The 273,530-nt window shown below is 32.8% G+C and overlaps 6 protein-coding genes and 5 long non-coding RNA genes across 12 annotated transcripts; 4 read left to right on the plus strand and 7 right to left on the minus strand.

Moving 5' to 3' along the window:
* Positions 1 to 4,128: 4,128 nt before the first annotated feature.
* LOC140049702 (uncharacterized) lies at positions 4,129 to 60,207 on the minus strand. Its single transcript, XM_072094651.1, has 9 exons — positions 60,091 to 60,207; positions 58,072 to 58,170; positions 49,026 to 49,124; positions 47,747 to 47,845; positions 38,703 to 38,801; positions 31,914 to 32,012; positions 19,522 to 19,620; positions 10,436 to 10,534; positions 4,129 to 5,763 (listed from the first exon to the last, which is right to left on the minus strand). Exons 1-9 carry the CDS (start codon positions 60,205 to 60,207, stop codon positions 5,554 to 5,556), a joined length of 1,020 nt encoding a protein of 339 aa, XP_071950752.1. The 3' UTR covers positions 4,129 to 5,553.
* Positions 60,208 to 64,434: 4,227 nt separating this feature from the next.
* Positions 64,435 to 92,542, minus strand: LOC140048536 (uncharacterized). Its single transcript, XR_011845089.1, has 3 exons — positions 92,493 to 92,542; positions 78,814 to 78,912; positions 64,435 to 64,552 (listed from the first exon to the last, which is right to left on the minus strand). It is a non-coding gene; the product is annotated as an uncharacterized lncRNA (long non-coding RNA).
* Positions 92,543 to 113,241: 20,699 nt separating this feature from the next.
* LOC140048533 (uncharacterized) lies at positions 113,242 to 173,024 on the minus strand. Its single transcript, XM_072093273.1, has 7 exons — positions 172,620 to 173,024; positions 166,595 to 166,674; positions 165,928 to 166,008; positions 159,163 to 159,261; positions 137,651 to 137,749; positions 126,280 to 126,378; positions 113,242 to 113,425 (listed from the first exon to the last, which is right to left on the minus strand). Exons 2-7 carry the CDS (start codon positions 166,643 to 166,645, stop codon positions 113,360 to 113,362), a joined length of 495 nt encoding a protein of 164 aa, XP_071949374.1. The 5' UTR covers positions 166,646 to 166,674; positions 172,620 to 173,024; the 3' UTR covers positions 113,242 to 113,359.
* Positions 173,025 to 177,730: 4,706 nt separating this feature from the next.
* On the plus strand, positions 177,731 to 185,289 carry LOC140049192 (uncharacterized). 2 transcript variants are annotated; one of them, XR_011845210.1, is made up of 6 exons: positions 177,731 to 178,705; positions 179,335 to 179,433; positions 180,128 to 180,211; positions 180,978 to 181,053; positions 184,931 to 185,001; positions 185,197 to 185,289. It is a non-coding gene; the product is annotated as an uncharacterized lncRNA (long non-coding RNA). The 2 variants fall into 2 exon arrangements; XR_011845211.1 differs by lacking the exon at positions 184,931 to 185,001 and having other exon boundaries at positions 185,197 to 185,211.
* A 540-nt stretch (positions 185,290 to 185,829) lies between these two features.
* LOC140049703 (integrin beta-1-like) lies at positions 185,830 to 193,915 on the plus strand. The gene is made up of 10 exons (XM_072094652.1): positions 185,830 to 185,857; positions 186,083 to 186,171; positions 186,844 to 187,028; positions 187,776 to 188,012; positions 188,478 to 188,550; positions 189,140 to 189,224; positions 189,835 to 190,037; positions 190,401 to 190,530; positions 192,867 to 192,974; positions 193,571 to 193,915. Exons 1-10 carry the CDS (start codon positions 185,830 to 185,832, stop codon positions 193,843 to 193,845), a joined length of 1,413 nt encoding a protein of 470 aa, XP_071950753.1. The 3' UTR covers positions 193,846 to 193,915.
* A 7,846-nt stretch (positions 193,916 to 201,761) lies between these two features.
* On the plus strand, positions 201,762 to 211,498 carry LOC140049705 (organic cation transporter protein-like). The gene is made up of 9 exons (XM_072094654.1): positions 201,762 to 202,568; positions 205,093 to 205,196; positions 205,520 to 205,668; positions 206,612 to 206,780; positions 207,364 to 207,497; positions 208,929 to 209,012; positions 209,853 to 209,961; positions 210,300 to 210,509; positions 210,980 to 211,498. The coding sequence occupies exons 1-9, from the start codon at positions 202,158 to 202,160 to the stop codon at positions 211,050 to 211,052; spliced, it is 1,443 nt and encodes a 480-aa protein (XP_071950755.1). The 5' UTR covers positions 201,762 to 202,157; the 3' UTR covers positions 211,053 to 211,498.
* LOC140048643 (uncharacterized) lies at positions 207,509 to 208,856 on the plus strand. Its single transcript, XR_011845104.1, has 3 exons — positions 207,509 to 207,523; positions 208,065 to 208,150; positions 208,794 to 208,856. It is a non-coding gene; the product is annotated as an uncharacterized lncRNA (long non-coding RNA).
* A 49-nt stretch (positions 211,499 to 211,547) lies between the features above and the next one.
* LOC140049341 (probable serine/threonine-protein kinase pats1) lies at positions 211,548 to 224,621 on the minus strand. Its single transcript, XM_072094212.1, has 14 exons — positions 224,597 to 224,621; positions 224,134 to 224,231; positions 223,179 to 223,203; positions 221,926 to 222,101; positions 221,528 to 221,617; positions 221,189 to 221,368; positions 219,738 to 219,980; positions 219,083 to 219,277; positions 218,441 to 218,623; positions 216,888 to 217,199; positions 216,379 to 216,456; positions 215,811 to 216,012; positions 213,761 to 213,790; positions 211,548 to 212,954 (listed from the first exon to the last, which is right to left on the minus strand). Exons 4-14 carry the CDS (start codon positions 221,995 to 221,997, stop codon positions 212,677 to 212,679), a joined length of 1,863 nt encoding a protein of 620 aa, XP_071950313.1. The 5' UTR covers positions 221,998 to 222,101; positions 223,179 to 223,203; positions 224,134 to 224,231; positions 224,597 to 224,621; the 3' UTR covers positions 211,548 to 212,676.
* On the minus strand, positions 224,621 to 226,697 carry LOC140049342 (uncharacterized). The gene is made up of 3 exons (XM_072094213.1): positions 226,513 to 226,697; positions 225,588 to 225,688; positions 224,621 to 224,855 (listed from the first exon to the last, which is right to left on the minus strand). The coding sequence occupies exons 1-3, from the start codon at positions 226,578 to 226,580 to the stop codon at positions 224,716 to 224,718; spliced, it is 309 nt and encodes a 102-aa protein (XP_071950314.1). The 5' UTR covers positions 226,581 to 226,697; the 3' UTR covers positions 224,621 to 224,715.
* Positions 226,698 to 227,147: 450 nt separating this feature from the next.
* Positions 227,148 to 236,154, minus strand: LOC140049077 (uncharacterized). Its single transcript, XR_011845178.1, has 3 exons — positions 235,878 to 236,154; positions 235,385 to 235,487; positions 227,148 to 227,183 (listed from the first exon to the last, which is right to left on the minus strand). It is a non-coding gene; the product is annotated as an uncharacterized lncRNA (long non-coding RNA).
* Positions 232,497 to 234,833, minus strand: LOC140049078 (uncharacterized). The gene is made up of 3 exons (XR_011845179.1): positions 234,687 to 234,833; positions 233,768 to 234,074; positions 232,497 to 233,195 (listed from the first exon to the last, which is right to left on the minus strand). It is a non-coding gene; the product is annotated as an uncharacterized lncRNA (long non-coding RNA).
* Positions 236,155 to 273,530: the final 37,376 nt, after the last annotated feature.

A 273,530-nucleotide genomic window follows, 5' to 3' on the forward strand; every position in this document is an offset into this window, starting at 1 on the left:
TATTAGGCCTAATTATTAGTCTCTAAAGCTTGTATCTATTCTAGTAGTCTGTGTGGGTGTGTGTGTTACTGTTAGGTACTCCGAGTAATAAGTACACACAATGTATTCTCGTGTTCATATACGCGCATTTTTAAAGTTCCTTTGAGTACATGCATATTGTTTGATAATAAAATAACAGAATTAAAAAATTACAGTACACAAAATTATACACATTCTTTATTCTCGTGTCTAAACTTTCTTTGGGCTATGACCAATACTACTTAGTTGCATGTGTCTTGCCTAGCTGTCGATTAGTCTCGACACATTTTGCATAGTGGTAGTGTGTGTGTGAAGACTCCTCAAGAGTGCGCCAAGGCAATCACGTGAATCCTAGGCCTAGGAAGAATCGTATCGCAGTTGTAATAATTGCTATACGCTTGGGTGCACACGGAACAACAAATCATGAGGGGTCCCCAACTCATGTACGAAAAAAAAATCGCATCCCTAACAGCCTATCTCCACTACTCCTAGCCTAAGCAAAATCACCACTATCCCCTGAACCCCAACCGTATCCCCCAACGCCCCTCTACCACAATGGGCGTTTTTTCCTTGGAGGCATGGTGATGTAGTTGAACACAGTAACAGTAAAGAACGTGTATATGTTCACACAGGAATGGATGTATTCAAATACTGTAAAACTGTTGTAGTATAATTTTACAATTCGATAGCCTACAACCACGAGCCCTAGCAAAAATGACATCACAAACCACCAGACCCACCCCCTCCCACAAAAACCCCAGGAGTCGGGGGAATAAATGTAGTTTAAAACCTTCCGGGTACAATTGCCATCATTTTGATATCCCATATGTATGGTTACATGCAGAAACAGAAATTTGTATAACGAACAATCATCGAAAGTGGGGGTTTTGACCACATTTTGGTCCCTAACTTGGATCCTAGGTGGTGGATGATGTTCAAATATAGCTTAGAACATTCCCGGTTCAATTGCGGTCATTTTGATACCCCATATGTAAGATTACGTGCAGTAAAAACAATTTGTATAATGAACAAACAAACAAACAGACAAACAAACAGTCTCTCTCTCCGTTTATCCAGTAGGATTCACTCAGCTGTGTTGGCATGATACTTCTATCACTGTGACCATACTTGAAATGAGTATCTTGAATAACGAAATCAGCAACAGTTGGTCCCATAGAAATGAAAATTGGTTGCTTTTTAGTCGGCTGGAATTATATTGCTTTTACGGCCACAAAAAGTGTCAGTACTCTGGTTTTCAGTGTGAACCACAAAAACATCTACCCTTGCGCGTGTACTTTTCGCGGAAAAATATTTGGACGTTTAGCTCAGCACATAAATTCCTGATTAAAAGTATAAATTCGCGTTACAGTGTGCTACATCGACGGTCGAAAATAACCGTTGAACAAAAAGTCATGTAGCTAGATCATTACGTAATCTTCAACACGCCAGTTAATTCATAGAAAGTTAGCTAACTTATTTCTCCATGATAGAACAAAAGAGTCTAACACAATTATCGGGTCCTGATGAGTTGTAGGTCTAACTTGTAAAAGAAATATAAAGTTGGTTGAGTATGTTTCAATGTTTCGGAAGCTTTACTGTACTTGTTTATCTTTAAACTGCATCATCATTTTTTTTTTCAGATTGAACTTAACTGATTTTAAATCAATTGGAGCTCATCAGTTATATACATTATAATGATTTCAGATTTGACAAAATAATTAAAACTGATTACATTAAATGTTTTAATATTTACATAAACAATGGTACGAAGACGTAAACTTATTGTGAACTTCTGCATTTAAATTATATTATTAAGAGGTTAATTAGGCCTATTTCAAATAACAGTTCCGAATAATTGGATGTGTTGCTTATTCTCGAAATTGTCTTTTATTTCAAACTCACATAAACGGGCACTGAAATCTCCGTTATTAAACACATTATTTTAAGCTTATTCAGTATTATTTAATAGTATTATTCAATTATTTATATATATATATGTTGTTCCTTTTTCTTCTTCTTCTTCTTTTTACTTGATTAGATAAAACATGTTAGTGAGAAAATGCCCATATTTTAGTTAACATTTATCATCTAATGATATTATTTTAAGTATACCCACAAATTGCACTTTTTATGTATACTTAAATAGGTTGTTATTTTCGCATATTTGTTGCTGTTAAAATAATAAATATTTCACTTAAAAAAACTTTCCAAAAACAGTGGTACACAACAACGACGACAACAAAGATGTGAAAACAAACTCTATTTTACGTTCTTGTCACTATAAATATTTTGAACGATTGAGTTGGAAGAAAAGGTGCGTTATGTGCAAAGGTAAAATAAAAAAAAAGATATTTCAAAACCAGTGTTACACTGTAAAAATGATTTCGGAAAAGACACAAATAAAGCATTATTAATCAGCAATTAGCACTGTCTACTCATCAACCAAACTACTGCACCAAACGCGCCGCAAAGCAAATATTCAATTCACAGTCATTCATTTTTTATTTTTTTTTAAATAATGTATGTACTATGAAAACATTTCTTCTGGTTTCGATTCGTATAATGATATAAGTAGTTATTTGATAGTAAACCAATACAACTTACGTTGGCAAGACAGTTTCGTCTAGCTGTCAGCTTGACTTCTTCAGTTGCTATGATGCATGTTGTCTCCGACTGGTCTCCTTTCCAGCCACTATATGTTTTTCTTGTGTAGCCTAGGGGACCAGTCGTCGTCAGAAGCTGATCGTAAATGTGAGATAGTTGGTGCGCGCCTTCGTCTCTATTCATCTTTGTATTTTTATTTTGCTTTCTTATGCTGATGCTTTCTTTAATTTTACGTTTAAGCCAAACTTGTTCTTTGTGTAGTACCTCTATCTTATCCCTGTTAGGTATGTGGTTGTGTGTGGTCATATGGTCCGTGATTGCTGATTTATGTAAAATGGAGAACGAAACTTTCCGTGATGCACGCGTCTGTATGTCCTGTGTATTTTCCTCAACATCTTTCTTGTGTTATTTAATTCTGGTTTTGAGTGCCCTACCCGTTTCCCCAATGTACACCATCTCATAGTTGGTGCAACCCACTTTGCAGACAACACCACAGGAATCCTCTTTGCATGCTTTATCTTTCGGTCGGACGATTAAGTTTTTAATTTTGTTAGATGGTTTAAAGTATGTTCGTATGTTATATTTTTTTAATGTTCTCTTGATTTTCTCTGACAGGCCTTGAATATATGGGATGGATATCGACCCTCTTATGTCTTCTGTTTCGGGTTGTGTGTCCGTTTTTTGTTTATCTTAGTTACGTTGTACCTTTCTAATCGTCCATGTAGGGTAGTTACATTGTTTAAGTGAAGTATGTATCATCTTAGTTTCGTTCTGTTTGTCTGCATTATTTGTGATTATCGTGTTACATCTGTGTAGAAGTGTGCGGATAACGGATAACTTGTGTTGTAGAAGATGAAGAAATTTTAGTGTTGATGTTGCCTTCCCCATCAACTAAAATTAGCGTATCCAAGAATGGGATAGAGTTGTCTGTTAAGGACATTTCTTCGCAAGTGAAATTAATGTCATCATCGATTTTGTTTAAGTGTTGTAATAATGGTTGTGTCGCATCCTTGGGAATTATTGTTATAATGCCATCTACATACCTTTTCCATATCCTCGGTTTTATGTCGGTGTGAGCTGTAGTTATTGCCTCATTTTCCAGCCATTCCATAAATAAATTCGCAACAATCGGAGAACATGGACTACCCATGGCCATACCTGAATTTTGCTGGTAGATATCCCCTCTGAAGCTGAAATATGTGGTGGTGAGTACCAATTGAAGCAATTCCATAATGTCGTTGATATGTAACCACGTTCTCTCTGATAGTTGTTTATCACAGTGTAAGCGTTCTTCAATTATTTTGAGAGACTTGTTGACTGGTGTTTTGGTAAATAATGACACTACATCATAAGAGACCAATGTTTCATTTGGCTGTAACTATCAAAGAACTACTTATATCATTAATGTATGTATTGTTTTATATTATTGTAATATTCGATGTTTTTTTTACTATTATAATGCCAATTATTATCCTATTGGAAATAAGGATTTAGTCGAAACCAGCCTAGTAATTTGAATTTGTACGCCTGGTATCATTCTCAGACCCCTTCTTTTACAACCATAGGGTCTAATAAAATTTCGAAGGTACTCTGACACTAGATTATCCGAATTATGAACATTCAAATGTCATAAATTGAATTCCATAATATAAAGGAAGCCAATGAAGTTCGAAAGGAAGAGGTCCTGCTCTAACACTTAGTAACATCTCAAATATAACCTAGCGTTTTGTAATATTTTCAGTTTTTTACCAAAGATACCAATAAACTGCGTGTTACATTAGTCCAGTCTATAAAGGAACCAGTCGCATCAGCGCACGTCGTATATTACCTTAAACAGTCCTCATTCTGCATAGACCTCTTGCTCACCCTCTAGTAAGTATGGACGATGAATTGTTTGAAAAAAACCTCGGTTACCATATAATTATTGCAGTGCTTGCTATTCGTTAAAATAAACCTAATCTGTTTGTCAATGTCTATTTTAGACTATATAAGATGAGGAAGATTTTAAGAACCATGCTTATTATTCGGGGCGGGGTGGGTATTAGGGGTTGAGGCTTTCATTCGCGGGAGACATTTTTTGGTAAAATTTCATAATAAATACATTTTGTTGTTTATGTCCTTTATTACTGAATGTTAATTTCATTGATATGTATTGCTTTTGCTATCTGAGTGTTAAGTAAATGTATTTGTATGGGGCAAACCTTTATCTAACGAAATCTTCTCCAATTTGCTTTTGCTATTGGTGAATAAAGGAAAAAAATCGTGAACACTAAACTTAAGGATATTACCACTACTACTACTCATCCTTCCTTATTTTAGCTCTCGTAATATAAAATCTTCTTTGACTGTACTTGAAAAAAATCCCTAAGATATGGGATATACATACCGCACATATCTACGTCAGGAAAAGACAATGTAAGTCGCTTTGTACAAAGGTGAACCTTTTTCATGATGTAACTGCTGCTGTCAGTATGCTGTTATTTACCTACCTAATAGAGCAACACCTTCCCCGCGATTAAGTGTACATTTAATGAAGAAAGAACAATACTTAAAACTGTTACGTAAAAAAGGCGAGCGGCGTTTATTGTAAGTAATATTTTAGATGAATTAATATTATCAACATGCACAAGTACCTTAAATTGATTTCTACAATGAAAAGGATTCCAATGAAAAAAAGTGTGTCCTGCTCTAAAACATAGTTACACCTCAAATACAAGTTATTTGGTAAGATCTTGCTTGCATTGCTTTAAAAGACAACGAAGTAAACTATCTTTGATAAATGACTTCCCAAAGTCAATATTAACCTTGACAAGGCACCGGTGTTCCGAACCATAATTATGTGAGAGTTACGACCGCCATGCAGTTATCGACAGTACAGTCATCCTCGCTACAAATTACAGTATCTATAATATGACCCGCATTGTGGTTGGTTTATTTACCTATATTATTACCGGCACGCCCATTAAATTGTAAATAATTTTTTTTTTTTAAATCACACTGAATTATATAGCACCTGTTATTAATAATATTTGTAACACTTACATTGTTTGGAAGATCCACTTTAGCACCTGCCTTGAGCAAAATAGTGCAAACGTCTGTGTGGCCCTCTTGTGCAGCTCCATTTAAAGGTGACCATCCATCCTGAAATAATAACACACATCATGTTATAGAAGTAGTAGTATAGTCTTCTACAAAAAGCTATTTAATATTGTATTGAAATCTTTTCGATGTGATCAAGTAAAACTAGCTTAAACACCAGGTGAGGGCAAACAAATTATATTGATCTTGCATTCCAATATCTATAGTTTCCCCTATGTTTCATAATGTTTGTGATTGTATGTGTGTTACACGAGCTTGTTGAAAATATGCACTTTATTATTAGTGGGGGATAGTTCAAATTACACAATAAAATCTCTATTCATGTGTACACAAATGTTGTAAATAGAGAGGCAATTTAAAAAAACTAAAAATAAACAGTGTGGTAAAAAATGTTATCAGAGGACTGAATATAGATAATACTTCATAGTTTTATTTTCATGCTATAGCAAAAATTATCCACCGTTTATCAACCATCTTTTTTCATCTTCTATAGAGTCACCAGACATGTAATTACACTAGGTTCAACTACTTAACTACTGAAAAAAGTCTTACTGGTTTTTATAGCAGAATTTTACAAAATTGTGTATTTGACCATTTTAAGGGAAATCCACTTGTTTTCGTCTTGATGTCTATTACAATTATTTGATTTCTATTACAATTATTTGATTTATGTACAATTTACCAGATATTATATTTAACATTGTTGCCTGTACCTAAGCTTTAACTTAAATAAAGATTATTAACATTTGATGTTTTCTTTAAGATAATGTATTGTATATGCATGCATTTGTTTTGCTTGTATATTATTTTGTTATATAGTACGGTACTTTTATACGTAGCATTTATATATTGCAAATTCGGTAAGAAATTGTGGTCCTTAATATGCATGAAAGATGGTACTAGTTCTGCTACCTGTTATTTTGCTACAATTGTCAAAGAACCTATTGATACAGTGCACTGATTGCGTAGTAGAATACTGTAGTTTGATACGGTTAGTGTAATTTTGCGACGGTTGAAAACTTCAACCTTTAACATTTTTTGTTGGAGACATTGATATACGCACTGTCATATGGAACTTTTAAAGTTAAAACAGCCCCAAATCATATATTATGATAAAGTGGTGTTTGCGTTTGAACTGGCAGTTACGACTAAAATGTATCGAGGCCCCAAAATATGTTCAGATAACACATTTTGACTGCTAAATTCTTAACTATTGGTTTCATTTTGCTGTTACTGGTAGAGGATATGTTTAAACAAATTTTTTTACCAAATCAAATGAATACGTCGATTCATATCCATTTTGTGTACCATTTTAATAAAATCGTGTTGCTCTGTAGGCTACATCACAATATATACAAAAACAGAAAAATCACCATTAAAAAAATCATTCCCTAATATTTAGTACTCTAAATGGTAAAAACTATTAGGAAATCTATGTGTATGAGTTGTGATGGACCGCTTCCTTGAACTTCAAAAATGAGATGGGTTGGGTCTTGCAAAATCAAATGTGTTTTCTTAGTAACGTGATCGCTAATCAATCAAATTGAAAATATACGTGAAGCATAATTAACAATACATTTGAGTTCCAACTTATCCTTACATGTGGTCTCGGTAAACCATGCACCAATGATAAAAGTGAGAATACTTTCAATGACCGATTTATTAAAAAAAAACGCAGGCCTGATGGGAGGTTTAACTTCAAACTATTTAAGTCTATGCAAAAAGTAAAAACGTTGAGCATGGGCCTTAGTAATAATACTTATTGTCGTGCCATTTAAGATCTCTAGTGATTTATTTACAATGTCAATTCTAGAGGGGGTATTTCTGTCACAGTCAAAAGTGACGGATATGTAAAGTTAAACGCAAAGGGTAATTTGCATAGAACTAGTCAGGTGTATTACCGTATAAAAGAATTGCGGAGGAATGTAGTAATTACACCTCACATCAACCTTGTAGAGAAGGGAGGTGTCGCACCTCAGCAACAATACAGATTGACCATTGTAAGTAAGATACTCATTTATTGTAAGGCTATATACTTATAATACTATATACTTGTAATAACGATAATGTATAGGTTACAATGTGATTCTGTGCTAACGTAGATAATTATAACAATTAAACGTTAACGTTTGTTTGTAGTGCTGCCCGTTGGGCTGAAGTTGATTTGTAGTAAATCGTAAACCAAGCCGAGTATACACATGCTTGTTTATGTATGATTGGAATGTAATTGGTAGTGAACAAGTCCACACAGAAGTGACCGGCGGAAAAAGAAATAAAGACATTCAGTTGCTAATATTATATATCTGTATACTTTTAATTGCGTTCTTCAGTGGCCATATAGTTCAATCTGGGCGTAACAATTTCATACTGTAGGTGATTTACATTTTGTGTTATAAAATGTCGAGTGTTTCACCTGCTTTGATAGAAACTATACTGTAATGAGTTGAAAATGTAAACATATTAGTATATTAGTAAACCCATGATGTACTGCAAACCAAACTTGTGTATTTGTGCACATAATAGTAGGTGACATTTGTATAATTGAGACCGTTTTATTTGATACGAACAAGCATGTGAACTCACAAAAAACCTACATAACCATATAATGTAGTACATTTTGAATGTTGACATGATATGATAAACATTAAACATGTTCATTCTAACATAGATTTTTCTCAGATTACACCACTATCACGTTTATATTTTTATAATTATTAATTAATACAAACGTTGAGAAGCAACTCTCAGTAATACAGTATTTATTTGTATATTATGTGTTTATATATCCAGCAGTAGAGCCTACCCACAGTCACAGTAATACATCTTCTTTGTACATGTGTTTATATATCTAACAGTAACCACATTCACAGTAAAAAATCGATTCTAATGGTGACCAAAAATGGGTAATACGTATTTACAATATTTCTAAAGTATTGCAATATTATATCTCAGTTTTAAGTTTATTCTCCAAATTTACCTACAAATTGGGAGTCTGAGAGATTGGAATGTTCTATTCATCGCAAATCAATACATTTGTATAAACGTATATTAAATCTAACAAAATAGTATTTTTTTAAAGAAAATCGGTCTGTCTTCAACATTATGAGACTGTACTCGAGCTGTTCAACCGGTTTTCAGCTATTAAAGCTCAGGTACAGGCATGAATTTTAAATATAATATCTGGTTAAGTACATACATGAACTATTTGTAACAGAAATCAAGACGAAAAAACATGAATTTCTATTAAAATGGTCGAATACAAAATATGGCAAAATTCTGCCATAAAAACCAGGAAGATTTTTTTTCAGTAGTTATGTCTTGATAGATTCGTAACGGACGCATATTCAAATGAACCAAATTTACTAGAATTTAGTAATGAAGCAAGTTTTAGATTCGTCTTAAAAATATATCATCGCATCCCATCCTATTACTATTGAAACCGAATTGAAACATTTTAACAAGCTTTTTATGATGGTCACACACATCGTCAGATATATGTATAGTAATGAGAAATATACAAACAATGATGTTGTTGTGATGTGTGGGTGTTTTTGGGGAAGGAATTTGTTGGTAACATTAATTTCATAATAAAATAAATTCCCCTAGATATGAACAAGTACAACACAGAATACAGAATTGTGTGTATAAATATATGTGGGTGGCGTGGCGTATATTAGAGGGTGGAGGTTGAATATACCAAAGATGTTTTATGGGGGAGAGGGCGTTCGTATCCCGGGTCTCAACGGCGATATATGCAGATAGCGCGCAACCTGTTCAAATCTAACATCAATTCAACAACTCGGCTACCATTCGGCTATATCGAGATTTTACCTGATTTGAAATACATCTATAATTATAGCTATAATCAGTTCTCCCGATGTAGGCATAGACCCCGTTTATGATATTTAAAATTGTATATACTGATTTTAAAATTTACCCGCAACATAATTTGATGATGTTTTAATATAATTGATTTGTTGATCGTTTTTTTGCACAAACAAAAATGTGATGTGCCCATATATGGACATGATGATGTCATATAATTACCATATTTGGGCACACTAATTTTATAGTGTAGACAGCTTGGAATGTTACGCGTGGCCGTAAAAAAAGCTAAACTAACATTGGAGGGGAGCAAAAACTCGGCAGTCGCAAAATAGTATTAGTGAAATGCGTAATAACATTGCAGTAATATTTATTAATTCATAAAGTTTATGAAATAATCAAATAATAATCATTTTGATTATAAAGTGCGACAGCTCGATTACTACAAGTGCGACACAGTACAAACGGGGTTTACAGATAGTAATTATATGCGATGTGTCTTTTTTTAAGACAGTACTTATCAGGAATGGACCCTATTTGTGTCCTTTCTTGCGTTTCGGGATCATTAATTTGAAAATAATATTAAGGTCTGTGGTGAGATCTTACTTGGAGATTCAGGGCTTTAAATGACCGCGACTTAAAAACTGTATTTGATTTAAGATGTCAAGATTAACATTGATGAGGCAGCGTTGTTCCGAATTACGTGAGGGGTACCGTGCAGTTCTCGACAATACATTCATCCTCACTACAAAGAGGCCTAAGTTGGTTCATTTAGGTATGTTATTACTGATACGCCCTTTAAAAATTGTAAAATTAGCACTTTGTTTTAATCACACTGAATTATAATTATACTGTAGTACATATTATTATTAATGTTTGTAGCACTTACATTCGTCTGAAGATCCAAATTAGCACCTGCCTTGAGCAAAATAGTGCAAACATCCGTTTGGCCCTTTAGTGCAGCCACATATAAAGGTGACGCTCCATTCTGAAATATTACAAACATTATGTTATAGTATTTTTTACTCTAAACAAAGTATTATAATATTGTCCTGCAATCAATACGATGTAATCAATTAAAAATAACGTTATAGATTTAAATAATGCTAATAATAGAGGGCTAAAATCACGCATTATGGCTTTGCACGATATTTTTTGGCGTTCCAGATAATTGTTTTTTTATTGTTTACGTGTTTTAATATTATTTATGATTTTCAGACATATTTTAAAAGCTTATATGCATGAAAATAGTGTAGTTTTCTCATCTTCTAAATCAAATGTCAACTGTATACGTGAAGCATAATTTTATTGGATTGTTATTGTATTGTATTATATTGTTAAAACAATACATTTCAGTTCCAACTTATCCTTACATACATAAACTTGGTTCTTAATTGATATGAAAATCCTTATTGCAGCTTAAAAGAAGCTATACTGGTATTGAGCGCAGTAACATCTGACAAACGGCGGGCTTTGATAACTACTGTAAAATCAACAGGGGCTAAATTTGAACCAGAACACTGGGTTAACCCGATATTAATCACGAAGATGCCCTGGATTATTTATCATCATATTTTAAATCAGATGTAATTGGAATTCTATAAACCTCAGCTTCATCCCTATTTCTAGATAAATGCCATTCATACTCATTGAGAGTTGGCTGGTTTATTTAGCAGAAACCAGATATCCTTTAACTTGCATCAGCTTAAACTTATTTTAGTTTGACCAAAATTATGCAAAAATCCCTCCTACTCCCCTTGGGAGTTTTCTGCCGCTAGTTAGACCCCCCTCCAAGGCAATTATTGTTATTGATTATACGTAATTAGTTAGCTTAGCAATGATCTATGCCTCAAAAGCTCGGACGAGTTAGAATTTGAGGGGAAATGTCATAGGTCAAGGTCACAACTAACAAAAAACTATTTTACTGCCTAGAGACCACAGTTTGTATCCAATTCTCACTAAATTTAGCCACAATGATCAATGATTCATCATATAATTGTGGTTACATTTTGAAGAATCAGGGTCAAAGATCAAGGTTCACAAAAAACAAAAAAAAACTTGAACCTGCGACCTCAACTGTGAGAGGCTGGATACATAATCATTACACCAAACTTTCATCCACAACTTTGCAGTGTGTAGTTAGCCTATTTACACTAATAAAAAAAAAATAAAAAATAAAAATATATATATATATTTTCCAGAGACATTTTATGTAGGGGAATTTTACAGTAGGCGGAGGTTTGTACTCTCAGAGTACCCTCTAGTTGGAACTGTTATTTGTAATAGTACAGGCCTAATTTAAATGCAGAAGCTCACAGTAAGTTTACGTCGTTGTACCATTGTTTCCTGTTAATTGGAATGTAATCAGTTTTTATTATAGTGATTTCTGATTTGACAAATTAAATTTGTCAAAACCAGAAATCACTATAATGTATGACTGATGAGTTCAAGTTCAATCTGAAAACATCACTGATGACACAAATTATAGCTAAACATTAATTATTATTGTCAACATAATCGAGTTGAAGGTATTGCTGTATATGTACGTAAATATCATAGTATAGCATACTGACAAAAAACGTTACATAAGGTAATTAGTCTATTTTCGTATACTAAGCGACTTACATTTTCTATACCTGACATAATTATTTGAATTATGTATATCCCAATATATTTGGTTGGTGTCATAATAGGCGATTTTAAACTCTCATAAACATGCAATGAAATCCTCGTTATTGAAAAAAAAATCTATTTATTAATATTAATATAATATGTTTTCTCTTTTTACTTGGTTAGATAAAACATGTTACCGAGAAACGGCAAACATTCTAGTTTAAATTCTTTATGTTAAGTACCCACAGATTGAACTATTTTCTGTAAGCTTAAATAGGTTTTCTTTTCGTTCATGTGTTGGGAATAGAAAATATTTCTCTTCAAACAGTTTCCAAAATATTGGTACACAACAATGAAAAAAAAAATGTGTGTTAAGTTCTCGGTTACGGTCAATAGAACCATTCTTGCGACAGAGTTGAACTTCGAAAATACCGGTCAGATGTACAGTGGGGGAAAGGCACTTCGCGTTTTGACCGTTAAATCGTGTAAAATCGACTTACTTCCGCATTGACGATTTTGAAGCGCCACCTATCGTTGAAAACTGAAACCACGATTTTTCGTCGCCTAGCAAATAAGTGCTGTTTTATTTTAAGCTCTCATGAATATTTATGAACCGCCCAACATTACCTATTATGGTAAAAGCATTTCCTAATAAGTATAATTGGATAACCAATCGGTTTCCTTCAAAGAAACCAAAGCTAATACAATACATTCGGCGACTGAAGTCGGGACTCGTGAAATTTATAAATGTGGTACGATTTGACTACTGTTTTGTTGTCCATTTTCTGTCCATAGTCGGAGGTGCATCCCAACAAATTACAAAAATTATAATCAATTGTTTTATCAAGAATAATATTAGTTTAATCGTTTAATCGAGTATGATATATTTCTATCCTGTTAAAAATTTGTTGGTGTATTCTCAGGCCTCGAAAGGTAGGTACATTTTGTAGCTGTGAGCGTGGTTTCGGCAACGCGAGACACGTGTATCAGTATAGGCGATAGCGAGACGTGTGTTGTACTGTGTTGATGCTGATCCGATAATCGTTAAGTTGTACTGATTACGAGTATCATTGGTCCTGGCCGGCCTAGCCTGGTCATCTGATCCTCCCAAAAAATACTTTTTTCAATCAGTATTAATATTATTATTTTTTTTTTCATTTATTATTTGATTTATTAGGCTCAATAGATGCCTAGCTAGGCTACTACTAGTTGGCCTAGATTATATAAATAATAATAGTAAATACTGTAATTTAAATAATAAAATACAGCCCCCCCGTTTTACTTCTTAGGACATCATATAATATTATAATTATATATACAGCCAGACATTAACATTTTTTTTAAATAATATTTATTATTTTTTCTGACACTTTCAGGAATCGTTGATGATGCAGAGTTCTTCGTCATTGTGACTTCAAATTGAGAGTGAAGTGGATAAAAAGATGACACCGGTACCTACCGACATTGTCATACCCAAACTATAATTTAATAATTTAAAACAAAATGTTGAATTGCAAATAATATATGTATGTTGCAGAGGATTTAGATGAATTACAATACAAATGTTTTATGTTGAATGCGAGTTATACTCTGTAAATTATGTTATTGTCATGTGGTAGACCTTAAAAATTGAATATTTATTGTATGCTAGGCCTATATTATATTTTATTAATACTATTACTGTATTACTATTATTTATATTAACAGTACTACTATAGTTGAATAAATAATTTGTTATTCAATCTAATTGCTTATTTGTTCATCGATAACAAAACAATTGTAAGCAAGTATATAACAGTTCTTGTTAGCCGCTTATTTCAGGTCATATTATTAATATTAGCTAGGCCCGATCACAACGTCACTAAGTGACTTTCCGCCCCTGGAACAATCGTTCGCTAAATAGGGCTAGGCCTCGGACTCGTATAAAAGCTATTATAATAGTTATGATAAATATTCCTCAACTAAAATGTATATTGTGATAAATAAACAAGTAATAATATACGTTGTATTGGAATGTATTTATTTATATGAATTCTTATACGCGGACAATTATAAACATCGCGTATATCGTTCGCTATAAATAAATTCATAAACACGATGACGACGTGTTTACAAAATGGCGGTTTCGCTAGTTTTCGATGGAACAAATAGAGATACCTTTAGTTTGAATAGTCGGAGCTGCATCCCAACAACCGAATTTTGTATCTTAATATCGTATTCTGTGGATTATTAATTTTTCTAACAGGGATTTTAAATTCAGGACTGTTCAATTTTTCTAAATATTTTATTTTAACGATTTTCTAGAGTAGGCTACAATTTCGGAAAAAAGACATTGGTTTATTTTGCCGTTAAATTATAGATTATCGTTTTGTTCAAATACATTTAATTTTACATGACAATATATCACAACCATTTATGAATTTATTTCACTAACAATATTTTTCCGATAATCAGCTAAATTTACAAATATTGTGTTTTTCAAACACCCTAAAATTTAGCAATTTTGAACTAAATTAGAAAAGTAGGGCGCCCTCTCCGAGTCGAAATTTGACACGATTTGTCGACTGGCTCTCCCACTGTGTAAAAACAAGTAAAACAGAATAAATTAGCAATTGTCACTGCATACTCATCCTTCAAACTAGCCGCCATCAAGCAAACACTCAATTCACACTCATTCAGATAAACAAAAAAATGCACTTATTTTCGGATTATTTTTTTCTTACTTAATTTGTGTATTATTTTATATTAATGTACATCGTTTTTATTTAATATTATGACTCCAATTATATATTGGAAATAAGGATTTGATCGAGTCGACTTTAGATTTGCAAGTAACAGAGAAGCATTTCTCTTGTCCGTTGTCAGAAGGTTATTGAATCTTTGTTGATGATTTCTCTAATACCTATATGTAATTAACCGCTTTACGTCAATCTGTGTAGTAGGTACTAACAATAATATGTATTAGAACTCTAGTAACTGTCCTTTTCTGATATCTATCTTCGACTCAATGTATTTCATTTCTTTCATGAATATGAACAGTTTATCTTAAATGAAAGTTGAATTGAATTTGAATTGCTTGTTTATTGTATTAACCATTTTCTGTAATTTTAGTATTAATTTCTTTAAAATGAATCTTATGAGCGTTAGTTTTACAGCAACAATAGTACTTTATTTAACATTTTATAATAAAAATAAATTACCTTGGATATGAATAAGTACAACACCGTGTTTGATATTATCAAGAAGTGATAACAGTAAACAATTGTATGAATATGCTTGATAAATAAATAGACATAGCAGTCAATGAATTATTCAACAATTAGTATAATTGTGTTTGTTTTAGAATACAATATTGTGTGTATAAATGTACGTGGCGGAGCGTTTATTAGAGGGTGGAGGTTGGATATTCCAAAGATGTTTTATTGGCGAGGGGCGTTTATTCAAATATTTGCGGTAGGCCTAATTGGTATAATCAATATATTATTTAGTTTAAATCAAACACCAAGTAATGACAATCATTACCCAAAAAGAAAATTAGAATATTTAATAATAATAAGCCTTGGCTCACAAAAGATGTAAGAAAGGAATTACTTAAGAAATATATTGCATCCAAAAACAAATGCAACGAGATGGAAAAGAAAAAGATTCAAAAATGTGTAAATAATAAAATCAAAGCATGTAAAAAAGAATATGAAGAAAAAATTGAGAACAAATTCAAGTGCCGGGACACCCGTCAGGCCTGGAATGGAGTTAGGAAAATTACAGGTATGGGGAAGAAAAATAATGAAATTGAACACAGTTTTAAACCAAATGATTTTAATATTTTTTATTCTAGATTTGATGAAATAAATTTTAAATGTGAAATGACTGCATCTGCTGAAGGGTTTAAAAATGAAATGAATGATAAAAGTGCAATAAAAATTGATGTAGATGATGTTAAGAAATATATGGAAAGGGTAAATGTTAGTAAAGCAAAGGGTCCGGACGGTGTATCAGGGCGTTTGATTAGATCATGTGCCTCTCAGCTTTCACCAATAATAAGCCAGCTTTTCCAGTGTTCACTGAATACGGGGGTGGTACCTGATCTATGGAAGGTCTCTGAGATTATACCTGTTCCGAAAATGTGTAACCCTAAAATCATTAACGACTTCAGACCAGTGGCATTAACATCTATTCTAATGAAGATCCTTGAGAAAATTGTTAGAAGTCAACTAATGTCTGAATGTAGTGATTTTATGGAATACTAACCAATTTGCATATTAATGTAATATAGGGGTCGATGATGTAATTATAACCTTGTTAGACCTGGTGGTTTCACGTTTAGATAAGAAGGGGACCTATGCTCGAGGGCTACTCATAGACTTTTCATCTGCATTTAATTTGATGCAGCCTCATATTTTAATGAATAAAATGTCTGAATGGAAGGTTAATACTTACCTTGCTCTATGGGTTGGTGATTTTCTTACAAATCGGCAACATTATGTTAAAGTTGGTAAATCTATCTCAGAGATTAGAAGGATCAACTCTGGTGCACCCCAGGGGTGTTGTCTGTCACCAAGTTTATTTACAATATATACTAGTGAATATCGATCTTCATGTAGCATTGTGTCATATAATCAAATACGCAGATGACATGGTACTGATTGGTCTATTGAAAAATGCTGACGATCATGTGTATAAGGCTGAATATGTTAAATTAATGTCATGGTGCAATGACAATTACCTTAAGATTAATTTTAATAAAACTAAAAAAATTATATGGGATTTTAGGAAAAAGAAAAATGAAAAGAGTTATCTGATAGTTAATGATCAGACAATTGAATGTGTTCATGAACCAAATATCTTGGTACACATATTGATGATCAACTTAGTTTTGAAAAAAATACGGCCGAGATAATTAAGAAAGGTCACCAAAGGTTATATTTCCTAAGAAAGCTAAATAAATTAATGTTAGCTGTGGTACTCTAAAATTATTCTATGAAACAGTTATTCAATCAGTACTAGTTATCTCTTTTATTGCTTGGTTCGGTAATTTAAATGAAACACACAAGAAAGGTCTCATTAGAATTACTAAGATAGCATCAAATATAATTGGTTGTACGGTTAATGATTTAAAATATCTTTATGAAAAACAGGTCCTAAGTAAATTAAGTAAAATTTTAGAAGATAAGAAACATCCATTGCATATGATATTTTTTAAGAACAAGTCAGACCGGTTACGGGCTCCTAGAGCTGATACGTCAAGAAACCGACTGTCTTTTGTACCAAATTCAACTCATATTTTTAACTCAAAGATTGTTAGATCATAATAGCGCACATGCAATATATATTTTAAAGTTTTACTGTTGATGGATGTTTTAATTAATGTTTTTAAATTGTAAATTTGTTCTATGTATGATGTAATTATGAATGTTTTACCATATTTTTCTGTCGAGGAAAACAATTTTTCCATGTACAATTTAGTATATATGGAACGAATAAAGATTTGATTTGATTTGATTTGATCATCAGTTAATAAGAAACACGTTTTAAACGGCTTGCAACATGAACCAAAGCATCACTGGTCTCAATGACGATGCAGTACATACAGATAGCGCGCAGTCTGTTCAAACATAACAGCAACTCAACAACTCAGCTACCAATCGGCTATATCGATTTCTGATATAATTTTATATACTGATTTTACAATTTTCCCTGCAAAATACCTCGATGATGTTTTAATATGCTGGACTTTTTTTTTGCAGTATAATTTCATTTTGTTTAAACTACAGGCGTTGCCCGTGAAAAAAAACCCCTGCCGATGAAATTAGAAATGTTGTTTTAAAACTTTCTATAATATCTGCCTAAGAGAGAAATTTGAACAATGGAATAGAACATGAACTCAGTACTTTTGGATTTTAACCCACGAAGCCTCAACCTTTGCAATCGAACATTTTACCGGCACAAACGAAGCAAATTGAAAAAGTCAACATGTTGCTGATCTGGTAGATACCATTGACATGTTAGCGAAACAATACGCCATGTGTCTTAGAAAAGATAGTATTAAGGTTTTTTTTATTTTCTGATGTCATCGGTAGACTTTTAACGGCGGTAAAGTTACTTCCGAGTTCGTTATCACTTTGCGATGTCCGGGTTGCAACTACAAATTCGCTGTAGTCACAATAAAACATCTGTACGAAACTCGTGCAGCTGTCCCACATGTGAACGTGACATGTACATTGATATACATTTGAGTAAAAATATTCCATATTTCTCTCTTTAAACAAACTAAAAAAAATGAACTAATTTATATTAATTATACTGTATATGGTTTGGCTATTTAATATTATTGTAACTCAGACTGTTTAAAACTTAATGAAGAAATAGCTCATAATGTTTAATATGTTATAAATTGTGTATACACTACGATACGACGTGACGTTATTATTACAGTAGTAGACAATGTATAAATATTATAATGTACCGATGATAATCTATATATAAATTATGGTTAATTCTGACAAAGGCGAGCACAATGCAAACACTTCGGTACAAATCTCCGCCTTGGATACCTACCTTATCTCTCCCAGATGTACCGCGAAACGTAGATTTGATAACATTAGTTTTCACATCGACGCTATTGTTCCATATTTCAATCTTAGGAAGATATTATAAAGGGTTTTATAAGAAATTTTCTGATTTCAATCAGTAAATTTTAACTCTACGCGCGGTAGAAGTAATTTCCGGGTTCACGGTAAGGTGTTGGTTTCAACCAGGGAGTTGTAAAACAACTACCTGTTTCAAGTGCTTGGTGGCGATAGCCATTTTGTGTTTTTGTTTATTTTCGGACCGCGCGTGTGAAGGTATATAATATAATCATCTAATACACTTAGGTTAGTGAGTACGTTTAGTTTTACGAATATCAAAAGCATAGTAACCGACCGAAATTGTCCAGGCCAGAATGTCCTTCTAAAACTGTTTACGACAAGAGTCATTATTATTCCGAGAACCATCGTCTACACTTCCTAGAGGGGGAGCGAGAGAAGCGAGCTCACCCTCTAGTAATTATTATTAATATTTATAAAGATTAAACAAGTTATTACCAAGTGTGACACCAGTTGTTACAAAACCTTGGTTAATCTGACTTTGCAATTTCAAGATTAACCTTGACGAGGCAGCGGTGTTCCGAACCATGTGAGGGGTACAACCGTGCAGTTCTCGACAATTTAGTTGCAACAAAAATGATCTGTAATATGACCCGCGATGTGGTTGCTTCATTTAGGTATGTTATTACTGACACGCCCTTTAAATTGTAAAATTAAACACTTTTTAAATCACACTTAATTATATAGTAATATTATTATTAATGTGTGTAACACTTACTTTGGCCTGAAGATCCAATTTAGCACCTTCCTTGAGCAAAATAGTGCAAACATCTGTGTGGCCGTTTTGTGCAGCCAAATGTAAAGGTGACCATCCATCCTGAAATATTACAAACTATGTTATAGTAATTTTTCTCTAAACAAAATATTATAATATTGTCCTGAAATCAATACGATGTGATCAATTAAAAATGACATTATAGATTTAGATAATGCTACATTATTAAATTAAATCAAGAGTATCAGCCCTTGATGTTTTCTTGAAGATAATGTATTGTATATGTATACATTTGTCTTTCTTGTATAACATTTATTATATAAGTGCTTTATAAATCTATAAAACAAATAAGTGGGGTTTTTTTGCCTTAAAAATAAACACTTCATCCGATAGTGCTAACTAGTCTGAGTGTAAATTATGATAAACTGGCAGTTAGCTAAAATATCCATACTTTAAATTCTGTTCAGGTAACACATTTTGACTGCTAAATTCTTATCATTCATGGTTTCATTTTACCGTTACTTGGAGGGGATATGTTTTTTTAAATGTTTTATAAAATCAAATAAAAATCTCGATTCATATCTATTTATTTTATCATTTTGCATAAAATACAGTGTTGCTCTACAGTACCATCCAAAAACAGAAAACTGAAAAAAAAACACGAAATATCATTCTCTAACATTCAGTGCCCTAAAGGCATATGGTAATGATTACAGAATCTATTACGAGAGGTGATGGACCTTTTCTTTGAACGTCAAAATAGTGCATTGGATAGGTTGGGTCCTCAGTAAAGTATCTTATAAAAATGAATACTGTAGTCCTATACGTGATGCATAACTAACAATACGTTCCAGCTAATTCCTACATGTGGTCTTGGTAAACTATAAAACAAGGAATAATGAGAATACTTTCAATGACAGATTTATAAAAAAAAGATGTACAGTATGCATAATGTGACTTGTTTTATTGTTAAATAACTATGTAACTATGCATTTTTTGATAGGGATGTAATGGGATAAAACGATCAGCATTACATTCCCTTTCCGATGGATGGATGGTTCAGTGTGGAATGTCGGCCATTTTAAAATACAAATGGCACCTAACTCTTTTGAATTCAGCAACTCAAGAATAACAAAGTTAGCCAATAAAATCTATTTTGGCACACATATCGAGCTGGAGCTAGTTTTCCTTACATATATGTGACTGTATTATACCGTATCATAATGTAGTATATTTTAAATTTTGACATGACATAATAAACATTGAAAGTTCTTTCTAACCTATTTTTTCTCGGGGTACGCGCCGCCGTCTTCTTTATATCTTGACATAGATTGTATATTGTTTTCAATAAGCCGTGCGGAGGATTCAGGTAATGTCTCTTAGTATTAACAGGGAAGAGTTAAATTACGTAAATTAACTCTTCCCTGGTATTAAAGGCTAACACCGCGGCTTTAAAATGTATATTATGAATATAGATTGCTGAACCACCACTCATTCGTCCAAGACGGGAATCATTTATTAAGTTGTCATTTTCAAGATCTATTATATTCGATTTATTGTCGTCAAACCATGTCTCTGACATTACAATTACTGTAAATGTATGACTTAATGACGTTATTATTACATAGTACAGTAGACTATGTATAAATATTATAATGTACCGCGATGGTAAGCCGACTCGCAATAAAATTAATAATATTACAAGTAATATTTATTATTAATTTATAACGATTAAACAAGTTATTACAAAGTGTGACATCAGAAAACCTTGATTAATCTTACTTTACAATGTCAAGATTAACCTTGACGAGGCAGCGGTGTTCCGAACCATGTAAGGGGTACAACCGTGCAGTTCTCAACAATTTAGTCATCCTCGCAACAAAAAAATGATCTGTAAAAACCCGCGATGTTGTTGCTTCATTTAGGTATGTTATTACTGGCACGCCCTTTAAATTGTAAAATTAAACACTCTTTTAATCACACTTAATTATTTAGTAATATTATTATTAATTTTTGTAAAACTTACTTTGTCATAAAGATCCAATTTAGCACCTGCCTTGAGCAAAACAGTGCAAACATCTGTGTGGCCGTTTTTTGCAGCCACATATAAAGGTGACGCTCCATCCTGAAATATTACAAACATTATATTATAGTATTTTCTCTCTCTAAACAAAGTATTATAATATTGTTCTGGAATCAATACGATGTGATCATTTAAAAATGACGTTATAGATTTAAATTATGCTACATAGTTAAATTAAATAAAGAGTATTGACCCTTTTCTTTAAGATAATGTATTGTATTGTATACATATACATTTTTTGTCTTTCTTGTAGGCCTATAACATTTTTTTACAGTGTTTTATAAATTTATAAAACAAATAAGTGTTTTTTTCTTTTTTGGCCTGAAAAGTAAACACTTCATCCGATAGTTCTAACTAGTCTGAATGTAAACTGACAGTTACAGCTAAAAATATATCTAGGCTCCAAATTCTGTTCAGGTAACATGACACTTTGACTGCAAAATTCTTACAATGATTACGGAATCTATTACGAGAGGTGATGGACTTTTTCTTTGAACGTCAAAATAGAGCATTGGATAGGTTGGGTCTTGCAAAATTGAATGTGTTTCCTCAATAAAGTCTCTTATAAAAATGAATCAAATTGAGATTTGCTTAATTATTGTAAGTGAAGCATAACTAAAAATACGTTCCAGCTAATTCTTACATAGTGAATAATGAGAATATTGTTAATGACAGATTTATAAAAAAAAGACTTAAGCCTATGGGAGGTTTAACTACAAAAGATTTAAGTCTACGGAAAAGTAAAGTCTATTTGACGGTAGTGATTTATTTGCAATCTCAACTTCAGATTGGGTACTGTACCGTATTTCATGATTTAGGTGATTTTCCTATTTTTGTTTGTTACTTTGGGTGGAATATACTGTATGGTACTGCAAATAAGTCAATCTATAATAATAACCCACTACTCTAATATTAACCCATGGGGGTTACTCTTAAAGTCACAAAAACATATGATACAGCTGTATTTTGAAAAAAAAGGAGATAATGCAGGTTGATCTTGGGAGTGGGGAAGGATTGAGTGTTTTTGAGTTCAAACAAATTTGTTTATTCGTACTGTTTTATTATTTTGCTATGAGTTGCTGACCAGAAAAGTTTGGGTGGGTTACTATTTTCAGGTGCCTAATTTAAGATTAGTAATAGTAACCCACTACTCTAATAGTAACCTCCTTCCAATAGTAACTCACCCTAAAAAACAATCAAAGAATAATAACTGAGGGTTACAATTAGAAGATTTACGGTATATAGAGTACTGCTAACCATAATAGTAGGTAACATTTGTTTTATTTGACACGACAAAACATGTGAACTCCCCAAAAAATTATATAATGTAGTATATTTTAAATGTTGACATGACGTAATAAACATTGAAAGTTCTTTCTAACAGAGTTTTTATCTCGGTTACTCGGATGATGTACTTAATTTTTGTTTTATTTATATTTTTACATAAATTGTACATTGTTTTTCAATAAACAGTGCGGAGGATTCAGGTAATTTTTCTTTAAATGGTAACACCGCGGCTTTAAAATGTATATTTCTTATAACATATAAACCCTTAAACAATATTGGTTATAACCGTTAATAATTTTAGACAGCACTCAGGCAAAAGCTAAATTGCTTCTTCAAAAAGAAGTTGTTTTATAAGACGATACCACAGTACGGGTGTGAAGTGGAACTAATTCGCCTTAAAATACTAGTTTAAAAAATATCATAATTAATTAACCTTTTAAAAAGCTGATAATCAGAGATGTGCGCGCGTGCAATTTAACTATCTCAATGAATATTTATTTACTAAAGCTAAAATTATGTTTTCTATTAGAGAAACTTTGTTGTTATGGGAACATACTAAGTGGTTGGTGTAACTTCACACTAACGATATATTTAAACATTACATTAATTAGTCTCCTTTACATAGACCTTTGTCATAGGCGATGATTTGAAATTCAGATAGTTTTAGTATTGATATTATGTTACGGAGGTGTAGTAGTATGCTACATGCAATGTGGATTGTTGAACATTTTAATTTATTGATGATAAAAGTATATTATTATTGTAACCGAATTTGTCATGATTTACGATGAATTTAAATCAGTTTTTGCATCATGTTATAAGGTATAGTAGTATTATATTATTATTGTAACTGCATTGTTAAAGTTTTATAGAATACTGGTAAAATACTGGTAAGTAATGTCCCACACTCCACAACTAAATATGGCCATGCATTTAATACTGAACATTGGATAGATTTAAACTATATGAAACTATTTTAACAATAATATTGTTTGTACATTATACGTATGATGTAGTGATTCTTTGTATGTCACTGAAATTAATGGTAAATGTACAATTTGTAAAGTGTCCCATTGTCACAAGTGATTTAATTTTTGTTCCATTGTACCGTATGAGGGGGTCATTCATGCGTAGCGGCCTCTTATTGGATGATGGGTTGGTATATAAAGTGTGTGCGGGAACGGCGCGAGGTTGAAAACCAGGAGTTGGGAGTAAGCTGAGTGTTGCATTTCTTGATTGGCTGTGGCAAACTACTATTGTTGCATTGATAAGTTGCTAAGCGGAGAAAATAAAGAAAACCACAAAGTAAGAGATATAGATATTTGATGCACACTCCAGCGATATTGTAGTCGTGTAATAAATAACTCCTTAATTTCTAATCTGAGGTCTCTTTTTACGACTGTTAATTGAGTGGTAGGCTACATTGAAGAAAGGATTGACTAATTGAATTTATAACTAAAGGACTCTGGCAACCAGAACACTTGTGAATACGGAATAGTAACGATATTGGAATTGAACGAGACGGAAAGGAAAAACTTACTAGGCCTACTAGTACGACACGCCATTGAATTGGAGACATTAAAGAAAGACGTTAAAGAAAAGAAGGATGGTTACAGAAATAATGCGTGGAATGTTAAACACAACGGCTACTGGTGTGTGAAATAGCCACCTGATTGGAACTTACATGGCATTATCAACGTGTAAATTTATTGTAATTATATATATGGAATAGATAGATGAATTATGAAATAACAAATATTATATGTGTGGAAGAGAATAGAATAATGTACGAATTTAAGAAATAGCGTGAAACAAAGTTTTGTTATTATAAATATGGAATAGATACTGAATTATGAAATAACGAGTATTATATAATTATGTGAAAAAGAAACGAACATAAGACAAATTGATAAAATTAGTGGCTAAAATATATTAGAAGATGAATGATTTATAATCGAAGTATATAAGACGAGATAGAGAAAGTGTTGTATTAATTGGATCATAGAGAATGGGGATAGTATTTAAGAGGGTAATTCGAGATTTATATGATGAAATTAATTGAATAATATTGTAAAGTGTAACGATGATGCAAGTATACGTATAGGGGAATTAGGGTAGAGTGTATTTGGAATAGAAGTAATTATTTATTTATTATTGTATTCATTTATTTGTTTATTGTATTTAATTGGGGTTTGAGTATTAGGAAAGGGGTAAAGGCCATCTCTAGAGATAATTGAGGGAGTAAAGGGAACTTGTAAGATTTATGTGTTTATTGTTAACGGGTATTTATTTATTAGATGTTATTGAATGGTTAAGTGTGAAACTTCATATGAATCCTCGTTTGAGCCTGAGGTATAAATGTTTAAAAGAAAAGGAAAAAAAAAAAATTAAAATAACGATAGAAGCTCTTGAAGTAATTTGTAATTGTTTTCTGTATAACTAAATTGGCAAGGTTTCGTGACATTTATGGGGGCTCGTCCGGGAGAGTGCCAATTTAAAAAAAAAATACAGAAAAAAAATAACAGCATTTTAGTGTTCTTATTACAGATATTGAAAACGATAAGGCTACAGTGTGCATCATGGATCTTGAAAGACTCGTCGAGGCTGGTAAGGCGTTGGGTTATAGTGGCATGGAATTGCGAGAGTTTGTCAGTGAGAGAGAGAAAAGTGAGGAATTTGAAAAGAAAGAAAAGCAGAAAGAGGAACGAGAGGAGAGGGCTCATCAATTAGAATTGCGCAGAAATGACCAACAGATATTAGAAATGCAGTTAATGTTAGAAAAGGTTAAATTAGAGGGAGGGGACACTCCTCGAGTTAAAACATGCGACCCAAACACCAATAAGATAAATGCTCGAACTCCCAAGTTGCCCGCTTTCAATGAAGGAAAGGATGACCTGGATTCCTATTTGAAACGATATGAAAGGTATGCAGTTAGTCAGGGATGGAGTATTGAATACTGGGCTATAAATGTAAGTGCTTTACTAACGGGAAAATCTCTCGAAGGGTATTCTAGACTTTCCACAGAGGATGCAGATAATTACCGGACATTGAAAACAGCACTTCTGAAAAGATTTCAGTTAACGGCAGATGGGTTCCGAAATAAACTTCGATTGGCGAAACCAGAGACAGGAGAAAGTGGTCATCAGTTCGCAGCAAGGATAGGAAATTATCTTACCAGGTGGATTGAATTGGCAGAAGCAACACAATCATATGATGGACTGAAAGACCTTCTATTGAGAGAGCAGTTTACTGATGGATGTGGTCGAGAGTTAGCGTTATTTCTTCGGGAACGTCAGCCAAAAACTATCGGTGAAATGGCTGATATTGCTGAGCAGTACCTAGAAGCACGAGGAGGTATGTTCGGAAATATAATAGCAGCAAAAAGATTGCCTACCACCACTCATAGACAGGTAACCCAAGAACCGGTACCCATCATTAATAATCCCCAAGTTAGGTCAAATCCCATTACTTGTTTTCTCTGTCATCGGGTAGGACATTTAGCAAGAAATTGTCGGGCCACAACTGCTTTTAAACCAAATACCGGCCTTACATGTTATAGATGTCATGGAAAGGGTCATTTGGCAAAAAATTGTAGACAAGATGTAGATAAGTGTGCTGGATTACGTAACCCATATAATGGTCCTCCTCATGAGGAACCCAAGTCTTTAATTTTACAGCAGGAACAATCCAATGGTACAGTTAACCCTAATCCTTTCCAAACCCCGGAAAATTGTGGAGGTATGATAATTAGTTCAAACCCTCATAAATTGAATAGGTGTTGTATGGATAACAAATCTAGTTATGTAACTTTAAAATGTGGTAATCTTCTTCCTATCATGAGTGCAGCGTGGAAGGGATCTGGTCCAGGAAGTATGCCCGTTTCTCCTGGATTGGTTGGGCAACACAAGGTAACAGTCTTACGGGATAGTGGTTGCAATGGCGTTGTCATAAAACAGTGTTATGTATCCCCAGATCAATTTACTGGTAACGTGAAAACATGTGTGTTAATTGACGGTACTGTGAGAAGGCTGCCGCTTGCTACAATACAAGTAAATACTCCTTATTTTACAGGTATGACTCAGGCGTTATGTATGGATAATCCAATTTTTGATCTTATATTAGGGAATATAGAAGGTGTTCAGTCTCCGGATGATCCCGACAAAACGTGGACAGGACGAAACGTCCCAGCATGTGCAGTCACTACTCGGGCACAAGCTATAACACAATCAAAACCATTTAAATCACTCAAAACTCTAGAAGCAGTCGATCAAGTCATTACCGTTGAGAATTTAAGGAACGCACAAAATACAGATGTAACACTCCGAAAAGTGAAAGAACTGGCAGAAAATGAAGGTGTTCGCGTAAGTAAAAGTAACGCAACTTCTCATTTCTTCTATAAAAATAATCTTTTGTATAGGAAATTCAGCTCTCCGTCAGTTGAACATGGAAATATATTTACTCAACTCGTTGTCCCAAAGTCTTTGCGACATCAAGTAATGCGACAGGCGCACGAATCATTATTAGGCGGCCATCAAGGTGCCAAGAAAACCACCGACAAAGTCTTAACGAACTTCTATTGGCCAGGGATAACCGCCGACATTACCAGATATTGCCGTTCCTGTGATATCTGTCAAAGGACCGTTCAAAAAGGTAGAGTAGCCAAAGTTCCTTTAGGTAATATGCCTTTAATCGAAGCACCATTTGAACGCATAGCTGTCGATATCGTTGGTCCAATTCATCCTATCTCTAAAAATAGAAATAGATACATTTTAACTATACTAGATTTTGCTACCAGGTACCCGGAAGCCATCGCTTTACCAAGTATAGAAGCTGAACGTGTTGCGGAAGGTTTAGTCAAAGTCTTTTCTAGAATTGAAATTCCGAAGGAAATGCTGACGGATCAAGGGTCACAATTCACTTCAGAGGTGATGAAACAAGTATGCAAACTACTGTCTATTAAGCAAATGATGACTTCACCGTATCATCCGGCCTGCAATGGTCTTGTTGAACGATTTAATGGCACGTTGAAACAGATGCTAAAACGGATGTGTGCGGAACGACCCAGCGACCGGGATAGGTATATATATCCTCTGTTATTTGCCATTAGAGAGTTTCCACAAGAGAGTCTTGGGTTTTCACCCTTTGAACTTCTATATGGACGTAACCTTCGAGGCCCTATGACCATTTTAAGAGAGTTATGGACAGGTGAAGTTCACACGCCAGAAACCAAGAACACTTATCAATATGTTGTAGACTTAAAGGAACGATTGAACGAAACGTGTGCAGTTGCACAAAAGAATCTACAAAAAGCAAAAGGGAGATACAAGAAGTATTACGACAAGAAAAGTCGAGCACGAGAATTCCAAGTAGGTGATAAGGTTTTGCTTTTACTTCCAACTGACCGAAACAAACTTCTACTTCAGTGGAAAGGCCCGTTTCCAATCATAGATAAAATGGGGTATTTAGATTACCGCATAGATCTGAATGGGAAGTTAAAAACATTTCATGCAAATCTTCTTAAACGATATCATGAACGTCAAGATGTATCTGGAGCCGCGCTAGCTGAGTTCCAATCGGATGTTTCACAGGGGGCGCTGGAAGTAGCATGTACTTCAGTAATCGAAAGTGAGGATATGGTAAGTGATGCTCCAATTGCTTTACAAATGACCAATGATAACCTTTTGCAGCTTCATCCTTTGCAGGCTAAAGAAACTATCGCCGATGTCCACATTAGTGACGATTGTGATGAAATGGGTAGAAAAGAGGTAAAACGTCTTATTGCAAATTATAGGGACGTTCTCACAGATTTACCGGGTAAAACCACTCTGGGCAACCATGACATAAAACTTCGTACAGATGAGCCTATTCGAACCAAACCATACCCATTACCACACGCATTGCGGGATACAGTGAAAGATGAAGTGAGTATGATGTTAAACATGGGGGTAATTGAACCATCATGCGCTCCATGTGTTTCTCCAATTGTTTTGGTTAAAAAACCGGATGGATCAAATAGATTCTGTGTGGATTTCAGGAAGGTGAACCAAAGCACCGTGTTTGATGCAGAACCAATACCTGACCAAGATGAGTTATTTACAAAATTAGCCACTGATAATTATTTCACAAAACTAGATCTTAGTAAAGGTTATTGGCAGGTACCGATGGATGAACGTTCCAAACAACTTACATCATTTGTAACGCCCAACGGTTTATTCCAATTTAAAGTTATGCCCTTTGGTTTGGTAAACGCCCCGGCTACGTTTAGTAGAATAATGAGGAAATTACTTCATGGAATGAAAAATACCACAAGTTATATCGATGATATCTTAATACATACATCTTCTTGGGAAGAACATTTAACAATTCTAAAAGAATTATTTCGTCGTCTACGAGCAGCTAATTTAACAGCAAGACCAAGTAAGTGTTTCATCGGATACGAATCTATTGAATTTTTGGGCCATGTTGTTGGGAAGGGTCATCTGAAACCACGACCTGAGAAAATTCAAAGCATCGTTCAAGCAAAACGACCAGAAACCAAAAAGCAACTGCGATCATTCCTAGGAACAACTAATTATTATCGTCGGTTCATACCACACTATTCTGCTATTGCGTCTCCATTGACGGATCGAACGAAGAATCAAGAACCAAACAAGATACGATGGGAGGTAAGTCAAGAAAATGCCTTCAAAACACTTAAGTCAAAACTAACCAGTAAACCTATTCTTTGTCTACCAGATTTAAGTAAACCGTTTATTCTGCGAACAGACGCCTGTGACGAGGGAATCGGAGCAGTGCTCCTTCAAAATTATGGAAATGAAAAATTCCCTGTGGCTTATGCCAGCAAGAAGTTACTACCCCGGGAAAAAGCGTACTCTATTATGGAGAAGGAATGTTTATCAATAATTTGGGGTGTACGTAAGTTTGAAACATACCTATATGGTCGAGAATTTACCTTAGAAACTGACCATCAACCCCTTGTTTACATGCAAAAAGCTAAATTAGCGAATGGTAGAATAATGCGCTGGGCACTGGCGCGCTCCAGCCATACAGGTTCCGAATTGAAGCTATCAAAGGTAGCGATAACGTAGGTGCGGATTATCTCAGCCGCAGTTCATGTAGTTAGAAAATGTATATCCCCATACATTGTTCTTGAGTGGGGGGGGGGGGGGAAATGTCACAAGTGATTTAATTTTTGTTTCATTGTACCGTATGAGGGGGTCATTCATGCGTAGCGGCCTCTTATTGGATGATGGGTTGGTATATAAAGTGTGTGCGGGAACGGCGCGAGGTTGAAAACCAGGAGTTGGGAGTAAGCTGAGTGTTGCATTTCTTGATTGGGTGTGGCAAACTACTATTGTTGCATTGATAAGTTGCTAAGCGGAGAAAATAAAGAAAACCACAAAGTAAGAGATATAGATATTTGATGCACACTTCAGCGATATTGTAGTCGTGTAATAAATAACTCCTTAATTTCTAACCTGAGGTCTCTTTTTACGACTGTTAATTGAGTGGTAGGCTACATTGAAGAAAGGATTGACTAATTGAATTTATAACTAAAGGACTCTGGCAACCAGAACACTTGTGAATACGGAATAGTAACGATATTGGAATTGAACGAGACGGAAAGGAAAAACTTACTAGGCCTACTAGTACGACACGCCATTGAATTGGAGAAAGACGTTAAAGAAAAGAAGGATGGTTACAGAAATAATGCGTGGAATGTTAAACACAACGGCTACTGGTGTGTGAAATAGCCACCTGATTGGAACTTACATGGCATTATCAACGTGTAAACTTATTGTAATTATATATATGGAATAGATAGATGAATTATGAAATAACAAATATTATATGTGTGGAAGAGAATAGAATAATGTACGAATTTAAGAAATAGCGTGAAACAAAGTTTTGTTATTATAAATATGGAATAGATACTGAATTATGAAATAACGAGTATTATATAATTATGTGAAAAAGAAACGAACATAAGACAAATTGATAAAATTAGTGGCTAAAATATATTAGAAGATGAATGATTTATAATCGAAGTATATAAGACGAGATAGAGAAAGTGTTGTATTAATTGGATCATAGAGAATGGGGATAGTATTTAAGAGGGTAATTCGAGATTTATATGATGAAATTAATTGAATAATATTGTAAAGTGTAACGATGATGCAAGTATACGTATAGGGGAATTAGGGTAGAGTGTATTTGGAATAGAAGTAATTATTTATTTATTATTGTATTCATTTATTTGTTTATTGTATTTAATTGGGTTTTGAGTATTAGGAAAGGGGTAAAGGCCATCTCTAGAGATAATTGAGGGAGTAAAGGGAACTTGTAAGATATTTATTTATGTGTTTATTGTTAACGGTTATTTAATTATTAGATGTTATTGAATGGTTAAGTGTGAAACTTCATATGAATCCTCGTTTGAGCCTGAGGTATAAATGTTTAAAAGAAAAGGACACCCATATCGTATCTTTATGTGTTTTCAGTATGCTGTTATTTACGTACCTATAGAGCAACACCTTCCCCGCGATTATGTGTACATTTAATGAAGAAAGAACAATACTTAAAACTGTTACGTAAAAAAGGCGAGCGGCGTTTATTGTATGTAATATTTTAGATTAGTTAATATTATCAACATGCACAAGTACCTTAAATTGAATTCTACAATGTAAAGGATTCCAATGAAAAAAAAATGGTCCTGCTCTAAAACGTAGTGACAACTCAAATACGAGTTATTTTGTAAGATCTTGCTTGAAGGTATCCATTGCTTTAAAAGACAACGAAAGTCAATATTAACCTTGACAAGGCACCGGTGTTCCGAACCATAATTATGTGAGAGGTACGACCGCCGTGCAGTTATCGACAGTACAGTCATCCTCGCTACAAATTACAGTGTCTATAATATGACCCGCATTGTGGTTGGTTTATTTACCTATATTATTACCGGCACGCCCATTAAATCACACTGAATTATATAGCACCAGTTATTAATAATATTTGTAACACTTACATTGTTTGGAAGATCCACTTTAGCACCTGCCTTGAGCAAAATAGTGCAAACGTCTGTGTGGCCCTCTTGTGCAGCCACATTTAAAGGTGACCATCCATTCTGAAATAATAACAAACATCATGTTATTGTAGTAGTAGTAGTAGTAGTAGTATAGTCTTCTCCAAAAAGCTAATTAATATTGTATTGAAATTGTTTCGATGTGATCAAGTAAAACTAGCTTAAAAGCCAGGTGAGGGCAAACAAATTCTATTGATCTTGCATTCCCCTATGTTTCATAATGTTTGTGATGTTATGTGTGTTACACGAGCTTGTTGAAAATATGCACTTTATTATCAGTGGTGGATAGTTCAAATTACAATAAAATCTCTATTCATTTGTACACAAATGTTGTAAATAGAGAGACAATTTAAAAAAAATCTAAAAATAAACAGTGTGGTAAAAATGTTATCAGAGGACTAAATATAGATAATACTTCATAGTTTTATTTTCATGCTATAGTAAAATTATCCACCGTATATCCACCACCTTTTTTCACCTTCTATAGAGTCACCAGACATGTAATTAAACTAGGTTAAACTACTTAACTACTGAAAAAAGTCTTCCTGGTTTTTATAACAGAATGTTACCAAATTTTGTATTTGACCATTTTAAGGGAAATCCATGTGTTTTCGTCTTGATGTCTATTACTATATATTATTTGATTTATGTACAATTAACAAGATATTATATTTAAAATTCATGCCTGTATCTAAGCTTTAACTTAAATAAAGATTATTAACCTTTGATGTTTTCTTAAAGATAATGTATTGTATATACATGCATTTGTTTTGCTTGTATACTATTTTGTTATATAGTATAGTACGGTACTTTTGTACGTAGCATTTATATACTGCAAATTTGGTAAGATGTTGTGGTCCTTAATATGAAAGATGGCACTAGTTCTGCTGTCAGTTATTTTGCTACAATTATCAAAGAACCTATAGATACAGTGCACTGATTGGGTAATAGAATAATGTAGTTTGATGACTACGGTTAGTGTAATTTTGCGACAGTTGAAAACTTCAACATTTAAGTTTTTTTGTTGGAGACATTGATATACCCACTGTCATATCTTACTTCTTACTTGAATCTTTGGGCTTTTAAACGCCCTCCATTTCTTCTGTATTTAACTAGAATTGGTACTCATAAATTTCAGGGCATAAATAATCATATGGCAATACAATTACGTGCGTAGCGCATGTAACGCATGCGTACGCGCGCTTAAAATTTTCAAAATCTATTTTCGATGAAATAAGAGTACATTTCAGGCAATTTTAAGCGTTTACAAAATTGCCATGAGTGCGCATATTTTTGCGCGCGCACTGCGCGTTAAATGTTATTGCGTACTCTTTTTGCCCGATTTCTGTTTTCTTGACTTACTTTTCAACTCGAAATTACGTTATACGAGCACGTCGAAAGTGACAGGCTACGCACGTGTAAATTAAAAAAATATAAATGTTTTTAAACATTTCAACATTTTTAAACATGTTCAGTAATTTCGGTCAGTATAGTTCACTATGTTGGTCGGTCTGTCTGTCTGTCGGTCTGTCGGTCTATCTGTCGGTCTATCGGTCTGTCTGTCGGTCCGGTATCACTATGCATTGTAGCACGCGACTTAATGGCTGTTGGCCTTGTTCTTTTTAAGATGTTCAATTCTAATATAATTAATACTGACAATTTATTTAATATTCCTGTGATATTTCTGTGATTAGTTCTTTAGTTCTTTTAAATATGTCTACTATAATCTTTCTTCAGGTTGATGTACTTATATTTCCATCCTTACCTTCTATCACGTAAAGTATTAAGAGTACACGCCGGTTCATGTGCGCCATATTATTGCTCATATATTCTTTACTAAAATAATTTTGCAAGCACGTTAATGTATTGATTCAACATTACTTTGTTTATCAATATTGGGTTGTATATTCATATGAAGTAATAATATTAACAAGGTCAACACTCGGGAAACCAAATTTTCTGGAAAAAAGCAATGGATTTGATACTGCATGACATTTTTTTCTGTTATTAACCATAATAGGAAGTAAAAATAAAAAGTCAACTATTGCTATATTTTGGGGTTAAAGGTCACGTCACCAAATACAGGCCAAAAATATATCAAAAAATCATATTTTTTAAATAAAACCATTAATACAATTAACTAGAGAATGTAGAGGCCCGTTGTGTTAAGAAAGCCGAAAAATATCGTGCATAGCCATAATACGTGATTTTGGCCCTCTATCGGCAGAACCTCCCGTAATCGGCCACTTTTCAATTTCATAAAATAAGGCAATTAATAGGAGTTGATACCTTAGTGGTTATAACAGCCCAGGTCTATAGTCTACTTTAGTTAAGTATGGTCAACAACATGAATTCCAGAAAAGTGAGTGCTAAATTAAACTAAATTTGAACTTATCAAGCCCACATTTTTTTCGCAAATACTGTAGGAGCAAATCCAAGCCTAAGCAACTGAAGAAAAGATATTTAGGCCTAGCCTATATGTCATAAGTAAGCCCATTAATTACAATTTATCACGGTTGGTTTCTTCGGAAAATAGAGAACTCTACGAACGCCTCTTGCCTTAGGCTTGTCCTTTAATATTCGTAATCCCCAACGTATGGTGTTCCGAAATGGTGGGGATGAAAAATGGTACATAAATAATATCAATATAGAAATAGTAAAATAATATAAATATTTAGGTTTTTATTTTAATAATAAGGGGGATTGGAACACGATGAAAATTAAACAGGCGGAAAATCACGCTTTACATTATCGTGCCATAATCTGTTGATTGAAAAGGGGCAACATTTAAAAATTAACCGAGAGTCTAGAATATGCATGTTTTGTGATCAATTAAGTTTAGAAGATGAAAAACATTTTCTTTTTTACTGTCCTTTTTATAAAAACATTAGAAAAAAATATATGTCTGATTTAAATGTATAGGCTACATTAAAAAAAATATACATAGGCCTATAAACAATGAAACCCAAAAAAATTAAGTATTTGCAACCTATTATGTAAAGCTTATGAAAAGAGAAAAACCTGTATTTCCAAAAATAATATAGATTTTATTATGTGAAATGGGCCGGAGGCCACTGTTTATTGAAATAAAAAGAAAGAAAGAAAGTTGGTCTATACATCAGCGTACTACAGAAACGGCTTTGTTAAAAGTCAAAGCATATATTCTCCACAACTTTGCCACAGGTCGCGTGGTTATAAGCAATAATTGATACGTGTCATCCGTGTTCGACACAGTGGACCATACAGTTTTAATTAATAGATTATCTAATGAGTTTGAGTATCAAATTTGGTGCTATAAATTGAATTGAATCATATTTAGACAACCGACGTTACAAGGTCAAATTGTTGGGTTGTGAATCTGTAAAAACAAAAATTAAAGTCGGTGTCCCACAGGGGTCAACAATTAGCCCGGCATTTTTTACAGCGTATACTAGACCTATTGCCGATATTATAAAGTTTCATAATGTTGGGTATCATCTATATGCTGATGATACCCAACTTTATTCAAACTTTGATCCTAAAATAGCCGGTGACTTAGAAGTGTCTATTTTTTAGATTAATAATCTGTATCAAAAAACTTAAAATATGGATGTGTAAAAACAAACTTACGTACGCTTAATGAGCAAAAGACAGAACTTTTAGTTTTGGTTCCACAACAGGTTAATATTAATGATACTAAAATTGAACTTAATATTTGTGGTGACATTCGGAAACCATCAGATACCTTTACGAATCTTTGATACAGACCTTAGCATGACAACTCATATTAATATGATTCGTCGCACTGTTAACTGGTATCAAAGAGGTCTACGTAGAATAAGACATTCTTAGATAATAAGACATGCGCTGAGGCGACTAGGTCCCTTGTTCTCTCTAGATTGGACTATTTTAATTCGCCGTTTGTTGGTATATCTATTAATTTAACACAGACAGCGATTGCAAAGACTACAAAACCGAGTATTTTAGGTGCCTTTGAATGTAAGAGCAGAACCTCTTCTCAACGAGCTTCATTGGCTTTTCATTCATTGTAGAATCCAAAGTAAGGTACTTTTGCATGTTTATAACTGTCTCGCAAACCTAGCACCAGATTACTTTCAAGATTTTTCAAGTATGAACCTGTGTTCTTGAATGCTCTTCCAGCACAAATTAGAATGGCTGAATCGATTGTTTTGTTTAAACGCTTTTCTTAAAACGTATTTATTTCCCAAGTAGTTTTTATATCTGAGACTTCTATATTTTTATATATTTATATTTTCCTATATGTCATTTTTCATTGAGATCTCTATTTTTATATCTTAAACTTGTAACAAAATATGTTAAGGGCTTTGATCAACTATATCGCTATATAAGCAATTATTATTAATTATTATCACTAGATAGTACGCGAGCGAAGCGAGCATACCTTCTAGGTCGTGTCCACAGATAGTTCTCAAATACACAGTAATTCCAGCGTAAAAAACTGGCGATTTTAAATGTACTTACCGAAGGACTATAAATACATTGTCGTTTTCCGAAACGAATAAATAGACACGATGATTAATGTAGTCAACTAAAATTAACACCCATGGAATTAGGCCTACTTCCGAAGGAGAAACTTGTCTTAAAAATGAGTCCAAGTTTTTTATTTTAACTCATTTAAACAAACCCAATTTGTGTTTTGTATATACATTAGAGTTGAGGGATGGGGAAGAGGATGGGAAGATCAATTTTTAAACAAATTCTTTATCCACTCAGTAACGAAATATCGTTTTAAATGTTTTATAGGCCTATCAATAATATACCACTAAACAAAGTAAAACATTTACGATTTAATACTTTTTTAAAACTGTCTCTTTTATAGTCGATTGAAATAGTAAAGTACATGTAACGATACACCACTACGACGTTTATATTTTTATAATTATTAATTAATACAAACGTTGAGAAGCAACTCTCAGTAATACAGTTTTTATTTGTGTATTATGTGTTTATATATCCAGCAGTAGAGCCTACCCACAGTCACAGTAATAAATGTTCTTTGTATATGTGTTTATATATCTAACAGTAAGAACATTCACAGTAAGAAAATATTTGTAACAGAAATCAAGACGAAAAAACATGAATTTCCCTTAATATTGTCGAATACAAAATATGGCAAAATTCTGCCATAAAAACCAGGAAGACTTTTTTTCAGTAGTTAGGTCTTGATATATTCGTAACGTACGCATATTCAAATGAACCAAATTCACTAGAATTTAGTAAGGAAGCAAGTTTTAGATTCGTCTTAAAAATATCATATCATCGCATCCCATCCTATTACTATTGAAACCGAATTGAAACATTTTAACAAGCTTTTTATGATGGTCACACACATCGTCAGATCTATGTATAGTAATGAGAAATATACAAACAATGATGTTGTTGTGATGTCGGGGTGGGTGTTTGGGGAAGGCATTTGTTGGTAACATTAATTTCATAATAAAATAAATTCACCTAGATATGAACAAGTACAACACTGTATTTCGTATTATCAATAAGTGATAACAGTAAACAATTGTATGAAAATAATTGTTAAATAGATATAACAGTTAATCAATTATTCAACATAATATAATTATATTTGTGTTATAATAATACAGAATTGTGTGTATAAATATATGTGGGTGGCGTGGCGTTTATTAGAGGGTGGAGGTTGAATATACCAAAGATGTTTTATGGGGGAGAGGGCGTTCGTATCTCGGGTCTCAACGGCGATAAATGCAGATAGCGCGCAACCTGTTCAAATCTAACATCAACTCAACAACTCGGCTACCATTCGGCTATATCGAGATTTTACCTGATTTAAAATACATCTATGATTACAGCTATAATCAGTTCTCCCGATGTAGTCATATACCCCGTTTATGATATTTAAAATTGTATATACTGATTTTAAAATTTACCCGCAATATAATTCGATGATGTTTTAATATAATTGATTTGTTGATCGTTTTTTTGCACAAACAAAAATGTGATGTGCCCATATATGGACATGATGATGTCATATAATTACCAAATTACCAAATTTTGGGCACACTAATGTTATAGTGTAGACAGCTTGGAATGTTACGCGTGGCCGTAAAAAAAGCAAAACAAACATTGGAGGGGAGCAAAAACTCGGAAGTCGCAAAATAGTATTAGTGAAATGCGTAATAACAATGCAGTAATATTTATTAATTCATAAAGTTTATGAAATAATCAAATTAAAATAATTATTACAAAGTGCGACAGACAGTTATTACAAAGTGCGACAGCTCGATTACTACAAGTGCGACACAGTACAAACGGGGTTTACAGATAGTAATTATATGCGATGTGTCTTTTTTAAGACAGTACTTATCAGGAATGGACCCTATTTGTGTCCTTTCTTGCGTTTCGGGATCATTAATTTGAAAATAATATTAAGTTCTGTGGTGAGATCTTACTTGGAGATTCAGGGCTTTAAATGACTGCGACTTAAAAACTGTCTTTGATTTATCTTACTTCCCAATGTCAAGATTAACATTGATGAGGCAGCGTTGTTCCGAATTACGTGAGGGGTACCGTGCAGTTCTCGACAATACAGTCATCCTCACTACAAAGAGGCCTAAGTTGGTTCATTTAGGTATGTTATTACTGATACGCCCTTTAAAAATTGTAAAATTAGCACTTTGTTTTAATCACACTGAATTATATACTGTAGTACATATTATTATTAATGTTTGTAGCACTTACATTCTCCTGAAGATCCAAATTAGCACCTGCCTTGAGCAAAATAGTGCAAACATCCGTTTGGCCCTTTAGTGCAGCCACATATAAAGGTGACGCTCCATTCTGAAATATTACAAACATTATGTTATAGTATTTTTTACTCTAAACAAAGTATTATAATATTGTCCTGCAATCAATACGATGTAATCAATTAAAAATAACGTTATAGATTTAAATAATGGTAATAATAGAGGGCTAAAATCACGCATTATGGCTTTGCACGATATTTTTTGGCGTTCCAGATAATTGTTTTTTTTATTGTTTACGTGTTTTAATATTATTTATGATTTTCAGACAAATTTTAAAAGCTTATATGCATGAAAATAGTGTAGTTTTCTCATCTTCTAAATCAAATGTCAACTGTATACGTGAAGCATAATTTTATTGGATTGTTATTGTATTGTATTATATTGTTAAAACAATACATTTCAGTTCCAACTTATCCTTACATACATAAACTTGGTTCTTAATTGATATGAAAATCCTTATTGCAGCTTAAAAGAAGCTATACTGGTATTGAGCGCAGTAACATCTGACAAACGGCGGGCTTTGATAACTGCTGTAAAATCAACAGGGGCTAAATTTGAACCAGAACATTGGGTTAACCCGATATTAATCACGAAAGATGCCCTGGATTATTTATCATCATGTTTTAAATCAGATGTAATTGGAATTCTATAAACCTCAGCTTCATCCCTATTTCTAGATAAATGCCATTCATACTCATTGAGAGTTGGCTGGTTTATTTAGCAGAAACCAGATATCCTTTAACTTGCATCAGCTTAAACTTATTATAGTTTGACCAAAATTATGCAAATATCCCTCCTACTCCCCTTGGGAGTTTTCTGCCGCTAGTTAGACCCCCTCCAAGGCAATTATTGTTATTGATTATACGAATTACGTAATTAGTTAGCTTAGCAATGATCTATGCCTCAAAAGCTCGGACGAGTTAGAATTTGAGGCGAAATGTCATAGGTCAAGGTCACAACTAACAAAAAACTATTTTACTGCCTAGAGACCACAGTTTTTATCCAATTCTCACTAAATTTAGCCACAATGATCAATGATTCATCATATAATTGTGGTTAAATTTTGAAGAGTCAGGGTCAAAGATCAAGGTTCACAAAAAACAAAAAAAAAGAAATAAAAAAAAAAATTAAAAAAAAAACCTCGGTGTGACTTAAACCTGCGACCTCAACTGTGAGAGGCTGGATACATAATCATTACACCAAACTTTCATCCACAACTTTGCAGTGTGTAGTTAGCCTATTTACACTTAGAACTAATAAAAAAAAATAAAAAATAAATATATATATATATATTTTCCAGAGACATTTTATGTAGGGGAATTTTACAGTAGGCGGAGGTTTGTACTCTCAGAGTACCCTCTAGTTGGAACTGTTATTTGTAATAGTACAGGCCTAATTTAAATGCAGAAGCTCACAGTAAGTTTACGTCGTTGTACCATTGTTTCCTGATAATTGGAATGTAATCAGTTTTTATTATAGTGATTTTTGATTTGACAAATTAAATTTGTCAAAACCAGAAATCACTATAATGTATGACTGATGAGTTCAAGTTCAATCTGAAAACATCACTGATGACACAAATTATAGCTAAACATTAATTATTATTGTCAACATAATCGAGTTGAAGGTATTGCTGTATATGTACGTAAATATCATAGTATAGCATACTGACAAAAAACGTTACATAAGGTAATTAGTCTATTTTCGTATACTAAGCGACTTACATTTTCTATACCTGACATAATTATTTGAATTATGTATATCCCAATATATTTGGTTGGTGTCATAATAGGCGATTTTAAACTCTCATAAACATGCAATGAAATCCTCGTTATTGAAAAAAAAATCTATTTATTAATATTAATATAATATGTTTTCTCTTTTTACTTGGTTAGATAAAACATGTTACCGAGAAACGGCAAACATTCTAGTTTAAATTCTTTATGTTAAGTACCCACAGATTGCACTATTTTCTGTAAGCTTAAATAGGTTTTCTTTTCGTTCATGTGTTGGGAATAGAAAATATTACAGTGGGGGAAAGGCACTTCGCGTTTTGACCGTTAAATCGTGTAAAATCGACTTACTTCCGCATTGACGATTTTGAAGCGCCACCTATCGTTGAAAACTGAAACCACGATTTTTCGTCGCCTAGCAAATAAGTGCTGTTTTATTTTAAGCTCTCATGAATATTTATGAACCGCCCAACATTACCTATTATGGTAAAAGCATTTCCTAATAAGTATAATTGGATAACCAATCGGTTTCCTTCAAAGAAACCAAAGCTAATACAATACATTCGGCGACTGAAGTCGGGACTCGTGAAATTTATAAATGTGGTACGATTTGACTACTGTTTTGTTGTCCATTTTCTGTCCATAGTCGGAGGTGCATCCCAACAAATTACAAAAATTATAATCAATTGTTTTATCAAGAATAATATTAGTTTAATCGTTTAATCGAGTATGATATATTTCTATCCTGTTAAAAATTTGTTGGTGTATTCTCAGGCCTCGAAAGGTAGGTACATTTTGTAGCTGTGAGCGTGGTTTCGGCAACGCGAGACACGTGTATCAGTATAGGCGATAGCGAGACGTGTGTTGTACTGTGTTGATGCTGATCCGATAATCGTTAAGTTGTACTGATTACGAGTATCATTGGTCCTGGCCGGCCTAGCCTGGTGATCTGATCCTCCCAAAAATACTTTTTTCAATCAGTATTAATATTATTATTTTTTTTTTCATTTATTATTTGATTTATTAGGCTCAATAGATGCCTAGCTAGGCTACTACTAGTTGGCCTAGATTATATAAATAATAATAGTAAATACTGTAATTTAAATAATAAAATACAGCCCCCCCCCCCCCCCCCGTTTTACTTCTTAGGACATCATATAATATTATAATTATATATACAGCCAGACATTAACATTTTTTTTAAATAATATTTATTATTTTTTCTGACACTTTCAGGAATCGTTGATGATGCAGAGTTCTTCGTCATTGTGACTTCAAATTGAGAGTGAAATGGATAAAAAGATGACACCGGTACCTACCGACATTGTCATACCCAAACTATAATTTAATAATTTAAAACAAAATGTTGAATTGCAAATAATATATGTATGTTGCAGAGGATTTAGATGAATTACAATACAAATGTTTTATGTTGAATGCGAGTTATACTCTGTAAATTATGTTATTGTCATGTGGTAGACCTTAAAAATTGAATATTTATTGTATGCTAGGCCTATATTATATTTTATTAATACTATTACTGTATTACTATTATTTATATTAACAGTACTACTATAGTTTGTACATGTTTTTACAAAAAAAAAATGAATAAATAATTTGTTATTCAATCTAATTGCTTATTTGTTCATCGATAACAAAACAATTGTAAGCAAGTATATAACAGTTCTTGTTAGCCGCTTATTTCAGGTCATATTATTAATATTACCTAGGCCCGATCACAACGTCACTAAGTGACTTTCCGCCCCTGGAACAATCGTTCGCTAAATAGGGCTAGGCCTCGGACTCGTATAAAAGCTATTATAATAGTTATGATAAATATTCCTTAACTAAAATGTATATTGTGATAAATAAACAAGTAATAATATACGTTGTATTGGAATGTATTTATTTATATGAATTCTTATACGCGGACAATTATAAACATCGCGTATATCGTTCGCTATAAATAAATTCATAAACACGATGACGACGTGTTTACAAAATGGCGGTTTCGCTAGTTTTCGATGGAACAAATAGAGATACCTTTAGTTTGAATAGTCGGAGCTGCATCCCAACAACCGAATTTTGTATCTTAATATCGTATTCTGTGGATTATTAATTTTTCTAACAGGGATTTTAAATTCAGGACTGTTCAATTTTTCTAAATATTTTATTTTAACGATTTTCTAGAGTAGGCTACAATTTCGGAAAAAAGACATTGGTTTATTTTGCCGTTAAATTACAGATTATCGTTTTGTTCAAATACATTTAATTTTACATGACAATATATCACAACCATTTATGAATTTATTTCACTAACAATATTTTTCCGATAATCAGCTAAATTTACAAATATTGTGTTTTTCAAACACCCTAAAATTTAGCAATTTTGAACTAAATTAGAAAAGTAGGGCGCCCTCTCCGAGTCGAAATTTGACACGATTTGTCGACTGGCTCTCCCACTGTGTAAAAACAAGTAAAACAGAATAAATTAGCAATTGTCACTGCATACTCATCCTTCAAACTAGCCGCCATCAAGCAAACACTCAATTCACACTCATTCAGATAAACAAAAAAATGCACTTATTTTCGGATTATTTTTTTCTTACTTAATTTGTGTATTATTTTATATTAATGTACATCGTTTTTATTTAATATTATGACTCCAATTATATATTGGAAATAAGGATTTGATCGAGTCGACTTTAGATTTGCAAGTAACAGAGAAGCATTTCTCTTGTCCGTTGTCAGAAGGTTATTGAATCTTTGTTGTTGATTTCTCTAATACCTATATGTAATTAACCGCTTTACGTCAATCTGTGTAGTAGGTACTAACAATAATATGTATTAGAACTCTAGTAACTGTCCTTTTCTGATATCTATCTTCGACTCAATGTATTTCATTTCTTTCATGAATATGAACAGTTTATCTTAAATGAAAGTTGAATTGAATTTGAATTGCTTGTTTATTGTATTAACCATTGTCTGTAATTTTAGTATTAATTTCTTTAAAATGAATCTTATGAGCGTTAGTTTTACAGCAACAATAGTACTTTATTTAACATTTTATAATAAAAATAAATTACCTTGGATATGAATAAGTACAACACCGTGTTTGATATTATCAAGAAGTGATAACAGTAAACAATTGTATGAATATGCTTGATAAATAAATAGACATAGCAGTCAATGAATTATTCAACAATTAGTATAATTGTGTTTGTTTTAGAATACAATATTGTGTGTATAAATGTACGTGGCGGAGCGTTTATTAGAGGGTGGAGGTTGGATATTCCAAAGATGTTTTATTGGCGAGGGGCGTTTATTCAAATATTTGCGGTAGGCCTAATTGGTATAATCAATATATTATTTAGTTTAAATCAAACACCAAGTAATGACAATCATTACCCAAAAAGAAAATTAGAATATTTAATAATAATAAGCCTTGGCTCACAAAAGATGTAAGAAAGGAATTACTTAAGAAATATATTGCATCCAAAAACAAATGCAACGAGATGGAAAAGAAAAAGATTCAAAAATGTGTAAATAATAAAATCAAAGCATGTAAAAAAGAATATGAAGAAAAAAATGAGAACAAATTCAAGTGCCGGGACACCCGTCAGGCCTGGAATGGAGTTAGGAAAATTACAGGTATTAGGAAGAAAAATAATGAAATTGAACACAGTTTTAAACCAAATGATTTTAATATTTTTTATTCTAGATTTGATGAAATAAATTTTAAATGTGAAATGACTGCATCTGCTGAACGGTTTAAAAATGAAATGAATGATAAAAGTGCAATAAAAATTGATGTAGATGATGTTAAGAAATATATGGAAAGGGTAAATGTTAGTAAAGCAAAGGGTCCGGACGGTGTATCAGGGCGTTTGATTAGATCATGTGCCTCTCAGCTTTCACCAATAATAAGCCAGCTTTTCCAGTGTTCACTGAATACGGGGGTGGTACCTGATCTATGGAAGGTCTCTGAGATTATACCTGTTCCGAAAATGTGTAACCCTAAAATCATTAACGACTTCAGACCAGTGGCATTAACATCTATTCTAATGAAGATCCTTTAGAAAATTGTTAGAAGTCAACTAATGTCTGAATGTAGTGATTTTATGGATACTAACCAATTTGCATATTAATGTAATATAGGGGTCGATGATGTAATTATAACCTTGTTAGACCTGGTGGTTTCACATTTAGATAAGAAGGGGACCTATGCTCGAGGGCTACTCATAGACTTTTCATCGGCATTTAATTTGATGCAGCCTCATATTTTAATGAATAAAATGTCTGAATGGAAGGTTAATACTTACCTTGCTCTATGGGTTGGTGATTTTCTTACAAATCGGCAACATTATGTTAAAGTTGGTAAATCTATCTCAGAGATTAGAAGGATCAACTCTGGTGCACCCCAGGGGTGTTGTCTGTCACCAAGTTTATTTACAATATATACTAGTGAATGTCGATCTTCATGTAGCATTGTGTCATATAATCAAAGACGCAGATGACATGGTACTGATTGGTCTATTGAAAAATGCTGACGATCATGTGTATAAGGCTGAATATGTTAAATTAATGTCATGGTGCAATGACAATTACCTTAAGATTAATTTTAATAAAACTAAAGAAATTATATGGGATTTTAGGAAAAAGAAAAGAAAAAGAGTTATCTGATAGTTAATGATCAGACAATTGAACGTGTTCATGAACCAAATATCTTGGTACACATATTGATGATCAACTTAGTTTTGAAAAAAATACGGCCGAGATAATTAAGAAAGGTCACCAAAGGTTATATTTCCTAAGAAAGCTAAAGAAATTAATGTTAGCTGTGGTACTCTAAAATTATTCTATGAAACAGTTATTCAATCAGTACTAGTTATCTCTTTTATTGCTTGGTTCGGTAATTTAAATGAAACACACAAGAAAGGTCTCATTAGAATTACTAAGATAGCATCAAATATAATTGGTTGTACGGTTAATGATTTAAAATATCTTTATGAAAAACAGGTCCTAAGTAAATTAAGTAAAATTTTAGAAGATAAGAAACATCCATTGCATATGATATTTTTTAAGAACAAGTCAGACCGGTTACGGGCTCCTAGAGCTGATACGTCAAGAAACCGACTGTCTTTTGTACCAAATTCAACTCATATTTTTAACTCAAAGATTGTTAGATCATAATAGCGCACATGCAATATATATTTTAAAGTTTTACTGTTGATGGATGTTTTAATTAATGTTTTTAAATTGTAAATTTGTTCTATGTATGATGTAATTATGAATGTTTTACCATATTTTTCTGTCGAGGAAAACAATTTTTCCATGTACAATTTAGTATATATGGAACGAATAAAGATTTGATTTGATTTGATTTGATCATCAGTTAATAAGAAACACGTTTTAAACGGCTTGCAACATGAACCAAAGCATCACTGGTCTCAATGACGATGCAGTACATACAGATAGCGCGCAGTCTGTTCAAACATAACAGCAACTCAACAACTCAGCTACCAATCGGCTATATCGATTTCTGATATAATTTTATATACTGATTTTACAATTTTCCCTGCAAAATACCTCGATGATGTTTTAATATGCTGGACTTTTTTTTTGCAGTATAATTTCATTTTGTTTAAACTACAGGCGTTGCCCGTGAAAAAAAACCCCTGCCGATGAAATTAGAAATGTTGTTTTAAAACTTTCTATAATATCTGCCTAAGAGAGAAATTTGAACAATGGAATAGAACATGAACTCAGTACTTTTGGATTTTAACCCACGAAGCCTCAACCTTTGCAATCGAACATTTTACCGGCACAAACGAAGCAAATTGAAAAAGTCAACATGTTGCTGATCTGGTAGATACCATTGACATGTTAGCGAAACAATACGCCATGTGTCTTAGAAAAGATAGTATTAAGGTTTTTTTTATTTTCTGATGTCATCGGTAGACTTTTAACGGCGGTAAAGTTACTTCCGAGTTCGTTATCACTTTGCGATGTCCGGGTTGCAACTACAAATTCGCTGTAGTCACAATAAAACATCTGTACGAAACTCATGCAGCTGTCCCACATGTGAACGTGACATGTACATTGATATACATTTGAGTAAAAATATTCCATATTTCTCTCTTTAAACAAACTAAAAAAAATGAACTAATTTATATTAATTATACTGTATATGGTTTGGCTATTTAATATTATTGTAACTCAGACTGTTTAAAACTTAATGAAGAAATAGCTCATAATGTTTAATATGTTATAAATTGTGTATACACTACGATACGACGTGACGTTATTATTACAGTAGTAGACAATGTATAAATATTATAATGTACCGATGATAATCTATATATAAATTATGGTTAATTCTGACAAAGGCGAGCACAATGCAAACACTTCGGTACAAATCTCCCCCTTGGATACCTACCTTATCTCTCCCAGATGTACCGCGAAACGTAGATTTGATAACATTAGTTTTCACATCGACGCTATTGTTCCATATTTCAATCTTAGGAAGATATTATAAAGGGTTTTATAAGAAATTTTCTGATTTCAATCAGTAAATTTTAACTCTACGCGCGGTAGAAGTAATTTCCGGGTTCACGGTAAGGTGTTGGTTTCAACCAGGGAGTTGTAAAACAACTACCTGTTTCAAGTGCTTGGTGGCGATAGCCATTTTGTGTTTTTGTTTATTTTCGGACCGCGCGTGTGAAGGTATATAATATAATCATCTAATACACTTAGGTTAGTGAGTACGTTTAGTTTTACGAATATCAAAAGCATAGTAACCGACCGAAATTGTCCAGGCCAGAATGTCCTTCTAAAACTGTTTACGACCAGAGTCATTATTATTCCGAGAACCATCGTCTACACTTCCTAGAGGGGGAGCGAGAGAAGCGAGCTCACCCTCTAGTAATTATTATGAATATTTATAAAGATTAAACAAGTTATTACCAAGTGTGACACCAGTTGTTACAAAACCTTGGTTAATCTGACTTTCCAATTTCAAGATTAACCTTGACGAGGCAGCGGTGTTCCGAACCATGTGAGGGGTACAACCGTGCAGTTCTCGACAATTTAGTTGCAACAAAAATGATCTGTAATATGACCCGCGATGTGGTTGCTTCATTTAGGTATGTTATTACTGACACGCCCTTTAAATTGTAAAATTAAACACTTTTTAAATCACACTTAATTATATAGTAATATTATTATTAATGTGTGTAACACTTACTTTGGCCTGAAGATCCAATTTAGCACCTTCCTTGAGCAAAATAGTGCAAACATCTGTGTGGCCGTTTTGTGCAGCCAAATGTAAAGGTGACCATCCATCCTGAAATATTACAAACTATGTTATAGTAATTTTTCTCTAAACAAAATATTATAATATTGTCCTGAAATCAATACGATGTGATCAATTAAAAATGACGTTATAGATTTAGATAATGCTACACTATTAAATTAAATCAAGAGTATCAGCCCTTGATGTTTTCTTGAAGATAATGTATTGTATATGTATACATTTGTCTTTCTTGTATAACATTTATTATATAAGTGCTTTATAAATCTATCAAACAAATAAGTGGGGTTTTTTGCCTTAAAAATAAACACTTCATCCGATAGTGCTAACTAGTCTGAGTGTAAATTATGATAAACTGGCAGTTAGCTAATTAATATCCATACTTCAAATTCTGTTCAGGTAACACATTTTGACTGCTAAATTCTTATCATTCATGGTTTCATTTTACCGTTACTTGGAGGGGATATGTTTTTTTAAATGTTTTATAAAATCAAATAAAAATCTCAATTCATATTTTTTGCATCATTTGGGCACACTAATGTTATAGTGTAGACAGCTTGGAATGTTACGCGTGGCCGTAAAAAAAGCAAAACAAACATTGGAGGGGAGCAAAAACTCGGAAGTCGCAAAATAGTATTAGTGAAATGCGTAATAACAATGCAGTAATATTTATTAATTCATAAAGTTTATGAAATAATCAAATTAAAATAATTATTACAAAGTGCGACAGACAGTTATTACAAAGTGCGACAGCTCGATTACTACAAGTGCGACACAGTACAAACGGGGTTTACAGATAGTAATTATATGCGATGTGTCTTTTTTAAGACAGTACTTATCAGGAATGGACCCTATTTGTGTCCTTTCTTGCGTTTCGGGATCATTAATTTGAAAATAATATTAAGTTCTGTGGTGAGATCTTACTTGGAGATTCAGGGCTTTAAATGACTGCGACTTAAAAACTGTCTTTGATTTATCTTACTTCCCAATGTCAAGATTAACATTGATGAGGCAGCGTTGTTCCGAATTACGTGAGGGGTACCGTGCAGTTCTCGACAATACAGTCATCCTCACTACAAAGAGGCCTAAGTTGGTTCATTTAGGTATGTTATTACTGATACGCCCTTTAAAAATTGTAAAATTAGCACTTTGTTTTAATCACACTGAATTATATACTGTAGTACATATTATTATTAATGTTTGTAGCACTTACATTCTCCTGAAGATCCAAATTAGCACCTGCCTTGAGCAAAATAGTGCAAACATCCGTTTGGCCCTTTAGTGCAGCCACATATAAAGGTGACGCTCCATTCTGAAATATTACAAACATTATGTTATAGTATTTTTTACTCTAAACAAAGTATTATAATATTGTCCTGCAATCAATACGATGTAATCAATTAAAAATAACGTTATAGATTTAAATAATGGTAATAATAGAGGGCTAAAATCACGCATTATGGCTTTGCACGATATTTTTTGGCGTTCCAGATAATTGTTTTTTTTATTGTTTACGTGTTTTAATATTATTTATGATTTTCAGACAAATTTTAAAAGCTTATATGCATGAAAATAGTGTAGTTTTCTCATCTTCTAAATCAAATGTCAACTGTATACGTGAAGCATAATTTTATTGGATTGTTATTGTATTGTATTATATTGTTAAAACAATACATTTCAGTTCCAACTTATCCTTACATACATAAACTTGGTTCTTAATTGATATGAAAATCCTTATTGCAGCTTAAAAGAAGCTATACTGGTATTGAGCGCAGTAACATCTGACAAACGGCGGGCTTTGATAACTGCTGTAAAATCAACAGGGGCTAAATTTGAACCAGAACATTGGGTTAACCCGATATTAATCACGAAAGATGCCCTGGATTATTTATCATCATGTTTTAAATCAGATGTAATTGGAATTCTATAAACCTCAGCTTCATCCCTATTTCTAGATAAATGCCATTCATACTCATTGAGAGTTGGCTGGTTTATTTAGCAGAAACCAGATATCCTTTAACTTGCATCAGCTTAAACTTATTATAGTTTGACCAAAATTATGCAAATATCCCTCCTACTCCCCTTGGGAGTTTTCTGCCGCTAGTTAGACCCCCTCCAAGGCAATTATTGTTATTGATTATACGAATTACGTAATTAGTTAGCTTAGCAATGATCTATGCCTCAAAAGCTCGGACGAGTTAGAATTTGAGGCGAAATGTCATAGGTCAAGGTCACAACTAACAAAAAACTATTTTACTGCCTAGAGACCACAGTTTTTATCCAATTCTCACTAAATTTAGCCACAATGATCAATGATTCATCATATAATTGTGGTTAAATTTTGAAGAGTCAGGGTCAAAGATCAAGGTTCACAAAAAACAAAAAAAAAGAAATAAAAAAAAAAATTAAAAAAAAAACCTCGGTGTGACTTAAACCTGCGACCTCAACTGTGAGAGGCTGGATACATAATCATTACACCAAACTTTCATCCACAACTTTGCAGTGTGTAGTTAGCCTATTTACACTTAGAACTAATAAAAAAAAATAAAAAATAAATATATATATATATATTTTCCAGAGACATTTTATGTAGGGGAATTTTACAGTAGGCGGAGGTTTGTACTCTCAGAGTACCCTCTAGTTGGAACTGTTATTTGTAATAGTACAGGCCTAATTTAAATGCAGAAGCTCACAGTAAGTTTACGTCGTTGTACCATTGTTTCCTGATAATTGGAATGTAATCAGTTTTTATTATAGTGATTTTTGATTTGACAAATTAAATTTGTCAAAACCAGAAATCACTATAATGTATGACTGATGAGTTCAAGTTCAATCTGAAAACATCACTGATGACACAAATTATAGCTAAACATTAATTATTATTGTCAACATAATCGAGTTAAAGGTATTGCTGTATATGTACGTAAATATCATAGTATAGCATACTGACAAAAAACGTTACATAAGGTAATTAGTCTATTTTCGTATACTAAGCGACTTACATTTTCTATACCTGACATAATTATTTGAATTATGTATATCCCAATATATTTGGTTGGTGTCATAATAGGCGATTTTAAACTCTCATAAACATGCAATGAAATCCTCGTTATTGAAAAAAAAATCTATTTATTAATATTAATATAATATGTTTTCTCTTTTTACTTGGTTAGATAAAACATGTTACCGAGAAACGGCAAACATTCTAGTTTAAATTCTTTATGTTAAGTACCCACAGATTGCACTATTTTCTGTAAGCTTAAATAGGTTTTCTTTTCGTTCATGTGTTGGGAATAGAAAATATTACAGTGGGGGAAAGGCACTTCGCGTTTTGACCGTTAAATCGTGTAAAATCGACTTACTTCCGCATTGACGATTTTGAAGCGCCACCTATCGTTGAAAACTGAAACCACGATTTTTCGTCGCCTAGCAAATAAGTGCTGTTTTATTTTAAGCTCTCATGAATATTTATGAACCGCCCAACATTACCTATTATGGTAAAAGCATTTCCTAATAAGTATAATTGGATAACCAATCGGTTTCCTTCAAAGAAACCAAAGCTAATACAATACATTCGGCGACTGAAGTCGGGACTCGTGAAATTTATAAATGTGGTACGATTTGACTACTGTTTTGTTGTCCATTTTCTGTCCATAGTCGGAGGTGCATCCCAACAAATTACAAAAATTATAATCAATTGTTTTATCAAGAATAATATTAGTTTAATCGTTTAATCGAGTATGATATATTTCTATCCTGTTAAAAATTTGTTGGTGTATTCTCAGGCCTCGAAAGGTAGGTACATTTTGTAGCTGTGAGCGTGGTTTCGGCAACGCGAGACACGTGTATCAGTATAGGCGATAGCGAGACGTGTGTTGTACTGTGTTGATGCTGATCCGATAATCGTTAAGTTGTACTGATTACGAGTATCATTGGTCCTGGCCGGCCTAGCCTGGTGATCTGATCCTCCCAAAAATACTTTTTTCAATCAGTATTAATATTATTATTTTTTTTTTCATTTATTATTTGATTTATTAGGCTCAATAGATGCCTAGCTAGGCTACTACTAGTTGGCCTAGATTATATAAATAATAATACACTAAATACTGTAATTTAAATAATAAAATACAGCCCCCCCCCCCCCCCCCGTTTTACTTCTTAGGACATCATATAATATTATAATTATATATACAGCCAGACATTAACATTTTTTTTAAATAATATTTATTATTTTTTCTGACACTTTCAGGAATCGTTGATGATGCAGAGTTCTTCGTCATTGTGACTTCAAATTGAGAGTGAAATGGATAAAAAGATGACACCGGTACCTACCGACATTGTCATACCCAAACTATAATTTAATAATTTAAAACAAAATGTTGAATTGCAAATAATATATGTATGTTGCAGAGGATTTAGATGAATTACAATACAAATGTTTTATGTTGAATGCGAGTTATACTCTGTAAATTATGTTATTGTCATGTGGTAGACCTTAAAAATTGAATATTTATTGTATGCTAGGCCTATATTATATTTTATTAATACTATTACTGTATTACTATTATTTATATTAACAGTACTACTATAGTTTGTACATGTTTTTACAAAAAAAAAATGAATAAATAATTTGTTATTCAATCTAATTGCTTATTTGTTCATCGATAACAAAACAATTGTAAGCAAGTATATAACAGTTCTTGTTAGCCGCTTATTTCAGGTCATATTATTAATATTACCTAGGCCCGATCACAACGTCACTAAGTGACTTTCCGCCCCTGGAACAATCGTTCGCTAAATAGGGCTAGGCCTCGGACTCGTATAAAAGCTATTATAATAGTTATGATAAATATTCCTTAACTAAAATGTATATTGTGATAAATAAACAAGTAATAATATACGTTGTATTGGAATGTATTTATTTATATGAATTCTTATACGCGGACAATTATAAACATCGCGTATATCGTTCGCTATAAATAAATTCATAAACACGATGACGACGTGTTTACAAAATGGCGGTTTCGCTAGTTTTCGATGGAACAAATAGAGATACCTTTAGTTTGAATAGTCGGAGCTGCATCCCAACAACCGAATTTTGTATCTTAATATCGTATTCTGTGGATTATTAATTTTTCTAACAGGGATTTTAAATTCAGGACTGTTCAATTTTTCTAAATATTTTATTTTAACGATTTTCTAGAGTAGGCTACAATTTCGGAAAAAAGACATTGGTTTATTTTGCCGTTAAATTACAGATTATCGTTTTGTTCAAATACATTTAATTTTACATGACAATATATCACAACCATTTATGAATTTATTTCACTAACAATATTTTTCCGATAATCAGCTAAATTTACAAATATTGTGTTTTTCAAACACCCTAAAATTTAGCAATTTTGAACTAAATTAGAAAAGTAGGGCGCCCTCTCCGAGTCGAAATTTGACACGATTTGTCGACTGGCTCTCCCACTGTGTAAAAACAAGTAAAACAGAATAAATTAGCAATTGTCACTGCATACTCATCCTTCAAACTAGCCGCCATCAAGCAAACACTCAATTCACACTCATTCAGATAAACAAAAAAATGCACTTATTTTCGGATTATTTTTTTCTTACTTAATTTGTGTATTATTTTATATTAATGTACATCGTTTTTATTTAATATTATGACTCCAATTATATATTGGAAATAAGGATTTGATCGAGTCGACTTTAGATTTGCAAGTAACAGAGAAGCATTTCTCTTGTCCGTTGTCAGAAGGTTATTGAATCTTTGTTGTTGATTTCTCTAATACCTATATGTAATTAACCGCTTTACGTCAATCTGTGTAGTAGGTACTAACAATAATATGTATTAGAACTCTAGTAACTGTCCTTTTCTGATATCTATCTTCGACTCAATGTATTTCATTTCTTTCATGAATATGAACAGTTTATCTTAAATGAAAGTTGAATTGAATTTGAATTGCTTGTTTATTGTATTAACCATTGTCTGTAATTTTAGTATTAATTTCTTTAAAATGAATCTTATGAGCGTTAGTTTTACAGCAACAATAGTACTTTATTTAACATTTTATAATAAAAATAAATTACCTTGGATATGAATAAGTACAACACCGTGTTTGATATTATCAAGAAGTGATAACAGTAAACAATTGTATGAATATGCTTGATAAATAAATAGACATAGCAGTCAATGAATTATTCAACAATTAGTATAATTGTGTTTGTTTTAGAATACAATATTGTGTGTATAAATGTACGTGGCGGAGCGTTTATTAGAGGGTGGAGGTTGGATATTCCAAAGATGTTTTATTGGCGAGGGGCGTTTATTCAAATATTTGCGGTAGGCCTAATTGGTATAATCAATATATTATTTAGTTTAAATCAAACACCAAGTAATGACAATCATTACCCAAAAAGAAAATTAGAATATTTAATAATAATAAGCCTTGGCTCACAAAAGATGTAAGAAAGGAATTACTTAAGAAATATATTGCATCCAAAAACAAATGCAACGAGATGGAAAAGAAAAAGATTCAAAAATGTGTAAATAATAAAATCAAAGCATGTAAAAAAGAATATGAAGAAAAAAATGAGAACAAATTCAAGTGCCGGGACACCCGTCAGGCCTGGAATGGAGTTAGGAAAATTACAGGTATTAGGAAGAAAAATAATGAAATTGAACACAGTTTTAAACCAAATGATTTTAATATTTTTTATTCTAGATTTGATGAAATAAATTTTAAATGTGAAATGACTGCATCTGCTGAACGGTTTAAAAATGAAATGAATGATAAAAGTGCAATAAAAATTGATGTAGATGATGTTAAGAAATATATGGAAAGGGTAAATGTTAGTAAAGCAAAGGGTCCGGACGGTGTATCAGGGCGTTTGATTAGATCATGTGCCTCTCAGCTTTCACCAATAATAAGCCAGCTTTTCCAGTGTTCACTGAATACGGGGGTGGTACCTGATCTATGGAAGGTCTCTGAGATTATACCTGTTCCGAAAATGTGTAACCCTAAAATCATTAACGACTTCAGACCAGTGGCATTAACATCTATTCTAATGAAGATCCTTTAGAAAATTGTTAGAAGTCAACTAATGTCTGAATGTAGTGATTTTATGGATACTAACCAATTTGCATATTAATGTAATATAGGGGTCGATGATGTAATTATAACCTTGTTAGACCTGGTGGTTTCACATTTAGATAAGAAGGGGACCTATGCTCGAGGGCTACTCATAGACTTTTCATCGGCATTTAATTTGATGCAGCCTCATATTTTAATGAATAAAATGTCTGAATGGAAGGTTAATACTTACCTTGCTCTATGGGTTGGTGATTTTCTTACAAATCGGCAACATTATGTTAAAGTTGGTAAATCTATCTCAGAGATTAGAAGGATCAACTCTGGTGCACCCCAGGGGTGTTGTCTGTCACCAAGTTTATTTACAATATATACTAGTGAATGTCGATCTTCATGTAGCATTGTGTCATATAATCAAAGACGCAGATGACATGGTACTGATTGGTCTATTGAAAAATGCTGACGATCATGTGTATAAGGCTGAATATGTTAAATTAATGTCATGGTGCAATGACAATTACCTTAAGATTAATTTTAATAAAACTAAAGAAATTATATGGGATTTTAGGAAAAAGAAAAGAAAAAGAGTTATCTGATAGTTAATGATCAGACAATTGAACGTGTTCATGAACCAAATATCTTGGTACACATATTGATGATCAACTTAGTTTTGAAAAAAATACGGCCGAGATAATTAAGAAAGGTCACCAAAGGTTATATTTCCTAAGAAAGCTAAAGAAATTAATGTTAGCTGTGGTACTCTAAAATTATTCTATGAAACAGTTATTCAATCAGTACTAGTTATCTCTTTTATTGCTTGGTTCGGTAATTTAAATGAAACACACAAGAAAGGTCTCATTAGAATTACTAAGATAGCATCAAATATAATTGGTTGTACGGTTAATGATTTAAAATATCTTTATGAAAAACAGGTCCTAAGTAAATTAAGTAAAATTTTAGAAGATAAGAAACATCCATTGCATATGATATTTTTTAAGAACAAGTCAGACCGGTTACGGGCTCCTAGAGCTGATACGTCAAGAAACCGACTGTCTTTTGTACCAAATTCAACTCATATTTTTAACTCAAAGATTGTTAGATCATAATAGCGCACATGCAATATATATTTTAAAGTTTTACTGTTGATGGATGTTTTAATTAATGTTTTTAAATTGTAAATTTGTTCTATGTATGATGTAATTATGAATGTTTTACCATATTTTTCTGTCGAGGAAAACAATTTTTCCATGTACAATTTAGTATATATGGAACGAATAAAGATTTGATTTGATTTGATTTGATCATCAGTTAATAAGAAACACGTTTTAAACGGCTTGCAACATGAACCAAAGCATCACTGGTCTCAATGACGATGCAGTACATACAGATAGCGCGCAGTCTGTTCAAACATAACAGCAACTCAACAACTCAGCTACCAATCGGCTATATCGATTTCTGATATAATTTTATATACTGATTTTACAATTTTCCCTGCAAAATACCTCGATGATGTTTTAATATGCTGGACTTTTTTTTTGCAGTATAATTTCATTTTGTTTAAACTACAGGCGTTGCCCGTGAAAAAAAACCCCTGCCGATGAAATTAGAAATGTTGTTTTAAAACTTTCTATAATATCTGCCTAAGAGAGAAATTTGAACAATGGAATAGAACATGAACTCAGTACTTTTGGATTTTAACCCACGAAGCCTCAACCTTTGCAATCGAACATTTTACCGGCACAAACGAAGCAAATTGAAAAAGTCAACATGTTGCTGATCTGGTAGATACCATTGACATGTTAGCGAAACAATACGCCATGTGTCTTAGAAAAGATAGTATTAAGGTTTTTTTTATTTTCTGATGTCATCGGTAGACTTTTAACGGCGGTAAAGTTACTTCCGAGTTCGTTATCACTTTGCGATGTCCGGGTTGCAACTACAAATTCGCTGTAGTCACAATAAAACATCTGTACGAAACTCATGCAGCTGTCCCACATGTGAACGTGACATGTACATTGATATACATTTGAGTAAAAATATTCCATATTTCTCTCTTTAAACAAACTAAAAAAAATGAACTAATTTATATTAATTATACTGTATATGGTTTGGCTATTTAATATTATTGTAACTCAGACTGTTTAAAACTTAATGAAGAAATAGCTCATAATGTTTAATATGTTATAAATTGTGTATACACTACGATACGACGTGACGTTATTATTACAGTAGTAGACAATGTATAAATATTATAATGTACCGATGATAATCTATATATAAATTATGGTTAATTCTGACAAAGGCGAGCACAATGCAAACACTTCGGTACAAATCTCCCCCTTGGATACCTACCTTATCTCTCCCAGATGTACCGCGAAACGTAGATTTGATAACATTAGTTTTCACATCGACGCTATTGTTCCATATTTCAATCTTAGGAAGATATTATAAAGGGTTTTATAAGAAATTTTCTGATTTCAATCAGTAAATTTTAACTCTACGCGCGGTAGAAGTAATTTCCGGGTTCACGGTAAGGTGTTGGTTTCAACCAGGGAGTTGTAAAACAACTACCTGTTTCAAGTGCTTGGTGGCGATAGCCATTTTGTGTTTTTGTTTATTTTCGGACCGCGCGTGTGAAGGTATATAATATAATCATCTAATACACTTAGGTTAGTGAGTACGTTTAGTTTTACGAATATCAAAAGCATAGTAACCGACCGAAATTGTCCAGGCCAGAATGTCCTTCTAAAACTGTTTACGACCAGAGTCATTATTATTCCGAGAACCATCGTCTACACTTCCTAGAGGGGGAGCGAGAGAAGCGAGCTCACCCTCTAGTAATTATTATGAATATTTATAAAGATTAAACAAGTTATTACCAAGTGTGACACCAGTTGTTACAAAACCTTGGTTAATCTGACTTTCCAATTTCAAGATTAACCTTGACGAGGCAGCGGTGTTCCGAACCATGTGAGGGGTACAACCGTGCAGTTCTCGACAATTTAGTTGCAACAAAAATGATCTGTAATATGACCCGCGATGTGGTTGCTTCATTTAGGTATGTTATTACTGACACGCCCTTTAAATTGTAAAATTAAACACTTTTTAAATCACACTTAATTATATAGTAATATTATTATTAATGTGTGTAACACTTACTTTGGCCTGAAGATCCAATTTAGCACCTTCCTTGAGCAAAATAGTGCAAACATCTGTGTGGCCGTTTTGTGCAGCCAAATGTAAAGGTGACCATCCATCCTGAAATATTACAAACTATGTTATAGTAATTTTTCTCTAAACAAAATATTATAATATTGTCCTGAAATCAATACGATGTGATCAATTAAAAATGACGTTATAGATTTAGATAATGCTACACTATTAAATTAAATCAAGAGTATCAGCCCTTGATGTTTTCTTGAAGATAATGTATTGTATATGTATACATTTGTCTTTCTTGTATAACATTTATTATATAAGTGCTTTATAAATCTATCAAACAAATAAGTGGGGTTTTTTGCCTTAAAAATAAACACTTCATCCGATAGTGCTAACTAGTCTGAGTGTAAATTATGATAAACTGGCAGTTAGCTAATTAATATCCATACTTCAAATTCTGTTCAGGTAACACATTTTGACTGCTAAATTCTTATCATTCATGGTTTCATTTTACCGTTACTTGGAGGGGATATGTTTTTTTAAATGTTTTATAAAATCAAATAAAAATCTCAATTCATATTTTTTGTATCATTTTGCATAAAATACAGTGTTGCTCTACAGTACCATCCAAAAACAGAAAACTGAAAAAAAAACACGAAATATCATTCTCTAACATTCAGTGCCCTAAAGGCATATGGTAATGATTACAGAATCTATTACGAGAGGTGATGGACCTTTTCTTTGAACGTCAAAATAGTGCATTGGATAGGTTGGGTCCTCAGTAAAGTATCTTATAAAAATGAATACTGTAGTCCTATACGTGATGCATAACTAACAATACGTTCCAGCTAATTCCTACATGTGGTCTTGGTAAACTATAAAACAAGGAATAATGAGAATACTTTCAATGACAGATTTATAAAAAAAGATGTACAGTATGCATAATGTGACTTGTTTTATTGTTAAATAACTATGTAACTATGCATTTTTTGATAGGGATGTAATGGGATAAAACGATCAGCATTACATTCCCTTTCCGATGGATGGATGGTTCAGTGTGGAATGTCGGCCATTTTAAAATACAAATGGCACCTAACTCTTTTGAATTCAGCAACTCAAGAATAACAAAGTTAGCCAATAAAATCTATTTTGGCACACATATCGAGCTGGAGCTAGTTTTCCTTACATATATGTGACTGTATTATACCGTATCATAATGTAGTATATTTTAAATTTTGACATGACATAATAAACATTGAAAGTTCTTTCTAACATATTTTTTCTCGGGGTACGCGCCGCCGTCTTCTTTATATCTTGACATAGATTGTATATTGTTTTCAATAAGCCGTGCGGAGGATTCAGGTAATGTCTCTTAGTATTAACAGGGAAGAGTTAAATTACGTAAATTAACTCTTCCCTGGTATTAAAGGCTAACACCGCGGCTTTAAAATGTATATTATGAATATAGATTGCTGAACCACCACTCATTCGTCCAAGACGGGAATCATTTATTAAGTTGTCATTTTCAAGATCTATTATATTCGATTTATTGTCGTCAAACCATGTCTCTGACATTACAATTACTGTAAATGTATGACTTAATGACGTTATTATTACATAGTACAGTAGACTATGTATAAATATTATAATGTACCGCGATGGTAAGCCGACTCGCAATAAAATTAATAATATTACAAGTAATATTTATTATTAATTTATAACGATTAAACAAGTTATTACAAAGTGTGACATCAGAAAACCTTGATTAATCTTACTTTACAATGTCAAGATTAACCTTGACGAGGCAGCGGTGTTCCGAACCATGTAAGGGGTACAACCGTGCAGTTCTCAACAATTTAGTCATCCTCGCAACAAAAAAATGATCTGTAAAAACCCGCGATGTTGTTGCTTCATTTAGGTATGTTATTACTGGCACGCCCTTTAAATTGTAAAATTAAACACTCTTTTAATCACACTTAATTATTTAGTAATATTATTATTAATTTTTGTAAAACTTACTTTGTCATAAAGATCCAATTTAGCACCTGCCTTGAGCAAAACAGTGCAAACATCTGTGTGGCCGTTTTTTGCAGCCACATATAAAGGTGACGCTCCATCCTGAAATATTACAAACATTATATTATAGTATTTTCTCTCTCTAAACAAAGTATTATAATATTGTTCTGGAATCAATACGATGTGATCATTTAAAAATGACGTTATAGATTTAAATTATGCTACATAGTTAAATTAAATAAAGAGTATTGACCCTTTTCTTTAAGATAATGTATTGTATTGTATACATATACATTTTTTGTCTTTCTTGTAGGCCTATAACATTTTTTTACAGTGTTTTATAAATTTATAAAACAAATAAGTGTTTTTTTCTTTTTTGGCCTGAAAAGTAAACACTTCATCCGATAGTTCTAACTAGTCTGAATGTAAACTGACAGTTACAGCTAAAAATATATCTAGGCTCCAAATTCTGTTCAGGTAACATGACACTTTGACTGCAAAATTCTTACAATGATTACGGAATCTATTACGAGAGGTGATGGACTTTTTCTTTGAACGTCAAAATAGAGCATTGGATAGGTTGGGTCTTGCAAAATTGAATGTGTTTCCTCAATAAAGTCTCTTATAAAAATGAATCAAATTGAGATTTGCTTAATTATTGTAAGTGAAGCATAACTAAAAATACGTTCCAGCTAATTCTTACATAGTGAATAATGAGAATATTGTTAATGACAGATTTATAAAAAAAAGACTTAAGCCTATGGGAGGTTTAACTACAAAAGATTTAAGTCTACGGAAAAGTAAAGTCTATTTGACGGTAGTGATTTATTTGCAATCTCAACTTCAGATTGGGTACTGTACCGTATTTCATGATTTAGGTGATTTTCCTATTTTTGTTTGTTACTTTGGGTGGAATATACTGTATGGTACTGCAAATAAGTCAATCTATAATAATAACCCACTACTCTAATATTAACCCATGGGGGTTACTCTTAAAGTCACAAAAACATATGATACAGCTGTATTTTGAAAAAAAAGGAGATAATGCAGGTTGATCTTGGGAGTGGGGAAGGATTGAGTGTTTTTGAGTTCAAACAAATTTGTTTATTCGTACTGTTTTATTATTTTGCTATGAGTTGCTGACCAGAAAAGTTTGGGTGGGTTACTATTTTCAGGTGCCTAATTTAAGATTAGTAATAGTAACCCACTACTCTAATAGTAACCTCCTTCCAATAGTAACTCACCCTAAAAAACAATCAAAGAATAATAACTGAGGGTTACAATTAGAAGATTTACGGTATATAGAGTACTGCTAACCATAATAGTAGGTAACATTTGTTTTATTTGACACGACAAAACATGTGAACTCCCCAAAAAATTATATAATGTAGTATATTTTAAATGTTGACATGACATAATAAACATTGAAAGTTCTTTCTAACAGAGTTTTTATCTCGGTTACTCGGATGATGTACTTAATTTTTGTTTTATTTATATTTTTACATAAATTGTACATTGTTTTTCAATAAACAGTGCGGAGGATTCAGGTAATTTTTCTTTAAATGGTAACACCGCGGCTTTAAAATGTATATTGCTTATAACATATAAACCCTTAAACAATATTGGTTATAACCGTTAATAATTTTAGACAGCACTCAGGCAAAAGCTAAATCGCTTCTTCAAAAAGAAGTTGTTTTATAAGACGATACCACAGTACGGGTGTGAAGTGGAACTAATTCGCCTTAAAATACTAGTTTAAAAAATATCATAATTAATTAACCTTTTAAAAAGCTGATAATCAGAGATGTGCGCGCGTGCAATTTAACCATCTCAATGAATATTTATTTACTAAAGCTAAAATTATGTTTTCTATTAGAGAAACTTTGTTGTTATGGGAACATACTAAGTGGTTGGTGTAACTTCAAACTAACGATATATTTAAACATTACATTAATTAGTCTCCTTTACATAGACCTTTGTCATAGGCGATGATTTGAAATTCAGATAGTTTTAGTATTGATATTATGTTACGGAGGTGTAGTAGTATGCTACATGCAATGTGGATTGTTGAACATTTTAATTTATTGATGATAAAAGTATATTATTATTGTAACCGAATTTGTCATGATTTACGATGAATTTAAATCAGTTTTTGCATCATGTTATAAGGTATAGTAGTATTATATTATTATTGTAACTGCATTGTTAAAGTTTTATAGAATACTGGTAAAATACTGGTAAGTAATGTCCCACACTCCACAACTAAATATGGCCATGCATTTAATACTGAACATTGGATAGATTTAAACTTAGATATGAAACTATTTTAACAATAATATTGTTTGTACATTATACGTATGATGTAGTGATTCTTTGTATGTCACTGAAATTAATGGTAAATGTACAATTTGTAAAGTGTCCCATTGTCACAAGTGATTTAATTTTTGTTTCATTGTACCGTATGAGGGGGTCATTCATGCGTAGCGGCCTCTTATTGGATGATGGGTTGGTATATAAAGTGTGTGCGGGAACGGCGCGAGGTTGAAAACCAGGAGTTGGGAGTAAGCTGAGTGTTGCATTTCTTGATTGGCTGTGGCAAACAACTATTGTTGCATTGATAAGTTGCTAAGCGGAGAAAATAAAGAAAACCACAAAGTAAGAGATATAGATATTTGATGCACACTTCAGCGATATTGTAGTCGTGTAATAAATAACTCCTTAATTTCTAACCTGAGGTCTCTGTTTACGACTGTTAATTGAGTGGTAGGCTACATTGAAGAAAGGATTGACTAATTGAATTTATAACTAAAGGACTCTGGCAACCAGAACACTTGTGAATACGGAATAGTAACGATATTAGAATTGAACGAGACGGAAAGGAAAAACTTACTAGGCCTACTAGTACGACACGCCATTGAATTGGAGAAAGACGTTAAAGAAAAGAAGGATGGTTACAGAAATAATGCGTGGAATGTTAAACACAACGGCTACTGGTGTGTGAAATAGCCACCTGATTGGAACTTACATGGCATTATCAACGTGTAAACTTATTGTAATTATATATATGGAATAGATAGATGAATTATGAAATAACAAATATTATATGTGTGGAAGAGAATAGAATAATGTACGAATTTAAGAAATAGCGTGAAACAAAGTTTTGTTATTATAAATATGGAATAGATACTGAATTATGAAATAACGAGTATTATATAATTATGTGAAAAAGAAACGAACATAAGACAAATTGATAAAATTAGTGGCTAAAATATATTAGAAGATGAATGATTTATAATCGAAGTATATAAGACGAGATAGAGAAAGTGTTGTATTAATTGGATCATAGAGAATGGGGATAGTATTTAAGAGGGTAATTCGAGATTTATATGATGAAATTAATTGAATAATATTGTAAAGTGTAACGATGATGCAAGTATACGTATAGGGGAATTAGGGTAGAGTGTATTTGGAATAGAAGTAATTATTTATTTATTATTGTATTCATTTATTTGTTTATTGTATTTAATTGGGTTTTGAGTATTAGGAAAGAGGTAAAGGCCATCTCTAGAGATAATTGAGGGAGTAAAGGGAACTTGTAAGATATTTATTTATGTGTTTATTGTTAACGGGTATTTATTTATTAGATGTTATTGAATGGTTAAGTGTGAAACTTCATATGAATCCTCGTTTGAGCCTGAGGTATAAATGTTTAAAAGAAAAGGAAAAAAAAAATTAAAATAACGATAGAAGCTCTTGAAGTAATTTGTAATTGTTTTCTGTATAACTAAATTGGCAAGGTTTCGTGACACCCATATCGTATCTTTATGTGTTATCAGTATGCTGTTATTTACGTACCTATAGAGCAACACCTTCCCCGCGATTATGTGTACATTTAATGAAGAAAGAACAATACTTAAAACTGTTACGTAAAAAAGGCGATCTCGAGCGGCGTTTATTGTATGTAATATTTTAGATTAGTTAATATTATCAACATGCACAAGTACCTTAAATTGAATTCTACAATGTAAAGGATTCCAATGAAAAAAAAATGGTCCTGCTCTAAAACGTAGTGACAACTCAAATACAAGTTATTTTGTAAGATCTTGCTTGAAGGTATCCATTGCTTTAAAAGACAACGAAAGTCAATATTAACCTTGACAAGGCACCGGTGTTCCGAACCATAATTATGTGAGAAGTACGACCGCCGTGCAGTTATCGACAGTACAGTCATCCTCGCTACAAATTACAGTGTCTATAATATGACCCGCATTGTGGTTGGTTTATTTACCTATATTATTACCGGCACGCCCATTAAATCACACTGAATTATATAGCACCAGTTATTAATAATATTTGTAACACTTACATTGTTTGGAAGATCCACTTTAGCACCTGCCTTGAGCAAAATAGTGCAAACGTCTGTGTGGCCCTCTTGTGCAGCCACATTTAAAGGTGACCATCCATTCTGAAATAATAACAAACATGTTATTGTAGTAGTAGTAGTAGTAGTAGTATAGTCTTCTACAAAAAGCTAATTAATATTGTATTGAAATTGTTTCGATGTTAAAAGCCAGGTGAGGGCAAACAAATTCTATTGATCTTGCATTCCCCTATGTTTCATAATGTTTGTGATGTTATGTGTGTTACACGAGCTTGTTAAAAATAGGCACTTTATTATCAGTGGTGGATAGTTCAAATTACAATAAAATCTCTATTCATTTGTACACAAATGTTGTAAATAGAGAGACAATTTAAAAAAATCTAAAAATAAACAGTGTGGTAAAAATGTTATCAGAGGACTAAATATAGATAATACTTCATAGTTTTATTTTCATGCTATAGTAAAATTATCCACCGTATATCCACCATCTTTTTTCACCTTCTATAGAGTCACCAGACATGTAATTAAACTAGGTTAAACTACTTAACTACTGAAAAAAGTCTTCCTGGTTTTTATAACAGAATGTTACCAAATTTTGTATTTGACCATTTTAAGGGAAATCCATGTGTTTTCGTCTTGATGTCTATTACTATATATTATTTGATTTATGTACAATTAACAAGATATTATATTTAAAATTCATGCCTGTATCTAAGCTTTAACTTAAATAAAGATTATTAACCTTTGATGTTTTCTTAAAGATAATGTATTGTATATGCATGCATTTGTTTTGCTTGTATACTATTTTGTTATATAGTACGGTACTTTTGTACGTAGCATTTATATACTGCAAATTTGGTAAGATTTTGTGGTCCTTAATATGAAAGATGGCACTAGTTCTGCTGTCAGTTATTTTGCTACAATTATCAAAGAACCTATAGATACAGTGCACTGATTGGGTAATAGAATAATGTAGTTTGATGACTACGGTTAGTGTAATTTTGCGACAGTTGAAAACTTCAACATTTAAGTTTTTTTGTTGGAGACATTGATATAGGCCTACCCACTGTCATATCTTACTTCTTACTTGAATCTTTGGGCTTTTAAACGCCCTCCATTTCTTCTGTATTTAACTAGAATTGGTACTCATAAATTTCAGGGCATAAATAATCATATGGCAATACAATTACGTGCGTAGCGCATGTAACGCATGCGTACGCGCGCTTAAAATTGTCAAAATTTATTTTCGATGAAATAAGAGTACATTTCAGGCAATTTTAAGCGTTTACAAAATTGCCATGAGTGCGCATATTTTTGCGCGCGCACTGCGCGTTAAATGTTATTGCGTACTCTTTTTGCCCGATTTCTGTTTTCTTGACTTACTTTTCAACTCGAAATTACGTTATACGAGCACGTCGAAAGTGACAGGCTACGCACGTGTAAATTAAAAAAATATAAATGTTTTTAAACATTTCAACATTTTTAAACATGTTCAGTAATTTCGGTCAGTATAGTTCACTATGTTGGTCGGTCTGTCTGTCTGTCGGTCTGTCGGTCTATCTGTCGGTCTATCGGTCTGTCTGTCGGTCCGGTATCACTATGCATTGTAGCACGCGACTTAATGGCTGTTGGCCTTGTTCTTTTTAAGATGTTCAATTCTAATATAATTAATACTGACAATTTATTTAATATTCCTGTGATATTTCTGTGATTAGTTCTTTAGTTCTTTTAAATATGTCTACTATAGTCTTTCTTCAGGTTGATGTACTTATATTTCCATCCTTACCTTCTTATATAAGCAATTATTATTAATTATTATCACTAGATAGTACGCGAGCGAAGCGAGCATACCTTCTAGGTCGTGTCCACAGATAGTTCTCAAATACACAGTAATTCCAGCGTAAAAAACTGGCGATTTTAAATGTACTTACCGAAGGACTATAAATACATTGTCGTTTTCCGAAACGAATAAATAGACACGATGATTAATGTAGTCAACTAAAATTAACACCCATGGAATTAGGCCTACTTCAGAAGGAGAAACTTGTCTTAAAAATGAGTCCAATTTTTTTATTTTAACTCATTTAAACAAACCCAATTTGTGTTTTGTATATACATTAGAGTTGAGGGATGGGGAAGAGGATGGGAAGATCAATTTTTAAACAAATTCTTTATCCACTCAGTAACGAAATATCGTTTTAAATGTTTTATAGGCCTATCAATAATATACCACTAAACAAAGTAAAACATTTACGATTTAATACTTTTTTAAAACTGTCCCTTTTATAGTCGATTGAAATAGTAAAGTACATGTAACGATACACCACTACGACGTTTATATTTTTATAATTATTAATTAATACAAACGTTGAGAAGCAACTCTCAGTAATACAGTTTTTATTTGTGTATTATGTGTTTATATATCCAGCAGTAGAGCCTACCCACAGTCACAGTAATAAATGTTCTTTGTATATGTGTTTATATATCTAACAGTAACCACATTCACAGTAAGAAAATATTTGTAACAGAAATCAAGACGAAAAAACATGAATTTCCCTTAATATGGTCGAATACAAAATATGGCAAAATTCTGCCATAAAAACCAGGAAGACTTTTTTTCAGTAGTTAGGTCTTGATATATTCGTAACGTACGCATATTCAAATGAACCAAATTCACTAGAATTTAGTAAGGAAGCAAGTTTTAGATTCGTCTTAAAAATATCATATCATCGCATCCCATCCTATTACTATTGAAACCGAATTGAAACATTTTAACAAGCTTTTTATGATGGTCACACACATCGTCAGATCTATGTATAGTAATGAGAAATATACAAACAATGATGTTGTTGTGATATCGGGGTGGGTGTTTGGGGAAGGCATTTGTTGGTAACATTAATTTCATAATAAAATAAATTCACCTAGATATGAACAAGTACAATACTGTATTTTGTATTATCAATAAGTGATAACAGTAAACAATTGTATGAAAATAATTGTTAAATAGATATAACAGTTAATCAATTATTCAACATAATATAATTATATTTGTGTTATAATAATACAGAATTGTGTGTATAAATATATATGGGTGGCGTGGCGTTTATTAGAGGGTGGAGGTTGAATATACCAAAGATGTTTTATGGGGGAGAGGGCGTTCGTATCTCGGGTCTCAACGGCGATAAATGCAGATAGCGCGCAACCTGTTCAAATCTAACATCAACTCAACAACTCGGCTACCATTCGGCTATATCGAGATTTTACCTGATTTAAAATACATCTATGATTACAGCTATAATCAGTTCTCCCGATGTAGGCATATACCCCGTTTATGATATTTAAAATTGTATATACTGATTTTAAAATTTACCCGCAATATAATTCGATGATGTTTTAATATAATTGATTTGTTGATCGTTTTTTTGCACAAACAAAAATGTGATGTGCCCATATATGGACATGATGATGTCATATAATTACCAAATTACCAAATTTTGGGCACACTAATGTTATAGTGTAGACAGCTTGGAATGTTACGCGTGGCCGTAAACAAAACTCATAAATTTCAGGGCATAAATCATCATATGGCAATACAATTACGTGCGTAGCGCATGTAACGCATGCGTACGCGCGCCTAAAATTTTCAAAATTTATTTTCGATGAAATAAGAGTACATTTCAGGCAATTTTAAGCGTTTACAAAATTGCCATGAGTGCGCATATTTTTGCGCGCGCACTGCGCGTTAAATGTTATTGCGTACTCTTTTTGCCCGATTTCTGTTTTCTTGACTTACTTTTCAACTCGAAATTACGTTATACGAGCACGTCGAAAGTGACAGGCTACGCACGTGTAAATTAAAAAAATATAAATGTTTTTAAACATTTCAACATTTTTAAACATGTTCAGTAATTTCGGTCAGTATAGTTCACTATGTTGGTCGGTCTGTCTGTCTGTCGGTCTGTCGGTCTATCTATCGGTCTATCGGTCTGTCTGTCGGTCCGGTATCACTATGCATTGTAGCACGCGACTTAATGGCTGTTGGCCTTGTTCTTATTAAGATGTTCAATTCTAATATAATTAATACTGACAATTTATTTAATATTCCTGTGATATTTCTGTGATTAGTTCTTTAGTTCTTTTAAATATGTCTACTATAATCTTTCTTCAGGTTGATGTACTTATATTTCCATCCTTACCTTCTATCACGTAAAGTATTAAGAGTACACGCCGGTTCATGTGCGCCATATTATTGCTCATATATTCTTTACTAAAATAATTTTGCAAGCACGTTAATGTATTGATTCAACATTACTTTGTTTATCAATATTGGGTTGTATATTCATATGAAGTAATAATATTAACAAGGTCAACACTCGGGAAACCAAATTTTCTGGAAAAAAGCAATGGATTTGATACTGCATGACATTTTTTTCTGTTATTAACCATAATAGGAAGTAAAAATAAAATGTCAACTATTGCTATATTTTGGGGTTAAAGGTCACGTCACCAAATACAGGCCAAAAATATCAAAAAATCATATTTTTTAAATAAAACCATTAATACAATTAACTAGAGAATGTAGAGGCCCGTTGTGTTAAGAAAGCCGAAAAATATCGTGCATAGCCATAATACGTGATTTTGGCCCTCTATCGGCAGAACCTCCCGTAATCGGCCACTTTTCAATTTCATAAAATAAGGCAATTAATAGGAGTTGATACCTTAGTGGTTATAACAGCCCAGGTCTATAGTCTACTTTAGTTAAGTATGGTCAACAACATGAATTCCAGAAAAGTGAGTGCTAAATTAAACTAAATTTGAACTTATCAAGCCCACATTTTTTTCGCAAATACTGTAGGAGCAAATCCAAGCCTAAGCAACTGAAGAAAAGATATTTAGGCCTAGCCTAGATGTCATAAGTAAGCCCATTAATTACAATTTATCACGGTTGGTTTCTTCGGAAAATAGAGAACTCTACGAACGCCTCTTGCCTTAGGCTTGTCCTTTAATATTCGTAATCCCCAACGTGTTACTCGTAGCTCTTCTTCTGTTGGTACTCATTTTTATATTCGTCGCTGCAGAACTGTATCTTCTTTTCAATCATATATCCCACGTGTTACCAGAATTTGGAATAACTTACCCAGTGAAATCCGCAACTTAAATATTTCTGTTAGTTCTTTTTTTTTGCAAGCACGTTAAATGTATTGATTCAACATTACTTTGTTTATCAATATTGGGGTTGTATATTCATATGAAGTAATAATATTAACAAGGTCAACACTCGGGAAACCAAATTTTCTGGAAAAAAGCAATGGATTTGATACTGCATGACATTTTTTTCTGTTATTAACCATAATAGAAAGTAAAAATAAAATGTCAACTATTGCTATATTTTGGGGATAAAGGTCACCAAATACAGGCCAAAATACAAAAAAAAATCATATTTTTAAAATAAAAGCATTATAATGGTTTAGATTCACGGTGATTCTAGAAACAGCAGCGAATTTATCAAAAATGTTGTTTTTGCTCTTTTAAATTTAAATTTCATGGTTTCTCCCAGTTTCCATGGTTACAAGACACTATTAAAATTTACCAAACATAACATTATTAGTGGATTTATATTTAATATGTCTTCTTTCTAAACAATATTAAAAAGTTTGGATTGCCAAATTTACCATTTTTGGACTTTTAGCACACTTTGAATAGATTCTGTGCCATAGGCCAAGAGCTATTCCTTTATTATTCTATTTTTAATTTTTTTTTAAATCGGTAATCGTGACCCTTTATAAGTTGTTGTATATGATGTGCCAGCGTGCTAGCTACGTTTTAGACATTGGAATAGTAAACAACTAATAGTAAAAAGAACTTGAAACGAATTGTAAACGTCTGTCCAGCATTAGAGATAATGTTAAAATTCTCTTCTTGAAAGAGGTAATAGGTGCATGGAGTAATTTTATTTCTATTCATTATCCAAAGTCTGTTGACGAGCTATTACGAATGCAAATTTGGAATAATGAAGTAATAAGAATAGGCAACGAATGTATAAGATATGGAAATTGGGAAAAAGCAGGTATTCTGTTTGTTAATGATTTGTTTAACAGCAATGGGCAATTTATGAATAAAAAAGAAGTCGAAGATACCTATGGAATTAAGATAAATTATATAAAATTAATAGAATTAAGAAGGCTTCTGATGGAAAAGTTTAACAATTTAATGATATGTGAAATAAAAAAAAACAGTTTTGCCAGATATTTCATTTCATATAAAAAGTACTCTTTCAACAAAGAAAGGGATATCGTATTTTTTATGATGTTTTAAATAACTCAATGTTTAAATCATGGAAATCACAAAAGAAATAGGCAGAGAATAAATTTGTATTCAATAACGAACAATTGAAAACTAATCTACCTAGCTCCATAATATACGTGTACAATGAATATTGTTTTAATATATTTTCAATATAAAATTCTAAACAGAATAATTGCAACAAATTATTTAAAATGAATATAAAAGAAACTTCAATGTGCTCATTTAGAGATGGTAAAATCGAAACCAATTAGCATTTGTTCTGTAATTGTCCAATAGTAAAAAGGATATGGAACCTTCTCCAGGAAACAATTTCAGAAAAAACTGGAGTGCAATTTATTTTTAGTAAAGAGAGCATAATTTTTGGATACCAAGATGCGCATCAGTTTTTTAATTTAAAAGCCATTAATGCAATTATTCTAATTGTAAAATCATTTATTTATAAATGTAAACTAGTTAAACGTAAGCCAAATATCAAAATGGTTATGAACAACCGATTCAGTGTTTGTATTTACTCTATATAGCGCCCTCTATAATACTCTATAATAATATGTATGTTAAAAGTACAGCATTTATGCAGACAGCATACGTTTGCTGATAGTCATACAGATACATACCTATTGACAGTAGCAGAATCGGGTGTTATGAAACGGAAAAATGTATTTATCATCAGAATTTCCAGGTCAGTATTTTAAATAGAAAATGGATAAAATTAGAAGCATTTATAAATCAGATGGATATCTTTGTTGTTTTTGTTTGATTTTTATTTTTTATTTGATTATGTTTTTCCTTTGTAATGTATTATATGATGAAAAAAATAAATCAATAACAAAATAAAAAAATAGTAAACAACCAAATAAAAGTGACATTGGGCAGACTTGTAAATGGTAGTTGCGAATGAATTGCCGTTTCTTACAAAGGGAGCATACCGCCTCTCGAAACTACGTATTTTGGTACCTGTATGTGTATAGCATGGCCTCCGGTTGTCGACGCGTGAGCTGGGCCAACTTCTAAATATATTTACTCTATAAATATTTCTTACAGAGGGACACCGCCAGATTAAGTGCGTCCTATCACTAGTAAGTAACTTGATTCAGATTTCTACAGGACGGATATTGACGCGTAAACCACAATGAAAATTAGTTTTGTCAATTAGTTGACGTTTTACTGTAATATTAAATATATTTGTTACTAGAAATTAGTTTGATAAAATATATTCTACAAAATTAGTAGGCCTAATCGTTTTCCCATAATAAATTAAGGGGGTGGTGGGGGGTGACACGTGTTTGTTTATGAGTGAGAATCAATAAGGCATTTAATTAAAATGCAGACCGTCTTAAATTACATTGACATGTTCCGATAAATATATTCTCATCATCAGAACTGTAATCAAAGCCTAGAGTACTTGTATACGTACAAAGTTGCGTTTAAATGAGTCAATAATTAGTATGAGAATAGATTTATCGAAACATGTCACGTAATTTTAAGACGGTCCACATTTTCATTAAATGCCTTATGATATTATTGATTATCAATCGTAATTTGGTGGTATTATACATGATGTGCCTGTTTATGTACAGAGAAAGAGCTTATTTTAGTATCATATAGTAATATATTTTCTATATAAGAGAATATGGTATTTCAAATCAGGTACAAAAGCCGACGATCCAAGCGAATTACATGTTTTAAAAAAATCGGAAAACACTCATTTGTTTATTTTCAAAACACATTGCAAATCGGAGAGGTCCGATGGCATGCGTGACTGCCGGAACAACGCAACAAAAATGAAAAACGAAAATGGCATGTTGTGTTTTCTGTAGGCCTATACAGTAATTAGTTTCTCAGAAACCACCATTGACAGTAGCAGAATTGGGTGTTTATTTCAAGCTCACATAAACGGGCAAAGAAATCCTCGTTATTAAAAAAAAAACATTATTTAAGCTTATTCACTATAGTATATTTACACTAATCTACTTATTAATTTATTTATATATTGTTTTCACTTTTAATTTTAATTATACCCACAGATTGCACTATTTTCTTTATACTTTATTAGGTACTCTTTTCGTACTGTTGGGAATTGATAAATATTTCAGTTCAATTATTTTCCAAAATAATGGTACACAACAATGAAAGAAAATGTGAAAACAACATTTTTGTTACGTTCTTGTCATTAGAAATATTATTGCGACTGAGGTGAACTTCGAAAATGCCAGTCAGATATACAAAAAAAGTTACAAGGAATAAATTAGCAATTGTCAACTGCATACTCATCCATCAAACTAGCCGCCATCGAGAAAATATTCAATTCCATGAATCTTATGAGGGTTAGGTTTATAGGAACAATAGTACTTGTTTTATTTGTTTTGGCAATTAATGCAATTAAAGCGTAATTAATTCGTCATATTCCATTTGGAATACAACGTCCTGTAAAATGACTAGAATGTTCAGATTTGTTAATTTTTAAATTATATTATATACAGAATTATATATTATTTAAAATGTTCGGGTGGCTTCCATGCATGCGGCTTTTAGCCTTAATGGAAGTCCTTTTGTATATTTTTTGCTTTGTATTTTTTTTTATGGATCAAATAAACTGACTTGTGTGACTGGTATCTCGCCGCCTTTCCACGTATCATTTTATCGCATTCCATCATATTACTATTGAAACTGAATTTAAACATTTTAACAAGCTTTTTGTGATGGTCACAAAATGCTAAGATACATTAAAAGAACGCTCATCGCCAGATCTATGTATAGTAATCAGAAATATTCAAACAAAAATGATGTTGTTGTGATGTCGGTGGTGGGTGTTAGTAAGTGTGGCGGCGTTCATTCAGGGAGGCATTTGTTGGTAACATTTTATAATAAAATAGATTCCCCTAGATATGAACAAGTACAACACCGTATTTGATATTATCAAGAAGTGATAACAGCTAAAAGTTGTATGAAAATGCTTGGTAAATAAATATGATATAACAGTCAATGAATTATTCAACAAGTATAATTGTGTTTGTTTATAATACAATATTGTGTGTATAAATGTACGTGGCGGGGCGTTTATTAGAGTGTGGAGGCTGGATATTTAAAAAATGTTTTTTTGGGGAGGGGGCGTTTATTCAAATAAATGCGGTAGGCTTAATTGGTATAATCAATACATTATTTAGTTCAAATCAAACACCAAATAATGAAAATCATCAGTGAACTGTTTCGGCATAAGGAAAACGTTCTAAACGGCTTGCAACATTGGTTAAACCACTCCGTGTCTCAATGGCGATACAGTACATGCAGAGTATCAGAACGTACCAGTTCCAGAAACGGATGAAATACGAATTTAATTAAGTATTAAAGCAAACATAACAACGGACGATGATTAATTGATAGTTGTCCCACTACACAAATACAAGGACCGGGAAAATCCAGCAAACTATCGCCCAATTACTCTATTATCCATTTTTTGTTAAAATATTTGAAAGAGATTGGGTAGAATAAGAGAAAGGGTAGAAATGGAACAAATTATATCAGAGGAACAGGCGGGCTTTAAGAATAAGTATAGTACGATTGATAATACTTTTATACTTCAAACATAATCAATAAAGCATTACAAAAAAGGGGAAAACGCTATAGTGTGTTTGTAGATTTTAAACAGGCTTTTGATCGTGTGGATAGATCAATTTTAATAAATTAAATAAGTTAAACCTTCTTGTAAACTTAATTGAACTCTTGATATCTATGTACACGAACACTGAAATAAAATGAAAACGCTGCATGGTTTAACAGATGCAATATAATGTAGTATAGTATTAAAGCAAGGATGTCTCCTCTCTCCTCTTCTTTTCACTCTTTTTATATGATTTTAAAGACATTTTACAGAGGGAAAATAACCACTACTGTTTAATAAATAACAATGTAATTTCACACTTATTATTTGCAGATGATCTAGTTTTGTTTTCATATTCTAAAGTTGGTCTACAAAGGCAAATAAATTGTCTTGTAAAATATTGCAATGTAAATAAGTTAGAAATAAATAAGTTAAAAACTAAAGCTTATGGTGTTCCGAAATGGTGGGGATGAAAAATGGTACATAAATGATGTCAATATAGAAATAGTAAAAGAATATAAATATTTAGGTTTTTATTTTAATAATAAGGTGGATTGGAACACGATGAAAATTAAACAGGCGGAAAATCACGCTTTACATTATCGTGCCATAATCTGTTGATTGAAAAGGGGCGACATTTAAAAATTAACCGAGAGTCTAGAATATGCATGTTTTGTGATCAATTAAGTTTATAAGATGAAGAACATTTTCTTTTTTACTGTCCTTTTTATAAAAACACTAGAAAAAAATATATGTCTGATTTAAATGTATACATGTTAAAACATGTTTATAAACAATGAAACCCAAAAAATTAAGTCTTTGCAACCTATTTATGTAAAGCTTATGAAAAGAGAAAAACATGTATTTCCGAAATTAATATAGATTTTATTATGTGAAATGGGCCGGAGGCCACTGTTTATTGAAATAAAAAGAAAGAAAGAAAGTTGGTCTATACATCAGCGTAGTACAGAAACGGCTTTGTTAAAAGTCAAAACATATATTCTCCACAACTTTGCCCACAGGTTGCGTGCTTATAAGCAATAATTGATACATGTCATCCGTGTTCGACACAGTGGACCATACAGTTTTAATTAATAGATTATCTAATGAGTTTGAGTATCAAATTTGGTGCTATAAATTGAATTGAATCATGTTTAGACAATCGATGTTACAAGGTCAAATTGTTGGGTTGTGAATCTGTAAAAACAAAAATTAAAGTCGGTGTCCCACAGGGGTAAACAATTAGCCCGGCATTTTTTACAGCGTGTACTAGACCTATTGCCGATATTATAAAGTTTCATAATGTTGGGTATCATCTATATGCTGATGATACCCAACTTTATTCAAATTTTGATCCTAAAATAGCCGGTGATTTAGAAGTGTCTATTTTTTTAGATTAATAATCTGTATCAAAAAACTTAAAATATGGATGTGTAAAAACAAACTTACGCTTAATGAGCAAAAGACAGAACTTTTAGTTTTGGTTCCAATAAAGGTTAATATTAATGATAGTAACATTGAACTTAATATTGGTGGTAACATTCTGAAACCATCAGATACCGTTACGAATCTTTGATACAGACCTTAGCATGACACCTCATATTAATATGATTTGTATATGACTTCTATATCTTTATATATTTATATTTTCCTATATGTCATTTTTCATTGAGATTTCTATTTTTATATCTTAAAATTGTAACAAAATATGTTAAGCGCTTTGATCAACTATAGCGCTATATAAGCAATTATTATTAATTATTATCATTAGATAGTACGTGAGCGAAGCGAGCGTACCTTCTAGGTCGTGTCCACAGATGGTTCTCAAATACACAGTAATTCCAGCGTAAAAAAACTGGCGATTTTAAATGTACTTACCGAAGGACTATAAATACATTGTCGTTTTCCGAAACGAATAAATAGACACGATGATTAATGTAGTTAACTAAAATTAACACCCATGGAATTAGGCCTACTTCCGAAGGAGAAACTTGTCTTAAAAATGAGTCTAAGTTTTTTTATTTTAACTCATTTAAACAAACCCAATTTGTATATAACACTAAAGTTGAGGGATGGGGAAGAGGATGGGAAAATCAATTTTTAAACAAATTCTTTATCCACTCAGTAACGAAATATAGTTTTAAATGTTTTATAAAGGCCTATCAATAATATACCACTAAACAAAGGCAAACATTTACGATTTGATACTTTTTTTTAAACTCTCCCTTTTATAGTCGATTGAAATAGTAAAGTACATGTAACGATACACCACTACGACGTTTATATTTTTATAATTATTAATTAATACAAACGTTGAGAAGCAACTCTCAGTAATACAGTATTTATTTGTATATTATGTGTTTATATATCCAGCAGTAGAGCCTACCCACAGTCACAGTAATAAATGTTCTTTGTATATGTGTTTATATATCTAACAGTAACCACATTCACAGTAAAAAATCGATTCTAATGGTGAACAAAAATGGGTAATACGTATTTACAATATTTCTAAAGTATTGCAATATTATATCTCAGTTTTAAGTTTATTCTCCAAGGGCCCATACATTTACCTACAAATTGGGAGTCTGAGAGATTGGAATGTTCTATTCATCGCAAATCAATACATTTGTATAAACGTATATTAAATCTAACAAAATAGTATTTTTTTAAAGAAAATCGGTCTGTCTTCAACATTATGAGACTGTACTCGAGCTGTTCAACCGGTTTTCAGCTATTAAAGCTCAGGTACAAGCATGAATTTTAAATATAATATCTGGTTAAGTACATACATGAACTATTTGTAACAGAAATCAAGACGAAAAAACATGAATTTCTCTTAAAATGGTCGAATACAAAATATGTCAACATTCTGCCATAAAAACCAGGAAGACTTTTTTTCAGTAGTTATGTCTTGATAGATTCGTAACGGACGCATATTCAAATGAACCAAATTTACTAGAATTTAGTAATGAAGCAAGTTTTAGATTCGTCTTAAAAATATCATATCATCGCATCCCATCCTATTACTATTGAAACCGAATTGAAACATTTTAACTAGCTTTTTATGATGGTCACACACATCGTCAGATATATGTATAGTAATGAGAAATATACAAACAATGATGTTGTTGTGATGTCGGGGTGTGGGTGTTTTTGGGGAAGGAATTTGTTGGTAACATTAATTTCATAATAAAATAAATTCCCCTAGATATGAACAAGTACAACACTGTATTTCGTATTATCAAGAAGTGACAACAGTAAACAATTGTATGAAAATAATTGTTAAATAGATATAACAATTAATCAATTATTCAACATAATATAATTATATTTGTGTTATAATACAGAAGTGTGTGTATAAATATAATGTGGGTGGCGTGGCGTTTATTAGAGGGTGGAGGTTGAATATTCCAAAGATGTTTTATGGGGGAGAGGGCGTTCGTATCTCGGGTCTCAACGACGATAAACGCAGATAGCGCGCAACCTGTTCAAATCTAACATCAACTCAACAACTCGGCTACCATTCGGCTATATCGAGATTTTACCTGATTTGAAATACATCTATGATTATGGCTATAATCCGTTCTCCCGATGTAGGCATAGACCCCGTTTATGATATTTAAAATTGTATATACTGATTTTAAAATTTACCCGCAATATAATTCGATGATGTTTTAATATAATTGATTTGTTGATCGTTTTTTTGCACACAAAAAATGTGATGTGCCCATATATGGACATGATGATGTCATATAATTACCATATATGGGCACATTAATGTTATAGTGTAGACAGCTTGGAATGTTACGCGTGGCCGTAAAAAAAAAACATTGGAGGGGAGCAAAAACTCGGAAGTCGCAAAATAGTATTAGTGAAACGCGTAATAACATTGCAGTAATATTTATTAATTCATAAAGTTTATGAAATAATCAAATTAAAATAATTATTACAAAGTGCGACAGACAGTTATTACAAAGTGCGACAGCTCGATTACTACAAGTGCGACACAGTACAAACGGGGTTTACAGATAGTAATTATATGCGATGTGTCTTTTTTAAGACAGTACTTATCAGGAATGGACCCTATTTGTGTCTTTTGTTGCATTTCGGGATCATTCATTTGAAAATAATATTAAGTTCTGTGGTGAGATCTTACTTGGTGATTCAGGGCTTTAAATGACCGGCACTTAAAAACTGTCTTTGATTTATCTTACTTCCCAATGTCAAGATTAACATTGATGAGGCAGCGTTGTTCCGAATTACGTGAGGGGTACCGTGCAGTTCTCGACAATACAGTCATCCTCACTACAAAGTAGGCCTAAATTGGTTCATTTAGGTATGTTATTACCGATACGCCTTTTAAAAATTGTAAAATTAGCACTTTGTTTTAATCACACTGAATTATATAGCACATATTATTATTAATGTTTGTAGCACTTACATTCGTCTGAAGATCCAAATTAGCACCTGCCTTGAGCAAAATAGTGCAAATATCCGTTTGGCCCTTTAGTGCAGCCACATATAAAGGTGATGCTCCATTCTGAAATATTACAAACATTATGTTATACTATAGTTTACTACTCTAAACAAAGTATTATAATATTTTCATGCAATCAATACGATGTAATCAATTAAAAATAACGTTATAGATTTAAATAATGCTACATTGAAAAATTAAATAAAGATTATAAACACTTGATGTTTTCTTTAATATAATGTATTGTATACGTATTAAATTATACACCTGTCTTGCTTTTAGTACTTTATGAATGTAAAACAAGTATTTCTTTGCATGAAATGTAAACACTTCATCCGGTAGTGCTAACTAATCTCAATCAAAGTATTGACAAGAGGTTCTGCCAATAGAGGGCTAAAATCACACATTATGGCTATGCACGATATTTTTTGGCGTTCCAGATAATTGTATTTTATTGTTTACGTGTTTTAATATTATTTATAATTTTCAGACAAATTTTAATAGCTTATATGCATGAAAATAGTGTAGTTTTCTCATCTTATAAATCAAATGTCAACTGTATACGTGAAGCATAATTGTATTGGATTGTTATTGTATTGTATTGTATTGTTAAAAAAATACATTTCAGTTCCAACTTATCCTTACATATATAAACTACAGTAAACTACAGTAGGCGGAGGTTTGTACTGTCAGAGTACCCTCTAGTTGGAACTGTATTTGTAATAGTACAGGCCTAATTTAAATGCAGAAGCTCACAGTAAGTTTACGTCGTTGTACCATTGTTTTCTGATAATTGGAATGTAATCAGTTTTTATTATAGTGAATTCTGATTTGACAAATTAAATTTGTCAAAACCAGAAATCACTATAATGTATGACTGATGAGTTCAAGTTCAATCTGAAAACATCACTGATGACAAATTATAGCTAAACATTAATTATTATTGTCAACATAATCGAGTTGAAGGTATTGCTGTATATGTACGTAAATATCATAGTATAGCATACTGACAAAAAACGTTACATAAGGTAATTAGTCTATTTTCGTATACTAAGCGACTTACATTTTCTATACCTGACATAATTATTTGAAGTATGTATATCCCAATATATTTGGTTGGTGTCATAATAGGCGATTTTAAACTCTCATAAACATGCAATGAAATCCTCGTTATTGAAACAAAAATCTATTTATTAATATTAATATAATATGTTTTCTCTTTTTACTTGGTTAGATAAAACATGTTACCGAGAAACGGCAAACATTCTAGTTTAAATTCTTTATGTTAAGTACCCACAGATTGCACTATTTTCTGTAAGCTTAAATAGGTTTTCTTTTCGTTCATGTGTTGGGAATAGAAAATATTTCTCTTCAAACAGTTTCCAAAATATTGGTACACAACAATGAAAAAAAAATGTCTGTTAAGTTCTCGGTTACGGTCAATAGAACCATTCTTGCAACTGAGTTGAACTTCGAAAATACCGGTCAGATGTACAGTGGGGGAAAGGCACTTCGCGTTTTGACCGTTAAATCGTGTAAAATCGACTTACTTCCGCATTGACGATTTTGAAGCGCCACCTATTGTTGAAAACTGAAACCACGATTTTTCGTCGCCTAGCAAATAAGTGCTGTTTTATTTTAAGCTCTCATGAATATTTATGAACCGCCCAACATTACCTATTATGGTAAACGCATTTCCTAATAAGTATAATTGGATAACCAATCGGTTTCCTTCAAAGAAACCGAAGCTAATACAATACATTCGGCGACTGAAGTAGGGACTCGTGAAATTTATAAATGTGGTACGATTTGACTACTGTTTTGTTGTCCATTTTCTGTCCATAGTCGGAGGTGCATCCCAACAAATTACAAAAATTATAATCAATTGTTTTATCAAGAATAATATTAGTTTAATCGTTTAATCGAGTATGATATATTTCTATCCTGTTAAAAATTTGTTGGTGTATTCTCAGGCCTCGAAAGGTAGGTACATTTTGTAGCTGTGAGCGTGGTTTCGGCAACGCGAGACACGTGTATCAGTATAGGCGATAGCGAGACGTGTGTTGTACTGTGTTGATGCTGATCCGATAATCGTTAAGTTGTACTGATTACGAGTATCATTGGTCCTGGCCGGCCTAGCCTGGCGATCTGATCCTCCCAAAAAATACTTTTTTCAATCAGTATTAATATTATTATTATTTTTTTCATTTATTATTTGATTTATTAGGCTCAATAGATGCCTAGCTAGGCTACTACTAGTTGGCCTAGATTATATAAATAATAATAGTAAATACTGTAATTTAAATAATAAAATACAGCCCCCCCCCCCCCCCCCATTTTACTTCTTAGGACATCATATAATATTATAATTATATATACAACCAGACATTAACATTTTTTTTTAATAATATTTATTATTTTTTCTGACACTTTCAGGAATCGTTGATGATGCAGAGTTCTTCGTCATTGTGACTTCAAATTGAGAGTGAAGTGGATAAAAATATGACACCGGTACCTACCGACATTGTCATACCCAAACTATAATTTAATAATTTAAAACAAAATGTTGAATTGCAAATAATATATGTATGTTGCAGAGGATTTAGATGAATTACAATACAAATGTTTTATGTTGAATGCGAGTTATACTCTGTAAATTATGTTATTGTCATGTGGTAGACCTTAAAAATTGAATATTTATTGTATGCTAGGCCTATATTATATTTTATTAATACTATTACTGTATTACTATTATTTATATTAACAGTAGGCCTACTACTATAGTTTGTACATGTTTTTACCAAAAAAAATGAATAAATAATTTGTTATTCAATCTAATTGCTTATTTGTTCATCGATAACAAAACAATTGTAAGCAAGTATATAACAGTTCTTGTTAGCCGCTTATTTCAGGTCATATTATTAATATTAGCTAGGCCCGATGCGCCCGATCACAACGTCACTAAGTGACTTTCCGCCCCTAGGAACAATCGTTCGCTAAATAGGGCTAGGCCTCGGACTCGTATAAAAGCTATTATAATAGTTATGATAAATATTCCTCAACTAAAATGTATATTGTGATAAATAAACAAGTAATAATATACGTTGTATTGGAATGTATTTATTTATATGAATTCTTACACGCGGACAATTATAAACATCGCGTATATCGTTCGCTATAAATAAATTCATAAACACGATGACGACGTGTTTACAAAATGGCGGTTTCGCTAGTTTTCGATGGAACAAATAGAGATACCTTTAGTTTGAATAGTCGGAGCTGCATCCCAACAACCGAATTTTGTATCTTAATATCGTATTCTGTGGATTATTAATTTTTCTAACAGGGATTTTAAATTCAGGACTGTTCAATTTTTCTAAATATTTTATTTTAACGATTTTCTAGAGTAGGCTACAATTTCGGAAAAAAGACATTGGTTTATTTTGCCGTTAAATTACAGATTATCGTTTTGTTCAAATACATTTAATTTTACATGACAATATATCACAACCATTTATGAATTTATTTCACTAACAATATTTTTCCGATAATCAGCTAAATTTACAAATATTGTGTTTTTCAAACACCCTAAAATTTAGCAATTTTGAACTAAATTAGAAAAGTAGGGCGCCCTCTCCGAGTCGAAATTTGACACGATTTGTCGACTGGCTCTCCCACTGTGTAAAAACAAGTAAAACAGAATAAATTAGCAATTGTCACTGCATACTCATCCTTCAAACTAGCCGCCATCAAGCAAACACTCAATTCACACTCATTCAGATAAACAAAAAAATGCACTTATTTTCGGATTATTTTTTTCTTACTTAATTTTTGTGTATTATTTTATATTAATGTACATCGTTTTTATTTAATATTATGACTCCAATTATATATTGGAAATAAGGATTTGATCGAGTCGACTTTAGATTTGCAAGTAACAGAGAAGCATTTCTCTTGTCCGTTGTCAGAAGGTTATTGAATCTTTGTTGTTGATTTCTCTAATACCTATATGTAATTAACCGCTTTACGTCAATCTGTGTAGTAGGTACTAACAATAATATGTATTAGAACTCGTAACTGTCCTTTTCTGATATCTATCTTCGACTCAATGTATTTCATTTCTTTCATGAATATGAACAGTTTATCTTAAATGAAAGTTGAATTGAATTTGAATTGCTTGTTTATTGTATTAACCATTTTCTGTAATTTTAGTATTAATTTCTTTAAAATGAATCTTATGAGCGTTAGTTTTACAGCAACAATAGTACTTTATTTAACATTTTATAATAAAAATAAATTACCTTGGATATGAATAAGTACAACACCGTGTTTGATATTATCAAGAAGTGATAACAGTAAACAATTGTATGAATATGCTTGATAAATAAATAGACATAGCAGTCAATAATTATTCAACAATTAGTATAATTGTGTTTGTTTTAGAATACAATATTGTGTGTATAAATGTACGTGGCGGAGCGTTTATTAGAGGGTGGAGGTTGGATATTCCAAAGATGTTTTATTGGCGAGGGGCGTTTATTCAAATATTTGCGGTAGGCCTAATTGGTATAATCAATATATTATTTAGTTTAAATCAAACACCAAATATTGACAATCATTACCCAAAAAGAAAATTAGAATATTTAATAATAATAAGCCTTGGCTCACAAAAGATGTAAGAAAGGAATTACTTAAGAAATATATTGCATCTAAAAACAAATGCAACGAGATGGAAAAGAAAAAGATTAAAAAATGTGTAAATATGAAAATCAAAGCATGTAAAAAACTAAATGAAGAAAAAATTGAGAACAAATTCAAGTGACACCCGTCAGGCCTGGAATTGAGTTAGGAAAATTACAGGTATGGGGAAGAAAAATAATGAAATTGAACACAGTTTTAAACCAAATGATTTTAATATTTTTTATTCTAGATTTGATGAAATAAATTTTAAATGTGAAATGACTGCATCTGCTGAAGGGTTTAAAAATGAAATGAATGATAAAAGTACAATAAAAATTGATGTAGATGATGTTAAGAAATATATGGAAAGGGTAAATGTTAGTAAAGCAAAGGGTCCGGACGGTGTATCGGGGCGTTTGATTAGATCATGTGCCTCTCAGTTTTCACCAATAATAAGCCAGCTTTTCCAGTGTTCACTGAACACGGGGGTGGTACCTGATCTATGGAAGGTCTCTGAGATTATACCTGTTCCGAAAATGTGTAACCCTAAAATCATTAACGACTTCAGACCAGTGGCATTATCATCTATTCTAATGAAGATCCTTGAGAAAATTGTTAGAAGTCAACTAATGTCTGAATGTAGTGATTTTATGGATACTAACCAATTTGCATATTAATGTAATATAGGGGTCGATGATGTAATTATAACCTTGTTAGACCTGGTGGTTTCATATTTAGATAAGAAGCTTGAGGGCTACTCATAGACTTTTCATCTGCATTTAATTTGATGCAGCCTCATATTTTAATGAATAAAATGTCTGAATGGAAGGTTAATACTTACCTTGCTCTATGTGTTGGTGATTTTCTTACAAATCGGCAACATTATGTTAAAGTTGGTAAATCTATCTCAGAGATTAGAAGGATCAACACTGGTGGACCCCAGGGGTGTTGTCTGTCACCAAGTTTATTTACAATATATACTAGTGAATGTCGATCTTCATGTAGCATTGTGTCATATAATCAAATACGCAGATGACATGGTACTGATTGGTCTATTGAAAAATGCTGACGATCATGTGTATAAGGCTGAATATGTTAAATTAATGTCATGGTGCAATGACAATTACCTTAAAGATTAATTTTAATAAAACTAAAGAAATGATATGGGATTTTAGGAAAAAGAAAAATAAAAAAAGTTATCTGATAGTTAATGATCAGACAATTGAACGTGTTCATGAACCCAAATATCTTGGTACACATATTGATGATCAACTTAGTTTTGAAAAAAATACGGCCGAGATAATTAAGAAAGGTCACCAAAGGTTATATTTCCTAAGAAAGCTAAATAAATTTAATGTTAGCTGTGGTACTCTAAAATTATTCTATGAAACAGTTATTCAATCAGTACTAGTTATCTCTTTTATTGCTTGGTTCGGTAATTTAAATGAAACACACAAGAAAGGTCTCATTAGAATTACTAAGATAGCATCAAATATAATTGGTTGTACGGTAATAATGATTTAAAATATCTTTATGAAAAACAGGTCCTAAGTAAATTAAGTAAAATTTTAGAAGATAAGAAACATCCATTGCATATGATATTTTTTAAGAACAAGTCAGGCCGGTTACGGGCTCCTAGAGCTGATACGTCAAGAAACCGACTGTCTTTTGTACCAAATTCAACTCATATTTTTAACTCAAAGATTGTTAGATCATAATAGCGCACATGCAATATATATTTTAAACTTTTACTGTTGATGGATGTTTTAATTAATGTTTTTAAATTGTAAATTTGTTCTATGTATGATGTAATTATGAATGTTTTACCATATTTTTCTGTCGAGGAAAACAATTTTTCCATGTACAATTTAGTATATATGGAACGAATAAAGATTTGATTTGATTTGATTTGATTTGATCATCAGTGGGCCGTTAATAAGAAACACGTTTTAAACGGCTTGCAACATGAACCAAAGCATCACTGGTCTCAATGACGATGCAGTACATACAGATAGCGCGCAGTCTGTTCAAACATAACAGCAACTCAACAACTCGGCTACCAATCGGCTATATCGATTTCTGATATAATTTTATATACTGATTTTACAATTTTCCCTGCAAAATACCTCGATGATGTTTTAATATGATGGACTTTTTTTTGCAGTATAATTTCATTTTGTTTAAACTACAGGCGTTGTCCATTAAAAAAAAACCCTGCCGATGAAATTAGAAATGTTGTTTTAAAACTTTCTATAATATCTGCCTAAGAGAGAAATATTATAAAATCTACGACTGTCTTTTGTACCAAATTCAACTCATATTTTTAACTCAAAGATTGTTAGATCATAATAGCGCACATGCAATATATATTTTAAAGTTTTACTGTTGATGGATGTTTTAATTAATGTTTTTAAATTGTAAATTTGTTCTATGTATGATGTAATTATGAATGTTTACCATAGTTTTCTGTCGAGGAAAACAATTTTTCCATGTACAAATAGGGAACGAATAAAGATTTGATTTGATTTGATTTTATTTGATCATCAGTGGGCCGTTAATAAGAAACACGTTTTAAACGGCTTGCAACATGAACCAAAGCATCACTGGTCTCAATGACGATGCAGTACATACAGATAGCGCGCAGTCTGTTCAAACATAACAGCAACTCAACAACTCGGCTACCAATCGGCTATATCGATTTCTGATATAATTTTATATACTGATTTGACAATTTTCCCTGCAAAATACCTCGATGATGTTTTAATATGCTGGACTTTTTTTTTGCAGTATAATCTCATTTTGTTTAAACTACAGGCGTTGCCCGTGAAAAAAAAAACCCCCTGCCGATGAAATTAGAAATGTTGTTTTAAAACTTTCTATAATATCTGCCTAAGAGAGAAATTTGAACAAATGGAATAGAACATGAACTCAGTACTTTTGGATTTTAACCCACGAAGCCTCAACCTTTGCAATCGAACATTTTACCGGCACAAACGAAGCAAATTGAAAAAGTCAACATATGTTGCTGATCTGGTAGATACCATTGAGTACAAATTCGCCGTAGTCACAATAAAACATCTGTACGAAACTCGTGCAGCTGTCCCACATGTGAACGTGACATGTACATTGATATACATTTGAGAAAAAAAATATTCCATATTTCTCTCTTTAAACAAACTAAAAAAAATGAACTAATTTATATTAATTATACTGTATATGGTTTGGCTATTTAATATTATTGTAACTCAGACTGTTTAAAACTTAATGAAGAAATAGCTCATAATGTTTAATATGTTATAAATTGTGTATACACTACGATACGACGTGACGTTATTATTACAGTAGTAGACAATGTATAAATATTATAATGTACCGATGATAATCTATATATAAATTATGGTTAATTCTGACAAAGGCGAGCACAATGCAAACACTTCGGTACAAATCTCCGCCTTGGATACCTACCTTATCTATCTCAGATGTACCGCGAAACGTAGATTTGATAACATTAGTTTCACATCGACGCTATTGTTCCATATTTCAATCTTAGAAATATATTATAAAGGGTTTTATAAGAAATTTTCTGATTTCAATCGGTAAATTTTAACTCTGCGCGCGGTAGAAGTAATTTTCGGGTTCACGGTAAGGTGTTGGTTTCAACCAGGGAGTTGTAAAACAACTACCTGTTTCAAGTGCTTGGTGGCGAAAGCCATTTTGTGTTTTTGTTATTTTCGGACCGCGCGTGTGAAGGTATATAATAGTAGTACATAAACCCCGATAGCCGAGTTGTTGAGTAAGCTGCCAAGACGTTGTGTATAATGTGCGCTATCTGTGTCCCGTCAGGATCCTGGGATACTTCTGCCCATGTTGCAAGCCGTCTAAAACGTCTTTCTTCTTAGGCCACTGTGTCGCGGAATAATGTATTAATTATACCAATTAGGATGGTATTTATTTGATTAAACGCCCGGAACACCTCCCCAATAAAACATCAATTAAAATAATTATCTCGCTACCAACCCCACCCCAAATACATCTATTAAACGCCCATCCACAATATTATATTTAGAACCCAATTATACTATTTTTATTAGATTTCTTCGGACTATTATCTACAATTTACCAAGACTTTGTTATTCTTTCTTACCACTTTTCATATCTACAATAAAAACACTATACGCCTAAAACACTATTAATCATCTAAGACACTTAGGTTAGTGAGTACGTTTAGTTTTACGAATATCAAAAGCATAGTAACCGACCGAAATTGTCCAGGCCAGAATGTCCTTCTAAAACTGTTTACGACCCGAGTCATTATCATTCCGAGAACCATCGTCTACACTTCCTAGAGGGGGAGCGAGAGAAGCGAGCTCACCCTCTAGTAATTATTATTAATATTTATAAAGATTAAACAAGTTATTACAAAGTGTGACACCAGAGCCCCTTTCTCACAGAGTTGTGTGCCAGGAATATTGCGGGAATATACCATTACCATGCCGGTATGGTTTTCTGTGAGAACGGGTCGTCTTGGCATCATGCCGGCACCATGCCGGCATCGACATGACCTGCTTTAGACCTAGTAATATTCTAGGAATATTACCCGCAATGGCAGACGGGCATTCTGTGAGAACGTATTGCGGTTATATTCTGGGGTTCCCCGTCGAGGCTTTGAAACCTTGCGCAGTCAAGTGTATCACTTTGGCGACTATTCAATTCAATTAACAATAATAATGTGGAACTGGAGGGATAATGAGATAAGAGAGCTGCTTAAAATAAGGGGACAAGAAGAAATTTGTAGCATAATCTATATAGGCCGCTAGGCTAGGAAGAGTCTAAATGTCATCCGTCAGGGCACCTATTTATTTTACGCATGCGCACTTAATTCCTTGGATAGATGGACCGCAATTCATAGATCGTATTTTACCATTTGCACAATTATTCGATTATTACAGTGTAAGTGCAACGCGATGGTGAAAGTTCTTCTCGTTTTACCTTTGTAATTTTCATGCAATTCCACTACAAAACCATGAATCATAATTTTACCGTACTGTTGCAAAATTTTAATCTTCGAATAATCATAATTTGCTTATATTTAGTAATGTTATTGCGTCACGGCACCTAGTTAGCTCAGTGCTGAGTTAGCTACATACACTGAGTTAGCATACGTTTTTCGTCTATGAACGAAGGTCTGAATTCACTATGAATCTGGGGTAGTGCCCTGACGGATGATAAGTATTAATTGTCATCCGTCAGGGCACCTATATAGTTAACATATCATGTTGTTAATTCACTGTGAAACTGGTAGTGCCCTGACGGATGATAAGAATTAATTGTCATCCGTCAGGGCACCTATATAGTTAACATACACGTTGTTAATTCACTGGTAGTGCCCTGACGGATGATAAGTATTAATTGTCATCCGTCAGGGCACCTATATAGTTAACATACACGTTGCTAATTCACTGTGTAACGTAGTGCCCTGACGGATGACAATTAATACTTATCATCCGTCAGGGCACTACCAGTTTCACAGTGAATTAACAACATGATATGTTAACTATATAGGTGCCCTGACGGATGACAATTAATACTTATCATCCGTCAGGGCACTACCAGATTCATAGTGAATTAACAACGTGTATGTTAACTATTTAGGTGCCCTGACGGATGACAATTAATACTTATCATCCGTCAGGGCACTACGTTACACAGTGAATTAACAACGTGTATGTTAACTATATAGGTGCCCTGACGGATGACAATTAATACTTATCATCCGTCAGGGCACTACCAGTTACACAGAGTGAATTAATAACGTGTATGTTAACTATATAGGTGCCCTGACGGATGACAATTAATACTTATCATCCGTCAGGGCACTACCAGTTACACAGAGTGAATTAATAACGTGTATGTTAACTATAGGTGCCCTGACGGATGACAATTAATACTTATCATCCGTCAGGGCACTACCAGATTCATAGTGAATTAACAACGTGTTATGTTAACTATTTAGGTGCCCTGACGGATGACAATTAATACTTATCATCCGTCAGGGCACTACCAGTTACACAGTGAATTAGCAACGTGTATGTTAACTATATAGGTGCCCTGACGGATGACAATTAATTCTTATCATCCGTCAGGGCACTACCAGTTTCACAGTGAATTAACAACATGATATGTTAACTATATAGGTGCCCTGACGGATGACAATTAATACTTATCATCCGTCAGGGCACTACCAGATTCATAGTGAATTAACAACGTGTTATGTTAACTATTTAGGTGCCCTGACGGATGACAATTAATACTTATCATCCGTCAGGGCACTACCAGTTACACAGTGAATTAGCAACGTGTATGTTAACTATATAGGTGCCCTGACGGATGACAATTAATTCTTATCATCCGTCAGGGCACTACCAGTTTCACAGTGAATTAACAACATGATATGTTAACTATATAGGTGCCCTGACGGATGACAATTAATACTTATCATCCGTCAGGGCACTACCAGATTCATAGTGAATTAACAACGTGTATGTTAACTATATAGGTGCCCTGACGGATGACAATTAATTCTTATCATCCGTCAGGGCACTACCAGTTTCACAGTGAATTAACAACATGATATGTTAACTATATAGGTGCCCTGACGGATGACAATTAATACTTATCATCCGTCAGGGCACTACCAGATTCATAGTGAATTAACAACGTGTATGTTAACTATTTAGGTGCCCTGACGGATGACAATTAATACTTATCATCCGTCAGGGCACTACGTTACACAGTGAATTAACAACGTGTATGTTAACTATATAGGTGCCCTGACGGATGACAATTAATACCTATCATCCGTCAGGGCACTACGTTACACAGTGAATTAATAACGTGTATGTTAACTATATAGGTGCCCTGACGGATGACAATTAATTCTTATCATCCGTCAGAGGGCACTACCAGTTTCACAGTGAATTAACAACATGATATGTTAACTATATAGGTGCCCTGACGGATGACAATTAATACTTATCATCCGTCAGGGCACTACCAGATTCATAGTGAATTAACAACGTGTTATGTTAACTATTTAGGTGCCCTGACGGATGACAATTAATACTTATCATCCGTCAGGGCACTACCAGTTACACAGTGAATTAGCAACGTGTATGTTAACTATATAGGTGCCCTGACGAATGACAATTAATTCTTATCATCCGTCAGGGCACTACCAGTTTCACAGTGAATTAACAACATGATATGTTAACTATATAGGTGCCCTGACGGATGACAATTAATACTTATCATCCGTCAGGGCACTACCAGATTCATAGTGAATTAACAACGTGTATGTTAACTATATAGGTGCCCTGACGGATGACAATTAATTCTTATCATCCGTCAGGGCACTACCAGTTTCACAGTGAATTAACAACATGATATGTTAACTATATATAGGTGCCCTGACGGATGACAATTAATACTTATCATCCGTCAGGGCACTACCAGATTCATAGTGAATTAACAACGTGTATGTTAACTATTTAGGTGCCCTGACGGATGACAATTAATACTTATCATCCGTCAGGGCACTACGTTACACAGTGAATTAACAACGTGTATGTTAACTATATAGGTGCCCTGACGGATGACAATTAATACCTATCATCCGTCAGGGCACTACGTTACACAGTGAATTAACAACGTGTATGTTAACTATATAGGTGCCCTGACGGATGACAATTAATACTTATCATCCGTCAGGGCACTACCAGTTACACAGAGTGAATTAATAACGTGTATGTTAACTATATAGGTGCCCTGACGGATGACAATTAATACTTATCATCCGTCAGGGCACTACGAGATTCATAGTGAATTCAGACCTTCGTTCCGAAAAACGTATGCTAACTCAGTGCATGTAGCTAACTCAGCACTGAGCTAACTAGGTGCCGTGACGCAATAACATTACTAAATATAAGCAAATTATGATTATTCGAAGATTAAAATTTTGCAACAGTACGGTAAAATTGTGATTCATGGTTTTGTAGTGGAATTGCATGAAAATTACAAAGGTAAAACGAGAAGAACTTTCACCATCGCGTTGCACTTACACTGTAATAATCGAATAATTGTGCAAATGGTAAAATACGATATATGAATTGCGGTCCATCTATCCAAGGAATTAAGTGCGCATGCGTAAAATAAATAGATGCCCTGACGGATGACATTTAGACTCTTCCGCTAGGCTAGGCCATTAGCTCTTTGTTTGTTGGTGCCTGACCTTTCGTCGCCTTGTAAATTGTAGGCCTACAGCCTTCTAAGGTGTTTTACAGATTGCCGATGACGGCAAATTAATTGCTATACCTGTATAATATATGCACAATATACTGTACATAGCATGTATTGCATAAATATGCTATAAAGGAAGATAATAATCTGTAACTTAACATTCGCCGCCATATCATCGCTAGACAAAAATAATAACAATAAAGGACGCCCTCAATAATTATTTTGTCAGAGACTTTTTATTGGCCGAATATGTCCGACTCCTTTCTCACAGAAAGCCGGTATATACCGGTTATATTTCCGGCACGATAGTCCGATGAGAATGGGTATATGCCGGTAACGATACCGGCACGACGCCAGCCCTGTACCGGTATATTGCAGGCACATCTGTGAGAAAGGGGCTCAGTTGTTACAAAACCTTGGTTAATCTGACTTTCCAATTTCAAGATTAACCTTGACGAGGCAGCGGTGTTCCGAACCATGTGAGGGGTACAACCGTGCAGTTCTCGACAATTTAGTTGCAACAAAAATGATCTGTAATATGACCCGCGATGTGGTTGCTTCATTTAGGTATGTTATTACTGGCACGCCCTTTAAATTGTAAAATTAAACACTTTTTAAATCACACTTAATTATATAGTAATATTATTATTAATGTGTGTAACACTTACTTTGGCCTGAAGATCCAATTTAGCACCTTCCTTGAGCAAAATAGTGCAAACATCTGTGTGGCCGTTTTGTGCAGCCAAATGTAAAGGTGACCACCCATCCTGAAATATTACAAACATTATGTTATAGTAATTTTTCTCTAAACAAACTATTATAATATTGTCCTGAAATCAATACGATGTGATCAATTAAAAATGACGTTATAGCTTTAAATAATGCTACATTATTAAACTAAATACGTATACATTTGTCTTTCTTGTATAACATTTTTTATGTAAGTGCTTTATAAATGTATAAAACAAATAAGTGGGGTTTTTTTGCCTAAAAAGTAAACACTTCATCCGATAGTGCTAACTAGTCTGAGTGTAAATTATGATAAACTGGCAGTTAGCTAATTAATATCCATACTTCAAATTCTGTTCAGGTAACACATTTTGACTGCTAAATTCTTATCATTCATGGTTTCATTTTACCGTTACTTGGAGGGGATATGTTTTTTTAAATGTTTTATAAAATCAAATAAAAATCTCAATTCATATTTTTTGTATCATTTTGCATAAAATACAGTGTTGCTCTACAGTACCATCCAAAAACAGAAAACTGAAAAAAAACACGAAATATCATTCTCTAACATTCAGTGCCCTAAAGGCATATGGTAATGATTACAGAATCTATTACGAGAGGTGATGGACCTTTTCTTTGAACGTCAAAATAGTGCATTGGATATGTTGGGTCCTCAGTAAAGTATCTTATAAAAATGAGTACTGTAGTCCTATACGTGATGCATAACTAACAATACGTTCCAGCTAATTCCTACATGTAGTCTCGGTAAACTATAAAACAATGCAATACTTTCAATGACAGATTTATAAAAAAAGATGTATGCATAATGTGACTTGTTTTATTGTTAAATAACTATGTAACTATGCATTTTTTGATAGGGATGTAATGGGATAAAACGATCAGCATTACATTAAAGGTGACACTCCATCCTGAAATATTACAAACATTATGTTATAGTATTTTCTCTCTCTAAACAAAGAATTATAATATTGTCCTAAAATCAATACGATGTGATCAATTAAAAATGACGTTATAGATTTAAATAATGCTACATTGTTAAATTGAATAAAGAGTATTAAGCCTTTTCTTTAAGATAATGTATTGTATACGTATACATTTTTCTTTCTTGTATAACAATGTTTTATAGTGCTTTATAAATGTATAAAACAATTATAAATAAGTGTGTTTTTTTGCCTGAAAAGTAAACACTTCATCCGGTATTGCTAACTAGTCCGAGTGTAAATTATGATAAAGTGACCTTTGAACTGGCAGTTACAATTTAAAATATATCTAGGCTCCAAATTCTGTTCAGGTAACACATTTTGACTGCTAAATTCTTACTATTGGTTTAATGTTACCGTTACTCTGGAGGAGATATATGTCTTTTTTAAATGTTTTATAAAATCAAATAAAAATCTCGATTTATATCCATTTATTGTATCATTTTGCATAAAATACAGTGTTGCTCTACACACTAAAAAAAAAAGGTGCAAATCTCTACCTAAAAAGGTGCAAACCGATGCAACAATAGCAGCTCCCTTTAAGGTGCACAACTGCACCTTTGACGGAAGGTGCAATTTTGAACCCTGATAAAGGGTGCTATAATGCTCCTTTGGAGTTCAAATTTGCACCATATAAGGTGTAATTTTCTACCCTAAAAGGTGCAAACTAAATGCAACAATAGCAGCTCCCCAAAGGAGCAAAATTCAACCTCTAAATAAAGGTGCAACTTTACACCCTAATAAAAGGTTCAATAATGCTCCTCTAAGATTCAAATTTCTGTTAAAAAGGTGCACAAATAAAAATCACTAAAATACAAAAAAATATTGATTAAGCTTTGTATAATTTTATTCAACTTTAAAACATTACATTATTCAATTCAACTGCTGAATTAATGGATGGCAATTACCAGTCTCTGCACCTTAAATAGAGTGTGGCCATCTCTTCTCAAACCAACAATAGGCCTATTGTTAAAATTATCTAATGATGACATCTTTGGCAGTTATATTCTCTTCTTATCCCCATATATCTGAAACAGTGTTCTTGATGTCTGGTTCACCTTTTCCGAACATTTTCATCTGATTATGTACTTTCCTAAAAAGCATGAAATAGGAAGGGAAACTATTATATTAATATTATCATTAATATGACAACATCATACAATACATTATTGACATTGTTCTGATTTTTAATGTCAAATTACCTTGACCACATGCTTCACATACTTTAAAGTATGTTCCTCTCCCTTTCCTCAGCTCGTAGTATAGTAGGCCCTATATACTAGAGTATTACACATGTGGTCACATTTCTTTCTCCTTTTCTGAACATCTATTGCTGCTGATTAGAGCAGAGGTGCTCTTTCATGTTTTAAACTTATTTTATCCCTCCATGACATCATGTAGGCTGTAACTATAATTAAAAATAATGATAATTTGTATAAGAATTTAATATAGGCCTAGGCCTAATAATACCCAGCTACTGTAATAAGTAATATTAATAACTAGGCCCCTGGCCTGTCTAGCTAGGCCTATTATTAATTATAGGCCTAGCCGGCTAGCTAGGCCTAGCTAGGACTGCTTTTAATTAAGTTTAAGGTCTAGGCCTACCTAGTAACCTATCTAATAAGGCATAGCTAGCCTATTAATGCCTAACCTACTAGCTAGACCCAGGTAAGTAGGCTAGGCCTAGTCTAGGACTAGCCCCCGCCCGAAAGGCTACTGTAGGCTAAGTAGGCCTCTAGACTGCCTACTTTAGGCTTAACCTAGCCTAGGCCTAATAGAGGCCGCCTAGATAGGCTAGGTAGGAGGCCTCTAGCTAGGCCTAGCTAGGGCCTAGCCATATTTATTTATTTAGCTATCATTTTTAAGTTTTAGGCCTAGCCTAGCTAGGCTTATAGGCCTATACAATAATTAATCTAATAAAAACAACCAAACTACATGCCTATAAAGCTTCGTTACCTACTTTTAACAGCTATCCTACACTGGAGAGGTGTGGGAGCTAGGCCTACCTAGGCCTAGTTTAATTTTATAGCCTGATTTTTTGGGCGCAAACTCCTCAATTCAAACTGCATGTTTAACAACCGCACGCGCTTAAAATTATTGTTCAATTCCTGTTTCAAATAAATTTAGAACAGATGCCTACATTATGATATTAGATATTCTAATAATATTGTTAAATATGAAAGAAAAGTTTACTTATTCTAGACTTAAGCAAACCAGAGTAAATAACCTCTGAAATTCAATATTTTAACAATTGTTTACAGACATCTTGCGTGCGCATACGGTACGAAAATTGTACAAAAAGGTGCTATTATGCACCCTAACTGATGTTAAACCTTATAGGGTGCCCAGTTGAACCTTTGAATTTATCATGTTAAAGGTATTAAACTTTAATTTTCAGTTACAAGCCAGCGACTTTCTAATGTTCCGTAAAAAAAAAGATTTGTTCGAATTCCGATAGCTGTCCCCACAAACCTATCTATATTATTATTAATCTTTCTTATTTTTGTTTTAACTTACCACAATGATGTCATTCTAAAAAAATTGTCCTTATCATCACCTTTTAAGCTTTTAGAAGTCCTTAAGTTAAACATATCAAGAAGCGTTCATTAATCTAATAGGTCTTATTTGTCACACAGTCACCATGGCCTACTTGGGCCTTTGCGGTGCAGTTCTGCACCTTTTTATACTTGTCTGCATTTTTCGATATAAAAGGTGCAAAAATAAACCTTTTATGAACTCTGCACCATTTTATGAGAAAAGGGCGCAAATTAGCACCCTTTTATAGGTTTGCACCTTTTATTGCACCTTTAGTTTTAAGTGTGTACAGCACAATACAATGCAACAACAAAAAACTGAAAAAACCACGACACGTCATTCTCTAACATCCAGTGCCCTAAAAAGGTAAAGGTAAAGTCGAAACCTAAGCTAATGCTAACGGCCGTGGTGCCCATCTCCATTTCCTTAGCGTTTGGGCCAGACTCCACTAAGTGTGTATGTTTGTGGGGGGTACGCCACTCCTCCCGCACAAACGAGTCTGATTTACCTTCCCAGTACTTTTTACATACCGGTACCCATTTCTATCACCTGGGTGGGGAGGAACAATGTGGATAAAGAATCTTGCTCAAGGACTCAACACTGCAGTGACCGAGCCGGGGCTTGAACCGACAACCTCTTGATTGCAAGTCCAATGCTCTAACCACTGCGCCACAGTGCCCTAAAGGCATATGGTATTACAATGATTACGGAAACTATTACGAGAGGTGATGGACCTTTTCTTTGAACGTCAAAATAGTGCATTGGATATGTTGGGTCTTGCAAAATTGAAAGTGTTTCCTCAGTAAAGTCTCTTATAAAAATGAATCAAATTGAGATTTGCTTAATTATAAGTACTGTAGTCCTATACGTGAAGCATAACTAAAAATACGTTCCAGCTAATTCTTACATGTGGTCCGGGTAAACTATAAAACAATGAATAATGAGAATTCTTTCAAGGACAGATTTATACAAAAAAAGACGTACATGCCTAATGGGAGGGTTAACTCCAAAATATTTGGATTTGTTTACGCAAAGGTAAAGCCTATTTGATATTAGGTTATTTTCCTTTTTTCTGGGTTACTGTATGGGTTAAAAATACTGTATGGGTTAAAAAGGACGTAAGATGTTAGTTTATTAGTATAGAGTACTGCAAACCATAATAGTAGGTGACATTTGTAATTGAGGGCGTTTTATTTGACACGACAGAGCATGTGAACTCCCCAAAAACGTACCGTATCATAATGTAGTATATTTTAAATTTTGACATGACATAATAAACATTGAAAGGTCTTTCTAACATATTTTATTCTCGGGGTACTCGGATGTTGTACTTAATTATTGTTTTATTTATTGTAATGCGCCGTGTTCTTTATATCTTTACATAGATTGTATATTGTTTTTTAATAAGCCGTGCGGAGGATTCAGGTATTTTCTCTTAGTATTAAAGGGTAACACCGCGGCTTTAAAATGTATATTACTTGTTATAAACTATAAACCTTTTAATCAACATTGGTAATAACCCTGCCTAATTTTAGACAGCACTCAGGCAAAAGCTAAGTAGCTTCTTTAATAAAAGAATTTCTATAAGACAATGCCACAGTACACGTGTGAAGTTGAACTAATTCGCCTTTAAAAATATCATAATTAAACTAAACTTTTTTAAATATCTGATAATTAGAGATGTGCGCGCGTGCAAATTAACAATATAAATTAATTTTTAATTACTAAAGCTAACATTATGTTTCCTATTCGAGAAACGATGTTGTTATAGGGACAACACTAAGTAGTTTGTGTAACTTCATACTAACGATATGTTGAAACATTATGTTATTTTATTTTTCTTTTACATAGACCTTCAGATAGTTTTAGCATTGATATTATGTTACTGAGGTGTAGTAGTATGCTACATACAATGTGGATTGTTGAACATTTTAATTTATTGATGATGAAAATTATATTATTATTGTAACCGAATTTGTCATGATATACGATGAATTTAAATCAGTTTTTGCATTATGTTATAGTAGTATTATATTATTATTGTAACTGAATTAACATTGTTAAAGTTTTATAGAATACTGGTAAAATACTGGTAAGTAATGTCCCACACTCCACACTAAACTTGGCCATGTATTTAGTACTGAACATTGTATTACATTGACAAGTCAGAATTTTATAATGTACTTGGTATGGAAACTATACTAAATGACCAAATAGTGACATACACTTTTGTCAAATCATTTCCTGTTTTGAATCGTTGGATAGATTTAAACTATGAAAGTATTTTAACAATAATATTGTTTTTACATTATACGTATGATGTAGTAATTCTTTGCTTGTCAAGTAATGGTAAATGTATAATTTGTATAGTGTCCCATATCGTATCTTTATGAACGCGTTATAATTTTTATTCTGTTCTGGTTTCACTATGTGTAAAAGTGAAGATCAAAATAATTAAAATGTTTGACTTAATCGTGATCTTTAAAATTATAATCATGAATAAATTGTCTCAATGATAATATTTAAAGTAATCTGTTCTTTATTTTATATGTCATTTGACCCAAGCCTAAATATGAAAGCATTCTTTAGAAAATAAATAGTAGGCCTACATAATCAGAATGTGGATATTGGTATAATCTATATATAAATTTACGTAAGGGCAAAATTCGGTAAATCGCGCCTTACTTCTAGAATTTTCACTCGATGGTATGTAAAGTTGGTTCGTACTTTCGGTACTGATTTTAACCGCCTGATGTAAACCTGTTTACTAATTAAATTGAGTTAGATAATTAGTTATTGACGATTAAAACGAATTTAGGTTCAAAGATTTGCCCCAAATAGGGGTGTTTTCCGATCGTGGTATACACTGTCTAATGGATGTCCATCTTGAAAAATACCCGCCAAAAAAATGCGAGGAGGCTTCGCATTTTTCTATCTCCTCCTACGATAATTGTTTTTAATAGCTGAAAACCGGTTGAACAGCTAGAGTACACCATCATAATGTTGAAGACAGGCCGATTTTCTTTAAAAAATACTATTTTGATAGATTTAATATACGATTATACAAATGTATTGATTTGCGATGAATGGAACATCCCAATCTCTCAGTCTGCCAGAGTTTATTACATGTATCAAAATAGCATTTTTTAAAGAAAATCGGCCTGTCTTCAACATTATGATGCTGTACTCGAACTGTTCAACCGGTTTTCAGCTATTAAAAACAATTATCGTAGGAGGAAATAGGAAAATGCGAAGTGTCCTCGTATTATTGTGTGCGGGTATTTTTCAAATTGACATCCATTAGACAGTGTATACCACGATCGGAAAACACCCCCATTTGGGGCAAATCGTTGAACCTAAATTCGTTCTAATCGTCAATAACTAATTATCGAACTCAATTTAATTAGTAAACAGGGTTACATCAGGTGGTTAAAATTTGTACCGAAAGTACGAACCAACTTTATATACCATCGAGTAAACATTCTAGAAATAACGCACGATTTACAGATTTTTGCCCTTACGTAAATTTATATAAACATACGTCGTAGTGTATCGTTACATGTACTGTACTATTTCAATCGACTACGACGGTGATAGTTTCAACAAAGTATTACATCGCCATGTTTTACTGTGTTTAGTGGTATATTATTTTTAAAACATGTTAATTAATATTTCGTTACAAAATAAAGAATATATTTAAAAATTGTTCCTGTTTGCACCCATCCTCATCCCCATTCCTCAACCATAATGTTACATACAAAACACAAATTAAGTTTGTTTAAATTTGACTTAAACAATTGGTCTCATTTAGTTTCTTTTTCGGAAGTAATTCCCAGTGTGCTAATTTTAGTTGAGTACATAAATCACAGTGTCTATTTAATCGTTCCTGTAAACGACATATATTATTGTCCTGCATTATTGTACATTTGAAATCGCCAGTTTTTGAACGCTGACATTACTGTGTATTCGAGAACCATCTGTGGGCACGACCTAGATGGTACGCGAGCGAAGCGAGCGTACCATCTAGTAGGAATAATTTAATGACTTTCTCTCTTTAAACTGTGGTCATAAATTGCCTATTCTAACAGCGGCGTGTGAAAATAAAGCGAGTATGCCTGTGTGGAAAGGTTTAGTAGACAATAATATTACCGAAGTTTTGCGTGACTCTGGGTGTAGCAGTGTCGTGGTGAAACGATCCTTTGTGAAATCGGAACAACTAGCGGGAGAATTTAGTACGTGTGTATTGATAGATGGAACTGTAAGGCGTTTTCCTATAGCTAATATTAATATTAATACTCCATTTTTGTCAGGACCGGTAAAGGCGAGTTGTATGGAAAACCCTGTGTTTGGATTAATTATTGGAAACGTTACAGGGGTAATGGATCCGAATGATCCTGAAGAAAATTGGGCCCTTAAAAACGGTAGAAGAAAAGAGAATAAAATGTCGTTAATCAATGATATCGAAAATGCAGAACCATCCGGTGCCATGATGACTAGAAGCCAGCACAATTCCGTGAGAAAAACCCTTAAACAATTAAAAGTAGCTACTCCTATAACAATTTATGTGACTCATGAAAGATTAATCGAAGACCAGTATAATGATTTTACATTGGGGAAAGTTAGAGATTTGGCCAAAAAGGGGAGAAAAACAAATGACTAGAAATGGAAATTACTTTTAATACATATTTAGTGACGGAATTTTGTGGAGAGAGTTGTTGTCTCCTAAGGTGGAATTCGGTAATTTAGTAAGACAAGTAGTTGTTCCTAAAACTTTTAGAGGGGTAGTTTTGCAGTGGGCCCATGAATCTGTATTAGGTGGTCACCTCGGTGTTAAGAAATTCACTGACAACATTTTAACAATTTTTTTTTGGCCTGGGTTGCAATCCGATGTACGTAGATTTTGCCAGTTGTGCGACATATGACAGCAAACCGTATCTAAAGGAGGGGTCCTTAAAGTACCATTGGGCAAAATACCTACAATCGAGGAACCGTTCGAAAGAGTAGGTGTAGATTTAGTAGGGCCAATTAAACCCATGACAAAAAGGGGACATCGATATATTTTGGTGTTGATAGATTATGCGACAAAAGAAAACAAACAAAAACAGCTATTTTGTGGAGGTTTTTTCAATGTAACTTTCTTATAAATTGACCGGTTTTTATGGCTGTTTCGACATTGTAATGCCTAATTGAGTACCTACAATGTCATGTTATTTTTAATTGTTAAAAAAACTTTAAACGTCGTCGGCATTGATTTTTAAAGTTAGACGATTTGAAAATTGTGTTAAAGAATAGGCTTGTTTTGTCAATTTGTACATAAACGTTTATAACGTTTGACCTAGTTATCCAATGATATTGGCTGTTCCACCATGCAAAAGCTAATCAATCAATTACGAAATGTAAGAGTTATTATCCCTTATTTTTAATATGTTAAATGTATTTAAGATTAAGGTACAGGATTCTTTATATAAGTAGTTTTAAAACACTTGGTTTATTTGAAAATCACCATCGTGGCTTTGCCGTATTGGTGGACTCGTCCATTTTACTAATATGAATAGGATTGTAGCACATTATAAAACGTTGAATTTGACCTATACGGTTTCCATTTCTGTTTTCTAATGTAAAATTAAAATTATATTATTAGTATCTCTATGTAATATAATCACATTGTACTATACTAGTTAGCATCTACATACCGTTATACTGCACTTTGTTTTGATGATTTTTTAATGAAATTGTATACACAGGGAGTTGGTATACCATTGGTTCTACGAAAATTATTATTACTTTTATTTGTTTGTGCAATATTTGAAGATTGCTACAAAAATAGAAATATACTTTAAATATAATATATTTAACAGATTAAGTGTACGCACTATGTCCTATGGAACAGATTACCTATCGGACGTAGTTTAGTATGACACATCTGATATTCTATTATTATAATTATTTTGTTTTATTTATTGTAATGCGCCGTGTTCTTTATATTTTTGATTGTATATTGTTTTTCAATAAGCCGTGCGGAGGATTCAGGTAATTTCTCTTAGTATTAAAGGGTAACACCACGGCTTTAAAATGTATATTGCTTATTATAAAATATAAACCTTTTAATCAACATTGGTATAACCGTCCCTAATTTTAGACAGCACTCAGGCAAAGGTTTAGTAGCTTCTTTAAAAAAAAGTTGTTCTATAAGACAATACTACAGTCTGTACGCGTGTGAAGTGGAACTAATTCGCCGTTAAATACTAGTTTTAAAATACCATAGTTAATTAACCTTTTAAATAGCTGATAATCAAAGATGTGCGCGCGTGCAAATTAACAATATAAATTAATATTTATTTACAGAAGCTAACATTATGTTTTCTATTCGAAAAACGTTGTTGTTATGGAACACAGTAAGTGATTGGTGTAACTTCACACTAACGATATATCGAAACATTATATTAATTAGTCTCCTTTATATAGACCTTGGTCATATGCGATGATTTGAAATTCAGATAATTTTAGTATTGATATTATGTTAATGAGGTGTAGTAGTATGCTACATGCAATGTGGATTGTTAAACATTTTAATTTATTGATGATACAAAGTACATTATTATTGTAATCGAATTAGTCATGATATACGATGAATTTAAATCAGTGTTTGCATAATGTTATGAGGTATAGTGGTATTATATTATTATTGTAACCGAATTAACATTTTTAATGTTTTATAGAATACAAATACTGGTACGTAATGTCCGACACTCCACACTAAACATGGCCATGCATTTAATACTAAACATTGTATTACATTACATGTCAGAATGTTATGACTTACTTTGTATCGAAACTATACTGAATGACCAAAAGAAGACATATACTGTTGTCAAATCATATCCTTTTTTGTATCGTTGGATAGTTTAGACCCAACCCTAAGTAATATGAAAGCAATATTTAGAAAATAAATATTATATCTATAATCCGAATGTGGATATTGGTATAATATGAATAATTAAACAACTTTCTCTATGGGCTTCCGAATTAAGTGAAGTAAACATTATTTTATTATGACGTACATTAGTAACGTTTTACCGCTACTTTTAATGAAGATAATCATGTCACTACTAATCACCAGATGTAAACAACAAACGCAGCGCATCAGAGGCCGTTTGGATCCGACGAAGAGGAACCCAACCCATCAACAGAGACGAAGGCGCCCATCAGACACGTGAATGAACCTGTCATTTCTTCTGAAGGATCTGTCCGAGCAGGACAGCGAAATTCCCAAGCAGGTTAGTTTCACTAATTGTTTTTTTTTTCCGAAAATAATTAATACATTTCACATGCCGTATCGTTACATAAAATGCAGAGTGTATATAATCTCCGCGAAGCCATATTAGTTATGTCATTAACATGCATACTAGTCTAGGACAAATATCAAGGCCTAGAAATCAAGATAATAATAATAATATTAATAAGATAGGGGAAGTGGAATGCTACAGGCAGCCAACATAGCCAAATATTCTATTTCATCTCTTCTGATCACTCTAAGCTTTGTTGACACAATATTTTGCCTAGACTATAGTCGTCTTATACTAATACCGGTACGTGTAATTTTCACATGATATTACGCTTTTCCGCTAGACAACATCGACCAAAAATCTCATCCCCTCCCCTTAAAACTCATGTCTACTATTCTGTTGTACCATGATACCATGATACATTTCAACAAACATTCTTGTTTTGAAGATGTCGATATCTTGTCACCTCTGCTTATCATTACTGTCTCAAAATAATCCACGTCAACATTGGCAAATGGTGGGGTACCGCATGTTTTGACTTATTTTTCTCTTTTCCTTTATATTTAACTAGCAATTATACCCGCCCCAAGCCGGGTTTCAAAATTAGTTTAAAGTCTTCTCTGTACATAACACCCGACGCCAGTATCTCCGTATACGCACCAACCTCCACCACTTAATAACACCCCACACTCTTTCCAGTGAAGGACAAATTCAATTAAACTTTATCTTCAAATTGAGAGGGCATACATAATAGCTATGATAGGCATATGGCTTAAGTACGTTGTAAACTATGTAAATGAGTAGGTGATATATTGGCTGATAATTAAAATATATAATGTTGATACTGCGGTCCCCCGGTCTTCTTTCTCCTCTCACCATCGCAGCCGCAATTAACAAACCTTACCTCCTCCCCTGGACAGTTCAAATATAGGCCTAGTAAGTTTTCGTAGTACAATTCAATCATATAGGCCTAGGCTACTTCATTACGCCAGTATTTTCGCTCCTCTTCCCAACCCACCCCAGAAACCGGGTAATGTTTTTAAGACGGTTCCAGTACAAATTATTTTAGCCATCACTCCCAACCCATAATCCCTCAGTGGCAGTTTTCAAATGTAGTTTAAAACATTCCCAGTTTTGGTCATGGTGATAGGCCAACATCCCCACCCAAAAATCCCAGCCGTTTCCCAGGAATAATTAAATACTGTAACATTTTCCCTCCACAATTCTGGTCAATTTGATAGGCTACTATTCTTAGCCTAAGCAAAATCCCCACTATCCCCAACGCGATTTTTTTTTCGTACATAAGTTGGGGACCCCTCATGAAACGTCACAAAATAAACATGAATAATTCATCAGTTAAATTTTCTTGCTCCGTGTGCACCCAAGCGTATAAAAGAATAGCGGCGTTTTGTGTGGAATTTTGAAATAATCTGTCATTAGTTTTTTTTTTTTTTTAATAGAATTTATTACTAAAGAATTACGTGTTAAAATTATAGTTTCTATTAATACTATTAGGCCTAATCATTAGTCTCGAAAATGCCGGTCAGATATACAAAAAAAGTTACAAGGAATAAATTAGCAATTGTCAACTGCATACTCATCCATCAAACTAGCCGCCATCGAGAAAATATTCAATTCCATGAATCTTATGAGGGTTATTTTTTTAGGAACAATAGTACTTGTTTTATTTGTTTTGGCAATTAACACTTTGACTGCCAGAGGTTTTTCCAGTTAGAAACTGCCACCGCCAGCGTTTTTAGCCCAATTCGATGTTTTTATTAAAGCTGATTGAAACCATGTATGTGATCTGATTTATATGTAATTTAGACTAAAATAATCATAAAGATTTTAGCTTTACAATGGTACCAAGAACGATTTTTAAATTGCAATATGTAAATCGTAATAGTAAAATGAAAGTAACCCACTTTTTGAATTTTTCGTAGTTTCGCGCAAGAAAGTCGAGATAATCGCGATTTTGTGCAAGACATCACAATATGAAAATATCGCCCGGTGAGATCAACAAACAACAAAAAAGTTACTTACACGGCACCGATAGGCCTATAAAAACAAGTTATCACTATCGAAAAATGTATTACATTTTATGAATCATAAATCTTACATCAATGTTTCGCCAAAATCCACATAGTAAAGACACCAGGCTTAGTTAACCAGGCCTAAAGTTGGTCCGGAACCGTTTTACGACTAGGGCTAGGCTAGCCTAGTACTACTAGCCTAGGCCTAAGACCCCATTTACACTTCAGCTTTTAGCGAGCCCGAGGCCGGCTCGAGGCCGGCTCCGAGCCAAAAGTGCACAAGTGTAAACACTCTGGGAACAACCGAGCCGGCCTCGAGCCGGCTCAATTTTGAGCCTAGTCTAGAGTAGGCTTCGGGCCGGCAATTGCGGGCTTCGGGCCGGCACTTCGTATAGTGTAAACACTCGCGGTCATAAAATGAACGTTCTGTGTCAACTATAGCTTTAAGTTTACGAAACTTATTGCTGATGAATCGGAAATTCTTCATTGAAATTAAATTGGTGAAGATGTATACGCCTTTTTCACGATCTATGACAAACAATGCCGTGTGCAACGAAGCGTAACCAACAGAAATAACATAGCGTTTTCAGGGGATTTCAGGACACCATGCGGCGCCTGCCTATGCTTATAAACTGTGGTGTTTTTTTCGATGGACTTAAGAAGTGAAAAAAAAAATTATAATTTTTTTTAATCACACAGTTCTATAGGCTAATCTTTAAAGAACATTTTACAGTAAAAATTTTGTCCATACGACTGTCCGTTGAGAAGTTACGAATTTTTAAGTAACTTATCCTCCGAAAATAGGCTGAAAACGCTATGTTATTTCTGTTGGTTACGCTTCGTTGAACTGCATTGTTTGTGTTGTCATCGATCATGGAGTAAAGAATCATCGATCGAAGATGTCTTCCGTTTCGTGAAAAAGGCGTATGATCTACTACTATTCTTTAGAAAACGAGACGCAAACATTAGTAGTAAAGCAATAATGCAATTGTTTTGATCCATATTAAATACCGTTATTTGATTCTTTTTTGATAAAGTTGATAGGCCTAGGCCTAGTGTAGATCGACAACGCTTATAATGGGCTTATAATATTAACTTTTTAAGACGCACATGAGCGGATATGACGTGAATGTAGCGAAATCGTATCATCGAGCACTCTTCCGCGAGAGCAAGTGTAAACGCAATAGTAAGGGCCCGAGGCCGGCTTTTTGGGTAAGTGTAAACACATTGAGGGCTAAAAAGAAAGCCGGCGTCGGGCCGACTTCGGGCCGGCTAAGAAATCGTCGATGAAGTGTAAATGGGGTCTAACTAGGAGATAGTAAACTGATGATAATAACCATACCATTTCAAAACAAGTTTGTTGCTTGAAACTCGGTCACTTTCAGTAAAACACCAAAACAATTAGGGTATACATACAATAATAAAATTAAAGACTTCATATTGAAAATGACTCCATTATTTTTTATTCAGATAACAAACAAACATGTCAATCCACAAAAACCTTTGTAATGCTTCGGCGGCATAGCTAGCGCGCGACCGATACACAATGCGCCAAGCCATCGCTCTACGCGCTACTGTGATGCGCGGTGTTTGTTATTTCGACAGGTACCATTTTGACAGTCGTTCGTAACCAGATTAGTTACTTTCAAATTGTAAAATATTGACGGTCCAGACCGAATATAGTGTTCATATTTATAGTATATACCAATAATTAACCTATCTACCGGATTTCGTAAAAAAACGCGAAAAACGAAGATCTTCGTTTTTGGCAGTCAAGCGTTGTGTTTCCAAAAACGAAGATCTTCGTGTTTGGCAGTCAAAGTGTTAATGCAATTAAAGCGTAATTAATTCGTCATATTCCATTTGGAATACTACGTCCTGTAAAATGAATGTAGAATGTTCAGATTTGTTAATTTAAAATTATATTATATACAGAATTGTATATTATTTCAAATGTTCGGGTGGCTTCCATGCATGCGGCTTTTAGCCTTAATGGAAGTCCTTTTGTATATATTTTGCTTTGTATTTTTTTTTTTATGGATGAAATAAACTGACTTGTGTGACTGGTATCTCGCCGCCTTTCCACGTATCATTTTATCGCATTCCATCATATTACTATTGAAACCGAATTTAAACATTTTAACAAGCTTTTTGTGATGGTTACAAAATGCTAAGATACATTAAAAGAACGCTCATCGCCAGATCTATGTATAGTAATCAGAAATATTCAAACAAAAATGATGTTGTTGTGATGTCGGTGGTGGGTGTTAGTAGGTGTGGCGGCGTTCATTCGGGGAGGCATTTGTTTGTTTGTAGATTCCCCTAGATATGAACAAGTACAACACCGTATTTGATATTATCAAGAAGTGATAACAGCTAAAAGTTGTATGAAAATGCTTGGTAAATAAATATGATATAGCAGTCAATGAATTATTCAACAAGTATAATTGTGTTTGTTTATAATACAATATTGTGTGTATAAATGTACGGCGGGCCGTTTATTAGAGGGTGGAGGCTTGATATTTCAAAGATGTTTTTTTGGGGAGGGGGCGTTTATTCAAATAAATGCGGTAGGCTTAATTGGTATAATCAATACATTATTTAGTTCAAATCAAACACCAAATAATGAAAATCATCAGTGAACTGTTTCGGCATAAGGAAAACGTTCTAAACGGCTTGCAACATTGGTTAAACCACTCCGTGTCTCAATGGCGATACAGTACATGCAGAGTATCAGAACGTACCAGTTCCAGAAACGGATGAAATACGAATTTAATTAAGTATTAAAGCAAACATAACAACGGACGATGATTAATTGATAGTTGTCCCACTACACAAATACAAGGACCGGGAAAATCCAGCAAACTATCGCCCAATTACTCTATTATCCATTTTTGTTAAAATATTTGAAAGAGATTGGGTAGAATAAGAGAATGGGTAGAAATGAAACAAATTATATCAGAGGAACAGGCGGGCTTTAGGAATAAGTATAGTACGATTGATAATGCTTTTATACTTCAAACTATAATCAATAAAGCATTACAAAAAAAAGAAGAAAACGCTATAGTGTGTTTGTAGATTTTAAACAGGCTTTTGATCGTGCGGATAGATCAATTTTAATAATTTAAATAAGTTAAACCTTCTTGTAAACTTAATTGAACTCTTGATATCTATGTACACGAACACTGAAATAAAAATGAAAACGCTGCATGGTTTAACAGATGCAATATAATGTAGTATAGGATTAAAGCAAGGATGTCTCCTCTCTCCACTTCTTTTCACTCTTTTTATATGATTTTAAAGACATTTTAAAGACGAAAAATAAACACTACTGTTTAATAGATAACAATGTAATTTCACACTTATTATTTGCAGATGATCTAGTTTTGTTTTCCTATTCTAAAGTTGGTCAACAAAAGCAAATAAATTGTCTTGTAAAATATTGCTATGCAATGCAATGTAAATAAGTTAGAAATAAATAAGTTAAAAACTAAAGCGTATGGTGTTCCGAAATGGTGGGGATGAAAAATGGTACATAAATGATGTCAATATAGAAATAGTATAACTATAATATATATATATATAACTCAAATAAATTACAGAGAATAATAAAAATGGCTAAGAAGGTAATAGGTGCAAACGTCCCATCTATCCATGATATATGCGATAAGGTTATGGAGAAAAAACTAAAATGTATAATTAACGACCAGTCTCATCCTCTTTTTAACTTTATAAATTTCAGTAGATCCGGAAGGATGATTCCTTCAATTAAGAAGACTGAGCGTCATAATAAATCATTTCTTCCGTGTGCAATCAGGCAGTACAACAAGCAATTTAAAAGATAACTTGAGACGTTTTATATTTTATTCTTTATATAGTATTTTAATATTTATACTGTTCATAATGTTTTATACATAGCATAATTTCTTATATATTATCTTATCCATTGTATAGTATTGTATGTTTTTAACTGTTGTTATTTTTATTGTAATTTGAACCTTGGAAGGCAAATTTCATTTACTGTGTATTTGACAATAAATTTTAACTTGAACTTGAACTTGAACATGTCATTTTCGTTTTTCATTTTTGTTGCGTTGTTCCGCCAGTCACGCATGCCATCCGGACCGACCTCGCCGACTTGCAATGTGTTTTGAAAATATCAAATGGGTGTTTTCCGATTTTTTTAAACATGTAATTCGCTTGGATCGTCGGCTTTTGTACCTGATTTGAAATACCATGTTCTCTTATATAGAAAATATATTACTATAGGATACTAAAATAAGCTCTTTCACTGTACATAAACAGGCACATCATGTATAATACCACCAAATTACGATTGATAATCAATCATATCATAAGGCATTTAATGAAAATGTGGACCGTCTTAAAATTACGTGACATGTTTCTATAAATATATTCTCATGCTAATTATTGACTCATTTAAACGCAACTTTGTACGTATACAAGTACTCTAGGCTTTGATTACAGTTCTGATGATGAGAATATATTTATCGGAACATGTCAAGTAATTTAAGACGGTCTGCATTTTAACTAAATGCCTTATATATTCTCACTCATAAACAAACACGTGTCCCCACCCCTTAATGTATTAGGGGAAAACGATTAGGTCTACTAATTTTGTAGAATATGTTTTATCAAATTAATTTCTAGTAACAAATATATTTAATATTACAGTAAAACTCATTTTCATTGTGGTTTACGCGTCAATATTTGTCCTGTAGTTAGAGAAGTACCAAAATCTGGATCAAGTTACTTATTAGTGAAAGGACAAAATACGTAGTTTCGAGAGGCGGTATGCTCCCTTTGTAAGAAACGGCAATTCATTCGCAACTACTATTTACAAGTCTACCCAATGTCACTTTTATTTAGTTGTTTACTATTCCAATGTCTAGAATAATAAGTAGCACGCTGGAACACCATATACAACAACAAGTTATAAAGGGTCACGATTACCAATTAAAAAAAAATTGAATAATAAAGGAATAGCTCTTGGCCCATGGCACAGAATCAATTCAAAGTGTGCCAAAAGTTCAAAAATGGTAAATTTGGCAATCCAAACTTTTTAATATTGTTTAGGAAGAAGACATCTTAAATATAAATCGACTAATAATGTTATGTTTGATAAATTTTAATAGTGTCTTGTAACCATGGAAACTGGGAAATTTCAATTTAAAAGAGCAAAAACAACAGTTTTGATAAATTCGCTGCTTTTTCTAGAATCACCGTGAATCTAAACTATTATAATGGTTTTATTTAAAAAATATGATTTTTTGGGTATTTTTGGCCTGTATTTGGTGACCTTTAACCCCAAAATATAGCAATAGTTGACATTTTATTTTTACTTCCTATTATGGTTAATAACAGAAAAAAATGTCATGTAGTATCAAATCCATTGCTTTTTTCCAGAAAATTTGGTTTCCCGAGTGTTGACCTTGTTAATATTATTACTTCATATGAATATACAACCCCAATATTGATAAACTACAGTAAGTAATGTTGAATCAATACATTAACGTGCTTGCAAAATTATTTTAGTAAAGAATATAATATGAGCAATAATATGGCGCTCATGAACCGGCGTGTACTCTTAATACTTTACGTGATAGAAGGTAAGGGTTATGTGATGGAAATGTAAGTACATCAACCTGAAGAAATAACTATCATTGATAACTTACTTGTTTGTAATGATGAATAAGCGTTTTCCTTGTTTGTATCTACAACAGGCAATTGATTTTATTGAAAACAGGTTTCAGAAGAGATGGAAAGATTATAGTAGACATATTTAAAAGAACTAAAGAACTGATCACAGAAACCATGGCATTTCAATTGGTATTTGTGTTGAGATAATTGAATACATACTGTGTGTTTATTTATTTATTTATTTATTTATTCAATTTCTGCCATATACATAACAAAGAAGATAAAAACATTATAAAAGGAGGCACGGAAAGACCTAACAGGTGCTAAACACCTATGCTAGTTGGTCAACCCAGAACAGAAAAATATAAGAAAAATAAAAAAAATACGTTCTACAATTAAAGCATCTACAAGAAAGCGACCAACTACACACATTTTCAATATCAAAATTATTTAAAAAATAAATATTGAGATAATTAAGTAACTTGGTTTTACAGAAATATTGAAGTTGCGGATTTCACTGGGTAAGTTATTCCAAATTCTGGTAACACGTGGGATATATGATTAAAAAGAAGATTCAGTTCTGCAGCCACGAATATCAAAAAGAGTACCAACAGAAGAAAAGCTACGAGTAACACGTTGTGAATTACGAATATTAAATAAATTGTCAGTTTTAATTATTACTTATATTAGAATTGAAAATCTTAAAAAGAAAAACGATATCAGTAAAGTGACGCCTATAACATAATGATTATATAGATTATATACTTTCTCCGATAACACAGCAGCACTACAGTATATTTCAGAAACTTATAATCTCTACAACTTTGTTTCCTATGAAACTCAACTGTATTCTCGTGACATGACAATTGTAAACACATCAAGTGTTGTTTATATACACATGATATCAAAGATTTATAGTGAAATGATATTGTATCTGTAAGTTTTCATGTCAAATTCTCTGTACATGTGCGACTTAGTTTTATTAAACTGATTACTGACAGTTGGTGGCCGTTTAAATCAATTAATGTTAATAATTCAGCCGACTAAAAAGAACCGATTGTCATTCGTATGTGATCAACTGTTGCTGATTTCGTAATCGTGTCATCATAGTGAAAAGTAACATATCTGTTTGAAATTTAGGCTTTACTGAATAAACGGAACAGAATAGAATATTAACCTTTACTTATTGGTTATTCGCACTTAATATTGTATGACACTTGGGTGTTAATATTTCTTGCAATTGTAATGATATTTTCAGACTCAATTTTCCAGATAAGGCTAAAAATGCTGAACAAGTATTAAATATGTGGAAACAACGCTCACTTACTTTGTTTGGAAAAGCAACTATTATTAAGTCACTGTTTCTCCCAATATTCACGTATGTTTTCTCAAATTTACCAGACCCACCCGATTGTTTCCTTCAAGATATTCAAAGTAAAATTTTTAAATTTATATGGAACGGAAAACCCGATAAAGTCAAAAGAAAAGTCATGCTTAACAATTTTGACGAAGGAGGGTTAAAAATTTCCCATATTAAGAGTTACTGTACATCTCTCAAATCATGTTGGGTGAAAAGATATCTTGATGGAAATCAATCCAAGTGGAAAGTGTTTTTAAAAAGTAAGATTAAAGAGGTTGGAGGAAATATTGTTTTCGAAACCAACTTTTCTAAATCTTCAAAAATATTAAAACAATTTGAAAGGTTCCATAAAGATATACTCTCTGCGTGGAGTGAATACAATTTTGTAGAACCGTATACGATAGAGGACATCTTAAATCAATCTTTATGGAACAACTCATGTTTTGATAAAAGAGAATTTAAAGTTGAAAAAAGTGGTTGGTTAAAAATGTAAACTATGTAAAAGATATCGTGAACAAAGAAGGGAAAATATTAGAACTAGACGAATTTAACCAAAAATATAATTTTAAACCAGACTTCTTATTATATCACCAGATTGTAAATTCAATTCCAAAGCTCTGGAAACAGAAATTAATTGAACAAGGTATAAACACAACTAATGAAGTTGAATCCAAATTACAGACATTCATTTCTGTGAAAACGAGAAATTGTCATTATATCTATAAACACATTATATTAAAAAATGTTGAAGAGCCAATTGGAATTGAATCCAAATGGGAAAAGGAGTTTGACAACAAACTTAATTGGAAAAACCTTTTCTCAAATTTACACGCCTGTACAAATGACACTAAGCTAAAAAATGTTCAATTTAAATTTATTCATCGTATAATTTATACAAATACAATGCTCTTTAAGATGTCAAAGGTCGATTCACCAATGTGTAGTTTCTGCAAGGAAAAGCAGGAAACACTGCCACATATGTTCTTTGAATGTGATCTGGTAAAGAAAATTTGGGAAAATGTAAAACAATATATGTATCGAAATATCAACAATAACTTAATTATCACCAAAGAAAGTATATGTTTTGGTTTTGGAAAAACACACAGTGATGCAAACATTTTAATTTTAATTACCAAGTGGTACATATTTAGTTGCAAAATCAAAAAACAATTACTTAATTATAATCATTTATTTCACATTTACCAAAAATACAAGGCAACCATATTATTAGCAAAATGATTATTATTAAGTGTATTTTTGCGATACATTATTTTTTTTTCTTTAATTTCATTACTCTCTTATATTTGAGAGAGTATTATATCGTTTTAATAGTTACGTTGCCTTTATATATTAATTTTTTATTATGTATGTGATGAAATGAAATAAAAAAAAAAAAAAAAAAAATATTGTATGACACAGAATAGATCGACACAATTCAGAACACTATAAACATATTTTTTCGCGTCATATAGTACTTTATGTGTATTTCATGTTAGTTGCAGGGTATGCGTTAACGAGGATAACTCGAACTCGTCAAGGTGAAGGACAAGCCGAAGGACAAGCCTAAGGCAAGAGGCGTTCGTAGAGTTCTCTATTTTCCGAAGAAACCAACCGTGATAAATTGTAATTAATGGGCTTACTTATGACATCTAGGCTAGGCCTAAATATCTTTTCTTCAGTTGCTTAGGCTTGGATTTGCTCCTACAGTATTTGCGAAAAAAAAATGTGGGCTTGATAAGTTCAAATTTAGTTGTTGTTGTTGTTGACCATACTTAACTAAAGTAGACTATAGACCTGGGCTTTTATAACTACTAAGGTATCAACTCCTATTAATTGCCTTATTTTATGAAATTGAAAAGTGGCCGATTACGGGAGGTTCTGTCGATAGAGGGCCAAAATCACGTATTATGGCTATGCACGGTATTTTTCGGCTTTCTTTTCACAACGGGCCTCTACATTCATTCTAGTTAATTGTATTGTATTGTTTTGTTAGTATTATGTATGATTTTCAGACAAACCGGTCGGTCAAAATCAAAAAATGTAGTTATCTTATCTAAAAAAACACAGGAATGTTTTTCACATAAATATTTTAAAACCGCTTCGAAATAAAGCTAATTATTATATAGCCTAAAGCTCAATATAAGTATGAAAATTGAATTTTGATACCGGTCGGTCGGTAAACACTAACTGTATATATACATATTCATTTAGAGATTTTATTTGCACTCGCGTACAGCTAATTCAAATGTATATTTCAATTAAGATCTTTTTCATTAATAAACTAAGTAGAGTTTTTGCAAAGGTCTTTGTTTTATAATAAACAATAATTTCATCATTCATCATTCGCGGTACTATATACGTACCATTTATTTGTATCAACAACAAAATAATAAAGTATTTCTTTCACAAGAATATTTCTATAAACTTATTTGATACAAAACGGGTATGCAATGAGCCGAAGCTCTTAAACGCATTACCCTATAATACAGATATCTATAGTGGTGTTCCGAACCATGTGAGGGACACAACCGTGCAGTTCTCGACAATTTAGTCATCCTCGCCACAAAAATGGTCTGTAATATGACCCGCGATGTGCTTGCTTCATTTAGGTATGTTATTATTGGCACGCCGTTTAAATTGTAAAATTAAACACTTTTTTAAAAAAGTGTTTTTATAGCACATATTATTTATGTGTTTAACACTTACTTTGTCCTGAAGATCCAATTTAGCACCTTCCTTGAGGAAAAAGGTGATGCCCCATTCTGATATATTACAAACATTATGTTTTAGTATTTTCTCTCTCTAAACAAAGTATTATAATATTGTCCTGGAATCAATACGATGTTATCAATTAAACGTTATAGATTTAAATAATGCTAAATAGTTAAATTAAATAAAGAGTAATCTAACCCTTTTCTTTAAGATAATGTATTGTATATATATACATTTTTTGTCTTTCTTGTAGGCCTATAACATCCTCAGTAAAGTCTCTTATAAAAATGAATCAAATTGAGATTTGCTTAATTACAACTACTGTAAGTGAAGCATAACTAAAAATACGTTCCAGCTAATTCTTACATAGTGAATAATGAGAATATTTTTAATGATAGATTTATAAAAAAAATACTTAGGCCTATGGGAGGGTTAACTACAAAAGATTTGAGTTTACGCAAAGGTAAAGTCTATTTGATACTCTCAGTAATGAGGTCGTGCGTAAGATTACTACGGTAGTGATTTATTTGCAATCTCAACTTCAGATTGGGTACCGTACCGTATTTCATGATTTAGGTGATTTTCCTTTTTTCGTGGGTTACTTTGGGTTGAATATACCAATAGGTGGGGTGAATTTTGTCCAAGATGGGGAAATTTCTGTCCAGAATGGGGAAATATTTTGTCCAGAATAAGGACAAAAGCGATAGGTGGCGCTATAATCGTGTCCAAGATGGGGAAGCTGTCCAATATAGAGAAATCCGATTTGTCCAAAATGGGGAAATTTCTGTCCAAGATGGGGAAGTGGTGGCGCTATATCGTGTCCAAAATGGGGAAATTTCTGTCCAGGATGGGGAAGTGGTGGCGCTATATCGTGTCCAAAATGGGGAAATTTCTGTCCAGGATGGGGAAATGCTGTGTCAAAAATAGGAAAGCTGTCCAATATAGAGAAATCCGATTTGTCCAGAATGGGGAAATTTCTGTCCAGAATGGGGAAGTGCTGTGTTCAAGATGGGGAAGCTGTCCAATATAGAGAAAGACGATTTGTCCAAAATGGAGAAATTTCTGTCCAGAATGGGGAAGTGCTGTGTCCAAAATATGGAAGCTCCACAATATAGAGAAGGCAAAACATTAAAACAACATAAGAAACTTTTTTTTGTTTTAAAACTTTAATTAAGTTCACACTTCTAATCTGAAAACACTACAAAATGTACATAATAATAACAGTACTATGTTACACTTTACAAGTACATTTGAAGTGGAAAGGTGTTCTATTAATTAAATAATTAACACCGTTATCAGCTAATTTTAAGTATAATAAACATAGTGAGGGATGTGGTTCCAATTTACTTCTGAAGTAAATTTTCACTGAATCTATACATTTATCTGACGTTAAAAACTACAGTATATTATATTAAATTCCAAGCATAAAAACCACAAAAAAAATTAGTACCGGCACCGCCATTATTATACCACATCAGTAAGAGTACAGAATATTAATATATTTAATACATGTTGTCACTTCTTTTCCTTCTTTCTATCCTTTTTATTTTTTCTTTATTTGTTTTTTGTTTGTTTTTTTTTTCGACCACAGGCCGCGGGTATTAATCTATCGTCACATGCAGTAATTCCACATGGAATTTCGACCACATGATGGAATCCTTGAGTTATTATAGTAACTCAATGGTTTATCAAACGTACACGCTGAATCATTAATTTCCAGCTATAAACAAAGTGATATCATTGACAAATCGTGCAATATTTGGCCTAATTTTAACTAATTAACTAATTCTCACTTTACAATAGTATACGAGTGTTTGCATATTTGTAACATAGTATTAATTAGTGCTTTAAATGCGTTATTTCCTACTCCAAATAGGCATAGTTTAGGGCTAATAATTATGTTGATATTAAAATATGATTAACAGCCAGTGCTTCGCATTTTCTGTAAGGTTTATGCTCAATTAGATTTGTTTTTTTGGTTAAATTTCTCTCAAAATCTTTGTGTCTATACAAATGTTATTAGTGAGCAACTATTCTGTCAATGTGTATTCCTTTAAATTTACCAGGGAGTGAATTGCTGTGCTGATTTATTATGGCTACTGATGTTCTTCTCATTTTCTTGAAAACTTTCCCATTCTGCCGATCATCTCTAATTCCATCAAGAAAAATTTTCATATGGATCATTTCATGAGCCATAGTATTAAGCAATTCACTCGTCGAATCTGCAGCATTTTTACTATTAATATTTATTATTGATGAGGAACCAATTTTATTCTTATGCAATAATTGAAGTGTTTCTCCGTAAACATTACCTAAAGGTACAAGAAACACATGATCCTCGGCCTAAGGTAACTTTCCTAAGTATACAATAGTGTTTATGTAGTTGTAGAGCGAATGTATGTCCTTAACCATCTGTTGGTCTTGCTTGTGGGTCTCTCTTCTTGCTTCGGTTCGTAACCGCTCTTGTTGATCATATATTTTCTTTTTATGAGTACATCTTTCGCACATGGCATGTGTTATGCATTCCTTATGATAAGGCTTGTGGCATGTAAAGCAGTTGATGACTTGTGGAGTGATGGGTGGGTTGCAGCAGTTTGTCAGAGGTATTGCGGACATCCTTGATGCAGGGGCATTGTGGCAGTTATCAATTTCTAAATATCCACGCAAAATCTCCCTTCTCAAATGCTTCAACAAGCTTTCGCCTAACAACCCTCTTGTCTTCTTCAAATCGTAGTGTTGATGGATCTTTTCCTGCACATAGTGCAGCAGCAAATGAAAATGCTATACAAAAATGGCCATAAGTGTTACTTGCATAAGGTTGTTGCTGTACACCATGTACGTGAAAATTCATGTTGGGAACGCTGGATTCCATCAACTCAACTTGCATGCCACCTGAGTCAATTCTAACGGGTAATTTCTTGGATTCAATGTCTGTAAACTATCGTACACATCGACGTTACTATTGGTAAGTTGTTGGTACCAATGCTTGTCTGATATTGTAATCCAGTGCGAACATATTGTGTAGTCTTGACAAAATTGTGCATTTGCTGTTGATAGATGGTGTCTTGTAATCCACGTGTTTCTGGATAGTTTCTTTTTAGAATTATGTTGGCGGCATTTATAATCCTATTATCTACCTCATTATGTCTCTCTTCTACAAGCTTTTTATGGTGTAATCATAGTTGGTATTCCTTCAGCCACCAGTCATTGGGTTCATCAGTCGTTTGTGCTACAACACTTGACTTAAGCGTTGAAATAATCAGTCTTCCAAGACTATCTTTCGTTGTTTTCAGACCAAACGACTTGTTAATGTACTTAATGTGGTTTCCATTTAATTTATTATTTCGACGGTGTACTAAGGATTTTACCATAAATAAATGATTTGCTATTGACATTTCATTTAAAAAATGCTTGAACTTATTTAATTAGGAATAAAATTGTTCTGCAACTTGTGTATTTGTTTTAGACTTCAATTGTGGTACAAAATTAATTTAAAAAAAAATTCAGTTTCGCTATTTGTGTTAGCCTCATGAAATTGGTCGAAAAGCGCGTTTGTGCTGCTTTGTCCAGCTAGTTACAGGATGCCCGGTCTGCGACGTCGCACGAAGCCCATTAAAAGTATTAACTTTTGCACACCAAATATTCTCCTCTGTAGAATCAGCTTCTCTTCCTTCGAACGAAAAGAACATTGGCTCTGTTTGACTATCATAATGCAAATTGTTACCAAATGTTGCAACGTGTTTCATGTGCACAATTATTATATTTGGCTTATGTTTCATTGACATGATTATGTCTGTGTAATCTCGAGGCGATTCTGCTCGTAGGACAAACTTAATTCCGTTGACTACTCCATGGGGACAATGTGATGTTAATATTCCCCCGGCACACCCCCAGATTTTCTTCATTATTTTATTGAAATTATTATGGTTCTTGGCTAAAGCCTCCCTTATACTACAAATAATGTCCAACTTACTTCCTTTTGATGCAAGATTGATAGTTTTAGCTATTTTCTTGACTTCTTTAACAGTAGATTGGTGGAGCATGTCAAAAAGTCTCTCCTCACTCATATGTCTGCAGTCAGCAGTCAAGTTACCGTCTTCTGAAACTTTCCTGAATCCTGTGTTGTAAATTAAATTGTCTTTTCTTGTATGCTCACCGATAAACGGAGACCATTCGTTTAGACCAGCCGTTATTGGAAAATGATTTACGAGGCCTCTAGATAGTATATGCAAACTAACTCGTTCATAAAATTCTATGAAATCTACTTTTTCTGCATGAGGCTTGCCAAGTTCAGAAAAAGCTGTCCTAAAATGAACCTTTCTGTTCACATCCATGATCATTATTGTGGGATGGTAACCACATATATTGCAATGCATACCTTCATTAATATTTGATTGAGCTTCAAATGCTAAATAAGCATTCAACACCAATGTTTGATCAATTTCTATGCCCGATGTTTCGCCTATCTGCTTAACAATGCTACCAGTACCTATGTGATGATCCACGCCTGACCTAAGCCATAGACAAACATCAAAATCCAATACAAAATGAATCATTATAGTTATAAATACCAAGTTCATAATCTTTGTAATGGTAAGTCATTGAACATTTTGGGCACATATTTGACAGTTTCTCTTTTATACAATTCGGAAAAATCGAATTTATTAGGCCTTGGATACTGTAGTTTCTCTAATTTGGACATAGCACTTCTCTATTCTGGAGAAATTTGTCAAAATTTTATTTTTCTGCTAAAAATTTCTCTATTTTAGACAACATTTCCCCACTTTGGACAAATCGGATTTCTATATATTGGACAGTTTCTCTATTTTGGACACAGCCCTTCTCTCGGGGCAAAATTTCCCCATTTTGGACAAATCGGATTTCTCTATATTGGACAGCTCTATTTTGGACACAGCACTTCCCCATCCTGGACAGAAATTTCCCCATTTTGGACAAATCGGATTTATCTATATTGGACAGCTTCCTTATTTTGGACACAGCAATTCCCCATCCTAGACAGAAATTTCCCCATTTTTGACAAATCGGATTTCTCTATATTGGACAGCTTCTATTTCAAACACAGCATTTCCCCATTCTGGACAGAAATTTCTTCATTTTGGACAAATCGGATTTCTCTATATTGGACAGCTTCTCTATTTTTGACACAGCATTTCCCCATCCTGGACAGAAATTTCCCCATTTTGGACACGATATAGCGCCACCACTTCCCCATCTTGGACAGAAATTTCCCCATTTTGGACACGATATAGCGCCACCACTTCCCCATCTTGGACAGAAATTTCCACATTTTGGACACGATATAGCGCCACCACTTCCCCATCTTGGACAGAAATTTCCCCATTTTGGACAAATCGGATTTCTCTATATTGGACAGCTTCCCCATCTTGGACACAATTATAGCGCCACCTATCGCTATTGTTCTTATTCTGGACAAAATATTTCCCCATTCTGGACAGAAATTTCCCCATCTTGGACAAAATTCACCAACCCGTCTCGAATATACTGTATGGCAACACGGAGCCGAAAGTGCGGCTGACGTACCCTCGAATTTGAGTTTCCTTTTTTTGTAACATAGGACGATTTATTTTAACCTGTTTTTATTCCATGTAAGAGTATTGCTTAGTTTTTTTTCTCGTTGATGTCCGTGAACCTGTATTGTGAAATTTGTGAGTTTTCCTTCCGTAAAAACAACCTAATTTCTAGGCCGCATTTTCGCTTGACTGAGCAGGAAAATGCTGACACCAAACGATCATACACGCGGCGAACTACAACAAACTGCCTCAGTGGTTCGCTATGAGAGGCCTAGAATTAGACCACGTAAAAGAGGCCATATAGCTGGAAAGAATAAGTATAGACCCACTCTTAGCTATATTGGCAAAGTGAATATCGGTACTATACCAACGATTATAAACTATAACCGTACGGAATGTCGTAGACCAGCGAAGTCAGCCATTTTGGACAATTTAGTTGTTTTGAGTTCAGGAAGATGGAATTTCCCGTCACTTTTCATGACTAATGCTCTGTCCATCTGTAACAAAATGGAAGAGCTAAGATGTCGAATTAAAGATTGCCATCCGGAATTGATCGCTATTACTGAAACGAAGCTTCGTGACGGTATTGTACTTGACAACATTGTGTCAATCGATAATTTTAACATTTTTCAATTCACATTTATTTACTCATCGTTTATAAATACAGTTTCATAGCATAAATGATGGCAAGGATCCTGCATAGAGAAGTTTACACTTCTGTTTTCGCAGGACCCTTTTACATAAAAGACATAAAACAATAAACACAACATAATAGATACAAAATAAAAAAAAAACATTCCTATATACATTTTAGAGTTGTTGTTAGACGCGACCAAATAGATAGATTAGGAGGTGGAGTAATGCTGTACATTAACCAGTCGCTGCCTTTCAGACACCATTGTGACCTTAATGATGCCAATTTTGAGACGGTATGGGTCACGTTATTTCCTAAAAGATTGCCTAGATCGATTGCTAATATCACCGTAGAGGTGGTGTACCAACCCACCTTGCTCCAATGATAGAGCGATGTCTTCTCATATCATTCATTGCATGGATACCATCAGACTAAAGCACCCAGGCAAAGGTTTTATTGTCACTGGAGACTTTAACCGTCTAAAGGACTATGAACTTAAACGATACCCTCTACAGCAAATTGTATCGAAACCAACACGAGTCAATGCTAAACTCGATTTGATTTACACGAATATGGCAGAATTTTTTAGTGAACCATTTATTCAGCCGGGCATGGGTCTATCGGATCATCAAGTTGTAATTTGTAGACCAAAGGCTACTATAATTGTAAAAGACCCTACCACCATAACGTTTAAGAAGAGAGTTGTTACTCAGAACGCGAAAGATATTTTTTGCGCGAACTCAATGATGTTAATTGGCATGACTTATATCGCCTCCCTTCATGTGAATATCAATTCAATGTTTACAGCTCAGTGTTGAATCAACTTATTGATAAACACTTTCCAGAGAAAATCTGTACAAAGACCACCCAGGACAAACCATGGGTTATCCATAAGTTCAAGTCGCTTATTCGCAAACGGCAAAATGCCTTAAACAATAACCAGCAATGTCTTTACAAATACTTGCGTAACCGAGTGAATCGGATGTCAAAGTCACTACGGAAGAAATTTTATGAAAAGAAAGTGTGTTCTCTTAACTCGGCTAATACAAAAAGCTGATGGCGACAAACAAAACAGTTCCTCGGACTTGAGTCGACCGGAGACAACCTCTCGGGTGTAGCAAATGAACTATACGATGGCAATATGACCAAATTGGCTGAAGGGATCAATTTGTTTCTCCAATCCATAACGTCGGCTTTTGAACCCATTGCACATCCACATCCAGCAGGAGTTGTACCTGACCATCTGTATATCCCTGTCGAGGCAATGGAATGTAAGCTGAGATCAGTCCAAGTTAACAAGGCAATAGGCCCCGACAATATTCCAACATGGATTCTTCGAGATGGAGCACACAGTCTCGACGGTCCCATTTGCGCTATTGTCAACTCAAGTCTAAGAGAGTCGTATATCCCGGATGACTGGAAAATGGCTAATATTGTGCCAATACCGAAAATAAATCCCCCTCGCTGTGTCCAAACCGATCTCCGACCCATTTCGTTAATATCTGTAGCTGCAAAAATTGTAGAGAGCTCAATTGGTAGTTTTGTATGGGACCAGCTGAAAGACAAACTATCAAACAACCAATTTGGTAGCTCAAAGGGGGTCTCAACAACTGACGCCCTCATCTCATTATTGCATCACTGGTACCAAGCCACTGATGCTGGCGAGGAAGTACGTGCTCTCCTATTGAATTTTAGCAAAGCGTATGATATGATCGACCACCACATTTTAATTAGAAAGTTAAAGAACATAGGTATCGACGGAGTTATTGTAACATGGATTCAAGCTTTTCTTGCAGATAGAAAACACAGAATGAAATTGAAGAATGTCTTCTCACCCTGGCTAATACCAAACGGATGAATCCCACAAGGATCATGGCTTGGTCCAATCCTGTTTGTTGCCTTCATTGATGACCTCCAGGTCGATCTGCCGCTTATGAAATATATGGACGATACAACCTTTTACCAAAGATATAATAAGAACTCCGAGTGCAAAATTCAAGATAGTATGAATAGTATATTTAAATGGTGCGAAGAAAATGATATGAAACTGAATGAGAAAAAATCGGTTGAACTGCGCATTACATGCAAGAGAACACCAACTGAGTTTGACCCGATCACTGTGAATGGATCTGAAGTCAAGTGTGTTGAGTATGCAAAGTTACTAGGTGTCAATCTTGACCGTAAATTGTCGTGACCGGAACTGCTCAGATACTATCAAGCAGTGATACGACCAGTTCTCAAATATGCCTGTGTTGTTTGGTCCCCGAGTTTATCCAAAGCACAATCTGACCAAATCGAACATGTCCAAAGAAGAGCGTGTAACATAATATGCCCTGATGGTACCTCGTATGCTGATACCCGCAGATACCTTAATATCATCACTCTATCTGAACGCAGCGAGAAGTTGTCAATAAATTTCTTTGATAAAATGAAAAAAGAAGATCATAGATTACACTCTCTCTTACCTAAATCTCCCACACACAACCAACAGCTCCGAGGCGTTTGATCGTTCACCCTCCCCAAAGTCAGGACACAACGCACAAAAAACTTCATTACTTTCCACGGAGTTTTCAATGATTGGTGAATGATCAGAAACTGAGTTATGATAAGCAAATTGTGAACCCATTTTGGTTTATGTTCCTGGATGTACTATGATGGCCATTGAAAGACTGATCTGTGGACTATGATATATTTTAGTAACTTGTTTGATTTGTGTTTTACTATGGTTTGTTTTTTTTCTTTGATAAAGTTTTTTTAAATATTTATGTCAATTTCATCACTGTTTTCTTGATGCAATAAAAAGAATTGAATATGAATATATGGTACTGCAAATAAGTCAATCTATAATAATAACCCACAACTCTAATATTAACCCATGGGGGTTACTATTAGAGTCACAAAAACTTATGATGCAGCTGTATTTTGAAAATAAGGAGATAATGCATGTTGATCTCGGGAGTGGGGGAGGATTGAGTGTTCTTTAATTCAACCAAATTTGTTTATTCGTACTGTTTTATTATTTTTCTATGAGTTGCTGACCAGAAAAGTTGGGGTGGGTTACTATTTGCAAGTGCCTAATTTAGGATTAGTAATAGTAACCCATTAATCTAATAGTAATCCCCCTTCCAATAGTTAACCCACCCTAAAAAACAATCAAAGAATAATAACCCAGGGTTACAATTAGAAGATTTACGGTATATAGAGTACTGCTAACCATAATAGTAGGTAACATTTGTTTTATTTGACACGACAAAACATGTGGACTCCCCAAAAATGTACCGTATTATAGTGTAGTATATTTTAAATGTTGACATGACATAATAAACATTGAAAGTTCTTTCTAACAGAGTTTTTTCTCCTGTTACTCGGATATTGTACTTAATTTTTGTTTTATTTATTGTAATACGCCGTATTCTTTATATTTTTACATATATTGTACATTGTTTTTCAATAAACAGTGCGGAGGATTCAGGTAATTTTTCTTTAAATGGTAACACCGCAGCTTTAAAATGTATATTGCTTATACAATATAAACCCTTAAACAACATTGGTAATAACCGTGAATAATTTTAGACAGCACTCAGGCAAAAGCTAAGTCGCTTCTTCAAAAAGAAGTTGTTTTATAAGACGATACCACAGTAAGGGTGTGAAGTGGAACTAATTCGCCTTAAAATACTAGTTTAAAAAATATCATAATTAATTAACCTTTTAAATAGCTGATAATCAGAGATGTGCGCGCGTGCAATTTAACCATCTCAATGAATATTTATTTACTAAAGCTAAAATTATGTTTTCTATTAGATAAACTTTGTTGTTATGGGAACATACTAAAGTGGTTGGTGTAACTTCACACTAACGATATATTTAAACATTACATTAATTAGTCTCCTTTACATAGACCTTTGTCATAGGCGATGATTTGAAATTCAGATAGTTTTAGTATTGATATTATGTTACTGAGGTGTAGTAGTATGCTACATGCAATGTGGATTGATGAACATTTTAATTTATTGATGATAAAAGTATATTATTATTGTAACCGAATTTGTCATGATTTACGATGAATTTAAATCAGTTTTTGCATCATGTTATAAGGTATAGTAGTATTATATTATTATTGTAACTGAATTAACATTGTTAAAGTTTTATAGAATACTGGTAAAATACTGGTAAGTAATGTCCCACACTCCACACTAAATATGGCCATGCATTTAATACTGAACATTGGATAGATTTAAACTATATGAAACTATTTTAACAATTATTGTTTGTACATTATACGTATGATGTAGTAATTCTTTGTTTGTCACTGAAATTAATGGTAAATGTACAATTTGTAAAGTGTCCCATATCGTATCTTTATGTGTTGTCAGTATGCTGTTATTTACGTACCTATAGAGCAACACCTTCCCCGCGATTATGTGTACATTTAATGAAGAAAGAACAATACTTAAAACTGTTACGTAAAAAAGGCGAGTGGCGTTTATTGTATGTAATATTTTAGATGAGTTAATATTATCAACATGCACAAGTACCTTAAATTGAATTCTACAATGTAAAGTATTCCAATGAAAAAAAAATGGTCCTGCTCTAAAACGTAGTGACAACTCAAATACAAGTTATTTGGTAAGATCTTGCTTGAAGGTATCCATTGCTTTAAAAGACAACGAAGTAAACTATCTTTGATAACTGACTTCCCAAAGTCAATATTAACCTTGACAAGGCACCGGTGTTCCGAACCATAATTATGTGAGAGGTACGACCGCCGTGCAGTTATCGACAGTACAGTCATCCTCGCTACAAATTACAGTATCTATAATATGACCCGCATTGTGGTTGGTTTATTTACCTATATTATTACCGGCACGCCCATTAAATTGTAAATAAATAATTTTTTTTAAATCACACTGAATTATATAGCACCTGTTATTAATAATATTTGTAACACTTACATTGTTTGGAAGATCCACGTTAGCACCTGCCTTGAGCAAAATAGTGCCAACGTCTGTGTGACCCTTTTGTGCAGCCACATTTAAAGGCGACCATCCATCCTGAAATAATAACACACATCATGTTATATAAGTAGTAGTATAGTCTTCTACAAAAAGCTATTTAATATTGTATTGAAATTTTTTCGATGTGATCAAGTAAAACTAACTTTAAAGCCAGGTGAGGGCAAACAAATTCTATTGATCTTGCATTCCAATATATATAGTTTCAACTATGTTTCATAATGTTAGTGATTTTATTTGTGTTACACGAGCTTGTTGAAAATATGCACTTTATTATCATGGGGGATAGTTCAAATTACACAATTAAATCTCTATTCATTTATACACAAATGTTGTAAATAGAGAGGCAATTTAAAAAAAACTAAAAATATACAGTGTGGTAACAAATTTTATCACAGGACTAAATATAGATAATACTTCATCGTTTTATTTTCGTGCTATAGCAAACATTATCCACCGTATATCCACCATCTTTTTTCACCTTCTATAGAGTCACCGGACATGTAGTTACACTAGGTTAAACTACTTAACTACTGAACAAGGCCAACAGCCATTAAGTCGCGTGCTACAATGCATAGTGATATCGGACCGACAGACAGACCGACAGACCGACAGACCGACCGACCGACCGACCGACATAGTGAACTATACTGACCGAAATTACTGAACATGTTTAAAAATGTTGAAATGTTTAAAAACATTTTTATTTTTTGTATTTACACGTGCGTAGCTTGTCACTTTTGACGTGCTCGTATAACGTAATTTCGAGTTGAAAAGTAAGTCAAGAAAACAGAAATCTGGCAAAAAGAGTGCGCAATAACATTTTACGCGCAGTGCGCGCGCAAAAATATGCGCACTCATGGCAATTTTGTAAACGCTTAAAATTGCCTGAAACGTACTCTTATTTCATAGAAAATAAATTTTGAAATTTTTAAGCGCGCGTACGCATGCGTTACATGCGCTACGCACGTAATTGTATTGCCATATGATGATTTATGCCCTGAAATTTATGAGTACCAAATTTTATTTAATTGTGATTCATTTTTGTGAAGATATGATTACAAACGTGATTTCGTTAAATCGTGCGTAGACCGCGTAATTTTTTATTGCGCACCGTGAAAACATAATCACATCGATTCCTGGCCATAAGGAATATACTGTGAAAAATTGACCTAGCTAGATTAAACTGATATCAAGATACGGTCAGAAAGCGATTAAACGCATAGAGTTACCGGACCGACAGACCGACAGACCGACAGACCGACCGACCGACATAGTGAACTATAGAGTCGCTTCCACGCGACTAAAAAAAGTCTTACTGGTTTTTATAGCAGAATTTTACCAAATTTTGTATTTGACCATTTTAAGGGAAATCCACTTGTTTTCGTCGTGATGTCTATTACAATTATTTGATTTCTATTACAATTATTTGATTTATGTACAATTAACCAGATATTATATTTAAAATTCATGCCTGTACCTAAGCTTTAACTTGAATAAAGATTATTAACCTTTGATGTTTTCTTTAAGATAATGTATTGTATATGCATGCATTTGTTTGGCTTGTATACTATTTTGTTATAATAGTACGGTTATTTTGTACGTAGCATTTATATATTGCAAATTTGGTAAGAAATTGTGGTCCTTAATATGAAAGATGGTACTAGTTCTGCTGCCAGTTATTTTGCTACCATTATTAAAGAACCTATAGATACAGTGCACTGATTGGGTAATAGAATACTGTAGTTTGATACGGTTAGTGAAATTTTGCGACGGTTGAAAACTTCAACCTTTAAGATTTTTTGTTGGAGACATTGATATACGCACTGTCATATGGAACTTTTAAAGTTAAAACAGCCCCAAATCATATTATGATAAAGTGGTGTTTGCGTTTGAACTGGCAGTTACGACTAAAAATGTATCCAGGCCCCAAAATGTGTTCAGATAACACATTTTGACTGCTAAATTCTCAATTGGTTTCATTTTGCTGTTACTTGGAGAAGATACGTTTAAAAAAAAATGTTTTGCCAAATCAAATGAATACGTCGATTCATATCCATTTTGTGTACCATTTTAATAAAATTGTGTTGCTATGTAGGCTACATCACAATATATACAAAAACAGAAAAATCACCATTAAAAAGATCATTCCCTAATATTTAGTACTCTAAATGGTAAAAACCATTACGAAATCTAAATGTATGAGGGGTGATGGACCGCTTCCTTGAACTTCAAAAATGAGATGGGTTGGGTCTTGCAAAATCAAATGTGTTTTTTTTGTAAAGTGATCTCTAATCAATCAAATTGAAAGTATACGTGAACCATAATTAACAATACATTTGAGTTCCAACTTATCCTTACATGTGGTCCCGGTAAACCATGCAACAATGATAAAAGTGAGAATACTCTCAATGACCGATTTATTAAAAAAAAGACGTAGGCCTGATGGGAGGTTTAACTTCAAAATATTTAAGTCTATGCAAACAGTAAAAACGTTGAGCACAGGCCTTTTTCATAGCCTTATAGTAATAATACTTATTGTCGTGCCATTCAAGATCTCTAGTGATTTATTTACAATGTCAATTCCAGAGGGGGTATTTCATATTGTATGTGATTTACATTTTGTGTTATAAAATGTCAAGTGTTTCACCTGCTTTGATAGAAACAATACTGTAATGAGTTGAAAATGTAAACATATTTTTAATAGTATATTGGTAAACACATGATGTACTGCAAACCAAACTAGTGTATTTGTGCACATAATAGTAGGTGACATTTGTAATTGAGACCGTTTTATTTGACACGAAAACATGTGTGAACTCATAAAAGACGTACATAATCATATAATGTAGTACATTTTGAATGTTGACATGACATGATAAACATTAAACATGTTCCTTCTAGCATAGATTTTTCTGAGATTATTTGGATTTCGTTCTTAAATACGGTATATTGTTTTATTTATTGTAATGCCATGTGTTCTCTACGTGTCGATATAGTTAGGGTACGAACATTTATCTTAGTATTACAGGGTAACACCGTGGCTTAAAAATATAATTATTGTTTATTATAAAACAAAGACCTTTGCAAAAACTCTACTTAGTTTATTAATGAAAAAGATCTTAATTGAAATATACATTTGAATTAGCTGTACGCGAGTGCAAATAAAATCTCTAAATGAATATGTATATATACAGTTAGTGTTTACCGACCGTCCAGTATCAAAATTCAATTTTCATACTTATATTGAGCTTTAGGCTATATAATAATTAGCTTTATTTCGAAGCGGTTTTAAAATATTTATGTGAAAAACATTCCTGTGTTTTTTTAGATAAGATAACTACATTTTTTGATTTTGACCGACCGGTTTGTCTGAAAATCATACATAATACTAACAAAACAATACAATACAATTAACTAGAATGAATGTAGAGGCCCGTTGTGAAAAGAAAGCCGAAAAATACCGTGCATAGCCATAATACGTGATTTTGGCCCTCTATCGACAGAACCTCCCGTAATCGGCCACTTTTCAATTTCATAAAATAAGGCAATTAATAGGAGTTGATACCTTAGTAGTTATAAAAGCCCAGGTCTATAGTCTACTTTAGTTAAGTATGGTCAACAACAACAACAACTAAATTTGAACTTATCAAGCCCACATTTTTTTTTCGCAAATACTGTAGGAGCAAATCCAAGCCTAAGCAACTGAAGAAAAGATATTTAGGCCTAGCCTAGATGTCATAAGTAAGCCCATTAATTACAATTTATCACGGTTGGTTTCTTCGGAAAATAGAGAACTCTACGAACGCCTCTTGCCTTAGGCTTGTCCTTCGGCTTGTCCTTCACCTTGACGAGTTCGAGTTATCCTCGTTAACGCATACCCTGCAACTAACATGAAATACACATAAAGTACTATATGACGCGAAAAAATATGTTTATAGTGTTCTGAATTGTGTCGATCTATTCTGTGTCATACAATATTTTTTTTTTTTTTTTTTTATTTCATTTCATCACATACATAATAAAAAATTAATATATAAAGGCAACGTAACTATTAAAACGATATAATACTCTCTCAAATATAAGAGAGTAATGAAATTAAAGAAAAAAAAATAATGTATCGCAAAAATACACTTAATAATAATCATTTTGCTAATTATATGGTTGCCTTGTATTTTTGGTAAATGTGAAATAAATGATTATAATTAAGTAATTGTTTTTTTATTTTGCAACTAAATATGTACCACTTGGTAATTAAAATTAAAATGTTTGCATCACTGTGTGTTTTTCCAAAACCAAAACATATACTTTCTTTGGTGATAATTAAGTTATTGTTGATATTTCGATACATATATTGTTTTACATTTTCCCAAATTTTCTTTACCAGATCACATTCAAAGAACATATGTGGCAGTGTTTCCTGCTTTTCCTTGCAGAAACTACACATTGGTGAATCGACCTTTGACATCTTAAAGAGCATTGTATTTGTATAAATTATACGATGAATAAATTTAAATTGAACAGTTTTTAGCTTAGTGTCATTTGTACAGGCGTGTAAATTTGAGAAAAGGTTTTTCCAATTAAGTTTGTTGTCAAACTCCTTTTCCCATTTGGATTCAATTCCAATTGGCTCTTCAACATTTTTTAATATAATGTGTTTATAGATATAATGACAATTTCTCGTTTTCACAGAAATGAATGTCTGTAAATTGGATTCAACTTCATTAGTTGTGTTTATACCTTGTTCAATTAATTTCTGTTTCCAGAGCTTTGGAATTGAATTTACAATCTGGTGATATAATAAGAAGTCTGGTTTAAAATTATATTTTTGGTTAAATTCGTCTAGTTCTAATATTTTCCCTTCTTTGTTCACGATATCTTTTACATAGTTTACATTTTTAACCAACCACTTTTTTCAACTTTAAATTCTCTTTTATCAAAACATGAGTTGTTCCATAAAGATTGATTTAAGATGTCCTCTATCGTATACGGTTCTACAAAATTGTATTCACTCCACGCAGAGAGTATATCTTTATGGAACCTTTCAAATTGTTTAAATATTTTTGAAGATTTAGAAAAGTTGGTTTCGAAAACAATATTTCCTCCAACCTCTTTAATCTTACTTTTTAAAAACACTTTCCACTTGGATTGATTTCCATCAAGATATCTTTTCACCCAACATGATTTGAGAGATGTACAGTAACTCTTAATATGGGGAATTTTTAACCCTCCTTCGTCAAAATTGTTAAGCATGACTTTTCTTTTGACTTTATCGGGTTTTCCGTTCCATATAAATTTAAAAATTTTACTTTGAATATCTTGAAGGAAACAATCGGGTGGGTCTGGTAAATTTGAGAAAACATACGTGAATATTGGGAGAAACAGTGACTTAATAATAGTTGCTTTTCCAAACAAAGTAAGTGAGCGTTGTTTCCACATATTTAATACTTGTTCAGCATTTTTAGCCTTATCTGGAAAATCGAGTCTGAAAATATCATTACAATTGCAAGAAATATTAACACCCAAGTGTCATACAATATTAAGTGCGAATAACCAATAAGTAAAGGTTAATATTCTATTCTGTTCCGTTTATTCAGTAAAGCCTAAATTTCAAACAGATATGTTACTTTTCACTATGATGACACGATTACGAAATCAGCAACAGTTGACCACATACGAATGACAATCGGTTCTTTTTAGTCGGCTGAATTATTAACATTAATTGATTTAAACGGCCACCAACTGTCAGTAATCAGTTTAATAAAACTAAGTCGCACATGTACAGAGAATTTGACATGAAAACTTACAGATACAATATCATTTCACTATAAATCTTTGATATCATGTGTATATAAACAACACTTGATGTGTTTACAATTGTCATGTCACGAGAATACAGTTGAGTTTCATAGGAAACAAAGTTGTAGAGATTATAAGTTTCTGAAATATACTGTAGTGCTGCTGTGTTATCTGAGAAAGTATATAATCTATATAATCATTATGTTATAGGCGTCACTTTACTGATATCGTTTTTCTTTTTAAGATTTTCAATTCTAATATAAGTAATAATTAAAACTGACAATTTATTTAATATTCGTAATTCACAACGTGTTACTCGTAGCTCTTCTTCTGTTGGTACTCTTTTTGATATTCGTGGCTGCAGAACTGAATCTTCTTTTTAATCATATATCCCACGTGTTACCAGAATTTGGAATAACTTACCCAGTGAAATCCGCAACTTCAATATTTCTGTAAAACCAAGTTACTTAATTATCTCAATATTTATTTTTTAAATAATTTTGATATTGAAAATGTGTGTAGTTGGTCGCTTTCCTGTAGATGCTTTAATTGTAGAACGTATTTTTTTTATTTTTCTTATATTTTTCTGTTCTGGGTTGACCAACTAGCATAGGTGTTTAGCACCTGTTAGGTCTTTCCGTGCCTCCTTTTATAATGTTTTTATCTTCTTTGTTATGTATATGGCAGAAATTGAATAAATAAATAAATAAATAAATAAATACACAGTATGTATTCAATTATCTCAACACAAATACCAATTGAAATGCCATGGTTTCTGTGATCAGTTCTTTAGTTCTTTTAAATATGTCTACTATAATCTTTCCATCTCTTCTGAAAACTGTTTTCAATAAAATCAATTGCATGTTGTAGATACAAACAAGGAAAACGCTTATTCATCATTACTAACAAGTAAGTTATCAATGATAGTTATTTCTTCAGGTTGATGTACTTACATTTCCATCACATAACCCTTACCTTCTATCACGTAAAGTATTAAGAGTACACGCCGGTTCATGAGCGCCATATTATTGCTCATATTATATTCTTTACTAAAATAATTTTGCAAGCACGTTAATGTATTGAATCAACATTACTTACTGTAGTTTATCAATATTGGGGTTGTATATTCATATGAAGTAATAATATTAACAAGGTCAACACTCGGGAAACCAAATTTTCTGGAAAAAAGCAATGGATTTGATACTGCATGACATTTTTTTCTGTTATTAACCATAATAGGAAGTAAAAATAAAATGTCAACTATTGCTATATTTTGGGGTTAAAGGTCACCAAATACAGGCCAAAAATACCCAAAAAATCATATTTTTTAAATAAAACCATTATAATAGTTTAGATTCACGGTGATTCTAGAAAAAGCAGCGAATTTATCAAAACTGTTGTTTTTGCTCTTTTAAATTGAAATTTCCCAGTTTCCATGGTTACAAGACACTATTAAAATTTATCAAACATAACATTATTAGTCGATTTATATTTAAGATGTCTTCTTCCTAAACAATATTAAAAAGTTTGGATTGCCAAATTTACCATTTTTGAACTTTTGGCACACTTTGAATTGATTCTGTGCCATGGGCCAAGAGCTATTCCTTTATTATTCAATTTTTTTTTAATTGGTAATCGTGACCCTTTATAACTTGTTGTTGTATATGGTGTTCCAGCGTGCTACTTATTATTCTAGACATTGGAATAGTAAACAACTAAATAAAAGTGACAATGGGTAGACTTGTAAATAGTAGTTGCGAATGAATTTCCGTTTCTTACAAAGGGAGCATACCGCCTCTCGAAACTACGTATTTTGTCCTTTCACTAATAAGTAACTTGATCCAGATTTTGGTACTTCTAACTACAGGACAAATATTGACGCGTAAACCACAATGAAAATGAGTTTTACTGTAATATTAAATATATTTGTTACTAGAAATTAATTTGATAAAACATATTCTACAAAATTAGTAGACCTAATCGTTTTCCCCTAATAAATTAAGGGGTGGGGACACGTGTTTGTTTATGAGTGAGAATAAGGCATTTAGTTAAAATGCAGACCGTCTTAAATTACTTGACATGTTCCGATAAATATATTCTCATCATCAGAACTGTAATCAAAGCCTAGAGTACTTGTATACGTACAAAGTTGCGTTTAAATGAGTCAATAATTAGCATGAGAATATATTTATAGAAACATGTCACGTAATTTTAAGACGGTCCACATTTGCATTAAATGCCTTATGATATTATTGATTACCAATCGTAATTTGGTGGTATTATACATGATGTGCCTGTTTATGTACAGTGAAAGAGCTTATTTTAGTATCCTATAGTAATATATTTTCTATATAAAAGAATATGGTATTTCAAATTAGGTACAAAAGCCGACGATCCAAGCGAATTACATGTTTAAAAAAATCGGAAAACACCCATTTGTTATTTTCAAAACACATTGCAAGTCGGCGAGGTCCGATGGCATGCGTGACTGGCGGAACAACGCAACCAAAATGAAAAACGAAAATGGCATGTTGTGTTTTCTGTAGGGCTACAGTAATTAGTTTTTCAGGTACAACCATTGACAGTAGCAGAATTGGGTGTTTATTTCAAGCTCACATAAACGGTCAATGAAATCCTCGTGAAACATTATTTAAGCTTATTCACTATAGCGTATTTAAATTATCTACTTCTCTTTTACTTGGTTAGATGAAACTTGTTACCGAGAAACGAAAACATTCTAGTTGAAATTGTTTATGTATACCCACAGATTGCACTATTTTCTGTATACTTAATTAGGTACTCTTTTCGTACATGTGTTGCTGTTGGAAATAGATAAATATTTCACTTCAATTATTTTCCAAAATAGTGGTACACAACAATGAAAGAAAATGTGAAAACAACATTTTTGTTACGTTTTTGTCATTAGAAATATTCTTGCGACTGAGGTGAACTTCGAAAATGCCGGTCAGATATAAAAAAAAAGTTGCAAGGAATAAATTAGCAATTGTCAACTGCATACTCATCCATCAAACTAGCCGCCATCGAGCAAATATTCAATTCCATGAATCTTATGAGGGTTAGTTTTATAGGAACAATAGTACTTTTTTTATTTGTTTTGGCAATTAATGTAATTAAAGCGTAATTAATTCGTCATATTCCATTTGGAATACTACGTCCTGTAAAATGAATAGAATGTTCTGATTTGTTAATTTTAGATTATATTATATACAGAATTATATATTATTTAGAATGTTCGGGTGGCATTCCATGCATGCGGCTTTTAGCCTTAATGAAAGTCCTTTTGTATATTTTTTGCTTTGTATTTTTTTTTATGGATCAAATAAACTGACTTGTGTGACTGGTATTTCGGCGCCTTTCCACGTATCAATTTATCGCATCCCATCATATTTCTATTGACACTAAATTTAAACATTTCAACAAGCTTTTTATGATGGTCACAAAATGCCAAGATACATTAAAAGAACGCTCATCGTCATGATCTATGTATAGTAATCAGAAATATTCAAACAAAAAATGATGCTGTTGTGATGTCGGTGGTGGGTGTTAGGTTTGGCGGCGTTAATTCGAGGGAGGAATTTGTTGGTAACATTTTATAATAAAATAGATTCCCCTAGATATGAACAAGTACAATACAGTGTTTGATATTATCAAGAAGTGATAACAGTTAACAGTTGTATGAAAATGCTTGGTAAATAAATATGATATAGCAGTCAATGAATTATTCAACAAGTATAATTGTGTTTGTTTATAGTACAATATTGTGTGTATAAATGTACGTGGCGGGGCGTTTATTAGAGGGCGGAGGCTGGATATTCCAAAGATGTGTTTTTTAGGAGGGGCGTTTATTCAAATAAATGCGGTAGGCTTAATTGGTATAATCAATACATTATTTAGTTCTAATCAAACACCAAATAATGACAATCATCAGTGGGCCGTTAATAAGAAACACGTTTTAAACGGCTTGCAATATGGGCCAAAGCACCCGTGTCTCAATGGCGATGCAGTACATGCAGATAGCACTCAATCTGTTCAAACCTAACAACAACTCAACAACTCGTGTAACATTCGGCTATATCGATTTCTGATATAATTTTATATACTAACTTTACAATTTTCCCTGCAAAATACTTCGATGATTTTTTTATATAATGAATTTGTTTTTTCTTTTTTTTTTCTTTTTTTTTACAGTATAATTTCATTTTGTTTAAACTACAGGCGTGGCCCGTGAAAAAAAAATCAAAATATATGTGTCGCCGTCAACGGCAAATATTGGAAGAGAGCAAAAACTACATCAACCCGGAAATCACGAAATAACTTTTATACCGCAGACGAATGAAAATCTGCCGATGAAATCAGAAAGGTTGTTTTAAAACCTTTTATAATATCTGCCTAAGAGAGAAATATTATTAAATCTACGTTTCGCGGTACATCTGAGATAGATAATGTAGGTAGTCCTATGCAAGGCGGAAATCTTTTTCCATTGTGCCCAGAAGTAACCATAATTTAAGTATAGATACACTAACATCGTTGAGCACATTTAGCTCGTAGTATCATGTACGTGCACATATAGCGCATCGCGTTGGTAAGTCACAAACATATTAGTGAAATGCACAACATTGCAGTAATATTTATTAATTCATAAAGGTTATGAAATAATCAAATTAAACAAAGGTCTATCCTTACACGTACGAAAAAAACACCAACAGTTATCTAACAACACGTATTCCTTACTTTCGCGCAAACACTGAAAGAACGAATGATTATATAAATGCTTAATTCTGGAATAGGTATGCACAATGTAAAACGCATAGCACCAACTCCGTGTCGGTTCTTACCCTAGCTGTTCCATGCGTCTAATGTCTTAGAAAAGATAGTATTAGTGTTTTTAATGTCTTATGTCATCGGTAGACTTTTAACAGTCGGCGGTAAAGTTACTTCCTAGTTCGTTATCACTTTGCGATTTCCGGGTTGCAATAGTCACAATAAAACCTCTGTACAAAACGCTTGCAGCTGTCCCACATGTGAACGTGGCATGTACATTTGATATACATTTGAGTCAAGATATTTCATGTTTCTCTCTTTAAACGTCAAAATGAACTAATATATTAATTATATTGTAAAATACTATGGTTTGGCTATTTAATATTATTGTGACTTACAAGTAATAAATATTAATTTATAAAGATTAAACAAGTTATTACAAAGTGTGACATCAGTTGTTACAAAACCTTGGTTAATCTGACTTTCCAATGTCAAGATTAACCTTGACGAGGCAGCGGTGTTCCGAACCATGTGAGGGATACAACCGTGCGCAGTACTCGACAATTAATTAGTCATCCTCGCCACAAACATGGTCTGTAATATGACCCGCGATGTGTTTGCTTCATTTAGGTATGTTATTATTGGCACGCCCTTTAAATTGTAAAATTAAACACTTTTTTAAATCACATTGAATTATATAGCACATATTATTTATGTGTGTAACACTTACTTTGGTCTGAAGATCCAATGTAGCACCTTCCTTGAGCAAAATGGAGCAAACATCTGTGTGGCCGTTTTGTGCAGCCAAATGTAAAGGTGACGCTCCAATCTGAAATATTACAAACATTACCTTATAGTATTTTCTCTCTCTAAACAAAGTATTATAATATTGTCCTGGAATCAATACGATGTGATCAATTAAATATGACGTTATAGATTTAAATAATGCTACATTGTTAAATTTAATAAAGAGTATTAACCCTTTTCTTTAAGATAATGTATTGTATACGTATACATTTTTCTTTCTTGTTTAACAATTTTTTATAGTGCTTTATAAATGTATAAAACAATTATAAATAAGTGTGTTTTTTTGCTTGAAAAGTAAACACTTCATCCGGTATTGCTAACTAGTCCGAGTGTAAATTATGATAAAGTGACCTTTGAACTGGCAGTTACAGCTAAAAATATATCTAGGCTCCAAATTCTGTTCAGGTAACACATTTTGACTGCTAAATTCTTACTATTGGTTTAATGTTACCGTTACTCTTGGAGGAGATATATGTCTTTTTTAAATGTTTTATAAAATCAAATAAAAATCTCGATTTATATCCATTTATTGTATCATTTTTGCATAAAATACAGTGTTGCTCTACACAACAATACAATGCAAAAACAGAAAACTGAAGAACCACGAAATATAATTTTCTAACCTCCAGTGAGTGCCATAAAGGCATGGTAACAATGATTACGGAATCTATTACGAGAGGTGATGGACCTTTTCTTTGAACGTCAAATTAGTGCATTTGATATGTTGGGTCTTGCAAAATTGAAAGTGTTTCCTCCGTAAAGTCTCTTATAAAAATGAATCAAATTGAGATCTGCTCAATTATAAGTACAGTAGTCTTATACGTGAAGCATAACTAACAATACGTTACAGCTAATTCTTACATGTGGTCCCGGTAAACTATAAAACAATGAATAATGAGAATACTTTCAATTACAGATTTATAACAAAAGACGTATGACTAATGGAAGGGTTAACTCCTAAAGATTTGAGTTTACGCAACAGTAAAGCCTATTTGATACTCTCAGTAATGAGGTCGTGCCATTTAAGATCACTAGTGATTTATTTGCAATCTCAGCTTCAGAGTGGGTACCGTACCGTATTTAATTTTTTAGGTGATTTTCCTTTTTTGTGGGTTACTGTATAGGTTGAAAATACTGTATGGGTTGAAAAAAGTAGTAAAAATACTGTTTAGTTTATTAGTATAGAGTACTGCAAACCATAATAGTAGGTAACATTTGTAATTGAGGGCGTTTTATTTGACACGACAAAGTATATGAACTCCCCAAAAACGTACCGTATCATAATGTAGTATATTTTACATAATAAACAATGAAAGTTCTTTCTAACAGAATTTTTTTCTCGGGTTACTCGGATGCCGTATTTTTTTATTTTTTTATTTATTGTAATGCGCCGTGTTCTTTATATCTTTGATTGTATATTGTTTTTCAATAAGCCGTGCGGAGGATTCAGGTAATTTCTCTTTGTATTAAAGGGTAACACCGCGGCTTTAAAATGTATATTGCTTAATAAAATATAAAGCTTTTAATCAACATTGGTAATAACCGTGCCTAATTTTAGACAGCACTCAGGCAAAAGTTAAGTCGCTTTAAAAAAAAAAGTTGTTCTATAAGACAATACCAAAGTACGCATGTGGTGAGGTGGAACTAATTCGCCTTAAACATAATAGTTTTAAAATATCATAATAAAACTCAACTATTTAAATAGCTGATAATTAGATATGTGCGCGCGTGCAATTTAACAATCTAAATTAATATTTATTTACTAAATTGTTTTATTTTCGAAAAACGTTGTTGTTATAGAACACAGTAATTGATTGGTGTAACTTCACACTAACGATATATTGAAACATTATATTAATCAGTCTCCTTTATATAGACCTTGGTCATATGCGATGATTTGAAATTCAGATAGTTTTAGTATTGATATAATGTTACTGAGGTGTAGTAGTATGCCACATGCAATGTGGATTGTTGAACATTTTAATGTATTGATGATAAAAAGTATATTATTATTGTAACCGAATTTGTCATGATATACGATTAATTTAAATCAGTTTTTGCATCATGTTATGAGGTATAGTAGTATTATATAATTATTGTAACCGAATTAACATTTTAAAAGTTTTATAGAATACAAATACTGGTACATAATGTCCGACACTCCACACTAAACATGGCCATGCATTTAATACTAAACATTGTATTACATTGACAAGTCAGAATGTTATAAGGTACTTGGTATCGAAACTATACTGAATGACCAAAAGGTAAACCAGTAATGTAAACTTACGTCTTGCAAGACAGTTTCGTCTAGCTATCAGCTTGACTTCTTCAGTTGCTATGCGTTATTATGGCGCCGATTGGTCTCCTTTCCAGCCACTGGATGTTTTTGTTGTGTAGCGATTAAGTTTTTAATTTTGTTAGATGGTGTAAAGTATGTCCGTATGTTATATTTTTTAACTGCTGATGTCAGCAATTTTTACTAGTTGGCCTTTTTTCTACCCAACTAAGCCATATATTTTCAAAATATAAATGTAATTTCTGAGGATTTAGCAGCTCTATTTTGTTCAAAATGTTCTTAACCCAGCCCCAAACAAACCTGCAATTTGTTTTAGACTGGATGATAAAGATTTCGATAATTAGGAAACAATCGTCCGTATTATGCATAACGTTATGAAACACGTATATAAATATACATAGGCCTACAGTAATTTAGTTTGCTTATACCTACGGTCATCACAATTGGGATAGACAGCCATTTCACGACAGTAATTGTAATAATATGAAGAACATGATAAGAGAATTTTAAAATAAGTTAGTTTGATTATGTTACTTATTTTAGTTTATGTTATGTTTGAAAGTATTTTCACGGACACAAAATCAAACAGCTTAGAAATGCTCCGTTAAGTATAACCGTTTTATTCAATGATTGAATATGTGTGTATGGTACGTATGGTAACTGAAAATAACAGAAAGTATAATTCCTTCAAATTGATATTCAAATACAGTAGTACATATAAAATACTTTAAACCTTGCTATCATATAAATATGATTATATATGCTATATTATTGTTAATTAAATTGTTACATAGTTTGTTGTTTACATACAGTATCTTTTATAGTATGACATAACTTACAAAGCTGTGAGCCTATGGATTCAGCACAATGAAAAACATATCTGAATTTCTACTGTTAAACTTTAATACCTAAGAATGAGAAAACTATAACTGACAATCTACGAAATCTATAAAACTATTAAAAAGTACAAAATACAACAAATGTAAGCATTAAGGGATCACCCTAAACATAACCATCAAAAAGGTACATCCAGTCGCCTTTTCAACACTATCCCTGTTGCCATAGCAACTAAGAAGAAACCATCCCGCAAAAACCTAGGCTATACATCATCTCGCGCACATGTGTGCATACTGTGTGGAACTAGGCCTAGTTCACCCTTCGAACTATACACAATCAAAAAACTATTATATAGATTCTCAAAATGCAATAACATTAATATGTATCCTAAATATATCTAAAACAAGCTGATTCAACAATTATAGTGATTTATCCATTTTAAACTAATATTTCTTACCTATAAAGGTACGACTGAAGTTTATGACTGATTCATCTACAGTGGGAAAGCCACTTCGCGTTTTGACCGTTAAATCGTGTAAAATCGACTTACTTCCGCATTGACGATTTTGAAGCGCCACCTATCGTTGAAAACTGAAACCACGATTTTTCGTCGCCTAGCAAATAAGTGCTGTTTTATTTTAAGCTCTCATGAACATTTAAGAACCGCCCAACATTACCTATTATGGTAAAAGCATTTCCTAATAAGTATTATTGAATAACCAATCGGTTTCCTTCAAAGAAACCGAAGCTAATACAATACATTCGGCGACTGAAGTCGGGACTCGTGAAATTTATAAATGTGGTACGATTTGACTACTGTTTTGTTGTCCATTTTCTGAATAGTCGGAGGTGCATCCCAACAAATTAAAACAATTATAATCAATTGTTTTATCAAGAATAATATTAGTTTAATCGAGTATGATATATTTCTATCCTGTTCAAAATTTGTTGGTGTATTCTCAGGCCTCGAAAGGTAGGTACATTTTCTAGCTGTGAGCGTGGTTTCGGCAACGCGAGACACGTGTGTCAGTATAGGCGATAGCGAGACGTGTGTTGTACTGTGTTGATGCTGATCCGATAGTCGTTAAGTTGTACTGATTACGAGTATCATTGGTCCTGGCCGGCCTAGCCTGGTGATCTGATCCCCGCAAAAAAAAATACTTTTTTTCAATCAGTATTAATATTATTATTTTATTTTTCATTTATTATTTGATTTATTAGGCTCAATAGATGCCTAGCAGGCTACTAGTACTAGTAGGCCTAGATTATATAAATAATAATAGTAAATACTGTAATTTAATTAATAAAATACAGCTTCCATTTGCCTTTTATGTCATCATATAATATTATAATTATATATACAACCAGACATTAACATTTTTTTTAAATAATATTTATTATTTTTTCTGACACTTTCAGGAATCGTTGATGATGCAGAGTTCTTTGTCTTTGTGACTTCAAACTGAGAGTGAAGTGGATAAAAAGATGACACCGGTACCTACCGACATTGTCATACCCAAACTATAATTTAATTATTTAAAACAAAATGTTGAATTACAAATATATATGTATGTTGCAGAGGATTTAGATGAATTACAATACAAATATTTATGTTGAATGCAAACCTACTACACTATACTCTGTAAATTATGTTATTGTCATGTGGTAGATCTTAAAAATTGAATATTTATTGTATGTTAGGCCTATTTTATATTTTATTAATACTGTATTAGTTTAATATTACTATTATTATAATTTATATTATACAGTACTAGGCTAGTTTGTACATGTTTTTACCCAAAAAAAATGAATAAATAATTTGTTATTCAATCTAATTGCTTGATTGTTCATCAATAACAAAACAATTGTAAGCAAGTATATAACAGTTCTTGTTAACCGCTTATTTCAGGTCATATTATTAATATTAGCTAGGCCCGACGCGCCCGATCACAACGTCACTAAGTGACTTTCCGCACCTGGAACAATCGGTCGCTAATAGGGCTAGGCCTCGGACTCGTATAAAAGCTATTATAATAGTTATGATAAATATTCCTCAACTAAAATGTATACTGTGATAAATAAACAAGTAATAATATACGTTGTATTGGAATGTATTTATTTATATGAATTATTATACGCGGACAATTATAAACATCGCGTATATCGTTCGATATAAATAAATTCATAAACACGATGACGATGTGTTTACAAAATGGCGGTTTCGCTAGTTTTCGATGGAACAAATAGTGGTACCTTTAGTTTGAATAGTCGGAGCTGCATCCCAACCACCGAATTTTGTATCTTAATATCGTATTCTGTAGATTATTAATTTTTCTAACAGGGATTTTAAATTCAGGACTGTTCAATTTTTCTAAATATTTTATTTTAATGATTTTCTAGGGTACAATTTCGAAAAAAAGACATTGGTTGATTTTGCCGTTAAATTACAGATTATCGTTTTGTTCAAATACATTTAATTTTACATGACAATATATTAAAACCATTTATGAATTTATTTCACTAACAATATTTTTCCAATAATCAGCTAAATTTACAAATATTGTGTTTTTCCAACACCCTAAAATTTAGCAATTTTGAACTAAATTAGAAAAGTAGGGCGCCCTCTCCGAGTCGAAATTTGACACGATTTGTCGACTGGCTGTCCCACTGTCTAACTATAGGCAAAACAGGGCCGCGAAAAGTTACAATATGAAACGCCACAAATATTGTATGGAAGGCAACTGCGGCCAGCATAAGTATAGGCCTAGGCTTTGCTTGCTTTGGTCGGCTCCACGTTGAGTAGGCTATGGGTACTAAAATGAATTGAGGGCACAGGTTAACTTTAATATAGTTACTAATTGTTTGGATGTGTTCCTGTCCTAAATACAACGCAATATAACAAAATTCAACCATTTCAAAAACTTTTTTTATTTTTAGTGTAGGCCTATACCTTCACTTTTTATGTAGGCCTAATGTTATACCTTTTCAAAATATTTTACTATAATATTATTGTATACATTCAATTTTTAAGGTTTTTTTCATACATTTTTTAACATTATTTTACTATATACTTTTACGACAGTATTTTTCAATATTTATCTCACGTTTTCTGCTTTTATGGTTATTTATATATCTTTTTTTTAACCATTTAAATCCATTTTATGTGTATTTTTCTTGTTATCTTGTATACATTACTCTATACTACTATATTATTCTAGATTAGGATTTTTGGATTGTGGATGGTTTCTGTTAAAGTTGTTTTTGGCCGGATTTTGTTCTAGGCCTAGCCTATGCTGAGACACAGCTAGCTCGCCTAGTGAGCGGCGTGAATACAGGTCAACCCGTACCCATGCCAACTCGTACCCACCAACTCGTACCCAAATTTTGGCTTACTCGTACCCAAAATTTTGGCTGACCCGTACCCATCATTGGCTGACCCGTACCCATCATTGGCTGGCCCGTACCCAAGTTTAATGCTATTTAAAGTATATTTATATTACATTTAAACCCAGTTTTATTAAATTTTTAGATACCAATCATATGTTCGATATTATAATGGCAAAAACTATTGACCTAAAATGTATAATAATATGTACAGACTCGTACGAAAAAAGCACAGCTTTCATCGTATTTGCGTACGTCGTATTTGGTAAAGTTAATACTTGAGGGCGCTGTTTTATATGGCTCTGTGGAAGATGTCAGTGGTCGGCTGTGCTGCATTCTATTTTTTTTTTATTTATGAGTTATTAATCTATTATTTTCTACGAATAGTAGTACATGGAAATTGAAATACCCACTAGTCTGTGATGATGAAAACTTGAATTATTAAAAGTAAACATGAATATCTTTTATACATAATTTGTATTTTCATTTTATTTTACAGATAATGAGTAATGTGCTTTTTGAAAATCGTTTTAAAACGAATGGTTTTTGTTGTTTTGTTTTGCAAGTTTTGGAAAATATTAAACTGTTTTAACATTTCGAAAATATTTAATACATTTTTAAATAGTCACTCGTATTTTAAAATCACGAAACTATTTAAGTGGATACCAGCCTCATTGCTGCTATGAGCATTTAGTAGTAGATTAGATTATTGCCGTTTATCTAGTATACAATGACGATGTGAGAGTAATAATAAAAGGTAACTACTGTACTAACCTCCAATAATTTAACATTTAATTACAAACGACGACATTTGCTGTTATTACGTTTTCATTTTATAATGATTATTACTGTATTATTATGACTAAAAACCGAAATAAATACTACTAAAACTTAAAAAAATCATCTTATCGCTGACAGATACGTAACTACTCAGACACGTGTAGGTAGGCCTTCAGAACGTTTATATTATTTTAGTAAATAAGACGACATCCGTTGCCATGGAAAAACGATCGTAGTTCATTTCATTTGTCTTATTTGACACATTATAGAATGCGTATTTTTTTTTTTTTAAAGGGAATCCCTCGTCAGCAAAAACACGTAGCTGTAAGTTATTGAGGAAACATCTACCAAAAATGTTTAATTACCGTAAACAAACAGATAATTTTACTGAATTATTTAAGAAAAAAAATAAATAGAAAACGATCATACGCCACATTGCGTTGCCTATTTTTGGACACACTACAAATGGACCCGTACAAATGCGTTTTTTTTTTAATAATAAAGAGGAATCCCCATTCAGCAAAAACACGTAGCTGTTATAGAAGAAAATCTGCCAAAATGTTTAATTGCCTTAGGCTACAGTACGACAGTACGTGTATATGATCATTTCACTGAATTATTAATAAATAAAATATATGGAAAATGATCATACGTCATTACTAAGTCGTCTCTTTGACGCCGGCCCTATAAATGCGTGTTTTTTTATAATAAAAGGTTAATCCCGGTCAGAAAAAACACGAAATCTACGAGTAATTCGACCCCATAGCCCGGCAGGCTTTTTGCTTAAAACAGGGTGTTGTTAATTCAACCAATTTTAAATATACCAAATACAATAGAAATAATTACTTGATCGAATGTAATCAGGGAAGATAATTAGAATAAAATAAAAGAATAAAAATTGATAAGTCCCGTGATAAGTATAAAATTATACGTTGTTGGTACTTTACCTGGGCTTAATTGAATTGTAATACTAACTATACAACAGTTAAAATATTTTTTTTATTAATTAATGTTCTCTTACGTAAATAAAAAAGACACATCAAACATACGTTTATAAAACTATAATACTAGATTTAAATAAATGTTAACAAAATATATGCCTAATTAAACGAAGTCTACAATCAAATCAATGGTCATTTTTATTAGCACACATTTCACCGAGACCTGTAAAATAAAAAAACAATTTAAATATAAAAATATTCATACGGCAAAAGCATACCACTAGTTTTGCGCCGATCAAATCATTACAAGTAATTATTCAAACTAGATGGCACGCTCGCTTCGCTCGCGTACCATCTAGGTCGTGCCCACAGATGGTTCTCGAATACTAATAAAGTCAGCGTTAAAAAACTGGCGATTTCAAATGTACGTACATGTCGTTTACTGGAACGAATAAATAGACACTGTGATCTTATGTACTCAACTAAAATTAGCACCCTGGGAATTACTTCCGAAAAAGAAACTTGTCACAAAATGAGACCAATTGTTTAAGTCAAATTTAAACAAACTTAATGTGTGTTTTATATGTAACATTAGGGTTGAGGGATGGGGAAGAGGATGGTGCAAAGAGGAACAGTTTTTGAATATATTCTTTATCTATTTATTCTTTATTTATTTAGTAACGAAATATTAATTGTTTTCATGTTTTACAAATAATATACCACTAAACACAGTAAAACATTGCGATGTAATACTTTTTTGAAACTATCACCGTCCTAGTCGATTGAAAAGTACAGTACGTGTATAACGACACATCACTACGACGTGTATATGTTTATATAATGTATAACAATTTGTGAAAACCACCTCTATTCGGGGCAAATCATAAATTCGATTTAATCTTCAATAAATATTAAATTATCTAACTCAACTTAATTAGTAGGCCTAATGGTTTTCAATTGTTTCTTAGAGCTAATTCATACTTAAGTTGGTTCCTAGGGATGGGGAAGAGGATGGTGCAAAGAGGAACAGTTTTTAAATATATTTTTTATCTATTTATTCTTTATTTATTTAGTAACGAAATATTAACTGTTTTCATGTTTTACAAATAATATACCACTAAACACAGTAAAACATTGCGATGTAATACTTTTTTGAAACTATCACCGTCCTAGTCGATTGAAAAGTACAGTACGTGTATAACGACACATCACTACAACGTGTATATGTTTATATAATGTATAACAATTTGTGAAAACCACCTCTATTCGGGGCAAATCGTAAATTCGATTTAATCTTCAATAAATATTAAATTATCTAACTCAACTTAATTAGTAGGCCTAATGGTTTTCAATTGTTTCCTAGAGCTAATTCATACTTAAGTTGGTTCCTACCCTACCCACCAAAGTTGTTCTGCGTTTAGGGCATGTGATGCACTGTAGGCCTATCCTCTACTGGCTTTACAACGCTACTCATGCCAGTGAGGGAAGGGTGATGATGTGGGTGGTTTAACTGCAATAATAAAGATTTGTACATAAATATACTGCGACTGAAAACGCTAGCTCATTATCCGTTTAAAAAAAATTATATCCAACCTCTGCAGCACAGATTGAAAAAAAAATGGATCGAATTTCTGTTATGAGTATTATACAGTACTTTCCTTTACGACGCCTGAGGGAATAGAAACTTGTGGAACGACACAGAGATTGGAATGTTCCATTCTTCGCAAATCAATACATTTGTATAAACGTATATTAAATCTATCAAAATAGTATTTTTTAAAGAAAATCGGCCTGTCTTCAACATTATGATACTGTACTCGAGCTGTTCAACCGGTTTTCAGCTATTAAAAACAATTATCGTAGGAGGAGATAGGAAAATGCGAAGCCTCCTCGCATTTTTGTGGCGGGTATTTTTCAAGATGGACATCCATTAGACAGTGTATACCACGATCGGAAAACACCCCTATTTGGGGCAAATCTTTGAACCTAAATTCGTTTTAATCGTCAATAACTAATTATCTAACTTAATTTAATTAGTAAACAGGGTTACATCAGGTGGTTAAAATCAGTACCGAAAGTACGAATCAACTTTACATACCATCGAGTAAAAATTCTAAAAGTAAGGCGCGATTTAACGAATTTTGCCCTTACGTAAATTTATATATAGATTGGGTACGAGTAGGCCAAATAATGGGTACGAGTAAGCCAAAAATGGGTACGGGTAAGCCAAAAAATGGGTACGAGTAAGCCAAATACTTGGGTACGAGTAAGCCAAATATTTAGGTACGAGTTGGCATGGGGGTACGGGTTGGTTTGGGTACGGGTTAGCCAAAGTGGGTACGAGTTGACCAATTATTTGGGTACGGGTTAGCCAAGTTGGGTACGAGTTGGCATGGGTACGGGTTGGTTTGGGTACGGGTTGAGAATACAGGTCAACCCGTACCCATGCCAACTCGTACCCACCAACTCGTACCCAAATTTTGGCTTACTCGTACCCAAAATTTTGGCTGACCCGTACCCATCATTGGCTGGCCCGTACCCAAGTTTAATGCTATTTAAAGTATATTTATATTACATTTAAACCCAGTTTTATTAAATTTTTAGATACCAATCATATGTTCGATATTATAATGGCAAAAACTATTGACCTAAAATGTATAATAATATGTATGATTTGAATTCTCGGCCGGGTTTTTTAGCCCAAGACAGAAATATTTTTAAGTTTGAGGATACTAGCAGTGTAGTATTTTCGGAATTAACGAAATCAGAAGAAGTTTTTTGTTCGATTCCTGAAGGTTCTCCTGCCTCTGTGAACTTTCCAATTGATTCCAGTTTTCCATGTGCCCCTGAGCTATCTAACAATAAAATATTATACACCAATGCCCAGAGCATTATGAACAAAATTGACGAACTAAGAGTAGTTGTGTTAGATAGAAACCCAGATCTGATAGCCATCACAGAGTCATGGACAAACGAGAAAATTAACAATGCAATTCTAAAGTTAGATGGGTATTCTTTGCTGTGTAGGCAAGATAGACTTGATACGAAAGATGGGCGAGGTGGTGGGAACTTACTTTATGTTAGGGAATCTATTGCTGCAACAGATTTAACTGATATTTCGCAGGATTTCAGCAATTCTGTTTGGGCTGAAATCCACCTAAAGGAGCGTCGGAAAGCCATTATTGGTATTGTCTACCGGTCACCTAATAGTTCACTTCACAATAATATACAAATGTATGTACCTATGAGAGAAGTTTTAAATAAGTCGTGTCCTACAGTTATAATCGGAGACTTTAATTTTCCAGGTATTGATTTGGAAAATTTAGAGTCTAATTTGGATGGTCAGGATTTTTTGGATTTTGTTCAAGATGCATATCTTACCCAACATGTTGAATCAGCGACTAGAGGAAATAACATTTTGGATCTTATTTTAACTAATGAACCTAATATGGTGTCTGATGTTGCTTGTGTTGGTAGACTTGGGTCTAGTGATCATGATATGCTAGAATTTTGTTGTAATATTGATACGCTGATTAATGATAGTACTGAATATGTCTTTGATTTTAGGAGAGCCAACTGGAATAATATTAGAGATGTGCTTGTAGAAGTGGATTGGCCCAGCCTAACTGAACTTCCATCTATTTCTGAGTCATGGTCAAAATTTGAAGATGTTTATAATTCTGTCATAAGGGATAACATACCTTTAAAATTGAGAAGACATAATAGAAAACCGCCTTTTATCAACAGAAAAGTTATTCGTTCAATTCGGAAAAAGAGAAAACTATGGAAACGCTACTGTAATTCGAGGGATTCCATAGACTTTGAAATTTATAAGAGATTTTCCAATAGGGTCAAGTCTAAAGTAAGGAGTGCCAAGAGAAAATTTGAGAAAAAATTGGCTGATAACTGTAAGCGCGATCCTAAGTCTTTTTATAGTTACATCCGATCCAGTACTAAAACTAAAGATTCAGTGGGGCCCTTAGTTAATGATGAAGGGAATATAGTTGTTGACGACAAGGAAGCTGCTGAAATTTTTAATAATTACTTTACATCCGTGTTTACAATTAACTCTAATTTTATTCCACCTTATTTACCTAACGAGTTTGAAAATGATGATATTTTAACCACTGTACTGTTTACCCCACAGAGACTCTTAAAATTGATGCAGAAACTTAAACCTAACAAATCACCGGGACCTGATCATTTGAGTTCAAGAATTTTGTTGGAGACTGCTAGTGTTATTGCGACTCCTTTAGCCCGTCTATTTCAGAGATGTTTTGACGAAAATTATGTTCCTCCTTTATGGAAGAAAGCCAATGTTTCCCTTATTTTTAAAAAAGGATCTAAGAAATCACCGGCAAACTATAGGCCTGTTAGTTTAACTTCCCATTTTTGTAAATTGATGGAATCTGTCTTGAGGGATGACATTATTGATCATCGTGACTCGTTACATTTACTGAATACATCCCAACATGGGTTCTTGAAAGGAAGATCTTGTCTGACAAATTTACTAATGTTTCTTGAGAAGGTGACATGTGATATTGACCAGGGTTTACCAGTAGATGTAATTTATTTTGATTTCCAAAAGGCCTTCGATAAAGTTCCTCATGTAAGGTTGATGTATAAAGTTTTGGCTCATGGTATTGAAGGTCCATTTGGCATGTGGATACAAAACTGGCTTAGTGATAGATCTCAAAGGGTTGTTGTCAATGGTAGGAAATCTGAGTGGGCCCCTGTTCATAGTGGTGTGCCTCAGGGTTCGGTCCTCGGACCGGTGCTTTTTCTCATTTTTATTGATGACATAGATTTTTCCATTGATTCTTCATTGTTGTGATTCTTCATTGTTGAAATTTGCTGATGACATTAAATTGTTTGGAAGTGTGCGTTCCGAGGTTGATCCTGAAGTACTACAAAATGATATTGACAAGTTATCACTTTGGTGTCGTGAATCCCTAATGAGCTTTAATAGTAGTAAATGCTATGTCATGCACCTAGGATTTAATAATCCGAATCATTCTTATGAACTTGATGGGGTTATCGTAAATTCATGGAATGCTCTCCCTGCCAGTACAGTAGAAGTTGACACAACCATACTATTTAAAAGAAAATTTCAGAAGACGAGGGGGGTTAATAGAGGGCCACGACCGGCCCACTAGCCTCTTGCACCACTCATTTAGAGTGGTGTACGGTGAGTTACGGTGAGTTACGGTGAGTTACATTATATGTTGACAATGATTTTGAAAAAAATAAAATGAATGAATGAATACCATTGTTTATTTCATCCTACACAAAAATGAGAATGAGCGTGTTTGATATAATTGGAATCACGTTTATTGGATTATTAAATCTAATCCTTAACCTATTTCACATTGTATGCATTCACGTATCATGTACAATAATATCTACCATATTATAAAGAGCGTTTACCTTGGCAATAAGCAATTCAAAGTTGAATATTTTAAATGTGAACAAATTCATCAAATGTGCCATGACAAGCACAGTAATCGGTGATACCATACAAAACACACATTTCATGGCTTTGATTAAATTTAATTCAATAGTTTGGAGTCATTTTATAACAAGTTTCTCTTTCGGATGTAATTTCCAGGGTTCGAATTGTATACGATTAATAAATCTACGTATCTGTATTATTTGTTCATGTCGACATGTATGCTGTTGTACACACATCCTTGCCTACACTTATTTATTTACGCCTAAACTTCACTACAGTACAATAGAACCTCTCTTTTTGAACACCCCTATTCAGGGAACAAGAACTCTAACTGCCAAATGAAACAACATCATAAAAGCAAATAAAAAAAATTAATAAATAATTATATTCATCATTATTAATACGTTGGTACTTTCTCTGGGTCGAAATTTGTTATTGGCTAATCGTTGGTTGCTAGATTTTAAATTCTTCTAGATTTATTCAGTCAGTACAGATCAATTATTAGGAGACAATTTTCGAAAGGTGAAGTTCCAAAGGTGACCTTTTATTAGGTGTTCTTTGTATTCTAAAACCATCTGTGGGCGCGACCTAGATGGTACGCGAGCGAATTGAGCAATGCATCTAGTATTATTAAATATCGTCAACAAAATGATAATGTTACTACTGGACAAGTGGTGGTCAATATAAACATAATAATAACCACCAAATATAATTGCTATTATTGTTACTCACTCTACCCAAAGACAATTCCTAAACGAATCGGATAGAACAAAAGACAAGAATTCCACCAAACGTTGTCACATTTAAGAATACATTGAACATCATTAACAATAAATTTGGTAAAAATATATTTTGTTATTAATTTTTTTTTATTGTTTGCTCTTTTTGGAAGTCAACAATACAGATGCATGTAACTTGTATTATCATATTGTTGTGACGTCTATAGTCTTTTGTGGTACACACTACTTATTTGCATGTTTTCCACAAGTGGGTTGGTTTACATAGACGAGGTATTTGTAAAGGGAGGAGTTACGGGCAGGAGGTGTTCGCACAACGAATGAAAAAAAGTGGTACCAAGTAAGATGTGCTGTGTATTTATTGTCTAAGCAAAACAAGTGGTGTAGAACCCGGAATCAGTATTCTTATATTGATTTTAGGAATCTGATTTATGTTAAGTTTTGAAATATATTATTGTGTTTGTTATTACGAGTCGGTAACTGCTGACGCTGTCTACTTAATAGTGATGAGAGGTGATATTGTTGGTCTGGCCATGATTGTTTTTGCGGGGTATTGATTAGTTCCGTGACTCGACGTCGTTGGATATATATGTATTCATAACTGATTGAAACTGTATTGGTGCTGGGATTCAGAACAGGTAGTGCTGGGATTCAGAACTGTTTGATTTTGGATTCAGAACTAGTAGTGCTGGGATTCAGAACTGTTGGTGCTATGATTCAGAACTGTGGGGAGTTGAATTCAGAACTGGTTGGTGTTTGAGGCGGATATGTTTGTGTGCTGGTTTGGATATTTACGGAATTAACCAACGGCTGTGATTGTTAGAATGTAAACGGCAGTAGTTGTGTGGTTGTATATCTTATGTTAATAATATTTATATTTAAGTATCTTATTTTTATAATTGGATATGTTCTAAATATAATAATTGTATTATCAGATTTTAAATTTGAATGTGAAATTGGCAAGAAGCATTTAAGTATGATATGGGTGGGTCAGGGTTGAAGTATTCTGGGGATGCGAATGATGATTTTTAGATTAATTTATTCAGAGATTTTCAGACCATGCTTTTTTGCGGGAATATAAAGAACCTACAGCCCTTTTAGCGTTGAAAACCGTTATATTTGGCCATGCGAAAGTGTTTCTAAATACAATAGACATAAGAATTCTATAACTAAAATACTGGACTTGTTAAAAGCAAATTTTGAGGGTCAATCCTGGAAATTGGGTATTGAAACTAGGAAACAATTACATTCAGAAACCATTGATAAATATGCGTCGGATATTATTTTATTGGGTAAGCAGATACAGAAATCAGATTCTTTTATGAGGGTTTATTTATTTTTATTTATATCTAGTCTTTTCGAAATTCTTTAGAAACAGCTCGGCTAGCCATATCCATCCAGCGTACTGTGGATGAACCTTCCTCTGGTACTTTATAAATAACCATCCCAAGTCACGTGTTAGTAATGAAAATACAACGCTAGCCGCTAGCGGGGATGTTCGCGCAAGTTTCTAATATATAGACAACATTGAATCGTCTAGTCGGGTTCAGTGGGTGATTCCTCCTTTTAATAGTAATTTTGATGATAGGAAAAATGCCGATAGATCTATAGTCGGACATTTAACTCTAAAATTATTTGTTGGCGTTGTGGTTTTGGGGGTCATATGCGAGTGGAATTTTATGCTAGAAAAGACAGGGATGGCCGTCCGTTAAACTAGAAACCCCGTTTGCAGGTAATTTTTGTAAAACAGTTAGGAACAATGGATGGGAAAATGCAAATGGGGTAGAAAATAAACATATCAATATGATAAAAGGTATTTGTCCAAATATTGGGGTAGGAGTAAATAATATAGACCTATCAGTCATTTTTTCTCTTAATGCTGGATTGCATAACAATAGTAGGGAGGTTCATGTTGCTTTATCGCGCTTAAATTCAATTTATATTTTTGTCGAAGGTAAACAGGCCAAATGTTTAGTAGATACAGGTGCCTCTATAAATCTTATTGATCATGACTGGTTGACTAGGAATTTACAGCTAAGGGCAGTGATCTTATCATTACTGGTTCCATATCCTTAAATAACAATACATGGTAATAGTTTCGTTGCTCCTATGAACGTTGCTAGGGAATTGTCTGAAGTTATAATGTTAGGCTCTCAATTTTTACCTAACCATGGGGCTAACATTAACTCTTTTGACTTTACAGAAAAAGAGTCAAATGCGAGTAGTTGCACGACAGGAAATTCCCGCACGTTTTCAATCTATAGTTCGTTCTCGGCTCTCAAATAAATTACCGAAGTGCACGATATGGTTATGTCAGGGTGGGCGACGCGTTCCGGCAATAGGTGTTTTGGTTGCCAATACTGCTTCCAGTGTAATTGATAACTGTGTTAATATAATTGGTAGGCCTAATGAATACGACAGATAAACCGGTAACATTGTATCCACGCACTAAATTAGGTACTTTCACTGATGTGATTGATGAGATTTTTGTCTGTCCATTTACGACCATTTCCAATAGGCCTAGTGTAGTAAGTGCTGTTTATCCTTTAGCTAACAATTCAGGGGATACGGACGCGGACCCACTAATTCAAGAGGTTTGGGCGAAATTAAAGCTTGATACTTCACATATGAATGTTAATGAAGTGGAGTTGATAACTACTATACATTACTTTCCCGAAATATCGATGTTTTTCAAGTAGAGGGTGGACCGCTTGGTAGATAGATACTCGGAGGTTGAACATACAATTTTGACTAACAACCATGGGCCAATAAGATCGCGACCATATAGGCAAGCCCCCTTATATGCAAGAGCGGATAAGTTAATGAAATGTTACAACAAGGGGTTATTAGAGAATCCACTAGTTTATGGAGTTTTCCGGTCTGTATGATTCTGAAAGCCGGGACAGATAAAAATAGATTTTGTATTGATTTTAGACGCCTGAACGACATTAGTGCCAGGGACAATTTCCTTTTACCAAATATTAACGATGCACTTGACAGTTTAGGGACAGCAAAGCCGAAATATTTTTCGACTATAGATTTGGCCTCGGGGTACTGGCAGATTAAGTTGGGTGAGAATTCAAAAGCTAAACTGCTTTTATTACCGAAGATGAACTTTATGAATTTAATGTTTTCCCTTTCGGGTTACACAATTCTCCGGCAACTTTCCAACGGGCAATGCAGGAAATATTACGATGGTTGAAATGGAAATTTGTTTTATGGTATCTGGATGACATAATTATTTTCAGTAATAGTTTGGAGGAACATTTATGTCAGTTGGAACAAGTGATGGATAAACTTCGGATGGCAGGACTAAAATTACAACCAATGAAATTTGGTCAAAGGCATGTTAAATACTTAGGTCACATAGTAAGTGAGAACGGGGTGGACACCGATCCTGAGAAATTACAATTTGTCCGTGACTAATATCCTACACCTAAAACATTATCTGAAGTGCGCTCTTTTCTTGGTTTTGGCTATTATAGGAAATACATAAAAACTTTTGTAAAATTGCTGATCCTTTAACTAACTTAACTAGGAAGAGGTGGGGTTTAGCAGGACGGAACTATGCAATAGAGCATTTGAGTTGTTAAAACAATTTATTAGAACCCCTAATTTTGGCCTTTCCACGCTTTGATGAGACTGAGTTTAAAGTACAGAATGATGCTAATCATTTATAATTGTGATTTATTTTGGCCCAGTATCAGGAAGGCAAGGGTACTTGAGCACACGGAACGGAATTATACCACCACTGAACGTGAGGCGTTAACGTTTGTAGAAGGTATAAAGAGATATGCCACTTATCTTCAGTATAGTGTGAAATACAATGACCACAATTTTGAATTTCACACTATACTGAAGATAAGGGGCGTATTTCTGTATACCTTAAAAATGCTATTTTCTAATAAACAAGCAATCGGTCGTTTAGCCAGATGGGCCAGTCCTATAACTTCGAATGATGTAATAATAATAATAATGATGATGCTCTTAGTGATTAAATAAATACACTTCTATAGAACCTTGTTTGACATGTGGGCAACCTGATATTGTGCCCTGTGTGTGACCTATTTTTCTATGGGATAATACTTATCAGGATAGTATATGTTGTGACAGCGCGAAATCGATTCCTTGTTGCGCTCCAAAAATTGCTGCTTCATCGCTTAGGAAGGGTAACCGAAATAAATACAAAGGGGAGCTATTAAATTAATACCCCAAATTTTCCAAGTGAAATAAATTTAAGAAGGCGTTATGATCGATGCGAATTCTAGTGTAGGGCTAATGTTAGCATATTTATTTAAGGGAGATTTTCATAAGAGCGATAGAAAGGCTAGGGAAGTAGTGTTACATTCTGATCAATATTTTGTTTAAAATGGCCTATTGTATCACATTTGGCATACTCCTTCTAAACGGCATGAGCCTGAAAGAAATTTAGTTCGGTTATACGTTCCAGGTACCTTTGTAGACTTGGTATTAAATCAATGTCATTACAATGTTCTTTCTGCTCATTTTGGGTTTCAACAAACTTATGACCGAATTCGTCAACGATATTTCTGGAAGGGCATGTATCTGGATAAAGATAATTGGTTACGATCTTGTATTTCCTGCGCGCAGTTCCCAGTGCATTTGAACGGATTGGTGTATTCTTGGGCATTAACCTGTTACAACGACCGGGAATCGATATGTATTATGCTTTACTGATCATTGTACTAGATGGCCCATACTAGTGCCGTTGAAAGAGACGGGAGCAGCTACGATAGCCAAAGTTCTGTTTGAATATGTTATGTGTGTACATGTGGATGTCCGGAAACTCTTTTGAGTGATCTCGGATCAAACTTTCTTAGTAAAATTGTTCTATAAGTATGTAGAGTAATACAAACACATAAAATAAATACCAGCGCATTTCACCCTCAATGCAACGCCATACAGGAGAGATACAATGCTCTTATCTTAGATTGCATTTCGCATTATGTAAATGAATATCATAATGATTGGGATAAATATTTACCGGCGATACAGTTCGCTTATCGTACAGCTCCGGCTACGAACTCTGTTGGTTATAGTCATTTTTACTATTTATATGGCAGGGAATATCGCCACTATCCCGAAAACATTACGAGATCATATGCATGTGTTAATAAGTCAGTTGGAGATATTTAGAGCTGTTTCTAAAAATCGGGCCGAGTTGAATCAAGCGAAAATGGAGGATATATATGACGAACGCGTCCGCGATGTAACATATTAAGTGAGCGATTCGGTTTGGGTGTATATACCTGCGTTAAAGAAAGGTTCATCACGTATATTATTGATATTATATATATATAATCGATATGCACGACCCACTAATAATAGTCCACATACGGATCCGGAGCAAATGAGTGAGCTGCCGGAATTCGAGATCGGGGACTGTCCGGAGGACTCATTTGAGCCGTTGATGGTCACCCATAATTTAAATGATATCGGTACGGAAATACCATTAACTATTCCTGGCATTCCTGAAAGTGACCAAGAGTTTGAAATAAAAAAATTCGGGTATGGTATCAAGTATAAGGCAAAATATGACATGTTAGAAAGTGATGCTATTTAGAATTGGTTATCCATCTGACTATTGTTCTATCACTGTTCGATTAATATAATTTAGCAACAGAGTCTGTATTTTAGATTATGTTAAATTCTCTAAAGCATGCGGTTATCATGTTGTCGGTGGGCGTATTTTGTGATATGTATTGTCTATAAATTAAACTGATGACAATTACCAAATTATTAATTTAAATGAATGTATAAATGAATCATAATATTATGTAGTGTACAGATGATGGCCTAATCAATAAAAAAAGAAAATGCTAAAAACAAAGTATATATAATTGCCATGGATAATGCGTATGTTGAGATATAAAAAAAGAAAACTTTAAAAACAAAGTTAAGTATATTAGAATTGGATAATGCTAGATATGTAGATTTGTATCATATTTGATCGAAATTGTCATGGGTCAATTTTTGTAGGGTGGGCGTATGTTGTGACGTCTATAGTCTTTTGTGGTACACAGTACTTATTTGCATATTTTCCACATCCTGTTGTTGGTTTAGACGAAGTATATTATTGTAAAGGGAGGAGTTCCAGGCAGGAGGTTGTGCACAACGAATGAATAACGTGAACGGTACCAAGTAAGATGTGTTATTGTCTAAGCATAACAATTATAAGCACTTTATTAGTTATCTCGCTGTTTGCGTTTTTTTCACGTTCGAACACGGTATCGTTGACCTAAACGCAACTCTATTAAACTGCGCCGAGTGTCGCATTGATTGCAACACACTGCGTCGATTGCAAGGTAGCGAACGCCGCAAGATAATGTCATGCAATTTAATGTTTACATTTTGTTGATCAGTCAGTCTGTGGAGCACATACCAATGAAGTCAATAATTATTCTCTCTTTTAGTTTTAACCTTTTTAGTTTATACTTTACATTCAATTATCTATGAAGGAAGAAATATAATCCACCAGTTTTAAACTAGATGATTTGAGCAGAGGCAAAATAAAAAAAAATATTCTTATCAATATGTTGTGAAATAAAACCCGACAAATCGGGTGTGGTTACATTACAAAATTATAGTAGGAACTGAATACATTTTCGTCGCAACAGCGATGATTCAACTACCGCGTAATTGTTGTAAAGAGAGGGGGTGAGAAATTGATAGATTAGCTTTTTGCTCTTGGCATGCTCTCATCCTTGTTCTTCTAATTCATTTATTCGTTTTAAAAATAAAGTTGGTGTAATCTTAACGTTTTATGTATATCTCAATTACTACCATTTTATATAATTAAGGTTTGTTTACAACATTGCTTTAATCGGGTTATATTTTTCACTGCACCTTTTGAATTGGCAAAATATGAATGTTTACATATTATATTATTTTTATGGTAAATAAACACTTTAGTTTGCGGAGATAGAAGTATATACAATTCCAGATTTATTAATAGGTAAAATTAAAATACACTTTATTACTTACGTTAGATTGAAGGTTGACATCTGCACCTGATTCAATCAAGTTCTTGCAAACAGTGACATTGTTGTAATAAGCGCCAATTAACAGGGCTGTTTCACCAGTCTATTGAAAATATTTAAATAAATACTTAAACAATTATCTTTTTAATTTTGAAGAAGAATTAATCAATATCCAATTCTATGTTTCCATTTATCATCACTAGAGTACATTTTTTCAAATAACTATTATCAATGACTAATTTTACTATTATTATGTTTTAAAATGTAATATTTTGTGTGTGACAGGACACATTTGTTTTGTTTTTACATCTACATTATTTGCTCTGATATAAAGTCAATGAATACGTTGAAGACATTTACAATGTTTGTTTATTTTAAGAAAGGTGAGGATAATAAAATATTAACAATAATATTTGGGGATAGACAGGTAAATTAAATGCTTAAAAGTAAATGTTAAATATGTTTTGTCCTAAAAAACATGAAAATATGCCTTTTTTGTTGTTTGTAATCCATAGAAAAAAAAACATGTTTTCATCATCAAGACAAATATACAGTTAAATTAAATGAAGAAACCCATTGGCTGGCAGCCAATTTGACTATTGTTTACTTTAAATATACAGTTGTTCAGTTAAAATGATTTGTTCTTGTTCAAATTGTTGTTCAACGTGAATAAATACTATGTGACATTGAAATGGCATATTCAACAACAACAACAATTAAAAATGCATATAAGGAAAATATAAGTTAACTGATGAGATTGTTTACTCTGTGAGTAAATTTGTAATTTATTAATTTATTGTATATAGAAATGTGGTACAAATTTCAGTACTCATTTTTACCGCCTAAAGAATTAAGTTGAAACACAATAATAATAATAATAATAACATAAGTTTGCTTAGTCATTAGCTATCCCCGTATTACAATGATTATTTTTTTAATCTTTACACGCATTGCATTAACAACAACGTCGTAATGTTGACCGGCAACGCAAACAAAGATTGTGAAAAATATTTGAATCGCTAGGTTATTCGTTTATTCAAAGATGACAATAAATGGAATATTCCGAAAAATTTCCGTTAACTGCTTAGATTATTCCTTATTTTGGGTTTTAAGAAGAATATTTTGGGACGTGTGCTTACAGTTTATATACAAATGGTTTCTCGGCGGTTTTATCATGAATATTCACTGGCTTTTTCATCTCGTAATACCCATTTACAAGATTATTGTCCGGTAATAGCATAGCTCATGCGCGAATCAGTGAGCAGATGAGTAACAAGCGATTTCATCGATTTTTACGATGTGTACACACAATTTTATATTATATTATAGACGATGTAGTTCAGAGTAGCAACAATATTTTATAAAACGACTTGTCTTTTCTTTTGAATGTTGGGGCGTTTCAAATATTGAATACGTAGTTCTTGAGCCACCCTCTAACTGACAGGAGCTACGGTTTTAGCATTATATTTCCGCAATCCCAATATGATGTGAACATAATGATGAACGAGTTCAGAATAGATAAAAATGATTATCGAATGACCTAGCTTCCCGGCCTAGCCTTGGTCAATGAGTTACGAAATAGAGCAGTCAATTTTGCAACTCATCAACAATTCTCTCCAAACCGTAAACATTAATTATTTTTACTAGATGGTACGCTCGCTTCGCTCGCGTACCATCTAGGTCGTGCCCACAGATGGTTCTCGATCAATACACAGTAATTTCAGGGTAAAAAATCTGGCGATTTTAAATGCACGTACCGCAGGACTATAATACATTGCCGTTTACAGAAACGAATAAATAGAAACGATGATTTATGTAGTCAACCAAAATTAGCACCCTGGGAATTACTTCCGAAAGAGAAACTTACCACAAAATGAGTCCAAATTGTTTATTCATTTTAAGAAACCCAATTAGGGTTAAGGGATGGGAAAGAGGATAGGTACAAAGAGGAACAATTTTTAAATATATTCTTTATCCACGTCAGTAAGGTCCAATCAATTATCGTCAGAAGGTGAACAATCAGTCTAGGTAGCAGCAGCAGATTATTAGGAACGCCTGCTCCATTAATTAATCCAGAAAAAGGTTTGTACATTATCTATTTGTTTATTAGCCTTCTCCTAGAACAATTATATTTTCTTTAAAAAAAGGTTTTATAAGTGGTTTCAGCATTTATGATAGTAATGTTACAGTTCTGTGTCTGGACGCAAGTTCATAGACCTACTAGTTATATTATTCATATTAACTGATACTTACTCTTCATTTACCGTAAAGTTCAGTTTTAATGAAATATATAATATAAATTGGCTTCGTAACAATTAATTAGTGTTGAAAAGGTTAGTTTTTTGGTGATAGGTGAAAATGGCATGTAACTTCGTAATCAATTTATTTTTTTTTTGTATAAAGGCCCAATTACACTATGACGATAACGACGGACGATAATATATAAGCATGCATTTCTTTTACATAAACCAAAAGAAATTAGAAAGGTTTTCGTTCTAGACATATAGGATAATCATTTATGCTGTCTTTGATAAAAATAATGTTTTTCAAATTCCAATCAAATGACGTCATGATAAATAAAAACAATAAAATCGCTGTATTGTCACGATATTATTGGTCTTACTAATCATGACGTCATTTGATTGGACGTGTGAAAATATAATTTTCATCAAAGGAATTGTTTATATTTCTTTTGGTTTATGTATTAAAAATGCACATTTGTCTATTTATCGTCGATCGTTATTGTCCTAGTGTATGGGCCTTATGCTGTAAATGTTCAATTAATTGATCATTCCGATTTTATTAGTTGGACTCTTGCACAGTTGCTGTCTAATTGTTGTTGTGTAATATCATTTCGAACCATATTAAAATCATAAAGAGATTCATATTCCTTAACATGTGGCTGTGCATGGAAGTCTGGTCTACACAAACTCGGGCCCGGGCCTGAAAGTGTTGGTGAATTCATAATTATACTTAATATTATATATATATATATATATATATATATATATATAATTATATTATTATACAATTGAAAGCAAAACCCGTTGAATCTCAAATCATTAGGACTAGAAATTTGGCTTATCAATCAAATAAATACTTTCGTTCAAAATGAAACTCCAACCTCTCTAATCAAAAGATTGAACTCGAAAACGGACCGTTTTTTTTGAATTGGGTATGTTGAAACATTTCAATATTCATTTAAAAAAGTACATTAATTATGGTATTGATCAGTGGCTATAGAGGCGTAAAAACCCTCGGTCAATATCGTGTAAAATGCACTGTGGAAGGGTCATTATTAAGACTGCAAAATTGGGCTTATCAACAAATAAATACTTTCGTTCAAAATGTAAAATCAAGGCTGAAAAATTGGGCTTATCAACAACAAAATATTTTATTATTAGACGCGATAACATCAAGGATAATCAGTATAATTATTAATATAGCCACTGTTAATAGTTTTATTCTACATGCTAAAGTAAATAAAAATCCACTAGAAAACAAGCAAGTCTGAATGTTATGCTTATTAGCCATTCTATGTTTGTTACTGTAGGCCTATGATTGTTTGCAATGTCCACATATTATTTCCGTGGGCATATCCATAGTGTATCACAAAAAAGACGTGTGAGGTTCTTTCTTTAGATTTTGAAGAATGATTTGTGTTACAGGTTCACACAAGAGTCAAATGCTCAAGATATCAGCTAACGCCATGGGACCCTTGGCTTATCAATGAATAATAAATACAGTACTACTTTCGTTCAATTGAAATCGGAATCTGACCGTTTCATTAAATTGGGTGTGATTAGGCCTAAACATATAATAATTTATTAAAAAGGTACAATAAAAACAAATGCATCAGAGGCGTAAAGAACCCACGGTCAATATCATGTAAAATGTATATGGTATAAGCACTGTGGAAGGGGTCATTATTATTAAACTGGAAAATTCGGCTTATCAACAAATAAATACTTTCATTTAAAATGTAAAATAAGAATGCAAAATTGGGCTTATCAACAAATAAATACTTTCGTTCAAAATGTAAAATAAGACTGCACAATTGGGCTTATCAACAAATAAAATACTTTTTTTTCAAAATGTAAAATTAAGACTGGAAAATTGGGCTTATAAACAAATAAATACTTTTTTTCAAAATGTAAAATTAAGACTGGAAAATTGGGCTTATAAACAAATAAATACTTCCGTTCAAAATGTAAGAAAACATTTTTTAAATATAATCCTTAAGCTCTGTCTATACTATCAAACTAAATATGATGTGCCCATATTATATAGACATGACGATGTCTAATTATCACTACGATATTCGGGCATATCACTACCATATTTGGGCACATCACACTTTTTTTGTTAAACTAGTTGGGACAGTGTAGACAGAGAACTATGTGATCGAAACATAAGTCGGAATTGGACTGACGCGATTGATTTAATTGGGTATTTTTATTAATGTAATGATTCATTAAAAACTATAATACCGATACGCGTTTGGTATTGATCAATGGTGCAAAAAACCCTGAGAAATAATGTTATAACGCGATTTGGTGATAGCTTAGCAATAATACAACCCATATACTATTATTATAAATACCTATTACAAATCCATTCATATAACTTTTCATCGCGAACCGAAAATGTATAAATGTTATTCTACAGACAGTAATTATATATTCAAAAGCCATATTATTATTATTATCAATACCTAAATGCGATAGTAATAACCACATACATTATTCCCAATACAAGTTTGTGCGTTTAATTCTAGAAAGAAACGACTGTGCTGACAGGCCAATGACATAAATCACAATTAGTAAAGTCCCAATTGTTCACTTGCGTTTTGATTGGCCGACCTATTATATTAGATTAATGAAGACTGTTCTTACAACTGTCCAGTCAAAACGTTACGCGGCGTTTTTTTGTAAGAAATATTTCTTGTTTACATCTAACAGTATTCACAGTAAGAAATGTTCGATTCAAATGACGACCAAAAATGGTTAATAGGTATTTGCAGTACTGTATTGTCAAAGTATTGCAAGTTTATTCTCCAAGGGCTCATAAATTTACCTACTTGTGTTAAACCAAACTGGCAGACTGAGAGATTGGAATGTTCCATTCATCGCAAATCAATACATTTGTAAAAACGTAAATTAAATCTATCAAAATAGTATTTTGTTAAGAAAATCGGCCTGTCTTCAACATTATGATGCTGTACTCGGGCAGTTCAACCGGTTTTCAGCTATTAAAAACAATTATCGTAGGAGGAGATAGGAAAATGCGAAGCGTCCTAGTATTATTGTGTGCGGGTATTTTTCAAGTTGGACATCCATTAGACAGTGTATACCATGATCGGAAAACACCCCTATTTGGGGCAAATCGTTGAACCTAAATTCGTTTTAATCGTCAATAACTAATTATCTAACTCAATTTAATTAGTAAACAGAGTTACATCAGGTGGTTAAAATCAGTACCGAAAGTACGAACCAACTTTATATACCATCGAGTAAAAATTCTAGAAATAAACCGCGATTTATCGAATTTTGCCCTTACGTAAATTTATATATAGATTTATTATTAAACTGATCTACTCGCCATAGAATATACTGTACTGAATCTAATGGGAATAGTAATAGTATCCAACAAATAGAGTAATACATGCGGATAGGCCTACATGTTTTACGTAGTAAAATGTTTCATATTGTTTATTCCAAGCGTTTTTTTGCTCTTATTAAGAATTTCAAAATGTTTAATAATGTTGTTTTCTTATACCGTTTTCTCTCTAATAATATTTATTGTTCATGTACAGTAATTACTCAATGTTTATTAGTTTCTTCTTTGTATTTTGCTTGATAACACGAGTTGATCTATGGGAGACAACTTGACAACCAAATGCGGATGATACAGTATTACACAGTATATTGACAGTATATTATATATTTCCTAGGCATGGAGAATTGTGTATATTTACAGAATGATGATTGAATAATGAACCTGGGAATTGTTCATGATTTATTTAAATTTTTAATTTGGTAAAGTAATCCATTTATTATAATAGATTGCTGGAATCGTTATTTGAATAATTTACCATTTTCTATCTTTATATATACTATATTTGATTGATCCCTTAAATTTAAAATTCTGTTACAACAAACAATACTCACAAAACGATAAATCACACTAAAATTGATGTTTTCTAATTTAAATTGTTTATTATTATTTTCATTATTATTTTTGTTTATTGTTATTTTGCTTTTTATCTACATTATTGTTTGCATTATTATTACAGTATTTGTATTTTTTTTCTCTTTTGTATGGACAGCCCACTTTTACTACACATGATAAACAATGTACATCTAAATGATAGTACATAGTCTGAGGTCAATATGTTAATTTATTATAGTGGAGTTGTGGCTTGGTGGTTGTGATGCTTGGCTACCACTCCAAAGGGTCCTGGGTTCAAATCCTGTCACATGTCAGGATTTTTTCTAAGGACAAAATTACAACTCCACTCCCAAAAATTTGTAATAAGTATTTGTTTATGTAGAGCATCTTGTGTATATGTTTGTCTTGTGAACATCTGAGGGTTCCTAATAATCAGAAATTGCTGGATGGACCACCCTCAATAAATATGTTTTTAAAATAAATAAATTAAAAAAGATTTTTAAAAAAATAAATAATATGTTGGCATTGTGTTAACAATCTTTGTATTATTATTATTATTTACATAGAAAAATAAATCATAATTGATTTGCAGGCCTACCTTGTTGTTGATGTTTACAGCCTTTAACTTAATAATATGTGTACAAATATCGATCTCACTATTTTTTGCACTTTCCGGAATCTATGAAATAGGAACAGATAGTATTATTAAAATAAATCAAATTGTATATTTAATTAAATCACATGCATTGATATGATTGTTAAACACAAGATCAGAATATTCTATTTTTTCAATCGAAAAAAAGACATATCATATCCCCAACTTTTGTCAGATTAGGTTTTAACAATATTTGGTAATATTATAACATATTCGTCTTTATTTTATATGTACAGTTATAATAAGAGACAAAAATAATAATGATGATGATGATGATGATGATGATGATGATGATGATGATGATGATTATATACACTAATATTGTAGAATAATAGAGTAAAGAGGAAGTAATGTAATACATTAATTTTGAAGAAAACTAAAAAAAAGTTGTTGAAGCATGAATGTCAATAAAAGAGAGAGAGGCAATCAAGAATAACAAAGTAATGCAAATTATTACCATGTTTTATCGAAGCTAATTCAACAAGTAAATTAATTTGTCTATAATATGCTATACACAGATGGAAGGTACTGTTTTATACGTTTTAACATAATCAAGCTAAATACTAATAATTATGATTTCTGTCAGTAGTTGCATAGTAAAATCACCTACCTTTAGGCTATTGTGAGCACATAGTTGAATAAGTTCTTTTTTCAGATCCATTTGTAGTTTCTATACCGTGTATATATATACTAAAAATAAAGAAGTTAACAATAAATATTATAATTTGGTTGTCAACAATGTAATAAATGCAATACAAACATTCTAAGAGAAAGGATGACGCTCAAAAAACGGGCGCCACTACAACGACAATGTTTCTATTTATTGTGCGCAATACCCATATGGACAAAGCTTAAAAAAGTGCTAAATTTCTAAAAAAATATATATATATTATTTCAAACTATTCCTACCTAAATTTGATGCGTAAATATTTTTTAATTTTTATGTGATTATTTTTCAATTAACATAATTATTATTATTTTTAGGCCTACATATAGCTAGATTTATAGATCAAAAATAACAACAAAAATGTACAAGAAGTTTATTACTGCCACTAATAAAAGCAAGAATACTTGAACTGAAATAGGAAGAATATTATGTTCATGAAATGAAAGTTTGACAGTTCTATAACGAGGCGGAGAAAAGAAAAAAGAAAAAGAAAAGAAAAGAAGAAGTCAATCTTCTAAGGATTATTCTCTCCGTTCAGCTAATATAAAATATTCATTGTTAGGTTCAATGTTAGTTTTACAATGTACAATTACATAATAAAAATAAGAGGCATTTAAAAAATATATAATTTCATTTTTTATAAATATATTTTAATGAATGCATGTTAGAAGAAAGGACTTGATTCTAAATAGGCTGCTGCATGTTTTTTTTTTGTTTTTTTTTTGTGTTAAAATTGAATAGTTCCTTATATTAGCAAATCCGCGTATGATGTATGACGTCTCATCCATACTTTATTTGTTTTTATGTTGTGGGTATCCACTTTTAATATTTTCATATCTATTGTACACAATAAACATTACATATGTTGAGTTTTACTTTACTAGTTGTAATCAATATGTTTGCTTTTCTTTGACATGTTTTACACAGAGGCGTCAAACATGGTAAATTTTAGCTACAGAAAATATATTAAAATATTTAACAAAACACCAGATGGTTAAAAAAGATATTGTATTTTTATACGAACAAAAAAGAGTTGCTGTTAAGCCAATCATGGTTCAGTTTTATATTATAGTTGTAATAATTCAACCCTCTGATTAATAATGGATCGATCCAATTAACGGTCTTATACTAGATAACTAGTTTCTATAGTCGTGAGTGTTAACACTCGTTTCATTTAGCAACTTTCAGTCAAATAAATAGATAGTACTTATCTGATTTCATTTAGAGCTAGACCATTTTAATTTTCTGTCTATGTGTCTGTTGTACTCAACTAGGGTTGTGTTATAATTATAATTATTATACTTTGCCAACTTACTAACTATTGCTACTGGACTTGAAAATTGAACAAACTTTCCCGATCCACTCTCGATTCAACAAATTCGTAGCTGTTTACAGTACCTGCACTCCTTTGTCTATTTTCATATTGGTATTTATAATAACAATATGTATACCTAAAGTTAGCACAATAATGGCAAAAAAACCTTTCCACGGTATAATGATCCTTTTTTTATAAATCCTCAAGTCATTGTGTATAATTTCAATTCATAGTTTCAGTCATTCAATTCTATATAACCCCATAAGTAGTCAGGTATCAGATTATATAACCTGTACCCAATATAGTATACTCTTAGTGTGATACATTTGATCAAACCCCACGTACTCAATAGGTAAATGAATTTCATATGTATCTTATGAAATTAAAACTCAGAGAATATAGGAAAATAGGTAACAAAATATTACGATTGTGTAAATCTTTGTTGATTTCATGTATTAAGACAGTAGGATATATTATGGTTACGTTTATATTTAAATATAATTATAAATGAAATAACTCAACTGTTGGAAAGAAAAGAGAACGCATGTACAATATATAATGTCATTAATTGACACTATTTCAAGAAACAAGAATAATAATACTGTAGAACAACATTTAAACGTTATAAATAATCTAACAAGTCACACATTTTTATTCAGCATTTACTGACCAAATGTATAAAACCTGTAAACAGAGGGCGCCATTTAATTTGCAGCCAAGATTATTACATCTATTATGCAACGTTGACAAATAAAGTAATTAGGTAAATTTTGAAATTTGGGGGCAAAATTATTCCCCCAGAATTATTCCAGCCAAATGAGCGAATAACATGAGTAACATATGAGTAGCGCCTGTGTTGAAGTTAGGTGTTGGATGATGAAGGGGATGGCTGGGTGGGAAGATTGAAAAATGTGTACAACTATTGGACGGTTAATTTAAAAATACAGTGTGCTAGTATGCATCTTAATAAACAACTAAAAACACTCTGAATTCCCATTGGTTGCCAATTAGAAATTTGCCTATCCTACATTTTTGTGTTCCACTCAATTCCAAACTATTCCTTAATTTTTAAACCAAGAATATGAAACGTGCTGAAAATATTGAAGTTCCACACCAACTCATTTTGGTATTACTGTATATTTTTATCATATTTAATTATTGATTCTAGCTAGTCTAGGCCTAGCTTCTAGGTGAAAAGGACGCTCTATTTAGGTTTTCACTTAATAGGCCTAAGAAGTTAAATAATGTGTTCAAAATAAAATAAATGCCTAAACTCTAAAGAAGCAACCAACTGTTCAATAATTGTCATTGTATATTCGATGTCAAGGGATGGGGCTTACTTTTTGAGACCTACTTGACAGAAATATACTGATATTTTAAGTTGTACAACAGTTGATACATGACATATACTATATATTGTTTTTCTGTTTTTGCAAAATCCGTAATACAAATTGGGGGAATCCCGGTATTTTCGCAGAAATGAATTCTTCTATTTATTTTGGTCTTTGATTGAAAGTAGGTGAATCATAGAAGAAAAACTAAAGAATCAATCCGCCTGCAATGCATGTTGGGATTTATAGCGGGCCGCTAATACTTTTAGAATAGACTTATTTTTCCCATTTTTAACTGTTCAAAGACGAAAAAAGTTATCGCGATAGGACCATATTATAGTATTTTTTTTACATTAAATGTAATTTATGACCTTAAATTAAATTTTAAAAACGTAGGGAATGGGAAAATGTATTATAATATGAATAAACTTCAAACAGTTATGTACTACTAGTTTCAGTAGTAACCAGCTTCCTTAAAAAGGTTATATTTTATTTTCAGATTTTTGTCACTTGCATTCTTATAATACTATATACGTCTCCGACTGTTACAAATCTGATAACAAATTTAATAGTCCAAATGTGTCAATTCAAAATACACTTCTTATCTTTAACCAAACTTTGAAGCATTTTATATCTGTTGGTTAGGGTCACTTTTTGTGGAAAATGGATACTGATGCTAATAGTGGAACGTTATTATTACTGTAATAAACTCTAACTTATATCAGTAATAATAATGCAATGAAATATTTATAAAAAGGTATACATTTTTTTTCAACCCTCTGATTAATAATGGATCAATCCAGTTAGCGGTCTTATAGCAGAAACTAGTTTCTATGGTCCTGAGTGTTAACACTCGTTTCATTTGGAAATAAAATCTTTCAGTAAAATAAATAGATAGTACTTATCTGTTTTCATTTACAACTAGACCATTTTAATTGTCTGTCTATGTGGTTGGTTTGTACTTATAATTATTATATATTGCCAACTTACCAAACTATTGCTACTGGACTTGAAAAATCTCTAAGAACTGAACAGAATTTCCCGAACCACTCCCAATTCAACAAATTCGTAGCTGTTTACAGTACCTGCACTCCTTTGTCTGTTTTCATATTAGTATTTATAATAACAATATGTATGCTTAAATTTAGCACAATAATGGCACAAAAACCTTTCCACGGTATAATGGAACTTTTTATATAGATGCACAAATCATTGTGTAGAATTTCAATTCAAATTTACAATTCTATATAACCCCAGAAGTAGTCATGTATCATAATATCCTGTACCCAATATAGTATACTCTAAAGCCCCTTTCTCACAGATGTGCCTGCAATATACCGGTACAGTGCTGGCGTCGTGCCGGTATCATTACCGGCTTATACCCATTCTCATCGGACTATCGTGCCGAAAATATAACCGATATATACCGGCTTTCTGTGAGAAAGGAGTCGGGCATATTCGGCCAATAAAAGTCTCTGACAAAATAATTATTGAGGGCGTCCTTTATTGTTATTATCTTTGTCTAGCGATATATGGCGACGAATTTTAAGTTACAGATTATTATCTTACTTTATAGCATATTTATGCAATACCTGATATGTACAGTATATTGTGCATATATTATACAGGTACAGAAATTAATTAGCCGTCATCGGAAATCTGTAAAACACTTTAGAAGGCTGTACAATTTACAAGGCGACGAAGGGTCAGGCACCAACAAAGAGCTATGGCCTAGGCCTATAGATTATGCTACACATTTCTTCTTGTCCCCTTATTTTAAGCAGCTCTCTTATCTCATTATCCTTCCAGTTCGACATTATTATTGTTAATTGAATTGAATCGGCGCCAAAGTAATACAATTGACCGCGCAAGGTGTCAAAGCCTCTACTGGGAATTAAATATAACCCCAGAATATAACGGCGTTACGTTCTTACAGAATGCCCGTCTGGCATTGCGGGGAATATCCCTAAAATATTACTAGGTCTAAAGCAGGTCATGTCGATGCCGGCATGATGCAGGCATGATACCAAGTTCTCACAGAAACCCATACCGGCATGGTAATGGTATATTCCCGCAATATTCCTGGCACACAGAGAAAAGGGCTTTAGTGTGAAACCCATTCCTAACGTACTCAATATGTAAATGAATTTTATGTGTATAATATGAAATTAAAACTCAGAGGATATAGGAAAATAGGTAACAAAATGTCACGATTGTGTTAAATTTTTGTTGAATTCAAGTTTTAAGACAGTAGGATATATTATGGTTAAGTTTAGATTGGAAAGAAAAGAGAACGCATGTATAATATATAATATATGTCATTAATTGACGCTATTTCAAGAAACAAGAATAATAATACTATAGAACTACAGTTTAACGTTATAAATAATCTAACAGTCACACATTTTTCCGCATTTACTGACTATTAATGTATAAAACATGTGAACAGAGGGCGCCATCTCATTTGAGTCACGATTCTTACGTCTATTATGCAAAGTTGAAAAATAAATAACGTCAACGATGTTTGTCAAGATCGCATCGTGCTACACGAAAACTGCTGTAGCCCCGAATAGAAAGTTAAAATTCACGATGCGCGCTTACGTTAGTGTTGTTATGAAAGTAGACATTTCCGTAATCGTACGTCGATCAGATTATAACGTATTTGGAGAATTGTATCTTATAGGCTTTTCCCCTTTTCGAGCAAATTATATTATAATTTTAGCACACAAAAAATATGCATAAAAAAGTACCTAGTTTTCCTTAATTTCTTTATTGAACTATTCTTTTTAGCGTCCCTTGACACAACAATAACTTAAATTCACTTATTTAAACAAAATAGTATGCCTTGATTATACATTCAGTATTTGACAATAGTTTTTGATACAGTAATTGGACGACAGCAAACAATATGCGGTAGCCAAACGATCATCGTGGTTTACTTTAAAAAGAATAACACTCATAATGTTAGTTTCCCAACGTTCTTTCTGTGCAACGCTAGATCATTAATAATACATTCGATGAATTTTATTCTACTGACACAGAAGTATGAGGTTATATCAGTTACAACATATATTATGTTTAATAATTATTTGATTGTCGTTGTCTTTGCCGAGTTGAGTTACAGCTAAAGGAGTAGGCTCAAACCAATAACAATTTACGTACGGTATTGCCGAATCTTTATATCTCGTTTACATACTATCGAATCTTTATACAGTATTGCATTAATAATTTACGTACGATAGTCGAAGTCAAAGTTGTCCTGTGTCTGTTGTACCAACTATGGTTGTGTTATACTTATAATTATTATATATTGCCAACTTACCAGCTATTGCCACTGGACTTGAACACTGAACAAACTTTCCCGATAAACTCTCAATTCAACCGATTCGTAGCTGTTTAAGTACCTGCACTCCTTTGTCTATTTTCATATTATTATTTATAATAACAATATGTATACTTAAAGTTAGCACAATAATGGCACAAAAATCTTTCCACGGTATAATGACCCTTTTTATATAGATGCTCAAGTCATTGTGTAGAATTTCAATTCATAGTTTCAGTCATTCAATTCTATATAACCACAAGTACTCATGTATCAGATTATAACCTGTACCCAATATAGTATACTCTTAATGTGATACATTTTCAAGCAAATTATATTATAATTTTAGCACACAAAGTATATGCAAAAATAAGAACCTAGTTTTCCTTATTTTCTTTATTTAACTATTCGTTTTAGCGTCCCTTTAAGTACGGATATTTATGTTAGTTAAATTTTCCTGCCTTGATACAACAATAACTTAAATTCACTTATTTAAAAAAAATAGTATGCCTAGATTATGCATTCAGTATTCGACAACAGTTTCTGATACAGTAATTGGACGACAACAAACAATCAGTTGTCGCCAACAGAGCTTATTATGGTTCACTTTATAAAGAATAACACTCATAATGTTAGTTTCCCAACGTTCTTTCTGTGCAACGCTAGATCATTAATAATACATTCGATGAATTTTATTCTACTGACACAGAAGTATGAGGTTATATCAGTTACAACAACGTGCTACAGACCAGATTTACCGTCTGACACAATGTCCTCTCGTCGTGGATGGCTTTAGGTTTATCCTAGCGGAGTATGGTCGAAGCGGCCGCCAGTTTAATATCGTCATTTGTATATGGAATGCTATGTGCGCTTTAATCTTTGATTGTCGTTGTCTATGGCGAGTTGAGTTACAGTCAAACCAATCATAATTTGCGTACGGTATTGCCGAATTTTTATATCTCGTTTACATACTATCGAATCGTTTACCGTATTGCATTAATAATTTACGTACGGTAGTCGAATCTTTATATCTCATTTGCATAGTTGAGTTACAGTCAAACCAATAATAATTTGCGTACGGTATTGCCGAATTTTTATATCTCGTTTACATACTATCGAATCGTTTACACTATTGCATTAATAATTTACGTACGTTATTGCCGAATATTTATATTTCGTTTAATTACTATCGAATCCTTACACATTATTGCATTAATAATGTACGTACGGTACTGCCTAATCTTTATATCTCATTTACATACTATCGAATCTTTAAACACTATTGCAATAGTAATTTACGTACGGTACTGTCGAATCTTTATCTCATTTACATACTATATAGTATCGAATCTTTATACAGTATTGCATTAATAATTTACGTACGGTATTGCCGAATATTTATATATCATTTACTGTACTATCGAATCTTTTTTATTAGTAGTAATAGGGTGTGTTATACATTAAGTGTTATTCCATTGTAATATATTGTTTGTGTTTTCAATAAAGCAACGTGAGGGACGAATGCGCCAGAGGAACGTGCACCTTCTACAGCACTATTCCTGGCCGGCCACTAGTCGAGTTTATTAGCAGACATTCACGTAATTAATTAGTTTTGTATGCATAGCTGGTAAACAAAGTAATATACGAACATCGGACGCTAGCTATGCCTAGCCTGATTTTGTATAGTTGCTGCATTAATTGTATTTCTGTTTTCCAGAATCTGTAATACAAATTTGGAGAAACCCGGTATTTTCGCTGAAATAAATTCTTCTACTGTATTTATTTTGGACTTCACGATCGATCGAAAGTAGGTGAATCACAAAAGAAAAACTAAAGAATCAATCCGCGCGTAATGCATGTTGGGATGTTTAGCGGGCCGCTAATAATGATTAGAATCGACTTATTTTTCACATTTTTAACCGTTCACAGACGAAAAAAGTTATCACAATAGAACCATAGGCCTATAGTATTTATTTTAACATTAAATGTAGGTTGTGACCTTAATAAATTAGATTTAAAAAACGTAGGGAATGGGACTTTAAACATTTTTCATAAGAATGACATCAAACAGTTATGTAAATGTTTAGTGTCAGTAGTAACCAGCTTCCTTCAAAATTCAACCAATTCGTAGCTGTTTACAGTACCTGCACTCCTTTGTCTGTTTTCCAATTAGTATTTATAATAACAATAATGTAAGCTTGAATTTATCACAATAATAGTAATAGCACAAAAACCTTTCCACGGTCTAATGAACTTATTTAGAGATGCTCACATCATTGTGTAGAATTTCAATTCATATTTACAGTCATTCAATTCTATATAACCCCAGAAGTACTCATGTATCAGATTACATAACTTGTACCCAATATAGTATACTCTTAGAGTGATAACTTCGAGAAACCTAACGCACTCAATAGGTAAATGTATTTTATATGTATAATATGAAATTAAAACTCAGAGGATATAGGAAAATAGGTAAAAAACATCACGATTGTGTAAATCTTTGTTGAATTCAAGTATTAAGACAGTAGGATATATTATGGTTATGTTTAGATTGAAAAGAAACTGTTGGAAAGAAAAGAGAACGCATTTATAATATATGTCATTAATTGACGCTATTTCAAGAAACAAGAATAATAATACTAAAGAACAACATTTTAACATTATAAATAATCATAAATAATAAAACAGTCAGTCATAAGTCAGTCACATTTTATTCCGCATTTACTGACGAAATGTATAAAACCTGTAAACAGAGGGCGCCATCACATTTGCATCCAAGATTCTTACGTCTTTTATAGGCAAAGTTGAAAAATAAATAACGTCAACGATGTTTGTCAAGATCGCATCGTGCTGCACGAAAACTGCTGTAGCCCCGAATAGGTTCCCACTTGAACTCGACGCAACGTAACGCAGCGACGAATCGACGAAAAGTGCCGTATTGCGTAATCACAAGTGGGAACCGACGACGCAACAGTGCTGCAAACATCAACACGGGAAATCAAATCAGTTAGATTTCACGCAACAACAAGGCAAGGCAAAAGAACACTGGAAAACATAGTACAGCGAGTACTTAAAACTACGCGGGGTGAACCAGGTCAAAGTCTACGGCATGCTAACGTTGACGCGCAACAAACAGGTCAGTGATTTCACGAAGGCGGGGCAAACACAATTATTGGAAGGGCAATTGCTTACGTTGCGTAGGTTGCGTTACGTTGCGTCGCTAGTGGAAAACAAGATTTAAAATTCACGACGCGCGCTTAAGTTAATGTTGTTACGAATGTAGACATTTCCTTATTACCTTTTCCTACGCCGACCAGATTTATAACGTATTTGGAGATTTTTCTCTGATAGGTTTTTCCCCTTTTCGAGCGGATTATATTATAATTTTTGCACACAAAGTATTATGCATAAACAAGTACCTGGTTTTCCTAAAGTGTGGTTCCCACTAGGACGCAACGTAACGCAACGCAATGACGTATCGACGCAACGTGCCGTATTGCGTAATCACAAGTGGGAATCGAACGACGTAACGTTGCAAACAGTTGCTACGGGAAATCAAATCAGTTTGATTTTACGCAATAACGTAAGGAAAACGCAAGAGAAACATAGTATAGCGCATGCTCAGACCATGAAATCAAAAGTTTTTCGCCTGCTGTTTCGCGGTCATCGCGGTGTCTCCGCAGCTAGTTAGCAGAGGGAGTAGTCTCGACGGGTGGTAGTCCAGGGGAATTTTACACATTATCACTGGGTGGGGTGTGTAGTGTGTGTGTTAGCAAAATGGTTTCAAAATGCGAGGCGGTGTTCATGGATGTTGTAATACTGAATACTGAATACTGAAATGCTTTATTTGTCCATCATCATCATAAAATAACAACAGAAATTCTTCTTGAAGATTGACAATTATTAGTACAATAATAAATAAATATACACTATAATATAGTATGTACACACACATGATTGCACAAAAAATATAAGTTATGAAACACGATGTAAAAAAGACTAGGTAAGACAGTTTCCATGTCTGTATGACAAATCTTCGATTGGTTAAAAAAAACGGGATACACAAGTTGAGGCATGGAAAAGGGTGAAAGAAATTAGTGTTGTTGACAATCCAGAAACTTTGTATAAAACCATCAGAGATTGTTTTACAAAGGTAGGCATAGGCTAGGCCTAGCCCATACATGCCTACAAACAATACATACAATAGGCCTACAAAGCCTTGGTATAGGGCAAATCTCCCAGGCCTCTACAGGCATAGGCCTATAAGCCTAATTTAAATAATAGGCCTAAATAATAATATTACTGGACCTACCTAGCTAGCCTAGGTAGAATATATTATTAATAATTATTACCTAGGCTAGGCCTAGCCTATGGGTGGTACGGTATTAGTAGGCCAGGCCTATATTGCAAGGAAATATTCGTTACCAAAAATAAATGAATAATATTATAATATATATATTTAAATAAAAATAATAAATAATAATATAATAACAAATAACACTAACATTAATAATAATAATATTATAATAAAAGATGATGATGACGATAAACGACAACAGCAGGAGTAATATGTAATATAAATAATTTTGGGATCAGACAGGAACAAAATCAAGGTTTACTGTAGCTGAATCCGCAAAGCGGAACATACAAGCAATATTAATTGATAGTTGATGTTTTAATTACATCTAGAGATTACGGAGGTCGGATGTAGACCTAATGACAATCTTCGCTTCCACAGCGGCATGTGCGCCCGCTTCGCGCAGGAGGGTCATGCGAGAAGGTGTTAAGTTCTCGGTTATAGAGTAAGAAGAATTTTTAAGCAATTTCTTGTTGCGAAACACTTCTGCTCGATGGGTCCCATATATATTAGATATGGGCTGGGCCATATGTATTAGCCCAGAAGTTTGGCAGATGGGTCCCATATCGATTATATATGGGCTTGCCCATATGCATTACCCCATATTTTTGGTAGATGGGTCCCATATATATTAGATATGGGCTGGCCCATATGTATTAGCCCAGACGTTTGGCTGATGGGTCCCATATAGATTATATATATGGGCTTGCCCATATGTATTACCCTAGATGTTTGGCAGATGGGTCGCATATAGAATATATATGGGCTTGCCCATATATATCAGCCCAGATTTTTGGCAAATGGGTGCCACATTGGTTTATCATGGGGCAAACCCATATGGGATATCCCATATGGGGTCTTTATTTTTTAAATATGGGATTTCCCATATGGGATGGCCCAGATATTTAAGTCATGGGCCCCATATGGGCTTGCTACCTGGGTACTTGACAAATGCTATGCTTCAGACCTTTTGTACCCGCAATGCTAAACAAATGTTCATGGGCTCCCGGACTAACTGTTTCGCGCTTCCAAACGTTGTTTAAACTAAATAGTGTATTAATTATACCAAATAGGATGGTATTTATTGAAATAAACGCCCAACAGCTCCCCAATAAAACATCACTTAGAATAATAATCGCCCATCCACATTACACAGTGTATTGTATTTATAACACAATTACATTGTAGTAGAATTCATTGACTACAATTTACCAAGCATCTTTTTTAACCACTTTTCATATCTATTAGAGGATTTTATTTGATTATAACTATTACCATATTAAAACTAAAACATTAAACGTATCCCTCGAATAAGCACCTACCTCAATGAAATCCGCCCCACCTCTTCCCCAAAAGGCCAACCTCCCCCCCCCCCTCCTTCCTAGAGGGGGAGGGAAGCGAGCTCACCCTCTAGTGTTAAAATTTGTTGTTATTTTTATTAAATGTGTACATGCTTTTAAAAAATGTACACTTATTTAGAATAAAAACGTAATGATCTGTAGTTTCAAGACTTTTTGTTAATGCCACCAACTCTCTTTTTTTGTGTGTTTGTCGCCCTCTACTTGGAAAAGGTTGTCAATGGAAAATTAATATGGCTGCGCCCATGCAAGCATGTTGAGATGTTGGCTAAACTAGTTATTTGCAGTATAAAACAATCACATAGACGCTATTAAACATTAATGAATATGCAATGTAGTTGTCCATATCAGAGACATTCAACTGTACGGTAAATATCTGTACCCCTTTGATTGAGTTTACAATGTTACCGTTTTATTTGCTATGTTTGTGTTTATAAATTATCATGCCCTCTAGCTAGCTATGCCTACCTAGGCCTGGCCCTAGCTAGGCCTAGCCTAGTTCTGGTCTAGCCTAGGCCTAGCCCCTTTATCTTATGTATGTTTGATTACTATTGCAGTTAATCATTGAAGATCATATCAGGTCAACGCATTTTAAATTAACAGTAACCAAGTTGTCTCTGTGTTTGTATTGCGGCCTAGCCTACATCATTATTATTGTATTGTCAATGAATGAGAATCATTCACAATTAAGAAAGTGTACAACCAGTTGATTTGTATGCATGTTATCAGTTTTTGTTTTTGTAATCAAATGTGTACATTCTTATAAATGTATACTTATTTATAATAAAAACAACATAACAATCTTGAGTTTCAAACAAGATTGAATTCATGCTTGTTGAGAAACAAATTATGGAATCTTTATCGAGGGCGGTATATACTATAAATTACTCATCAATCATATTAATTTAAACTGTTGAAATACACTGGCGTACTCATTTTTTATTTGCTTGAATTTGTAGTTACTTACATTTCTCAACCATTGTCTTTTCTTTTTTAGACGTGACAATCCATGTTTTCTAGCTAGGGAGATTTTTGTGAACAACCTTATGGTTTTAGAAATGTCATTCCACTGGTTGATGATATTAATTTATTTGAGGTAAAATATACTCTGTTGAGTTCCTAGACTTTGTTTCTATTGGCATGATGGCTATATTAAATGCTACTGACATGGCTCAGGATTTAATGCTCTAAGCTAAGCACACATTAAACACATCACTTGCTCACACAAAACAACCCATTCATCGAATTGAAGACTTTTACTTACCAAATTTACTATTTTATATCATGTGACATTAGTAATTTTGTTGCATTCAGTGATAACAGTGACATTCAATGGTCCCATTCAACGGGCAAGTGCAAATGGTGAGCTTTGTTGTTATGTAATAAGCCCAAAAATGTGAAAACCAACCAATATAGGCTTGGCTAAAATCTGAGCCTTGCTTTTTGCATGGACTTTAAATACCAAATTGCCTTGCCCATTTTATGTTTTTTTATAACTGCACATACTTTTTTTTTTTAGAGAACACTTAAAGATCAAACCTTTTCAATGAGTCTTGAATTTAACTGTTTCTTTTGACTAAGTTTTATAAGTTAAAAAACATTTTTTTTTCTAGAGAAGTAATTAACTTTATTAGAACTACAAAATTGCCTATTTAAAGTCTGTTTTTATTAAGACTTAAGTTCAATTTTCATGGTTTTTTTTTCATCTTTAACATGAATTCAAAATGAAACCCAACCAAGAGAAGGCCTTCCACACTTTTAATGATCATTTGATGTAATTGATTTTTCAGGAGCATATTGGTTGGCGTAATTATTCAAGACATTTTATTATTTATATGAGTGATGCAGGATTTCACTTCGCACTTGATGGCAAGGTTTGTAGAAAAAACCCCTCATTTGAGGGGTAGCCAGCTCATTTGAGGGGTAGCTGGCTCATTTGAGGGGTAGCCGGCTCATTTGAGGGGTAGCCGGCTCATTTGAGGGGTAACTGGCTCATTTGAGGGGTAACTGGCTCATTTGAGGGGTAGCTGGCTCATTTGGGGGGTAGCTGGCTCATTTGAGGGGTAGCCGGCTCATTTGAGGGGTAACTGGCTCATTTGAGGGGTAACTGGCTCATTTGAGGGGTAGCTGGCTCATTTGGGGGGTAGCTGTATCATTTGAGTGGTAGCTCGCTCATTTGAGGGGTAACTGTATCATTTAAGGGGTAGCTGGCTCATTTGAGGGGTAACTGTATCATTTGAGGGGTAGCTGTCTCATTTGATGTTTGCTGGATTATTTGAGGGGTAGCTGACGCATTTGAAGGGTAGCTGGCTAAAATATTTAGTCATAATATAATTATTGTAAATAATTAATATTATTATATAAACTATTTACAAATTACAGATAAAAAAAAATCAAAATTAAGACCAAAGATGTGGATAATTTCCATGTGGGAGAGTGGAGATGTATCTGCTGTGTGTAACAATTTTTCCTACTTTTGTATTTTGTACCATTTATGAATTAATTTTCAAACTTATTATACCACATTGATTTAAAAGAAATGAGGGAAACATTTTTGTTTTCTTATATACCACATTTTGAGTGAGTTCATAAGTGGAAGAAAAAAAAATTGCAACCAAATGTTTTTAATTTTTCTTTTAGGTTGGCGGGCTGACCTTACCAAACGATGGTGAATGTCATTTAGATGATCAAGGATAATACTCATTCTGTAAAAAATGTAACTAATTTTCTGATTTACTTTTCTGATTTAATTTATCATTGTTGTGTTACTTATGTAAATACGGACAATAGTCCAAATATGAGATTGAATTGAAATCATATAAAAAACTCAATTAATTTAATTACAATAATAATAATACGGTCAACTCTACCAACTGAACTCTCTGAAAACTGGAAACTTTCCCAAAACCAGACGTTTCTTGAATTAAAAATTAATTTTTACCATTAAAAACAAATTCTGAATACCAGAATTGCCATACATTTTAGCCCAGCCCAAAGATTTCTGATATTGAGAGAGTTGACTGTATTATCTATTAAAAATCCACATAATTCTATCAGAGGGGAAACAAGACAAAATGGCGCATGCACTATCTGAACCCACGCTTTCAGTTGATGTCTAATAAAATGGACAAACTTAGAGCGAACGCGAAATACTTTCGTGAATTCCGTGATGCCAGTATAATGTCATTCACTGAAACATGGTTGCAGGATAGGCATAATGATTCTCATATCGAAATTAATGGTTTTAAAATACTTAGGGGAGACAGAACATGTGAATCAGGAAAGAAAAGGAGTGGTGGTATCTGTATTTACGTCAACGAAAGATATTGTCACCAAAATAACGCAGTCGTGAAGAAGCACAGATGCTCACCAAATTGTGAAATTCTTGTTGTAAGCGTACGCCCCTATTATATACCCAGGGAATTTTCACACGTTGTCATTGTTACTGTATATATTTCCAAAACAAATCTGGTTAATAATGCACTGCATCGACAGAGATTGCAGAAGTACTGTACGACATAGACTTGCCCCAAGTCTGTATTGTTTTTTATTTTTATTTATTTGTTTTTATTTCGACTGCGATTTTTGTCTGAAAATACAGACTTGTGAAACACGTATAGAAATCGATTTGCAGACCGCAAACATCCGATAAGAATGACGTAGGTTATCATACCGTATTTGGCTATATGGGGCGGGCGGTATGTAAATATGGATTTCGAATCAACCAATGATCATTTTGTTTCAAAATGAAAAAGATCGAGTACGTACAGTGCTGAATGTACGATCGAGACTGTTGAAATATGAAATCGTGTTGCCAAGTTGTTTTGTTTATTAATTGTTTAGTCCTTAGCTTAGGCCTCCTTCGTAGGTCCTACTCAACTCGAACGTATGACCTGCCAAATAAAACGCCAATAAGGTAGGCCTACATACCACCACCGGCACACAACAGGATTCAAACACAACAGACAGGGCTACACCACTACACAGTACAGGACAGGGTCTGGGTGGGAATTAAATCAAATTATCTCCGCGTAATAATAATATTAAATGATCCATTCAATGTTTGATTTGCGGAGAAGCAAGACGAGTTTTCTTGGGAAAAATCCCATCAAATGTTTACCAGACTACTACTAGGCATACGGTATAAAATCATTTCTAGCCTTCAGAAACTTTCATTAATGTACCCAAGTACACATTTTCTAAACGTAACATAGCGCATGCGTACCTTCTTAGTTGTTGAGTCTTTGAAATTCTGAAACATGAATATTAAAACGGTGTACGAGTGAGTAGCCAATCGCATGCAGCTGAAACTAGTCAACCGGATAATCTATGCACCAAGAATTCTTGGTGTCAAACCACGTGACTTTTGCGTGTTTCCCCAGACGGAGTATCCAAACTCAAGTAATACACATATGAAACGCCATATGTGCAATATTTATATTTTTACTAATATTAAGTAAAAACTCAGTCTGGAGCCCAGACTATGTACGACATAGAAGCTACCTCGCCCGATGCATTCGTTGTCATTAACGGAGATTTTAATCGCGGATCATTGAAGAAGACAAGCGAGTACTACTACCAACACGTTACATGTCCTACGCTCGAAACAAGTATATTAGACCTTTGCTACACAAACGTGAAAAACGCATATGTTTCAACCCAGTGGACGTGCTTGGGAGATCATTTTTTAATCGTACTAAACCCGAAATACATTCCATTAGTTAAACGAGAGAAGCCAAGGACTATTAAAGTAAAGAAATGGACAGCGGAAGCAAAGGAACGCCTACAAGATGCATTTGATGATACGGACTGGGAGATGTTTATTAATAACGCTAATGATCTGAATGAACTTACGGACACAGTGTCTGAATATATAAACTTTTGTAGTGATATGCTTATCCCAACTAAAAAGGTTAAAGTGTTTGCGAATAATAAACCGTGGATAACCAAAGATGTGAAAATTATTATTAACCGGAAACAGAAAGCATTTGCTGAAGGTAATAAAGCGAATCTAAAAGAGGTCCAAAAAGAATTAAAATGTGCAATACGTAAAGAAAAATACAAGTTTATAAATAAGGTTGAAAAGAAGTTCACGGAAAATAACATGAAAGAGGTGTGGCAAGGAATGAGGTTAATGAGTGGACATATACATAATAAACAAAAATCTGTATCACTACCAAAAATTGACAAAGAATATGCAAATGAATTAAATATATTTTTCAATCGTTTGAACAAATATGATTTTTCAAAAGAAATTAAGGAACGGAAGTGTCAGCTTGAATCAAATATAAATGACATAAAAAAAAAGTATTTTAGAAATTTGAATGCTAAGAAAGCTCCCGGGCCCAATAAACTTAAACCAAATATTTTAAAATCATGTGCAATGCAGTTATCGTATATTTTCTCAATTATTTTTAATTTGTGTTTCACAACTAGTTCACTTCCAGAAACATGGAAACAATCATCTATTGTTCCTATTCCAAAAAGCCGTGTTATTAAAGTATATTAATGATCTCAGGCCAGTTGCCTTAACATCAGTTGTAGGTAAAATATGTGAGAAAATTGTTTTAAAATGCTTAAAACCAATAGTCACTACGCATACTGATCCCATGCAATTTGCATACAGAAGTGCTCGGAGCACAGAAGATGCGATTGTCGTTAAACTTGAAAGGCTGTATCGTCATTTAGATAAACAAAGGTTGGAAATTCAGCCCGTGTTATGTATTACGACTTCTCCTCTGCGTTTAACACTATTCAACCCCATTTACTAGTAGATAAGCTGTGTGAGATGGCCATTCCCTTTAATTTGATTCTTTTTATTCTGAATTTTCTAACAAACAGAAAGCAGTATGTGAAGCTTAGCCCAACAGTATGTTCTGATGTTATTGTTTCCAATACAGGTGCGCGACAATGCACTGTATTAGCCCCTTTTTTGTTTACCTTGTATACAAGTGATTAACGATCTAAATATGATTCTTGCCCAGTTGTACGATTTGCTGACGATACGGCGATGATTGGCTTGATTCAGAAGGACGATTGCACTTCATATTTAAATGAGATTAATAATTTTGTAAAATATAGTAATGATAACTTTTTAGAATTGAATGTTGAAAAAACAAATGATTATAGATTTTAGAAAGAAAACGAATAAATGTGATCTAGTTGACATAATGGGTAGACAAGTTCAGAGGGTGGAAACATATAAATATCTGGGGGTTGTATTTAACAATAAATTGACGTGGAGTAACCACTTGGATCTTGTTATGAAGAAAGTAAATACTAGAATGTACTGTTTAAGACAACTAAACAAGTTCAGTGTAAATAATAATATTTTGATTACATTCTATCAGTCTATTATTGTTGGGGTTTGGAAATATTGTATTGCAGGGTGGGGTGGAAATGTTACAGAGGGAGATAAGGGTAGAATTGATCGTGTGTTACGAAGGGTTGAGAGGATGTCTGGTTTGTGTCAGCAGTCGGTGGATTCAGTTTATTGCGAGAACCTGGACAGGCTTTTTGGGATGGTGTTGAGGGATGAAAGTCATCCGCGGCTGCTGACACAAACCGATATCTTTTCTCCTTTCTGCCCACAGGTATCAGGAGACACCAGCGACATTCATCCAGATGAGCACCATGAAATAATATGTAATAATATGTTCTTGTTGTGAGTTTTTAATATTGGTATTGTTGTATTGTCATGTTATTTTATATATTGTAATTATGATGTATTTGAAGACGAGCAATGTAATTTTCTCCTTGTGGGAACGAATAAAGATTATACTTGATACTTGATACTTCTCAAACGCATGTCAATTTCTTGTTATGCATTTTATTTTATTTTATTTTATTCAATTTTCAGGCACAATACATGACAACACAGCGGTGCAGCACCCTGAGGATTTCCGTGAGTGCAAAGCACTATCGAGATGGCTCTCCAAATACTGCACTAGAACATATAAGACAAACATATACACAAGATGCTCTACATAGACAAAGACTTATTATTAAGTCTTTGGGAGTGGAGTTGTAAATTGTCATGAGAAAAAAAAACCCTGACATATGACAGGACTTGAACCCAGGACCCTTAGATTGGTAGCATCATAACCACCAAGCCACAGCTCCACTCCCTCTCTCCTATTATGCTAAAAAATGGATCAATACAAAGTATGATTGATATACCTATTTTACATTTACTTTGTTTATTTTCAGGATTTTCCATCTTTAGGACAGCTTCATGAGAAATTATTAGGAAGAAATGTACTGTAATTCCAATTTTTGCAGTAGCAAAATCAAAATGATTCAAGTGATGATTCAGCTCTTTATCAGGTATTGAATATGTTGAATCATAAAGATAGAATACATTCTAGTATCTTGTGTTAGTTCTTTAGAATACTCCACATGCTAGTCCTATTAGTGCATGGGTTTAGTATATCTGATACTTGATCAACTTATATATATATATATATATATATATATATTTCCCTGAAAAATTATGGTTGGATATGCCATTTTAATGTCCTGTAATAGTTCTTCCATTCCAAAAAATAGGTCGGAAAAAAATGATTTAGCTACCTGCCAGCAGTGCAGCATCTACCCAGATAAGCACGCCAAGAGATTGACCCCTGCTCTTTTTCGAATAATGGACCGAGTTCTTTAACATGCATTGTACAAGGGGCCAGCGGCTTTATGTCCCATTGAGAGTATGATGTATATTTTAATTTGTATTTCTTTATTTCAACAGTAAGTTGTAAATGAGTTTTTCCCAGGTGGATCTGTGGGAACACTAGCTAGTGATTCAAGAAACATTATTGAACTTGTTCGTAGTAGTTATGATGTAAGTTTGCAGTTTTTCATAGCACATTTATTTTTATTTGAGATTTTTTCCCATTAGTTTTTTTTTACCAATTATTATGTCAAACATTTATGTTTGTGGAACAATTTTTTGATTTATAGGCCTTTATCGAGTGTAAATAAAATTAGGCCTACATTCCATTAGAACTTCTTTTTCTACAGACTTTACGATGAATAAAGTTGTTAATGATATTGCAATATATTTTTTTTTTTATAGTATTTATATGCATTTTTAATGTTTATACAAATTATATTATAAATGTTTTTTATACAATCAGTGCAATAGGCGACCTACTAGATAGTGATTAAGTTTGCTTTTTAGGAATCCTGTCTCTGCCTGATTTTATGTGATGTTTTCTTTTCTTTGTCCATGTTTTTCTATATTGTACTTTTATGGAGACAAAAATAAATGAAATTAAATAAAGTTTGATGTAAATTTAATATAAATTAAACATTTAACTACATAAAAAGAATTAACCTCAATTAAAGTAACTTTTTTCTTGTTCAAAATTACTTTAATTCTTTAAAAAACATCTTTCACACAGATGTGAAGTTATACACCATGCAGCGAAAGGATTAATGCACACATTTTGTTTATTGCACATGTTTTATTAGTTATTAATATCATAGTTAATTAAAATAATAGTTTTTATAGAAAATTACATCTGAGATTCAACTTGTAGACACGGTGACAGCTCCTATTCATGTAACCTACTCAGCCTATTGCGATGGCGAGACATTGACGCCTAATTCGCAGAACTGTAGTAACATTCGCTTAGGAAATGTCATTAAATTTAAACTAGATGTTAGTGTCGATGAGTGTACAGCAAATCCTTTCTCGTAAGACATGATTACATTGTTTATTACCAATCACAAGTGAGGCATTGACCTTGGTGCATGCGTTGGAACGCTTAAAATAAATGTTTCTGCTGCCCAAGCCTGTCCGACCTAAAATTTGGTTAGCTTCTTTTTAAATTTTTTTTATTGTAGGAGCATTTAATAAAAAAGCACAATTAAAAAACATCTTTGTTTTTGTAATTGCATGCAAACATTTCTCTAGTGTCCTCTATTTCTATTGTAAAGTTTTGCCCATTTTATTAAATCTAAAATTTATATTATTTATTCATAAAACACAAAATAGATAAAAAAAATTGTCCTACTGATATGACCATGTATTTCAATTGATGGTGTTCCTGGGCAACATAACAATTTGTTTAGGGCTTTTAGATTTACAATCAGCTTTGTGTTTCTAGCATTTCCCTTTTAAATGCTGTGACATAATCAATAATGATGATTTTAATGGTGGCAATAAAGCATGAAGATGACATAATATGAATGAATGAAGATAATGGCTTTGATGTTGAATCATCATGAATATGATACTATCATTAAGAAAACTTCTTTTATTTCTTTTTTCAAAATTATGATTATTATTATTTGTAAAATGTCCATTTATTGAATAAATGGTATGATACGATGATGATTAATTTTGAATACTATGCAGTGGTTGAACAAATAAGAACTTTTATCTAATATTAATAAGTTACAGAGTACATGATGTGCTAGAAATTTTATCAAAATGTTTAGTTTTTCAGTTAAACCTCTTGGATTTGAAGAGAACCTAGAAGTTGTCATAATAACAAATTGTGAATGTGAATGTACCAAGTCTGTGACACCAGGCAGTGAGCTATGTAGCAATGGTAATGGTTCACTGGTCTGTGGTATTTGTGAGTGTAATGAAAACCGGTATGGAAAGGTCTGTGAATGTGATGACACTGGCTCAGATGAAACTGAAACACTTGCAGATAGTTTACCATGTCAAACGTAAGTTAATTTTTCTAAGGTTTTTTCAACTTCTTTACATTTTTTTCTTTTTGGAAAAGCATGATATACCGCTAACCTAGTTTTTTAACTAGTGTTTATTCATCATACATCAAGCATTAACAAAAATATTGCTGTTGAGTATTTTACTAATGTTTAACCATTATTTTCTGAACACATACTGTAAACTTTTATTGTTTACTTATTATGTTCAAGTGCAGTATATGGAGAGCCATCTCGATAGTGCTTTGCACTCATGGCAATCCTCAGGATGCTGCACCGCTGTCTTGTCATGTTTTTTGTGTGCCTGAAAATTGAATAAAATTAAAAAAATAAAATAAAACTATAGAGGGCAGAAATCATAATTTTGATTTCTTATTTTCAATATTTATGAAATGATGTATAGGCCTATATGTACTTTATGTTTAAAAAATATGAGTCAAATCCTATTTTTATTTATTTCAATAGAAGTAACTCATCTTTGGTTTGTTCAGGTCAAGGGTCATGCATATGTGGGAAATGTGTGTGTAACAAGCGACAAGTAGGTGAACTATATGATTTTATAGTTTTCTTATTGGGGCATATCAGTAGGTCAACTATTACAGTATGTACTGTGAGTATACTATAGTGGGTCAATTAGAGGAAAAAAGAAGTTTTTTAAAATCTGTTGCTGATGATAATTGACAATTAGTAAGTGCAAAAGATTAAAAATAATGTAACCCTATAAATAGAGAATGTCACTCTTTTATATAGGGTTTGAGAGGAGGAGGCAAGACTCAAGTAGTCAATTTGTTATTTATAACTACTATACACGGTTTCTCTATTTCTAAATTGGTCAACTGCTATGTGATCAACAGTTACACTGGTGACGTGATCAGTTAGTTAAAAAAAATATATACAATCAATAAATATATATTACAGTTCAATAAAAATGTTATTACCATATTAACATGTTTATAATGCCAAGCTAGATTATAATCCAACCCACTAATTTTTTGCCAAATGTTGTAACCCGGATCCTGATTATTATAATAATTGGTCATATATTTTTTTGAATGCGATTAATATAATATAAAATGTATTATAAATAGAGCTTTTTTGTTATGATTAATATTTTTTTCTTTTTCAAGAATCCTTTAGAAAAAATCACAGGAAAGTTTTGCAACTGTGATAACTTCTCTTGTCGCAGAGATTCTGCTGACCTCATTTGTGGTGGTATGTTCAATTTTGTTTATATTATTTTCTTTGGAATTTGGTTAATTTAAGCTCTGCTGACAATTTTAAGGACCATATCAGCATTTTTCTACTACAGTAACTAAATATCTTAAATATGATTTTAGTCTGTTTCAAATGTAGAAGCTATGATAGTCATTGCAATAAACAGTGTGTAATATTACCCAAAAAAGATTATTAGATTATTGCATAAACAGGTTAAACAGAAACAAAATAGTTTAGTTACTGCAATAACTGCAATAAGATAATCAATCTCTGTAGAAAATTTATTATATTATTTCTCAGTGATTTTTTTTTTTATTGTGAATTGCCTTTGAACATTAAGGTAGTATACAAATGAGGTATTTAATTATTATTAATTATTATAAAAATGGTTTTGAGCATCTTGTGTATAATATACAGTATGCTCTGTGCTATATAACATGGACTTGATAGAGTTTATTTATGACTAAGCTCTGTCTACACTATCACACTTTCTGTGCCTAAATTGACGTGCCAATGGACACGATAACATCATATTCAATACCCTTTTTTTTGTCAAACTAGTGTGATAGTGTAGACAGAGCTTATAGGTATTTATTAACGTTGATAGGTCCATCAAAAGGAACATGCATTTGTGGTCAGTGTGAATGCAAGCCAGGCTATAGTGGTCCTGATTGCAGTTGTCCAACGAGCATTGAAAACTGCCTAGCATCTACTGGAAAAGAGTGCAATGACGCTGGACACTGTGAATGTGGTGTTTGCATGTGTAATGCAACACTGGTCTACGATGGCCCAACTTGTGAGGATTGTGATGTAAGTTCATTTATATTAAAATCTTAATGCATCCTTAAATTCAAATGTATGATGTCATCATCATCAGGATTTATCAAATGTCCTATTCATGAAATATTAATACATTGTTGAGACCCCATTTCATCATTTTAACATTGTACAGTACCATAATAATTTATACAGCACCATTCTTTTTCCAATGATTTTTCTGATGATGAATAAATGTACTTCTATTTTCTATGTAAAACTGTCTTAAGTTTAAGTCATGTGACACCCATCAGTAAATCGTTCTATAGACGATCCGTTCCACCTATATTTTGTACTTACTATAGGACTATCATGTACAGAACCTCAAATGACCATAATCATATTTACTGTTTGTAGACATGTCCAGCTAAATGTGATCGCAATCGTGACTGTGTGCAATGTCTAGCTTACGGTACAGGTATATCTGAGGAAAAATGCCAAGAGTGTCCTCAAAGAATTATACTTGTTGAGGAAGAAGAATTAATAGGTAAGAATTGTGGAAACATTTTAATTACAAAGTAATAAACTAATTTATTTTATTATATTTGTCTTCAAGATTCTGATAAACCTTAATTGTTTCATTTCTTTTATTTTAACCATCCGATAAAAAAACTTTATAAAGGATAAAACACCGATTAAATTACATTAGTACAATTCAATGTATTGAGTTGCCATGTTGTAATTGGTGGTTCACAGTGTTGATAAACTATAAAGTATAGTAGGACAAGCATATGACAATTTAGGAAATGTTTCTGGTTCGTTCAGGGAAGAGGGCCTTATGCATATGTTGCTTTCGCGACACATGTGTTGCGTACTAAACTTACTGTCGAAGCAAAATCAAAATGAACAAGTATTTTAACAAAACTTTTCTCTCAAAACTACGCTGTTATGCAAATGAACGAAAATGAATGCTCTTTATTAGCTATCTGTTCATGATGTTATAAGAACTGTATAATCTATACTGAGTTTTAGCAGGTACTGTATAATTTATGGTATTGTAAAATATTATTATAAGGATTTTCTTAAGCACTTAAAGGAAATCTTCTGTGATCTAATAGTTTTATATACTAGCTGTTTATTATCTTGAATTATTAAAGATTTGTAAAAAATAAAGATTATTTATAAGGAAAGAAGAAGGTTTAATTGGTAAGAAGTCGAAAAGTTGAAAAGTAATAAACTAATTTATTATATTTATTTTTTATTTAATTTCATTTATATATTCATCCGTTGATTAAATTGATTAAAAAATGGTCCTCATCATCTGTTTTCCATGGGGTTGTGTATTGCTGATCTAGCGAATTATAGGGCTAGGCCTGTTTGTGTTAATCAAAAGCTTTCAGCACTTGCATATTGATGTTTCCAGTTCATAAATTCCTTTCAGGGAAATTGGTTGTTCGAATAGTTTTTACTTTTTGCGAACTGAAAAAAAAATCAGGAATTGATGGAAGTAATTCTCGGGTGGGACATAAACCCATGACTTTTGGCAGTAATGACTAAAACATTGTTTGCAAAAACATTTTGTTTACTTTCAAAATGTAAATCGCGTTAAAAAAGTACTGCTCTATCCACTGTTGAAATATATCCCCTATGATGAAAATTATGCATTGCTTTCTATAAAAACCTTGTATCTCCACATAGTTTTACAGGTGGATGCTTTATATTTTGTGCTAGGTAGGTGTGTAATGAATTGGAAAATGCCAGAGATTTCAGTAAAATATAAAACTTAATAATAAATATATAATACATTTCTGGTTTTAGATAAGTATTTTGATAAAATGCCACACAGATTCCAGTAATAATAATAATAATAAAATTCTGGTTTTTATTATTTGGAATTATTTCACAATTTTTAAGACATATAATACAAGGGTTAGCCATGATTTTGTAATAAATGTCTAGGAATCACTCTGATGTTGGTATGGAAACCAAGGAATTCACTCTGATATTGGTATAAAAACAACAACATCACTTTGATGTTGGTACGAAAACGGCGTATTGTACAGTACAAATCAAAACTTTGTATGAGCCAATAAATATGTGTTTCGACAAAAAACACAACATTTTCTGCTTTCTGATTGGCTGTTGTTCTGACAACTTATTGGGTTAAGAAATATGGTATATATTAAAAAATATTTTATTGATGTTAATAAAATAATCTGATGGCAATTGGATTCAATTTAGAAATGATAATACTAATATTGCTGGTACAATCAATGAAACATGTAGATTACATTAACATCATAAAAAATAACTATTTGAAGTAAAGTGTCCTTAAAAACGTATGGTGTACGTTATTGTCAACGCAATGGATTATACAAACTGTCAATTATGATTGGTCAACTCATTAGCGTTTGTAGCGATTTCTGTTTTTTAAATCATTTTTTTCTGATTTTAATTATTTTTTAAATTATTTTATTTATTTATAAATTTTGTTTTTAAGTGTTATATTTTTATGTTGTCTTGTCAAATTATTTTGTACTAAGGGTCCCTATTATGATCAGCTTTGTCTGGATGTACTATCCTTGTTAAATATTGTTGAAATAAAATAAATATGAGGACCACACCTTTTGGTTAAAAAAACATTTTTTGAATATTGCCACTTAACTTTATTTTATATGAAACATAACCATGACTTTATGTTTGTTTAATGAAACGCATCACCATTGTACTCTACAATTGTCTTAACCTTTTATTGAAATATCTGGTATCTTTATAGATAGAAAGTAGTTCACTACAGTTAAAATTATAAAAGTGTATAAAAATAAAATAATAGTATGGAGGTTATGAATTTATTTATGCCAAATTGGTGGGCTTTTTTCACAGTAAATGGAACTGATCCTTGTACATACAAAGATGAACTTGGTTGTCTCTTCTCTTTTAACTTTGTTATGAATGGAACAATGGAGGTGATTCTGGTACAGAAAATAACATGTAAGTAATGTAAAAAGAAAACCCCAGCAAAATGAAACCCAATACATTGTCTAAAGCTCTGTCTACACTATCAAACTTTATGTGACAAAAATATGTTATGTGACCATATATGGTGATGAAAACTACCGTAATGGGTACATTACACTTTTTTGTCAAACTATTTTGATAGTGTAGACATAGAGCTATATATTGAGATCTCTGTGCACTTCACGCACGCGCACGCACACCTTCATATATACAGTATACATCCCCTCATTTGACAGGGACAATTTGATGGACATCCTAGGCATACTGAACTTTTTTCACAAACAATTACAAAAGAGTACCATCAGTAACCTGTATTCTTTGTATATTAAACATCTTTTATTTTTCAATTTGAGACATGCACTTCATTATTATACTAGACTTGTTTGTACAAAGTATGTGAAATGCATGATAGAGTTAGAGTGGAAAAAATGATTGTAATGGCTTTTTTGTAGGAAATATAAAATGTCAGTCAAGTGCAGCAAACACGGCTTGTCTTGATTCAACATGTGCAACACTTCATGTTAATAATTTATATGAATATTTATCAACATGTCGTACTTTATTTTCAGCTTGCCCAGAAGGAATAGATGCCTTATGGCTGGCTATTGGCATCATTATTGGTATATTACTAGTTGGTCTAGCCCTTCTGCTGGCCTGGAAGATAGCTACATATATATATGACAAACGAGAATATGCTAAATTTTTGAAAGAGTTAGAAAATGCACGAACAGATGCAGTAAGGAATGATTATTTTTTTTATCTTGTAGTTAATGTTTATTTATTTATTATTTATGGTTTCCCTTTAAAGACCAGACCATTTTTATCTAGAGTCACCACTACATAGCATCCAAGTTCACTGTAGCTGACGTTCCAAGAAAACATTATTTATTTTAAACAATTCTATTTGCATTTGAACTCTCTATCTATCTCTATATCTATTTCTAGTATGATTATGATGTATCGTAGTATTGTAATTGAAAATGTTAAATCTAACAGTACTAGTAAATACCTTAAACTAAAAGTAGAAGTATATATTTATGTCAATTTCTGTGATTAACATGCATTGCAGTGGACATTAGCATTGAAAATACTAATTGAAATGTAATATGTTTATGAAAAATTAAACCAAGATAAGATAAGATAAGATAACTTTTTATTGATCCTCAAAAAGGAAATTCATTGCTCGTCATAATAACAAAGAAAACACAATAAAAACAAATATAGCATAAAACCATTCATATAAAAACATCTAAACAATTACAATATAAAATTATCTTCTTGACTTCCTGTTGTACTGGATGATACCGGAGGGAATAAAGGATTTAGCAAATCGATTTGTTTTCACACGGAGGAGCCTCAATCTACCACTTGGATTAAGTTGGTCTATGATCACTTTGTGGAGAGGATGAGAGGCATCCGACTCAATGCGTTCGAAATCTTTCTGGAGGTGTTCTAGGTGCACATCGGTAAAGGAAGGCAGTTCCAGACCAATCATTTTACCAGCCCGACGGATGAAAGTTTCAAGGCGTCCTTTATTCCCTCCGGTAACATTACCAGCCCAACAGGAGAGGCAATACGTCCAAACACTACATATAACGGATCTATAGAACGAAAGTAACATCAAATCACAGGAGTTAAATTTATATAAAGTTCTCATACAATACATTCTGGGACTTAATTTTTTGCTGATGAAGTCTATATGGTCTCCCCAACTCAGTTTATCATTGAAAACAATTCCTAGATACTTGTACTGGTCAACAATTTCAATTTCTTTACCTTTGATAGTGATTGGTTGAAAATTAAATTTATGTTTAGTCCTAAAATCAATGATCATCTCCTTTGTTTTTGATGCATTTATTTGGAGATAATTATCGTCACAAAATTTAACAAATCTTTGTATTTCGCTACGATAATTTTCATCATTGTTTGAAACTATGAGACCAATAGTACTAGTGTCATCAGCGAATTTAACAACGGGGCAAAGCTCATCATTTAAAGATCTGTAATCCGCCGTATACAAGGAATATAATTTAGGTGCGTTGACAGTACCCTGAGGAACACCGGTGTCAGAGGTTACGATTTCTGACTTAACACCATTAATATTAACAAATTGTTTTCTATCACAAATGAAATTTAAAACTAAACGAACAATCGGACGGGGAAACTCCATATTCAACATTTTGTCTGCTAAGATATGGGGTTGTATGGTATTAAACGCAGATTGAAAATCAAAATACATAATACGTGCCGAGTGGCCTTTCTTTACATTATCTAGATGTGAATACAATTTATGTAATTTAAAATAAATCGCATCACTGGTACTACGGAGTGATCGGTAAGCAAATTGCAACGGGTCTAACACTTTTTCAGCATAAGGTTGCATAATTTTTAAAATAATACGTTCCAATATTTTCATCGCGACAGACGTGAGTGCAACGGGTCTCAAATCATTCATGCTGTTAATCTTAGGTTTCTTAGGTACCGGTATTATGCATGAAAGTTTCCAAATATCCGGGAACGCATGATAAGAAAGACACATATTGAAAATAAATGTAAATATACCATCAAGGTGAGGAGAGCAGACCTTAAGTACTCGTGGTGGGATTCTATCCGGCCCAGCAGCCTTCGATGAATTGAGTTTCATGAATTCGTTATGTACATCAGAAATGCTTATACTAAATTTGGGATCATCTTCAGTCACCCGACACAAGCTAAATAGAGCCTCTCTTTCTTTTTTAAAATCATGAACATTAAAACGGTTATAAAATTCATTTAACTCATTAACATATTGCACAGTAACATTCGGAATCGAGGTGGGTGTATTACCACCGTTTGTGTAACCACTCATAAGTTTCATACCCTGCCAAACTTGTTTCATATTATTAGACCTGAAGTTATGTTCAACTTTTTTCCTATAAATGTTCTTCTGTTTCATTATTTCAGATTTAATCTCTCTAGTCAATATTTTCATATGATTAGAGTCGCCCATCTTAAAGGCTTTACGTTTCTCACACAACAGTAATTTAACGCCTTTCGTGATCCATGGCTTGTTGTTAGGGTAGATTTTCACTTTTTTAACTGGAACGCATTTATCAATACAAAAGTTTATGTACGAGCTCACTGCATAAGTAATACTATTCAAATCTTCATCCTCCGTAAAAATATCCCAATCGGTAGATTCAAATTCCGCTATCAGGGCTTCCTCGGCTTCAGGAGACCATTTACGTACATTAATAATTTTTGGTTGGCATGTCTTATTTAACGGGCGATATTTAGGACTGAGTAAAATCAAATTATGATCAGATTTGCCCAAGTTCGGTAGTGGGGTCGAAATATAGGCATCCTTCACACTAGAGTAGCATAAATCAAGAATCGCGTTGTCCCTCGTTTTACATGTAACATGCTGATAATAAGTGGCCGTTGTTTTCTTGAACTTGCATCTGTTGAAATCGCCATTGATAATTACAAGCGCCTCAGGGTGACTACACTCAATACCTTCGATAATTTCTGCGATCTCATTTATAGCAGGCTTTTCAAGCTTTTTGTTAGGTATGTATACCATAACATTGATAACATGCGAGAACTCTCTCGGAAGATAGTAGGGGCGAATACCAACAACCAGCACTTCCGAGTGTGGCGAACATTTATGAAGCTTAAGCGTAGAGTTATTTGGATGACAGTATTTCTCATTAATGTAGAGGCAAAGACCACCACCGCCATCTTTGTTCGCTTCGGCTGTACGATCCCCACGAACAGATTTAAAGCCAAGAAATATTACCTAGACATACTTACTTGCTTTTTTTCAGAATATAAATCCCCTTTTTAAATCTTCTACGACAACCTACAAGAATCCAACATATGGTAAATAGAAGGTTTTATGTAAGATGTTGATACCTGTTGCCAAACAAGACCTCATTCAGAACCATCCAACAAGGCCCGATCAAATTGAAAACTGATACACAGACTAAATGATATCAGAATAATAATTTATGGCAAAGTTCAGACTGTAACTGACAGATCAATCAAGTCTGTTATCAGAAAAAGAAATGCCCACTAGTCCACAACTGACATCAGATCAAAGTACCATGAGATACTCTCCACTGGGCCACACAGTAGGATATCAGATCAAAGTGGCTTGTCCAGATCCACAAGGCATGTCCAGATCCAGATAAAGATCCCAGAAAAACATTCAAATGATATTTAATAATACCGGATGTTGTAGGCACACAACACAAAATATACCACATAATTATATAAAATGGTCTGATACCAGAAACTAACAACCAGAGAATCTTGTCAAACAGAATTCACCACAGGTATCTGATAGAACATGACATTTCTATAGTATAAATTGAGGTATTAATTATTTGGCTAGAGAGCTAACTCCATATTTAACAATAAATTGTTATATTCATTACCCTAAAAAAATAAGTATTTATAAAAACTGGACTGTACTTTTATGTATGTTTATATTTTAATATATATATATATATATATATATATATTCTAACTCATGTATTCATAATATTGTAAGTTATTGTTTTATATTATTAAATAATATTTTTGAACAGATACAGCGGATAATTTTTAAGCACCAACACTGTCCTCGTCAATTTGCTGTAACATTGTTAGCACTCTAGTCAATCTATTACCTCCTCAATGGTACCTAGATCATGCTGAATTTGGTGCTAAGTTGCAATATGTGATAAAATTAGAGGTTGATATGACAAAAAAAAAATTAGGATTTAAGAATAAATTAGAGTAGCGTATATTGGTGTGGCCATGTCTTCTGCCTTAACAAATGTGCTTTATTTTATTTAAGATAAATATTTTATATAAAACATTTGAAAATGCTGTTATTTGTTTGTAAATTTATAATAATATCTTTTCTTAGGACAGTATACATTAGTGAGCCTATTAAAAGTAATACTGTAATTGGTTACTCTATAGTAAAGGAAAATATTAGATCCCGTCAATTAAAGTTGCTGGACCACGCGCTTCTAATGCCTGATGACGAATCATTCAAAGAGTACGCTCTGTATGTTCCTCAACATGGGAAAAGAAAACGAGGAAGTCAGAGAACCAACTTTGTGAGATACATCCAACAGCTTTTAGGGGATGAAGGAGGCATGATTACCTCTGATAAGCTGTCAGAGTTAGCCAAGGACCGTTGTGGTTGGAGAAAGCTTGTAGTCGCCTGCTCCGCAGCCGACTGATGATTATGATAGTAAACTTAAAAAAACAGTACTGACTGTATAAATAAGAACTCCCAGCCAGTTTTTAAGGGAAACTCTATTCAGCTTGGTTCCCACTAGGACGCAGTACAAGGACGTAGGCCGCAACGCAAGCAAATAAGTCGAATCCATTGTGTCATATTGTGAACCAGACTTTAAGGGGACACTGGTCCCAAATGTGTCCCCATAATACAGTTTCCACTGTAATATTTATGCAGGTACATAAGAATAAAAATATCCTAAATATCTAGTTTTCTGATTTGATGATTATTCTCCAATTTATACATGGATATGTTTCAAAGGTTTAACTGTTAAATTAATACATAAAACAGTAAAAAGAATATTTAAAATGTTTAAAGTATTGAAAATATCAAAAATCTTTTTAAAAGATGTTCATGTTTTCTGAATAAATCTCTTATATTTATCCTTCCGATACGATATACACTTACTACTGTTTTTTTTTTACTTGTGCCATTCGGCAATGTATTCATTCACTATGTACAATCACAGGTCAATACATAACATTTTTTCTGGTAAATTTGACTCAATTTACATTAGTGTCAAACCTGTACAAAGGGCATACAAAAGACAAACTGTTCCATACTGACACTATAAACATTAATAAGCAATACTGGTTGTAAAACAATATTGTAATATTACTACTTACTACTGTTTTAAGTTTGTTTTTATTATTACTTTGTTATTGTATGTGTATATTATTACTTGTTTAAGACAGAAAAGACGTTTAATATATTACTTCAATATAAATTGTAATAACAAAATGAGATAAAAACGTTTATGAACCATCGTGGAACCACTTTCAAGATCAAACAATAATATACCTAATATACCGTAAAACATCGAAAACATGTCCATCTCGATATCAAGCCTATTAGGCTTCTTTTCACGATACTATAGGCTTCTTTTTCGAAATAGACTGTGTTATAATGTCAAAGGAACAGAAGTTATGATCGTGTTATTATATGGTATGGATATATTAATGACCTTGCAACCATTTTTAACCATGAACTCGTATATTTATTCTACAATGTATTGTTTTCCAAATGCTACTTTTATTTAATCTTGCATCTTCTTGTCTGCTTCCTTGACAAATATATAAAATTGGCAGAGAATGTTTTAAAAATTATATATGAAACGTCATTAATTTAATCTTTTTGCCATTAGATTTTGTATTCCTTCTTCTTTCCCTTTTCAGGGAATTTATTGGTTCAAAGTATATTGGCCTTTGGCCCTAATACAAACAAATAAAAATTAACTATAACTTAAGATTATGGTTTCTTCTTTCAAAAGCAAAGTAGACGTATTTTCCTAAATTATAAGTAAAATTTGTGTTGGAAAGTAATAAACAAAGCTTATTAATAGAAGGAAAAACACGAATAAATCTTGGAATAAAACTTTTTCTTAAATCATTGTAAAATGTGCATTGCAAAATAAAATGATATTCATCCTCAACAATGTTCTTTTTACATAATTTACACGTTCTCTTATATCTTTCTACACCCTCCCATCTGCCCTTTTCAATTTCTAGCTCTAATATCCCTAAACGTAACTTAGTATTAGAATTATTTATTTCAAGTTTAATGTCAATCTTTAAATAGACATTTTTGATGAAATAACCGTCTTAAAAAAACTGTTTACCGGTACATTATTGATTTTTGTTAGTATCAATGTGGTAGTTATTAATAGTTCAAGGGTTTGAATTGTGTAAACATTGAGTATTTAGTGAATTTAATATAAACCAAGTCTTATTGTAGGCCTATGTAAGAGCACAAGCTCGTCCAGGGATGTCGGGTCGTTCGGTTCAAAATAATTTTAATCCTAAGGTGCCCTTTTCAAGTTAGAAACCAGCAGCGAAAGTGGTAAATAGGCCTCATGACAATTATTTGGAAAATTCATTCATCTACTACTATACTAGGCCTACAGCTATATTTTCTTTTAAAATCTTGGCTATGGACTAGGAACAGCGAAGAGTAAGACTCGTTCATCTTTTAAAATTACAGTACAAAGCTCCCGGTCCTTAAAAAAAACATCAACAATACCAAAATTGATATTGCTTTTTATTTAATTGTGAATTACTATAAAATAGTGTATTTATGTAATTATTAAATAATATATACTAAACACAATCACATCTAACCCAATTCTGTGACAATAAAAAAAAAAGGTTTATCTGATTTTCCAACAGCATTTTTTATATAATCTTGTAATATATTTAGGCCTATAACTTAGTTTACACAATTTTATTTCTATTTATTTTTGTCTGTAAATAATTGTATCTGATCATAATGTTATACTAGAAGAAAGATATCGGCAATAATAAATAGCAATGTGTCGATTGGTGATGAAGGCACCAACTTCAATTTGTACACCAGGTATAATATAGATCACGCGTTTATTTATTATGAGTGTTGATATTAACTGTACGTGTATTTTGCCATATACTTTTCATTAAATCAATTGACTTTAGTACAACCTTTACGTAACGTTATATTTTAGAATTATGAATGCTGCTTTATTAGTAGTATGGCCTGTGTGGTATATTACGGCGTTGTATCGTCTTCTCGTCTTTAAAATCGCATAGGACACTGCGATGTCTTGCAATGTCCAGCAGATGAAGTGGTGCGCGCTGCGAGTGCTGTCTTACAACCTTATGAATTTAGTGTATGTATATAATGTTTGAAACATTAAATTAGTTAAATGTAATCCGTAAGTGCCTTGAAAAAAAAAGCTTGTAATATTTTGTATAGATATTTATAGTATTAACCGTACACAAATGTTTTTATAATAGCTATATTATTATAGGATAATATCAAATAAAACACTTTATCACATCATTTTGCCCTTTGTGTTACGTCATTGAATATAGCCTATATTCGTCTATTGATCCTTCTAATAATATAAGTTGTCAAAATAAAGTACCGGCACAAACACTTCTTTTATTTTACGATTATAAATTTATATTATAACTTAACTTAACATACGAATGAACAGTAATCTTTTACTTGACCACCAGCAGATAAATATGGATACTGTAGGTAATAGGTCTTTACTGTATTCATTTCTGCCAAAGATTTTTATTTTATAATATGGTCGCGTTTAGTCTGAACTACGCGCGATTTTATGAAATGTTATGATCATAAATTCGAAACCAGATATTTTCCAATACAGCACTAGTTTATAATATCAAAATAGTCAACTTTGTACAGAGCTTTACCATTTAAAATGCACACAATAAATGTCCTAAAACGTTGCCGGCTATTTTGAGCATTTCAAATTATCATGTCATTGTCCGTCTTGTTAGCGTCACGCTCGTATTATGCACGGCGTACAAAACATACTTAACGAGGCCATTTTTTTATGAACTAAAACGAAACACGACATGCAATTTAAACTAATAATTCGTGCGATTACAGCGCCTCAGATGCCAAAAGGTGACAATGAAAATTATAGATCTACAATTTTTTTTCCGATCCGAAAAATCATCATATTGCAAACTTATTTTTAGGATAGAGGATAATCATATTTCCATCACCGCATTTATAGGTTCTATAGAGCGATTTGGCTTAAACTTGGTAAAAAGAATAACACATGACGTCTTATACGTATACTGTATATATAATTCAAGCTTAACAGATACAAACTGGAACGCCCACTCACTGGAAATATTAATAAACAAACAATAACTACTACAAACTTGTGGATCAAGTCTAGCGAATCACCTAACCGTAAAATGTACACACGCAACAATAGTGGACTAATCGTACACAGCATAAAGTTTTATTAGCTGGTCTAACTTATAAAAGGATTATGGCTTCCAATTGGCAGTGCAGTGCAGTCCTCTCCTACTCCAGAGTTTTATTCATTTTATATAGTCACATTGATATCAACTTCGTTTTACAATATGGATTTTGACGATGTTCTAAAACTTCTTGGCGACTTCGGTCGATATCAGAAGCGACAGTATGCCATGGTTTGCCTAATCGTCATTCCTGTTGCAATACATAGCCTATCGCATGTGTTTATCTCCGCTAAAACAAATCACGGGTGTGTCGTACCGGAGTTACAAAACTTTAATTGTACAAACAGTGATTCAGTCGAAAGGGAAGCATGTATCAAAATAAAACAAAACTTAGCAAGACCTAAAGATGATGTAAATACAATACCAAACGAAGCACAATGCTGGATGTATACGAGCGAAGACATCACGGAAGCACTTTTTACAAACAACGTATCTCGAGAACTTGACATTACATTGTGTACAAATGGATGGGAATACGATACCTCTCAGTACAAGTCAACTATCATCCAAGAGGTAAAGTCAAATATAGGTAGTTACGTAAGCATCTAAAATTGTGTTAATATTAGTAGCGTGACATCACAAACGATGCCTCATTTTGTGTTCCTTGTCAAGTCAATACGGACATTTAGGTGTTTCACAATTTAGGGAATGGTTCTTTCTCAATAGTTACTGTATAGGAATGCTTATAAATAGATGGAGAACTAATAAATAAGTATGTGTGCAAGCCCACAACACAAGCGTTTTTTTTTTTTGGCTGAAAGAACATTATTCGCTGCAATAGGCCTCAGCAGAGAGCTTATACATTTGGTCTGTTGGGCATAATATTGATTTGGGCGGTATGAAGGGAGTTACACATAAAGTCTTGGAAGTTTTGTTAGAAAGAGAAAATAATTCATGTTATGATATCGTAATGTTGGTAAAAGTCTCAAAATTATCTTGCTTCAGCACTAGTGGGATGAGGTGATAGAAATCATCTCACCACCACTAACCACTGGAATCAGTGTATTGAGCTTCGAACAATTATCTTATATTTTATATAATTAATTAATTCCAAGCTGGAACTTTGACAAATTTTTATTTAATTTCCGGTCAACTAAAGGTCCAATTCTATAACTGGCTCAGTCGCGATATACGTGTCTCCTGTTGAAAATCGTCGCCCACCACGGTCTTAGTGTATTTCAAATTATGCAGTTTTATATATTTGAATACAATTAATCGAAATCGTAATTGGTTGCTAATAAAGAATCAACTGTTTCTCAAATACGAACCCCTATAAGAATTCTAGTTACGCGTTTGTTTCTTTTTGTAATATAGGTTTCTAGGGACGCTGTGTCGAACCAGGGAGATACCTCCCGTACAATGGTTAGAGCACATTATCTAGTATACAAACCCATCCGTTAACGACACAATTATCACAGAATTAGCGTTTATTTTGAGAAAAATATTCCAATGAGGGTTAAATGTCGACATTATTGTATGATAGAATTTTAAGAGATATTGTACGCGTTGATGTGAGCTGAATGGCATACGGTGGTAGAAACTTTTCTGATTGGTTAATCAAATGACAGTTTGTCTTTCTTTGTGGTACTTCAAAGACTGCATTATGTGGTTGGGAACAGATTACTGGGACAGAATGCTTTCCGTGTTACATATAGTATAGGATAAATATAAATTGCAACGTTATATTGTCAGTATTATACAATAACATCTTTCATGAAATGTTTATTAAAATGAATGAGTCCATGACTCTAATTTTTATGATAGTAGGCCAAATGGTATGAAATTTATAGCAATTAAAATTATGCCAAGAAAATGTCAATAATGTGTCAATATATTTGTTAACATATCGAATAATAGTCATAAACTTGCCGCATACCGCGTTACTTACAAAACAAGAAATTTCACTTCCGTATAAATGCATTGTGAGTATAAATGCCGGGGCCATCCAGTGAACTAATTATCACAACTCCAAACATTTCGTTTTATATTCAAATGACACACTGAAAAAAGACCCGAACGTATCTTTTTATGCTATATCAACCCTTTTTTATCAGCTAATCTTTAAACAGTAGTTAGATAGTACATCAAATTTAATTTAGGTTTACCGAAAACCAAACTAAGTTGGTCAGAGTTATCAAATCTACGGTGGCCTGTAAGTGTCACGGCCACTTATTTTTAAATATCACGGCAATTTACAAAAAAGCCACGGCAATTTACAAAAAAAACACGGCATTTGAACAAAAATACCACAGCAACTTAAAAATGAACACCATGGCTTTTAAAAAAAATTACCGAGGTTTATTTTGTAAATTGCCGTATATTTTTTTAAAGTTGCCGTGACGCTTACAGGCCACCGTACAAACCGCGATCGAAAGTATGAGTGTTTGCTCTAATGACGTCCTAATGATTGTGGTGATCGTATTTTTTCCCCTTTGTTTGTTATTACGTTGGTAGGTGACATTGTTAGAGCTCATGAAGACACTGAATAAAATCTCAAAGTAGCCTACTGCACATTATAATATATAATTTCTTGGCAAATGATGCATGTGATACGATTATAACGAGTTACACAAATCAAAGTTAACTTAACGAATACCATGCACAATTGTAGAATCACTAGTCCATAAGAAATTCGGCGAATCTCGGTTCACCTGAGAAGCTGTTCATTCTGAATCTGGACGTTGAATAGATGTTGTTGTGCACTTTAACGAAGAATTACTTTTTGTTGTGGATAGGAAAGACGACAATCGGCACAAAATAAGTAGAATACTAATGCCTTTTCAGAATGTTTGAATAAATAAAACACGAATGTTGAAAGATAGTTACAAGAAAGAGATAATAAACAAGGATCATTTATTTTTAATTTTATTTGTATTATTATGCTGTATAGCTCACTGCATGTTTATTAACTCATTTAAAGTATCACATTTTGTAATGAAAATGTATAAACAAGAACGTTAATATATTATTACCAAACAGTGTTTATCAGTTGTAAACCATTATCTTGATTTTACCAGTTTCTGTTTTATAATTTCAGTTTGATCTTGTCTGTGAAAAGGCCGCAAAGCCATCGCTTTCACAGTCATTTTTTTTTGTTGGAACACTAGTTGGTTCACTTGTTTTTGGAGCTTTAGCGGACAAGTAAGTATTTTAGCATTTCCTAATTGTTGTTGCATCAGGTGGTTAAAATCAGTACCGAAAGTACGAACCAACTTTATATACCATCGAGTAAAAATTCTAGAAGTAAGGCGCGATTTACCGAATTTTGCCCTTACGTAAATTTATATATAGATAATAATTATGCTATTTTAGCTATAACGCTAATTTAGAAAATGACTCTTTGGTTCATTCAATGTATTCACCAAAGTCCCGCACTGTATCTTGTTTGATAAATGACACTGTATTTGGGATTATAATTTATTACATGATACAAATACGCATTTTTGTTATAATTTTCTTCATAGGTTTGGGAGGAAGCCTGTTTTGTTTTTAGCTGTAGGCTTGCAGTGTGGCTCTGGAATATTAACTTCCTTTGTGAAATCGTTTGCTGCTTACACGGCGTTGCGATTCATCACGGCGGCAGCGAACATGCTGTTTTCATCACTGCCTTTGTTATAGGTAGGGTATTTATATATAGATATGCATAATATTCGCTCAGTGCAGACCACCTAATTATATTATATATATTAATTATTTAGATAATTATGGTAGATCGAGTTCATTGTATTTCCAACAAAGATTGACACAATAACATCTTGAAATAGTAGCTTGATGCTAAACATTGCTCTGCCTTACCTTTCTTTAGTCGATGTCTTTCGCGAAAGACAACAACAATAGTTTTACATTACATTCATGTGAATAATGGACGAACAAATCACCTTGTTTGGTCCAATCATTAATCAAGTGCTTCACTCGTTCAGTGCCCACCTTAACCAGATGAGACGCATAAACCAATACGTCTGAACAGGGGCTGCCATAAGTGTCAGCAGTTATGATTTCAAATGCCTAATGGAACCAAGCTTCATATATACATTATATACAGCACCCGATATTCCCAGATTATTGTCAAAGCTCTAACCGGACCAAACGTTGCTTAACTTCGGCGACCTGGCGAGAACCAATGTTTCAACGTGGTAAAGCCGTATGCCTACATTCATTATACTTTAACGCTGACGAAAAATATAATTATAAACAATAGTTACTTTATTCCCGGAGCAACCCTTTAAAAGTTTAATGTAAGTACAGTATACTAAATGCCAATTTCCACTAACGATCGTTAACGGTAAGGGGTAAGCGGAAAACAAAAATAGCCTATATAGAATCATGTTATTTCGTATGACCTTTTACAAAACAAGGAGCGATTGAGTGGAAACCCGCTCATGATAGATACAAATTCTACCTGGGACAAACACAACGTTTTCCACCTACCACTAACCGCTCGAATCGTCTGTATAAATTGCCCTTAAACTGTACTAAAATACACTATAATAATGGTAATCATTGTTTATCGATTACGATTATTATTATTATTACGATTTAGTATCGATTCTCTTTAGGTACCGAGACTGTCGGTGTTTCCAAACGAACATATGCTGGACTTGTTATCGAATTCTTCTTTGCATTTGGTCTAATAATCATGGCAGGACTTGCATACTTTATCCGTGAATGGCGAACTTTACAGCTTGTGGCTAGTGTTCCTGGGCTATTAAATTTTCTTTATATACCGTAAGAGAAAGTTACCAAAACACTGTATAAATACCGTAACACTTTTTGCATATTTTATTTTATTGTTTTATTCTCAAATATTCAAGTCCATAACAGGAGTTTTGCCTTTCCTTTGTAATTATTATAAATAATACAACAAAAAGAGCGAAAGTAAATTGAAGTGATTAACATTTTTTTTCATTCATTTATTTGGCACTTTGACCAGTGTAATGGTAAAACATGTATGAACATGTTAAAAGCTATCAAAAACGCTTAATTAATAAATACATTATTGTTTTGTTAAACTAAAATAGGGCATATGTTTTAACATTATAGGCCTAATAGAAAATTATTTTAGTTTTTAACAAAACAATAATTAATGCATTCGCTCAAATTCTTGACCGAAATTGAGGTGAGGTGAGGTGAGTCCCGTGTTCTCTGAACGTAGGGGAATGAGCTGTTAGGAGCTCATTGTACTAAGCCTCGGCATTATGTGGTAGGGTGGCCAGTTCCTTTCCACGCCGCCTTTTTTCTCCCTAGTATTTTCAACCAGGTACTCATTTTACAGCTGAGTGGACTGGACTAATAATCTCTCTTTTTCAAGATTTTTCCCAGAATCAGCACGGTGGTTGATTTCTCAAAAAAGATATGATGAAGCAAAGAAGATAACTGAGAAGGCAGCAACTGTAAACAACGTTAATTTGCCAACATATTTTCACTTTTCTGAACACACTGTACGTGTAATGGTTATTACATATAATTAGGTATATGAAACGTTATCGAATATTTCTTAATTTTAAAACAATGATTGTTTATAATATTGAACATTTTCAGTAATAATAATATTCATTCACATACAAGATACAAAATGTTTTTATTGGTTTTTCCTGGTAAAACAATTACAATATATACAGAGATTTCAACAACGAACGGATTTAAAGAGGCATAGAGACATTACAAACCACCAGAGTTGAATACTGGAATCAATTTATAAACGGTGAAGATGTATATGTATCTTATCCCGTATCTTTTTAAAAGTCAACATGGGCACATTTATCTTATTTCTTGGTTCTGGTATTCCTTGATAGACAAACGATAAAAATATGAAGATAAAAATGTATACACCTACACACGAAACAAGGGTATTTTATTAAGTTATCAACAGCAAAAGAAATGTATGTTTCCTAACTTTAAACGCACCTTTCTATTTTGCGGTAAAAGTTTCTTAGATATTTTGACTAGGATGTAATTATTTTTAAGTTATAACATTTCTTCTATTCACTTGCTGAACTTTTATATTTTCAGGGTAAACCATCTTCACTCATGTCGTTTCTTGATTTATTTAGACCATGGCCAGTTTGTAAGCGAACATTTAATGTTATGTTATGCTGGTAAGTTATGCTTATAATATGTTTTACCTGATGTGTACGGATTTTTTTTTTAGGAAACACTAAACGTCTACACAAGCAAACTTTTCATTTTGTTTACTGCATGGTGACAAAAACTTAAGGAACCTCAGGAAACTTCTGAAAAATAAAAGTTTGTCTCCACTTCCCTAAAGCATATTCTACACTAGCATAATTTACTTAACAATTGGGATATGTTTTTGTGTCTGTTGGACACTAGTTACTAGAGGCTTTTGACGACCTAACTTCTGCAAACTAAATAGTTTTCTTTAGTTTTGTCAAGTTTTCCGCTAACAGACATTGGAAAACTTCCTTTGTCAAACTCGAAATTGGCAAACTAAAGCTGTCTAATACCTTAGCATCTACCATTGCTTGGAGAATTTTGTTTGCCTGCTGTTACTGGAGTCTGTCATTTTGCAGGCCTTCTTCAAACGATGGTTGTCAGCAGTTTTTCAAAATCAAGTTTGCAAACTAGAGTTTGAAAGAATATGTACTAGGCTGATTATCAATAGCGTGTTAGTATTATTCAATAGTTACCATACGTCAATGGCGACAATATATTTCAATTTTATCGTGACTATTTTTAATAATAATAATTGTTTAAATATTAAATATTGTTTTTTTTAAGGATTGCTGTTAATATCTCCTACTTTGGCCTCTATCTGAGTACTTCTGATTTTGGCGTTAATCATTACATATCTTTTCTTGTATCTGGTGCTACCGAGATACCAGCCTTAGCCTATGCATTGAGTATTGTATGTAGCTCTGGACTATTTTGGACGCAGACGATCTTTATCAGCAACATTGTTACTCGGTGGCGTTGCTTGTTTACTAACTATTTTTATTCGTAAGTAAACAACAACACCAATAATGATAATAATGATAATAATAAAAGAATTTATAATGCCCACAGCTGCAGTACATACATGTACAAAACCATTTATGTTAAAAAATGAATAAAACAAGTTAAAATTCCATAACGGTCTACGACAACTAGTGATACAAAGGTAATTAAACTGTTTGTTTAAAGGATTTGGTATTTGCTTCCATAGTAAAATACAGAATTAGGTTTCGAAAGTATTACCGGTACCTTTCGAATTCCAACGTAAAAACTTACACGGATACCTTTCAGTAGTTTTAATATACTACATTATTATAAGAATGAGGACAGTAACATTTCAGCACATTAAGTCCTAATAGAAGTCTGTGTAATTTAAACAAGTCATCAATAGATAATAATTCTAGCACTTTCAATCTATACAAATAAGATGTGTCACAGAAACCTTTCTAAACATCATTATCCGTGTTGCTTTCCTTTGTATACTTTCTATTCTATTAATTAACTTCTCAAATGGTGCCCACATTGACGATCCTGTTGTACGCGGTATAGTACATCTGATGATCTAAGTGAGCAAGCTGGTTGATACAATACAAGATTCTACTCAAATAATAATTTGGAGCAATATTCTGTCGTGCTTTAAATGTGGTTATGAGTAATTCATACTTAATCCTGCGATGAACTGGTAGTCAATGAAGAAGATCTATGAATTAAAAGTTCCTCTTAATTATTGGTGATTCGTACTAGAATCACCTATTGATTTTGTATGAATAAATATAGTAAGACATCACTGTGTTTTGTTTATACCAATAATTTACTTTGTAATATATTTTTTATTTTTTTGAAAAGCAATGGGAATAGGACGACTGACAGTAGCGATGGTAGGAAAGTTTGGAGTAACCGCTGCATTCGGTATTATATTTTTCTATACTGCAGAGCTGTATCCAACTAACATACGGTTAGAAATATAATATACTCCTATTTAGTGGTTATAGCTAGTCTAGTTCAATTGATAAAAGTTAAATACTGTGTTAAACGAGCAACTGTAATATTATAATAATTATAATTGTATATTCGATGTCCTGAGGTGGTGAGGACTTAAAGCACATCATCTTTTTACTCCCCTATTCACTATCATCAAACTCACAGAATAAAACAATGATTCTCGCTGATGATTATTTTATTTTGACATTATAATCTCATAAGTTCTTTTTATTGTAATGTTGATGTGTTCTTTATCCATTCCATCTTCATTAGTTGTCAAACTAACCGACTGCTTTATTCATTTGGCAATAGGTCAGTTGCTGTTGGTATTTGTTCAACATCTGGTCGGATTGGAGCCATCCTATCACCATATATCCTCCACCTGTCAAGGTATTGGGCACCACTTGCAATGTTAACATTCAGTGTATTAGCTATTTCATCTGGAGTACTTGTTTTACTTTTACCCGAAACTGCCAATAGAAAGTTACCAGATACAATGGATGAAGTCACACAACTTAAAATGTAAGGGTTTGTTTGTAAATGTTTCAAACATTCAGAATGTACAAATATACCGCATTCATTGAAACATAATGGGTTCAGTAAGATGTCTAATCTATCAGGACACGAATTATGATTATTATGTGTAATATTTTGTTTTGTGTAATTATAAAGTTAATATTTGCATCAATTGTTGTCAGCGCTAGTAAGAGCATGTTGCTTTGGTAGGTCTGTGTGTGTGTGGTTTATCTTCTTTCTAAGTTTACAGCATTGTTTCGACCAGGGAAGACGTTTAGACGTATGCCTATGTTACAGGAATACGATCACTTTTGAATATCATGGTCTGAACAAACATGTTAAAACGTAAAATAGCTATGTTATGTTAAACTAACCTGCCGTACCTTGGGTATATTTGTATAGTTTCTTTCACTTCATTTTCTACAATATTTAATTTCCATTAATGATAATATTACCGTTTTATAATTTATTTTCAGATCTGTGACAAAATTATCGTCAGCAGAATTAGGAGAAAAAGAAGCTATAACACAAACAACATTAATATCATGAGAAAGGTTACACCGACGTAACATGATAGACTTCGGTAAAAACGTAAAAAAAACAGTAGTTCCCCAAAAAAATAACCCAGTGGCTTGCTCATAAAAGCAATTAGGGTGATAAGGGTTATTAAATACTCAACGCTATTACACTGTGTTTTAATCAACATTATGATGTTGATTTGTATCAGTACTTCTAGATTATCTATAAGAATACTAGTATATCAACGTATCCAACAAATTAATGGAAGTCCTTATAATAGGTAACTAAACGCATTTCATCAACTGGTTGTATTTCACACTATTTAAATTTAGACTTGTTTTTAGCGTTATTTAATTTTCTATTTGCTGCCTATTCCAATGGATAACATAAGAATCGGCAGCAATTTGCCTTTTTTAGAAAATTAAATTTCAAATTTATAAAAATGTAGGCCTACTTAGAGTATTGTAAATATAATCAAATTATTGCCTTGTTAATGATTTAATAATACACTGCATAATGGTTATTGATGTACATATCATATATTTATATTTTAATGTATGGATGATCTGTTGAATTGTAAAATAATCTTAAAAATAAATGGGACACTTTTTATTAACAGAAAAAAAGCCATAACATCAAAATATCAAAAGAAACAAAACAAAACATAAATTTGTTTTTTTCTTATAATTTGCAAGTGATATACTAATTCTAATAAAGATTATGATGTACTGAAATAAAGGTTAGAGTGAATCCCACAAAAAAGAAACTAAAAAAAGTACAGCCAACAATTTCTTTTCTTTCAAAATACTTAAGACTAAAGATTTTATAATGCACGTTATTAACTCAACATGAAAAGCTTTTAAACCTTATTTGAATACATCATATAACACCACGTGTAGGCTCCTTATTTATTATATATATTTATTCTATACAAGTTATTTATTATTGTTTATTTAATTTTTAATCTTTAATCTTTCTTACTTCTGGTTAACAATATTATGGTCCTGTTGAAAAACATAAACAAATCTTAACTACAAAATGTTAACAATTTAATTTAATTCTATTGATTTCGTTCAATTGGTGACAAAATATACGTATAATAAAATATATGTATTAATATAAACGGATTGACTTGACCAATCACATGCCGATTGAGTTACTCCTCATTAAACAGCCTGTAGTGCAGTGTTAAAAGTTCCAAGTTATAACTAGCGTCTATATAATAATATTATTGTAACATAAGCCTGTAAGCTTGTCTTCTCAGGATACATAAGTAATTATAAATTCAATAATCTGTAGTTTACATAACTATATTTTCAATATACACAAATAAAAGAGAGTCTAAAGGTTTATAACCGAATAAAGACTTTGTTACATGTACAATTGTGAAAAAGGTTGTATTATTATATTGATGTGATGATGAGAATCCCAGCCGATTCTGAATGAATCGTGCAAGTACATTGTCGATGGGTATACGGCGAGTATGATGTATACAATAACTTTGGTAATGTACCTGAGAATTATTGACAGTGGTGATGTTCTTAATGATGCTGGTGGTGTATTTGACGAATGCGACGATGTACCTGCCTGCTGAACCCACGCACATTTCAGCCACGCTCCTCTATTCCGACCAGTGGTGATTCCCACAAGGAAGTTAGGGTTCAGTTTCAAATTGATCAGCTAGGTCTGTTCTGCCTGTATGCTTTAGAGCTTCTATAAGATGTGAACGCTTGGACTTCTCGTAGCTCTGCCAAACCTCCAACATGCTTTGCATTGCTCCTTGTATGTTATTAGGATTGTCTTGTTTAAATGTATAAATATTGGCTTTCGTGAAGCCAAGACGTAATCCTAGTTCTTCCCATTCACCGCACAGGTTGTTGGTTAGATCCGCTAATTCTCCACCCGTTAATTTTCTGCTCGTCAAGCCTGCATCTAAAAATATATATATAAATTAAATTAATAAAAATTAAATAAATCATCAACTAAAAAAACATCGTATCTGATAGATTATTACAAATCAAATAAGGTAGCTTGTTAGAAATTTAGTAGTAATTGTTGTATTTGGCCTGTATACACATTTATAATTTTATTAAGTTTTGTTTTGTATTTCTTTTTACTTCACCTGACGGAGGCATTCCTGCTTGAATGCATTTGTGGTTATTGCTACGTTATTGGGAAATTCAAACTGTATACATCATATCGGACATACTGTAGGCACATCTATATTACCTAAAGTAATATTTTACGATTATCAGTGTTGTATCTACACATACTTCAATATTTTCATCATTTGTATTATAGGAATATGTTTGTAATACCGTATCTCATTTGTATCTCATGTCACCTTATGTTGAGCCTGACGTGACGTATAAGGTTAGGTTAAGTGTTATGTTATGGTACACTGTATGATACTATGAGATACATGTGTCACACATGTGATATTGTAATACCAAACATTCCTTTGATACTTGAGAAATCTAGATACATTACATTGTGATGATATATGACGCGGGACCAGTAATTAGCTTTTCATTTTTTTATCTTATGTGGCGTCTAAACAGAGCGACAGAATTATAATGCATAATCCTCATTATATTTCCATCAATCAGACTCAAATATTGATCAACAGTTATAAGAGAGCACGTATATTGTACGGGGATTTTAGCGAAATGTTTGCATTGTGTGCACCTATCTGTAAGAACAATTCGCACTTGATGCAAAAATTGGAACCAACTAACCTGTAGCCTGAGGATCATCACTCGGTGTATCTATGTACAAAACGTAGGACTAGGTATTAGTAAACATCTCAAAAACTAATTGCTCATATAAAAAAATGGTAAGCCTTATAATTGAATTATTATATTAGCTTACTTTATAAAACGTTTACATAACATTGTTGCTAGATCTGTTTTTAAGTACAGTGACAACAAACTACATACTGTAGGTCGAATTGTGCTTGTTTCTACATAGAATCAAGCAGCTAATCACAATAGTGACCAAATAACATAAGTGAGACTATTCTGATATTGATACCATACCTAACTATACATTGTACGTTTAAAATCCTATTTCGCAAGTTTACTGAACTTTTGACTATTATTGTATAAACAACACAATAATCAAAATAAACATAATATTCAAAACATTTTTTTTTAAATTAAAATTAGATTGCATCGTTTCATTTTGATTTCAAAAAGAATCTCAGATTGTACACTAGTAAAACATATAGGCCTAGAAATAAAGGAACAATCATTTATTATTATTATATTATTTAAAGTTATTTAATTGTTGAATTATAACTTATATAATTATAAGCACTAGATGGTACGCTCGCTTCGCTCGCGTACCATCTAGGTCGTGCCCACAGATGGTTCTCGAATACACAGTAATTTCAGGGTAAAAAATCTGGCGATTTTAAATGCACGTACCGCAGGACTATAATACATTGCCGTTTACAGAAACGAATAAGTAGACACAATGATTTATGTAGTCAACCAAAATTAGCACCCTGGGAATTACTTCCGAAAGAGAAACTTACCACAAAATGAGTCCAAATAGTTTATTCATTTAAAGAAACCCAATTAGGGTTGAGGGATGGGAAGGAGGATAGGTACAAAGAAGAACAATTTTTAAATATATTCTTTATCCACGTCAGTAACGAAATATTTTTTTTATTTTTTATAGGCCTATAAATAATATACCACTAACGGTGACTAAATATAGTAAAACATTTGCGATTTAATACTTTGTTAAAACTGTCACTGTCATAGTCGATTGAAATAGTAAAGTACATGTAACGATACACCACTACGACGTTTATATTTTTTGTAATTATTAATTAATGCAAACGTTGAGAAGCAACTGTCAGTAATAAAGTTTATTTGTATATTACGTGTTTATATATCTAACAGTAGAGCCTACCCATAATCACAGTAATACAGTTTATTTGTATATATTTTTTTACATCTAACAGTATTCACAGTAAGAGATGTTTGTATATATTTTTTTACATCTAACAGTATTCACAGTAAGAAATATTCGATTCAAATGACGACCAAAAATGGTTAATAGGTATTTGCAGTACTGTATTGTCAAAGTATTGCAAGTTTATTCTCCAAGGGCTCATAAATTTACCTACTTGTGTTAAACCAAACTGGCAGACTGAGAGATTGGAATGTTCCATTCATCGCAAATCAATACATTTGTAAAAACGTAAATTAAATCTATCAAAATAGTATTTTTTAAAGAAAATCGGCCTGTCTTCAACATTATGATGCTGTACTCGGGCAGTTCAACCGGTTTTCAGCTATTAAAAACAATTATCGTAGGAGGAGATAGGAAAATGCGAAGCGTCCTAGTATTATTGTGTGCGGGTATTTTTCAAGTTGGACATCCATTAGACAGTGTATACCACGATCGGAAAACACCCTTATTTGGGGCAAATCGTTGAACCCAAATTCGTTTTAATCGTCAATAACTAATTATCTAACTCAATTTAATTAGTAAACAGGGTAACATCAGGTGGTTAAAATCAGTACCGAAAGTACGAACCAACTTTATATACCATCGAGTAAAAATTCTAGAAATAAACCGCGATTTATCGAATTTTGCCCTTACGTAAATTTATATATAGATAATCTATTGAAATATAACGTTTGGGCAGTATCCACAGTATGTCAGCCTATAGTAATACACATATTTTCCTAGTTAAAACACTATAATATATGAACCAGTTCTACGTTTTGTTCTCTATATTTTACAACTGTAGTAGCCTATCTTTAAACTTACCGCCAAAGAGTCGATTGTAACGAGAAACATCCATGCCTTCTCTATTGCATGGCAACATGTCATCCTGGAAATCTCCAAGAATTTGCATATGCTTCTTTTCGGATGTCTCGCTACAATCGCAGGGAATGCATCTGTGGAAGGTAATCCCCCTTCGACCACCGTCTTTGGAATGTCCAAATGACATCTCAATCGTTGACAACACCTTTCAAAAACAAGAATTGCAGTTAACTGTTTTTTAAATTAGGATGTCTATCATTAGCAAAAGTTGTACACAATTAATTGTTATTTCTTTTTAAAATAAACCTCAAAAATACAATATTAAACTGAAATAAATATAGAGCCACCTTAATTGACCTGAATAAATGATTAACGTTGGAAAAAATGTGTTTACTTGTCGAGTACTTACAAAAAAGCCTACAATATAATAGGTAAATTATAATATAACATAATAATATATTTTTTTTAATTTTTATTTTTTTTTATTTCTTTAAAACCAACATCAACGAAAGTTGCCACTTAAAGGTATGAAACAGAAAACAGATACAATAAAGATATTATAAATACATACCTCTTTACATGCTTCGGAAGAGGGTTCACATACTGTGCTTATTGTTTTCCTAATTGCCTTTCTACGTGTAACAGTTACCTAATATTTTATAAGCATACGATATATTGGTATGTGCATAGCAAACGTTATGAATGAATGTTCAGGCCAAAGTTGTGTAAGCTAAATGTGACTGTAGCAAAAACTATTAAAGGAATGATGTTTATTTTTTTTTATATAAGGCATACTATAGCGTTTTGAATCAATAATCGGTACCGGCAATTGCTGCAACGAAAGTTATATTGTCTGCGTTTTACATTGTTTTTGTTCACCTTTGATAGTACAATATAATTACAGTAATAACATTTGAAGTTTCTCTGATGCCTTTAAATATCCATGGATATCCGGGCATGTCACTGCGCGTGCGCACAATTGGGAACCGCACCGATAATGGTGGTGCTGAAAAGTCGCTATATACAATAGGATTTAAAAAATTGGATATTACTTGAATTACTGAAAATAATATATCATACCTTTAACAGGAACTTTCGCTCATTCTTCTTAGTTAAGAATTTGACAAGAGACAAGGTCACGTGATGAAATTGGTCAAAGTAGAGTTCGGCCAAATCATGCGTTAATACTGGATCATCTCCGTTTTTCTTCCGATATTTGTTAATGAACTCAATAACTAAATATGGAAACACTACGTCAGGCAGATATCCACAAAGGTCGTAATAGATACTGATAGCTTGGTTGTCATCACGTACAGATCTCACTTCGTTGGATGGAGTATCAAAAGAAAGTCGCAGTGGCACAAAAAACGATTGCTTGACATCAACTGAGTCCTGAAATATTAATTGCAAATGTTAAAAAAATATAAGATGCCATTTAATTGAAATTGTACACACAATAATAAATGTATTACGAGTATTATGTAGTGCACTAAACCTAATTTTCCTATTTTGATCGAAACAGGAAGCATTAACAATACTAATAATTATAATATCCATATACAAATGTTTGGTATGATCGCTTCGCTCGTGTACCATAGGTTGTGCCCGCAGATGGTTCTCGAATACACAGTAATTTCAGCGTAAAAAACTGGTGATTTCAAATTTACAGGACTATAATACATTGTCGTTTACAGAAACGAATGAATAGACAATGATGTATGTAGTCAACTGAAAATAGCAACCTGGAATTACTTCCGAAAGAGAAACTTTTTTTTATAGGCCTGTAAATAATATACCTATCACTAGGACTAAATACAGTACACATTTGCGATGTATTACTTTGTTAAAACTGTCACTGTCATAGTGAGTGAGTGGCCGAGCGGTTAAGACAGTGGAACCGTAATTACGTAGCCATAACATCGACAGGGGTTCGAGGCTCACTCACTCCATGGTTCTGGTGGTAGAACGAGTCTTCTCGGATAAGGACTATAAACCGTAGGTCCAGTGTACACATCTAGCTCGTGTGCACTTTAAAGAACCTAGTACATCTTTCGAATACTAGGCCATATCTATCACCCAAGGGCCCATAAATTCACCTACTTTTGTTAAACCAAAATAATTATAGGGAGACTGAGAGGTTGGAATGTTCCATTCATCGCAAATCAATACATTTGTATAAACGTATATTAAATCTATCAAAACAGAATTTTTTTAAAAGAATTATGATGCTATACTCATGTTTTCAGCTATTAAAAACAATTATCTTAGATGGAGATAGGTAAATGAGAAGCATCCTCGTATTATTGTGTGTGGGTATTTTTCAATATGGACATCCATTAGACAGTGTACACCACGGTCGGAGCAAATCGTTGAAGCTAAATTCGTTTTAATAGTAAATAACGAATTATATAACTCAACTTAATTAGCAAACAGGAATACATCAGGTGGTTAAAATCAGTACCGAAAGTACGAACCAACTTTATATACAATTGGGTAAACATTCTAGAAATTACGCGCGATTTAACGAATTTTGCCCTAACGTAAATGTATATATAGAAGACAGGGATCTATTTCTGTCATTGACAACCCATTATCCAAGTTGGTTCGAGTCAAGTTAAAAAAAAAGCCCATACCGTTGCCGTGACTTGACTAGTAGAGGTTATCTTCCTACAAATGAAACCAAATCGGATCATTAACTCTACAAGGTATTGGAACTTCTCCATATCAATACACTGCTCCTCCCACAATTTACGTAACAACGTTTCATCCAGTATGCCTTTGTTAAGGTTCGAAAAGGCTTCACGGTACCTACCTGTCTAAAATAGAATACAAAATAAATATTGTGATTGGTTGTGTTTCTGTATAAGGCACGCAAGTGGTGTAAACAATATATTTATATTGAAAAGTATTAACACATTTTATTTTTGATGATCCAATGGATGATTGGATAAAATGACAAATAAATATCAACAATACATTTTTGGAAAGAAGTCAAATCAGTGTAATTACGCATCTTGTAAAGGGTAAGTTGAAATCAATAAAGTGTCGCAGGTTTCGGGTCTAATTCAAATACGGTGTTTAACAGAGATGTCGACATTAAACATTTGGAAGTTTATAAGCCAAAAACTAAAACAGACATCTTAAGAGTTTACAGAAAGAGAAAAGTAAATTGAGCAACCGTTTAGCTTGATACAAAAGATAGTAAACTAAAATTGTTCACATTAGGCTATTTCTTCTTAAAGAAAAATGTCAGCCCGTACTATGAGCTAACTTACTGGTAAGTCAGGTGGAATCACAGTGACAAACGCGGTGATAACTTTAACCAATCCCATAGGATCTACCACTACTTCGTCTTTCAATGATTCATTATCAGGCATGTAGATGATGTCACCAAGATCATACAGGAAGTTAAGCAAGGCCGACTGTTGATTTTCATCAAGAATTCCGCTTTTTCTTGCCAGTACTTTAACCTGAAAAGTTTAAATCAAAATACAAAAATCTAATTGTCTTTTCTTGCATCGTATCCGTCGCCGTTATTTATTACAGATCTACTGTAATGTAATGTACAGGATTTGAACCTGAGATAAGGCTAGCTTTTACTAGATAACTCAGATACGTTATACCATGGATGAAACTCTAATCGTTCGTCTTCGAAGAGGTATATTATAATACTCACTAGATAACCATTGTTGTAATATGATATAGAACTACAGTATAGAGTTATCTAGTATTACCATTACTAAGTAATAGTAAAAATGTGTAATACGAACAGTGTTATGGTTGTTTTTTCTTTTTACTATAAATAAATGTACATTTTAAAATAATTTTAACAAATCAAAACCGTATGTCAAAAAATGTACCATTTTAAAATATTTATTGCACAATGTTTAATGTAGTGGTACAATAATGGATATTTCTCTTCAAATTTACCTCTTCTAAAGTACATATCAGTTTCTCTACACGTAGATTGTAAATTTCACATCGAAAGCGCATCCACTTTAACGGAATAATCTTTCTTAATTGGTTCATAAGCTTATTAATTTCTTTTTTAAGATCATCAAAGCTCTTATCAGTGGTTGCCTCACTGTTCTCAACAGCAAACATTCGATGTACATGTTTTTGGTACGGTTTCCCTATCAGAGCCTCATCAATCTTCTTTAACAACTTCTTTGACTGAATTTAAACAAAAAAACAAACAAATCTGGTTGTAACATATCTAAAATTGTGAAGATTTATCAATATAAAATACCGTACAGGTTATACATGCAATATTAAACATGCTATGTCATTTATTTGTTTGTGTATGGAACACCCACGTTCGTAGTGATCGACCAGAAAATATTCATCATGTTTAATTTGGCTTTTCTGAATGGAACGCTAACATTGATTACATTTCACAAGTCTACATACATACAATTGATTAACATTTTATGCATATAATAACCTACTGTATAGATTGTCTTAAATTTACGTTTTATGGTAAATCATGATAAAAAGAGAGAAACATATTAACCTAAGTAGATCGCATCGAATCGACGATTTTTAGGCCTAGCCTAGCTAGGTTTTTTTTGTCTTTGCTGCATTAATTGGCTGCATTGATCGATCGAAAATGGGTGAATCGCAGAAGAATAATTAGGCCATATATACATGGCTGCAGTCGCGTGCTCAAGTTAGTGTTTACCGACTAACCAACCGACCGACATAGTGGGCTGTAGAGTTGCATTGCATGGGGCTAAAAATGAAAATATCAATCCGATTTATAGCGGGCCACTCGATTAAAATCGATTATATAATCGACTTATTTTTTACATTTTTAACCGTTTAAAGACCAAAAAAGTTATCGCAATAGGACCATATATTATAATGTTTGTAGATTAAATATAGTTTGTGACCTTAAATTAGATCTAAAAAACGTAGAGAATGGAATTTTTTACAAATATTTAACTGGAAAACTCGTTAACCAGAATATAAAACGTTGCCGTATGAATGTATCTACTATTACAAGTCAGATCACCGGTACCGGGTTGATGTTTTATAATGTTTCATTTATATCGTCAACATATACAATTTTGAAGAAACTTCATCGTGCCTTTTACCATATTTCTTTCACATAATTGAATTGGTGTCATCGACTTTTAAATCGTTGGAAAGTGTGCTAATACATGTTAGCTTATTGTTGAATGTTAACTAAAATAAATAAAAAACTTATATTGTGTAGGAATCGAACATTGGCTCCTAGGCCTATAATGAATGGACATATCTAATAAAACAATTAATCAAAACATAATGGCATTATCTACTTTGGAATATGTTTTACATTTTGTTTATATGTGCATAAAATCAAAGTAATGTATCTATAATTGAGTACGAATATAACATACCTTGTCATTTCGTTCCTCTTCCGTGTCTCCAAGCTTTCCTTTGTGCGTACCCACAATAAGAATAACAGGCAAATTAACTTTCTCCTTTATATTCTCAATAACTTTACGGCTATGAGAATAAACTGAGAGAATCGATGATAATATGAATTGGAGATTGGTCCAATGGTGTACACGTTCGCACTAAACAAATTGAAACAAATATGTTTCTATATTATGACAAACAACATACATCTCAACAATTGTTTATAAATTAAACAAATCAATGAATTATCTTCCAATGAGATGGGCGTACAGATTGATAAAGTATCATAACAATGACTATTGAACGTAAATACTTACCCCATTTGAATCCAATAAAATGGCAGGATCATCAAGGGGTTTACTCATATCGAATACAACCAGATACACTGCATTTAATGTCATAAGGAGCTAAAAAACACAATTATATCAGTTTAAAACAGTAACATTAATTAATATTGAACAAATATGGCATGTCCTAAAGTAAACGTTATATTCCACTACGTTCATATTGAATGGAAAGTGTCGGCTATTGAAATCAATTAATTTTCAATTACCTTTGATTTCTCATACTTTCAACCTGTTATGTACATTTATTAAACAATTTCTAAAAAAAAATGTAATGGTAGATAATAATACAAAAAAACTATACCGCTTTTTAAACTTAAGGCAATTTTTTGAGAATTTTTAATTCAATGCAGTCTCATAGGTCTACTTACACGAATAATTCCATGGTAGATCGGCTGTCCTCCGTGATCCATTATTTTAAACATATTTTTCAAAGGAGACATCTCTGTTTCTTTTTCAAAAATATCCTGAATGATATCTTTATCCAGTTGATCACGTACATCAAATGACGCATTTTCAGGATTGTCGTTTTTGGCGGTTTTGAACTCTTTTAAATATAATTGAATAAATAAATAAATAACATTAAAATAAGCACTGTATTAGTATTGTCATCTAAAAATCATTATTATAATTATCTTAACAACATCATTGGCATTGACAACATCATCATTGTCAACATAATCGTCACCATTGTTGTCATCAATTTTAGATTTTCATGTCGATTATGTCGACTGATTCGATATGACGTCAGTTTATTGGTATGCATACGCAAGACAACTGGCACGTCGACTGCCACATTATGAGAACTTGTTCAGTGGCATTTTTCGTTCGCTCTCATACATACGTACGAGTGGACGTATGACTTTATATCACTGCAAAGGTACAGTATATCAAAGAGTGGCGGAGAATGATCTCGCGATGATTTTCTGAGAATATAGTAAAGTGCCTTTCAGTTAAATAATAGTTGAATGATTGTTATTGGTTATATTTAAATAAATAGTTTAATAATACAGGTATGTATATTTACTATACTGATTTAGGTTTACTACTGGCCACTGGAATAGTTCCACACGAGAGCTACTAGAGATTACAAAGTCAGATCTCAAGGTCATGACTGTATGTCATACATTCCCTTGCACGCCAACGTAACGCCACTTATGTTCATATATCTACGACCCATGTGGATGTGAACTCTGTGCACGTTCACTCAAACCTGCTATCAACAAAAACACTATCAATAACACATTCCTGCAAGTATATTCTAAAAACTAGGCATTATACATGTTGTACTTTCATTAATTGCTTGTCACCGTATATTAGTGGATTTTTTAAGACGTTTTTTTCATTAGTATTCACTCAACGAAGTGCGATTATTTCACAATTGTAAATCAACAACCAAACACACCTGTTTAAAACATATTTAATTGTCAAAACATGTTAGTAATAAATTTGGGAACAATGTTATAAAAAAAAATACAATGTTATTAGCATAAATTATTATGTATGTTAATGAAAAGGAAAATGTGTTGAAAGAGAAATGTAAAAAATGAATACAAAATAATAATGTTTATATGTATCGAAATAAAAGTGGGATGAACCAAAGTAAGACAAAAACAAAACACACCTTCTTCAGTTGACTCATTGCTTATCTGAAAATCAAGAAAAAAATGTATAACATTGTAATATTTCTCCGGCTAAATTACTTTCGGTAGTCATTGGTTTTAAACTAAGCAACACAAAGTTTTCTTTAACATATTTGTACCGTTGTGCAATTTTAAGAAAATGTCAGGTGAATTGTTGATCCACTGCCAGTTTTATGAAAATATAAGAAAAAGAACATCTAACCAATCTGAATGTGCATAAGCTTAAAAATATTTTTATTAAAAATAACTTCAGTTTTTTTTGCATTATATTTAGTTGAAGAAAAGACATTTCTGTTTGTCCAAATATGAATATGACCAAATGTAAAATTGGGCAGAGGTTTTTCTTTCATCGAAATTATTATTATTATTATATCTATTTTTATTAATTTTTATTTATCTAATCACACTCAAGACCAGTCATTTCTGGCTCATAAGTATAAACAAGGATAACAATAAACAAATGAAATCAAATAAACCAATGAAATGATCTACAGTATTAAGAAAATGTCAGGTGAGTTGGTTAATACAGCGATGTTTGCTTTTATTTCGTGTTTATATCGGATAACTTGTTCTGTACATAACTCCTTTCCCACCATGGGCCCAGTGCGCAGGGTCATGATCAGAACACTAGGAGGCACTATAATGACACTACTGTAGAAACGGCTTCTGATGGAACGTAATAATAGTAAAGTATCTTGCCTATGCACTATGACACAGAAAATGTTCTCAAATACAAGTCTGACATTCCCTGCCATTAGACTAAATCGGTATCTGAAATGACTATAGAGATTTCTGGAAGATCTTCCACGCCAAATTCTACCTGGCCAAACTCCCTAACTTTAGTGATCTGATACGATCTATTGTAAGCACGATACATCACTTTTTTCATGTTTTCAAACTACTGAAATATAAATAATTTGCTTTGTGTATACGTACGTGTTCAAATGAAGCGGCAGCCTTAGACTCTTCTACTACAACCTCTTCTTTAACTTCTATCTTTCCTTTCACATTTACTTTAGCAATTTTTGGATTACCTGCACATTAATAAATGTTATATTAATCATTTATCTATATTCTGGAGTGAACAACATTCTATGAGAACTACAAACGTAGTACAGTTAATCACACGATTTATATAAAGCTACAAACTGCACGTTTGTTTCTGTATAATTTAACGATTGTTCATACACATAAAGCATAGACATTGACAATTATAAAAACAAAATACTTTTTAAACCTTCATATGTTATTAAATTAAATTAAATCATATATCCATTTAAGTTTGATCATCTATTCCTAATGTATCTAGGGTAATCATGGGAAAAATTGAGAAACACATTTTCTACTGAACTTTGCGAAGATTTTAGGTTTACACAATGTAAAAAATAACAAAACGTACCACTGTTCGAGGCTGTTTCGTTAGTCACAACCTAAACGAAATAATAATTAATTATTTTAAGATTCAAAGGTAAAGTAATGCTGGTTTCATAGTTTGTAATTCCAAGGTTTAGGACTAGCCTAAATATTTATATAGTATATACGTACATTTTTCAAAGAGGACTCAACCTTACGTTCTTCTACTACAACTTCTTTTTGAACTTCTATTATCCTTTTAATATTTTCTTCGGCATGTTTTCGAAACAATGAAGTGGGATCATCTAAAAATTAATTAATGTTTAAATATGTTTTTACAACACACATTTTAAGATTTATTCATTGACATATCACATTTCCCAGCAAACATAACTTATTTTAGAAAATTCAGACATAGTGTTAGAATACTGTACATCCTACTACAGTAGTATGGCCCTCTAACGGTAGGTAAACAAAAGTTATACATTCCATCTTATCCGTTGTATACGTGTTGATACACGGATACGTATGCGTTATACACGTGGGTTTGCTCTCGCATCAGTACGTGTCATTTAAATTGAAAAAGGATATTAAATGTTTCAATTTGAACAGTCTGCCTTTTATAGAACTTTTTGATTGGAATTGAAAATAATTGTGTTTGGGCGAGCAATATAACTTAACAAACTGTGTCGATTATTCGTCAAAATAGAAGAACTTTCAATTGTTTGAACAATAAAATACAATTTGCTTAATACATAGTTATATTGTTCGTCAAGATAATTACATGTTGTCTTATCTCAGAGTTTATTTATAAAAACATCTCTGAGGTTCTATTTAAAAAAGAAACATATTAAAATAAAAGAAGGTTATTTATTTAATGTAAGAGAAATTGGTATGATTTATTCTATAGTAAACTTTTATTCCGAGGTCTGCAGCAATATCCATATCAGATGTGATGAATTGACTTCCCAACTCATTCAATACATTACTAATTTTATTTTGTGTTTGATGGATGGTCTACAAACGATGAGTTTTACCACTTTCTTCATCTTCTGTCCATTTGGTGAGTTCTTTAGCATTTGTTTCTACAGTTTTGATCACAGAAACACCATCTGTGATCTCGTGTTTTTCGTTAAATCTGAAAAATATTCGAATATATACAAAACATTTAGTGATCATAGTGTGAATTATAGAAGCTCCATAATTGAATAGGCCTACTACTACAGTATGTCTAGAGAAAATAACATAAATGTTACAGTTACAAGTCCAAAACACATACATTTTACAAAATAAACTAAATAATATCTCTCTATATTCCTATATAAACTTGCACGTTATATTAACAAACTCAAAACGGGGTTCAATCCCTTGACTTTAAGATTGGAAAGCTAAAATAGCCAACTAATCATTAAACTGGTTTTTCCCGAAATTGATATTCAAAACTTCAACAAATCTTGACTAAGTTAAGATTATGAATTTTAGACCTTGAAAACGAAAAGGGAATATAGACAGGGATTGAAAGGGAAAAACGAATCTGTAAAGTTTTTAAATGCAACGAGGTAACACTATCGTGAACACTGTAATAAATCTTCAGAGTTATGGAAAGGGAAAGCATTTAGTAATTTTAAAACATAAATAGGCCTGCATACGTGTACAGTATTATATTAGGCCTACATCAAAAATACATTGTAAAAAACATTTAAAAAACAGAAAATAATTAATAATAATAAACAAATTCTACAGTCAAGATTAATATGAATTAATTGTTAATATTCACATCTGGAAGATTTTCTATTATTGAATAAAATGTTAATATAATTATTTTAAAAAGGGCGCCGCCTCCCGTTCCATCCAATTGTACAAGTGTGAATGTACAATAGCATTAGATATGGCTCTCATTCGAACTACGCGCTTATGAACATTATCATTATGTTCGTGATATCATTCTTAATTGCTACTTACTTGTTTCCAAGGCAAGCGTTGACAAGAGATGTTTTACCAACACCTTCCTGTCCAATAACTTTAACCATTCCAAGATTCACTTCAATTTTACCTTCTGTTAATGCTTCAATATAAGTCTTTTCTACAAGCTTACCACGAGCAGTAATCGCATATGGAATATCTAGATCTATTAATTATATAATTTAATAAAATGAACAGTTAAAATGAACATTACTGTTTTTGAGTAAATACATTACAATTGCGTTGGTGTACAATGCTATGAACTCTATAAAGTTTAAGCTAAACTCATTCAAAGATGTCTCATATTATATTGTCTATTAATTCGGATTTATATTAAGTAGCATATATAATTAAGATCCACTCAAGTCAATCGTCTTCGAAGTTGTAATGTGTTTGTAGCCTAATGATTGCATTACACGGTAAAACAATTAACGTAATAATGTGATTTGATGAAATACGATTAATCACTAGAATTTATAAAAGCAATACAGTAGTCTTTATTTAAAGACCAAATACATTATACGCATATAAGCGTATGAAATAGTTTAAAAAAAAAAAAAAAAAAATGAAAAACACTTCGGAAATAACAATATTCTTGCTTAAAATTCTATTGTATGGAACAATATTCATACCTCCTGTCGATGTAATATCTATGTCGGGCAATGGTCCACCTAAAACAAAGTTAGAATGTATGTGTAAATAAAAGTACATGAAGCAAAATGCAAAAATTTAAGAGACAGTGTAAAAACCTCAGACCTCACTCACACCATACTGGTGTAACATGGGCTTTAAATGCAGCGTTGGAACCAGTTATTCCGTGTGACATAATAGAGGCATCGCCCATCTCCAACAAAATTTCCACTAAAAATGGTTTTGTTTAAAATGGCTGATTTTTATATTATTTTATATTGATTTGTTTCTTGTAAAGCGGGCTATAGGCCTAAATGCGATAGAAAATAATATTTATAATTATTTTCTCAAACTCAAAGCCCACAGTATAAAATACACAGTAGGTAGTTAGATATAAGAAATACAAACATTGATTAAAGATCACGGTCCTGTTCATGGTTGTGTATTTATTGTTTGATTTTGATATTATATTTTTTTCATATTGCACAGGTTTTTGTTTGTTTTTTTTTATTACGCTATAAAAAAAGATTTGTAGAATGTGCAAGTTATTTGTATTATTGTCATAGTTTTGATTATCTATTAAGTGTGTAGAGGCCTGTTTTGTTATTGTTATTATTAAAACAATAATTAAAAATATCAAAAACTTTATTTCTTAAATAATCCCAATTTGATTCTATTAATAATGTTAAAGAATATAATGTGATTTTAAGTAAAAATCTATAATCTGTTTTGATGAGAATCGAGTCAGGAAACTTGTATTAATAATAATCATTGGCTTAGAATTTACTTACATTGTTATTTTTTGTTTTAATATCTAAACTTTATTTCTTAAATAATTCCAATTCTATTAATAAAATGTAAAAGAATATAATGTGATTTTAAAGAACAACAATCATTGGCTGAGAATTGACTTATATTGTTATTTATTTTACTTAAAAAAATAAACAAGTGAAAACACGACAATGTGAAACATTACAAACTAAACCTATTTTAGATAGTAAGTTATGGCAAGCCTCAGCTGTCTGAAGTATTCAAAATATTATATTATTATATCATTTTTTTATTATATTATATATTGTATTGTAACGAATTATACGTTTTGCATTATATTACTTGGTTTTAGCATTATATTATATCTATTTCTAATATATTATGTGAAAAATGTAACAAATTATTGACTTTTTGTATTATATTATTTGGTTTTAGCATTATATTATGAACATTTAATATTATATTATTAATAAAATACATTATATTATAATATAATTGTATTATATTAAACGCATTTACTTTACTTTATAACATACAACATTATTATATTATACGGATTCGTTAGTTATATTATTATTTTGTATGATTTTTATTATACGTCACGGCTTATTTCAGTTCTTCTAACTCTTTCTCTCCCTCCCCCTGTTCACTAGCAATCAGTGGCCGGCAGAATCTGAATTGTGTGACTGTTGAAGAATAACTACGTACTAGGCCTAGCCTAGGATCACCGGACAGCTACAACTAATACTACAATACAATAATACTACTACAATAACTACTACTGCTACTACTGTACCTAGGCCTAGCTAGTGAGTAGTAGGTAGCTACTACTAGGCTCTAGGGCGTATGTATGATGTTAACTTCTAGGGCCTAGGCTAGGCCTAGAGGCCTACTAGTACTAGGCTAGGCCTAGACTTAAGTTGTAGTAGGCTAGGGCCGGGCCTGCTGCCTTAGGCTAGGCTACTACTACTACTACTAGGCAGCCCATGATGGGTACGAGTAAGCCAAAATTTTGGATATATGTAAACCAAAATTTGGGTACGAGCGTGTTGGCATGGCATGGGTACGGGTTGACCTGTATCCTTCTAGCTAATCGTACTATGCCTAGGCCTCAAGTAAGTCTACGCTACCCAGTCCGGCTACAATATGGTCTATTTTGTTTTATAGCTTTATTGATAGCTGGGTTCAAATCTGGGTTGGGACGGCTTTTTCTCACTCTAAAACAGATTTCCTTATCATAATAAAATAATATATGAATTTATTTGTAATATTGTAATGTATACATAATATTAATATAAGTAATTGCCATTGCCTTTATTACTATTAATTATGTATTATACGGTTACCCCTTAATTATACTATAGTATAATTTCCTTGTTATATTTTACAATATTTTCTTCCTAATTCTACAATTTTGTCTTTCACAGCACAAATTTATCATACTGAATCATCACACACCAAGTCTCATAAATCTCTACTGTATTTGTCCAAGCTACTCCAGCTACATTGTATTGCTTTGAGGCTAAACTACACGGTATACTGGCACTACCATCATTCCTGGCTCGTCAACCTGTACCACATAAGCACAGTTTCAGTTTCAGTTTATTTACCATTTCAATTTCTGAACATAAGAGATGAACAACTTATATGGATGGATAACCGTAAGAGCGAAGCTCGTTTACAGGACAGGACAAAGGTGCAATACTTAACAAGACATGTGAACACTTGTGTTTGCAACCCCTTGGATAAAATAATATATTTATATAAAGGAGAAAGTTAGATATTATAATATTTCTTTTTGATCATACAATGATAATTTTTAAATTACTTCTTAAGAAGTCATACTACTGATTCAAAATAGTGACTTATACCCTGTGGTCAATGCTTTATTTGCTCTTATGTTTATTTCCTCCAACATACAGAGTACATAGGACTTTTTTTATTCAGAACTGTTGAATTGTTTCCCAATACATAGTACCTATTGGTATTATATCTAAAAATACAAAGGCGGCTAACACAGATAGTTCCATATATACAGTACTCTTTCATAGATAGATGTATCTCTCCAAACTGCTCCCAACTACCTAATCTAATAATAGTACTATTAGCATACTACTATACACTTTGTAGACAAGAAATAAGTTGTATACACCTACAGGACTTATGGTAGTACAGTCGATCGCCCTCTCACTGGCCCGGTCAACATAATCTATACCTAGATTATTACAGTAATTAAAGTACATCATTACAGAATTTTTTTTTTTTTTTGCAGAAATCAAAGTTATGTGTATAGAAAGAGGTACTCGTATTAAAAACTAAGCAGGTTGCAGGTCTTGAATGCAAACTGGCAGGATATTTTGAATATTTTTTGTTGTTGAAATGATGGAATCCTAACTTCAATTTCCACGAACTGGAGACGAAGACATATTATGACCCTTTTATTTAAATTTAATTGAATAGACCTCCATGTAAAGTCATTAAAGGCTACATGATTGTTTTATATTTTAATATGTGATAGTAGGAAATCATTGTGTATAATGAGGAGTATGAATCTGATATTTACTTGCATTCTTATCTTTTTAAAATATTATTTATAATGCCGGTAATGAGTTTAAAATTTAATTATATGGACTATTTTTGATAATCATCATGTCCTTATAAATTCATTTATACTTTTTTTGTGTAATATAGTTCATATATTATGTATTAAATAAATTGGTAAGGCCCTATACTGTTATTATTTAAGGAAAGTTTATATACATTATTATTTTATGCCTACCAATATTAGTATTAATTGTTTATGTAAATATTTTGTCTAATTCCCTTGATTTTTGTATAGGCCAATGGCATCAATGTTCTTCTCAAAGCAAATTAGCCTAATAATGCCACATTTAGACACATGATTCATTGATTTCTGATATTCTGTACTTGTGTATGCATTACTAAAATAGTAGTTAATATATTTCATTTATAATGTATGTATAAACATATATTCATATTTTTTTTAAACATTTTTAAATTTAAAAATTATTACAATACCTATCTACCTTTCTGATATTGTTACTATTATATAATATTTTTTGAGGCAGCAATAAAAAAAAATTAAAAAATTTATTTGACTTATACTGTACTATGTTAGTTCAGGAGATGAAGTGTGTGTGGGCAGAAACTAGTGTGTTGGAGGTTGGTGGTGTGAGGTGTATAGTTGTCACTTTAAGACCTAAATTAGATGTTTTCTGAAGAAAAGAAGTAAGCGGATACGCTTTCAAACAACTCCAAGAAGATTCACACAAAAATAATTACTTTCCAATAAAATAGTATAACAGTGTATATTACAGTACATTGAATAAACTCGAGCGGAATAATAACGCACATAAAAAACATTCATTTTCTTGTCGAAAAGTGCCCTCTCTAGTTTTCTATTAATTTATTAATAATTATTATCAATTAATGAGTAATATAAACATATTTTTAAAATTTAATGCTGGAAACTGTATCTACTCCTAACAAAGTTTCATATCTCCAAATTTCATCAACGTATTCAAAGCACTTAAATAAATTACATTTAACATTACAAATTCAGGTTTTGGATATAATTTTGCTTAAAAACATATACAAAAAACATCGATAAAAAATACTTTTCGTATTCAAAAACATTTGATACTTGGTATAAATGTTCAATATAGGTTGCTCCATCCATATTGCAAACAAAAAATAACTATCAAGCCATATCACTGATTTTTTAAATTTACGTTTTTACAAAATGTACACTTATGAAAGACCATACAATTCCAACTCATTTTTTTCAAGCTACTAACTATTTTGAAAAAACGACCAACAAAAAACGTTCATGAATGCAATTTTTTTTTCTGTGAATAGAGCAACCTATAGTGAACATTTATACCAAGTATCAAATGTTTTTGAATACGAAAAGTATTTTTTATCGATGTTTTTTGTATATGTTTTTAAGCAAAATTCTATCCAAAACCCGAATTTTTATGTTAAATGTGATATTTAATATTGAAGTGCTTTGAATACGTTGATGAAATTTGGAGATATGAAACTTTGTTAGGAGTAGAACCAGCTTCCAGCATTGAATATTAAAAATATGTTCATATTACTCATTAATTAATAATAATTATTAATAAATTAATAGAAAACTAGAGAGGGCACTTTTCGAAAAGAAAATGAATGTTTTTTTATGTGCGTTATTATTCCGCTCGAGTTTATTCAATGTACTGTAATATACACTGTTATACTACTTTATTGGAAAGTAATTATTTTTGTGTGAATCTTCTTGGAGTTGTTAGAAAGCGTATCCGCTTACTTCTTTTCTTCAGAAAACATCTAATTTAGGTCTTAAAGTGACAACTATACACCTCACACCACCAACCTCCAACACACTAGTTTCTGCCCACACACACACTTTATCTCCTGAACTAACATAGTACAGTATAACTCAAATTAATTGTTCTAATTTTTTTTTTATTGCTGCCTCAAAGAATATTATATAATAGTAACAATATCAGAAAGGTAGATAGGTATTGTAATAATTTTTTAATTTAAAAATGTTTAAAAAAATATGAATATATGTTTATACATACATTATAAATGAAATATATTAACTACTATTTTAGTAATGCATACACAAGTACAGAATATCAGAAATCAATGAATCATGTGTCTAAATGTGACATTATTAGGCTAATTTGCTTTGAGAAAAACATTGATGCCATTGGCCTATACAAAAAATCAAGGCAATTAGACAAAATATTTACATAAACAATTAATACTAATATTGGTAGGCATAAAATAATAGTGTATATAAACTTTCCTTAAATAGTAACAGTATAGGGCCTTACCAATTTACTTAATACATAATATATGAACTATATTACACAAAAGAAATATAAATGAATTTATAAGGACATGATGATTATCAAAAATAGTCAATAATTAAATTTTAAACTCATTACCGGCATTATAAATAATAATTTAAAAAGATGAGAATGCAAGTAAATATCAGATTCATAGTCCTCATTATACACAATGATTTTCTACTATCACATATTAAAATATAAAACAATCATGTAGCCTTTAATGAGTTTACATGGAGGTCTATTCAAATAAATTTAAATAAAAGGGTTCGTGGAAATTGAAGTTAGGATTCCATCATTTCAACAACAAAAATATTCAAAATATCCTGCCAGTTTGCGTTCAAGACCTGCAACCTGCTTAGTTTTTAATACGAGTACTGCTTTCTATACACATAACTTTGATTTCTGCAAAAAAAAAAAAACCCTGTAATAATGTACTTTAATTACTGTAATAATCTAGGTATAGATTATGTTGACCGGGCCAGTGAGAGGGCGATCGACTGTACTACCATAAGTCCTCTAGTGTATACAACTTATTTCTTGTCTACAAAGTGTATAGTAGTATGCTAATAGTACTATTATTAGATTAGGTAGTTGGGAGTAGTTTGGAGAGATACATTTATTTATAAAAGAGTACTGTATATATGGAACTATCTGTGTTAGCCACCTTTGTATTTTTAGATATAATACCAATAGGTACTATGTATTGGGAAACAATTCAACAGTTATGAATAAAAAAAGTCCTATGTACTCTGTATGTTGGAGGAAATAAGCATAAGAGCAAAGAAGCCTTGACCACAGGGTGTAAGTCTCTATTTTGAATCAGTAGTATGACTTCTTAAGAAGTAATTAAAAAATTATCATTGTATGATCAAAAAGAAATATTATAATATCTAACTTTCTCCATTATATAAATATATTATTTTATCCAAGGGGTTGCAAACACAAGTGTTCACATGTCTTGTTAAGTATTGCACCTTTGTCCTGTCTTTATGTTGTCTGTAATGTCACTGCACTAACGGGTGGCCGGTAAACGAGCTTCGCTCTTACGGTTATCCATCCATATAAGTTGTTCATCTCTTATGTTCAGAAATTGAAATGGTAAATAAACTGAAACTGAAACTGTGCTTATGTGGTACAGGTTGACGAGACAGGAATGATGGTAGTGCCAGTATACCGTGTAGTTTAGCCTCAAGGCAATACAATGTAGCTGGAGTAGCTTGGACAAATACAGTAGAGATTTATGAGACTTGGTGTGTGATGATTCAGTATGATAAATTTGTGCTGTGAAAGACAAAATTGTAGAATTAGGAAGAAAATATTGTAAAATATAACAAGGAAATTATACTATAGTATAATTAAGGGGTAACCGTATAATACATAATTAATAGTAATAAAGGCAATGGCAATTACTTATATTATGTATACATTACAATATTACAAATAAATTCATATATTATTTTATTATGATAAGGAAATCTGTTTTAGAGTGAGAAAAAGCCGTCCCAACCCAGATTTGAACCCAGCTATCAATAAAGCTATAAAACAAAATAGACCATATTGTAGCCGGACTGGGTAGCGTAGACTTACTTGAGGCCTAGGCATAGTACGATTAGCTAGAAGGATACAGGTCAACCCGTACCCATGCCATGCCAACAAGCTCGTACCCAAATTTTGGTTTACATATATCCAAAATTTTGGCTTACTCATACCCATCATGGGCTGCCTAGTAGTAGTAGTAGTAGCCTAGCCTAAGGCAGCAGGCCCGGCCCTAGCCTACTACAACTTAAGTCTAGGCCTAGCCTAGTACTAGTAGGCCTCTAGGCCTAGCCTAGGCCCTAGAAGTTAACATCATACATACGCCCTAGAGCCTAGTAGTAGCTACCTACTACTCACTAGCTAGGCCTAGGTAGTAGCAGTAGTAGTTATTGTAGTAGTATTATTGTATTGTAGTATTAGTTGTAGCTGTCCGGTGATCCTAGGCTAGGCCTAGTACGTAGTTATTCTTCAACAGTCACACAATTCAGATTCTGCCGGCCGCTGATTGCTAGTGAACAGGGGGAGGGAGAGAAAGAGTTAGAAGAACTGAAATAAGCCGTGACGTATAATAAAAATCATACAAAATAATAATATAACTAACGAATCCGTATAATATAATAATGTTGTATGTTATAAAGTAAAGTAAATGCGTTTAATATAATACAATTATATTATAATATAATGTATTTTATTAATAATATAATATTAAATGTTCATAATATAATGCTAAAACCAAATAATATAATACAAAAAGTCAATAATTTGTTACATTTTTCACATAATATATTAGAAATAGATATAATATAATGCTAAAACCAAGTAATATAATGCAAAACGTATAATTCATTACAATACAATATATAATATAATAAAAAAATGATATAATAATATAATATTTTGAATACTTCCGACAGCTGAGGCTTGCCATAGTAAGTGGTTTTCCATTCAAGTTTGTGTTATATTTAAGCTGGATATACCGACATTGTTTAAGATTAGTTGTCAGCTGATTTACACATGTTTACAGCCTACCTGTTAGCTTACTTTGCTAAACTCACCTTTTAATATGTCAATTATCTCGGCTTTTTGACCTGTCCTTAATTCGTTGTCATATTTCTTACACGCATTTTCATTGTACAAATCTATTACAGATTTGCCATACTGTGTAAATTAAAAATGAATATGTTATGTAAAAGAATACATTTTATGATTACATTATTAATCAAAATAGGAATCGAGTCATACTGATACTGATTCTAATGTATTCTAAAAAATAGAAGACCGCGTCCTGTAATAATGTCTGCACGTTTTGTTACATCTTCTAATTTGGTATATAAATATAATTTTCAATCGATTATACAAATTATTATGACAATTTTTAATAGGGGCCTATTTTTATTGTTTTTATATTCTTAATTTATTTGCATTAATTTATTACATTAGGCCTAATAATTAAAAAAAAAACTGTATACACAAATTAACAAAAACAAATTATCATTTTTAATTTAAATACTAATTACGTAACCTAACTTTATTTAACATAAAACCAACCTTATCTTCTTTTGAAACGTAAGATTTACCGGAACATTCCTTCATTAGATACACAATGGTGGCTCTGTGTTCAATGTACGTGCGATCTTGTGCGACACATACATGCAGAAGTGTGCGTTTATCCTAGTAAATAATAATACGGTATTTTGTATAAAATATAATTTCGATTTGTTAAATGTTAAAATGTTAAATGTATTATTACTGGTCCTCAAGTTTAACTGGAAACTAAGGAAATTCGGATTAGGCCCTTTACGGACCCACGGCAGCCAGCAGTGCAGCGCCTACCAGATCAGCACCCCGGGAGACGATCCCCTACTCTTTTCGAATAGTCTACCAAGTTCTTTAACGTGCACTGTTAAGTACAGGGGACCAACGGCTTTACATCCCATCCGAAGGACGAGGCAATGAGAGTAAAACATCTTGCCTAAGGATGCAATTAGTATGGTACAAATAACCTCGAACCCATGCCTATCACATGCTAGTCCGATAGTACCATTGCACCATCACTCTCTGGTGTATATACAGCACCCGCCGCTGTTTCGCAACCGGGCCCAATGTTGCTTAACTTCGGTGATCTGACGAGAACCGGTGTTTCAACGTACTATGGCCGTATATCTTAACATATATATATGTTAATTATTGAAATAAGTAATTTGTATCTTCATCACATGAATAACACACAATGACGTCAGATATTTGTCGTTTCGGTTGTGAACGCAGTGGGTTTTCAGCAGGAATTGAAAAGTGTAGATAGATCTTTCTATAGATATTTATATTCATAATGTTTACGTGATTAATGATGATGGATACGATTTATACATGGCTCCTATTGAGAAGACACGTGATGCTCTTGTACTGACATAGCGGTTTATATATAGTTGTGTTAACCACTAACGTAACACAAATCATCCACTAATGTAAAAGTAACCACTAACGTAACACAAATCAACCACTAACGTAACAACAGTTTAACCACTAACGTAACCAAATTTAGCCACTAACTTAACAACAGTAGAGATGTTAAGAAATCTTAGACAATTTTTGTTTTGGAAGTTGGAAAGCTAGGACTCAAGTCCAGTCACGTTTGTCTGTACCTCAACTATCAATTTTTGGTTAAACAATGGTGTTAAATGTAACTAAATTTAATTTGTTTTCTGTCCTTCAAAACCTTTAGAAGTAAGGGACTTAATTTTAAGCTTGAAATGTAAATTCCAATCTTAAAACTTCAGCCTATTTTTCCTATTTTGAATCGTATGTTTGTCTGTGTGAGTGTCCGTCCGGCTATCAATATACTGTAACCGTAAGACACACTAGTTTCCGTATGAAAAGTTGGAGATACCTTATTGTGATGAAAGCCGTGGCATTTACATGCTTATCTGTCTGTTTGTCTAACAATGCTCTTACTTTCAATGACGTGACACGATGTTCTCTTGTTCTGGTATACAAGTGTATGCTTTGATTATGCTTTTCTGTCAATTTAGTTATATTCAACAATACATTTTATATTAAATTACCAGTTTAAAGGCTAAAAATGATTAAATAATAATAACAAACAGAAGGATAATCATAGACACGAAAGAGGTTCAATATCAATAAATTTGAGGAATTAAATCATGTTGAAAGTAACAACTTTGTCAGACATACATTTATTACAAAATAAGAATTTACTGATGTACGGACACTAAGACAATTTTGTGAAGGAAAATCAGACTAAACTGTTTTATGTCCATAATATGTCTACTACTGTTGTTACGTTAGTGGTTAATCTTACATTAGTGGTTGATTTGTGTTACGTTAGTGGTTAAGGTTATATTAGTGGTTGATTGATACGTTGGTGGGTGGATACAGGACATAGATGGTCAACGTTTGCACAATACACAGCCACACAGTGGTTTTTTTTGTGTACTAATACAAGTAGTAATGATAACACGTGCGATTCATCGTAATCGAAAAACATCGAAAAGTAGAATAATGTCAAACGGAGTCCATCACAAAATAAAAAGTTAATACAGATGATAACGAATGATTACGAAAACAGAAACCTCGAAAACAGCGACAAGAGACCCGAAACCCAGGGTCTCTGGTTTCGAGATTTGTTGAAAACATAGACCTCAACACAGTCTTCTCATTATTAGCCTATATAAGATTTTCAATATTTCCCGAATACAAAGACCCCCTTAAATTTTATCAATACTATGTTATAGGGGTATGTTGAACTCACAAATTACTCAAGGTACATACATTAAATTTTATATTCAATCTAATGAAGTTTTTGAAGTACCGATAACAGGACTTTATACCGATGACATTGTTAATTGATTCATTTCTTTACCTTTTATAAATTGTGGTACATCTTTCAGATCGAGAAAACTATAAAGAAAGTCTATAGGCCTATACCCATTACGTAGAATTAGCGTTAAGTAATGACGGAAGAAACAACTTTTAATTCATTCGGTGTTTGTTAAAAAGAAAGAGGCAGACAGAGTTATAGAAAGAGAATCAATGAAACGCGCGTTTTTTAACGCGAATTCAAATGGCTTTTCCTTCTCTACAAATGACATCAGAGAGAATGCAGTGATTGTGTAAATATGAAATAGCTATAGCAACAGCAATACCTTGTTATTCATTTGATTTCACAACGATTAAAAACATAGTCCAACATCGTTACGGGCGTTCTTACAGTAAATATTTACTGGAAATAATATCGCGTTAGTCGATGTCTTCAGCCGTTTTTCATACAGTATTCCATAATTTTAGGATGAAGTTTGCTGTTAGAAAAGCGACACTGATGCAGCTGTTTATGGCATGATAGTTGAAGCACGTATTATATTAGGCATGATTTATAACTTTCGTTATTAACTTATTTTGTGTTAACTTCAATGAAACATCTATGAGTCTTTTCAAGCTTCTCTTACATTCGTTGCAATAAACTTCTCACTTCGTGCATGCAATATTTAGATTTTATAGTTTAATAGACCGACTTCAGATTGATCTAGGTGCCACTCGGAAATGACATTAATGACACAATGTTTTCTTGGGTCCGTACATGTGTATGATCTGAAAGGTTACAGGTAAACGCACATGTTGGGGTGGTTAGGGTGATAATCTAAAATGGCCGCCAAAATAGTCAAATGTTAACAACAAATACATTGTTGTAAGTAAGTATTGTCTTGAAACAGAAATTAGACCATTAATATGATCACATAACCTCTGTGAACTATCATCACGCATATTTGTATAATGATACCATGCTTTAAATGTAGTATAGTGAACACCATTTAGGCAAAATTAAATCGAAGTGGTTTGAAATGACACATATGACACTAAATATTATAGTCCGGTGGCAGGAGGTGGGGTATCACTACCCGAAAAGGGACAAATTGCCATCTAATTTTCTAGACCAGAATTTTCCATAGATTACGGATATGGAATGATCAGGAGAGGAAGCGTTTTCGAGATATAAGGGATAACATTTCAAAATTGACCAATTACATCAACGTATTATGTATATGTATTATAACAAATTTATTGAAGCACAATTTGGTCTTTTATTACATTTTTATGATTATAGGTGTCTTAAATATCTTTGTGATTAAGGGTCAAATGTCAATATTGACCTATCATTGGATGTTTTCTCATCCTGTTAATGTAATGTTAATGCACAAAGTAAAAGAGCGAATACATCATTTCATCAGCTGACATAAGGTCACTTTCATCAGTTGACATAAGGTCAAATGTCAACATTTTAAAATGAATATTAGTTACTTACCAAATAAATGCAAAGTTTTCCAAACTATGATATCGATGGTTTTACAAGTAATCAAATTATTTGATCAGTAAAGTTATGTTATTTCATTATATTATGTTAATCAATATAATTATAATACTGTAATTAATCAAATCAGACATAAAATGTTACGCTGACCTTAAATAAAATAATGGTAAAAGCACAACATATAAAACTGTGAAAATTCATTTTTCAAAGATTGGTCAGAACATGGTTGCAGGCCTGCAATATTCATTTTGAGGCAATAAACTTTCTGATTTGATCTGCTTCTTTATGTTGGCAATATATAATGTTGGTTTTATTTGTCTAGGTACTCAGATAACTGAGAATACTTAATTATGTACTAGCAGTCTGTGCACCTTAACTGGTAAACAAAATACAATTCTGTGGTTTTTGTCTAGATTTGGTAGCTTTGTAAAATTGACGGATTAGTCTCCATTGGTTTTTCACAGGGATTACGGTCGAAGCGGCCGCCAACTAAAGCGGCCGCTAGTTCAATAACGGTAATCTGTATGGAACGCCGTGTGCGCTTTGATTGTCGTTGTTTTGTAATCTTTGATTGTCATTGTTTCGACAGGTTTTCTTTACCTCGGACGTAAATAACAATCTACATTATTATGTAATTTATTCTCTTTTTTTTACAGATTGAATGTGATACGCGTACGTTCTTTTAAACGAAATGGCGAATCGATGATTACTTATTTTAACTGTTCTAAATGATATACATATGTTTAATAAAGTCTATAAAATACATTGTGGTGTTTATATTGTATATGATTAATATTAATATAATATAATAATAAGCCAATTATTAAGAATTATATATAAACTAGATGGTATGGTACGCTCGCTTCGCTCGCGTACCATCTAGGTCGTGCCCACAGATGGTTCTCGAATACACAGTAATTTCAGCGTAACAAAACTGGCGATTTCAAATGTACGTGCCGCAGGACTATTGTCGTTTACAGAAACGAATAAATAGACACGATGATTTATGTAGTCAACTAAAATTAGCACCCCGGGAATTACTTCCGAAGGAGAAACTTATCACAAAATGAGTCCAAATTTTTGATTTGGACTCATTTAAAGAAACCCAATTTGTGTTTTGTATGGGTTTTTTTTATATTAGGGTTGAGGGATGGGAAAGCGGATAGGTACAAAGAGGAACAATTTTTAAATATATTCTTTATCCACTCAGTAACGAAATATTGTTTTCGTGTTTTATAGGCCTATAAATAATATACCTCTAAATACAGTAAAACATTTGCGATTTAATACTTTGTTAAAACTGTCACTGTCATAATCGATTGAAATATTAAAGTACATGTCACGATACACCACTACGACGTTTATTTTATTGGTAATTATTAATTAATACAAACGTTGAGAAGGAACTGTCAGTATAAAGTTTATTTGTATATAATAATGTGTTTATATATCTAACAGTAGATCCTATCCACAATCTCAGTAATAAAGTTTATCTGTATATATTTTTACAGTACGAACATTCACAGTAAGAAATGTTCGATTCAAATGAGGACTAAAAATAGTTACAGTATTGTCAAAGTATTGCAAGTTTATTCTCAAAGGGCCCATATATTTACCTACCGTATTTGTTAAATCAAGGGCTCATAAATTTACCTACTTGTGCTAAACCAAACTCTGGCAGACTGAGAGATTAGGATGTTACATTCATCGCAAATCAATACATTTGTATAATCATATATTAAATCTATCAAAATAGTATTTTTTAAAGAAAATCGGCCTGTCTTCAACATTATGATGGTGTACTCTAGCTGTTCAACCGGTTTTCAGCTATTAAAAACAATTATCGTAGGAGGAGATACGAAAATGCGAAGCCTCCTCGCATTTTTGTGGCGGGTATTTTTCAAGATGGACATCCATTAGACAGTGTATACCACGATCGGAAAACACCCCGATTTGGGGCAAATCGTTGAACCTAAATTCATTTTAATCGTCAATAACTAATTATCTAACTTAATTTAATTAGTAAACAGGGTTACATCAGGTGGTTAAAATCAGTACCGAAAGTACGAACCAACTTTATATACCATCGAGTAAAAATTCTAGAAGTAAGGTGCGATTTACCGAATGTTGCCCTTACGTAAATTTATATATAGATAATGTATTCTATATTAAAAAATCGGAAAATGGTTTTTATAGAGCCCTGTAAAATTGTAGTAATGGGGCTATTTAAAATTTTGTCGTTTAAAATATTATTTATTATTCTTATAAAATGTATATACTTTATTTTAAAATTAAAGATGTATTGTCTCCCAAAATCATGAAAAATAAAGATTTTTAAAATCGGACTTTGAATAGGCCATTATGCAGTTTTAATGAAGTTGTTCACTTCCATAAGAAAAAAGAACGGGGAAAAATTATTTCACCTATAAAAAGACAAAATAAACAGTTAAATTACCCAAAAACTCATTGGCTTCCAGACAATTTGACAATTTTTTGCTTTAAATTACATTTTTTTCAGGTAAATAATTTTTTTTCAGACCTAATTTTTTGTGAAAGTGAATAACTATTATGTGACATTAAAATAACATATTCAACAAAAAGATTAAAAAAAACATTTTTTCAGGGGACAATATATCTTTAAGATAATAATAGTCATTGCAGAAATAATGATGCTGAAAGCTGTCCGTTATTTGAAAAAAAAAACATTTAAAGAACTGACTACAAAAGATTGCTCACGTTAGTTTTATATCACAGGCGCCTTGAAATTGACCTTATGTCAACTGATGAAATGATGTATTCGCTCTTTTACATTGCGTATGATTGATTAACAGGATGAGAAAACATCCAATTTTTGTTAAATATTAGTTTTTATTTCGTTTTATAGGTACGTTTTATGATTGGTCAATATTGACAATTGACCCTTAATCAGGATTTTTTTTTTCATAAGGTGATTGTATAGACACCTATAATCATAAAAATGAAATATTGTGCTTAAAAAAATTTGTTATAATACATATACATAATACATTGTTGTAATTGGTCAATTTATGGAAAATTCTAGTCTAGAAAAGTTGGATGGCAATTTGTCCCTTTTCGGGTGGTGATTCCCCCCTCCTGCCACCGGACTATTATTATATGAATGACTTACGGGGTTCAAATGATTTACGTCTGCTCCAACTTTGATGAGATACATACATGTACGCACGTGACCCATAGCTGCAGCCATTATAAGAGGTGTATTCCCGTACTGAAAAAAAATGATAATAGTTTATACTTCATATAACATGTTGCTGATAAAAGATGCGATACTTGGAGTACTTTACAATTATAAACTACAAGTACAATGCATGATAGAAAACCTTCGTAGATAATTGACATGATGAGTATAGTTTTAGTCTTATACTTTTGACTCTATTCTGGTTTTGCTATTCGTGTAACAGGAATACGGTAGTATATAAAAATAATTAAATAAATAAAACAAATTAAAATGTAAACTAACCAACAAGAGATTAGAGAAAAAGTTTCTTCTATGTGTGAAAGGAATTATTATATATTTAGCTAGCTTCTAATTTTCTAATGCTGTATATGCCTCAGACAGATTACCTTTCCTCTGGTGAAGGCAAGCACTACACGAGAGAAGCCCTAGATCAATGTTAGGACCAATCAACGTCGTATGCATAGTCTATTAAGGCCAACAAAATGCTGTATAATCGGGAATTACCATCTTAGAAAGTATATTCATGACTAATGCCTCTATGTTAATATTTGAAGTAATCATCGGATATCGCAGGCGTAAACACCTACATCGGATGTAGGCCTAGGTGTTTATACATGTGTTGGAAAATCAAATATTCTTCAAAAAAATTAAGAAAACAAATGGTAAATATTTAATTTTGTTATTTTTTAATTAAGCCATTAAACAATACGAATTGTTCATTGTAATATGATATTTATCACCAAATATGCATGACTGCCTAGCTAGGCTTAGTCTCTAGGCACAATGCATTCCATGATTTGTTTTAATACGAGAGGCATATGTTGTGTGCGAGACACGTGCGTTGCGTGAACGAAACCTGGTAATAGGCAAATTAGTACGTCATCCGTTAACGTTTACGTGCTCCGGCGAAAGCTGCCTATTAATAATATTACACAAGAAAACAGAACTTCACTTAACAAACAAAAAGAAAATAAAACGAGTGACGCTGCGCTTCAAATGGGAACGTATTCGGATCGGTCTAACTTGTTAAAGATCCACGTGACTCCCTTTGATTTGACGCTTGATGAAACCTTTGACAATACAATAAGGGTTTACCCAACTGAGAAAACGTAAATATTAAGTGCCAAATCCTGTAACATGACCCCTTAAGAAAGGGTTAAAGGTCAATATTATGTCCCACTGAAATTAATTAACATAAAATGAGTTCACATATGAAACCAATTCTAAAATGTGTATTTGTTGAGTCTAATAAAAGATCCGTCATTCTTATGTGCCAACTCGTCCTGTACCTAGTACGCTTAAGAAAGCCATTAATTACCGATAATTAACATTTTAATTAGCATAATCGAGTACATCAATTGTAGAATATTCGGCAATACAATAAGTGCGTTTACCCAACTGAGAAAACGTAATTCTTCAGTGCCAAATCCTGTACCATGACCCCTAAGGAAGGGTCAAAGGTCAGTTTCTGTTGCAAATAAACTTGATTATGCATAATTAGTAGCCTACACTTGTAAAAAATTGTAAATATTTAATTTCAGTGTTTACCAACGATTTATCTTTCTTACATGGCAACTTCTTTCACTTAAGAAAGCTGCTAATTAGCATATTAATTAGCATGACTATATGCTATAAAAAATGGACAGTGGGACTGCTTTTGGCAATCCTGCGCTGAATGGAAATTCCATCAGTTAAATTAAGTTGTTTTGAATTATTATTAATAACAGCCTCTCATCATGGAAACTCTATATATAAGAAAATGAGAACAAAGTGTGCCTTGAAATCATATCTAGGTTATCTTCCTTCCTCCCCTCTAGTTTTCTCAGAACACATTATTCAATTCAATTCAATTTCTTCTTTTTTCCGAAAATATCATCCATATTAATAAACTTATAAACAGGAAGAAAATTAAAAACTCTAAACTTAAGTATATAGAAAGCTTCTCCATCTACAATCCATTTTGGAGTTATGGATCATATGTTTGCAAACACAATAAACAAGGATGTTACCACTACTACTACTACTCATCCTTCCTTTTTTTAGCTCTCGTAATATAACATCGCCTATGACTGTACTTGACTCTACGTCAGGAATAGACAATGAGTCGCTTTGTACGAAGGTTGAGCTTTTTCATGATGTAACTGCTGTTGTCAGTATGCTGTTATTTACGTACATATAGAGCAACACCTTCCCCGTGATTATGTGTACATTTAATGAAGAAAGAACAATACTTAAAACTGTTACGTCAAAACGTCGAGCGGCGTTTATTGTATGTTACATTTCTTGTTTATGATGGTCACAACGTGCAAACAACCGGTCATAAGAAATAACATGGATTCTCTATTTTTGTTTTCCACTTACCGTTTACCGGTTACCGTTACCGCCAGTCCGTGTAAACTGTGCATATCTATATTATAAGTGAGAGAGTTTGTCTGTCTGTCTGTTTGTTTGTTTGTTCGTTATACAAATTTTTGTTACTGCACGTAATCTTACATATGGGGTATCAAAATGACCGCAATTGTACCGGGAATGTTCTAAGCTATATTTCAACATCATCCGCCACCTAGGATCCATGTTAGGGACCAAAATGTGGTCAAAACCCCCACTTTCGATGTTTGTTCGTTATACAAATTTCTGTTTCTGCACGTAACCATACGTATGGGGTATCAAAATGATGGCAATTGTACCCGGAAGGTTTTAAACTACATTTAAAAAAAATTCCCCCGACTCCTGGGGTTTTTGTGGGAGGGGTGGGGGCGGGGGTGGTGTGGTGGTTTGTGATGTCATTTTTTGCTAGGGCTCGGGGTTGTAGGCTATCGAATTGTAAAATTATACTACAAAAGTTTTACAGTATTTGAATTATCCTCAGCAAGGCGTTTGGGGAAATATAGATATAGATATAGATATTTTATTCATTAACCAATATGACACCTATTCAATTACACATTTAGCAAAGTACTTTAACCATATCCAGCTATGTATCGGTCTCTTGGATTGTCTCATTACAGATATCCATACCTGTGTGAACATACACATGTTGTTTACTGTTACTGTGTTGAACTACATCACCAATCCTCCAAGGAAAAAACGTCAATTGTGGGAGAGTGGGATTGGGAGACAGGGTTTGGGAGTTTGGGTTCAGGGGATAGTGGAGATTTCGCTTACACCAGAATTGTGGTTGGAAAATGTATTTAATAATCCCTGGGAAGCGGATGGGAGTTTGGGGTGGGAATGTAGGCCTATCACCATGACCGAAACTGTATTTGGAATGTTTTAAACTACATTTGTTGGGAGTGATAACATAATTTGTACTGGAACCGGCTTCAACACATCACCCAGTGTAGGGGAGGAGGAGCAAAAATACTAGCGTAATGAAGTAGCCTATATGATTGTATTGTACTAGGAAAAGTTACTAAATTTGAACTGTCCAGGGGAGGAGTTAAGGTTTGTTGATGGTGGCTGGGGTGGTGAAAGGAGAAAGAAGGCTGGGGGACCGCAGTATCTAAATTACATATTTTAATTATCAGCCAATATGACACCTATTCATTTACACAATTTACAACGTACTTCAACCATTATTAGACCCATCGTAGCTATGCATACTCCTCTCAATTCGAAGCTTAGGTTGAATTGAATTTGTCCATCACTGGGAAGAATTTGTTTTTAAGAAAGAGTCTGGGGTATTATTGAAGAGGGGTGGAGGTTGGTGAGTATAGACAGATACTGTCGTCGGGTGTTATGTACTGAGAAGACTGTAAACTAATTTTGACACCCGCCCTGGGGCGGGTATAATTGCTAGTTAACTATAACACACTGCTTACTTAGTGTTAATTATATAATACTAGAGGGCGAGCTCGCTTCGCTCGCTCCCGCTCTAGGAAGTGTAGACGATGGTTCTCGGAATGATAATGACTGGTACTTTTTCTGTCGGTTACCATTATTGAAAAATGTTAACAATCGTAAACTAAACCTACTCTGTTTCACAGTGTCTTAGATGATTAATAACATTTTAAAGTAGGCCTATAGTGTGTATATTGTTTGGTAGGGTCGAACAATTATTATTCAAAGTGATGTTTTATTGGGGAGGCGTTTATTAATATAAATGTCAAATGCTTGGTAAATTGTAGACAACAGTGCGATGAGTTCTACTACAAATAGTATCATTGTGTTACTATAAATATAATACAATATTGTGTGTATAATTGTGGATGGGCGTTTAGTAGATAGTTGGGTTTGGGGTGGGGGGGGGGGAGTGATTATTATTCAAAGTGATGTTTTTTTTGGGGAGGCGTTTATTAAAATAAATGTCATCCTAATAATGAATACATTATTTAATTTAAACATTATTTGAAACTAACTTCCGCGGCAAGAAGAGTACGTTTTAGACGGCTTGCAACATGGGCAGACATCCCGGTCCTAACAAGACACAGATAGCCTACAGTTATTCCTGCCAGCTTACTCAATAAAACTCGGCTATCGGGATTTCACTCGATTTTAAACAAAATGTCTTATCATCAGATCTTCCTATGTAATTTTATAATACTATTCCCCACAATATATTTCGATGCTTTATGGCGTATATTTAATTTGATCTTTATTAATATGCAGTATAATGTTTTATGTTTTAACACACGCGCAGTCCGATCCGAAAATAAACAAAAAAACTAAAATGGCTATATAGTATGGGCGGCCATTAGGGCCATAATAGTAAAAAATTAAAACAAAGAACTATGTCAAAAAACAAAAATCAACGAACAAACTAAAAAAACAACGAACGTTTTCAAAAATCAACGAACAAACTAAAAAAACTACAAAGGAAAATAAAAATCAACGAACAAAATATATGTTGGAAGAATTTCATCTGGTTGTAGAATAGGTATTGAATAAAATTTCTTTTTGAACAACCAAAAATTAATGAACAAAATATAGAAAATAAAGAACTAAAACCTATTCTAATAATACTCAAGTTAAACCAAAAAGAATAACCAAAAACAACGGACAAATTGGGAAATCGAATGACAAGTCGAACAATCAAAGGACAAGCTCAACAATCAAAGGACGTTTTGAAAAAAATACTAACTAATTTTCGACGTTTGAGGGCAGTACTCATGACGACACGCCATATATAAAAAGTTATGACTTTGAATGGATTAGAGGCCATTTATGTGTCCATAATCTACATATTATGTAGATTCATGTTTGCAGTAACTTTATTTTAATTATTATTTTAACAAAAACCTACGAGGGCCCTGAATGATCAGTTCTTTTTAGGAACTGGATAGGCTACCCTCAGTAAATATGGTAATAAATAAATAAATAAATAAAAAAGCCTAAAGCTTGGTTCCCACTAGCGACGCAACGTAACGCAACCTACGCAATGTAAGAAAATGCCCTTCTAATAATTATGTTTGTTCCCGCCTGCGTGAATTCAAACGTGCGATTTTGCAGCACTGTTGCGTCGTCGCTTCCCACTTGTGATTACGCAATACAGCACTTTGCGTGAATACATCGCTGCGTTGCGTTCTAGTGGGAACCACGCTTTATTACATTTATTATATCACGTACGTACATAATAATAATAATAATATGTACGTGTTATTTAATACGTACGTACGTGTTATTTAATACGTACGTACGTGTTAATATTACGTACATATTATTATTATTATGTACGTACGTGATATTTAATTTTACCTACGTACGTAATACTAATAGTTAAGCGTGGTTCCCACTAGCGACGCAACACAATGACGTAACACAACGCAAGTGAATTGACCAATCACAAGCGATGGCTTATTCGCTTGTGATTGCTAACTGTCTATAACATCTCTTGTCATTGGTTAAAATGCTTGCGTTACGTTTACGTCCTCGCGTTATGTTCTAGTGCGAACCAAGCTGTAAGTGTGATTGGTCAATTCACTTGCGCTGCGTTACGTCCTTGTGTTGCGTCGCTAGTGGTAACCACGCTGTAGAGACGGTTTCAATAATATATGGCTTGTGATTGGTCAAATTACTTGCGTTGAACTTACGTCCTTGCGTTTCGTCCTAGTGGGAATGATGCTTAAGCGTGGTTCGCACGCAACGTAGCGAAGTATTGACGCAACGTGATGTATTGCGTAATCACAAGTGGGAACCGACGACACAACAGTGATGCAATCGCAGGTTTGATTTCAACAAGCAGACGGGGGCAAACACAATTATTGGAAGGGCAGTTGCTTATGTTGCGTAGGTTGCGTTACGTTGCGTCACAAGTGGGAACCAACCTTTAAAGCAAAAATAGAGAGCTGGCCGCATTCTTAGCCGATAGTTCTAAATATGGATAGATATCATCTCGTATGTCTCTACTCTACTGATTAAAGCGTGGTTCCCACTAGAACGCAAGGCAACGTAACGCAGCGACGTATTGATGAAAAGTATTGCGTAATCACAAGTGGGAACCGACGATGCAACATTGCTGCAAACATCGCAGGCTTGATTTCACGCAGGCGGGGGCAAACACAATTATTGGAAGGGAATTTGCTTACGTTGCGTAGGTTGCGTTACGTTGCGTCGCTAGTGGGAACCACTAGCGACGCAACACAAGGACGTAACGCAACGCAAGTGAATTGACCAATCACAATCTATGGCTTACTCGCTTGTGATTACTGTCTATAACTTCGCTTGTCATTGGTTAAAACGCTTGCGTTGTGTTTACGTCCTTGCGTTACGTTCTAGTGAGAACCAAGCTTTAGGGTTTAGCCAAAATGAAATAGGTAAAATTAAATAATACGTACGTACGTGTTATTTAAATACGTACGTACGTGTTAATATTACGTACGTAATAATAATAATGCGTACGTACGTATTATTATTATCATTATTAAAAAAATGTTACGTACGTACGTAATAGTAATACGTACGTACGTGATGTTAATATTCAGAGAAAAATTTCATTTTTAAATTTTGTTTAGCAATATTATTAATCAAACTGATTTTTGAGTGGAGAAACATAGTTTTGTATTGTATTTTTGGCTACACAATTTTAGAAATGTGTAGCAAAAAGGTTGTTTTGTATAGCTTTTTGCTATGCTACACTGGCGAAATTATTCCCTGATATTACGTACGTACGTTGATTATTATGTACGTAATATTAACACGTACGTACGTATTAAATAACATGTAGTGTACGTGATATTAATGTATATTTATTTTATTATTATGTTCCCTCTAGGGCTTCATAAAATCCAAATTGATTGATTTGATATTAAATTCGATAGTTAAAGCCTTTTGAACGTTATACATTTTTAAAACAAAGTACTCAACTCCATACACTACATAGGAATAGTTGGACACAAAAATGGCTTCTAATCCATTCAAAGTCGTAACTCTTTTTCGCGCGTCATAAATACTGCCCTCAAACGGCGAAAATTAGTTAGTATTTTTTTGCAAACGTCCTTTGATTTTTGAGCTTGTCCTTTGAGTGTTCGACTTGTCATTCGATTTCCCAATTTGTCCGTTGTTTTTGGTTATTCTTTGTTGTTTAACTTGAGTATTATTAGAATATGTATTATCTTTGTTTTCTATATTGTGTTCGTTGATTTTTATTTTCCTTTGTAGTTTTTTTTTGTTTGTTCGTTGATTTTTGAAAACGTTCGTTGTTTTTTTAGTTTGTTCGTTGATTTTTGAAAATCTTCGTTTTTTTTTGACATAGTTCTTTGTTTTGATTTGTTACTATTATGGCACTAATGGCCGCCCATAATATAGCCACTAACGGCAAACTTAGATGAAATGAGGAAGTTGCAAGGTGAACATGTGAACTTATCGTGAACCCGGAAATTACTTCGACCCGCGTACAATTGAAATTGAATTTAAAATATACTGATGAAATCAAAAATGTTGTTATAAAACCATTTATTATATCTTCCTATGATAGAAATATGGTACAATAGCGTAGTATATAGTACTTAAAACTAATGTTATCAAATCTGCCTTTCGCGGTACATCTAAGATAATAGATAAGGTAGGTATCCAAGGCGGAGATTTATGCCGAAGTTTTTCCATTGTGCTCACCTATGTCAGAATTAACCATAATTTATATATAGATACATACTGTACTTTATAATAATACTTATTGATATATTGCTAATATTATGATATTTGCATATATAGCGAAGTCCCCTTTATTTACAACCATACAGTATAAACACAATCTTAGAATATCTCTTGCTAGATTAGATGAATTAATATTATGAACATGCACAAGTACCTTAAATTGAATTCTACAATGAAAAGGATTCCAATGAAAAAAAAAAAGTGGTTCTGCTCTAAAACGTAGTGACACCTCAAATACAAGTTGTTTGGTAAGATTGCTTGAAGGTATCCAGTGCTTTAAAAGACAACGAAGTAAACTATCTTTGATAACTGACTTCCCAATGTCAATATTACCCTTGACAAGGCACCGGTGTTCCGAACCATAATTATGTGAGAGGTACGACCGCCATGCAGTTATCGACAGTACAGTCATCCTCGCTACAAATTACAGTATCTATAATATGACCCGCATTGTGGTTGGTTCATTTACCTATATTATTTCCGGCACGCCCATTAAATTGTAAAATTGTTATTATTTTTTTAATCACACTGAATTATATAGCACCTGTTATTAATAATATTTGTAACACTTACATTGTTTGGAAGATCCACTTTAGCACCTGCCTTGAGCAAAATAGTGCAAACGTCTGTGTGGCCCTTTTCTGCAGCCGTATTTAAAGGTGACCATCCATTCTGAAATAATAACACACATCATGTTATAGAAGTAGTAGTATAGTCTTCTACAAAAAAAGCTATTTAATATTGTATTGAAATCTTTTCGATGTGATCAAGTAAAACTAACTTAAAAGCCAGGTGAGGGCAAACAAATTCTATTGATCTTGCATTCCAATATCTATAGTTTCCCCTATGTTTCAAAATGTTTGTAATTTTATGTGTGTTACACGAGCTTGTTGAAAATATGCACTTTATTATCAGTGGGGGATAGTTCAAATTAGACAATAAAATCTGTATTCATTTGTACACAAATGTTGTAAATAGAGAGGCAATTTAAATAAAAAACTAAAAATAAAAGTGTGGTAAAAAATGTTATCAGAGGACTAAAAATATATAATACTTCATAGTTTTATTTTCATGCTGTTGCAAAAATTATCCACCGTATATCCACCATCTTTTTTCACCTTCTATGGAGTCACCGGACATGTCATTACACTAGGTTAAACTAATTACCCACTGCAAAAAAGTCTTCCGGGTTTTTATAGCAGAATTTTACCAAATTTTGTATTTGACCATTTTAAGGTAAATCCATGTGTTTTCGTCTTGATGTCTATTACAATTATTTGATTTATGTACAACTTACCAGATATTATATTTAAAATCCATGCCTGTACCTAAGCTTTAATTTGAATTAAGATTATTAACCTTTGATGTTTTCTTTAAGATAATGTATTGTATATGCATGCATTTGTTTGGCTTGTATACTATTTTGTTATATAGTACGGTACTTTATTACGTAGCATTTATATATTGCAAATTCGGTAAGAAATTGTGGTCCTTAATATGAAGGATGGTGCTAGTTCTGCTGCCAGTTATTTTGCTACAATTGTCAAAGAACCTATAGATACAGTGCACTGATTAGGTAATAGAATACTGTAGTTTGATACGCTTAGTGTAATTTTGCGACAGTTGAAAACATCAACCTTTAACATTTTTTGTTGGAGACATTGATATACGCACTGTCATATGGAACTTTTAAAGTTATAACAGCCCCAAATCATATATTATGATAAAGTGGTGTTTGCGTTTGAACTGGCAGTTACGACTTAAAATGTATCCAGGCCCCAAAATGTGTTCAGATAACACATTTTGACTGCCAAATTCTTAACTATTGGTTTCATTTTGCTGTTACTGGGAGAGGATATGTTTAAAAAAAAATGTTTTACCAAATCAAATGAATACGTCGATTCATATCCATTTTGTGTACCATTTTAATAAAATCGTGTTGCTCTGTAGGCTACATCACAATATATACAAAAACAGAAAAATCACCATTAAAAAAATCATTCCCTAATATTTAGTACTCTAAATGGTAAAAACTATTACGAAATCTATGTGTATGCGTGATGATGGACCGCTTCCTTGAACTTCAAAAATGAGATGGGTTGGGTCTTGCAAAATAAAATGTGTTTTCTAAGTAACGTGATTGCTAATCAATTAAATTGAAAGTATACAGTACGTGAAGCATAATTAACAATACATTTGAGTTCCAACTTATCCTTACATATGGTCCCGGTAAACCATGCACCAATGATACAAGTGAGAATACTTTCAATGACTGATTTATAAAAAAAAAGACGCAGGCCTGATGGGAGGTTTAACTTCAAAATATTTAAGTCTATGCAAAAAGTAAAAACGTTGAGCATGTGCCTTAGTATTAATACTTATTGTCGTGCCATTTAAGATCTCTAGTGATGTATTTACAATGTCAATTCTAGAGGGGGTATTTCATACTGTAGGTGATTTACATTTTGTAATTGTACTGTAATGAGTTGAAAATGTAAACATATTAGTGTATTGATAAACACATGATGTACTGCAAACCAAACTAGTGTATTTGTGCACATAATAGTAGGTGACATTTGTATAATTGAGACCGTTTTATTTGATACGAACAAGCATGTGAACTCATAAAAAACGTACATAATCATATAATGTAAGTACATTTTGAATGTGGACATGATATGATAAACATTAAACATGTTCCTTCTAAAAATAGATTTTTCTCAGATCACTTGGATTTCGTTCTTAAATACGGTATATTGTTTTATTTATTGTAATGCCCTGTGTTCTCTACATGTCGAAATAGTTAGGGTACGGACATTTATCTTAGTATTACAGGGTAACACCGTGGCTTAAAAAATATATTGTTTATTATAAAACATAGACCTTTGCAAAAGTTCTAGTTTATTAATGAAAAATATCTTAATTGAAATATACATTTCAATTAGCTGTACGCGAGTGCAAATAAAACATCTAAATGAATATGTAATTGCAAAAAGCTAAACTTATGTTTTCGAGAATTGTTGTTTTTTTAGACCACACTACTAAGTAGTTGGTGTAACTTCACATTTATGATATATTGAAACATTATATGTTAATTAGTCACCAAAAAAAAAAACCTTTGCCATATACGATGATTTAAAATTCAGAGTTTTAGTATTATAGTATTACAGTTGAACCCCCATAAGCGGTCACCTCCCTAAAGCTTTCTCCCTCAACGGCCGTACTTTCGAAAAGCCTGTTTGTTCTTCATCTAAATAGTGAACCGTCTCGCGTGAGCGCCATCTCACGTGAGCGGCCGCGGAAAATTTGGTTACAACACATTAGATTATTTGTATGGTAAATTACCTCCCGTAAGCGGTCACAAAACAACAATACATGGCTGCAGTCGCGTGCGCAAATTTCAGGTAGTGTTTACCGACCGACCGAAGTATCAAAATACAATTTTCATACTTATATTGTGCTTTAGGCTATATAATAATAATCTTTATTTTGAAGCGGTTTTAAAATATTTATGTGAAAAACATTCCTGTGTTTTTTAGATAAGATAACTACACTTTTTGATTTTGACCGACCGGTTTGTCTGAAAATCATAAATAATACTAAACCACCTGATCATAAACAATACAATTCAATTAACTAGAGAATGTAGAGGCCCGTTGTGTTAAGAAAGCCAAAAAAATATCGTGCATAGCCATAATACGTGATTTTGGCCCTATATCGGCAGAACCTCCCGTAATCGGCCACTTTTCAATTTTATAAAATAAGGCAATTATTAGGAATTGATACCTTAGTGGTTATAACAGCCCAGGTCTATAGTCTACTTTTGTTAAGTATGGTAAACAACATGAATTGCAGAAAAGTGAGTGCTAAATTAAACTAAATTTGAACTCATCAAGCCCACATTTTTGTCGCAAATACTGTAGGAGCAAATCCATGCGTAAGCAACTGAAGAAAAGATATTTAGGCCTAGCCTAGATGTCATAAGTAAGCCTATTAATTACAATTTTCACGGTTGGTCTCTTCGGAAAATAGAGAACCCTACGAAGCCCTCTTGCCTTAGGGTTGTCCTTCACCTTGACGAGTTCGAGTTATCCTCGTTAACGCACACCCTGCAACTAACATGAAATACACATACAGTACTCTATGACGCGAAAAAATATGTGTATAGTGTTCTGAATTGTGTCTATTCTGTGTCATACAATATTAAGTGCGAATAACCAATAAGTAAAAGTTAATATTCTATTCTGTTCCGTTTATTCAGTAAAGCCTAAATTTCATATCAGATATGTTACTTTTCACTATGAGGACACGATTACGAAATCAGCAACAGTTGACCACATACGAATGACAATCGGTTCTTTTTAGTGGGCTGAATTATTAACATTAATTGATTTAAACGGCCACCAACTGTCAGTACTCAGTTTAATAAACTAAGTCACACTTGTACAGAGAATTTGACATGAAAACTTTTACAGATACAATATCATTTCACTATAAATCTTTGATATCATGTGTATATAAACAACACTGGATGTGTTTACAATTGCCATGTCACGGGAATACGGTTGAGTTTCATAGAAAACAAAGTTGTAGAGAATATAAGTTTCTGAAATATACTGTAGTGCTGCTGTGTTATCGGAGAAAGTATATAATCATTATTTTATTGTCGTCACTTTACTGATATCGTTTTTCTTTTTAAGATTTTCAATTCTAATATAATTAATACTGACAATTTATTTAATATTCGTAATCCAAAACGTGTTACTCGTAGCTCTTCTTCTGTTGGTACTCTTTTTGATATTCGTCGATGCAGAACTGAATCTTCTTTTCAATCATATATCACACGTGTTACCAGAATTTGCGCTTACAGCTGTCCCACATGTGAACGTGGCATGTACATTTGATATACATTTGAGTCAAGATATTTCATGTTTCTCTCTTTAAACGTCAAAATGAACTAATTTGTATTAATTATATTGTAGAATACTATGGTTTGGCTATTTAATATTATTGTGACTCAGACTGTTTAAAACTTAATGAAGAAATAGCTCATAATGTTTAATATGTTATAAATTCTGTATACACTACAATAGGACGTGACGTTATTATTATATTACAGTTGTAGACTATGTATAAATATTATAATGTACCGCGATGGCAAGACTCGCATAAAAATTAATAATAACACAAGTAATAAATATTAATTTATAAAGATTAAACAAGTTATTACAAAGTTTGACATCAATTGTGACAAAACCTTGGTTAATCTGACTTTCCAATGTCAAGATTAACCATGACGAGGCAGTGGTGTTCCGAACCATGTGAGGGATACAACCGTGCAGTTCTCGACAATTTAGTCATCCTCGCCACAAAAATGGTCTGTAATATGACCCGCGATGTGCTTGCTTCATTTAGGTATGTTATTATTGACGCGCCCTTTAAATTGTAAAATTAAACACTTTTTAAAATCACATTGAATTATATAGCACATATTGTTTATGTGTGTAACACTTACTTTGGTCTGAAGATCCAATTTAGCACCTTCCTTGAGCAAAATGGAGCAAACATCTGTGTGGCCGTTTTGTGCAGCCACATATAATGGTGACCCTCCGATCTGAAATATTACAAACATTATGTTATAGTATTTTCTCTCTCTAAACAAAGTATTATAATATTGTCCTGGAATCAATACGATGTGATCATTTAAAAATGACGTTATAGATTTAAATTATGCTACATAGTTAAATTAAATAAAGAGTATTAACCCTTTTCTTTAAGATAATGTATTGTATACATATACATTTTTTGTCTTTCTTTTAGACATATAACAGTTTTTTTACAGTGCTTTATAAATATATAAAACAAATAAGTGTTTTTTCTTTTTTGGCCTGAAAAGTAAACACTTCATCCGATAGTGCTAACTGGCTGAATGTAAACTTGCAGTTACAGCTAAAAATGTATCTAGGCTCCAAATTCTGTTCATGTAACACACTTTGACTGCAAAATTCTTACAATGATTACGGAATCTATTACGAGAGGTGATGGACTTTTTTCTTGAACGTCAACATAGTGCATTGGATAGGTTGGGTCTTTCAACATTTAATGTGTTTCCTCAATAAAGTCTCTTATAAAAATGAATCAAATTGAGATTTGCTTAATTATAACTACTGTAAGTGAAGCATAACTAAAAATACGTTCCAGCTAATTCTTACATAGTGAATAATGGAATATTTTCAATGACGGATTTATACAAAAAGATGTAGGCCTATGGGAGGTTTAACTACAAAAGATTTAAGTCTACGCAAAAGTAAAGTATATTTGATACTCTCATTAATGAGGTCGTGCCATTTAGGATCACTACGGTAGTGACTTATTTGCAATCTCAACTTCAGATTGGGTACCGACGCGTACCGTATTTCATGATTTAGGTGATTTTCCTTTGTTTGTTGGTTACTTTGGGTGGAATATACTGTATGGTACTGCAAATAAGTCAATCTATAATAATAACCCACTACTCTAATATTAACCCATGGGGGTTACTCTTAAAGTCACAAAAACTTATGATACAGCTGTATTTTGAAAATAAGTAGATAATGCAGGTTGATCTTGGGAGTGGGGGAGGATTGAGTGTTTTTGAGTTCAAACAAATTTATTTATTCGTACTGTTTTATTATTTTGCTATGAGTTGCTGACCAGGAAAGTTTGGGTGGGTTACTTTTTTCGGGTGCCTAATTTAAGATTAGTAATAGTAACCCATTACTCTAATAGTCAGGTGGCTTAGCAATTTTAACGTTACCGGCCGGACAAAAGTACCAAAATTGGTATGGAGTTTCCTTTCGACCTATCTATTGATTTTATCCGTGGAACCTACTTGATCGGGTCCGATTTTCCAAGATGGCTGCCAAAATCCAAGATGGCCGGCAGAAAAAAGGAAATGCCATATATATGGCTGTAAAACTCGTAAATCAACAAATGGGGTGTCAATTTAAGGGTTTCTGGGGTCAATGAAACAGATGCTGGTTATGCCATATTGCTCAGACCACCTATTTCCAAGATGGCGGCCAAATTTCAAAATGGCCGCTAAAAAAGGGAAATGTTGTGTATGTCACTGTAAAAATCGGAAATGAACAAATGAGGTATTAATTCAGGGGTTTCTGGGGTCACCGAAACAGATGCTGGTCAAGCCATTTTGCTCAGGTCACCCATTTCCAAAATGGTGGCCAAATTTCAAAATGGCTTCCAAAAAACCCCCAAAATTTTGTGTAGGCATATGTGGGTTAAAAATCAGAAATTAACAAAAACAATGTATGAAAAAGGTTTACTTGGCTGGACTTGTTAATGGTTATTGGACTTATATAATAGCTACATTACAGTTTACAGTTAATTACAGTTGATTTAACCTATTTGGATGAACATGTGCATCGGCAAAGAGATGTGCAAGGCAGATTTGCCTTGCTGCATTTGCAGACTGTACAGGCCCTTTTGCAGCCACATTTCACAAAGTCTCTGCAAGCTTTAGATGCCACTGGAATGGTAGACCAGACAGGTTCCCATGAGTTCCCAACTTTCACTCATGCATAGTCGGTTGGACACGGATTTGTTTGTTGAGATAACATGCATGTTGTCCAGATGCCAGCTTGGTATACGGCCCTCCTAGTGTGCTGGAGTAGTGCATTCTGAGTAGGTGGTGTCTTGTCAACAGCTTGCCGTTTCTGGCTGAACCAGTTCCATCTGAGCACTGTTAACATTCATGGCGTTACTTGTTTTGTCACAAACTACGACAACTAGTCTCTCAGAATGTAAGTGAAGATGCTCAAACGGATGTGCGGCAAGATGAAGAAAGGAGGCATCCGTAACTTCGTCATAAGCATTCCATGCCTGCCAAAACGATTTCTTCCCATTACCTCTAAACGCTGAGGTAGTATCACATCCTGACAGGGAGTGGAACATTGGCAGGGAACGTGATTTACGTTCACCGAGATGTGCACAAACGGCGTTGATACTGTAATGAGTATAGTTCTTTCAAGTTCCAAATGCTATCCAGAGATCAAGATCAGCATTTATCTGAGAGAGGTCATGAAACACACCGATAAGAACAACGACAACATCTGTATCCACAGTTTGCACCTGGATGGATTTTGCTCCATTTTCCAACGGGTGTTTCACGTGAACCACAATCCTAGTGTCTGCTTCCTCTTGACTACAGCTGGACATTTTGAACTGCGTTCCAACATATGTAACATGCTCTCCAGCTGTGATATATACCGAACACTCAGGAGGGATGCTGCAATCCGCAACTTTTGATGAAAGGAATTCAAAAAGTTCTTTCTTGTTGATTGGATCACGGAGGAAGTCATTCCAGTTGCCCGGCAGCTTGGTATCACCTGATACTTGTCTACGCACACCTTTGCCTCGTTTCTCTCTGGTTCCCTCCTTAAGGCTATCTGGTCGGTATTCGTCCCACACAACATCCACTCGCTTTGTGTCACGTAGCTGACGTTTCAGATGGGGTATAAACACGTTGTCAGCATATTCTTGGAATGTTGAGACATTTATTACAGGTAATGCATGTACTGTCACCGCACCATCCAGAACTTTGCAGTCATATAATACAGGTGCCTCTGTGTGGTTTGATTCGATACATTGTAACAGATGACATTTGGTACCAGACAGATTAAGCTTTCAAAACTCAGACAGGGATGGAGGATACGACTGTACTTCGTGTGCAAAGAATTCACTGATGTCACCATCTCTATTTTGTAAGGAAATGTATAACTGGCCGAAGAGTGCCACATTGTTCTCAAGCACCTTTACTTTCTTGCAATCTTTTGATTTGACTTTGAGCTTTGTTGAGAGCAAGGGTGGTGAATTCTTTGAGATTGTATCATGTATGGTAACGACTACGATTCACGAGCACGGTCTTCACATACTCTTGATACTTCTTTGTGCCTGTATCTTCTCTAGTGTACGGATTGTATCCACTACTGCCTCATTCGCGCAGTTACGACTATCAAGAGTTACTAACTCAGGGAAGTCATCTAGGAAGGGATTTCCCATCTTGCATATTGTGTTAGATAGACTATCAACCTGTCGCTGGAAGGTTTTCTGTGCTTCAAGTCCCTGTTCATGGTCTTCAAAGTTAGCTGGGTTTTCCGGATCATTGTCATAAATATATTCATTCTCATACTGTCTCAGAAGTCTGGCTAGCTCGGGTTCAGCAGTCATCCAGCGTCTGAAGGCAACTGGATTCTCTGTAAGTCCTACTACACCACCGGATTCTTTCACCACTTTATTCTCTTGCTCATGCACTTGGTCTATTGGAATCGCAGAGTATCTGTGTAACGACTTTGCGATTGTCCAGTGATTCCGAGTTTCAAACTCATATTTGATCTCTTGTAGCAATGCTTTCATGTCTCTGATGTGTACAGGCAGCCACCGAGAATAGTTCACATGATCTAACGCAAAGAACAATGGCACGAGTGCCTCTAATACAGAAACATACAATAGGAAGTCTCTCTCCCGATAGGCTCTAACAAATATGAGAATCAGAATCTCATGGTGTGCTATCATGTTCCAGAACTTGAACGTGGGGGATTTCTTAGACAATTGTTCAAACTCTCATCAACATTAGATCTCTGGTCAAATGCTTCATTCAGTAGCCGCTGAAGAACAAGGACAGTGACTTGATGGGCATGTCGAGTTCTGGTAATGTGTGATACTTTCAGGAATGAATCGGCTGTTCCAGATGAAGCAACGTCAGATTCAGTGAGAGCCGTTGTCCAAACTGACTCATCTAATAAATCGCCAACAGTGTTCCATAGCTCCTTCTCAATGTGCAGTCCGCCCATCATAACTACGTAGACTTTCTCACCATAGAGATCTGGCCATTTCCATTTTTAAATTTGACCGTCATCTTGAAAATGAGTGACCTGAGCAAAATGGCTTGACCAGTATCTGTTTCAGTAACCTCAGATACCTCTGAATTGACACCTTATTTGTTCATTTATGATTTTTACAGCCTTATATAATATTTCCTTTTTTTGGCAGCCATTTTGAAATTTGGCCGCCATCTTGGAATTGGGTGACCTGAGCAAAATGGCTTGACCAGCATCTATTACAGTGACCTCAGAAACCCCTGAATTGACACCTCATTTGTTAATTTCTGATTTTTACAGTCTGATATATGACATTTGATTTTTTTGGCGGCCATTTTAAAATTTAGCCGCCATCTTGAAAATTGGTGGTCTGAGCAACATGACATGACCAGCTTCTGTTTCAGTGACCCCCAGAAACCCTGACATTGACACCCCATTTGTTGATTTATGAGTCTTACAGCCAGATATATGGCATTTCCTTTTTTCTGGCGGCCATCTTGGATTTTGGCCGCCATCTTGGAAAATCGGACCCGATCAAGTGGGTTCTACGGATAAAATCAATAGATAGGTCGAAAGGAAACTCCATGCCAAATTTGGTACTTTTGTCCGGCCGGTAACGTTAATCCTGAAAATTGTTGCTAAGCCACCTGACTATAATAGTAACCCTTCCAATAGTAACCCACCCTAAAAAACAATCAAAGAATAATAACCCAGAGTTACAATTAGAACTGCAAACCATAATAGTAGGTAACATTTGTAATTGAGGGCGTTTTATTTGACACGACAAAGCATGTGAACTCCCCAAAAATGTACCGTATTATAATGTAGTATATTTTAAATGTTGACATGACATAATAAACATTGAAAGTTCTTTCTAACAGAGTTTTTTCTCGCGTTACTCGGATGTTGTAATTAATTTTTGTTTTATTTATTGTAATGCGCCGTGTTCTTTATATATTTGATTGTATATTGTTTTTCAATAAGCCGTGTGGAGGATTCAGGTAATATCTCTTTAAAGGGTAACACCGCGGCTTTAAAATGTATATTACTTATTATACAGATTGTAGAAATGTATGTACTGTTTTATCTGGTTCGGTAGTAAGTGGGTAGAATGACTGACAGAATGAAACAAAGTAGTCGGCGTGTAAAACTCAAGGTAACTTTTAATAGGTAATCCTCCACAGTATAGGTGATGAGGTTGCAAATTGACAAGGTGTCAATGTGGCTATTTGGCAATGTGGGTGTGTGCGTGTGCGTGTGCGTGTGTTCATTCATCACTACAAATACAAAATAAATGGTATACAAATAATGAATGTTTATGAGTGCAATGGTACAAATAATGGCACGAGGTGAATGATGAAAGGTTATATCAACGAGGCAAAGCCGAGTTGATATAACCTTTCATCATTCACCAAGTGCCATTATTTGTACCATTACACGAATACAAAACATTCATTATTTGTTTTATATAACATCTAGACGTTTTTTTTTTGTACACAAAAATGTTTCAAAAAGTACTATTTAACGATCGTTGAATAGTGCGTACTATTGCACGCCATGTGACCCACATTCGTCCAATCAAATGACAGGAATTTATATAGGTGTTATATAAAAACGGATAAGTAACAATAGTACCGGCAATATTAGCATACGGGTCACGTGACCCAAACTGTCCGAGCGAGAGAGGCTCTCGCAGAGTACAAAACAATGTTAACAACGTGCGTCGGCCTAGAGAAGACGTCACCTAAACTGACTAAAAAATTAACTTTTAAAATCTTTTTATCAACAATTACAGCCTATTACCAGGATTCCTGGTTTATATAAAAACAAGTAATAAGATTAATAATATTTCAGAACTCACCAAAACACTATAATTTACATAATAATATGGTAATTGGAACGCTTCAGGCATGTTTATATGACATTAACTGCGAACGGGTGCGCGCACACCATCGTCCGATATTCGAAGCATATTATAATATGCGCCCTCAACGGACGACATAAATCTTTACAACACAGATATTGCCTGCTTAGAGGTGAAATATAAGATTTGATAAGTGAATGATATTATGTTCGAGGGAATATATATTTCCTGAAGCGTAGCTGAGGGAAATATATAATTCCTCGAGAACATAATATCATCCCGAGGGGTGTTAAATCTTATATTTTACCGATATAAAAGGCGATATCTGTTATATTACATAGCCAACAACAAGTAAAATATCTGCTGGGTCGGGTAGCTAGGCTAGGCCTCTTTTTTGTATTGTATGTAGACAAGCTGCCTAGACACCTTACCTTGCCAAGAATAATATACAGATAATTACTAATTACTAATTCCTTGGCAATAAAATATTCACTAGCCTAGGTCATTTAAATAATAATAATAATAACAGAAGCATTTCCATCAATAAGCCTACATTATTAATAATACTATTTTCATCAGGTAGACCGAATAAATAATAATTCGCCGTGGTTAGGATTCCGGCACCGGAACTCAACTGCCCAGCGTTAGGGAATCCGACACGCTATTGCGCATGCCCAGAGCGAGGTAATCGGCGACTCTATACTCTACATCCATCTACAGACTAACAGCAAAGATTACTAAACTCTCTTTGCTAACAGCGATGGATCAATTAATAGCTGCGCCACGGCAAACGAGCCTAGCCCATTCATATATAAACTTCATATAATTCTGAATTATCATTACATGACTAGTTTAATGATTTTCAAGTACAAAATAAAAGATTTCATATAACGCATTATACTGTAATAAAATGCACTCGTTCGTATACAAATTTATTTGTTGACGGCAGCCGCCGCGCGGATATGATGTGAAAAAAAACAGAACTGTTCGGGAAGTCGGGGTCGCAACGCTACGCTATATTCACTTTCGTACATTTCTTGAAATACGCAAGCGTTTTGCCACTGGGTAGGCCTGTGTTTTTCTCCCATTCCGAACTTCATACTTCCTCTGTCTAATAAAATTACAGCATTACGATTCTTAGATAGATACTGATTCTTATAAATATCATAATAATTATTTTAACGCGTGACGTAGGCCAAGTTTAATCCATCGCCCTGTCCCCCTCAAAACGACTAATTAGGCTACAGTAAATCCCTATAACAACGTCCGACTCTCGGTGGTGTGGTGTGCGCGGTCTGTGGCACTAGTACAAGCTATAATTAATTCGCTCTGGGCATGCGCAATAGCGTGTCGGATTCCCTAACGGTGGGCAGTTGAATTCCGGTGCCGGAATCCTAACCACGGCGATAATAATTCGTCTTCGAGCCGAATCACCGGATGTTCAGTGCGTCGCGCGCGTCCCGGTTACTACTGTAAGTATTAACCAATTACAAACGGTCTTTCATCACATCTAGGGAGGACTGATAACAAATTAGGGCGCTATGTATGCATAGTTGAAATAGTTTAGTTGATTAATTTCTTCAAGCAAGTTCCGTGGCGCAGCGCATGAAGCGTTGTCTTGTGATGGAGTGACAATTTCATCGCGAGTTCAAGACCAAGAAGATGACTTTTGTTTATTTATCGGCAAACGCGAGTGTTACCACACGAAAATTACACAGTCAATATCATCGTACTCGAGAATTTGCTGGATTTTATATGTTTAATGACAGGGACACGATAATTACGCGAAAATTACTCAGTCAATATCATCGTACTCGAGGATATATACGATTTACGATCCTCGCAGAAGTAGTCATGTGATGCAGTTTCAACCAACCACGTTCACGTATTTACATAGGCTATGTAATATTATAAAATATAAACCTTTTAATCAACATTGGTAATAACCGTGCTTAATTTTAGACAGCACTCGGGCAAAAGTTAAGTAGCTTCCTTCTTTAAAAAAAGAAGTTGTTCTGTAAGACATTACCACAGTACGCGTGTGAAGTGGAACTAATTCGCCTTAAAATACTAGTTTAAAAATATCATAATTAAAGTCAAGACTTTTAAATATCTGATAATTAGAGATGTGCGCGCGTGCAAATTAACCATCTAAATTAATATTTATTTACTAAAGCTAACATTATGTTCTCTTTTCGAGAAACGTTGTTTTTATGGTCTATTAGTGATTGGTGAAACTTCACACTAACGATTATTGAAAAAGATAGTTTTAGTATTGATATAATGTAAATGAGGTGTAGTAGTATGCCACATGTATGCAACATTTTAATTTATTGATGATGAAAATTATATTATTATTATAACCAAATTAGTCATGATATACGATGATTATAAATCAGTTATAAGGTATAGTAGTATTATATTATTATTGTAACCGAATTAACATTTTTGTTATAGAATACAAATACTGGTACGTAATGGCCGACACTCCACACTAAACATGGCCGTGCATTTAATACAAAACATTGTATTACATTGACAATTTAGAATGTTATAATGTACTTGGTATCGAAACTATACCGAATGACCAAAAGGTGACATACACTTTTGTCAAATCATATCCTGTTTTGAATCGTTGAATATATTTAAACTATGAAACTTTTTAGACATAATATTGTTTGTACATCATACGTATGGTGTAGTCATTTATTTGTTTGTCATTGAAAGTAATGGTAATGTATAATTTGTATATTGTCCCATATCGTTTATGAACGCGTTATAATTTTGATTCTGTTTTTGTTTTATGTGTAAAATTGAAGATCGAAATAATTAAAATGTTAGAATTAATCGTGATCTTTGAAATTATAATCATGAATATTGTCTCCATGTTAATAATTTAAAGTAATAGTTTTTAAAATGTTATATGTCATTTGACCCAGGCCTAAATAATATGAAAGAAATCTTTAAAAAAAAATAGTACATACATATATATATAATCCGAATGTGCATGTATATTGCTATGATATACATAATTAAATGACTTTCTCTCTGGGCTTCCGATTTAAGTGAAGTAGACATTATTTTATTATGACCTACAGTAGTAACGTTCTACTGCTATTTTTTATTTAAGTTAATCATGTTCCTTTGTAATCAGTGCTACTAATCACCAACATGTGACATGTGTGTATAGCATGTCCCCCGGATGTCGACGCATGTGCTGGGCCAACTTCTAAATATATTTACTATATAAATACTTCATACAGAGGGACACCGCCAGATTAAGTGCGTCCTATCACTAGTAAGTAACTTGATTCATATTTCTAACTACAGGACAGCTATTGACGCGTAAACCACAATGAAAATGAGTTTGTCAATTAGTAGACATTTTACTGTAATATTAAATATATTTGTTACTAGACATTAGTTTGATAAAATATATTCTACAAAATTAGTAGGCCTAATCGTTTTCCCCTAATAAATTAAGGGGGTGGGGGACACGTGTTTGTTTATGAGTGAGAATCAATAAGGCATTTAGTTAAAATGCAGACCGTCTTAAATTACTTGACATGTTCCGATAAATATATTCGCATCATCAGAATTGTAATCAAAGCCAAGAATACTTGTATACGTACAAAGTTGCGTTTAAATGAGTCAATAATTAGAATGAGAATAGATTTATCGAAACATGTCAAGTAATTTTAAGACGGCCCACATTTTCATTAAATGCCTTATGATATTATTGATTATCAATCGTAATTTGGTGGTATTATACATGATGTGCCTGTTTATGTACAGTGAAAGAGCTTATTTTAGTATCCTATAATAGTAATATATTTTCTATATAGGAGAATATGGTATTTCAAATCAGGTACAAAAGCCGACGATCCAAGCGAATTACATGTTTAAGTTTTAAAAAAATCGGAAAACATTCATTTCTTATTTTCAAAACACCTTGCAAATCGACGCAGTCCGATGGCATTCGTGACTGGCGGAACAACGCAACAAAAATGAAAAACGAAAATGGCATGTTGTGTTTTCTGTAGGCCTATACAGTAATTAGTTTCTCAGATACCACCGTTGACAGTAGTAGAATTGGGTGTTTATTTCAAGCTCACATAAACGGGCAAAGAAATCCTCGTTATTAAAAAAAACATTTAAACTTTTTCACTATAGTATATTTAAATTATCTACTTATTAATTTATTTATATAATGTTTTCTCTTTTTACTTGGTTATTTAAAACAAACGGAAAACATTCAAGTTGAAATTTGTTATGTTAATTATACCCACAGATTGCACTATTTTCTTTATAGTTAATTAGGTACTCTTTTCGTACTGTTGGGAATTTCAGTTCAATTATTTTCCAAAATAGTGGTACACAACAATGAAAGAAAATGTGAAAACAACATTTTTGTTACGTTCTTGTCATTAGAAATATTCTTGCAACTGAGGTGAACTTTGAAAATGCCGGTCAGATATAAAAAAAAAAAACAGTTACAAGGAATAAATTAGCAATTGTCACTGCATACTCATCCATCAAACTAGCCGCCATCGAGCAAATATTCAATTCCATGAATCTTATGAGGGTTAGTTTTATAGGAACAATGGTACTTTTTTTATTTGTTTTGGCAATTAATGCAATTAAAGCGTAATTAATTCGTCATATTCCATTTGGAATACTACTACCTGTAAAATGACTAGAATGTTCTGATTTGTTAATTTTTAAATTATATTATATACAGAATTATATATTATCTAAAATGTTCGGGTAGCTCCCATGCATGCGGCTTTTGGCCTTAATGGAAGTCCTTTTGTATATTTTTTTCTTTTTTTACAGTATAATTTAATTTTGTTTAAACTACAGGCGTGGCCCGTGAAAAAAAAATCAAAATATATGTGTCGCCATCAACGGCAAATATTGGAGCAGAGCAAAAACTACATCAACCAGGAAATCACGAAATTAATTTTATACCGCGGACGATTGAAAATCTGCCGATTAAATCAGAAAGGTTGTTTTAAAACCTTTCTGCCTAAGAGAGAAATATTATTAAATCTACGTTTCGCGGTACATCTGAGATAGATAATGTAGGTATGCAAGGCGGAAATCTTTTTCCATTGTGTTCAAAAGTAACCATAATTGAAGTATAGATACACTAACATCGTGGAGCACATTTAGCTCGTAGTATCATGTACGTGCACATAGCATCGCATTGGTAAGTCACAAACATATTAGTGAAATGCACAACACTGCAGTAATAGTTATTAATTCATAAAGGTTATGAAATAATCAAATTAAACAAAGGTCTATCCTTACACGTACGAAAAAAACACCAACAGTTATCTAACAACACGTATTCCTTACTTTTGCGAAAACACTGAAAGAACGAATGATTACATATTATGCTTAATTCTGGAATAGGTATGCACAATGTAAAACGCATAGCACCAACTCCGTGTCGGTTTTTACAACAGCTGTTCCATGCGTCTAATGTCTTAGAAAAGATAGTATTAGTGTTTTTAATGTCATCGGTAGACTTTTAACAGTCACCGGTAAAGTAACTTCCGAGTTCGTCATCACTTTGCGATTTCCAACTTCGCTGTAGTCACAATAAAACCTCTGTACAAAACGCTTGCAGCTGTCCTGAAAACTAAACACTTCATCCGGTAGTGGTAACTAGTATGAGTTTTAATTATGATAAAGTGACTTTTGAACTGGCAGCTACGACTAAAAATATATCTAGGCTCCAAATTCTGTTCAGGTAACACATTTTGAATGCTAAATTCTTACTATTGGTTTCATTTTACCGTTACTTGGAGGAGATATGTTTTTTTTTAATGTTTATAAAATCAAATGAAAATCTTTATTCATATCCATTTATTGTATCATTTTGCATAAAATACATTGTTACTCTGCAGCACAATACAATGTAAAACAGAAAACTGAAAAAACCACGACATATCATTCTCTAAAATTCAGTGCCCTAAAGGAATTATGGTAACAATGATTACGGAATCTATTACGAGAGGTGATGGACCTTTTTTTTAACGTCAAAATAGTGCATTGGATAGGTTAGGTTTTGCAAAATTGAATGTGTTTCCTCAGTAAAGTATCTTATAACAAGGCCAACAGCCATTAAGTCGCGTGCTACAATGCATAGTGATACAGGACCGACAGACAGACCGACAGACCGACAGACAGACAGACCGACAGACCGACAGACAGACCGACCGACCGACATAGTGAACTATACTGACCGAAATTACTGTTTAAAAATGTTGAAATATTTAAAAACATTTATATTTTTTTTAATTTACACGTGCGTAGCCTGTCACTTTTGACGTGCTCGTATAACGTAATTTCGAGTTGAAAAGTAAGTCAAGAAAACAGAAATCGGGCAAAAAGAGTGCGCAATAACATTTAACGCGCAGTGGGCGCGCAAAAATATGCGCACTCATGGCAATTTTGTAAACGCTTAAAATTGCCTGAAACGTACTCCTATTTCATAGAAAATAAATTAAAAAAATTTTAAGCGCACGTACGCATGCGTTACATGCGTTACGCACGTAATTGTATTGCCATATGATGATTTATGCCCTGAAATTTATGAGTACCAAATTTTATTTAATTGTGATTCATGGTTGTGAAGATATGATTACAAACGTAATTTCGTTAAATCGTGCGTAGACCGCGTAATTTTGTATTGCGCACCGTGAAAACATAACCACATCGATTCCTGCCCATAAGGAATATACTGTGAAAAATTGACCTATCTAGATTAAACTGATATCAAAATAAGGTCAGAAAGCGATAAAACGCATAGTGATACCGGACCGACAGACCGACAAACCGACACTCAACCATCACCGTGATGATATCGGGATATCTGCGTTAACGCACTCAGTGTAACAAACATCTTGAAATACACTCATACTCTATAAACTGAAAACATGTATAGTGCTGAATTATGTCTATTATGTGTCATATAGTACTAAGTGCGAATAACCAATAAAGTAGTGGTTTTTTTTCGTAAAGAAAGCAATGCATTTAATTCGATATTTTTCTTGATAGTATAATATTCAATTGTTTGGTGTATATCACTGTTATGAGTCCAGGTAAGCACAACTGTGACATCTATTGTCTATAAACGTCTATAAATTTCAAGTCCTTTATTGTCTGACTTCGTTTTGAATGAAGTTATAGGCCTTCAAATTCAAATGTCAAATGAATACTAATATTGGTGTCCTTTCTACATGATCTCAAACTCTTCCGTAGTCACCTAATCGACCAACAATATTGGTATGCATACAGAGAGTCATGTCAGGAATAAACAATGTAAGTCGCTTATTACGAAGATGGACCTATTTCATTATGTAACTGCTGTTGTCACTATGATATTATTTACGTACATAATTTGTATAATTAATGTTTATCTATTGTGTAATCAGTTATGTTTTCAGATTGAACTTAACTGATTTTAAATCAATGGGAGCTCATCAGTTATATACATTATAATGATTTCAGATTTGACAAAATAATTAAAACTGATTACTTTCCGATTATCAGAAAGCTTAAATGTGTTAATATTTACATAAACAATGGTACGAAGACGTAAACTTACTGCGAGCTTCTGCATTTAATATATACTATTAAGAGGCTAATTATGGCTATTTCAAATAACAGTTCGGAATAGTTGGATTTTGTTGCTTATGTTCGAAATTGTCTTTTATTTCAAACTCACAAAAAGGGGCAATGAAAATGTCGTTATTAAAAACATTATTTAAAGCTTATTCAGTATAGTTAAATTATTCAATTATTCATTTAGTTATATGTGTTGTTCAATTTTTTTTTCTTTTTCCTTGGTTTGATAAAACATGTTAGTGATAAAATGCTAATATTAGTTTATTAATGAAAAAGATCTTAATTTAAATAAACATTTCAATTAGCTGTACGCGAGTGCAAATAAAACAACTAAATGAATATGTATTTTGCAAAAAGCTAAAATTATGTTTTCGAGAATTGTTGTTTTTTTTAGAACACACTACTAAGTGGTTGGTGTAACTTCACATTTATGATATATTGAAACATTATATGTTAATTAGTCACCTTAATATGGACCTTTGCCATATACGATGATTTAAAATTCAGAGTTTTAGTATTATAGTATTACAGTTAAACCCCCATGATCGGTCACCTCCCGAAAGCTGCCTCCCTTAACGGCCGTACTTTCGAAAAGCCTGTTTGTTCTTCATCTAAATAGTGGACCATCTCACGTGAGCGCCATCTCACGTGAGCGGCCGCGTAAAATTTGGTTACAACACATTAGATTATTTGTATGGTAAATTACCTCCCGTAAGCGGCCACACAACAACAATACATGGCTGCAGTCGCGTGCGCAAATTTCAGTTAGTGTTTACCGACCGACCGAAGTATCAAAATACAATTTTCATACTTATATTGTGCTTTAGGCTATATAATAATTAGCTTTATTTCGAAGCGGTTTTAAAATATTTATGTGAAGAATATTCCTGTGTTTTTTTAGATGAGATAGGCCTAACTACACTTTTTGATTTTGACCGACCGGTTTCTCTGAAAATCATAAATAATACTAAACCATCTGATCATAAACAATACAATACAATTAACTAGAGACTGTAGAGGCCCGTTGTGTTAAGAAAGCCGAAAAATATCGTGCATAGCCATAATACGTGATTTTGATTTTGGCCCTCTATCGGCAGAACCTCAAGTAACCGGCCACTTTTCAATGTCATAAAATAAGGCAATTAATAGGAGTTGATACCTTAGTGGTTATAACAGCCCAGGTCTATAGTCTACTTTAGTTAAGTATGGTCAACATCATGAATTCCAGAAAAGTGAGTGCTAAATTAAACTAAATTTGAACTTATCAAGCCCACATTTTTGTCGCAAATACTGTACTGTAGGAGAAATCCAAGCGTAAGCAACAGAAGAAAAGATGTCATAAGTAAGCCCATTAATTACAATTTTCACGGTTGGTCTCTTCGAAAAATAGAGAACCCTACGAACCCTCTTGCTTTGAGCTTGTCCTTCACTTTGACGAGTTCGAGTTATCCTCGTTAACGCACACCCTGCAACTAACATGAAATACACATACAGTACTCTATGACGCGAAAAAATATGTTTATAGTGTTCTGAATTGTGTCTATTCTGTGTCATACAATATTAAGTGCGAATAACCAATAAGTAAAGGTTAATATTCTATTCTGTTCCGTTTATTCAGTAAAGCTTAAATTTCAATCAGATATGTTACTTTCCACTATGATGACACGATTACGAAATCAGCAACAGTTGACCACATACGAATGACAATCGGTTCTTTTTAGTGGGCTGAATTATTAACATTAATTGATTTAAACGGCCACTAACTGTCAGTAGTATAATAAAACTAATTCCCACTTGTACAGAGAATTTGACATGAAAACTTTTACATACAATATCATTTCACTATAAATCTTTGATATCATGTGTATATAAACAACACTGAATGTGTTTACAATTGTCATGTCACGGGAATACGGTTGAGTTTCATAGGAAACAAAGTTGTAGAGATTATAAGTTTCTGAAATATACTGTATTTATACTGTACTTTTCAATCATATATCCCACGTGTTACCAGAATTTGGAATAACTTACCCAGTGAAATCCGCAACTTAAATAGTTCTGTTTGTTCTTTTAAAACCAAATAACTTAATTATCTCAATATTTATTTTTTAAATAATTTTGATATTGAAAAAGTGTGTAGTTGGTCGCTTTCTTGTAGATGCTTTAATTGTAGAACGTTATTTATTTATTTTTCTTATATTTTTCTGTTCTGGTTTGACCAACTAGCATAGGGGTTTAGCACCTGTTTGGTATTTCCGTGCCTCCTTTTATAATTGTTTTGTTTTCTTTGTTATGTATATGGCAGAAATTGAATAAATAAATAAATAAATAAACACATTATGTATTCAATTATCTCAACACAAATACCAATTGAAATGCCATGGTTTCTGTGATTAGTTCTTTAGTTCTTTAAAATATGTCTACTTAATCTTTCCATCTCTTCTGAAAACTGTTTTCAATACAATCAATTGCCTGTTGTAGATACAAACAAGGAAAACGCTTATTCATCATTACTAACAAATAAGTTATCAATGATAGTTATTTCTTCAGGTTGATGTACTTACATTTCCATCACATAACCCTTACCTTCTATCACGTAAAGTATTAAGAGTACACGCCGGTTCATGTGCGCCATATTATTGCTCATATATTCTTTACTAAAATAATTTTGCAAGCACGTTAACTGTATTGATTCAACATTACTTTGTTTATCAATATTGGGGTTGTATATTCATATGAAGTAATAATATTAACAAGGTCAAAACTCGGGAAACCAAATTTTCTGGAAAAAAGCAATGGATTTGATACTGCATGACATTTTTTTCTGTTATTAACCATAATAGAAAGTAAAAATAAAATGTCAACTATTGCTATATTTTGGGGATAAAGGTCACCAAATACAGGCCAAAATACCAAAAAAATCATATTTTTAAAATAAAACCATTATAATGGTTTAGATTCACGGTAATTCTAGAAACAGCAGCGAATTTATCAAAACTGTTGTTTTTGCTCTTTTAAATTGAAATTTCATGGTTTCTCCCAGTTTCCATGGTTACAAGACACTATTAAAATTTACCAAACATAACATTATTAGTGGATTTATATTTAATATGTCTTCTTCCTAAACAATATTAAAAAGTTTGGATTGCCAAATTTACCATTTTTGGACTTTTGGCACACTTTGAATTGATTC

This window comes from Antedon mediterranea, chromosome 5, assembly GCF_964355755.1.
Source record: "Antedon mediterranea chromosome 5, ecAntMedi1.1, whole genome shotgun sequence".
Lineage (NCBI taxonomy): Eukaryota > Metazoa > Echinodermata > Crinoidea > Comatulida > Antedonidae > Antedon > Antedon mediterranea.

Bases quoted from the DNA above. Each gene is read 5' to 3' on its own strand.
- LOC140049342 (XM_072094213.1), bottom strand. From the start codon at position 226,580: ATGGTTAAAGTTATTGGACAGGAAGGTGTTGGTAAAACATCTCTTGTC. The intron at 225,689-226,512 runs GTAAGTAGCAAT...AATATTTTTCAG, and splicing joins AACGCTTGCCTTGGAAACAA to ATTTAACGAAAAACACGAGA. The intron at 224,856-225,587 runs GTAAAACTCATC...ATTAATTTTTAG, and splicing joins GACAGAAGATGAAGAAAGTG to ATGATCCCACTTCATTGTTT.
- LOC140049702 (XM_072094651.1), bottom strand. From the start codon at position 60,207: ATGTTTGTAATATTTCAGGATGGAGCGTCACCTTTATATGTGGCTGCA. The intron at 49,125-58,071 runs GTAAGTGTTACA...GTAATATTTCAG, and splicing joins AATTGGATCTTCAGGCCAAA to AATGGAGCGTCACCTTTATA. The intron at 47,846-49,025 runs GTAAGTGCTACA...GTAATATTTCAG, and splicing joins ATTTGGATCTTCAGGAGAAT to GATGGATGGTCACCTTTACA.
- LOC140049705 (XM_072094654.1), top strand. From the start codon at position 202,158: ATGGATTTTGACGATGTTCTAAAACTTCTTGGCGACTTCGGTCGATAT. The intron at 206,781-207,363 runs GTAAGAGAAAGT...CTCTTTTTCAAG, and splicing joins TTAAATTTTCTTTATATACC to ATTTTTCCCAGAATCAGCAC. The intron at 207,498-208,928 runs GTGTAATGGTTA...TATTGTATGTAG, and splicing joins CTTTTCTGAACACACTGTAC to CTCTGGACTATTTTGGACGC.
- LOC140049341 (XM_072094212.1), bottom strand. From the start codon at position 221,997: ATGTCTCCTTTGAAAAATATGTTTAAAATAATGGATCACGGAGGACAG. The intron at 217,200-218,440 runs GTATGGGCTTTT...TTAATATTTCAG, and splicing joins CTAGTCAAGTCACGGCAACG to GACTCAGTTGATGTCAAGCA. The intron at 216,013-216,378 runs GTATGTATTTAT...TGTTTTTGAAAG, and splicing joins CTTCCGAAGCATGTAAAGAG to GTGTTGTCAACGATTGAGAT.
- LOC140049703 (XM_072094652.1), top strand. From the start codon at position 185,830: ATGGTTGGATATGCCATTTTAATGTCCT. The intron at 190,038-190,400 runs GTAAGTTCATTT...TACTGTTTGTAG, and splicing joins CAACTTGTGAGGATTGTGAT to ACATGTCCAGCTAAATGTGA. The intron at 190,531-192,866 runs GTAAGAATTGTG...CTTTTTTCACAG, and splicing joins TGAGGAAGAAGAATTAATAG to TAAATGGAACTGATCCTTGT.
- LOC140048533 (XM_072093273.1), bottom strand. From the start codon at position 166,645: ATGGATCTGAAAAAAGAACTTATTCAACTATGTGCTCACAATAGCCTA. The intron at 166,009-166,594 runs GTAGGTGATTTT...CCTATTTCATAG, and splicing joins GTGCTCACAATAGCCTAAAG to ATTCCGGAAAGTGCAAAAAA. The intron at 137,750-159,162 runs GTAAGTAATAAA...GTAATATTTCAG, and splicing joins ATGTCAACCTTCAATCTAAC to ATTGGAGCGTCACCTTTACA.